Below are 235,081 nucleotides of genomic sequence, written 5' to 3' on the forward strand. Positions count from 1 at the left end.
CGAGCGGGCTTCACTCTGCAGGGAACAAAGTGTTCGTTTTATTTTAGATCACAGCTCCTGTGTGGGCTCAGGGTCAGAGAGTGGCGCACTGTGGAGGGATGTATGAGGCGTGCTTTGAACTGTGGTCATGGGAGTCTTCGTAAAAACAACGGGGCCGTAGGTGGAGGTTTTAGGTTCGCAGTCGATTCAGCCACCGGAGCCCCTGCACAGCTTGACGAAAACAAGGGTTGTGTGTGTTTATTTTTTATATATGTGCATTTTGGCTGAGTTTCCTGGCGCGTGAATGCAGGATGCCACATCGGCTTGAAAGTTTGAGGGTTCCTCCATCTATGCAGTGAAGAAAAAGTATAGGACGGACGGGATGTGTGTGCTGCTGTATGATCGCATGTGTGCTCTCAGCATGGGCATGTGATCAGCAATCAGCACAGGCATCCGGCACACAACACACAACGGGCTTGATGGCACATGATTTTTTAATGTGTTTCCTCTCATTCCCGATCTTTTCCCTGCAACTCATCATCCGTAATCATCGGTCTCCCCCCCGCTTTTGGTGCGAGGTTGCTCTTTGAATCAGCCCATCGTATTTCACAAACTTCAGCAGGTGGGAAATATGAGGTGTCCGACCGGTCCGACCAGGCCGGGGCTAGCTGGTTAGCATGCTAACTTCAGCAGAAGTAGAGGTAGAAACAGAAGCAAAACAAGAGGGTTGCTTTCCACCTCTGGAGACAGATTCTGTTGAGAAAAGACGTGAGGTTCGATGCTGAACTTGAAACTTTTCCTCGAGACTAGTAAGTTAACCGCTGTTTATGCTAACGTTGTCTATGCAGCAATAGCAAAACTAACAAAAAACTTCTTTAAGCCTTATTTAAATTTCTTTTTACGACTCTATCAACAGACAAGAACATCGCTGGACTTTTTTTTTAATGCTAATGCAAAATTCTCCCTTTGTACAAGCAAAAGAATGTAGTCATGGCAAATAAATGATGGTTTGAACTGTTTGCTATGTGATGTTTTTGCAAATTACCTAAATTCTGCAGTTTTTTTTTTTTTGGTTATCAGGGTTTGGTCATCCTTATTTGTTTTTGTTTGTCGTCTTGCAGGAAACTCAAAATGAGTTTGCAGGGTGGACAGAAGCTTAGGGACAAGGTGAGGAGTGTGGAAAGAACTGGTGGATCAGTCCCTTTAGGCCTCACAGTGGAGGTTTTCTAGATATATGCAACTGGAAGGACACCAAGAACAGGGGGGGATTATACCTCCTATTTGTCCTTAGAACTTCTGGGTTATGTTGCTGACTCAGGAACCACAAAATAGATGGACAGATGCAGCTGTAATAGTAAATGCTTTTTGCAACCCTAATCCCTAGGAATTATGTCCATATTGGGCAGTTTTGATTTACGTCCAATGTCCTCCATGCTCTACCCCAGGCTCCCTCAGGTTTTCTCCGGCCAATATTGTTTCCAGCCTTTTCGCACTGCTGGACTCTGCATTTGCATACACAGACAGCTTTGAAGGTAGACTCCCCCGTGATGTTGTTTAATTAAGGCTTTTGTGAATCTGAAAGTCTGTGCATGTCAGTAAGTGAGTCAAGGCAAAGGTTTTGAAGAAGCTGTTTTTTTTTTTCTTTTCCCCCCGCGATGCCTTTGCGATCAAGTGCTTGTGCAGAAGTACTTGTTTATTTCATGTTTATGCAGAGCTCATTTAGCTCCTCTCTTTCTCCCTCAGGCATCCCTCCACATCCCAAACACACACACACACATACTGGAGAGAGAGAGAGAGAGAGGGAGAGATGGGGGCTAATTAAGTCAGAAATAAGACCTAACCTCCATCTTTTCACTGGCTTATGTGAACAAAAACAACAACAACAAATAACATCGGCTGATGGCCGTCCATCCATCTGTCCATCCGTCTGCCCCTCCGGCTAAAGCATGATCACAGTCCTGGCCATGCACTGTGCGTGATCAGAGCTGACTGAAGTCTGCTGAACAGGCTTTCCTCTCATCACCAGATCACATCATTATTTCATCATTTCTTTCCTTCATCTGTTCAGCCCCTCTGTCCGACCCTCTCTCAGTGTGAAAGCCTGCATTATGTCCAGAGTCAGACAAGGAAATTATTTTCATGGTGTTGAAAAAACATACAAAACTGACAGAGGAGGTGCTTGGCTGTCTGAGGTGCAGACACAACAACCATTACATCTCACACAAACAGCAAAACCACTAAAAAAAAAAATAAATACAAAACTGAACAGAACCAACATTTCAAGCTGGTTTCATCAACTTTTCTGGAAACACTAATACATTTTTTTTTTTTTTGAAATTTTACCCCTGCAAACACATATTTGAGAAAGGGCAGCTGTGTAGACAAAATAACCCAGCATGGTTTCAAAAAATGTTCCAACGGGAGCAGAAATACAGATTCAGGTTTTTTCAGGACAAATACAATGTGAACTACAAATTTTACTATTTTTGTGTAACCACGTTGGACAACTACAATATGCACGATAATTATGGTTTGCGAAAGATTGGGAAGGTGATTAATAAAAGGATCATGAATGAAACTCACGCGTCCCTCCACCTCCTTCACCTTGCTACATACAGGCTTCACCACTTCCCGTCACTTAATATAAGTACTGGATGGTAATTATTTAAAATAGGATCATCCGGTCTGGCTAAAATTCCTGCAAGCTAATTATGTAAAAAAAAAAAAAAAACAACATTTGGTTTGGACATAAATAGGCTGCACCAAAAACTGAGTCATAGCATCTCTTTTTTTTTTTTTTTGTTCTGTTAACAATCAGTCACTCATCTCATTTCAAAGTCTGCCTGTCCTACAGTACGTTCCCGCCCTCCGACATCCCCTGAGCTCCACACCCACAGCTTCAGCCCACACACCTTCTCCCAATTCCCTCATCATCTCAGTCCGAGTACACACACAAGCCCTTTAGCCATTGTTCACTGCTGGATTATCTATTGTCCCATCCAGTCATTATAATTCCAGCCCTCTTCTTCTTGTTATTCTGCCTTCTTTCTTGGGTTTCCTGTGGCTGACCACTGCCTTGTTTTCACTTCACCCATTCTGCCTGTTCTACCGACTGAAGTCTTTAATTTAATCAAGTAAAACTAGAGTTGAGTTAATTTGTTTGTGTTCTATGTTTTATTAATAAAACAGCAAAAATATATTTCTTACTTTGTGTAGAAAATGTTTACACAGCCGCCCACAATTCACCCCCAAGTACCATTTCATCTGACTGCACACTTGTTTCTTTCTTTGGTGATTTAGAAGCACATTCACCTCACGTATTTGATGTCTGATGCACAAAGAAACGTTTTAAAGGAACAGGTGCAATGATCGAAACCTTCAAGTTTTCCAGGTAACTGAATAGCAAAAAAGGTCAGACTAATGTGACTCGGCTGAACTCGGACAATCAGCTGACCTGAATAACTTTAATTTACAAGGTAATGAAAACTTCCTCTTCCATTGTGTAACTAGTGTAAAACTATAAATTCTCTCTCTGCAGGGGAAGGAGATCGAAAGCAAGAATAAATGGTAGATTTGATGTCGGTGGCACCTCTGAGCCGAGCGGCGCGGTTATTCAGAGATGGGATGAGCGCACATTATCAGGGATGAGCTGCTCTAACAGCCCACCCAGCCAGCCCCCTGCACTCCTGCATTGTTCCAACACGCTCTGACTCACAAAAAGCAAAAATACACTGAGACCTCAGGGCCACGGTGCCTCCTTGCTCTCTGTGACTCACAAAGCTGGACTGCATTTAGCCAGGAACATCCGCCGCCAACACAGCCTGACAAAAGAGCTGGAGAGCTGCGTTCATCCTCCCGCTGGTGTTAAAGCTGAACTGTTGAGGCAGTGAAGTAGACACTGAGGTATTATGAAAAGATACATGACATTATACAGAGACGCCTCAGGAAATTGACAGATAATGAGACTCATTAAAGGATCACATTTGGTTTGATTACAGTTTAAGAGACCAATTCTTTGTATCCTAGAGAATTATTATCTTTTTTTAATCTCTACATTTTCTTTCCAGTCTTTTAGTGCAAGTCAGAATCAAATCTTGCTTGTTTTTGCGATCCACTCTCATGCCAAATCAAGTCTTTGGAGAGTTCAGGCCATTTGTGTCCGTCTCAGCTTCATCTGAGCAAGTCTGAAGTCAAGTGACTGGGGTGCTTCATGTCTCTAAATGAGACTTAAATGGTTTCATTATCCAGGTGAAAGTGAGTCTTTACGAAGTCAAGTCTCAAGTCTATGAGGCTCAAGTCTTTTGAGACAAGTCAATCTCAAGTCTCAAGTCTATCAGAGTAAGTGAAGTTACTGGGAGCAGGTCCAAGTCTGAAGATGTGTTGAGTGAGTATCTGAAGAAGCTAATTTGTCTCTCTGGTCGACGTCAAGATAGAAATATGATCGGGTGATGTCTGGAGGCAACAAAATTTAAAAAAAATTACTTCATTTTGCTTTAATTCTGTCAGATAAGTGAAAAGTGGGGGTGTTACTTATTCATACATTGGCTAAAATCAATCTGCAGCTATTATTAGAGTTGGTGTTTAAGTATAAACATAATTAACCCCGGGGCCATGATTTTTTTCTGTGATTACAGCAACGTGAGCCAACGAGCTGGAACACATAAAGCCTGGAAATGCACTTTCTCCTCCGTGATGAATAGGTGCCTGACATTTTAGGCCCAATCATAGTGCAATCAAGGCAAAGCACTTGAGCTAAGCTACGACAATTCACTGCCGGCAATTTACCCACAGTTCCACTTGTGCACTTTCAAATGACTAATCCTATGAATTGCCACAGAGAACAGCATGTGCGCAACACATAAATACATGGTTATGGAAATAATGAAATCCATTGTGGTGGAGTGTATAGTCTTGAATTTCCCTCAGTCCTCATGTGTGTTTGTTGCGTTGCTGGTGTTTGAGGTCTCGTTTTTGGTTTTTGAGTCGCGAGGGAATCTGTTTGTTTATGTCTGAAAGGCTTTTGTGTGCATGTGTAAAAGCCTATTTATACATTAACAAGAGAAGTAATGCATTTGGGTGCACGATGCAGGCCTGTGTGTTTGCTTGCGCGTTGTTATGGAGTTAAATGTCATTTTGTGAGTGGAAGCCTGATGTCCCTGGTGATTGGACATTTTGTTCCCCACGCTCAGCTGTTTCCTGTAATGCAGGATAGACCAGATAGTGACTACCAGTGTTGCTAATAACAAATTCATTAAAGTAGTTTACACATTGTTGTAGTTGCTGAACAAACCGACCTAACACAGTGACATAAGGTAACATATATACTGGCTTGGACAAACCAAAGAACATACAAGGGGGTAAACACAGATGGACGTGATGCATCAGCACATGGTTTCCCAGAGGACGAGAAAAGATTTTGATGTCTCAGAAATAAATAAGATCTTATTTGGAGATCACTGAATTCTGACTTGTTTCTCACAAACCCCTCCTTAGGAGAAATAAAGAGCAAAAGAAGAGATCAAAGTCTGAGAAATCCATCCTGTCCAATCTGAGGATAAGAGGAGAAACACAAGAAAAGCAGGAGATCTTATGCTGAGCTTACAAGCCTTCGTCTGATCACAGTCACAATTTCAGGTGTTGTGCAGACTCATTTATAAGCCAGTCAAGTTTTCTTTAAGATCTTACTGTTGTCTTAAGAGCTGATCATTTCAGACAAGTAAAGATCAGAGCAGTGAGAGAGAAAAAAGACTCTTAGATCTTAAGATCTTAGGAATTGAGATAAAGAAATACAAAATAAATTGTCAAAATTTCATATTGATCGTAAATTGAGCTAAATCGCATCAAAGAAAAATAGAAAAGAAAAAGAAGAGATCTTATTTTTGTATTTTCCTTTCTTCTGGGTTGACCTCTGGGTTGGCCCAATGAACCGGCTCCAGGATTTGAGAGTCCTCAGCCTTTTGCTCCACCAGGAAGGTAACCATGGTAACTCAAAGACAAAGAAACAAATCCTTAATGTGACAGAGTGATGTTAAAACACTCCACATAAAACAATGAAAGGTCAAAAGCAAATACACAGATTCGAAATCAAACCAACTGTGTGACATTAATTGTTTGTGGTTGACTGCAAATGAAACGAACATGTGTTAGTAACAAACTAATGAGGTGAAGAGGGTGGATTGGGATCATATCACCATGTGGAGCTGTTGCACAGTTGTGCTTCACTTGCAATTTTTCATTTGCCAAATTAGCATTTACTTAGCTGAAATACAAGACTTTGTAAGACACCTTTTTATCATGTAGCACCAAGTCAGACATACCAGGAATAAAATAAAATATAATAATAAATAATAAAACTGATAAAACAGTGTTGACATAAAAGATATTTGCAAGTCAGCTACTTAGGAGAATATTCACTTCCAAATGGTTTAGATATGTTTTGCTGACACTTTTGTGTTCTGCAATAATATGTAAAATCTGCATGCAGCTCATTCATGACCAGTGTGGTAACTAATTACTATATGCAGCATGGCGTCCTATCATTATTTTGTATCTGTGTTTCCCGAACAGTGAAAATTAGCAGAAGGGAAACCATAGCATTCCCTCCTGCTTCACAGATTTTGGAGCACTGACATTAGCACTTAGAAAAAACAGTCTGTGATATGTCTGTAAACAAGAGTCCACGGACCGTGCCGGTGGCTCTGGGAGGCTGTGCTTAAATGCTAACATTACTGTGCTTACATGCTCAAAATGATAAGGCAAATATGAGTTAGAGGGAAAGTCAGATCACCAAAGTGATTACAATTCATTCTGAGGGAGACAGGAATGTTTTCATGCCAATGCAAATGATGGGTGCTGAGATATTTCAGTCTGGATCAAAGTGGTCCACTCACATACCTAAAAAATCAATAACCAATGAAATAAGCCATTCATTATTATCAATAAATATAGGCATTTATATGCACACTAAAGTGAATTTCACACATCATAGATGCTCAGACAAATATAGACCTGGTGAGTAAAGATGTCGGAGTGAAGAGAAGAGCAGGGATCGAACCTGTTGCACAGCGGACACTGGTGGGTAATATTGAGATCTCGCTGTCTCTACACTGTTGTTCAGTATTTGTCTTGTGAAATATCTCTTTACGGCACCTGACTCGCCGAAGTTTGTTTCAGGAGGAGGTAAAATTAAAAAAAGGTAGTTATGTTATTATAACATTACTGTAACTATGAAGGTGCTACTTATGATTACCCACGATTATATGGGAGATAAGAGCAATAAGAGAAAGGCGACAGAGAGGTGCTGGGGCAGTCGGGCCACCTCACAGCAGACTGAGAGGCGGAGAAGGGCACGGCGTCGTGATTGCTTCAATCACAGTCATATCAAACCCGTTGCTTTGCATTTTGTTTTTGTCCCTGTGAGAAGCAATTTGTTCATTCATTTAGGCAGACGTGCTGGATGGAGGCAATTTCAAACAACTGATTGCAGGCTGAAATGTCTGGTTTGGGTCTTCAGGGAAATAGAAACCATTTAGAATCAGAATCTTAATTGAGCAACTGTCGCTGCGCGTTACATACCGCTCTTGATGAAGAGTGTGCGTGTGCATTTCTCTAATATTCAGAATAATTCAAGTCAGTGCATATTTGAATAAATCTGCACTGAAAAGAGAAATGGCAGTAACAAACACACATTCAGCCCCAGATGAATTGAAATCATTCAAACTTTATTTGTCACGTTCACCACCCATCATTACAAAGCTTTGCGGCCCCTAGCTCTGATTGTCGCTAGCCATTTGTTCTGAGCCCCGTCACACGCCCCAAACTCTTCCACTGAACCACAAGGTCTCGTTCTCCTCGTTTCACAGATAAGCTCATAAACAGAGAAAATAAACGAGCAGATCAAAGAAAATGCAGTCAAAGAATTATCAAGTATTTTTCACCCAGTGACAATGAACTGTTTCTTTTTTACTTCCCTGCAACATAAAGGCTCAGCAGAGGCCCCAAATTGCTCGGACACCACGAGTAAGAAGCCCAGTTTCATTTTCTAGTAAAACAAAAATATAAAACAACAGCTTTACAATGTCACTCGAAAAGAGAAGGGCAACTAATGTTAAGTCGATGAGATTTCAGAGTGCTGTTTTTACAGCCTCTCTGGCATTTTCAGAGAGGAATGGCAGACTCTTAGACATGACAGCATGACCATTACCGAAACTCTCTCACAAGAAGCAGAACAGCCAGGCGAACAACTCGAACAATCAAAAGAGCACTTAAAAAGACTCACAGCAAGGGAGAAATGGATCATAAATGAACAGTTGAGGGGACACGACATTTTGTTCAGCTGGCGCCCAGTAAGACACAGACATGGGAGGAAAAGCATTTGCAAATACTGTACCTATTCTGATCTACTACAGGAATACGTTTGAGCGCCAGTTTATTACTGTATACTCAATATACTGTATGTGTACCTCATAATATCCCAGCATTGTTCAATAAACATCAGGTTATCAGCAATCAGTAATCATTTCAGGTTCCGTACCAGTGCTTATGGAGACCCAACATGTTCAAAATAAAGTTAATAAATCAGACATTATAAAGTAGCCATGAAAAAAATACAGAAAAACCCATGAAATGGTGAAACAACCCAATAAATCTTCAAAACTTTGGGTTGACGCAGGATGAAATGACAGATTTCTGGTCGTTTTTATTTCATTCCAACAGTTTTTATTACAAAATTTGAGTCAGACCCAGGCAACAGCCAACCACCAAGCTGTGGTGGCATTATTAAATGAAACAGAAACTGGGGAAAAATTGTGTTGTCATATAAAAATAAAACTTGGAATGAAACAAAAATGACCTGCAATAAACCCTGTTATGGTGGAAAGAAGCAGTATGAGAAAACATTGCATTATAACAAGGTGATTTAGAGAAGTCAAAATTTTATGACTATATACTCTGTTGTTTGCATTTATTCTCATGGCTATTAATTTAATAATGTCTTATTTATTTATTTTATAATGAACACTTTGGGTTGCCATAAAAGCTTAATGAATGACAAACAACACAAATACAGTGTTTTCTTGTTATTTTACAGCACTTTCAAATGAATTAAAATACAGCTGAGGATCAGCATCAGCAGTAAACTCGTTTAAAGAATAAGTTTGACAATATTCTGTATTTTTCTTGCTGTCAGCAAATCTCATTAAAAGACCAACACAAACAATGAACTGATCATATTAACAAGTATATATAAACAGTTAATTCCTCTGTGCCACAGAGATCCTTTGTTGCTCAAAAACAATTTAAAAAACACAAATGAGCCACACTGTTGCACTGAGTGACATGTGCTTTCATTACAATGCACATGGGTATTGTAGTTTATTTTGAGTTGATCCCACATACACCATCCTGCTGGCTTAAATGCTCACTTGAGCAACAAGCTTGTATCCATCCACAGCCGGAAACAGTCCCAAACAAATGCTTTATTCATTTATTTTTGAGTAACATTTGCTAAAAACTACAGCGCCCAGCTGTTTTAGGAAACTACTGAGATTTTTTAAAATATGAAACTATATATATTTGAGACCTGTTTTAAAAATGCCTTGGTGAGGAATCAATGCGCTTGAGGCTGAGTGCAGCTAACAGGGTGAGGAAATTGGCAGACAGACTTCCGTACTCTTGTTTTTGGTCTTTTCTTGGGATTTGTTGACAGAAGGAAAAACATACAAAAATGGCAGGCTTATCCGTTAAAGTGAACTGAGCCAAGGTGTGTAGCTTTTACAGTGTATGTGCCTTGGAAAAAATATTACACATATCTGAACACAAATGCCTGTAAATAAATAAAAACTACTGTGCATCTCATGCTTTTAAAGCTGAGGTTCCCCCGGTAAGTTCAGATAAGCACACTTTGAATTCAGATATTCACAGCCACTTCATAAAATATTGTATTCTCTGCTCAGGTCTGCCCCCCCCCCTCCCGTTCCACTTTTTATTCCTGTCGGAGCAGCAGCGGTTTGTGTGTTTATCATTATTGAAAGTTACAGTGTGACGGGCTCCAACCGCAAAAGCATTTTGTGGTTGAGCACTTAAGCACTGCAGAATTAAAGATTAATTTTAAAGCGACTACACGTGTTTCTATGTGCGGTTTTCAGAAGTGGTCTTTGTAGTTCTGCATTATGTAAAACTTGTTCCATCGCTGTTGCCTTAAGTGGTGGGCTGAACATAGGATGGTCCACTTCCTAGATGGTAAAGCACAATTTTTATCCAGTGATTCATGAAAAAAAAAAACAGTTAAAAATACAATAACAGGACTCTTTAAGTCCCAATAATAAATAATACATAGTTTTAATAAATCTCACACGCATGATTTCCTTTTGTTGCCATGCCAACTTGGATGGCCATGAAAAAAAAAAAAAAACATCACTCACACTCTCGCACACTCACACATACATACCCAGACATCCTTCCTCCGCCCCCCAGTTACTTACCAGTACCCTGCTGATCACTGGAGGAATAAAAGAACATAAATGACACGTTAAATATGAGCAGAATGCATTAAAAATGGATCACAGCTGAGATAAGTGATGACATTTTAAGATCCCAGTCAACCCAGCTGGACCACGAGCCTTAAGAGGCTTTAAGCATTCGACATGATCACTCTCGCTTTGTCCTCCTGCGCTTCTGGGTTCAAAATGAGCAGCTTCCGTCTGGTCCATCATGTCCTTAATGAAAACGTACAACCGTGTAACCCAAGCACATGGGCCATAGGAGGGCTGTGAGATGAGATGATTAAATATTCAAACACTGCAACCCACAGGCTTTAACTCTGTCCTGTCAAGTTGTTTTATGGTTTTGCTTGTGCCAGTATGATGGGGTTGCTGGTAGGTTATTAAATCCATGTCTTTCATAGAGAGTTCTGGCCTGGAGATCTTAGTGCAATAACACCCAAGATTAAAAGTAAAACCCCACATCCTGAAACCTTGCCTTCAACGTAAGGTTTCTACAATGCATGATGGGATCCCAGCTTGTGGTCCGAGGGAGACTGCAATCAGAGGTGAACCAGGGTGAAGAAAGCAAGATTTAATGGCTTCTCCCTAGACTGAGGGCCCGGCCAGAGGGTAGCAGCGGGGGATGAGAGGATGGAGGATGGAGAGAAGCAAGCAGGGAGGCCAGAGAGGTCAGCTGAAGGCTGAAGAGACACAGACTTTATGTGTGAGTTCTTTCTTTCTGTGGGTCTTGGTCATAATGGATGGCCAAATTGAGTATCCAGCGGTTTTTATGCTTACCCTCTGGTTAAGGTCTCCCACTTTTGCTGTGTATCTTTTAACCCCCCTCTACCTCCATTGCTTTAAGATCTAGAGTTTGTAAGAGACGAAGAAGAGAAGAGTTGTTTATTGTGCTGTTGTAATAATGGTTGGGGGTAATCTCAGTGTCTGTCTGGCCTCTTAGGAGGCTCTTTGGAGACCTGACAGCTGATCCCTTTACGTCATTATGTCTCTCTCAAGGACTTTAAGTGGCATATGTTAGTGAGAGAGAGCAAACGAGAGTTCGAGAAACAGAGAATGAAAGCAAGTAACATGATACTTTACCAGTGTGATACACACAAAGCCCACTCTGTGCCTCACAATAGGCCTGATATCGCCACTTCGCTATTGAATCCTGGTTGCACATAACAGATTTGTTTCAAAGAACCACTTTCACCCTAAAACCCTCTCCCATCCGCCTTTGTCGGGCGTGAAGAGGTGTACAACTGAGCCGAGTTCCAGTGTGGATTTCTCCCACCCTTGTGTCTGCCAATCCTGATACTGTTTCGCAGACCAGAGAGGGGAGAGATTCAAGTTCAAGTCCAGATATGTCTTACCCCCTTTCCCTCCTTTTTCTTAATTTATTTTTATCCCAAACTCTGTCTGGAGGGGACAAGAAAGACATTGATTCAAGAACAACCCAGACTTTTTCCAAGGACGCCAGTGTTTCCAAAACCCCCCACCAGCCAATCATAGTCTTGTGGATCAGGATGGGTAGAACGATGCAGTCTGTTGGGCACTCACATTATATTCAAGTCTCTGCTTTCCATCCAGGCCCATCTATGAGGCCTGGGTCTGTGAGGATTTAGACCTGATCTTTGTGGTCCAACCTTGAGTTCCTGCAGCAGGCTTTGAGGTGGCAGTGGACCCTGTTCCTGAGGCAGGGCCTGGGGCTGCAGGAGGCTGTTGACTGCGGTGCACTTGAGAATGCCGAGGCAGGACTGTACGTATGGGCTGCTGGAGGGGGTGTGACTGCTGTGGAGACCGGAGCTGGTAGCTTCGACGGTAGCGCAGTGATTGGGAACGTAGAAGAACCCGTGTGTACTGGACCTCTGGCATGATGAGCTTGAGGCAGAGCTCCTGGGCCTGACTTGAGAAGCCACGGCTGAGATTCACTGGTAGATCGTAGCCCACAATGTCGACTTTTCCACTAGGCTGCCAGGGGCGGAGATCCTTGTTTTTGATCTGAGCTGCTGAGCGGAGAAGCGGCATCCGTCCACCAAAGCAGCTTCTCATGAGCCTCTCCTGGGCTCGACGAAGAAGTCGTACCTCCCTTGCCACACAGGCCGGACCCAGAGCTGACAGCTGGCGCCACAGCGAGGCGTTGAAGTGGTCATAGAGACGTGCATCTAAGGAATTCCAGGCACGGATCTTTGCAGGAAGGCCTGGTGTCAGGCTCCGCTTTGAGCTTGGGGTCCGCATGTTGAGTTTAACATACAGAATGTCATCCAGATCCCAGGAGAGGAGATGGCGAAGGAGAACCAGCGACTCATCAAAGTACTCAGCAATCATCACCAGGGAGAAAACCCGGTCTACTTCTGCAACAAAGGCCCGCGCATACGCCACATCTGTTGCTGGGCGATCCTTGTCTCCACCCAAGTCGAAGGTCAAGGTGTTGCGTGCATACATGGAGTCCTTTTCATCTGGCCGGTAGTAGCGCCAGGGCTCCTCTAAGAAAGCCTCCAGGGAGCCATTGGGGACCCTCTTGAAGCTCTGACAATACTGGTTGTAGTAACTGAACAAGGATTCAAACATGGAGCCGGGCTCTCTCAGTATTGTGACATATATTGTGTCGTTCGGCATCAGGCGCTGCAGCTCTGCCTTGCTGAAGCGCATGTGGCTGGTGATGATGTTTGGTGGCAGCGTGTGCGGATGGACAAAGTGAGAGGTGAAGGAGCGTGGGTAGCAGAACTGGTGGCTGCAGGCCTGTACAGGCAATGCCACCGTCAGGTTATTCCGCTCCGCAAAGCGGAAGAGCAGATTCTGCATGGTGGTGCTGGCTGTTTTGTGGGTCTTGAGGAAGGCCACATTGGTGTGTTTAGGTTTCAAGCCTGGGGCAGGGTGGGAACGGAGAGCAGGACAACCGAGATGGAAAGCCTCCATAGTCCTGGAGAAAGGAGAAGAAAACGTAATCACTTATTTGAAGCTCCATTAGCTCCGGTAAAAAGGAGCAGCCACTCCAAATAAAATCACGACATTAGAGACATAAGTGCACAGACATCGGACAGATAATGGAAGAGACAGAAGTATGCAACAGGAAAGTAAAAATGAGGGAACATTTGGGGAATTGAAAATGAAGCAGGATAAAGCCACTTGAGAACAGAGTATCAGAACCTGAGAGTGCCAGATAATATAAGGTGTGCTTGATTAGTTTGTGCCGCACACTTTGGCTGGGCGTGTCAATGTCATTTAATTAATTACTGACTGTCCTTGGAATCATACTGTGATGATATATTCTCTTATCCTTTACAAAATTCTGATATCCAAATTAATAACATACCATAGAAAGGGGGCTAAATATAAAATCTGAGAAAAATCCAGTCACATGTAGTATTTGTTTTATCCATAATGAATACTCTGCAGCATTACAGCATGTCGTGGTCACTGCAGACCAAACTAGCATCAGATCCAGAAAAGGTGTGGAAACAATATGTGAAAAGTGGAAAGATGGGTAAGACAGCAAAGGCAGGAACTGGGAAAAGATTTCGTGAGCAAAAAGTTACGTTTAAAATGGTATGAGAACAGAACACAGGGCTGTCGAAGACCTGCCTCCCTCTGCTTTTATAATTGGTCCCTCGACCAACTTGGCAGTGCACTGGCACTCATAGTCTCCAGATCTGAGTATTATAATAAGCCAGTCCCTCTATTAATTTGACTTTAATAGAGAAAAAGAGCTGCCATTGTCAGATTTTTCATTGTAATTAGCACCATATGGGCTCACAGAGATAGAGGGTATAAAATGTAAGTAAGTGTGTGTTTGCATATGTGTGGGTGTGTTTCAATCACTCACCAGCTGAAGTGGCCCCCATGGTGCAACAGAAGACTGACAGTACTGATGGCAACAAAGACCAGGAATATCTTCTTCTGCGACATCTCTCTCAGCTTCACTGGGACTGTGGGAGGCAGAGAAGAAGAGCGAGAGTGAGGTGGGGAGAGAACACGAGCAAAGGTAGGGGAGGAGAAGCACGACAACGAGGGCAGGTGGGGGTGTAATGAGAAAGCAAAAAATGAGGTGGAAGGAGAGCGCCCGGCAAAAATGGACAATGGTGAAACAGGGAACAAAAGGAGAAAAGAAGAGGGAGGTTCAGAGGGAGAAAAGATGAAAGGAAGCAGAAATGAGGATCGAAAGGACAGGAAGAAAAGGGAAGAGAGAAAGCGAGCAAGAGGAAGAGATGGACACAGACAGAAGGATTTATTCAAAAAATAATTGCTGGGATCCATTAGCAGGAGAGTGTAGTGTGGCTTGGCTTTTGTCATTCTTTAATAATACAGTGAACGATACCTTCATTACCATCCACCACTGTAAGAGTCACATTCACTGTTACACCTTTTTATAATCTCTTAGCTCAAACCCTGGACAGATGGCCCTGTACATTAGGTGCCGGCAGTAATGAGGGACATGCATATGCGAGAAACCAAATGGCACTTCACACTGAGAGCGCTCTGTGGCAGAAACTCCCCATGTCACTTGACCCACGCAGCTGAAATGCTACGACAGCAATGGAACCTGGGAAGGAGTCCAAGCCTCCCCCGATTGTATCTCATTTGCATAACAATGGCCGAGGTCTCTCTCCTTGATTACACTGTCCTGTCACCGTCACCGCACACATGCCAGCAGACAAGACCTGAAGCTGCATTTTACATCATATGCACCATTTGGTGGATTCTTTTATCTAAGTGAGGAGAGCATCGATTTTAAGCATGGATGGCCCCAGTGGGAAACTACTGGGTATGGTGGTGCAACTGCCGCCCCCTCATGTAAACACGATCATTAAGGGTTTGCTGCACAGACAGAGATTTTGGTAAAGGAGTAAAGAGCTTTAATTTTGGTCAAACATATTGGTATTTTGATTTAGATTTCTGTATTTATTTGCAGATTTATTTTTTTAAGGTTCCAACTAATCATTTTCATTTTCTCCAATAAATCCTATCAACCTAAATCTATTCAAAATTGCAGTCACAGTTTCCCTGTGGTTAGGCTGACGCCTTTAACTTGCCCAAAAGTAATAAATTCACAATGATATGAAACAGTAAAAAACTGCAAATACTCACATTTTACTCACATTTTTAGCTAAATGATAATTTAAACTATTAATCAGTCACATAAATATTTGTCCAAAAGCTTTCTGTCAATTGATAAACATTTCAAAAGTATGTTTTAAAAATCAATTCAGTTCCCTTAAATTCTTAACTGACTGTCCAAAAATGGAAATCTGGCTAAAGCATAAACAGACACAATACAGTAAACAACAACCAGTCGTCCTCCTATGTATAATGCAGGGCTGATAAATAGGGATGACATCATTTCATATGCTAAGTAAGCAACTGTGGGGGAGGCCCGGGTTCAAGTAAAATCAAGATATGTTTCCCAAATAGTAATTAAGCATTCAGTGAAGAACTGACAGCTGACCTCATGTCGCGCTGTAGAAAATGAAGAGAAAAACGTGATTGCTGATTTGTTTTTTTTTTAAACAGCTGGGTCTGTGCTGCTTCAGTGGCTGTGCTCGGTAGGACTGTGCGAGAACACACACATGCAGACACACTTAGAGGCACAAAAGCACTGAGCCTGCTCTGATACTAAAATAGGCGCTAATGCACTCACACTAATTGATGCCCTGATTGTTGCAGAGGCACAGTTTGATTAGTTTTCGGCAGGTTTATCTTTTATTGTCGATGTAGCGTGTTCTCAGCCCTGCTGTTGACCAAACTGTCTGACCACAGCTGGATCTGGATATTATTTTACTTTCATGCATCTTTTTTTCTGTTATAGAAAAGTCAGTCGAGTCTTTTTGCTCTTTCTAAGCATTCATACGCAGTCGCCACTTTGGAGCTTTCCAGTACAGCCAGAGTCATTAAGTGCCTTGCTTTAGGGCACCTCGACAGATGTTGAGAGGAGGAAGGTCATTACTTATTCATAACGCCAATGTACTCGGCCATTCTGGGACTTGTTCAAACCCAAATCTCTAGTCTACAGCTCGCCCTTTTTTAGGTTCTCTCTCACAGGAGAGTGGGCAGTCTGGTTCTCTAGATAGCCTCCAAGTCTGAGGGATGCAACCACTTGGCAAGGGCAACAGCTGCAACTTTAGAGCTGCAACTTCTTCATTATCGATCCTTTTGCGGATAAATCTTCTGATTGTTTGGTGTCTTAAGATACAGGAAATTATATTTAAAAAATCATATTCCAATTTAAGACATCCCCAAAAGCCTGATTTATCCAACAAACAGAACAAAAGCAATATTTCATTTGCAACGACAGAAGAAGCAACCAATTCTCACACTGAAGAAGCTGACACCGGAGAGAGTTTGATATTTTTGCTTGTTAAAGTGCTTAAAGGACAAATCAGTTATTGTTCTCACATTTCATATATTCATTTAGATATAACTGTAACCAGGGAAATTAAAACACCAGTGACACAAGAAAAATTCAGACTTCTCCACAAGGCAATACAACAAATTGTCCACCATACTTCAAACTTATTAGAGAGTGAAATAGCTCACCCAGTAGACCCTTAAAAGACAGAGTTAGGTTCTTGCTTAATGTCCTACCAATGTTTTATTTTATGTGTAACATATGGCTTTGATAAAAAGTTCAGAATAGATTCAGCTCAATCTGAGCAGAGGAAGATGTCTGAAAGCAACTCGCAGCACTTTCATGGTTGGGAAACACTTCTCTTCATCCTCTTTAATAAATAAAATGTTCTTTTTTGAATAGGTTTCCTCTCTCCTTTACATTGTTCTTATTTTGTCACAGCCTGAGCAGTCAGAGATATTCGTGTTCACGTCTTCCTCCCTTCAGAAGAAGCCAATTGCTGCCATGTACAGCATGAAAAACAGCCTCCACTGACTTGACAATTGCCTGAGCTAGATAATCCGTCACATTAAACATGACACCTTAATGTGGTTCCGCTGCAGTTTCTGCTTTATTTCATTTTCACTTTTCCCGAGTCGAGTGTTTTCATACCTGTTTCATCGTCACATCGGCCTCTCCTTGCTGTCAATCACCTGACGCCCACAGGAGCAGATGGAAGACTCAGCCAGGGCGAACTCTCAAAAACATTTCACCTTACTGTCAGATCTGTTTGTATTTAGCAAGGGATGGGACAGGCTTTTGTTTTTTTGAAAAAACAACAACAACAAAAAAAAAACTTGAGGCGTGTTCAGACCAAGGTGAATATTAGAGGCGACGAGGTTATATGCAATCAAAAGTGAAATTTGCTCTGCATAGTCCAAACCAGCAAAGAAGCTGTAGGAATCCATTAAAAAAAAAAACAGATGATCTGGCTGAAAATAACTCGACTGTCTGTGCATCAGTTTGTATGGTCTGCAATAAGATGCTATCAATATCTCATAAACAAAGCTTTGCGTTCAATCTGAATGCAGCTTGAGGCAAACCGACGTCGTTCTTGCTAAGCAGAGGCCACAAGTTTACAATTAAGGGATAATGGTAAATGCTAAAACATAGCTTAAAGGAGAAGTCCACTGATTTCACACATCGAAGTCTGTTTACGGGTCAAGGGAGCACTACAGCATATGTAAAAAAAAAAAAAAAAAAAGCAAAGTTGTGTCTGAGAGTAGACTTCTGCAGCTCCAGAGAGAGCTCTGCTGCATCGATTTTGATGCATTAAAAAAAACAAAAAACGAAGGACTGCCCGTCATAAGTCCGACAAGGTCAGGCCTATAGGAGTGCAACACTTCGAGTGGAGTACAACAGTGCTAACATTGGCTAACCTTTGCCACTATACTGGTTGTACCAGACTGAGAAAAGCTGAGTAAGCAAAGCGTATTTAATTGAGCAATAGTGTGTTTTATTGGTGATGAATTACACTTATTAACTTGTAAGAAGAATTGTACGTTCTTTGTGAGAGTTCAAAGTAGAAATGTAAAACTATGTGCAGAAAATTAGCTCTAACTTTTCCTTTGCAGTGAAGCAACATTACTAACTCGATCAGACTTGTTATAACCTAAAGATATGACGACCAAAACTATAACTAAAGAAACAAATTGTAATAAACCTGTTTCTTGAAATCTCATAGCCTCTTGCCTAAAAAAAAATAAATAAAAAAAAACAAGCATATGAAGTGGAACAGGATGAACTTTTCATAAATTTCACCTTTTCCAGGCTGGTCAATCACATTTAGTTACACTGGCTTCTTCAGCTCAAGGTTAGGTCCCATTTACATAAGAAAATGTCAACGTAAAACCTAGTTTGAATGATCCATCATAATTAAACAAAGCGCAGAAATACAGACGGATTTACAGTGGTTCAGAGAGTGGTGGGATGCAGCACTGCAGCTGACCAGGGTCATTGACAAACGTCTTAAGCATAATAAAACCACGCAGCAGAGATGCAGGGGCTGCTTCTTGTGGTAAGAGGAGCTGGTTCGTAGCCCTGAGTGTGTGTGTGTGTGTGTGTGTGTGTGTGTGTGTGTGTGTGTGTTTGAGGGGATGGAGGTAGATCATGTGTCACAGCGAGTTAATAAGAAAGGGATTTAAGTGGCTTTCAGGAGACAGACTCAACCTCTTCCCCTTCATCCACCCTCATCTGCTGCCATCTTCTCCCTTCACCTCCTCCTCTCTCCTCCTTCAGCACCGACACTCCGGCCTCTTTAATTAAAAACAGGTCTGATTAGGTTTCCCTAACGATCGCTGCACATATGAAAGAGCAGTGAGCGGTCACTGGATCCCTCTGTTAGTAGACAATGATTTTAAAACGGGGGGGGGGAATAGACAGAGGAGGGGTACCTATCTTATTTGTATATTGATTGAGTGATTAAGTGAAGGGATAATCAACAAGGAGGTGTTTCTTTTAAAGGATTTCAACACAAGACATGAGGATAAAGAACCATGACGTGAGGAGGAGAAGGGCGGCGTCCTTGGAGGAGCGATTTGACTATTCAAATCGACGCAGACCTCAGAGTTGATTATCCATTTTACACCATGGTCACTCGCCAAAGACTTTAATTAAGAGCGTTCACCTGTTCAGTTTGAATGGTTTGGAGTACATGGAGGTAAATGATCAGGAGACAGAAAAGTCCCCATGATTTCAGCACGTTGCCATGGTTACACACGTTGGTTAGCAACATAGTGGTGATTAAAACTGAGCCAAATCACATGAGCATTTAAATCATTTAAAAAAGTAACTATCAATAAAAACAAAATATATAGAACTTAAATGAGTCAAATATACATAAAAATACATCATATAAAATATTATGTGCGATTTCTATTGAGTAGTGCAGCTCTAATGAACTTTTTTTTTTCCAAGCAGAAGCAAACTAAATATTTTTGGTTTGCGTGACGTGTCGGATTGGAGCTTACGTTTGAGCTCTGCATGTGTTTTTCCATGACTTTGTCACAGTTTTTTTTTTTTTTTGCCACTCTGTGTGTGGCTTACAAACACATTCCCATGAGTGAAGGAATTTATCCTCACATTTCTCTCATACCCTCCCTGCAGGTGACCCAAACTTTATTTACCCTGCACTGTTTCCCATCTAGATCTTCTATCTTTCTGTCACTTTGCCTCCATTTCTCCCAGAGGTCTGTTTTTTTTTAACACCACTGCTGCTGCTGCTGCTGCTGCTGCTGCTGCTGCTGCTGTGTGAAAATGTGGTATCTTCAAAATGTCAGCTGTTCATGAATCAATGAAAACAAATGGAAGACATTTTGAAAGAGTTTTGTCTTCTGTTAAGTCTGAAACCCAGGGTGAGTGTCAGAGTGCCAGGCTCTGTGGAAAGTGCAGCAGCGACACAACCAAGGAAAGAAGTATAATTCAAAGACACACAATACACACACTGAGAAATAGAAAATAACACACACACACAGACAGGAAACAGAGACTAACACAACATGCACTTACACTGGCACACACAGATGTTCACCACACACACACTTTCCCTCCAGACACACACACACACACACAGCTGACAACAGCCTAATGAGCACAGCTTCATGCTCTGTCCTCTGGAGCAACAGCAGCTGCTTCTCTCTATGATCTTGTCATCTGAACTGATGACCTCTGACCTCTCCTCAGGGACTTTTATACCTCAAATGGTCTGTAAAGTTTCAGAAAATACACACACACACACACACACAATTTAAGACTTTGACCCCCCCCCCACCCCCCCCACACACACACACATTCCTCCTCATGCTTATACAGTAGTTACTGTTGTGTGTCTTTATGCGTCATACCAAGCCTACATACCAGCCATGAAACATACGCACGCACAGCTGTTGAGGGCGCAGCCGCGGGGGAGATGACCTGTAGCCCAGCCATCAGTAACAGGACGACAAGTGCTGCAGGAAACCAATGCCTTCGCATTAGTGCTGCCCTTCAACAACAATGTGTAAAATTAAATGAGTAATACATGAGTTTTGTGTTGCATTTTTTCTTCTTCTTCTTCCTTTTTTTTTTTTTTTTTTCCTAAAATTGGTGCAAAACAGGTCCAGATGTCATTTAGTCTCTTTTAGTCGAGCTCCAAATGCCCTGGATCCTTCTCTACACGTAATTCAACTTGACAGCATTACTCCTTATGCCACATTCATGTCATATCAGACTAATTCCAGTTTCTGACTCGTAAATAGGGTTAACGTCAACACTCAGCTTGTAATTATGACTCAATGTTTTTACAATGTTATCACAATATTTTTATTTAGATTTCAACATGAAATTCAGCCTCTAATATTCACACAATACACTGTGTACTTAAGCATGTGATAACCGCATTCACTCAGGACATAGACAGGAATATATATATCTATATGTATAGATATATATATATATATATATATATATATAAGTGGTACTCCCTGTAAAATTGACTTTGGCAGAACAAAATTTTTTTTTAAAAATGGACAGACGCAATGAGAACACTTCAGACCTCAATGAAACAAACTGTCTCATGTACCAAAAAGCAACATAAGGTACTGCACTGTCTCTGCCAACACTTGAAACTGTGATAAACATCCACCTGTTGAACAAAGCTGCGGCATATGGCCAAAAGCTTCAGGAATAGCACAGGAAGTAAATCTTCACTTTAATATTTTTATTACGGTATATTTGTCAGAAAATATCAAATAAAAGTTTACCACAGCATCTAAACTAACACAGCATCTAAGCTTGCTCCATATATCACTCAAGGTCAAAGTGGATTTTTAATTCAAATTCCCCCCTTTACAGTGAAAGGGTGAAGAAGGCATAAACATTAAAACCTGGGGAGATAAAACCAAAGCTTTCTGCACTGCTAGATAAAACTAGAGTTTTAAAGTTTTAAAGCCTTGTGGTGGCGATTGAGCAAATCCCACTGAAAAGTCCTTCAGCAAGACGCCGTTAGCCTCCTGCTGACCCTGAGGTCTGACCTCCCACTGCAGCCGGGCAATTTTCCGCCCTGCAGGGATGAATAGGTATCACATCTGATTATTACTTTTTACAAGGTGCTTGACTTTGCTTTCAAGAGGTAGAATTACATACGTCAACCTTGTTGGAGGAAAAAAGAAACAACTGGACGGGCTGCGGGGCTGCGGCTGTGCTGGCAACAGCTGCAGCCGGATATAGAAATTTGTTCTGCCATTAAAAACTGCAGCTGTTCAACGAACAAAGACTTTATTATTTTATTAAATGATTTGAAGATCTACTCCAGAGACAAGTGCTTTTTTAAGCTTAACTGTAAAATGCTGTATAAATCATGAGGGGTGTGTGGGAGGAGGGCGAATAAAAAAAGCATGCTTAGGTTCTAAGAAATCCTTAAAGGCTATTCTGGGCTATCTAAGAAATCTATTCATTTTCCAAGAAGGCTGTTTGCTTACGTCTGAGGCTTTATCTCTAAAATCCTCAAAATCAATCTGAGATATGGGGCTTGAAATTATTTTCCACAGTTGTGCCTTTCTCATCCACCCCTCCACTGCTCCACCTTTCCACTTCATGCCATTTTGTAAAGCCAAAGATCCCGGAGAGTGGAGATATTTTTAAACCCATTTCATACTTGGGTTAGATGTGTACATCAAGGCAATATTGGGAAGTCGTGCCACCTACTGCCAACAAGACAGAGCTTCGTCTTTGCTGTAGCAGCATAAAAGGACTTTAAGAGTTAAAAGCTGTGAAAACATGTTTTCTTGATGCACCTGTTGTTCTACCTGATGGGCGATTTACACCCACACACAAATGGAATATACAGTATGTACACATATTGAATTTCTGTATATGAAATATATGTACAAACACTATGTAAAAGTAATATAAAACCTATTTGAACTTGGAATAATTTAATATATTGACATATATGTCTGGCCTGTACAAATACGTATGGTTATGTTGTGGACATACTACATAAATATATATCCATCCCTAAATAATACACAGTAGGGTTCAAAAGGCTGAGACCACTTTCAAAATTCAAGAGAAATTATTAAGAAAACATACATATATATTTTTAAATTAATATTTTTATGGTAGACCTATGTTGTCTTTACATATATGGTCAAAACTTTTTACACCAAAAAAAAATTAATCTTATAGATATTCTAATAAATGTTCACATACTAATTTTATTATGGGTATTTGATATACGTTTTAAATCATATATCTTCATATATATGTGTATGTACATATGTGGTAATAACATATCCCCTTATAAATAATATATATGACAACATCACTCTTGATATAGGGACATATATGTCTGTTATATATTACATTTCTGGGAAAAAGTGATTTATTTACATTAAAGATGGGTTAAAGTGGATGTGGCTCTGTTGGGAGGAGGCAGTTTTTACATATTTTAACAGCTAAATGAGAATTTAGCAATAACAGTGTCTGAATCAGCCTGGTAATCACTCTGAATGGCCATTTGTTTCGTCACTTCATTCAGTCAGCCAGGTATTGTGTTCATGTTAGTCAATTTCTGCTTGGGAGTCAGGGTTATTTTGTTTTGCTTTGCTCTAAGTAGGCCATGGCGTATCCGTCCCAGCAATGTAAATTTCACTCATCTGTGAGAGCAGTTGCTAGGAGCAGAAAATTAACATTTTCTGCAAGAGTCAAAGAAATATGCAGATTTAAGAGTTGTTATTTCTGTGAGTCAACAGCTACTACAACTGTGTCCTTCTCATATATGCCACTTTTTGCGTTCTTTATTTTTTTCTTGTGCCACTGTTTTTCACACACGTAGCTATTTCATCTGTCTCTGGCACAAGAAGCCAGCTGATTGTTTCTCCAACTGGGAGAAAAAAACCGTCATCTCGCACATCTCTCTGTTTGTGTTGCTGAAAACTGCTCAGATGTGGGCAGCGATCCGGAGTCTGGAACCAGGTTAAATCTGACATTTGTTGTGCGCTTTTCTTCTGTCCAAACAGAGGCTGTCAATCAAATCTGATCAGACAAACTTGAGTGTTGCTTGTTCAGTCATGATAATTCAAAGATGCAGAGAAATACTTGCCGTGCGCTCCAAGAAACAGCAAACAGTAAGAGAACTGTAAGATTTTACTACGACATTGGAGCCATCTTGAATGCAGCATTGTCTGCTGTGAACAAACTCCAAATATAACTCTTATAACTCTTCATCAAACAATTTTTTAAAACTGAATTCATTTACCTTCCTTTTGGTCCTCTCTAGACTCCCTACGTTCACTGTGTATGGTGCTCCCTGTTCTCTCCTGCTGAACTTATTTCAACTAAAACCAAAGCATACAACTGCACCAACTGTGTGGATAATAACAAGCTTAAAGAAAATATAAATGATTAAAAAAAAAAGAGTAAAAGAAGTGAGGTTGTGTTTAGACTGACTACAGCGCAGCTATTGCTCATTTATTTCAAAGAAACAACGGCGTTGGCTCAAGCAGTGGGCTACAGAAAAAAAACAAACACAGAAAAAACCATCAAACAGCCAGCAAACACTGAACTTTTCTTAAGTTATGCTGCAACACGAAAACATACACTGTCACCCGGCAACACAAGAAAATAGATCCTTGCAGATTAATCTGTAACGTGACGATTCAAAACAGGTGATAAAATAATCACCTCTGTCTCTTTATCATAAATCTATAAAAACTCAAAATTAGACCTCCTAGATTGTATTGGATTTCTGAAGCAATATTCTGTGCCTATCTACCTTATTTGCAGTGGCAGCTCTGATTCGACAAAAAATCACCACATTGATTTCATTTACACCCTTGTCTTTGCCTTTTAAATATGAATTTTGAATACGAGTTCCGTTATCGCCAAAAGCAGCTCTTAGCAGTGTTTAGTGTATCTGAACCTGGAGTCTGGACATCACTGAACACGGTGCTGCATCGCTGTGAATCAAACACTTCTCATTTTGCAGGAGCCTTAAGCCAGAGAAGATCGCACCTTGTGACTACACCCGTGCAAAGACTCCTTCTGTTATCGCTCTGTCTCCCTCCAATCCTCATTAGTTTAATTTGAACTGCAACTCACTGCCTCCTCCTCCTCCTTCTCTTCTCCACTGGGCTTTTCCTTCTCTCCATCACTGTACCTTCCAACCCTTTATCTTTACAGTAAAGTCAGTCAGGGCTCTCTGGCCGGTGTCCCTACGGTGCTTTTTAAGCATCTGCCCCACCCTGTTCCTGGACCTGTTAGAGACGCAGAGAAAGACTGAATCAAATCGAGTGCACGCCTGTACACGGACATGTATGTGTGTGTGTGTCTGCGTTCACTTACATGTGTGTGTGTGTGTGTGTGTTTGTGCATGAGTGCGCCCGAGAGTGTGTCTGGATCATTACTTGTCTGCAGGGTAGACTCCCTGCGGACCCACAGATACAGGCTTTACCTCACCCTAAATGACCCCCCAGAGAGAGTGATGAGAGAGTGGTGGGTAGGGGAGGGGGGAGGACAGGATGGGACAAGAGACAAACAGAGAAGAAGATAGCATGGAAGGAGTCAGAGAGTGATTGAGCAGGCAGAATCAACATCAGGCCTTGTACTCGTGCGCTTACTGAAGAAAGCCTTTTAGATTATTTCTTACCGGCAAGCGCCTTAAGCCAAATCCAGTGAGAGAACAAGAGGGAGAGGAAGAAAACATCACCGAGACGATGTTCCCTTTGGCGAAGTCAAATGACAAGCTCATCATCCGCTCGTTCTCTTTGCACATAAACACTCACCTCATCTCCTACAGCTTAACCCCCCCCCCACACTGGGATGTGTTGTGTTTTGTGTTAGTGATAGATTTGTGATCATGTCTGAATAATAACGTTGAAGGAAAGCTCGTCAGCAGACAGAGTTACCCAGAGGAGGTGAACGTGAGAACGCGCACATCTGAATCAGCTGGATCGGACATTAAACGGACTTCACGCTGCCAGCTCCCTGGTGCAGAGTCGGTGTAACGTCCAACTGAGCCCATGTGTGAATACAGCAGGTCGTTGTCTGGGGAAATCACGTCACAGCGACTGTGAAGTGGGCGTGTTGGCGTGAAACTGGAAGAACACGCCTTAGCATGCTAAGACGAAGTACAGCGGAGGCTGAATGTTGTTAGTTTTGCAGGTATTAAACGCGAAATATTGGCCAAATTAAAAAAATTTGACCTGACTATGGAGTTAATGTAAGGTCAGGTGATCAGGATTTATTTATATTTTATTATTTATATTAATGTGTGCATAAAATTTAATGGACATCCATCCCAGCTGTCCAGATGCCGCTAGCATGGCTAAAACGACCCTAACTTTTGTAGCACTTCGCAATTACCTCAACTGAATGTTTTGCTGTGGAAATAATTCTAGAGAAATCTAGAAGTGCCTTAGAAACACAGGCACTTCATTTTTCAACAACAGAAGCGACCACTTCAATTTCCTCCAGGCCTCAGCCAGAAATTAACAATCAAGAGGTTTCTACTTATTGTAGCGGGCCTTTACACTTAGTCACTCATGCGAGCTACTATAGGAACCCTCAGCTGAAAAATAAAAAAGCAATTTGGATCATAAGCACTCAGAACACTCTAAAGGTTGCTGTTCCCTTTCTTTTGTTTAGGCGAGCGGTGAGTGTGTGTGTTCATTGTCTACCGTTCAAACCAGCCGGGGGTGGTCGATTGTACATACAGGGGGAAGCACTCGTTCAAAATATCACTCCTTCCTCTTTAATCGTCCGTATTCATGTTCTGCTCAGGGAACTCAATGTGCTTTTGCAACTCAGCTGTTCATTTACATAAGACGCCGGCTTCCTCCTTGCCAAATTAATTTGATGTTCCGAGGCGAAGCCCTAAAAGCACCTCCACCAGACAAAGTCACAGCTCCCTGCCAGCCTGACCGGCCCGACCTGCAGCGATCACGTCAGCCTAGCTAGCCAGGGTGTCGCACACGCTTAGCTTTTGCTGCTGCTACAGAACTGCAATTGTAGGTTTATCACAAAGCCTCTGTGTTGCTGCTCTGTGCTTAAGCGCAGCATCAATTACTAGCACAGAGCTGAGGGAGCTGAGTGATCCAGCAGGTTTGTTTGGACCACAGCCTATTTTGTGTTCCTGGTTTTATTGGATGACAGTTTATTCTGCTGCAGTGTGCCACTTAGGTTTTTGTTTTTTTTTTCAGAGAAAGCAACACTTCATCAGCATGACAAACGAGAAAGATTTATGAATCTAAACAAGCCAGCATCTCTCAGAGTTACTGTATATTTTCAGGAGTCGCCTCTTTCCAAAACCCTCCACTTCGCCCCGCACTCCCCCCACCGGGGCTATCTCAACCCGGAGAGCTTTGATTCTGCCAGCGCCAGAGCAGAAAACCAAAAGAGCTGCCTGCACGCTGCAATTAGGCAGAGACGCTGTCACGATCGGAGACAGAAGGAACATTAAAGGCTCCTCAGCACCACAGCGGAATATGTAAACGCCGGTTTAAAAAGCTTGTCAGCTTTCATCAGCGAGTTGCAAATGCGACTGAAGTGGACAGACAGACGGGGTGGCCTGTGGTGATTAGTAGAAAAGGAAAAGGACCTACAGCATATGGATACACTGTTGAGAGGCGTGCGGTGTGAGGCTGCGAATGAGTTTGAGGTAATGACACACAGTGATGGAGGATGCATTAATCACTCTATCGCTAATGTCATTAAAATGCAAGGATGCACACTACTAAAACTCTGGGCCCTGTACATATGCAGCCACAGTGCTAACCCTGCAGCTTTATTTAGGCTTGATAACTCACCTGAGGGGGAGGCTGTGTCAACGGTAGACAATTACCAGCTCACAAGAAAAGCCATGAGGTGATAATTGTTACTTTATCAAGGTAATGAAACCCATAAACCTCAAGCAGAAATCAACAGCGCCAGAGTTAGGAGTTCAATTAGTAGTAAAAATGATTGCATCCATGCTACCTTAAGGTGCTTTATGTGGGAAACAATATCGACCACATGGCAAAACTATTTCTAAAAAATACATGACTTTGCATTTCCAGCAAATGGCAAGGGAAACAGCATTCAATAAACACGATCTGATCTTGCAAACAGATGCCATTACCCCTGACGATGAACCCTCACTGTTGCATCCTTTACACCCACACTGCTGCATTTACAAACACTGCATAAGCTAATGAGCTGATAAGCGCCCCCATGCAAGCAGCAATAAGATCAATACATACTAGATCAATATAACATCGCTCTGATAGTCAAAATCCCTGCAAGCAATTAGATAGCGCTTGAGAAGGCGCCGTCCTCATTCATACCAATTATGACTGGGTCAAATGAGCTTAATTGGGTGTCTAGTTTGTTGATTATCAGTAGAGCAAGTGAATCACCCCGTTTATCATACTAATAGAAGAGCGGTCCCTGGTTAATTCTGCTTGCGTCTGCGGTGATAATTGAGAAATTAGAAAGCAAGTACCCCATAATATTGTGTTCGGTGTTTCGGGATAAGTTGTGGAGTAATTAGCGAGAGGAAGAGGCAGAAAGGATGTCCAGTTCTGATTAGACCTGGCAAACAGAAGTGTGTCACTGACGACTGGCAGTGAATGTTAATCGAAGACTGAGAAGAAAGAAGATGCAACAGATTGTCTTGACTTTGTGGTACCTGTTTGTGCTTATGCCAAAACTTTGAAAACAAAAAAAATTGGGGTGGGATAGTTGGCACATATTTAAGAATAAAATCAGGCTTAAAACTTGTGCAGTATTTTAAAGGAAACATAACTTTTCTGAATAGGAATGTGAATCAGGTGTAAAGAGCAGTGGCAGCTGGTGATTATTTACCTGGATGGGGGCCACAGGCTCTAAGGATAAAAATATGATGGTATCTATGATAAAAAAATGTTCTACTTGACAATTAAAGGCCTTATGCAATAGTGTGCATAAAAGTCTGGATTAGCCTTCTATACCATCTTTCTATTGGCTGCTTTTTTCATGGACAGCAATGGCCAATATTGTGCAAGTGGCTATATGGATGTGTGTCCTACAAGGCTACCGTATGGCCGGATGTAAACAGGAAGAAGCTGAATAATGTGGTTTAACTAAGGTTATGACTGCACCTTGTCTATAACCTTCTTCTTCTAGGTTTTGTAAATCTTCATCTGCAAAGTAACTATAACTACAGCTGACAAATAAATGTTGACACTAGAGTAAAGTACAAGTACTTACATTCATTTTTGCAGGTAATTTCATACTCTATAACTTCACTTGAAGTTATATAAAAATGCTTAAAATGGGAAAACTTCATTTATTTGCTGATTTCAAACGTTTAAAAATCATTAATTCAGCTTGGTGTTAGCTTTCTGGCCATTGGGGAACCACATGTGCACTCTCTACTGGCCGGCTGCCACTGATAAAGAGTCCCTTTGCTATGAATATGACAAGTAGGAGAGCCTGTGTTGAACATGTCACTCAGACCAATGTGGCTGTCATAGCTCTGAGGCGCTCAGCTCTGGGGCCCAGCGTGGCAGAGAGGTCAAAGGGTAAATGCCGCACTGACAATAGGAGGGTCTCATTCTGGTGTCAGCTCCGACTGTCGCATCCGGACCGGAGCACAACGGAATCAAAACGACGGATTCAAAATTCCAGATTCTCCACAGAGTGTCAGCCCTGCTTAGTGCCAGGCGACGCCTCCAGATAGCCGACCGCTCTGAACACAGAGAGCCAGAGTCTGAATAATTAACCGCAATGGAACAATAAACACGCTGTTCTCACAAGTTCTCCTCATTCTAAAAATGTCAAAAGCAGATGGCAAGCTGCCTGTGGCCAAACTCTGGTGTAGAGGGAAGAAGGGGGCGAGTTTGAAGCGAGGAGGGAAAAAAAACAGACAAAATAGAAAATAATCTAAATAATTTTTACATTTTTTTTGGCAAGAGAGGGAAGTGGGATGAGCAGCTGACCCAGGTTTAATTGTGAATACTTGGAAAAATGTAAATGAGGTGAGACCAATGTGAGTTACATTGGATCAAGATATAAAAATGCTTTATTTACTGTGATAAATTATGTTGGAGGTGATATTTAAATCTATCACTGCATCACTGGAGTCAGGAAATAAGGCGCAGACAGTGACGGAAGGAAGAGAGCAGGTGGAAGAACAGATATTTGGCAGGCAGGTGGTCACACAGACGGGAGACAAACAGAGAAAATGTGTTGAGCTGAGAGAAAATATGTGGACAGAAGGTCGACGAAATGATAGAGGCAAGTTCCAGAAACAGCAGACACGGGAGGATAAAAAGACAACGCTTCCACGTGGACCTTGTCACCTTTTCAGGAAATGTGAAAGCGTGGAAAGAGTGCGATGCCGTGTGGGCTCTCAGTGAGGTGTTACTAAAGCTGCTCAGACTCTGGCCACGAAAATCAAGTATCGATTTATATTTAAAGTGTTGGGCTTACCTGTCATCTTCTGCTCCATTTGATTCAACTGTAACTTGGCATAGCAGGTCTGTCGAGCCTTAGATTTCTGCACATGCTGAAGAGCAATTCTCTAAGAGTCTGGATCACGGTTTCTTTTTTCACCTTCTCCAAAACCAGGAAAGATGAGAATAGAAGTCTAAGAAATTGGTTCAGACAGTGCGTGATTGCAACTAGGCTGTCACATTTCGAAGGCTTCTTCAAACGCGCTTTGCAATGCAAAGGTAAGAGCAGGCACAGCTGGTGACACAAAGAGAAAATCCTCTGCAGGTCAGACTGTCTGGTTTCGGTTTGGCCTTCACGGTCTACGGCAGCTACGAAGGGCGACGCTTTCGTTGACTGTGTCCACCCTGAAGTGGTACACAACTAAAATATGTTAACAAAAATTTGGTTGTCAGGTAGAAACGCCTGCTTTTCCAAAAGTTACCATGAATTTTGAGGCGAAATCTGACGCATCCAAGCAAAAGGGGGAAAGAACCACAACATTTCATATGAAACCCCGGTCTATGAAAGATTTTCTCCAAGCTCTTAATCTTTGATTCTGAACTATTGACTCCACAAGTTGGTATTTTACCTTCAAACTTAAGCTGTAGTGGAAAAACAATACCCACATCCATATGAAAACTAAATCACAAACTGACCTCAGTCTTGCTCAAGAGCATCTGAGGAAAACACACACGCTGCAGGGATCAAACGTGTGATCTTTCAGCTACAGGAGCGTCTACCCAGCCCGGGCCCACCTATAGCACCATCATATACGGACGTGCTGCAGTTAGAGAGACCCACAGATGGGAAGAGGAATATCGGGCGGAGGGCAGCCAGGCAGGGCAGGCGAGGCAGGCGAGGCGGCGGCAGGAGTGATTGCCCTCACGCCGCTGAGGGAAGCTGTGTAAGTCTGTAATCAGATTTCACACACTGCTCGAGCATCTCATCCAAACACCCACACCGCTCTGCAGTCAGCCGGCCGGACCGATGCTGATGTGTGTTACAGAAGAAGTAGAATAAAAAGGAACAGAGATAAAAGTGTGTGTGTGTGTGTGTGTGTGTGTGTGTCTGTGTGTGTGCATCCATGCCTATGTATGAGTGCATCGCAGTGTGTATCAGTGCACGCAGTGTATGTGCTTGTGTGTACAGCTAGTGTGTGAGTATGCCAGTGTCTGAAGCTGATTGCTTGCACACCTGTATTTACCTGCATTCTGTGCCATGCTTGCTTTTATTTGTGTACATGTGTGTGTGTGTCCTTCTTGGTTCTCCATCTCTGTGGGGACCATGGTGTTGTACACTTTGAGAATGAGAATATTTTTGAGTTGAGTTTCAGGGGTTAAGATTTGACTTTAGGGTTAAGCTTAAATTTCGGTTTATGTTAAGATTTCCATTTAAGGATAGGGTTAAGGAGAACATTTCCGGGCCTTCACGAGAATACATGCATAATTGTGTGTGTGTGTGTGTGTGTGTGTGTGTGTGTGTTTTGGTGTGTGCACCTGTGTTCTGCTCTATGGGGTCGTGCTGTTAGGACGCAGCCAGGCTCTCTCTGTAATGGCCTGATAACAGAGACCCTGCAGCCAGAAAACAGATTAATTAAGGCGCCAGACAAAAACCCCCAAGGGAGGGCGCCCTCTGCAACCACCTCTCCACCCAACACACATGCACACCCGCATACGTTGGTGTGAATAAATAAAGCACATGTGCACACAGGTAAGCATGCCACACACTCTCCGTGCAGGTTTAAAACATTCCTGACTGCCCCTGAGGGACACTGGCAGGGTTTGTACCACTCCAGAGGAAACACCTCCAGCACTTCACAGAGGCTTTTACTCACCTGCCTGGGCACCTCAACACGCTCATTAAATTCCTGCTGTTTATGAGACCAAACATCGTTTCAGGATGAAAAAGGTGCAGGGCAAAACCGAGGATATGAAAGAGCATCAATCAAAAGGAAACCGAGCAAAAGTCGAATTTAAAAGCATGACTCGCTTGTGTTCATGCAGCTTGTAATCACAGTTATCGTCACTCCCAAAGTCTAAAAAATGAAAACAAATAATCCAGGTAACTCAGAAAATATATATATTCAGATTGCATATAAAACTCTTCCTAAGTACCCTGTCATTTCTTTTTGAATCCTGAGAAAGGACGTGTAAAAACTGGTCTCTGTATCTAAGCCAAATTCATCTGAAGATTACGGCGTCCAACAAAAGTATTTGTCAGCACTGTTCAGTCCTTGAAGATGTCCTGTATTAATCCTTGTCTGACTGTTTCAGCTTTCACTTTGTGGGCCATCGAACAATAAGTAACTCAATGCATGGCAATAAAAAAGGAAGCTCAGTTCTGTCGGCACAGGTATATATCTACTTTACAAGCGACACTCTTAAAACCAGACAACGGTGTTAAACAAAAAAGTTCCTTTTGAGGCATCTAGCGTTCGTCAAACCCGACCTTCCTGAGGATGCGCTTCGTTGAACCAGAAGCTGAAAAGTGATATTCACTTTGGAGTATCCGGTGTCTGGATTATTTAGTGCAACTGATTCTATAGATAACGTATCGAATGGCTCGTTGTTATAGACCCTGGAGTTGATAGCCAACACAGTGTGTCCTTACTGGCCGGGCTCATCTGTTCTCCTGGACGATTGTGTTTTGTTTCATGTGGCTTTCTCTCTTTCCTCGGAGGGGGGGTTTGTGTTTCCTGGGGGTTCATGGGAATAGCACCACTCGGAGGGCAACGCCAGGACGTAAATACAACGCATACATTTCCGATCAGAACTGTGATCAATAAACAGGATAGGTCAACATGTCCTGTATCTGAACTTATTTCATGTCAGATCACTTTAATAAAAAGAAACCCAATAAGTGGAAATTTAAAAACAGTAAACATGACATTGCGTATTGGTGAATTCCAATAATTCACTCTAATCCCGTTTAAAGCAATAATCTGATTACCGTTATGTAAAAAGTCTAATCTGATTAATCCGAACAAGAGCTATAATCATAAATTCATTGCCCACAAATAGTGACAGTCATACACAGTGTTTGATTTGCTGAGACAACAGTCTCATCTCAGAGTCCATTTAGTGGCTGTTCTGGAGCTTTCAATCATATCACATGATCTTCATCAGCAGATAGAGTTACCCCAGTTCATATGGTATTTTTTATCTCCATATTTACTGAGCGCTTTCACAAAGTTACATCCATGTTGATCTCTTAATGAAGCTCATATGGTGTGACTGAAAGCTCAACAGCAGCCACTAAACGGACCCTGTCATGAGATTGTTTTCTCAAGTGCTGCTTCCAAAGTCAAGAGTGAATTTTGACCCTCGGGTTTTTCGTTGTTAAACATGCTTGGGTCTTAATGGTCACATGCTACGTCAGAGCATAAAATAACAAACACGAATGGGTCACAATTTATTTTACGATATTAGTGGGGGTGTACAGTTATTTGCACTGGCATCATTTCCACTTTTCAATATCCTGTTTGTGAACTCTTATTTTTACAGTTTCAGTTTGATTTATCATCGAATTCTCTGAACAGTGTCGTCCTAATATTCAACTGTCAAAGTTTATAAAAAAGAGTGTTTTAGCCCCTGATTTTGCCTCTCAGGCTAAATACAGTCTGCCATAGCTTATTTGTGGAGGTTGTAGACTACAGGCACAACTCAAGGGGGGAAGGTTACTTCCACCTCCTCAGCCTGGTTTTCAGGTTAAAGAAATGTTTATTTTATCTGTATTTTGATATACAGTTACAGTAATATTCATATAAAAAAAACAAACATTAACCAAGTAAGGCTGTAAAGGACAATACATTCAAAAGAGATGCATTACCTGTCATATAGTAGCACTGCATGTAAGTATTGTGTATGTATTTCTTCCAACGTTGCAACTTTTCTGAGTGAACTAACCTCACCAAACCAAATCCTGTTACTATTTCACTTATATCAATTTATGTTACTTCTCAGACTCCTGCATGTATTCAAACACACCTCTAGGCTTTGATTAGTCTTAATGAAAAATCAGGGTCCAGATCTCAGTTCTGTCTGACTGCTGACCCTTGGAGGACTCTGCTGTCCGACCCTGACAACAACCACAAAACTGAGACGACCTCAGTATGAATAATAAATATTGCATTTCGTGTTGTGCAGAACAGCAGGGCCATCCAGATATAGGACTTTGCCCCCATAATCTTCCTGCCCAGACCATTTTAATCCGGGGTCTGCTGGAATCTGGCTGCTGGACATCTACAAGTAGATGAAAACGTTCGCACCAAGGGCAGCTCCCTGGAGCTGGGCCCAAACCCCGACAAAACCCTCGTCCATCTGTCCTCATCTGGCACCAGCAGCAGCATCGTGGTGAACATGCCACCACAATAAAAGCCTTTTTAATTTTTGACAAGGCATAAAGAGCGCTTAAAAATACATTTTTCATTTTTGAAAACATTTTCAAAGCCTTTGTTCCCTTGTTAACATTCGGGAACAAATCTAAGCTGCTGTACAGATGTCTCTTACTCAGCTGGGGGCTGCTGGGCTCCAAGGGGGATCAATCTGACTCAATGATAGCAGCAGCAAAGGGGATGAGAGGTCATTTTTAACTTTGCTCATTCCCTGTAACTATGCATCACCTCTAATCTCACCTCATATCTGAAATATGGTTGCATTGCCTGCGCATCAAAATCAATTAGGTCTCAAGCCACAACGAGGAGAAAAAGCGCCTTTGCACTAATGCATCACAGTGGCTGCAAGTTGGCCAGTGTTCAATGTGTGTGTGTGTGTGTGTGTGTGCGCGCTTATGGTTCTGGAGGGCTGCTCATAGTCAGCATTATCCCAATAGGGAATTGAGTGGACAGTGTGTGTGTGTGTGTGTGTGTGTGTGTGTGTGTGTGTGTGTGTGTGTGTGTGTGTGTGTGTTTTGTTACAAGCTAGCCAGGGTCAAACCAAGAGGTTTGTTAACATGGAGCATTAATCTTGCTTGGGCTCTCATCCACACACACACACACACACATTGCATCAGTTCTCTGCGGTGAGCTGAGATGCCCACAAGTAAATTTTTAATCACAAGCGCTCTAATCACTCGGGCTCGCTGTTCATCTTAAACACCAGTCACGACCTCCACTAATACCCATCGAGACGACCTGCTGATCCCGGCGGCCTCCGTCTCAAACATCGCATCCTGCTGTACCCCGACACGTGTGAACCCACGCAGCTTCCTGTCAATACCAGCTGCACAGAGAAGCAAACAGGCAGCACTCTTTACCTGTGCTCCTGTATGATTTGCTTTTAGTTGCTTGTGTTTGTTGTTTTCTTGTGTGCAAGTTCTCGTGTGAGTCTGAGCTTTGTGTTACTTTACTGTCCCCGTCAGTCGAAGCTTCACTGCTGCCACTACTGTGGTTTTTGTTTTTTTTTTGTTGCTCTCTGCAAATTGCTGCCTGTCTTTTCACCATCAGGAGGGATTTTGCTTCCTGTCATCTCTCATCACTGCAAGTAAAAATTTTATCTTCGTTGGCTTGGCAGGTTAGATAAAGGTTAAATTAGGACACGCAGTGAACTAAGTGGCTCTGATTGTGTCAGTATTTGTGCAAATCATCCAGAGATTTCATACAATAAAGGCTAAATGTGGAGTGAAAAAATGTGTGTGTTAGGGCTTTTTAATCTACTGACTTTTATTTATAAATTGATCACTGTCCATATAAAATCTCAAAATAATGTCTTAAAATGACGTATTCAGCCTGACCAACACCCAAGAAAAATATGTAATTTATCATATGAAACTGTTTGATTTGAATTTAATTTATTACGATTTTAACAGCCTTCTATTAATATGCCTGACTGATTAATTGAGTGATTAATGACAGAACATTTAAATTTCTATTCTCTAAGGGTCTATGACAGTTTACAACTTTTCAATCAAACAATCCAGCAGAGAAAGCTCACGTTCACAAACGTCAGGGCCAATCCTCCGGGCCACTTTGGACACTGTCCACACTGGCCTGTGATCCTACAAACCCTTGACTTTAAGGCAGGGTGTGCAAACGGCCTGACTGTGACTTGGACAAATGAAGGAAATTCTGACATATAGCAGCACTTCTGAGTCCTTTTCCTCCCAGAGAAGCAGTAAACGCTGCTGCTCTTTTGGCGCGGGCCCTGAGAACGACCATCTTCAGGGGACACCGTACAGCACGCAGCCACGGAGCTGTATATCATAGTCTAATATTGTGTAAATAAACTCCTTTCCTGCAGCGTCGGTCTTTAAAGGGCACCCTCCGTCTAAAAAGACTCTTGTGATGAGGTTTAACACAGTGATGCAGTGAATCTTAGTCAGCACAGGACACTTTATCATATTGACTTTTTTCAAGAGGCTTTCTGTGTGTGTGTGTGTGTGTGTGTGTGTATGTGTGAGCATCTATTTACAAGTGTGTGTGTGTCACTGTCCCAGCCCCCTCTCCCCCCTCACCTCCATTGTTATTCTCGGCATTGCTATTCTCCAGACAGAGCACACATTCATCACTCAGTCTTGTGCCTTTCTTGTGGACGTGCCAGAAAAAAAAAAAAAAAGAAACCTTTTCAGGTCTGTGCTTGTAAATGACCTGCCGCAAAAAGGGTTTATTAAATCACCTCCCCTCCCTTCTCTTAACCTACTTCCTGAAGACACAGAGGAGGAGAGATGTGGACAAAAAGAGAGGAGACAGACAGACAGATAAAAAGACAGGAGCAGTAATGGACTGATATATGGAGGGAAAACGGTGATGAGCAGGGAAAAGCATAATACATTAGTCCCACTTTGTCCTTAGCCCACGTTAGTCTCAATTAGAGCTTGAACTAACGATTATTTTCATTATTTATATATATTTTTTCCAATAAATAGATGGTGTGGTGGTGCAGTCTTGAAAATAGAGCCCAGTAGTTAAATTCTGTGGTTAATGATCTCGTCATGACCGTGACAGATAACAGAGATAACAGGGACTGAAATACATCATTGTGCAGGTATTTCTGAGTAGTTTACTGTTTTCCTGCAACTGCAAAGAATTCGTGTGTGTGTGTGTGTGTGTGTGTGTGTGTGTGCCTCCTGATTATTTGCTGAATTTTAATAATAAATGCCCCTCACAGTTTCTTGGAGCCCTGTAGATGGTTTTCTTTGGGTGATAAAAGACTTAAATTATGATTTAATTACTATGTGCGCTGGAGGAGGGACCCCTGCTCTGTTGCTCTTCCTGGGGTTTCCTCCATTTTTATTCCTGCTAAACGATCTTTGGAGAGATCCTCCACATGTGAGAGGGGCGTCTAAGGAGGTGATAGGATTTGTGATTTTGTTCTTTATGAATAACACCGATTGGCTTGATTGTTGTCCATAACAAGGTGCCTCACCGGCAGACCAGGCCTGACTCTCCTGGCAGCTCTCATCCTGTTACCGGCTGCAAACACGGACCTGGACGCCCCATTGAGAAAGTATTGAACCGATGACGCAACACTAGGTGGGACAGATGGAGAAACTTCAGCCAACTTACATCCACCGACGAACCAATCAGCTAATGGGAAGAAACATATTGAACACACACACACACGCAACAACTGGAGTTATACTACATCCAATAAAGCTCCAGATATAAATAGTTTGTCGTCAGTTGTGTTGTTGCCCCCCCCCCTCCCCCCTCCTCCGGCTGCACTGACGGGTTCATGCTGTTAGTCTTTGCGTGCAGTTTCATTAATTTGCCGGCATAGGTGTTCACACACTCTTAATCTGACCGAACAGGCGAAATCAATCATCCCGACAAGCCTCAGGCGCTCAAGGAGACGATCACGATAAACCCCCCCCTCCCCCCCTCATCATCCTCTCCCTCATCATCCTCATCCTCCTCCTCCTCCTCCACCACAACACACACACACACACACACACACGACGCTTGTCTCAGGACATAAACAATAAATTAGAAAGAAATCTCCTCAAGAGGTGCCAGATGAGATTAGATGCTGGGGTCGTGCTGAATGAAATCACTCCGCCGCGCGTCTCCAAACGGCACATGTCGGCTCTGAATACATTTTTTTTTTTTTGGTCCCCCCCCTTACAGGAGAAAGTGTTAGTCCATCCATAAATCAGCTTTTTATGAGAACGACGCGGCCATCGGTGCGTAATTGTCCCCAGCACGGAGCAGAGGAAGGGGGGGGGGGGGGGGGGGGAGAGCGGAGCGCCGGCACAACAGAAACAAACATAAACGCCTCTAAATGCCCTCCTGTGTCTCACCGGCCCCGGGTTTTTTTTTTTTTTTTTTTACAGCACACCAGACATGTCTACTACTACTCCACTACGGGGATTAAAGACGCCATGTAGGACAGAGATGCTGATACAACACAATGCGAGCACACCGTCACCCACCTTTGTCATCTCGGAGCTGGGATATGAAGTGACGGTGGCGGCGGTGATTTCTCCCCCAGGACGGGCTCCTTGTCCCGGCCAGCCGGCTGCCTGCCCCCGCTTTCCTCTCCTGCTCTTCTTCCCTTCTCCTTCTTCTTCTTCTTCTTCTTCTTTATTTTCTTTCCTCCTCCTCCTCCTCCTCCTCGCCTCCCTCGTTTGTTTGGTGTTGGTTGGTGTTTGGAGGTTGTTCAGGTGTCGCAGTCGGCGAAGCAGCCGAAATGTTGCCTGTCTGTCAGCGGAGGCTCCTCGGTCCTCTGCTCCTCCTGCAACAAAACGCTAGACTGTAGCCTCTCTCTCTCTCTCTCTCTCTCTCTCTGTCTCTCTCTCTCAATGCGCGCACACGGCGAGCGCATATGGTGCTCACAGACGCGCACACACACGCACATTAACGCGCATGGACGGTCCTAACGGAAACTCACCCATATGTGCCGACACCATCCCGATAATAGTTGAGCAACATTTGGCTGGAGGGGCACAGTGCCCATAATGACTCATAGTGAATAATAGCTGGTCTTTATTATCAGCTACGTATTCTCTTCATACTGCATGGGCTTCAGCTTGAAACCGTTTGCAGTGCCATGAAAGCTGAGGGCAGACTGATATGTAAATGTGAGGTGGACAGGGGCACATTTGGTGATTTGTGGGCCCCCGGGCACCTGCAGCAGTGGGACCTCCCTCCTGCATTATTGGAGCCTACCCTCCTGTAAAAATGACCCCAGTGTTTTATGATGTAGCTATATTCAGGGTCCTGTTAGTTTTAGGCTTAAGGTTGTGGACACATGGTTTGAGTTAAAATGACAACTTTGTTGAGGTTACGACAACAGTCATGGTTAAAACTTTTTTTTTTTTTTTATAAACCAAAAAAACACAGAAATGTGCAGTCGTCTCTCCAGTGTGACCTTCTCCCTCTGCAAACTTTGTGTCTGTCACCTGACTCCCCATAAATTAGAGTCACACAGCCACTCAATGACTTTGTCTCTTGAACATAAGTAAATGTCGTCCTGGGGCATTTGCTGAAATGACTGAAGCTGTTGTTTTTCTTAGCAGGACGGTCTCACGAATATTGCCTTCTGCTAATATAACACTTGATGCAGGGTAATCTGAGTTTAGCCTTGAGATTAGATGGAGTTTGCATCATGTGAGGAGGTGGGCGGAGGGGAGTTTGACCCATACTGGGGAGTTATCTTCAGGGTATTTTGGCCTCTCCTCTATGGAAGGGTGATACTAAATTGTTGGAATGGCCCTTTAAAGGCTTCACGCAAAGGCAGGCTGATTACCTGACCATATCAAGGGTCCCACCATGAACCTTTGTTGAATTTAATCTCTGTATCTCCCCTCATAATTCTACGCTGCACGGCGTCTGATAAAAAGCACAACTGCTCCCTTGCCATATCATTTTTTTGTCATGAACTAGTTTTTTTTCACTCTCGTTTTCATAAAATTTACACCCAGCCTGTTTCTGTAGTTTTATACTGCAACCAAGTCAGATCTACTGTGTTTTGTTCCCCCTACAATGTTCTGTAGTATCACTGACTCATTTACATTTACATGGACTATAACATATGTGGCAGATTAATCAGGTCACTTTTTGTTTGTTATCTCGAAAGATGTTAGCAAGTTAAAAGACTTTATTGTCCTTTATTTTCCATATAATACTTTTCTCACACGGTTCCAGTAGAGACTAATAATGGCTCGCTGGCAGCCTACTTAAAAGACAATTTATAGCTGCTGACCTTCTTGTGCTTTCTGGCTTTTACCTCCTATTAAATCCCACCACTTTCTGATGTTATATTAGTACTGCATTCCTCAGTAGATCCTAAAGGTTTTTCCAGTTGGGGGGGGGGCTTACTGGCTGATGACAGACAGATTGTTTAAGTAATGATCCAGGCTCAGAGGTGTAATGATTTAATGAGGTATTGTGTTTGGTACCCACACTGCAGCATATTTCCTCCTCCTTGTGGGTCATTATTCCAGGGAGGAACAGTAGACTTTGATTAGGCAACGCAGACTCTTTTCCCTATTGATCCTCGCTGTGATGAGCTGAGTTTGTCTGTAGCTTGTTAAACAGCCTGCTGGCAATATTATTCAGGGTTTTATGCTTGTTTGTGCCTGACCAATAATGCATCACACCTCTGTGCTGATTGGACAATATTTGTTGGGGGTGTTGGTGGGGGGTTGATTGATTGATTGATTGGATGCTTTCTTTTGTTTTCTCCTCTTCTGCTTATTATTTGTGGTCTGTGGTTTGGTTGGTAAATGCAGGGAAGATATTTGTTTAAAAAAAAAAGTATAACGTTTTGTTCTGTTCTTTCGATTGATGCGGCTGGATGTTCGTTTTAAAGACAGCTCGTTATTAGTCACTTGTTGCTGCTGAAAACGAGTACAGCAGTATTAAACAATATTATCTTTCCCTATAACTGCTTTTATTGACCTCATCCACACAGGCAAACATTAAATGAGCAAAAGTGTAGTAGTTACTGAACACTCATGGGACACACAACAAACTGTGTTTGTTTTGTTTTTTTCAGTCATGTGTCTTATTCTGAGCTATATTTACTTACTTGAGCTCTGAAGAGTAGGTTCATTATTTTTAGATGTATTTTATGGTAATTTTGCTTAATCAAATGCATCCTTCCAGGATTTTGATTTAAAAGCCTCTAGTGTGCTGAGACTGACAAAAATACCCCCATCACTGTTTCTGCAGTGTTACAGAAGCCAAAGCAAATGTCCATAATTTTCCAGTGAATGGATGTCATGGTTCTGTCTTTCGTATTTTTCCTAAAGATTGAAAAGAAGTGAAACCAGGACAAAGTCACAGACCATGCATTTTTACAAACATGGCCCCTGCTCCCTTCGTGCAAGCAGAGGCGGGGAGTTGGAGGGGAGGGGAGGGGTGGGGGGGCTCCGCTGCCTGACGCCGTCCCCCGGACACGCTTGGCTTCATCTTCCATTTGAGCTGTCAGGGTGCAATCAGCAGACATGGAGAGCACTGTGGCTGGGCTGTGACATTACTCTGACCTCTGCGGGGTCCCTCACACCGCTAACAGGCCCTGCCGCTCCTCCTCTCCGCAGCTGAATAATTCAGCGCCATGAGGTTGTGGGTGGCGTCGCCGGTGAAGCACAGCCAGGGTCAATGGTTTGATTCCCTGTGGGATCAGCCAAGCTATAAAATGTATGCACTTGTGGTGTAAGGGACGAAGTCACGCCATGAATTTATTACTATTTCTGTGACTGAATTTCAGTCTTCTCTCTGCAGTCTGACAGGCTCCAGCAAATTGGAGACAAGCGGTTCTCATATTTCTATTTTATTTCTACTTGTATTTTTAAAGAAGGATCTTATCCCCTTAATCCTACTTAACACACACTTTATTTTTTCTAATAGCTTTTATAATTCCCTTTGAATACATTTAGGTCATTTTCATATTACTAGATGGATCAAACCTTTTAGTGGTTGACAAAGAAACAGGTCATTGCCAATTGAGGACTTATATAACACCGTCTGCACTACTTTTTCAAAACTTTTTAAAAAATTTTTTAATGGCAAAGCTGCTGAGTTCAGATTGATCCCCAAGTTCCAGCCAATCAATCTGCAATACAGAGCAAGAAAGATATATCTGTAGACAAAAAAATAATTATTGTAAGTTTACCGCACCATTTCAATTTTGTCCAACTCAAAAAAAAAGCAAGGTGATTAAGCTCATGCATTTTTATGTCGAACTTGTAAAAGGAACCAAGTTGAATTAAATCCTACAGTTGCAGTTTATCTAACTAGAAGTTTGTAATCGTCAAACTAAAGCTATTGAGGGTTGGTCTTAAAGAGGCACAACAAAGACTCTTCCAGATTAATAATCATCTGCCAATCTCTAATTTCCTATTCCTCAGCGAAATCAGCGAGAAGATTGTCCATAAACTGTTGGTCGACCATTTCCTGTTAACAAGTTACATCATATTTCACAGTAGAAACACAGCCCTTACCCTTGGTATTAACTGATCTAAAATTACCGCGTTACTATTCCTGGATTGGAGTGTGGTGTTCAGTATCTCTGTTCACCATATTAACTCAGAAGCTTTGAGAAGAGAGTGGGCCTGATCTCTCTTATGGATTTAACGTCTGGAAAGGACGCCCCCACTATTCAGTTTTCAGTTCGTTGTTGTTTAGCTTGTTCATGTTGCCACTAGTTTCAGGTACTCGAGTTGGACTAGAGTCCGAGTTGAGTGACTCGACTTGGACTTGAGCACTGACGCAGACCTGGACTCGGACTTGGACTTGAGCACGGACTGCATTCGGACTCAGAAGCTGGACACTCAGACTCTGGTTTTTTTAGTGCATATGCACATGTTTGCAAATGCATTTGTTTGGCTATTGTGTCACTCAGTAACCACATAATTAAATGTCGACTGTAATTTTTATTAGTACGTCAGATCTTGTGCAGCACTGGAGGCCATCTTGGATCTCAGACTCAACCTTGATGACTCGGACTCGGACTCAGACTCTTGTTCGGTGTCTTGGACATCATAGACTCGAGACTGAGGTTTAGTGACTCAGCTACGACACTGTAAGACTGACATACATACAGGGAAAAGAAATGTTGTTCCTCATGCACCTCAGTCCAACACAGAACAGACACACAAGCACCACACAGTTGAGGAGGGGAGAGAGTGAGCAGTCTCACATTAGCAGCAACAACTTGGGTGTAAACGAGGTCCATGATATTTTATCCTCTTGTAGCAAACTTGACATTTTGGTTGAATTGCCCTGCTCCTATTTAACTTTACTTGACTTACTATCTTACTCCACCTTAATTTTAATTGGTCATGTGCTCCACCATTGACATTGCCTATAAGGAGAGGACGTTTCTTTCCTTCTGCACATTCGACTGCCTTTGTCTTGCTGTGTTTTGCATTTGAATGCGTGTATGCATTTCACTGTTCTTTGCTCTTCTGTGAAGAACACTGTGTGTCTCTCTTGCTCTAAAAATAACATTTTGTTTGCTTTGCTCTCCTTGCGCTGGTCACTGAAACATGAGCTGCTTCACCTCCTTGAAGTTTTTAATAAGAAAATATAACAGACTCCAGGTCAGTGCTAATGGGGCGAGGCGAGTGGGGATAGAGCCTCATTTAGTACAGATAAAACCTCTACTGTTCCAAACAGGGCTGTCAAAGCTTCCTGTCAGCTTTGCCCTCTCTGAACACACACACACACACACACACACACACACACACACTCCTCTTTGTCAACTTCTTTCTTTTGCTGTCTTTTCTCATTTTCCTCAACCTTCCTCTCGTCTCTTCTTCCACTTTCCAATTTGCTCCCTCCATCACTCCTCCTCCCGCTTTCTCCTCTTTTCCCTGCTCCTCCTTCTTCTCTGCCCCTTAATGTGCTGGGGACAGTGTTCGTGTCGTGATTAGGTTTCACGCCGCTTTCTAGCCCTCTCTAGTGTGTGTTGTTTCTGTACGCATATGTGGATGTGTGTTCATGAAATCCCCCTCCCTTGGGCTCAGGTGTCACTGCGGCTCTCCCTCTCCCTCCTCTCCTTTTGAACGGAGAGCTCAGTGCTGCGGGATCAACATGAGGGCAGAGGTTTTAGACAGTTTCCCATGTACTGAATAAATTAACCGCTGCCGTGTGGGCAATGTGTGTGAGGCTGAGGGGGAAAGACACACACACACACACACACATAAAAGCCAGTGCTTATGTGTTTTGAGCCTGGTGCATACTGGCTCAGCCTTCTTAAAGCCTGTGGTCATATTACTCAGGTCAAAGGTCAAAGCCAATGAGCCACCAGATACAGAAGGAGCTCTGTTCTAGCTGAGCTGCCACTCGGCTTTCTCCTGTGTAAAACATCGGCCTCTTGGTGTTGCTTTGACGTAATGACAGCCGTGTTTCTGTATCAACACACACCGTAGATGACTGCACATGTGCAGTGGCGGATATATGTGTCACTCGCTGCACATATCAGCCCAAATTTAGTTGGAGGAGGTTTGATTTAGACACTTTTATTTTAGACTTGTGACCCAGATTTTACGCCACATCACGATCATCTCCTATCTCCTGTGGCTTAGATATGCTGTCAAGAAGATGCCACGAGGTACGACAGGGACATATAGACACACACACACACACACACACACACACACACACACACACACTGGTCTCCTCTGAGCCTCTGAAAACCTGGGAATCAGTCATCAGCTTAGTGGTGGTCTCCCAATACAAAAAGCAAAGCTTTAATCTGCGGATCGCCTTTGTAACAATAATCTATACACATTATGAAATTGAATGGGAGGCCACGACATACAGCAGGAAGCAATCATCATTACTGTCGACAACCTCTGTGGTCGTTTAGTTGTATGCATATACTACAATCTTCTGTGTCCAGACAACCCCCGCCTCTCCTCTCTGAGTCTGACCCTGATAAAAATAAATAAATAAATAAATAAGTAAAGGAGATTACTGTATAGATATGCACCTGTGGTTGTGTGGCTTTGCATGATTTGACCCATTTCTAAGTCTACTTTACATTAGTGATGAAGTCATTTCACTATTTATAGTGTATCATATATATCAAGATGAAATTTGTTAACATCAGAGATTTTGTCATTCAGAGGGTGATGTTGGATATCAATGATTATGACATTGTGGACTTGCTTCTTCCTGGACCATGTATTATCATTATTAAGAATTATTGCGCCTACTAAGTGCAGTGTAAAGCAGCTATACATTTTTCTGATGCACTGGACCTGAAGTTATAAACCTTAAGATTTCACAGCAGTGTGATTTGGTGACACCTGTGGTTACTGATGGGACCTGCAGGTGAACCGGTCCCAGAGCTCTGGAGGCAGCAAACACACTGTGAGCAACACAACACAACAGTATAGGAACTGATGTAACTGTTGGAGGTAAGTGTGGGTTGGCAGTTTGAATCCAGGGTGGGAAGGTAATTACAGAATGTAAACACATTGAGCAGTTGTCAAAAATAAATAGGATTTAATATAATGAAGAAAACTGTTTGAACTTTTACTTTATTTTAGAGGCACATACTGCTCTATATTTATTTATTAGCTAAATAAATATAGCTAGATTTATATAAACTGTAAAACATATGATCGTCTTAAAAAATATTAAACTACTCAACCATGAAAAGTAAAATCATCAAGATTAGCTACACACTGACAAACTACAACATTAAAGTGCAACAGTTAATATATTAGTCTACTTTTATATTTGACATTTTAAGTAATTTTTGTAATTACACAGGCTATTTAAATTAATTAAATACATTTTTTGTAGTTTTTGCTACTTTTTGCATTCTGCATCCATGTTTAATTTTTGAGGATTTAGATCAAGTGGAAACTTCTGTATTTAACTACAATTTTGAGGCACTTGTACTTTACTTGAGTTTTTTCTGCTACTTTATACAAATATTGTACTTTTCACTTCACTAGAGTATGTCATAACTTTAGCTACTAGTTAATTTGCAAATTTATATTAATAACACAAATACAATAGACGTTAATAATCTCTAATGATCCTCTGCATAATGAACATTTTAATATTGGTACATGAAGCATATTAAGCATATTGTGATGCTGTACTTAAGTAAAGTTTTGAATAACAGTGTATTTCTACACTGTGGTATTTCTACTTCACCCTCTCATGCATGAATTATGATAAACTCAAGTCTCTGTATTCTTGTCAAGTCTCTGAACTGTTAAGTCTCTGAACTGAGCATATTCTCTCATAGAATCTTATAGCATGTATCATATTTCCTGTCAAATCATGCTTGTTGCTCATTTCTGAGACTATTTTCTATGATAGTTGCAAAAGCATCTGGAGCACAAAGCTACAAGACACTGCAAGCAGATGTACTTGGTTCTTCGTGTGCACGCAGCATCTTGGCATCTGCTGGCGTGTTTTGCTAACCCTAACCCTAACTCCCTCAGCAACATTTCCAGACTCCTCACCTTCACTCTCACTGCTTGATCCTACTTCTCTGCTTGCACCTTCCTCATCACTGCTACCAGAAGCACAGTCTTCCTCACCTGAGTCTGGAAACTCCTCTATTACCCTGTATGCCTGTCTTTTTGAGCTCTACAAAATATAAGGATGTATAAAAGAAAACTCAAATTACATTATAAAAACATGAAGAAGTTGATTTACAGCCAAAACATTATAGGATATGAATTATTTTCAAGAACAGCGTTGGTAGTAATTGTCATTGCATTGAAGTTGAAACATAGCGAGTGATGCATGATGTACAATTGAGTGGACAGATGATTAATCTGTATTTCCTCCAGATATAAAATCAAAACTTGGAAAATCTTTACATAATATGTCACCTTAGATGTTACTTGATGTAATTATATTTTTTTTTTTTACCTGCAATGGTATCTTTTTATAGAAGGTAGAAAGACTGACTACTTTTTCCCATTGCAATGACCAGCCAATGGGATTTTTTTTGTATGGGGTGATGTAATAGCTTCCACTAGAGTGGACTTTATGCAGCAGTGCCCAAAATTGCAGGAATACATAGAGAAAAAAACGCTTTTAAACAGCTGTACACTGCAGTGACCTCTGTGCATGAAAGGGTTCAAGTGAAATATGTGCGTATTTATTCCAACACTGAGAAAACTACATCACTTATTTCTCAGATTCAACCCACTGCAGTGACAGGTAGTCGACACCTGGCGGCGGTAAGGCGCGGTGACGTCACTGTGACCTCACAAACATGGCCGCGGCCGATGGTGGACACGGTTGGTTTGTTTCCGTTTCTAGAAAAGTAGGAAGTTTTCTGTTTAACTCGGTTTTCGTCGCACAGGCAGTGACGAGCGGGCACAAGATGGACACGGAGAGGCCCACCAAGGTTAGACCCTTAAATGTGTCATGTTTTGTCGGTGTGGTGACACAGTTTCACCCGTGATAATACTGCCAACACAAAACCATGCCTCACTCGGATGATGTTATGATATTACTGTTGCAGCTGGCTGACATGATTAGCTCCAGTCCTGTGCTGCGCAGTTAAATAACTCACACACACACACACACACACTGTTTTATCAAAGTATGCAAACATGCACAGGTGTTCAGTGTCTGTTTTCTCCTCCACAGCTGGAGTTTGCAGTGCAGATGACATGTGAGAGCTGTGCAGAGAAAGTCAGAGCTGCTCTGGAGGGTAGACCAGGTGAGGAGGCAGTCACTGCTGGGGATGTGATCTGTTTATTATATCTGACATTTAATATTTTTTTTTATTATTTTTTTTTTTTATGGGTCAGTCTAGTTCCTCTCTGATTCCTAATTAATTAATAAGTTGGTACATTTCCAGTTGCAGACCTTGCACAACCTTGACATTCTTATTCAGAGGATAGCAGGTGAGCTAAGTTAGCAAAATGTGAAATGTGTCTACAAACAAACAGACAGTTCAAGCATAATTGAAGGATGAATAGAGTTCCCAATTATAAATGAATGAGTAATAAATATTAACTAAGGTTTAAATGGAACAATTTCTTCTATGGGAATTCATGTGGAAGTCAATAAACAAACTCAACACAGCTAGCTGAATTAAATAAAATAACAGTCACAGACGTTTATCTTTATTTACTGTGTAATTAAAACCAAACTCCATGGTTCTTTCCAGGAAACCTTGAAGAAATTATTAGGAACTAAGCTGAATCATGATAAAATGAGTGATTTATTGGTACACTTCAAAATGATTAATTTCAATGCTAAACTAGTGTGACATAGAGTCTTTAAGTCTTTACTGCTGGAAACAATTACTTCTCCAGCAATAAAGAAATGATGAATGAATATTTACTTGGGTTTTAATGGAGCAGCTTTTTAAAGGAAATCAACAACTTCTTTTCAACAAAACTAACTGAAATAGTAAAGAACTCTGCTGAAACAATAGAAGCATGGACTTGAACACCAATACCAAGTTTTATAGTTCTTTCCAGGAAACTTTTCAAGATTTATTTGGAGGAAAAACAGACCTGTAGACATAAAATATTTCCAAAACACCCACCCATCAAAAGATAGTCAAGAAGCCACATCCACCCTACAGATATTAGCTGCATAAACACATACATTAACTCAACATAAGCCAGAGGAAACACAAAAGAGTTCAGTTTATTCTGAAAGAGAAAGTCAGCAAATCTTTGCTCTTGTCATCCGACGACAGCGCTCATCAGTTTCACTGTGTTTGCAGGAGTGAAGTCCGTCAGCATTGATGTGAGTAAGGAGGAGGTGCTGGTGGAGTCTGCTCTGACCAGCATGGAGGTGCAGGCTCTGATAGAAAGCACCGGACGCAGGGCGGTGCTCAAAGGCATCGGAGGATCAGAGCAAGGTGAGAAACGACAGGAGTGAGGCTGGGAATCGAACCTCCACACCTTCTCACTCCTGCCTTTTTCAGAGCCTAATATTGAAAACTGTCAGCGCTGGATTTGTGGTACTGTTTACTTATTTTTTTTAATTAGATATTTACTGATTTAAAACTGGAATTTCCATTAAAAGTTGAATGTAACTTTTGGCAAAAGGTTTGTAGAGAAATATTCAAATGATAACTTGCCCAAAAAGAAAATGTGTGTTTATTACATTCATTTATAGTCAAAGGTCTACAGACACACAGGCTACTAAAACTGTTAATGGTGCTGTCACTGAAATGCAGCTTCAGTTGTGTAGACACTGGCCCTGACACTCAAGTCAATAAAATAAACCCTGGGTGAATAAATCAAGAGAAGACGATGTGATTGCACATGTCCAGGGTGCACTGGGGCTTGGAGGTGGTCAAGGACATGCTGTGTGTGATCTGATATGTAGTGTGAATGTAAAAATATCCCTGAGCACAGGAGGAGGAGGAGGAGGAGGAGGTCAACTCTGAAGTAAATCCTTATCACAGTCACACACGTTTGGTCATTGTTGATGTGTCCCTGCCCATCAGACAAGGATCTGGAGTCTGTATAAAAATGGCTACAAATCGGTCTGCCTCTGTCGCTGTATGGGGGCGCACTTTCCCACAGATAAAGTATAATGTGAGCGAGGTGACGCGATCTGATCTCAGGCAGTCAGTCGAGATGCATTTGCGATGCTTCTTTACACCATATGTGAAGTGCAGTGTGTCTCAGTAAGATCCGGATGAATCTAAATGATGTCTGTGTGTGTGTGTTTTTTATGACAGATCTGGGCGCAGCGGTGGCCATGCTGGCTGGTGTAGGACAGATCCAGGGGGTGGTGCGTTTCCTGCAGTTATCAGAGGAGCGTTGCTTGATAGATGGGACCGTTGATGGGTTGGAGCCGGGACTCCATGGCCTCCATGTTCACACCCTGGGGGACCTCACGCAGGACTGCAGCAGGTAGGACCAATGCGTTGTGAGAGCTTCACAGGGCAAAAACAGTATAAGTGAGTAAGTGTAAAAGAGGCAAAAGCAACATTTTTTTAGGAGCTCAGGAACTAAACCTGTGTTTTCTCAGAGGAACCAGGGAGTATTTTTTTTTTATGTATCCCTACTGTACTGATGGTACCTTTTGTAAAGGTTCAGGAACTTTAGGGGCGTCAACTAAAACTTGTGTACTGCCTCATTCATAAAACAAGGCAATACTTTACTCTGGTGTCAATATTAAGATTGAGTTGTTTTAGATTATGTTGTTTATTCATGTTCAGGACAAAGTTTGAAATTCCCGTTGGCTTCACGACTACATTAAAGAAAGAGTGAGAGAAAAAGAGAGAGAGAGAGTAAAAATGATGTTGGGTGTTGTCTATGCAGAAAATGAACAGACTTTTTCTTTTGCTACCTTATAGTAAACCCACTCCCCACTTCACAACCACTATTTTAACAGGACAGCAAGAGCGCACACAGTTAAATTTTCACTGCTGGATGATTATGATTATAATTGTGTCTTATAATTTCTTCTTTTCTGCAGTTGTGGAGAGCACTATAACCCCTTTGGAAGACAACATGGCGGACCGGAGGACTCTGAAAGGGTACTTTCATATCAGCTCCTTAGAGCGCTATTAAAAAACTTAACATTTAATTCTTCATTTTTGTAAGTTTGGAGCCTGCTTGTTCTGTGATGAAGATCAGCTGTGCCAGAACATTCAGATCTAAGAGGATAAAAGAGGAAAACTAAGTAAATAAATATTCTAGTATAATAGATTTTGACAAAATCTCTCCTGAGATATAATAAAACTTCAACACAAGCCAAATGGATGATGGGATATCCCTTCCAGATTGCCAAATTCGTCCCACAGGAGCTGTTTTGAGCTGTTCCCACTCCAGGTGCTAAATTCTCAGTAAAGTGTGTGTGAAAGCTGCAGTTTTTCTTTCTCTTTCATGCTGTGTGCTGCTTGTGTTTCTCTCTCAGTGTTATTTATTCACTGTGTGTCATGTGGTTATGTATCATTCTATTGTTGTGCAGCATGTAGGTGATCTGGGAAATATTCTTGCTGGACCAGATGGCAGAGCCTCATTTAGATTCGAAGACAATCAGCTAAAGGTAACACACACACACACACACACAGTCATATTAGGCACCAGTGGTACACCATGTAACTACAGTATACTGAGCTTAATGAAGATAAAAGAAAGACGTCATATATCAACATCTAATATGGTACCCTCTCTGCAGGTATGGGATGTGATTGGCCGATCGCTGGTGGTGGATGCAGGGGAGGACGACCTGGGTCGAGGCAGTCACCCTCTCTCCCAACAGACTGGAAACTCTGGGGAAAGGTGGGTCAGTGGCAGTGGTTTGAGTTGGTTGATAGAGTGGATACAGCGTATTACAGGCAGCCGGTAGCTGAGCCCGAGCCGCTGAGGCTGTGATACAGCTCTGTGGTCATTTCTCAGGCTGCGGTTGTTTCGGATTTCATTGTGTTGTAAGGTGTTTGTGCTGTTTTGTTTGTTTTTGTTTGTCAGTGTGTAAATTTTGTGATTTCATATTTAAAAACACAAACTGAGGAATGAAGGAAATGTAGCAAATATTATTGGATTGGTTTCCATACTTAACATTACCCTGCATTAATTAACATTAATAGCCATGTTGTAATGAATCCATATTTAAATGATTTTTAATGATCATTATTACTTTATTAAGAATGAACTTTGATATCTTGCATTATTTTAATTATATTATAAATAACAGTGAAGTCAAAAATAATGACATAACCACTCTAAAAGTGGCTCTTCTGTGGCTGTTAACACTCGTTTCTCTGTCTCTTCTCTCCTTTATAGGCTGGCCTGTGGGATCATCGCCCGATCTGCGGGACTTTTCCAAAATCCCAAACAGATATGTGCCTGCGACGGGGTGACGCTGTGGGAGGAGAGAGACAGGCCAATAGCCGGGACAGGTCGAAGCAAGACCAACGCAGAGATGCCGGCAGCACACCTGTGAACCTCAGGCACAAACGCAGACGCCCGTTTGAACAGAGAGAGCATCTCCAAAAGAAATGCACGGGACGTTTGTCGACTGAGGGTCAGAGGAAGACGGAGAGCTGAGGAATATGTTTACAGACAGCTGGAGAGACGACCAAAGAGAAATGGCCTTATTTTCTTGAAATTTTTCTCTGTGAAAAAAATCAAATCCTCCTGCAGTTGCAGTTAGTGTCCTCTGAGGGTTTTAAATGCACTAAAGCAGATTAAAACAGGCTGGGATGTTGTTAAAGTCACCTCTAATTAGCTAGATGTCCATTAATGCTGTTGTTTGTTTGTGTAACCGGTCGCCTCTGACACTACTGTCTCATCACCATCTAAATTGATGCGGATGTAAGAGCTGAGGTATCCATTTTGGCTGTCTGCTGGTGGGGATAAATGTTATGAAAGTGTCTAAGCCTCCTAAAAACAACCTATGACACTGCTTTAATATCAGCTAACTCTCCCACCCAGTGGTACTTGTATACATGTGTATATGTGGAAACATTGTGGGGTAGCTCAGCTTATTTGCCAAAAAAAAAAAAAAATTTAAGTTATGATTTGGTATAAAATATATCCACATATTTCAGTTTAGGAGAAAAATCAACGCACAAATAGGATTAAAAATGGTGTGATGCTGAAATCTGTTACATCACACCCTGGGTCAGTTGTGACACTAAGTGTTGTGATTGAAAATGTGTGCAGACTAGTCAGAAAGTAAAGAGAAAAGTTGAGAGAAATAGCTAAAAGCTACAGATTAATGACTGAAACATCTGTCTCTGTAAAAAGCAAGAATCCAAGCTTGACCAAACTTAGTGGAAAAAAGAAAGAGACTGAGTCTAAACAAGGTTAATTCAGGATCATGGATCCACACGTGAGGCCGTGGACTCACCACAGCACTTATCTTGAACAAATAAAGGGGTAAAATGAAAGAGCACTTGACAAAAAAAAGGTGGGAACCATTTAGCTAAAAGTTGAAGCACATAGGGGGAAATCTCCAGACACACGGGTCGCATTAGTGCGTTCATTTTGAATCCATAAGGTGGTGTCAGTGACTTGGGTAAAGAGAGATTAGACCAAGCTCCAGAGAGAGAGAGTCAAATTCCATCCAGAGTGAAAGGGCAAGAGGGGGTAAAAGTTTCTGGGAGGGAGGGGTGGAGCTGGTAAGGACTGTGTGCTCAGCTGTTTTTTCATCATGGGGTCTGAGTGTACAGTTGCTGCAAAGCCATAAAGTGAAGGAAACCACCATTTTTATTTGAGTTATTCTCTGTTGTCTTCTCTTATCAGATATTGTATGCGATGACTGAAATGTAAAACACTGATTTATGTTAACACACAGCTTATTTTTCTTCTTGATGAAGACATAAATATTGATGATATGAGTGTAGCAAGTTTTTGCATTGATTTTTTTTTTTTTTCAGATTGAGCATCTGTCTCGTCCTGGTAATGCCCGAATAAGCTTATTGAACCATGTTCATTTACCATTTCTTTCTGAGAGCTGTGAATGCAACCTGAGTGTGAGGCTGTAACTAAGGATCGCTTATATTATCGTTTAATTTGTTGCTTTTTGGAAAAAATAATTTAGACTTTGAAATGTCAGAAAATTTCCCAGAGCCCAGTCATTTCTTCAAGTTGCCTTGTTCTTGTCTGCCCACGAGGACAAACCCAAATAAACTGAGTTGATAGTGATATTTGTTGCCTAATATTCTGAATGTTACCAATATTTCCATCTCTCCTTGATATATGAATCTGTGAATCTTTAAGCACTTGAACTCTCCTCTGTGGTTAAACAAATGCATCTTTTTTTTTTTTTTTTTTTTTCCTTCATAGCACATAATGAGTTCTTTAATTGACCTGACCCACTTGTTGCTTCTCTCCGTGGAGCACAACCCTGTGGTGGCACAGGTTGCCTCTATTCTTCTGGAGGCTCTAATAAATCAAACAGGCTTATGCATGCTCTGTGTGTCACTTAATGGGTGTTTTTTGTGAGGATTCAGCATCCTCCGGCTGCAGCAGCAGCAGCGGCGGCAGCAGCCCCAGCCCCAGCCCCAGCCCTCCCCCTCTGCAGCCCTCTCCAGCAGTATGCCCGACATTCAAACGGAAGCAGGCGCTACCATTTTGAAATACAGCACCGCCTAGGTAAGATGGTAGATCCTTTTATTTAATCGCCTTTTCTGCAGCATTATTCTCATCCGAGCCGCATGGGAGGTAATTAAATCCGATTTGTGCGAAAAGCTCGGGTGTTTTCTCCGGGTTTGTTTTAGCGACAGGGACCGTGTGGCCGTGTTGTTGCACGGGAAGCGCTCGGTGTTACACTGTGTTCAGCCCAGTGCGGAAAAATGTGATCGTCTGTTGATACACTGTATCGATCCGCTTCCGAGAGCCCGGCATTGTGATCGGCTTTGCCGCGGTCGTTTCACACGGTTAAATGAGGGTTTTGGTCTCTTTTTCCAGCGGTTGTTTTCGCCTTGTGTTTGCTTCAAGCATCTCGTCTCGCCATTCACAGTTTTCCAGCAAACGTGGACAGTGTGTTCGAACAGGCCGAACCAGCCTCTTGTGTATTCTCGACTTGTTTTGTTGTTTCTTTCGCCTGCAAACGACTCCAGCGGTGAAAATGTGTTGACTCTGCGTCGTGCTGCGTCATCAGAAAACCAGCTTCTCCTCTGGCTCTGCCTGAGATGAACCAACAATTAATGCAGCAGCCATATGCAACACACACACACACACACAGTGCAGACAACAGATTGACTCGCATATTTTCTATGGCCAGCAGGAGGTGGAGGTGGAGGTGGAGGAGGTGTAGTTCAGTCTGCAGCAGCTGACTGGAGTCTTAACCAAAAAATAGAAATGTCATTCTCTGGTGTCATGTTCCCTTCGCTGCCCTTCGATTCACAGCCAGCCATAAAGGTTGTTCAGGAGGAAGACAAGGTGTTGGCCAACCTGTAGCAACGCTCCTCAGTTTGACCTGTGGATTTAGAGGCCGGTGAGGAAGGACACTGGGGGGAAAACATGAGGCAGCTGCTTCAAACACCAGCTATCATCACTGTGCAGTACGTGGCGTGTGAAAGGATGCACAAAAGTATTGGTGTGTGTGTGTGTGTGTGTGCTGCTTATCACTGGCTGTCTCCTGTGTGTGACTCATGGCTGCGCAGGTGACCACAGCCTCCTCAAGAGCCTTTTTAATAATCTCCAGTCTCAAACCCCCTGTGGTCAGTGATGTGTACTGAAAATGCTCAGCAGCTCAAAGCTAGAATGAGTTTCACTGGCTTCCGTCGGGAATCTGAGTTTTACGGCCAGCTCACAGGCAAATGTGTGGTCTGTGTGATACTGGATTTGCGAAATTTGAATGTTGTTCATGTGCTTTATCACAAGTGCTTTTACGACTCAAAATCAGGAGCTATTGCATTTTTTTTTATTTTATTTGAGAGAAAGCTGGATAGTTTGTTACACAGGTTATTTGTGTATCAGCTTAATCTCTGTCTGTTTGATGCTGAAGAAATGGGGGGAAAAAATTTGGGGTTTTTTTTTTATTCAAAGTGAAACTGTAACCTCAAAATGATGAGCTGCTGCATTTTTCAGTTTGAGTTAAAGCAGGATAGAGTCTTACACAAGTCACGTCTGTGCTCCGGCTTGTCAGTATGTGTGTTTCCATTAACCTGCTTACTGAGCAGTTTTAAATTGCTAACTTAAAAACAAGTAATGGAAACATGTAAATTAAAAATAAACAACAACAACAAAAAAAAAAAACTCTCAAATGTTGCATGAAAAATAGACTCAGGCTTGTGGTCATTCAAGTCGTGTCACTCCCCAGGCAGGGAGTTCCAGCCGAGAGGCGGACTGTTGGAAATCTGTCGTCACATTTAATCGAAATGATACCACAAGAGGAGGAAACCCAGCTTTAGTCACACAACATCCTGCGTTTGTCGTCTTTTCTGAAAAATCACTTCTGTATTGCGCAAAACTGCAATAGAAACCTGGCTAATCTATTGTCTGGTTAATCTCTGGAGAACAAACAAAAGTTTCACGTTGGAGAGGCGGAGCAAGACCTGTAAGGTTAAGTCGACCGTCCCCCTCCCTCACACATGTTTTTAAGCTCTGCAAAAGAAAGTAAATATCTGGGTCAGCCATGTCCTTGTGTACTGCAGTCCACCTTTGTGTTCAAACAATCGCACTTCCTACTTGTTAGACTACTGTAGAGCCGAAGGTGTGGCTTTGTGCTGATTTACATCTACGGCGGCAGAGAGCTGGACTGTGTAGTTAATCCTCACTTAATCTCTGACCACAGTCAAGCACATCGCTCCTCTGTGTCTCCGCAGCGCCATGGACAAGAGCCACACAGTGAAGCTCTTCGTGGGCAACCTGGCGTTGGACACAACCCAGGAGGAGCTGTCAGCCATCTTCGAACCTTATGGCCAGGTGGTCAGCTGCAGTGTGCTGCGACAGTTCGCCTTCGTCCACCTGCAGGGCGAGGGTGCCGCCGAGCGCGCCATCCGGGAGCTCAACGGGCGGGAGTTTCGTGGTCGGAATTTGGTGGTGGAGGAGTCGAGGGGACGGCCGTTGCACTCCACCAAGGTGTTTGTGGGTAATCTGAGTGGGATGTGCACCACTGAAGATCTACAGCAGCTGTTCCAGACGTTCGGAAAAGTTCTTGAGTGTGACAAAGTCAAAGGTGAGTGAAAAGCCTGGTAACATTTGAATTGTTTAAAAATGCTCCCAGTCGCATTTCTCCCAAGTTGTGCTTGACCATAATAAAACTGTGGAACTAGTGTAAGAGTGGAGTTAAGCTGTAGTGCGAGTAAGACATTGTATCTCAGTCTTATTCCAGTTGTTGAGTTGCTGAGAGACTGAGTGCAATTATGTTATGTTATGATTCACCAGGTCAAAGTTCTCAGTGTGCAAAACAAGATAAACTCCCACATGCTTGTTGTAAAGATAGACGAGGTGGTTTCCTTTGGTGCAGTTAATAGTAATAAGTAAGTAAGTACTTGTGGCAATGCCACTGTGATCCTAATTGTTGTCCCTGCGCTCAATGACAGCCAGGCATTCCTCTTCCGCAGGCTACGCCTTTGTTCACATGGAAAACAAGGAAGATGCGCTCCAGGCCATCGAGGCCCTGCATGGCACCTCATTTAAGGGCCGTCCTCTGTCTGTTGAGCTGTCCAAGGTCCAGCCCAGCAAGCAGGCACCGACAGGGAAAATACCCTGTGTTAACTGTGGAAAGCAGGGCCACTATGCTGGAGAGTGCCCTGTGGGGAAGCCCTCTCTGGAGCAGTACCAGAGTCAGGCGGCGGTCCTGGCTGCCGCCGCCGCTGCCGCCGCCGGCCTGCCTCTACAGGTCCAACAGAGTGTGCACAATTCAGTCTACAACACCTCCACGTTTGATCCCACATATGCGGCTCTCACTGGGATCACCACAGGCACACGCACTGATGGAAATCCAGTCAACCCAGCTGTTTATGGTGCCCTTGCCAGTCAGGTGTATGGTGCCAATGTTGCCAATCAGCTTTACGGTACGGTGGCCAGTCAGGCAGCTCTTACATCAGGCGCCACCCAAATGTACAGTTCGATGGCCCCCAACATTTACGGCCAGGTGGCTGCATCTCCTGCGGCTGCTGCTGCTGCTGCTGCCGCCGCTGCAGCCTACACAACTCCAGTTTACACCCCAACTATGGCCAACCCCCAAGTCTATCTGGCTGCTGCACCTGGAATAGAAATGCCAACGGCAGCAGCTGCGGTAAACCCCACCTACACTGTAGCTCCAGCAATTTATGGTGCCGCCACACCAGCCTATGCTCATATAAGCGCCATGGGAGCAGCGGACCCTACTACAGCTGTCTTTGAGGCAGCCAGGCAGGCACATTACTTTGCCCAGGGCCAGCAGGTTGTGGCCGAGCAGCAGTCAGCAGCCGCCGCAGCAGCAGCAGCTGTGGCGAAGTCTGGTGAGAGGGACCGTAGTCCCCTACGAAGGTCAGCACCCCTGCTACCAGACCCTGTGATGAAGCCGTTAATGTACCAGAGAGCCAAGCCCCGCCGACCCCTGCTCCCCACGCCAGCTGGGCGAGCGGCAGAAGAGGCCGTCGAGGCTGCAGAGGACCCCATGGCCAGGTAGGAGACGATCTTTGATTGTCTTTATCATCACTTACGCAGCACCACTGAAACATTACTGTTGAGTTTCATTTCACTGTTGACTTTGTGTTGACTTTCAGTCATGCTTTTACTACCTTGTAGGCAAATTTCTCAGGGCTGCTTTTTTTTTCATTTTCCTGTTTGCTTTATCACTCTCTTGTTGCTCTCTTTGTGTTGCAAAGCGCTACCATCAACGCCCTTGCTGTCCCTCTTCCTACGTGTACCCTCCTCTCCCTCCCTTAACCCACTCCTCTCCATTCTCCTCCCTCCTCCCTTCCCTTAGGTACTATGCGGAGTACTACCAGCAGCTGCAGCAGTACCCTCAGTTCCAGTATGCCTACCCGCCACCGAGCACAGTGACAGCCATCCCTGGCATGCCGGGAGTGCAGGCTATGCCAGCGGTCCCTGTTGTACCCGCGATGTCAGCCCAGTCGGTCGCTACGCTGGATGCCCTCAGGCCAGTGGTCCCCACTGCTGCGGCAGTGGCAGCCGCCATGGCTGCGCCCAGGGTGTATGAGCCGCCGTTGCCGCCGCCCACGCGCAAGGAGGCCATCCTCCGCCGCCCCGAACTCTCCCTTCACACGCCTGAGCCCCCCTTCCGATAGTCGCACACAACTCTCAGCCCCCATCCCTCCCTCTTTGCCCTGAACCCCCAACCCCACATCTCCTCTTCCACCCCAAACTTGACCACCTTACAGCAGCTGTATGTGTGTGTTTGTGAGTGTGTGTGCGTCTGGGGGCTCTAAGTGTGTGGGGTAGGGTTTGAACCTGGGGGCTCCTTGGTTTATTAACCTGCTTTACGAGGGAATGGATCAGCGAACCTTGGTCCTGTTTGCACACACACAGTGCAGCCATGAAAGGGAGGCTCTCATCTGTTGTATGGGCATTCTTTGTGCTTCTCAGTTTTACTTTTTTATCGTGCCAGTCTCACACTTGTGCCAGTATTAGACTGACCCAGTCAGTCGTTTCATATGCCTTTATTTCTGCAATCCAGTTATGATTTTCTAAGGCCAAACCTACGATAAAAGAGACATTGGTTTTGAACCTCTCAGCCATCCTCCTTAGGCCTAGATGATCAGTTAGGGCAGCTAATTTGAAACCTTTTTTGCCTTATGTTGAAGACTTTAGATTTGTAATGTAATCAGATGGGGAGTCAGATAAACACACATTGTGTACAGGCTGCATTGCATTGTATCAAACAGAACCAAGGTTGATGTGGTTTTTTTTTTTGGGAGGGGGGGGGCTGTTTGTTTGTTTGAATGTGAAGTGGATGGGGTGTGTTTGAATGAGTGAAAGAGAGAGAGAGAGATGTGCAGTCTCCTGACCTTGCAGCACACAAACGCAGCAGCTAAGACTGCGCCTTGCAGGAAAAAAAAAAACAAAAAAAAAACGTAAAGCACACATAACACGTACTGTAATGTATGTTTGGATCTCTCCTCCCCTTTTTCTGAATCCCTTTCTCACCTTTACGCTAACTACAACGCTGAAAGACACTGCTTCACCTCTCTTTCTCTTTCTAACTACAGCTGCCTACCTCTGACAGTAGATTTCAGTGTAGAGTCTATTCTATTCTATTCTATTCTATTTTATTTTATTCTATTCTCACCCAGTCAGCAGTTTATTTCCTGCTCCTCGTAAAGGTACAGGGTCAGCAGTTTAGGGAGGAGCTGGATTTCAGTGACAATGACTTTTGTACATAGTCCTCCTTCATGTTCTGAGGCCTTTCTTTTTAATATAGTGTACGTGTTTTGTTTGTTTTTAGTGTAGTTTACATGTGATACAAGTCAAACTGGAGTGTAATGAATTGTAAATGGGGGAAAAAAAAAAAAGAAACTTGTGACTACTGAATGAGCTGTTTACAACGGATCTTTACACTGCGTCCTGTTAGGAATCATGATAAGATGTGACAAGCTCAATTATGTGCCTATAAGCTTTGAGTGAAGTGCATTAAGTGGAGGGATCTCCCATTTTTTAAGTGCTTTTTTGACATTACTTTTTAATCATTTCAAGGAGCTTAGTATCCAGAAGGCTAGAAGCTTTCTCATTGGACTTGTACTGTGTATTACTTCTGTTTCATATCATAGGGTTTTGAAAAAGCCACAAATTGAACCTCGCGGGTTCGTGATTAGCCGCTGGTTTTTAAGCAGAAACGATAGCACCAATGAAGTGAGAGATGGGGCAGTGTCTTCCAGTTGCCCCAGCTATCCTCATTTTTTACAAATACCAGACCTGCTTCAGATTGTAATTGCCAAAAAATGTTAGTGTCTGTTTTAATCTGGTTGTTGTATCTGATAGGTGGGCTCTGCCGGATCCGGATCCCAAAAGCTCGACTTGCGAGTACAGGTACTTTTCGCATTCATGAGCTTGTCCCGAGTGGCAAATTCCACCCATCTGGTTCTACAATCACTTGAAACAATCAGCTTAAAAGATTTTTTTTTTTTTTTTTTGTTTTTTTTGTTTGTTTTGTTTTGTTTTGCAACTACCATTTGACAGCGGTCTGATGCACACACAGACACACCCTCTGAAATCACCTTACTGCCTCGCTCCCTCCCGCCCCTTCCTTCCCTCCCTCCCCCCGTGGTTTTTAGTGGTTCGGTGACTTTTGCATTTCACAGTGTAATCTTTCTGTGTCGTATATACAAACACATACCAGTTGCATCCTTTGTAGAAATATGTGGTTTGCAAAATGTCTTGTTTGCCATGTTTGAGACCTTTTTTTTTTTTTTAGAGAAGTATTTTAATTTTGCCTTTTTTTTCTTTTTTTCTTCTTCTTTTTTTTTTTTATTAGGAAAAGACAAAAGTAAAGTAAAAAAAAAAAAAATCGGCATGCTTTTTATTGAGAATATGTATACTATAAACCGTATTATAATAAAGAATGTTTGGCTGACTATTGTGGTAAAAGAAAGCAAAGGGTTTGGACATTTCCCCTTCTTCTTGTTTATGTTGTTCTTCTCCACTATCTGTTTCTCTTGTGTAAAATGACCACCAGACCCATTTGACTGGGGACCCAGGGGGAGACAGGTGTAGATGCTGGCCCAGCTTTGCTCTCTTTGGTCAGGGTAAGTGCGGGTTGGTGCTCCTTTCTCTCTCCAGCCTCTCAAACTGTGTGCAAACCAGCATTTCTGTGGAAGGGTTTGCTCGAGCAAATGCATTTCAGAACTGAATTCTGGCAAGAAAGTCTTGCTATGGTCCTTTTTTAAAAAATTGATTTTGATGCAGAAAGGACTTTACACACACTGTGAAATCATGTTGAGAGCTGGGGAGAGGCATACAGATAGAATGGCCTGGGTGCATTTTGATCTGTGGAGCAGTCCTGTTCCTGGGGTTGATGGGTGTGCGTCTGGTCTGGTCTGGTCTCTCCCTGCTGCACCAAATTCTCCCCCTCCGTGTGTCTTTGTGTCCACTCTACTCTCAGACCTGCATGTGTGATAATCTGTAACTCTGCCGCAAAAAGAAAAGAAAAAAAAAAAAGCCCCGCGACAGTCCAGCTCTGAACTAACTATCTCAACTGAATTAGGTCACCGTGCCACCTGGAACGGCCAGCGTGCAGCCGTGCGTGAGCGTGGCGGCGTGAGCCATGGGGACGACTTTTAGCGCGACGCCAACGCAGCGGGAACTTGTTCTCTCTCTCTTCACCACCAAGGTAAATGAAAAGCAAAACAAAACAGAAACAAAAGCACTGACCTCTCCTCTCCCCACCTGCCGCCCCCTCCTTTGACTGTGCCTTGACCAAAAGCTCCTCCTCCCCCTCCACCCCCCTCCTCTCCTCTGCCATCACCACCTCCCCACCTTCTCCCCGCTCCGTAACTCCTCCTCTGCTGCAATGGCAGTGCCACACCTACAGCCTTGGGCTCTTCCTCGGTGGGGGTGGCGGGCGGGGTAGGGCGGGGTGGGGTGAGGTTAGGACCCCTCTCCCCAACAAGACTGACTGCTGTCTCGCATCAGCATACAAGGCGACTGACTGTGCCCTCTTTGTCCTGCTGGTGTCTGCTAGTGAGCAAAAGGAAGTGTGTGTGTGTGTGTGTGTGTGTGTGTGTGTGTACAGAAAGAGAGCATGGATGTCTGAAGAACTTTTTGGGTGGTGTTTCATTGATTGGTGAGGCTTAGCACATGCGGACACACCCCCACCCTCACCCGCTAGTCAACTCCTCTCCACCGCCGTATTCGCCGCCCTCACCCAACTCCCTCCCTCCCCTCCCCTCCCTCCCTCCCTTCCCTCCCTCTTCCTTCCACCTCCTCCTCATCCCCACCCTACTGTCCCTATGCGCCTCTCCTCTCCGCCGTTCACACACACACAGCGCTTTTTTTTCCGCCGCCACCGCCGTCGCCACCTTGGATCTGGGTTCGTGGCTCTGGCTCGGACTCAACTTCCCAGAACCACCCACCTGACCCAACCTCCCCACCCTCCTTTGTTACCATAGAGGCCTGGGCGTGCCAATGGACAGTGTGTGTATGGTGGCCCGCCGCCGGACTCAGTAACATGACACAGAGAGACTTCAATGGTGGACAGATCGCTTTGCTAAAACTGTTGAATGCTGGGTTTGCTCCACATGGCTGTGGAAGGGATTTAAACCCGTTTCCCAAAAGAACTTAGCTTCAACACATCAAAAAACGATTAACCAACCTCCTACTGACTGTAGAGGTCAACAATGTCCTTACCTTTGGGTCCCTCACAGCCTGTGTGCCAATCAGAAACGTCCTATAAGATAGGCCTATAGGTATGAGGCCAGTCTGACCTGTAGATTTCATCAATCTCAGGGTTCCTATAGGACTTTTCTGGGATGGCAGCTCTATTTCTGTAATACTGTGATCAGCTGGAATGGCAGGATATGTGCTCTGGGTGACTTGTCTGTGTTCTTACCTGTTAAAAGATTGTCCATGTGCTGAGATAGAGAGCGTAGCCCTCACACACAATCCCGCACTCACCGGCTTTCAATGTGTGAGACGGAGTCAAGGCAAAGAGGGTTTTTGTCTTCTGTCTGCCTAACAAACAAAGGGAAGGGTAGAAGAAGGAGGGGAATGAATAGATGAGCTGATCATAAGGTGAGTCGGTAGTGGAAGCTGCTCTTTAACCTCACCTTCCTGATCTTGGAGGACCCTGAAATAATAGCTACATAGGCCAGAATCTTATTCTGGAAAGGCCCTTTCACACTGGACATTTCATGTGTCCTGATAATGCTGCCTCGTCTCGTAGGTCTCAGTTTCTTGGATACACTTCATCTTTGTTTACCGAAATGTAGTCTTAATCTTTTCACTGCATCAAACCACTGTACATGTTGTCAGGAAAATTTTTTTTTTTTTTTTTTTTTAAAACAATTCCTCTCTAAAACAATGCACCCTCCTGGCCTCCATGATCAGGGCGCGCAGTGTTCCAAATGTTTGTTTTTTTCTTGCAGCCACCTCATCCTCCCCACTCTCCCAACTCCTCACTAAAGGCTTCTTCAGGTGCTTGTGAGTCTGGGGCTTCCTGTGCTTGGGTGAATGCAGCCATGCATCTCTTGAACCCCCCACCCCCACCCCCCACCCCTCCCTTCCCTCCACCTGCTCTGAATTCACAGTCACACTGTACTGACAGCCAAAGCTCGCTGCAGCCTCCTCCCCCCTACTTCCACTTCCTCACCCACTCTCCCTCTGCCGTCTGTGGTTTGGACAGCTGAAGAACTGTAATCCAGATGCTCTGTATGCACTTCCCTGTATTGTCTATGTTTTTTTGATGGGATCCCGCAGGTTACATCTGTTCTCCTGCAGCAGCTGAGATGTGCAAGTGTGTGCATCTGGAACACAACCCACCCCTGTTAGGTTTGAGCACAAACCATATAGACCATATTGCCTTTTGAGTTTGCGAAGTCGAGAGTCAGTGGGTTTCATTAATGTGATCACAACTAATCTAGCTCCTCTAGCACAGATGAGAATCACAGATATCAGACTCTACTGCTGCTTATCCTTCAGATAAAGATGCTGGCGGTAGAGTCATACCTCAGCCATTACCTCAGCTGCAGGGGATGGAGACAACTTGAACTCCTGCAGAATGCAATACAATTCAATACAATATCCCTGCACTAATGAATTGGTTTAATTTCTGCAGAGAATTTGTATAAAAATTTGGCAATTCTTGATGTTTCAGGGTGCGTTGGTGGTGCATTGGTTTGCATTGTATTCTGAGGTGTTCCTGTTATTTTGTCCACACCTGCCCCCCTCCCAGACTGTATATGTTAAAAAGCCACCAGAGGCCGAGTCTGTCTTTTTCCGTGGTCCATTTTATTGTCACACTTGCATTATTGTTGCATTATGTTTACAGTGATGAACTTACTAAATTCCCTCAGCTTTAGTAGCAGCACAGTAATGTACCTAATGGTAACCACAAATAGTCACACGGTATCTAAGCGTCCTCAAGTAGGTTAATGGACCAAGCTGAGTGTAGTTACATTTAAATACCTGATTAATTATTATATAAACCATTCTAGTTTCCAAAGACACATCAAGGGTGACCGAATAATGTGTCACCTCCAAGGAATAGCAATCTGGATCTGCTCATTTCAATGGAATTTGTTCCAGCACAAAGTTGAATGGGGGGGGGTGGGGGATTGTAGTTGATGAATGTTAGATGAAATGTTTGCGTCAACATGTTTACTGTGAATGACAAATCCTGATATACACACAAATTATATTGTACGGTTGTGGATTGCATATATATGCCTTTTAACCTGTATTTCCTAAAATGTTGAGGCATTTTTCAATCTGCATGCAAATCATGAATAAATTCATTTTTAGCTCATTTAAGCGCCTGGATCTCTTTTTATTGCAATTTCTTTTACTGAGACACACTATATACACTGTCATGAATATCTCTTGATAGATTGTTGGACACCCTGCAGTCTATTTTATGATAGAAATTAAACAGTATGAACTTTCCGTTTACCTGCAGCCTTATCTTCAGCAGTGTGGAACAAGATGGTTTGGGTTGCTGTCAGTCTTTACAGCATTTAAACAGGTCCTATTTTACCTAGAGTGATAATAATAATGTCTTCAATAATCTCTTAAACTGTATTTTATCACGAAGGCTTAATATTTTTGGAGAGTTTGAGATTCAGTCCCCTTCTTTTGAGAGAGGAAGGCTGAAACTACATAGGCTGCATAGGGTTTTGCCACTGAGGATCACTAACAGCAACAGGTGCATCTCACAGGCCATAAAAACCTCGCTGGTGCCAGGGGGCGTAATTGACATCCCTCCCCACCATTCAGAGGCCTGTTAACCCCACTCGCTGGGAGACCACCCCGCCTTTTACACCTTTTTAGTCCCAGAACCTGATACCCATGCTGTCGGTTCCCATACTTATTGGGGTGCGGTCACGTGTGCCACTTTTGACCAGGAAAGGAGCACCGGCCAGCAGGGTCTTCTGGTAGTGGGAGCACCACCTCCGCACAGGCACCTAGCACCAGTGGAGTCTGGTCTCTGCAGCCCTTAACTGTCTCTCCCCCCTAAAAGCGAGACCCCTCGTCTCAAGGAGGTTCTTGCCCTCACGGCGTCGTCGTCGTTTCCACTGCTGAATATTTTTTTCTTGCCATAAGCTGAGGGGGACGCGAGAAGTCCTGACAGAGGCGGCACGATGACAGCTGTCGAAACCCAAATTACATACAGCAACTCCTATACGATCAGCCATGAAGAAGCCTACATGACCCAAGAGGAGGACTGGGACAGGGACCTGCTGCTGGACCCTGCCTGGGAGAAGCAGCAGAGGAAGGTAGGTTTTGGATTTGGAGGATTAAAACAGCGGGTTATGCTTGTGCCGCCGTGCGTAATTACACACCGAATTACCCATTTACCCATGATTTTTTAAAATACTTTTTAGCATGTTAACATGACAAAGAGGGTTTTTTTTTTTTTTAAATAACCGGCCTCCCTATATTTGTGTAAGTCTACAACAGCCCAACATGAAACTGGGCATCTGTGCTCTAGCTGTCCCCGCACCTGGCACTTCAGTCCTGCTGGAAGCTGCATGGGCAGATATTTTAGGCCGGGGAACTTTCTCAGTGTTGTCTTTCAGTTACCCCCAATTGCCTTGCGAAGACTGTCTAAATATAATACCCCCCCTCCCCAGTCCTCAGCCTTCATTTGAATCATAACTTATAAAATACACATTTTTATTTTATTTTATTTTTTTTTTTTTATCAGGTTTTAACAACATTAATACACAACACTGAGTGCATAGGCAGGGTTAAAAAGAAGAGAGAGAGAAACTTAACTACCATCATTTTAATTTCAGTGAGTTCATTAGCTATTTTAGGCCACATCAGTTGGTCTGTGGTCTGAGGACAACTGGACAAAGTGTGCAACTGCCTGAGGTCTGACAAAATTTGATTTATCACTTTATTTACTTATTTATTCATTCATTTTTTTTATAAACTTGCACCCTGGAGCACGATATCAGCAATATCAGGCCCTCCATCCTCAGACAGCCAGACAGTCCTCAGCTGTTTCAGTTCATGTTGAGCTAATGTGTTGTGTGTTGTTGTGTTTTGTCAAATTGTTTTCATTTTCACAGAAAACTCAAGACAAAGGTAGTAATTCCACCACAGGAGTAGCCTACAACCAACATCATCAATTAATTAATCCATACCCCCGCTACTGACAAGTACTGAATTCAAGAGTTTAAATGCAAAAAGAGGAGAAAATATCCAGGAAGAGACTTTTTTAGCTTGTTATTATTAGCCACATTGAGCTAGCCGGCCGTTGCCTTGGCGACCAGCTGGCCTTGTTGCGTGGCGGAAGAGCTCAACAGGTGCGTTTAGTGAGCTGAACGACAACTGGCGCAGGTAAACCGGGGCGGAAACGACACACACGGAGATTAATTCAGTTTTACCACTTGTCTAAATGTTCACCTGACACATCCCGTTCTGCCGACGCGATGTTTCAGATGAGTGGAAAGATGTTTGTCGTCCTTTCGTCGGCTGGCTTAACGGTTCTTCCACCGGTCGCCATCTTGGTTGACCATATTCAAAGACAGGGACAGACTCGACGACCTTTCACCACAGACTTCCTGGAGCTGTAGCCGAAAATAATGTCAGGTAGATCGTTTGTTATGTTTTAGAGGTATTACTTTTCTCTCACTATCACACTTTATGACATTAACATTAGTTTAGAGGGTCTTAGATAGCTGAGAAACATGACACCCAAATCCCAGAACTAGCACAGACAATGCAGTTATTTTCACATAATATAAATGGCTCTCCTATTTAGCTGCAATAAAAAAAATTCAGTCTGTGGTGAAGTATAGAAACCTAAAGCCAAGTTGTTGAAGATAAAAGCAGTCAGTAGTGTCCCTTGCAGTTAACTGGAGAGTCACAGCTTGGAAAACAGGTGACAAGTGTTTATTGTGAAATATGTTTTGTTCCAGTCTTTCAGAAATGTGTAAATGTCTTCAATACCACTTTAAATGTTGTCAAAAGAGGTGCAAAATATGTTTTTCTTCTCTCAAATGTAATAGGTAGAGGAAAAAGTCCCAAAAGGAAAAGTAATGATTAGCCCAAATTGAAAAGGCAACCAAAAAGACAACTCACATTTTTTTTTTTTTTTTTTTTTTTTTTGCGTATTTCTTCTTTCTACAACAACCGTTGGGATTTTGTGCAATCTTTCAACCAGTAGCCTAAATAAGCAACATTTTAAGATGCTTGGCTTTTTAATCTTTAAAAATTATTTTAATCTTTATTGTCTTGCTAATTTATGTACTTGGTGGCTGTCTCACAACTGTCCAAATGTCAATGATAAAAATAATCAGGCTATTTAAATTTATAATCTGTCCATGCCTGCTGATTCTAATTTATATCCTTTTTCTTAGATGTATCCCATTATTGTGCTTTTGTCCCAAGGCCACAGGGATAATTTTAATTTCATCTAATATAATCTAATATAACACCACCTACTCTGCACCTTTGTGGTATATTACATCATACACCTTCACAAAAGCAGCGTGGCATATTCAGATGAGACTTTGCAGTGAATCTGCAGAATTGTTCTGTCAATGCTAAACGTCCCCCCACCTATAGAGCTGAGACACTGTGACAGGCTGAGAGACCTCAACAGATGGTAAAAGAGAGAGAGAGAGAGAGAGACAGAGAGAGATGGGAAGGCCGTTAGATATACACCCCGGGTTGGATTCACAGACCTACAAATAAACATCTTCCTAAAAATACTTTTCAACTTGCTTGGCTTCAACTTCGCTCCCTCCCTCCCTGCCGTCATCTCTTGCTGTCTTTTTGTTGCTCTGTCTTTTCTCTAGTTAGGTTGAACACTTCCTCTCACCACCCTTCTTGAAATATCCCCTTGTACCTCGTTCTGCGTCCGTGGTATACTTTGTCTTGTTTTTCTGTTTTTTTTTTGTTTTTTTTGTCTATTTGAAGACTTACTCTTTAAATGTAAGATGATATAATGGGCCTTGAAAAACCTTGACAGCCAAGCAAGCCCCTCTCTTTAGTCTTCACCTCTCAGCCTCCCAGGGGAGTTGGTCATGGTACTCCATTGCTCTTCTCGGCATGTAAAATCTAGCTTAAGGAACTGATATCAGCCCATAAATATAGCCAGTGCATCATTTCGCAATGTAATGAATATGAAAGGGAAACCTCGCTCCACCTGTTCTCTTTTCTGTCCTTGAAATTTCAGCGGAAAAAGCTGCTCATCACTTGACGCAGTAGTAAAGTGTTTGTCAACACACAGTGATGCTGAATCTGATACTGGTCATTAGAAATAGTGTGCTTGGTGTGTGTGTGTGGTGCCCATGCGTGTGTTTGAATTGTACATCTTGACATTGGTTTATATTTATCATGAAGCAGCTCTTGCGGATTGCTAGCTAAATGATTCATGGCTTGGTTTGCAGCAGGAATTTAATTTAATAGGAGTTGGCAAATATCGTGTCAGATATTGCATCTAGTGAAGGGTGTCAGATGGAATGAGCTATGAAAGGACAGAGTGATTAGATTTGGCTGCATCTTGTCCTTACGATTTCATTTTATCAAAGTAACTGTAATCCAAGAAATAAGAAGGGCTGGGTTGTCAGGCTGATTCAAGAGATTAGGCAAACAGGCCAGCTGAGGACAGAAGTGGATATGTCCATGAACTCTCAAAGCTTATTGATGTCTGCTTCATTCAGATGTGGGGCTGACAGTCTAGAGAGGTCTTACTTGAGCACTTCTACAAAAACTAGTGGATGTTCTAAGCAAGATCAATACGTGTTTAAAGATTAACTCGCTGCAGAGGACTCCTCTCACTAGACCATCTGTAATGCTGAACACAAGGCTTTTCATTAGAGAAAGGAGTGTTATGTTTGTTGTGGTTGTATGCTGGTTCATACTGTAGCAGCGCCAACACTTAATCAAATAAGTTGCATCCATATGTCATAGTTTCACTACTTTCTGGCTACTTTTTGTTTGTATAATGTATTGAAATCTTAAAACTAAATAGAAAATGTCAAGATGACATGATCATCTTCTGTTTCACATAGTTAAAGAGTTCAGCTGCTAACTGAATAACTGGCTGCTTAGCAAAGCTTATGCTAGATATAACCTATAAATACCCATTACATAGGATTATTAACAGCCTTATTAGTTTAGGTGACCAGTTAGCCACATGGGGAATGCTTAATATATACATACATGCACAAACACAAACGTCCCTCATGTTCAAGTGTGCAGTTTATTTTTGTGAGTGTAAAAATTGTAAGCCAGTATCTTTGTTCATTGTCATATGTTCTTGGTTTTACATTGTAAGGTAAATTAATATTGTGATAATAACTACATATATTTATAAAACTAATTCAAATCATCATCCAAATGTTTTTTTTTATATTCAATGAAAGGCCCCTTAAGGGCCCCTTAAGTGGTCTTGCAGTGGTTTTGCACAAGGCCTAATTGTCAACATTTATTGCCAGGATTAACGGGAGCCCTTACACTTCCTGATTCTGTAAAAACTGTCTTTAAAAGCATTGGTATTTTCTCCATGCTTTTTTTGAAAAAGAGATTTGTACTGAAACGTATATATATTTCCCTTTTCTGTTCTGTTCGATTCTCTTCTATTCCACAGGGTGTAAAATGAATGAAGTGGCCGAAAGAGTGATCACCATCAGATTCAGGTGTTATAAAGTTATATTCAGTAATGTGATATTTATTCACTCAACCTAATGTAATGGCCTTCTGTGTGGGCGAGGAGAGATCTTAGGGTGCTGCGTAATCAAATCTATTCTTGTCTAATCTCATTTTGCACTTTTAACAACTCAGCCAGTAGTGCAGCAGTCAGACGGGGTCATTGATTTCACCTCCTGCCTGATGTTTTGTGAGACAATACTAAAACACTGGCTCTCTATAGGTAATATTGAAGTGATTTGCAATAAATTTAGCCTTGCAAACATTGGTTTCTTCACTTGATAATGACTATGGGTAACAGCAGCTTATAGAAACTCATATTTCAGATCCTTCCAAATGCCCTCAGGTGCAATACATTGATAGCACGGTCTGTGTTTTTTGCAGTTGGGTGGGGTAGGGGGGGGTGCATATCAGCTAAATGGTTTAGTCACGGTCGCGTGGAGGTCTTTACCCTTTCCGTCTTCCTACCATTTAACTAAACTGTGTGGCTTGTTTTTTAAAATGTGCCTGAGTTTCACATCAAACCACTGGACAGTCTGACTTGAAATTCATTGTCACATTACCAGTGATAATGAATTTGTTCCCTTCACTGTCAAGATATGGCGTTGCCTAATAATGGTGCATGTTGCTCTCTCTTATTGGAGCTGGGATGTATTCATCCAAGTCATCAGAGAATGAAATTATATGATTTTAATTTAAGTTGATGAAAGAACAATAAAAAGGAATTTTTCATTGAGTGCAAGGGACAGAGGCACCTTCCCCTCCTCTTGGTCCTAATTGGGACCATTAATGAGGAAATTGCAGAAATGATTTGTAATTCACAGCTTTGGACCTGCTCCACTGAACTGTGCTCACTGCCTGGGTTACAGTACCTTATCCCAAGATGCAACTGGGAGAGGGAGGCATCTTAAATTTCTTCCCATGATTCACTCTGTCAGGGTCATGTGATCCCACTGCAGAAGCAGTTACCCTATTGAGCTGGACTCCAGTCGTCTCAGCATATTTTTCAGTCACTACATCAGTGAAGTGTACAGACAGTTTTCTGAGGGACTAAAATGAGACCACCAAACATAATATTTGCGATTTTCTGATGTCAGTATTCAACATGTTTTTGTAAGGCACCATGTTCTGACAGGGAACACTGAGGTGACAGGACACATGAAAAATAAGTGTCATAAAACAGTTTGTTTTTGTACAGATGTTTGAATGAGTTAAGAAGTGAGAAAAGATGGACAAAAATGTTTTCCATTTAACAAGGCCCCTTTTACACCTGAAACAAAAAGAGCAGAGGTGGAGGAGTTATTCTCCCTCCCTGTGCACACCATTCAGTGACCTCATAAGAAAATATTACTCATCTTAAACTATTCTTTTTATGAATCACTATCTTAAAGTCTCATTACAGCATTATATCACTGTCCAGTGATACAAAAAGTGATTTTAAACTTTATTCCAGGTGAATTGTGTCAAAATAGAGGGATAAATCAGTGCTGTGCGCTGTATCTGTTTTGTGTGATACATGTATAGAGTATGTGTTTGAGGGTTAAACGTAAGCGGAGAGGTGAAAGAGCTTGCAGTAAGATCAAATAGCAGTTGCTATTCCAGAAGCTGTGTCCATGTAGGGAGGCTTCTATAAACTGCTTTATTGCGGTCGCAGGAGCCCTGGGAGGCCGTAGGAAGGGCTCAGGAGTGTGTGTGCGTGTGTGTGTGTGTGTGTGTGTGTGTGTGTGTGTGTGTGTGTGTGTGTGTCCGTGTGCATATGTGTGTGACATATTCTTCATATACACTGTATTTTATTAGAATGAAAGCGTGTCTCTGGTGAGGTTTGCAAGTGAGTTCTTATGAGAATTGGGACACAGTTTGAAGACAGAAAAGTTATTGCAGAGTGTTGTAATTGCGAAAGCGAACACGATACATCAGCGGTGTCAGAATCTACCGAGTGAAAGTAGAAATGATGATTGATGGGCTCAGAGAGCAGCCATCTTGATCTGATCAGAGCAATCCTGTGGTTCTGCAAATAGAATAAAAACTTGGATTAGTTAGAGAAAATTACCTGGTTGACAGTGGTGTTACCTCAATTACTGTTATGTCTGCAGTTTGTGTCTGTGCAAGCAAACTAAACTGAACAAAACTATGTTTGAGGTGATGCAGTATAAAGCTGAAACCATCACAGATTTAGTTATTAATCTCCAGGCTCAGTTGAAAATGGAGACTTGTGTTTCTGAGGAACCAGAAAGCAACAAGCTGCCAAGACTGTGACCTCAGTAGCAAATGACACACACAGGATACATGGCCGAACACCTACAAAATGTGACCTCAGGTCCTAATGGTGTCAGACTCAAATGCTGCATTTATGTCATTCAGCTTCCTGTAGTAATGAGACAAACTGAATGCGGAACCTGTCTTTATAAAAAGTGCTCTGAGCTCATAATGTTGGGGCCAAATTGTTGGCTGCAAGCAATGGATATTTATAGCTTGGTGGTAGCAGAAGTTACAGTTGGCAGTTGGAAGTCTGCTGAGATGATGGGTCTCTTATAATAGGTCTGAGGTCAGGAGGATATCATTATGTACTTTATAATGGCTTAAAAAAGCTGCTGTCTTCTGCCAGAACATTGCTAGCTCCAGTTAAAATATCAAATTGTGAGCAGAATATCATTATCTTTGACTTCATCTAACCCTGAGATGCAATTTTCCTTCATAGTTAATAGGAGTGATTAGACATCCCACTGTCATATTTCAATTTTGAGCAGACAATGTACAACAAAAATCACAGCTATCGTCTGAGCTGTTAAATGCAAAGTGAAAGATGTTAACTAGCTGTTACAGCAGACATGCTACAGGTGTTTGTTCTAGCAGCCCTCAGCAGATGCTAACTGAGGACTTCCTGAATGACGAAGCATTCAGCAGCAGTCACGTGGTCAATCTGGAGTCACTTCAGTTCCACAACCTACAAATAACAAAATGAAATCAGAGTCGTAAGATCATCTGACTAAACGATTAAATGATGTTTTTGTGGTTCGCTAATGGGGGCAGAAGTAGAATCACAAGACAGTGACTTGCTCTTTTGGCTGATTGAATCCTGGGAAATGTAGCTTGGTTGCATGTTACTATAGACAGCCTTAGATCATTTTCACACATGGGCCCTCATGGTCAAGGTTCTTGTTAAGATGGAATTACCTGACCCTAGATCTGCCTGGACAGTTTTGCCTCTTATTTCAGAGAAAGAACTCGCCCACTGAAATCAGACACAACCCCCCTCCTCCTACCCACAACCCCCTCTCAGGTCAGCCACACTGTCATAAATCCTCCACAACCGCTTACACCAATTTATCTCCCTCGTCGTCAGTCTCCAAGTCCAGAACTCATTAAACAACAAAAGACTCAGCATGCTGCTGCTGCTGCCAACCATGAACCGGTACACTCACCTTTATTCTCCACCATCGATCATGTAGTCAGTCAATTCATTTGTTGACAAGAAAGAGGGTGAAAGCTCAGAGTGAACAATGAAAGATATGGATGATTTGTGTGTGATTGTGTGTGTGCAGCACAAGCAGAAAAACAAGGTTATTACATATGTACTCACTGACATTTTAAAGTCACACTGGCAGAAAAAGACCTGAGGTTGTTAGCTTGTTTTCCAAGTCTGTGTTCATAACAGGATACCAAAAAAATGCAAAAATATTGTGTTCGTGTATTATCACATCAAAAACACAATCATGAGGATGGCATGTTAGCAGTGTGGTTCTGGGGATTGGTCCACCACTTCACTGCAGACTGACTCTGACGTCAAAGAAACATCTGACTCTCCACCATTGGAAAAAAAAATCCCCAAATTTAAAAGGTGTCACTTTTTTCTTGCTCTTTGATTTCCAGTCAGCATGTGTGGTTCTTCTGAAAAGTGAACACCTGCACATGCACATGCACACGCACACACACACACACACACACACACACACACACACACACAGACACTGCTGGAGGGCCACATTGTTAAGTTTTGGCTGGTATTTCATACTGGCATCATCATTGTGGTAGCACATCAAAGTGGATCCACGTGGCAGTGGAACATAATGTAAGTCAGCATAATGGAGCAGAGCAGGACACAATGTTTCCCTACACTGAGCCCAAGCTGTGTCAAAACAAGTGATTGACTGAAACGGGTTAGCCATCCGTTCCCTTGAGTTGTTCAGGGAACAGAGCTGTGGACAGAAAATAAATGGAGTACCTGGCTTGTAAATGATGTGGTACAGTACAGTGACACTGCTTAATATGTTTGTCTAACTTCTTGTATGTGCTTCATAGACTTTTTAAAATACTACATGTGGTGATTCAGCAGAGGGATGTCTGCTGTGGATATAAATTTATTTTTATTTGTTTTAATTTATTTATAACTGAGATAATATTATCTTCTGTTTGTGCAAAATGCATCCTTAAATCTTTAAAACATTAGCATTGTTCTCACTGTGTTTGTGGGTGGAGGACTGTCATCTCTCATCACCAGCTCCACCTGTTCTCTCACCATCTGAAATCCCCTGTGCCTACAGTTATCTCACTGGCATCTGGCAAGGGTTGATACACACATACACACATACACACACGCTCTTTGACTAGAAGAGGTGTCCTAGGCCTTTCATCCTCTGAACATAGATATAAATCCATTGGTTTGGACTCAGGCCTTGCACTGGAGGCCAGTGGTGGCCCTGTTGTCAGCAGGGTCTCTGGGATATTAACCCGTTAATCCTTCATAGAGAGGAGGAGGAAAGGAAGGCTGACAAATTGATGTTGGGGAATGATTACCGGGTAACTTACAGTTCAGCCTGCTGAAACTGTAACTTGAAACTACTGTTCCCATAATATGAGAAAGCTTCTCTCTATTATCTGAATTGAAAGAACATTCCTATTTATTTTTCCTTCTACTTAAGCCAAGGTTACATGTGGCTGAAAATGGATGCAGCAGGTCTTTGCCTTTATAATACCTGAACTGACTCACATAGAAACATCAGTGTATCTAAGTTAAGTTTTATGTTATACTATGCTTGTACAGTGCTCTATTTCTTAATCAGTTTGGTAACCTTTGAATGTGCTTCCTCATTGGCCAACAGAAAATTGCTAATAGAAAACAAAACATTTTTTAAATTTCTTGATTAATCATTCTGTCAAAAGGTTTCGAAAGTTAAGTAGCTTGTTTTATTCAACCAGCAGTCCAAAACCTCCAAAATGTTCACTTTACTATCATATATGAAAAGAAGAACATAGAAATCCTCACATTTGAGAAGGTAGAAGCATCAATTTTTTTTTTAAAAATCACTAAAACAATCATTGATTGTGAAAATAGTTGCCAAGTAATTTTTTTTATTGACACATTTTATTGACTAATCAATTAATCCAATAATCATTACAGCTCTATGCAAAATGGGAATGACATTTATAGCCCCTCTTTGTAACCTTCTTAGATAAGAGAGAAGTAAGTTAACTGTTTCCCACAGCAGCTCTTTACCATATGCGTAATAATTGTTTAGGTGGGGGGGCTGGAGGTGAGTCAATGGGGCAGGAGAGTTCAGGTTGGCCTATTAGAGGTGTGTGTCAGGTGGGTGGGTGGGTGGGTGGGGGGGTGGTCAGCTCTCGGCTCTTACGTCACTGTCCCAAATCGTCCCTGTGGCACCCAAGTTCAGGGCTCCAGATCTCTTTGAGGAGGGATATTTAAAGCCCACAAGGGGGAGAAGAGGAGGAGTTTTTTTTTGGGGGGGGGGGCTCCTAAATGTTGGCTACACCTGTTGTATGTTGTAATTCTTCTCACCTCTCTCACTACCTTGTCTTGTCACTTAATCGGCTGTTGAAACTAGGAATTCAGGGCGATTGTTGTTTACAAGAGGGCCCTGACACAAGGGAGTGATGTCACACATAAAGTCAGTTAGAAAACCAAACATGAGGATTTTAGAGTCATTCAAATAATGTGGAACAGCTGTTCTGTCGTGTGTGTACGCTTTGGTCTTAAACCAAAAGAGTTTAAACGACAGCTCAAGTTGTGCTTTTTTGCCATTTATGTATATTTTGATATTGATTGTAACTCTTGTCCTATCTGTGTTTTTGTTCATGTTTATAGATAATAGATAAATTAGATGCATAGAGAAATTAGCAGTGTATTCAGCACTCTTGTCACTCATGACAAGAAGAGGCTGCACTTGTCAAAGAAGTTGCACACACAGCAAACTTTCCTGTTTCATTAAATAAATAAATGGAAGTACAGTGCTATTGACACTTGCTCTGAGATGACAAGTGCTGATGGGAGTGTTGTCTGTCCACTCAGAGCTGATATGGCTCAAGGGTGGCTGCTCACATCTGTCAGAAGTGTAACAGTTGAGGACTTACATAAGTGCTGTCACAGGGTTGGTTTTCCACACAGTTTTCATCTGTGCAAATGTAGAAAAATGTCACCATGTCAGTAGTGTTTTTTTTCCTAATGTGAACATTTGAGTTTTTTCTGTTTTTTTTTCTGTTTTTTTTCTGTTTGAGTTTGATATGTTTGCGTTTTTATCACAGTTCAAGAGTAGAACTCAGCAGTGGAGCAGTTTTACGCCACCAGTCCTGACAAATGAGATGTTCCTTTCCTCCACTCAGTTTTGTGTGGACAGCTTGTTATGTTTGTTACACTGCCAGTCAGCTGTGTTCAGTACAGAGCGTCCTATTAAGACTTTGAGTGGCCAGTGACAATGGGAAAGTTTTATCAGCCAACAATGTAAATTACACTGAGTGAGAGAATTTGCAGCATTATATATGAATTTCAGACATACTTGAAGTTTGTCTGAATTTTTAATTTATTTATTTAAAGTCAGACTGACAGTCTGCCTTGTTGACTTAACTGTGCTTGTTTCAAGCACAAGTTTAAAATTTCTTTGTTTGTTTATAAGAACTGTTTAAGGCTTAATAAGACAAAATGAGTCATGTAAACATCTTTCAAATAGTGTCATGTAGGATGTGGATGTCATTCTGGAGTGAAATTGATTGTTGTTGCTTAATAATCCAATAATAGAGATGAGCAGGTACAGCTGAAGTGTTTTGTGTCTGTTTGTAATAACTATTGACCTGTGGTTTGTTGACACTGGGTTTTTCATTGCGGGGGAAGGACGCACATCTTCCTCTCTGTGCAAAAACTCATTACTGTCAGACAGGTGGACTGAAGTGTTCAGAATGACTGTTTTTACATTTGTGGCTCCAGGTTTTTTTCAGAGCTGTAACTCAGATGATTCAGGTTTGGGAAATTAGTAGTGTGTGTTGAAAGTAGGTTTATATTTTGATATTATTTATACTCTCTGCATATCTAACAGCTTTAACCTTTGAAAAGACTTCTCTGTGTTTATGTATTTGGGATCTCAGTCAGTTGAAAGTGTGTGTCCTCGTGCATCACAAACATAGTGACCTCATAAACAAAAGAGCACTGTGTTTTTATATGCTGGCTATTATTGTACTCACTGTGAGTGCATGCGAGCGGTCTGTGATTTGTTTATGTGGCATGCACGGATGTGTGTGAGAGTCCAGGACATGACTGCTGAACAGGTGTGTGACGAAGGTAGCTGTAGTGGACAGGTGTGAATGGAGTGCGAATTATGTCAGCCTTTCAGGCAGACTATTTTTACACTAGCAGTGAGACATAAATATATTATGTTATTATATTATATTGTATCATTATATTTAAGATATTAAGGTGTAAGATATTACAAATGATAGTAAAATAAGAAGAAGTGGGCATAGAACAGACAGATTTTTTACTGTTTAAGTTCTGTAAATTAAAAAATGATCCTCTGATTTTTATTCTTTCTCAAGCACTCTCTAAGAATTTGGAAATAGCTGTACAAATACAACATGCTATTTTTAAACAACATCATGGGTTCAAACACAAAAAGGAAAAAAACAAACCAAATCAGACAAACAAAAAGAGAATGAAATAGAATACCTGCCTGTGTATCTGAAGTACTACATCAGGACTTTTATTTAAACTAACTGAGGTTATGAGGTTAATGTTCAAAGTTCAAATAAAAGTGCCCTTAGTCTTAGTTGTACATGATTCTTGAAGACTCCTCTGTACAATAACATAGGCTTCATGAAATCAGTTTTAACTGCATTTCTGCCCCATGTCCTCGAGAATTAGCCCTTTTTAAAAATCTCTGACTTCTGATTGTTTCTTGCATCTACATTTTTTACACTCCACAGTCACTTTGTGTCATTGAGTAAAAAATGCACCAAATCTTGAAAGACTGAGCGTAAAGCAATGCAGAGACTGTGGCATTAAGTGCAGGATGTGTTCCTTGTTAGACAGATCAGTATTTTTTTATCCACACAAACACTCCAGCGGCGTATTTCCCTCATTAGATCAGCTGTCTCTGATTGAAGGTGTAAATTAGTAAAATCAGCTACTGTAGACTTTTGTAATTAAATCTGCACACTCCTGTGGACAAAGACTGGGCACCAGTGAGGAAAAATTGCGAAGAGGTTCGGGGTAAATTACAGTCTAATTTTCCATCTTATTAGCAGAAGTGTGAGGTGTGATGTTTTATTTCTGTGTCAGAGGATGGTCTGAAACAGAGATATGGAGCTGTGCAAGTGTAAAGAGCACCTTGACATAGCTGGAGTAACACTCACTCCAGGCTAATCATCAGGTCAGCCACAGCTGAAGTGTGTTTGTGTGTGTCACGTGTTGGACTGGCACAACAGTGAGTGAGAGGCCCATACTTGTGAAGGCCATTTTATGTCTGCTTGTGGTGAGAGTTATGTCACTAATAAACGCATCATAATCCTAGTTTATGGCTCTTATGTCAGGTAGCCTTGACTTTATAATGAAAGATTTATTTTCAGTCGAACCTCAATTCAAGGCTGGCCACTAATTAGATTAACTTTTTTTTTAGAAAGTTATCATCAAAACTAATTTTTATTGTCAACCAAATAATCTGATGATTTTCAGTGCTACCAAACAACAACTCAGGAAACCTTGCCCCACCCAAAAAGAACAAGACACAACCAAAGTTACAGGAACACATATTTGTTCAAATTACAACAATTCAGTCATGTTTTCTGTAGCTTTGCATTAATGTGTTTGATAGATGGATTCAAAGAAACATAATCTTTTTTTTACTGAGACACACAAAAGGTTGTTTTCACATATTTTTTGTTTTATGTTTTATTCAGTGTTTTTTCTCAATATCTCAATACAATGTCCCCGAAAAGACAAAATCCTGATAAGTGCAAGCTACCAGTGAACAGTATCTTTAATTGCTTTCTGTGAAAGATGACCAAAGGATAAGAATTAATATATGGTTTTCTCACAGTCCTGTCAGTCTTTTTGAAGACTATGTTGAGTTGTATTTTACTTGCTCACCTGAGCTAATTGAGTTAAGTGAAACATCTGGATCTTCCATGTATGTTCTTGTCAATATTTAAGGGAAAAGATTCTCTGAAAATCAGCTTATGAAGAAAAACTTGCCCTTAGGAAAAAAATCCTTTGTGCATAACAACACTTTCTCCACCTTAAGATATGAGTCTCTACTCTACAAACATCAGTGCTGTGCAGAGATAAAGTACAGATAGAGAGTACAGAGTTCAGGTATTGACCAGGTCTGTTCAGAAGTGTATGTTGCCCATGGCTTCCTGTCTGAGGCCGACAGCAGTACCTCCAGGCAGTGCTGTGGTTGCATCAGCTCTTTGATGGACAGCCGAGCTAGCTGACATTATTAAGAGCTCTGAGCCAGTTCAAATGGTGTGTGTATGTAGGAACATGTGTGTATGTGCATGTCAGCTGTATTGAGGGTCAGCAGCCCTGATTCCCCTTGGGAGGGCATAGTCATGACAGGCATTCAGCTGGGCTACCGTGACCTCATTTTACAAGAAGGACCTGTAAAGAGGCCCAGGCCGAGCTGAGCCAGGCCAGACCGACAGGTGTGGACAGACAGAGGAGGGAAGGGGGGGTGATGCCATGATGGAGGGTGACTTCATGCCAGTTGACTCTGTAGACCACCACAGGCATTAAAACAAACCCTGGGGTTGAGATAATAGAGCATTACAGATGTAGGGGAATAGGAGTAACTGCTATCACATGTATGGCAGATAATTGTTTTTTTTAATCCTGCTGTGCACCGTTAATCATTTTGCATTTAATGAATTTGGGATTATGTTTGCATCTCCGGCTTTATTAGGTTAAGTGAATACTTGATTCCAATTACCACCAGTTTAGTTTCTAACAGTTCTCCTTTGATGTTAGCGAGGCTTCACTCCTCATATTTCACACACTTTCTCAAGTTCATTATTTTATACCTCGCCATTTTCTTCGATCCATTCCTTCCTCCTCGTCTTCTCCCCCTCCTCTTCTTTCTGTCCGTCTTGGACGCTTACAGTTCACCTCAGGAATCCTGCCTTCTCAGCTGTTCGTTGGTGTCCCATAGCAACCCGATTTAGCCTCCACTGCCTCCTCCTCCTCTTCCTCATGCCCTCCTCCACCCACCCCCCACTTTTCAGTCTTTTCTCCTCCTCCTCTACCTAATTTAGCCCCCACCCCTCCCCTCCTCCTCCCTGCTCCTTCGGCCCTCTACCTCCTCCTTCACACACCTTCTTGTTTCCTCTCTGGCTTGGCCCAGTGGCCTGTGTGTGCTGGATTAGGAGTCTGTCTAAATTTGGTCATGCATGGCAAACGAGACAAGCACCTGCTGGGACCCCGGCTGGTTGGACAGGCGGCCTCTTCTTCTTCGGCCTCTCCAGACCAGTACATCAAATTACACTAGGGCCTGGGCATTCCTGTCACTCCTCTCACTTCTCACTTTGCTGCCTCTCTTTCTACAAGTGTCTTTCTTTGGCCTTTAAAATCAGATTGAATTCATATGCTGCACATGAAACTGCTTCTCTGTCCAAGTGTTTCACAACTTTAAACCAAATGTACAAAAGCCTACAAAAAATATAAGTTTCCATTAGCTACTGCCAGTGGGGAAACATTCGGATCCTTGACTTGAATAGCAGTACTACAGTATGAAATACTCAAATTAAAAATAAAAGTCCTGCATTAAAACAGGTCTTTATACAGAATTACCAGTGTTATATTATTTGAGCTACAAGTACCTCAAATTTGTGTACTTTAAGTACAGTGCTTCCACTTGGAGCTGCTCTTCAAATGTTATTACAAGGAGGTTGAGACAACATTACAAAATCTGAAGAGCATCTGTAGCTCTGTGGTAACAGTACGGTGCAAAGGTTTTAGGGCCTAAACATAAAATGAGGATGCTTTCAAAATGAATGGCAAAAATAGTTTTTATTTATCAGATAACTTTATACAAAGTGCAGCAAACAGAAAAAAAGCAGTTCTCCTTAGTACACAGTGTGCACAGTTTTTCAAGGGAGGTAGGCAGGTAGGTGCCAAGTATCTTGGACAGTTCACCACAGTTCCTCTGTGGTTTTAGGCTGTCCCATGTGATCCCAGACTGACTCATGATGTTGAGATCAAGGCTCCAGGGGCCAAGACCAGGACTCTTCTGGTCTCTTAGGGTAGTTCTTTATGACTCTGGATGTATGTTTGTGGTTGTTGTCATGCTGCACAATGAATTTGGGATCAATCAGATGCCTCCCTCTGCCTCTAAACATCATCATGAATCTAAACATTCATTCGCATGTTCCCATCAAATATGATTATATGTATGATATGATGTACAATCATTTGCCAATTATATGACATACAGCATTTTATTCTTTTCTTTTTTTCACTTAAGTTGTCAGCAAGATAATTAACCATATTATCTGCTAATTATATATTAATTGATTGTCTTGATCTATAAAATGTCAGAGTGGTAAAGAAAGTGATCATCCTGAAATAAAGCTCAGGATCATATCTTAAAGTTTGCTTTTGTCCAACCACCAGACCAAAACTGGAATATTCATTTTATTATTACATAAGACAGAGAAAAACAGAAAATCAGTAGAACACAGAAACTAAGTAATGTTCTGGCTGAATTATGCTTTTAGATTAATTGATCATCAAAGTAGTTGAATAATTTTCTTCCACACAACAAATGGATTAATTGAGTAATTGTTTTATCTCTGGTGACAAGTGCAAATATCTCTCCCTATTTCTCTTTTTTCACTCAGTCACTAATGTGTTTTCTCTCCTTTCCTCTCAGCTTCCTTTTCTTCCCTCTGTCACTGCCTCCTCTCTGTCTGTCTGGTGCTTTGCTCCTCTGTCCGCCCATGTAGATCTACAGTCACACTCGAGAGCAGATGTCAGACGTAGAAGCACACATAACTATTACCATACACCCACATACTGTTCATGGACATGTACATTTTCATTTCTAGATTGTTTAATGTACTCTGTTCTGCTGTAATGTAAAATTTATGTACTCTCACCTACTGGGTACAAACCCTGTTTCATTGCTAATTTATACATCTCTCTCTCTCTCTCTCTCTCTGTCTCTGTTCAGTCTCTCTCCTCACTCCGCCCACACTATCATCTGTAGTTAGTTATTCAGCTCATGTACTTATTCTGCTTCTACACCCACACATGCTTCAAACCCTGGCAAAGTTGTGGCTCTACAGTAGCAGCCCTAACACACACAGAAACACTCTTGAGCTTCAACACACACATCCCATATCCACATTTGAAGCTAAACACCATCAAAGCCTCTCAAAATGCCATTCAGCGATTGATTGAATGGCCTGATGGAACCAATTGAATTGTCCCCGACGTGCATGACTGACGCCATTAGGCAATTTTCCAGACAGACGAAAAGCAAGCACTCAGTGGCTGAGAGCCATTTACATCACTGTCTGCTTTCTGCCCATTATGCACAGCACCATCACCTAATGAGCAGTTTAGTTTCTGAAAATTAGGTCTCTGGCTTTTCAAAGATGCAGCACCTATTCTTACAAAATACTCGACACAACCCTGAGGTGCCAAACATGAGACTTTACAGCAGGCACCTTCCTGGACTCATTACACATATAGACTTAAGACTGATAAGGAGAACGACCAATCCCAGCCAATAAATAATTTTCAAGAGAACAAATTACGTCTGCAACAAATACTTATTTTCATTATTGCTAAGTCTGTTCATATTTTTTTGGATGAACTAGCTGATGAAGTCTTCATAATGTTACAATATAATCCAATTAGAAATTCCCAGATCCCAGGTGAAATCTTCAAATACCCTGTTTTGTCCAACCAACATATATGACCCATCTGCTGTTGCATATTGTACCAAATATCTACAAATAATTTTATTTGTTAAATTAAATTTTTGTTTCTTTGTACAAATTTCTTAAATTTTCTTGATTAAAAGTGTCCAGATGTGCATTCTAATACAGATGTGCATGAGCATCTTTTTATATTACTGGTAAGATGAGTTCCTGTCGTATTTTTATTTATTCATGTATTTATCCTTTAAGTTGGTCTGTTTTACTTTCTTACTAAACCAGCAGTCGGTTTGAGCTTGTTCAGGACTGTTGAATTCACACTGACCATCAGACTGACATAAATGTCATAGTGAGTCTGTGCACTCTCACCGTCAGCAGCCACAGTCATTACAAGGTCACAAATGGAAGTGGACAGTTCAGGCCTTGCTAAGCAGTTTTGACCCTGCTCTCAAAAGGGAAACACTGAGCTGTGTATACGTTTTATATATGTGTGTGTGTGTGTGTGTAACAGGTAAAGCTGTGGTGCTTGCTGTCGGTTTCTGTGAATATATTTGTCACACAGTCAGATGGATGACAGTGTAACCCTCTTCTCTTTCTCAGACCTTCACAGCTTGGTGCAACTCCCACTTGAGGAAGGCTGGGACACAGATTGAGAACATTGAAGAGGATTTCAGAAATGGCCTCAAACTCATGCTGCTGCTGGAGGTCATATCAGGTGGATCTCATCAACACACACACGTTTGTTTGGTTATTTAGCCATCGTTGATGATATACTGTGGTCATCTATGATGTAATGCCGTCTGGAAACTCTAAGATTGCAGAGAAGATGCATTTTGGTGATCGTTTTAGATTTATAACCTCATTGTCACAGTTTCTTAATTGCTTAAGACATAATTCTACAAGAAGTGTCATTTTTCTAATTTTTCTTCCTTATTCATCTTGTATCCATCATCATTTCACCCATAATTTTTCTCAGTTATAACAATTTACTCACTAGCATAATTTCAGAGGTAGAGGGAGAGAGTGACACCACTATCCAACACTTGTAATCACAAGAGATGTCCATTTTTTAAAAAATGTTGGGGAAAAAAATAGTGAAAATGAAGGTGAAAATACAAATTACTACAAACTCACTTTTGAAATGCTTTTTTTTTTGGGAGCCTTATCTTAACCAATATACTCTAAATGTACTGAAAGACAAACCCTGATTAATATGTAAACATTAAGGCTCTAAATAATAATTATTCTTTTTTATCTTCTTTTCAAATGTATTTTTATTGATATTTTCTGGCAAACTTCTGATTATTTTCATTGTCGTTTAATCTGCAGTTTACATTAGTCCAAAAGAGTAAAAGGTGACCCCTTTAGGTGTTTTGTTTTGTCCAATCGACAGTCCAAGAACCAATGAGATTCAGTTTAGAGTGATATAGAAAACTCAGCAAACCGCCACTTTTCAGAAGCTGGAACCTGCAGAATGTTTCACACTTTTGTTTTGAAGATTAACTTAAATAATGAATTGATTATTAAAATCTCTTTGTCTTTTAGGCGAGAGGCTGCCCAAACCCGACAAAGGCAAGATGCGTTTCCACAAGATCGCCAACGTGAATAAAGCCCTTGACTTCATCTGCAGCAAGGGGGTCAAGCTGGTGTCTATTGGTGCTGAGGGTGAGAGTTCTGTCCTTGAAGACATTATTTTCCTCCCTCTGCTACCCATTTTCTTCCCCTTTAATTAATACACTAACGTCACATAGTATTTGCTTTTCTTGGACCTATTTTTGAGCACCAGATGGCTGCTGAAGTTTACAGCGTCAGGAGAATTCAGATGAGCTGGCAGTGACAGGAAAGTAAAGGACAGTTCATCCAACTGGGAACAAAGATGAGGAATTGGCTGCAATACACAAGTGTTTCTAATATATTCTGAAACATTTTAATTTACTCTAAGTGACCTTATTTGTTGGAAGCTATCCTTTATCAGACTTGACTTGAAATTGTATTTTAGTTAGATACTTTATGGAAACTGTGTCCTGGATGGAAGAACAAGCTCTAAACAATATTAGCATTTAAATTTTCATTATTTAATAAAATTAAATGCTTTTACAGGAAAATAGTGGACATGCTAAAGTTACTGTAAAAAAAACCAACAACAACGATCATAAATGCTCTATGCTGTTGTGTAGATCATATTTTCACAGTCAGATTTTGTGTGATAACCCTCTGAATCTTGACTCTGAGGTTAAACTGACTATAAGTTCAGTGGGGTAAAAACAGTTGAGACAGCTCATGAAAACATGCTGAGAGGTTCACAGCATTCACATCGCAGCACTTCAAAAGCAGTTAGTGGATTTTTGTGAGACTTCAATTTTCCTCACTCTAATTGCAGTCAAGATTTCAGGCTTTCAAGGCTTCAGGCTTCATGAAATTCAATTTGTCTCAACAGCAATGCCTTCTAACAGCATACAATTAAACTTCTAACCTTAGAGAGAGTCATGAGTGAAAGGTCTGATTATGGTATTTATATGTTTCGTCTATTGCCATGTTTAATACTATGTTCCTGTGTGTTGTGTATGTTTTTGCAGAAATTGTTGACGGTAATGTGAAGATGACCCTTGGTATGATCTGGACCATCATCCTGCGCTTTGCCATCCAGGACATCTCTGTGGAAGGTGTGTGTTTACAGCAACTAACACTAGCTTTTATAAGTTTACTCATTTCACATTCAAAACAACTTCAACATGTGTAACATGCAATAATTTTTTTTGTGTTAAAGTGTTAAATAGTTCAAGCAATAGTAAAACCATAACTTATCATTCTTTTGTTTTGGTATAGAATTTTAGTGGTGCTGGAAGGTGGATTATGGTTCTGCAGGTCTAGAAAAATCTGCTGGGAGAAGTTGCATATTTATAAACTTAAAGCAGAATTGTTTGGACCGTAGATTGTGCTGTTTTTTTTGTGGAGTTTCAGTCCGCACCATGAAACCTGTAGTACACACTGTCACTGCTGCGAGCTGCAGTAGCTACAGAACTCATCCTCTCAGGATGAGCAAGTGCCGATTTTAGGAAAGAACTTCAACTAGTTAGTCCATCCATGCTTTTTATGACGCCTATTAGAGACCCAGACATATTAATTTAAGTAATTATAAAACTAGGAATTATTGTTGTATCCAGCAGGAAAGTACTGAAACTGTAATAAAATAATAATAATTCTAGGCCACATTGTCCCTTGACTGGTTTTCCGTCATACTCATACTGAAACTGGTATTAAATTTATTTCTATGTGGTATTAAATAAGGTCTTAAAAAGTCTTGGTGATCTATGCTAAGCTACCTGTGCTAGGTGGCAGCTGGTTGTAGCTTCATATTTAACAGACAGATAAGAGTGGTGTCAAATTTAGTCCACATGAAAGAGCATTGATAACACTTGATTATTTCTGGAGGCGATTTTGGATAAACACCACTGAAGCTGACTATCATCCCCATGTCTCTCATGTGAGCACAACACACAGTCCCAGTTTCTCTTTGTTGTGTCAGTCAGAATTTCACACACTAACATAGGAGAGAAATCAGTTTTTCGCTTGATTTTATTTTTTTTTTACACACACAAACAAACAACACTGAATACTTCTTATGTCTTGAAGTAGCGTAAAAGTCAAGAAATTTCATACTTCAGGGACCGACATCACAAACATGGTGATACTGGTGACATGGTGTACTTGGTGCACAAAAACACATTCATATTGTACACACTTAGCTTATTTACACACAGAGTTTCATACGTCAGTCACATGTTTAAACTCTGAGGACATACAGACCTCACTGACCTGAGATACTGCTCAGTGATGTTTATTTACTGCACAATTTTATTCCTTCCCTCCCACAAATTTCCCTGAACTTCCCTGAAGGTCAATTCACAATAAATTTTTGTTTATAAAGACTCAGACCTTGTTCACCCTGTCCTTCCTCACACCTCCGACCCTCACCTTCAAGTCATCTTCTTTCACTCTTTTTATTGCTGTTGCTCTTCATTATCTTCTGTTGTGATATAGCTTGACTGCCTTTGCCACCAACCTCCTAACCTCTCATAATGCACTGTTCCTCTGCCAGTGCAGGAAAGTATCTATAAACCTCCAGCTGCACTAGCTTGACTCTAAAAATGAAGGTCAGCTACAGCCAAACCTTCCCTCATTTAACCATTTTGCATCTCTTTCAAGATTTCTCTACATCATATATCCACTTTACACCATTTAATTTGTCCCTTCTTCCTCTAATGTGTCATCCTTCATTAGTCAAAACTCAGTTTAGTCAAAAATTAGTCACCATCTCTTTCATCCTGCATCTCCCACTCCTCTTCCTCTACTTGCCATGATTCAAAAAGGCAACTTCCCTTCCTTATTGAAGAATAATGTTTTAATAAAATGCGTTTCTAAAATGCTCACTATCCCCCCCCTTTCTCTTTGCAGAGACCTCTGCTAAGGAGGGTCTGCTGCTGTGGTGCCAGAGGAAGACTGCCCCCTACAGGAACGTCAACGTGCAGAACTTCCACATCAGGTGGGTCAACAACACCGAACTGTGGCATTACCAGGGAACTGCAGCCATTTATCTTTTTGTTTTACCCAGTTTTTTTGCCTCTCTTTTTCAAATCTGTTGGCGTCTTTGTGTTAGTTTGGATAATTCACTCCACTCTCCTCCCTCCCCTTGTATCTTTCTTCATTGTTTCATTACCCACAATTTTTGCTTTTCCTTTTTATCTTCATCTTTTGTCTTATGATTCTTCTCTGAAACGTCTACTCTTTTGTTTCCTCCCTGGTGTTTCTCACACTTCCTATTCATGTGTGCTGTCTCTTTCCACCTCCTCCTCCTCTTCCTCCTGTTCTTGTGGCTCAGTTGGAAGGACGGCCTGGCTCTGTGCGCCCTCATCCACAGACACAGACCTGACCTCATTGACTACTCCAAACTGAGAAAGGTGCCCTGTCCTCCCTTCTTCTTTTCCCGTGTTGATCTAATTTCTTTGCTCTGAATCATGGTTTATACTGTGTTTCTGCAGCTGTTTGTTCATTAATCTCATTACTTTGTTTTTGTGCTATTAACTATATCTGTGCAAGATATGCAGTCTAGTATTTTGCAGCACTTAATGTTGCAATATTAAATCTTTTGTAGATGTGAAACATAAGTTTAAATATCGTGCCTGCCCTGCCTTATAGGCCAGTGGTTCAAATCTGGAGTATTACTAATGAAAGTAATATATCGGACTATCGTTGAGCCCTTTTTTTTATTAATTAGATTAGAACAATTGAAAAAATATTACAAAAAGAGCAGCATTTGTTTTGTCCAGACCTGTGTTCCTTTTCTGTGTGGATGAATAGCAAAGAAGACAGCAGCCATCTAAAATTTTTTTGACGTGTTGGATTAAAAACAACAGAACAAACAGCAGCAGCAGAAATGGGATCATCACACTTATTGTTTGGCTGCCAAAAACCTCTTGAGATTGAAATGTTGCTTTGTTACATCTCTCTGGAGCTGTCAGTTCAGTTTGTGAAGCTCAGTTTCCTTCCTCTCGGTGTGGATGGTGACATTAACGCTTGTTATGATTATGTGGTCAGTATCATTAGGTAAACTACACTGTGAATGTCTGACTACTTCTGTGTGTCTGTAGGATGACCCTATTGGTAACCTGAACACTGCCTTCGAGGTGGCTGAGAAGTTCCTGGACATCCCCAAGATGCTTGATGCTGAAGGTGAGGCTGCAAAACTGTGAGAGAACTGGGGTTCGAGTTACGGGGGACCTTAATTCAGAAAAACAGGAATTAATGATCTTGTTAATTCAGAAATACAGAACTCATCTCGTTCATTCAAAAAAACGGAACTTATCTTGTGAATTCAGGAAACAGGAATTAATTATCTCGTTAATTCTGAAAAACAGAACTTGTAAATTCAGAAAAACAGGAATTAATTATCTTGTTATTTCAGAAAAACAAGATTTATCTCGTTAATTCAGAAAAATAGGACTTCTCTTGTTATTTCAGAAAAAGGGGATTTCTCTCTAACTTGGGCCCCCCAAAAGAGGTAAAAACAGTTTATATACTTACCTGTAATTGTAAATATTACAATATATTTCCCATATACATGCCTGAAAGAATCTTGCAATACTATCTCAGACACCCCTAAAGTGGACAATACCACTTCTCTTGAACGTCTTGTCTACCTGCCACACTCCATCAGGGCTGTTGTAGTTGAGCTCCGTCTCCTTCATTATCATAACATCAAATCACACTTGTATTTTGTTAATCTCCCAGAAAACCTAATAGTGTATTGTAGCTTATACAGTCTCTAATGGTGCAAGTAGCACAATTAGACACTCGGTAAAATAATTTTGCTCCGTGGTAAGTTTAAGGTCGCTGACGGCACACAGACAGATGAGACAGAGCAGCAGCGAGTTCTTCAGACCATCACAGCAAAGTGAGAAATATCCACAATTCTGTTAATGTCACTTATTCCTCGCTGCTGTTCCTCCCATGCTGTGCGTATGCAGGAAGGTGTGTGAGCTGGTTACTACGGTTATGCCGACGCTGACCCCCGAGAAAAAGTTGATCCCCCTGATTGTCCTTGTATAATTTGCACTCAAGAGACAACAGTGAGACTGAGAAAACCTCTGCAGGAACTTGTCTGTGGTATTAGCACTGGCACACTCTGATAATGCTGCACAGAATATGGTGGCAGATGGCACAAGGACGGGAGGTCCTTCTTACTTGAAATTTAACCATCTGCATAAAAAATCAATGCATTTTAAATCACTTTAAAAGCATCTTTTGAAGCACTAAGTTCTGACCTCAGAAATATTTTGTTGGCATATCTCCTAAGATGACTCATAAAAACAACAGTAAATCATAATGTTCTTTATTTTATGCTAACAGTGACTTTTGTCATTTTATTCTTGAATTAAAAAAGATCTTAAATCATTGTATTTTTTTTTACTAATACCTTTTTATAAAAGCCAAACAAACAAAGGTACAGTGGGACCCCTTTGCACATAAGGTTTAATTAGGTATAATAATACTTTGACTTTGTTTTTTTCCTCACTAAGGACTTTTCAAAAGCTGTTTATAATGTTTTAATGTTATCCTTGATATTTCTTTGCCCTCAGATATTGTGAACACACCCAAACCTGATGAGAAGGCCATCATGACCTATGTGTCCTGCTTCTACCACGCCTTCGCCGGTGCTGAGCAGGTCAGAGACTATTTTATTTTTTTATTGAATACACTAATATTTTTACTACTGTGTTGTATTTTGACCATGTTGTTTGAGGTGTAATAATTTATGATAGTATGTAAGTCTGAATGAATAAATGTGAGAAATATCTGAATTTTATTTATCGTGAATTTGTTATTAAATGTTGCTACTCTCTCACTCTCAGGCTGAGACAGCTGCCAACCGTATCTGCAAGGTGCTGGCCGTCAACCAGGAGAATGAGAAACTGATGGAGGAGTACGAGAAGCTGGCCAGCGAGGTGAGAAACCGCTGTAACCAAATACTCCCACTCTCAGTCTGTACTGCACATCCTCCTCTGCAGCAGCACTTTAATGTTCCCTCAGGTTAAACTCACTGCTTCTCTCTAAGCTTTCTGATCCTCCTTTACACGACACAGCTCTAAAAACACTGCAGGCAAATCAATAGTGTGCTCATAAGTGAAAGACCAAAGTGTCACAGTAACAGAAGAGCAGCCAAGAGCAATAAACATTTACAATATACAGACATGAAGACAATAGTATTCTGTCTTAAGTCTTACTTACTGTATAGCCAAAGAACTCATAGTGTTCAACTTATAATGGCATGATATTAGAAAAAAAAGTTTTTTAATTTTTGGATTTGTAAATATCTGAAACATTTCACTGATCAGTTTTCAACATCAGTTAATTTTCTTTTCCTTGACTGAAACATTAACGCACCTCTTGAAGGATCAGTGGAGGTACGAGGGATTAGGAGGCCAACAGCCAACCGACATAGAAAATGTTGTAATCCTTGTATAATTTTGAAAATACTTGTGTAGAGAAATGGTAAAGAAATGGAATAGCTGAGCTGAGATCTAAAATCCATAGACAGTCAACCTAAACTAGCTTTGTTGTGGCCAATGAGACATAAATTAACCCAAATCCAGACTTTCTGCACTAAAGATGTACACATGACACAGCTCTGAAATATCCCCCAGGAAGGTAGAGTGATAGTTACAGGACAGTAGGGATATAAAACGTATTATAACTAATACAGAGAAGAACAAACCAAACCCTCTGAATAATCATTTGAATAATCTTCACATCTCCCTGGTCTCTCCAGCTGCTCGAGTGGATCCGCCGCACCATCCCCTGGCTGGAGAACCGCGTGCCGGAGCAGACCATGCGCTCCATGCAGCAGAAGCTGGAGGATTTCCGTGACTACCGCCGCGTCCACAAGCCACCCCGTGTGCAGGAGAAATGCCAGCTGGAGATCAACTTCAACACCCTGCAGACCAAGCTGAGGCTCAGCAACAGGCCTGCCTTCATGCCCTCCGAGGGCAAGATGGTGTCGGTGAGCAGGATTTTTAGCTTAGCGTGTGGTTGTGGCTGCACAGCATCACGGTGGATTTTCAGGCTTGCACAGCAGTTGAGGGGTTACTTCCTCCTTTGCTTTCCATCCCTAAAGCTTGTAAAATCCTCTTAAAACCCCAATGCTTTGTGATCCAACAAAAGCAAGCCTGTTCTCTTAGTTCCTTAAAAGTTGACATCAAAGAGATACAAAGTCTTCACTCAGCAACAGAAATGTAAAGTTGTGAAACAGACAAAAAGCTAGAAAGACTGGAAAAGGGCGCCATCAGAAGGAAAAGGGTTGGATAGTTCACTTTTAATTCAGCTGAAATGCAAGAAGCTTCATTTCATTAGGCTCATGATAAGCTTTTCAAATCTCCCTGTGATTTACATACATATGAAAAAGTTCTCAAGGCATACATTTTTATCAGACACATTCTGAAAAGATACCACCTGAAGTCAGTGAGTCAACCTCCAAACCATTAGTTCCCTCAAACAGTTGCCAGTACCAGGTAAAAAATTCTTCTTCTCAACAAATCAGAGTGATGATAAATCCTGTCTCCTCCAGGATATTGCCAATGCCTGGAAGGGTCTGGAGCAGGTGGAGAAGGGCTACGAGGAATGGCTGCTGACTGAGATCCGGCGTCTGGAGAGACTTGACCACCTGGCTGAGAAGTTCAAGCAGAAGTGCTCCATGCACGAGGCGTGGACTGCAGGTAAGGACAAAGTGAAGGTATGAAAGGAGAAAGACACAACTTTCAGGATGTTGGCTTTCTGTTTGGAGTTTTCCCGCTCATAATGACTCTTGTTGCTCTGTTTACCAAATAAATGCAAATCAGATGCACAGGAGACTTTAATTAAAAGTAGGCATTTGGTGTTATCAGTCAGTTCAAATTTAAATTCTGACCTTTTTTTAGTTTCTTACTCCTTCATCTCACCTCCATTTTTTTCACTCTACACTATCTAATAAAGCAAACATATCACATAATAATCATAAAAACAGATAGAATTGTGATAATTGACATGGTTTAAATGTTATAGAGTTATAAAGTAATTTATGGGGATAATAAAATGCCCGTTGAGTCAGAGAAACAGGGTAACTGTGGTGGAGAAAGGACAAAAAAATCAAGATGTGAGCTGTACAAATTTGCCACTGCAGATCAAACATCTGTGTTTCAGGTAAGGAGGACCTGCTCTCCCAAAAGGACTACGAGTCGGCCTCTCTGATGGAGATCAGAGCCCTTATGAGGAAGCACGAGGCCTTCGAGAGCGACCTCGCCGCTCACCAGGACAGAGTGGAGCAGATCGCTGCCATCGCCCAGGAGCTGAAGTAAGACGCAGGGAAGAGGAGAGAGAGGCTGGGAATTGCGCAAGTGTTTGGAAGTGTTATGTGCCAGGAAAGGCAGAAGAAACTACTTTTGTATTGGAGTTCAGTTTTCTTTGGGATTTTTACTCAGTATTTTATTGGTGGGGAGGAGGTTTCTAATGTTCAGGTCATGTGGAGAAACAGGAAATAACTGTGATAGAGAGCGGGAGAAATGGGAAGGAATGAGAAGAGAGATTATGTTAATTTTAGGCAAGAGGGCTGATTTGGGAACAGTAGGAGGTACAGGAGAGGAGGAGGAGGAGGAAGAGAGTGCCTGAAGTGTGTCAGGAGTCCTAATGGTCAGGATGGGAGAATACAGTGAAGAACAAAAGATGCAACAGATAAGTGTAAATTAATGAGAGGGATAAAAAGATGAAAGGATGGTTCATGAAAGAGCAGAAACCTCTGATCTCACTATTTCCTTATTCCACACCACTCCTCAGGGCTTTTCTCACAGATAGTTTTGAGATGAAGTCTTTGATGCTATATACAGTATAATAAGAGCTGTTCAGCACCATAATACTGAATATGTATGCATGCCACCCATAATTTATCAGCATTTCAAAAACAGACATTATGTCCTGAAAAGCAAAATGTTCTCAGACGACCCCTCAGTTGCAGGAAAAGGTAAAAATCCAGTGAGTATAACAGCATTAAATATTTTAATGTAAAATAAAAATATTCAGACAGCGAAGGGATTTTGTTTGTAAACCACTTTTTTTGTTTTTACTTTACCCTGCAATGCTGATTATTTATTACAGTTACAATAAGGTAGGAAGTAACTAATGAATTGGATTTTAGAGTTACTATAACAGTCATGCTTATGTGTTGAATTGAAATGATACAGTTTCAACAGGAACTAAACTATCATAAATATACATTAGATGGAAATCCGATTGTCAGACTTTCTTCTATTTAATTCTTCATGACTATCGACCACTAATGGTGTTTTTACTCTCGTCTCCTCCAGTGAGCTGGACTACCATGATGCTGCCACAGTCAACGCCCGCTGCCAAGGCATCTGTGACCAGTGGGACAACCTGGGCACCCTCACCCAGAAGAGGAGGGACTCACTGGAGGTAAACCTGAAACACTCACACACACAAAAAAAAAACTTTATGGTAACATGCATCATTTCTGCTTTTAACACTAATGTTGATTCATCTTTGTCGTTGGGGTTATAAAAGACCATTTAATTATCTGCTTCTACGTTAAATTAATCAGAAATGAGCAGTTAGTGAAAATAATTGAAATATTTTAGTGATATGGGAAACAAAATGCCCAGGTGACCACAAACTGCAGACTAAATACACATTTTCTGGCTGTCCACACCTTTGGTTTGGTATTATGAGTGTGCTTGTGTTGCTGTGTCTGTAGCGTGTGGAGAAACTGTGGGAGACTATTGACCAGCTGTATCTGGAGTTTGCCAAGAGGGCAGCACCCTTCAACAACTGGATGGATGGAGCCATGGAGGACCTGCAGGACATGTTCATTGTCCACAGCATTGAGGAGATCCAGGTACACACAGCACCATTCATGAACACACACACACGACATTTATTCTGTGTTGTTTGAATAGTTGTATATTTTATATCTTTTATGTGTAATCAGGACTCTGCCACAGAGTTATTACCTAATGTGTTCTGTGAATCATTTGCCAGAAAACAAATAACACAATAATCACAATACACTTCAAACAAAATGAATCAGTGCTGTCAGTTTGTTCAGGTTTAGATACTCACTTTTCAACCTTTGCATTAAAAAGAGTTGGAGTCACTGCATCAAAAAATCCATAAATCCAATTATTCAAGTCTAAAATCTGCTTTTCTCTAATTGACACAGCACCTTGTAGCTGCTATATTACATCTGAATTGTCCTAAAAAAAAAACTAGTAACCATTTGCACTGACAGGAATCTATTAATGCTGGTAATTGAAAGAAAGTAACAGGTAACAATATATCAGTGATCCTCACTGGCAGATTTATAATTTAATGTGTCAGACCTGCAACAGATGGAGGTCAGAAAATTCAGTCATTTGATATGTGATAGTCGGCTGCAGTACAAGATGAAATTCAGGAGCTAACTTCTCCAGGAAATTATGTTTCAGTTCTGTGCAGATGCACATAAATGACTTTTTCTAGTCCATTTGAAAGAAAGAAATAATATACAATGCAAAATATATATGTTGCATGAGAAAAGAGTACACACATAAATCCTGTATATAAAAATAAATAATGTATCTAAGATATCTTCCTCATCTCCTCTGATCACAGAGTCTGATCACCGCTCACGACCAGTTCAAAGCCACTCTGCCTGAGGCTGACAAGGAGCGCATGGCCACCATCGGCATCCACAATGAGATCCTGAAGATCGCTCAGACCTACGGCATCAAGCTGTCCGGAATCAACCCTTACACCAACCTCAGCATCCAGGACATCAGCAACAAGTGGGACACTGTGAGTCACAGCAGACACACCTGAGAATCATCACATGGGATTCACAGTTAAGGAGTAGCAATGGGAAATAAACTGCTGTAGATGATTTATTGAAACTTAAGCCTTTGGAATCGGCTTTGTGTACGTTGATGTTGTGTGAACAGGAAATGTCAACCTAACTTACTCTGTGCATTGCATTTGGTCATCGGGCTACTAATAAGACCAGTACATACATAGCGACAGATCAGAAATAGTGCAGTACATTTAGGTTAGAGCGACACTCAACACTGCAGGCTGCCATCCCTCAGGGGAAATCAAAATAGCTGCAAAGCACAACCTGTCAGTGCAGCTGCAGTTTGACACACGTCAGACCATCTGTGCTGAAAAAATAGATTTGTTTCTGTGGCAATCATGTCATAACTACTTGGTTCATTTCTCAACAAGCTTAACTAGAATGGAATGACACATCATTTCCAAACATCACTAAATTCCTATGGCTTCTGTGATTGCTACTGAAAGAAAATACTTGATTTGGATAAATATATAAACTGTCAACTTTATGTAAATTGTGGCTAAAAATATATTTTGATGTTATAAATGGTTTGAAAGAGTTGCACCAGGAAAGCAAGAACACATTTTTCTTTTGGTACCTTTTAGTTTACATAACTGTACTGTACATAACTTTATATTTGATTTGTCCACAGGTGAAGCACCTTGTGCCCCTCAGAGACCAAATGCTCCAGGAGGAGGTGGCCAGACAGCAGGCCAACGAGAGACTGAGGCGCCAGTTTGCTGCCCAGGCCAACATCATCGGACCCTGGATTCAAACCAAGATGGAGGTACGGTGTTTCTGTATCACTGGAGAAGGAAACTCCAGTTTTACCTCATGTAGCCTGATAATGTCAGATTCAAACAGAAGTAATGGCTGCAGTTGCCAAAATATAAAATACCCAAAAAAAGGAACTTGAATTTTTAGTTGAGATACTGGTGCATATAGAATATTGACAACTTTGGAGTTTTATAATAAAATGACACTTTATTGATTCTAGTGGTGAAACACTGAGCATGAAAAAACAAAAGGCACAGCAATAAAACATAAAAAGGCAATAAAACAGACAAAATAATACAACAAAGCAATACAGAAAATACATGCTCCTTTGAGTTTGTAATTATCAAACAAGTTAAAGTTAGTTATTAGATTATCATGATTTCATTTTAGTTCCTGATCAGGTGTCAGTCTCGATGGGTCATTCAAAAGCAGATTTGAGTATATACACACACACCTGTTATAGAGGAGCAACAGGGCTGCATGTTGAACACAAAGATAAAATGCTGCTTCACTGCAGATATGACAACATGTATAAAGACTTTGTTTCACTGACATACTCTACTTCTGTTTCCTGCCTCTGCACACCTGCAGGAGATCAGCCACGTGTCAGTGGACATCGCCGGCTCCCTGGAGGAACAGATGAACAGCCTGAAGCAGTACGAGCAGAACATCATCAACTACAAATCCAACATCGACAAGCTGGAGGGAGACCACCAGCTCAGCCAGGAGTCCCTCATCTTCGACAACAAGCACACCAACTACACCATGGAGGTACAGTGAACTTCAACGATCTGACTCCACATTTCCCATCTGTTCTGTTTCTTTTCCATGTCTCACAGGGGTGTTAATCTGTTTTCCCTCCACCACTGCAGCATATCCGCGTGGGCTGGGAGCAGCTGCTCACCACCATCGCCAGAACCATCAACGAGGTGGAGAACCAGATCCTGACCCGCGACGCCAAGGGCATCAGCCAGGAGCAGCTCAACGAGTTCAGAGCTTCCTTCAATCACTTCGACAGGGTGAGGTGTTCGAACAGCCACCATAAATGAATTTCACACTATATATGGCCAAGATATTGATGAAAATATGGTTGACTTAAAGTTTGTACTAGTGTCAGTAGAAAGGTCCACAGAGGACAAAGCAGGAAAGTGTTCATGTCTATTTTTTAAACATCAAAATCAGTTTGACAGATACGCACGCATCCCCCCCCCCCCCCCTTTTCTATAAGTTTCAGGATCACTAGATTTATCATTTAATACTCAGTGTTGTGGCACCACAGATCTTGTTCTATTATATCTATTTGTTCCAACAATTAATCTACTGATGTATTTTTCTTTTGCAGAAGAGAAACGGCATGATGGACCCAGACGACTTCCGTGCCTGCCTCATCTCCATGGGTTACGATCTGGTCAGTGCAAAGTCTGAATTTTCAGGGCAAAATGACTCTAATATCGACTTAAACTTCACTTGTTTAAGGAATTTAAAAAAATAAAAAATCTAGGTTGTCTCGCCCTGTATACATACATACATAATGAGTGGATATAAAATAGTGAGAGGTCAATTATATAGGAAAGATGTTTAATAAGTGATACATCCTTTCCTCTCCGACAGGGTGAGGTTGAGTTTGCTCGTATCATGACCCTGGTGGACCCCAACAACACAGGCGTGGTGACCTTCCAGGCCTTCATCGACTTCATGACCCGCGAGACCGCTGAGACAGACACTGCAGAACAGGTCATGGCCTCCTTCAAGATTCTGGCCTCAGATAAGGTACGTCACCAAATACAGCATCCTGTCAGCTTCACACCAGGGAAGATCTAAGCTAATAATCAGACTTAACATCAGTTCCAGCTGATGAACAGTTATTATATTCTTACAAACGAGATGAGATTTAGTCACTACAGAAATACTAAACTATGTTTGAGGTAAATAGAAACGCTTTCACCATTACAGTATGTCCTCCCAGGATGTGTCTTGTCACAATTAACAAACACAAACAAATTTAAAGGATCTCTATAAAGATGGTTAGTTATGTAAAGAGTATATCAGTATTGGTGATGAGGAATAAGTCCATAAGCATCTTTATCACAAACAGTGAAAATGGGTAGAGGAGAAATCTAACCACTCCCCTGCTGGATGTATGTACACATTTACAATAATCAGTCTGCCACAGTGGATGTAAGCATCCTGATTGTCACTGTTCAGATCTCAGTAATCAGTTAGATGAGTGAAGTGTTATTACCAATAACAACAACAAGTTCCCTTTAAATCCGGAATGATCAGTTTCTCCGTTGCTGTTTTGTCTTAAGAGTGAAACACCGGTAACTTATTGATGAGCAGTTAAAAAGTAAAAAGTACGTTGGTTCAGTGTGTGGAAATGTGAGTTGAGAGAAGGCCCTGCGCTCAGTCAACATTAGTCACTGGTCTTATCTAATCCTCACTGATGCATCAGTGGATTTGTGCTATGGGCCACTACAACTCGACTTGTTGCCTCCGTAAATCTCACCTCTCCTCTCCTCCCTCCAGAGTTACATCACAGTGGATGAGCTGCGCAGGGAGCTGCCACCCGAGCAGGCCGAGTACTGCATCAGCCGCATGACCAGGTACATCGGACCCGAGAGCCCCCCCGGCGCCCTGGACTACATCTCCTTCTCCAGCGCCCTCTATGGAGAGAGCGACTTATAAACACAGCTGCTTCTCTTCACCTCCTCCTCTTATCCCCTCTTCCCAGCTCCCCCTATTTCTCCTGTTTGGAGAGAGCAATTTAAACCCTTCCACTGTCCTTCTATACGCTTTGTTCTGATCATCTTTTCCTCTTTTAAATCTTAACTTCCTCCCCCTTCACTCATCCTTCTCCCAGCTCTTTCCATCCCTCGTAAACACTGCCTAGAGAGGGTGAGAGTAGAAGACTCTGCTCAAATCTTAGAGACTGTTTGGCCTGTCCCTCATTTCTGTTCGAGTGCCTTTAAAAACCAGAAGTGAGCCAGGTATTGCACTGAACTTATGTAAGCAGCATACATATAACATACCTGCCTTTAGGAGCTGTTCAACAGAAGGTGGTGATGAGGGAGAAAGAAGTTTGAAAGATCTTACACTGAGCAAAGCCTCCTGCTCTCCGCCCTCTCTCTGAGATGACATATTTTTTTGTAGAAGGGTAATTAAAGAAGAAAACGTGATAAAAAAGCTGGTTGGTCAGTTGGCTTGGTTGGTTGTGTATTTGTGCAGATGCATGCTATGTTGAAGTTTAGAAATGCTGTCTTTGTGAGTCTCTGACTCCTTCCTTAATCACACACAAACCCAAACCACATCATCAGGAGCCAGAGGAGCGAAGCGAGTCAGGTGCCACGATGTTACAAAGCCAGTCGAACACTGAATAATCTCACTCTGGAAAAAAAAAAACAAAACAAAAAAAAAACAAAAACCTCAGCACTGTGAAACGTGAACGTTAGCAAAGATTAAACCTGGAGATCTTAAAACCTTATGAAGCTCAGAAACAAACTGAGGATGAACGAGAGCATCTAAACTGAAGCACTGAATATTAAATAAAGACTAAACAGAGAGAGCAGCTCAAAGCAAAGCACTGTGGGTAAATGTAGACAAAGAGAGGGCCATGGCTGGATGGGGACTCAAGAAGGACGACAGTGAGAACGATCCCACACACCTCTCTCCTCTCTATCCAAACTCCTCGCGCTAAATTGAAAGTGACGTGGAGGAGGGACGCAGACAGAGAGAGGTGTCGAGCGGAGAGAGAGAGAGAGGGCATCAGGAAAGTTGTGGACTAAAGAAGAATCGATACTGTACGTGGGACCATGGCAGGCCTATGTCAGTGAGGAAGCTTATAGGGTTTTGGTCCCATTTTAAATGACAGGTCGGCCATGATAACCAGTGCGAGTTGACTCGTTATGATTTTTTTTTCTCTCTTCATCTGTGCTCCATTCTCCTCATCCTCAGCTCATTCTGTCCATCACTGACGCCACAAAAACTCACTTTCACACAGTTAAAGTTTAAAAACTACAACAACTTGGAATAAAAAACGAAAATTATATTACTAAACAGCGGTTGTTTGTGTTGTTTTTTCATTATGTTTAGACAAAGACTGAATTTCTTTTATCTTGCATTCAAGTAGAAATAATTATGCTTTGGCTACAGCAGATTCTTTCATTTGTCTTCCTGTTCCCACTATAAACACCTTAAAAACTTGGAATTACAGCTGACGTGTTAAACAACATACATATGGAAAGAAAACAAGAATTGTTTCACTCCTGTCCCACAAATTCAGGATTTTGAGCTTGAAACATCTCATTTACAGTTTTATTTAAGACTAAAAACTGTCCGACCTTTAACCCCCATGCTGAGGTCACGTGCCAGGCTTGCTATTGGGGTCCCAGCGAAGGTGGGAAGGGAAATCCAGGCCTCTGTCGTGGGTGTAGCGTATCCAGTGCTCGTCGTCTGCTTGGTGCGTCAGATACCTGCAGCCCATCCTCTGCTCAAACTCCCGGAGGTCGCACCACAGCTGGAAGTCCTGCAGGAGAGACACGGAGGATCAGCTGAACAGTGTAAAATCACACACAAGGGTCACTCGCCTAGTTTTGCATCTTTCCATCCTATGTACATTTTTTAAATTGTTTCCAATTCAAATCAGTTTGTTCCCAGATTTGGTCTTAATGAGACAACAAATTAGGAAAATTAAATAGTATTTAATTGATAGATGGAAAACATACATGGCTTTACAATAAACAACTATCATCAGTGAATTCAGTAAATCCAACAAGGTCATTTAAAATGAATATGCCCTCAGTGTGGGATGTATCTGACCTGCAGCCAGGGGTGTCCCAGAGCTTTGCCCACACTGAACCTCCTCCTCACTGACACCTGCAGCAGGTTGTTGATGAGACTCACAGCTGAGGAGAGAGAGAGAGAGAGAGAGAGAGAGAGAGAGAGATTAATTCATGTTGTTTTAAAAGTGGTGCACTGGAGTCACCCAGTGGCCGACAGGAGGAGGCTGGTGAAAGATACCAAATATGTCAGGCTGACTTAAATTAAAACATGAAAAATATTTCAACTTGTTTGAAGCTATAACAAACATGAAGGACTGATTTTTTAAAAACGTTTCACTCACTGTAAACAAATCAATGATCAGCTGGAACAGCCTGGCAATGGAAGGGAAATTAAAACAACGAATGGTAAGGGGTTAAGAAAAGTTGTTACCCTCCAGGGAGATGGAGGCCCAGGTTTGTCGCGGGTACATGAAGGCAGCGTTGGTGATCTGCTGTCTGATGTCCTCGTCCTCGTTGAAGGGGAACGTCCCGCTTAGGCTCACATACGTGATGACGCCCACCGACCACATGTCCAGGGAGCGGTTGTAGCCGCTGCTGCTGATCACCTCAGGCGCCAGGTAGGCCGGCGTCCCCACGACAGAGCGGCGGAAGGACTTCTCGCCAATGATGCGGGCGAACCCGAAGTCGCACAGCTTCACCTGCAGCACAGACAGCGAGTTGAGTCACTGAGATGTCGTGACGACTTGCTCTCTGCTGTTTTTGAATGCAATCAGAAAATCCCACCTGAGGGAAGGGGTCTGCAGAGGCCAGGAGCACATTCTCGGGTTTGAGGTCACAGTGAGCGATATGTTTGAAGTGCAGATAACGCAAAGCCTCAAGGATCTGCAGCAGACAAACAGGAGGAAGACTCGTTATAGCGCAGTATTTATCTGCTTCATCTTGCAGGAGGTGACTCAGAAACATTCCTGTGCTCATGGTGCTGGGTCCCTGAGGAACTGTCAGGAATAAAATTACTTGTATTTTTTTATTCAAACTTTCTCAACTTTTAAAGGTGAATTAAGGTAAAATCTATAAAACAGAAAATAAAATAATCTTTTATTGTGAAGCAGTCAGGAAACTACACACTTCCCATCGCTGTAATAACTGGATCAGTGCTGGATCTGATACCTGCATGACCAGGAAGCGAGTGTTGCGTTCAGGGAGTCGTCCTGTCTCACTGGACAGAATCATCTCCAGCATGTCTCCATGGAGCTTCTCCATGACGACAAAGACGTGCTCCACTGTCTCGAACATCCCCTCCAACAAAACCACACCGAGGTGCAACAGATTCTGGACCACACACACACACACACACACATTAAGTATTACAGAAAGAATCAAATAATAAATACAGATCATACAAATATGATGGAAATGTATTCGTACCTGCAATATGGAGACTTCGTTCCTCAGCTGTCTCTCTTGTTTGGTGGGAAAACGCGTCTTGTCGATGACTTTGATGGCGACTGGCCGACCCGACTTCCTGTGAGTACCTGAGGGGTGAGAAACCACCCGTTTATATAACTTTATTCAACCAGAAAAGGCCTCACTGAGATTAAGACGCTCAGTTACATCTGTACAGCCTTAAGCGCAGCTCTCTTGATGCCTGAGTTTCAATATTTGCTTTTTCTAAACCAATGATCTGTATAACTGCATGAATACAGTTATAGTCAGACATTTTCAGTTTATAGATGTTTTGGTGACACTTTAATTCACAGGTTAATAATTCCCCATTTTCTGGGCAGTTTTCTAGAAAGATAACAAAACCTTTTCTCCAATTTTCCTGTCATTTGTACCAATTTATATATTTCTCCAGATGTTGTCATAATCTAAGCTTGTGGTTAAAACCAGCTGACCTCTGTAGACCACTCCAAACTGTCCTGACCCCAGCACCTCCTCAGTGAAGATCTGGTACACGGAGCTGATGTCCTGAAACACAGAGTGACACTGTGCTACACACTGAGGTGCGACAAACATCTGTTCAGGAGATTCAGCAGTAAACACGTTGTGATCCTTACCGTGCTGTCTCTGTGTGAACGCTCATCTGGAGACGGAGAAGGACAGAAACGGTCAAAGAGACGGAAGCAAATCATCGTTCAATAATTAATTATCGTCTAACAAACACTTTTTTTTTGGAAGATAAATATTATTTTTAAAAATATCTGGATTTATTGAGATTATTTTGAGTTGAGGGTCCATCCTCCTCATTAATGTTGTGTATTATGTTATCAATAATAAAAACATAGTTGGTTATAAAATCTAATATCTAATAATTGCTATTATGTCTCACAGTGGTTCTCCTCGCCGTGTCCTCCGGTGCTCTCCACAGGCATCAGACCCTGACGGATGGCGCTCTCCCAGACTGGCCCGTCCTCTCCAGCCACCACGCAGTACACCAGCGTGGCCGTCACCACCTCAAAGGAGTGGGCGCTGTTGCCCGGCAACAAAGGCATGGAGAGTTGGGCGGGGCCACGGACCTGCAGCACCTCAGACAAAGGGATCTCCTGCAGGAGGAAGAGGAGGGAAGAGGGACTTAAATACTGTGTTGGGTGATTCAACTAAATATTCATTCAACATTTAAAACAGGTTTTAGTTTAAAAAAAAGCTTCCCCAGACACCTCTGATGCAAACAAACAGATTCAGCTGGTGTCATTAAAGGTCAAAGTCATTAAAGCACAGAAACATGAGTCTGCTACTGAAGTGCTTGTTGCTGACGAAGAGCTTTTACTTTGTAGTACTTGGTGCTGCTCTCGTTCTGGTACAGAGTGATGCTCTTCCTGTCCAAGATCCAGTAATGACGTTTCCTCTGGGACAAGAAAAGACAAATAATAAATCATTCATCAGCAGGAGGTTAATGACTCCGAACAAGTGAAGCATCAGAACAGACTGTCAAACGTCTTCTCAGTGAAGTCCAGTAAAGACCACTGGACTCACATTAATACTGTGTGTGTGTGTGTGTGTGTGTGTGTGTGTGTTTGTGTTTCTCACCAGTGTGTCAGTGTTGGTGTGGTGCAGCAGCCATCCCTCTCTCAGGACTCCACCGGCTCTCCTCTTAGTGTGATGCACCGACTGGACGAGCCTCATCAGAGGGATGTAGCTGCTGAAACACGGACTGGTGGAGGGGACGGGAGGCAAACGATGAGAAGATGTGAAGAAGTGACAAAAAAAAAAAAAAAAAAAAAACTCATTGTGAGACTGAAACTGAATTAGTCACTTTTCTTTTTTCACTGACAGAGCGGCCGTGTCTTACAGTGCCTCCTGAACGCCTCCAGGTGGCAGCATCTCCCAAAAACTCACTGACCACAGCCAGGTTTGTCCTGCAGATGTGTGCAGTGAGAGATGCGTGTGTGTGTGTGTGTGTGTTTGGCACGCTGCGGCAGCTGCATGTCAGACTGTAACTTCCTGACAGGATCAGGGCATCACCACCACACAGCGCAGTCACCTTTCAGATGAGGCGACATCATCAGAACAAATTAACAGCCCTCTCACCTGATTGGCTCTCGCACTTGCTCGACCTCCTTGATCTCAGCCAGCGAGTCACTGTCGGTGTCGGTGGACATCTCGTCATCAGAGACATCTAGTGTTATACTGGTGAGCTCTGACTCATTGTCGTCTGGGTTGGGTGGGCAGCTGTGACTAGCTGCTGTGGATTCTGGGAACACATTATGACATCATAGGCCTGTGACTGATCATAACCTACGCATAAAGTTTTTGAATTTGTAAAAACACAGTGAATTTCCTTAAAACCCAGAAAATATTCACTTTAAAGTGAGAGAAAAGTAGAAAATTAGCACATTTTAGAAACAGAAGTGAAAACACGTTTTACATTTTTGCTTGATCTATGACTTCAGTTACTCAAATGATCTAAATTACTAATTATTAGCTTCAAAATTATTAATAATGGTTGTCGACATTAATTAATACCCTTAATTAATTTATACCCTGAAGAATTTTTTTTCCATTAGCATAAATATACAAATAGAGTAACAGTGTATATTATAGGAGCTTAAATCATAATCCTGGTTACCTCAACAGGCTTTGATCACGTTTTCATGCCATTATTCATCATCACTGCCCGGACACATGCAATGTTTCTGGGAATTTAAATCAGGCCGAGTCCTGAATCTATCAAATATTCTTAAGGAGGGTGAATCAGCTTTGACTCATCACAGCGTTATGAGAAGATCCGAGCGGGGGCCTTTTCAAAGAGCCATGATCTAACGGAGCGACTGTCAGGCCCAGAATACTGAGCGGAGACAAAGACGTCCAGGGTTTGGCTGCTCACCTTCGCCGTTGACGCCTCTCCTCTCTCCCGGACAGTCTCTGGGGACTAACGGCTCACAGCGCCGGTGGCAGTTAAACCTGCAGTCTGAGAGGATGAAGAGAGGAGGCCGGTTCAAACGCTGACAGAAAAAGACCCTTCATGAGGGCGACTCTTACACATGTGAAAAATAGAAAGTGACAGCGGCAGAATATATATTTAAAATGTGATTTCAAGTTTTCTTTCCTCTGTTAAAATAATTGTTTTTTCCTTTCAGACTGAACCAACTCTCTGAGACACATGAGGCAGGACAGAGCCAGTCCAGTCGGATACACACACTCCCTGCTCACACAACATATGTAGAGTTCAGCCTCTTCGGCATCATCTAAAACTGGCCTCAGTGGAGGAACATGTTTAATATGTATTAATAAACACTCAGGAAATCACTGCTACCACTTAGCTACATGTTTAATCTAAATGTGATAATGCAAAAAATGTTGGAGCAGTCGTGGATTTTTAGGCACCTAGTTTTGAATCTTCCTGCAGAAAATGAAAACTCATTTCCTACAGACAGAGACTCGTCTGCAGTGAGAGGCCTCTTCAGTCTTGGTGTAAGAGGCTCCCTGCTCATCAGCAGAGCCGAGGAAGCCTCTCGCCAAAACGTAGCTCACTGAAGTGCAAAAGAAAAAAAGCCTCTGCAGCCTGGGTGTTTCCTCCTCGGGCTGTCTCACCTGAGCACTGCAGCCCCTGTCTGAAGAGCCCTTTGAGCAGCCGGTGGCAGAACTGGCACACGGTGGGTTTGGTGTAGCTGTGGATGTGGAAGGTGTGAGGGACCTGAGCCCTGCTCTTGTCACCGCACCCGACTCCCAGCCACACCGGAGGCTCTGCCCAGGACGGAGGCCTGGATGAGGGTTTGGACATGCTGATCTGGTGGAGGACAGACAAAAATGTGTAAACTGTGTGATCCCATTAAAAACTGAAAAAAAAGTCTCTTTTACTGGACAGTCGAGTGTAAAAAAGTCACCCTCGGATAGTTCCTTACCTCCTCCAGACTGCCTCCCGCCTGGTTAGAGAGGGAGTGTGCACGGGGTCGTCGGGGAGGAAACAGGGAGAGGCTGGTGCTAACCTGACGCCGTGCACGGCTGCAGTTGTTGGGCAACTGGAAGGCGCAACGTTTATGGAAGTCCAATCCACAACCTGGAGAGAGGCCACACGTGGTTTTATGAAAACAGTCACTAAATAAATAACAACACTGACGGAGGGAGAGAACGAGGTGAAGTGAGCAGCTGTACCGTCACATTTCAGCCCCTGTCGAACGAGCCCCCACAGCATTTCTCCACAGTGGTGACAGAAAGTGGGAGTCCGGTACGACTGGACCGCCAGGGAGTGTGGACGGATCCTCATCTCGGTCACTGAGGCTGATCCTGAGTCAGATCAAAGACAAGGGACAGGATTCATTATACAGACAAGTCTCCGGTCATGTTCTGTTCTGTTCATGACAGTCGCAGGGGTCAAAGTTCAGCAGAGTGGTGGGTGCATGACAATAAAAACACGGGGTCCACATCTGTCACATCTGTTTTTGACATTGTGTCAAAAACATGCACAGTTTCTAACCCACAGTGAACAAATTAGTTCAGATTAATATATGTGAAATACATAATAATATAATATAATGATTCTATGCTGTTCCTCATGTAGTCATCTATGAGAATTACCTGTAAATAAAACTTCTATTTAAAATGAAGCTTTTGTGTGTGTTGTGTCTGTAGGGGACAGTTCTGCAGCACATTTGTATTTCATTAAGAAAATAAGGTGGTCACAAAAAAAAAGCCAAACTAATTCCAGCAACACTTGAAATACTTGAAAACAAATGACCTTCAATTTGTAAAATCATGTCCTCTCAGAGTATTTATGAAAATATCCCTCCAAAATAAGACTTATATCTCTCTTAAATAAGCTGCCGTAACAAAACTGGCTAGTGTGAAAGCTCAAAAAAACACGTGATGTTGAAATGCGTGTTTTAAAATGATGAAATCCTTCACCTATGAGCAAACTGAATCGGTTAGGCACTGACCTGCAACAATGACCTCGATGAGGTCTCCATCCCGCAGCTCGTCACGGTCCGTCAGCCGCTGCAGCAGCTGCTCAGAGGCTGGCAGGTGTCTGAACAGCAGAATCTTCTCCCCGACGCCCACCACGCTGCAGTCTGGAGCCTGAACACACGAACACACGAACACACGAACACACACACACACACACACACACACACTTATACATACATCTAATACATGAAAAGAGAAGAAGGTTCTTGGTTTGTATCCTTAATGCACATTGTGAGGAAATGCACAAGGCTTGCAAATCTCCACCGAACATGTTTCAAAGGATTAATAAAAAAAACTATGTTTTTAATATATGTAAATGTTCAATGTGGGAAAAGAGGGAGTGTAAATATTCAGTCAGTGCTGCCTGGTCAGAAAGGTTAGAGCGACCTGGAGAAAAAGCTCATGTAGAGAGAGAGAAAGAGACTCATGTAAAACTCTAACAATTCTGTAAACAATCTCCGACCATCACAAACATGACCCAGTTACATTTTCCACAAGACAGAAATAAGTGCTCGGAAGATAAAGAGATCAAACGTGATACAATCTGAAACGCTGAACGCAGAGGCATCGTCTGTCACTAAGGATTTAGCGGTTCAGTGTTGTCTGTGTGTCTTTGGTCACAGTTAACACGAAGCAGTGAGGAGGGAGAAAAAGAACCAGAGCTCTGCGCAACCACCAACATCATCAGCTGGGTCTTCACAATGACAGACATCCAGCAGTGAATCTATAATCTCTAACTCCTTAAAGAGAAGTATTACAGCCAGCTGAGTGTTAATTCCATCATCTGTTGTGTTACACTTCCTTCTACCTGCACACAAAAACAGTGACAAGTGAGAGGAATACAGTGGGATCTAGTCTCTGCCCCGTCATCGTACAATGTAATTATAAAATGTTTTCATGTAAAAACAACTCTCTGCTCCTAAATATTAAAATCTATGTTGCACAATTATACAATGTTTAAAATTCGGACTCAGTCATTTCTAAAATGCATTACAGTAATTAAGTTTTCAATTCCTAAGCAAGGTTGTTCTTCTGACACCTTACAAGGTGTAAAAAAAAAAAAAAAAAAAAGGTTAGGCATTAATACTGGAGATACGCCCAGCAGTGACACATATAAACACAGTATGTCACATATCTGCAGTAGTGAGCTCATGCTGTAGGGTTTGTTGTGTACAGTGAAGTGTACACACACACATGCACACACACGCACTTAAAAAGATAAGCTGTCATTTCCGTGCAAGTGTGCATGTGTGTGCAGCCTAGGAAGTAATCATTACACAAAGTCATATTCATCCGGCTGACCTGCTGCCTGGAAACTAAAGAAAAGTTCAGAGCTGAGAGGAAGGCTGGTGCGAGCGAGGCAGACGTGTGTGTTTGTGTGTGTGTGTGTGTGTGTTTGTGTGTGTGTGTTTGTTTGACACAGTAGGGGGAGAGGCTGTGGTTGGAAAGTTTGCTGCGCTCTTGTTAACCACACAGTCCCTATCTAACAAAGGCAGTGTGAAGACCAGACCAGCTTTACACTGACAGAGACACCAACACCTGCAGGTCATGGCCATCCTTATTTAACCTCATGAGCAGCAGCGTGAACACAACTGGTTGACTGATAGTTACCTTTGTAATCCTGCTGCTTATCAGCTCACTCTCTTCACCATGTTATAAAGTTTGGTGAGGGAGTAAATCCTGTCATATTGTTGATATGTAGTAGATTCTTATTAACAATTGACCAAAATCTGAATGGAGTCTGGTTGTGTCACACAAACTTAAAAACATCCAGCTAATCTGGTTTAACATGATATAAAAAGCAGGTTCAATCAGGTGTGTGTGTGTGTGTGTGTGTGTGAGATCAGCCAAAACCACTACAACATCCTTCTAACACTGCATCAGTCAACAGTGCACTTGGAGGTCTCTGAAAAACCGCCCTATACATAGTAACCTACACAGTCCTCCATGCATGCATGAGGTGACCTTTTCAAAGTCCACTTCCTGACAGTTTTGACAAGACTGAGAGACGTGACATGAAATATTTTCCAAGTGGGACTGTGTTAAACGTTAGAACAGGTTTTTTTCACCAATTTTTATTACTGATCATTTGTCTGCAGCACACTAATCGTCAGTTTGGAGCTGCTGCAGATTTTCACTGGAGCAGCTGTGGGTTGAGCGCCGTGCCCAAGAACATCCCGATCATTGTGTCATCACATCTTTCAAAGGCAGAATTTATCTGCGGCTATGGGATATGAGCCAGATTCATTCTTGTTGCTGATCCATCCAAGCAGATCAAAACAGGGAGCGCCGCTGATTTCAAAATAAACCACTCAGCTCTGTTTGTTCAAGAGCTACAACAACAAACTTAGTGTCCAATTTCAATGAAGATGGGAGGCTCAGATTTTTTTTAAACCATAGTAAAAACTGAAGTAACAGATGCATAGATATCCCACCTTTTAGTCTCTAACATGGATTAAGCCTTCAAAAATGCTGGATCCTACAATTCCCATAATGCATCTCAGCATTATATCTTTTTTCCTCTTTGTATTGAAGTTTTTCTGCAGAGTTTTAATCTGAAACCCAACTTTTTCCCTTTTCAAAACGCTCCTCCAGTGCAACAGACAACATCATTGGACAAGTTATATGAAATATGAACTTAACTTGATGTGTAAAATCAGTGGAGTACCCCTTTAAGGCTCCTCCACCGTCACCGCGCTCCAGGTTCAAAGCCATGAGTGCGATGCTCTGATTACCTTGCGCTCTATGACCTCTGCAGCCAGCCTCTTGGCATGGCGGTAGCTCAGGTTGCTTGCAGGGACTTGAACCACCTCCCTGAACAGGCCGAGCTGGAACTGGACTAGGGCCGGCGCCGCGAGACTGGTGGGACTGGAGGGAGCCACTGCGGACATGGAGAAACAGCCTGCGGGGGGGAAAAAAAAGTCTACAGCGACAAAGAGATAGGAGGGAATGTGATGAACAGATACAGATTCTGGTTTGAGAGGTTTTGATTAAAAATAGACAAAAAGCTGCCAAGGGTCAACATGGCATTTCAAAATAAAACACATTTTTGACCACTGAAAAGTTTAAGATCTTCATCTAAGAACCAGATGTGGAGGATGTAAACATCTGTACATTCATACAATATATATACATATATGTTGTCCACCAACTGCATTTCCCTTTTCTTATTGGAAGCATGATTTAGTACCTAACACCATGAAAGTTTTCATTAACAAATAAAAATGAAAGTATTACATATTCAGGATATTAGTAAGCTTTTCCTGTTACCAAAATAAGAACATTGAAATACCAGCACAGTATACTTGATGTGAGTAATCTTACTTTCTAATCCTGGTTCATTCAAGCTCCGATCTTTCACCTCAGTCGCAGAACAGTATCTCACCAAGGCTGCAGCAGATCAGTCGATCAGTGTGTCGTCAATTCTCCGCATCACTTCTGGCGAGTCTGGTTTCCTTTGTGAGGCTCAGCTGTCTATGAGACAGGAAGTTAGAGAGATGCTGTGACAGTGGAGTGTACGGTTAACACCCCCAGCCCTAGCTGTGAAAACTGTCTCTCTCTCTCTCTCTCTCTCGCTCTCTCTCACACACATACACACACACTCACACTTTGAAATGGTCAAACCCATTTCCGTTCATGTTCAAGGTTGACTTTTGATCATTTCCGACATCAGTTACAAGAATGAAAATGTAAGAGACACACAATCGGTTTGAAAAGTGGAATTTGTTTTTATTGAACCTTTGATAAAATACACATCAGGTTGGCCCCTTCACAATAAGATCCATCATATCATCAGCAATATAGCAGCTGAAATTAGGAGTCCCCGCAAATACACATGACCTTCATACTCACAACATTTACCATCCATGGCTCTGAGCACATGTATTGATCTCCATAAATATTTGGACAAGTAGATCAGACAGACAAAGATCTGATTTATCTTTGAAGCTTTGGATCAAAAACCTCCTGCGACACAGTTTCAAGATAAATATTTACAACTGCAGCAGTTTTAGTTTTTCTTCTCATCTATTTTACTGAGCTAACTAGTGCATTAATGTTCATATATTTATGGAGCACTAACACTGTACCAACCCAGGCTAAATAAGTGACTCATTAATACCGTGCTGTATTGATTAGTATTGGTATTATGGTGTGTGTGTTGAGAAGGAGCACAGATGTTTCTAGAGCTTTTTTAAAGACCTTCAACTACAAATTAGTGTTCATCCAACTTTTTTACACAACTATGTGTTGTTGAGCTTGTGTATGTGATTAATGGAATTTCCTATAATTCTTGTGTTTGTGAATGTGACATACAGTAAACATACATATAAAGGTTGTACATGAATAATTCTGTACATTATTTGCTGCGAACAAGACTTGAAGCATTTTTCCTTCTCCCAATGTCTTTCCAATACACTTTCACTTTCACTCTCTTCTGCTTTTTTTCCACCTTTAACACACACACTTACTTCATCCTTCTTTACCTAATTACAATCCATAACCTGCGCCACCTTGCACATTCAGCACATTCAGAAGCTGATAGAAGAATTAGCACTTTTTAAGACTCTGCAATGTGACTTCCTCAGAAGGTGATTTCAAGAAGAGTGACGTCAGTTTATCTGGGCACGTGGCGATGGTGTGAATGCACCAACGTTGACAAAATGCCTTCACGACAAACCTGCATCTTCTCATTTTTGAAATCACACTCAGGTCGTCTGGAGTTGACCTTTTTTTTTTTTAAACTTTCTTGCACTAGAAGATTTAAGAGAAGGGTCAAAAAAAAGTTGCAAGAAAAAAAAAAGGCATTTTTTTGACAACCTGATCAGTTGAGTCTGATATCGACGAGTACATTCTGTGGACAGTTTTCTTTGTATTGGTCTAATTTTGGTGGAGTTCATCTCCAAACGGAACAAAAATCCAGTGTTAACGCCAACACACCCTACAATCGACATTAAACGTAACATTCAAATAATCCGTTTTCAGGACCTCCAGTGTAAAAGCTCAGACTCAAAACAGGAAAACGCTTCAGCACAACAAGATTCACTGAGAACAGATGGTCACCAGTCAGATTTCTGTCGACTGATAAAATCCATCCAGGTCAGCATTAAAATCAACATTGAGGATAGTTTTGTAAAAAAAAGAAAAGAAAAAAAAAATACATATTCAACAACAATCAAGGAAAAAAAACTCACAACAAGAGGAATCCCATTAACGAAAGTAAACATATTGTAGCTGAAGCGCCGCATCAGCTTTGAACAAAGGTAGTTACCCATATTTTTAAATGAGGGTTGATTATGCCTCAAATATCCTGCTGTAATGACTGTAAACAAATTATTTCTTCCACATTTCCCTTCACTGTCATTCAGACTCATGGCTGTTTCACTTTATTTGAAAACGAATCATTAGAGGGACAAGAAAGTAATGATTATAGTGTTTGATTAAACTTCTTGAAATGATTGGTTTATTGGTAAATTTAGTTTCAAATGAACTTTCTGGCCCTTTTTCCATTTTCTTCTCTTATTAGAGCGAACCCTGAATCACCAATAAAGTTCATTTGAAGAAATGCTGTTTTTGGCCCAATGCATGGCTACTAGAGGATCCAGTGAAAATTACCATCCCAGTCTGCTCTGTAGGTACCAACATGGCTGCTGAATATATAGGACTGTCATGGTCAAAGTGCTTTACAACAGTTTAGACTGAAACCTTGATGGTCTAGTAGCTTATTCTGAATGTCAGCAGATTCCAGTGATTGAGGTACGAAATTTATCAGCATTTTTGATGTTTTCATTGACACAATTAATTAAGTGCCCGTTTCAGTATTTCTTTTTTTATCTTTCCTTATTTCCCTCCTTCTTTCCTTCTCTTCTTTTCCTTCTTTTCCAGTCTTCCCCCTTCAGATAAGTAGTATTTTTTCCAACTGAGACTCTTTAACCCAATAAAGTGTAAACAAAAAAAAAAAAAAATCAATGTGCACTATATACAAAGAATGAAATATCAAATAATTTAAAACTGTATATACATAAAAAACAAGAAGGCAAAAGTGAGGTTTAAATGATTAGTGCTGTTGTCTTTTGAAATCCAAAGATTGTATATTGCTTGTATGTTAAAATCTAAATCGGATTGTACCGTTTTTAACCGTCTCTGATATGCATTTGATGGGTGGTGAGCATCAGCAAAGACTTCATGCTACTGGTGAAATATACAGAGTGCAACACCCCTCTGAACTGAAACCTGGGTACATTTAGCCTACCTAAGGTTGAATGTCTGCACATGAGTGTGTACGTCGAGGAAACGGACTCGTCACGATGTGGATACGATGCTTTGCTACAGTGCTATGAGTCAAAAACACGAGGCGTTCAGGTGCAGACGTTCCACGTTCTAGTAAGCAGCATGCTGATAAATGTATCTAAATATTCTGTTTTCTCATGGATGGCAGCGGTTTGTACAGTGAAGCAGCAGCAGCAGCAGCGACTGTGTCTTACAGGATGACGTTTAGTGTGGTGAGGTTTTTTTTTTCAGTGTTCTTTAAAAATATGCTGCAGGTGCAAGTGTTTGATCTCTGCTTTGAGCTTTAAGTGTGTTTGTTTGATCAAACCAAGCTGCAAACAGCCTCTCCTCGCCGGGCTGCTCTGTGCCTCCTGAGTCCCACCTCTGGTCGCTGTCTAGCCAATCAGGGAGCTGCGTCTGGATAGGTCCACGTTGCTGGCGCTCAGTCCCCTGCAGTCTGACAGTCCAGAGTTGGCGTCCTGAAAACATTTCAGTAAATGTTAGTACTAAAACTGGGGAACAGTCCATATATTCTATACAGATTCCTCAGAGTCAGCTTCCTTTTATTATCTCAGGCTGCTTTATGCCATAATCAGCAACACTACAAATCAATGAGCTTCACTGATCTATGACAGCTGTGGATTTACAGGATTTTCCCCTAATGTGATTAAGCACCTGGATTTGTCAGGTGTTTAATTCCCAGACACCAGATAACTGATATCTAAGAGACCATTTGGAAATTTAATATCATGTGAAACACTTTTAGAAAATATGAGTCTGTGTGGTGATGAACAGTCGCACCTGTGTGGTCTCCTCCGTGCTCTTGTTGAGGAAGTTGAGGGAGCTCGCTCTCTTCATTCTGAGCAAAAATAACAAAATCAAACCATGAACTTACCAATGCAGATCAGTGTGTGAGAAATAAAGACAAAAATCATCTTCATGAAGATGGGTTTTAACATTTTTTAGCTATATCCAGTACCAATGAATCAGCCCAATTCTCTTTGAGAATGAAAAAAGTTCATTGAAACCTAACCGTTTACAACATAAGTGCAAAGATAAGACATGTGACTATTGTTAAAATATATGAATCAGCTGATGAAACAAACAATGGAAAACTACATCGAGAACTTTAATAAATAATCTTCTTTATCAAGAAAAGATGGCAAAAATTCACTGGTTTCAACTTCTTAAATGTCAGGATTTGTTGCTTTTTGTTTCCATTCTAATTATCCATGTAAATTCCAGAGCTTTCAGCCACATCTTGTGGCCTTCATCAGCAGACAGAGTAGAGCTACTACTTACTGACTAACAGAATAACGATTTATGACATTAAAAGGAAGTGAAAATCATTAGCTGTAGCTCTACACCTAACTCCTGACTACGAGGTCATGTTTCCAAACAAACAGTGATCTCACCCTGGGTTACGAGGTTCTTGAGGTCCGCTCCCCTGCAGCTTCTTCACCAGCATCTCGCTGCTCCTTCTCAGAGCGTCACGGATCTTCCCGAAAGAGCCGCTGCGCCGCAGAGACCCGTTACCATCCTGAGGAAAGAACAAAACATTTTACTGCCAACATTACAGGAGCTTCATCTCCACACATTTGGCCCTGCTGCAGGACATTTGACTATTAACCTTTTAAATCATCCTTAATGTGAAATAATCACATTAATATAACTTTCACAGCTTTGTGTGGAAGGTTATGTTGTCTTTGTGTCATGTTCTTTACGTGATGACTGAAGATGAACTCATTACTACTTCCATTAGTGTTCAAATTAATTAATATCTGTGAACTGACCCCGTTCCACTCAGCGGAGTCATCTCCTTCGTTCTCTCCCCGCTGCCCCCCGGGTCCGTTGATTCCTTCTCTGCTCTGTCGTCTGTCGCTCCCTCCAGCTCCCCCATCCTTCAACAGCTCCACCACTTTACTCTGGTTAATGGCATCTATACCCTGACAGACCAGACACACAAACACACACGCACGCACGCACGCACGCACGCACGCACACACACACACACAGAGAGAAAAACAAAGATTAAAAGAGTGATTAAGAGGAATGAAAAAATCACAGCCTGCATACAATAGCCCACACAGCACGTCTGTGATGTTAACTTTTCTTTACTACAATGTACACATGAGCTTTAAAATGGGTTTGACATAGTTTACGTGCGAATAACTCACAGCTGTGATGTCTAGAACTAATCAGGCTTCTTCACTGAAAAGAGCCCAGAGCACTAATCTAACAGCAGTAACTCAGCCGGTGTTGGTGTGCTACCTGTTTACGTGACTTGCTGGCGCACTCCTCCAGTGTTTCTGCTGCCTCCAGTTTCCCCTGGCGACGGTACAAAGATCCCAAGCTTTTGAGGGTTGTGTTCACTGTGGGGCTTCAAAAAAAAAATAAAAATCCAGCAAGACATTATTTCTTTTTGTTTTTGTGTGTAATTATGTGTGTAACTAAACGTTTTATTTAATAAACTTTTTTTTTTATTCCTCAGCCAAGTTATTCTTTGCTCATTAGCCTTCAATAAAAAAAAGATGAATTAAGCTATAAGATAGTTTTGGGACTTGCAGCTGTAAAACAGCCCCCTCTGCAGAGCATATTCTGTTATTAAAACTGGATCCTGGCCAGTTTGGATTTTTCAAGACCAAATCAGTTTCATCAGTGTGAACTAAACTAAACAAAGAATCTTTATCTGGGACAAAAGGGAAGGAAATGGTCGATTTGTCGTACGGTGATGCTGTTACAGCAAAGATTTACACACATTTCTACTGAGCCAGCACAAATACTCACTCACATATAACTGAATTGTATGTGTTGCTTGTATTTCTTTGTTGCCCTCTTCTTTCTTTAAATGACTATGTGATAATTTTCTAAAGATTTGTCTACAGAAGATTTTTTTTGTTTTTGTGTTTTTATTTGAAAAAAAAAACCAACAACTTGGTAATCAGACGTTTTATTATTATTTTTTAATTCCTACATGTTTTCACTGAAGTCAATTGTCTGACTCACCTGTCCACCTTGCAGGCCTTATACCAGCTCCCATACTCAACATATGGGCCAGAGTCCTTGCGCTTACCCTGAGAGCGAGAGAGAAAGAGAGAGAGCGAGAGAGAGAAAGAGAGCGAGAGAGCGAGAGCGAGCAGGAGGAGACATATGAAACATTAGCCCTATTAAATTGTCCCTGTCGTCATTTGTACAGTCTGCTGCTCTCCATCACTTATGTCACTGTCCAATCCATTCTCCATAATGGGGCATCTGCCAGCCAATGCAATGAATGGAGAAGGTCAACCTGAGTAACTGACCTTGCTCTCTTCTCTTTCCTCTGCATGCATCCAGATCGGCTTGTTGTCGTCTGTAAAATCAGGACATTTGATTTGAAGAACACAGCAACAGCAAAAACCAACCAAGTGAGGAAAAGCACCAATAAATGAACTGGCCAGAACATTTCAAAGTGACGCTTCTCTGTCCACGTGCCTCTCACTGAACTCCTGCCAAGGCCTTCTCTCGTTCAGGGCATGTGAGCTCATAAGGGTTTGATAGGCTAAATGCCAGTAGGAGGGAAACATCAACATTAAGCTGCTTCGCACGCTTCAATAGAACAAAATAATCCTCTGATCTGCTGAGGAAGCTGGGAGGGATCAGGTTGAGGCCAAATCAAAACCTGAGTCCCAAAACACAGCAAGTGTCAGAGTTTTGAGGTATGAATGTTCGTCTATCAATGATTTAAATTACTTTTGTTCCCCATTAAACCTGGTCCACATCCACCAGTAGCTGCTCCTCTGTGCAGAGCCCAGGAGCTTTAAGTGACTCAGGCTCACAGCAGTTTGACTGTTGGCTCTACTACTTACTGTTGACAGATCCAAACTCTTTCTCATGTGCTCTGGTCAGGATCTCTTTGTACAGAGCCTCAGCATCTTTGAACTTCCCCTGCTTCATGTAGCACGTGGCCTGAGGAGAACATGGACAAGGTTCTATTAATCTGTTAAAAACATATTTAAAAATATTTAAATATAATTATATCATTAGAGGTTAAGACAGAAGAGATGGGGCATCAGATTTAAATGTCATCTTATCTCATGTTAAAGCGTTTGAAGACCTGCAGACAAACAGGAAACAAGTATCCAGCATCTTAACCACGTCCGCACCAGATTGTTTTTGGTCTTGGCCACGTTCGGATCGTCGGCTCCCAGTTTGGACTCATAGATCTCCAGGGCTCGTCTGTAGTAGTACTCCACCTCATCGTACTTGCCCTGGTTCTGACACAGCAGAGCCAAGTTGTTCAGCTGCTTGGCAACGTCAGGGTGGTACTTCCCCAGCACCTAGAACCAGCAGGAGGACAGATTATACAGTATACACCTTCACAGGACAGGTCAGGTGATATTCACATTTACACAGCTCGGGTCTTTTTCTCGACTCAGCATCTGTATTTGTTTGTGCCTTGTTGCATTTATATTTTGACAGTTTCAGTTTTCAGATTCAGATCCTGAAGTCATTTCAGTTGTTTTTCTAATATATGTATATACAAGTCATTCTCTAGATTTTAAGGTGATGGTGATGGTCTTCACCTTCTCTCTGATTTCCAGCGCTCTCTTGCAGAGGGGTTCAGCCTCCTTGTACTTTCCCCTCTTGCCGTACAGCACAGCCAGGTTGTTGAGAGTTGCAGCCACAGCTGGGTGATCCTTCCCCAATGTCTTCTCTCTGATGGCCAGGGCGTCGTTCAGAAGGTGAGCAGCTTCTTTGTACTTGTTCTGGTCTCTGGAGGACAAAACAGATTAACAGCACTTTAATCTGAGTCTTTTCACTTGACAACCACTTTACCTGTGTAGGTCACAACACAATCCCCTCTCCGATCCCCACCTGTACACCAAGGCCAGGATGTTGAGCATGGTGGCCACGTCGGGGTGGTCGTGTCCAGACGTCTTCTCCAGGTCCTCCAGGGCTTGTTTGCACAGGGGCACCGCCACCTCATACCTCCCCTGCGAGGCGTACTGGATCACCAGGTTGTGCAGCGTCCTGAGGCGCGCCGGGATCTCGTAGCCTCCCTGCTGGGCCGCCACCTCTCCGCTGGGCTGGGCTGGAGGACAGATGGGAGGGTACAGGGTCAAAACTGGTATCATGTCCTTTAATAGAGGTTTCACTGCAAAAATATCTCATCATCTCGTCTAATGTGCGGGTTATGAAATTAACAAGTTATGCTAATAAATTAGTACATTTGAACATCATACTTGTTTTCACAAAAGACATGAACCAGATGATAAAGAGTCAATGATGAAAATGAAGAAATTGCTTGAACATCTGTTTGAAAAGGTACCTGCAGACTAAATATAAACCTTCTGTTACGGTTTATTTCATCCACGATGATAAAACAGTCACTTTCTAAAAAAGTTTAAAATATTCAGTTCACAGTTAGATAACAGAGAAAAGCTAAAATAAATTTAAGAAGCTGGTATTAAAATTGTTTGATTCATTTTCTGTCAATCGACTAATTGACTAATATGTAAAGTGAGATAAGAGTTGCCTTGCTGTTTAACTAAGAAAACAAAAGTTATCAAAAGAAATTCAAAGAAATCAAAGAGTGATCACTGTAATTTGTCAAACATACAAACACTTGTGGGTTTGAACCGGGGGTTAGAGGTGAGCAAATACACACTTGCACTTTTCATTAATGCTCAATCTTCTGATGAACGTTTAGATTATACAATTTAAAAGAACTAAATTATGAAAAACGTCAGACTCCTCTGACTGTTTGTCATGTGCAAAGGTCCAAAACCCAAAGATGTTCAGTTTAATATCACACAGGACAAAGACAAGCAGCATTTGAGGAGCTGGAACTTGGAAATGTTTCTGCTTGAAAAAAGACAAAATTATCAAACTTAAGCTGTATGACCGACACAAGCGAGACAAGGGAAGGGATCCATCCTGCAGCACGTTTATCCAGCTGATTTTTTACTGAAATCCAGCTGTTTCTTGTAACCACTGCAGCTCAGTATATTTCCACTTATGCACCTCACTACTCTAATTTTAGAAAGCTTGAGTCTTTTAAAATATCCTTTTTTAAGCACTGTCATACCTCTTTTCTGTTCTCTTCCATTCTGTTTGGTAGTTTTACCCCTCCCCCCGGCTCACAGGTGTCTCTGATTTAACTCCTCACCTTCCTCTACATTCAGGTCTTTAAAGGATCTTCTTCTTTTCTGAACAAAAATGTGACATTATAAAGACAACATGATGTCACAATGAAGATTAAAGCAAAATCATAACAGAATACTTGGTCTTTGTGTCTCTTACATTTGAACATGTTATGGCTGAATGTGCAGTTAACATTAAAAAGTGAACAAGCTATATGAGTATTCAGCCATAAATAATTAAAGAGACCAAGAATCGAGTACAGTACACTTCAACAACTTCAACCTCATCATAACTACGAATTATTGAGGAACATGATGGATGATTGGAGATATAACTACAGGTTTTCCTTTTCATTCGAACTCTGAGCTTCTACAGTTTTTATTGTGTCAGTCGTGAACAGTGACTAAATCCCTGTATAATCAACTATACCTGCTGTGGCTGTGTTATAATACCTACCCAATATCTAAGGTTCACACAGTGAGTGGAAATGTGTCAATTCAAAATAAATCTGTACCTTCTCTCTTTTTTTAATGTGCATTCATATCTTCAGTTCCCACAATGCTGCAACATGAATCCAACTATATGACTCAGCTCCTGGGTGTTCATTGTTACTGGGGAAAAGGTCAGACATGCAAAATGACTGTGACTACACAGTGCATGACCAATCAGCTCTTCTTCCTGTGGTCTACCACTGCTGGTTACTCTCCCAGCATCAGGCACCTGCTCCTGTAAACTGGGATGTGAATTCCTTGTACAGAAGAAGTCATATCTGTGGTTTGGGCATTTTTAGACTAAGTAGTTAGTAGATTAATCAATAATAGCAAATAAAATGTTACTTTACAAATGAGCCTTTAGACTGATTTAACCAAAAAAAAAAACAACAAAAAAAAAATCCATACATTTTCAAGTTGCAGCTTCTCAAATGTGAGTATTTGCTGGTTTTCTTTGTCTTTTATGACAATGAATTGAATATTTGTGGGTCTGTAATTGTTGGTCAGTTCAATGTTTTACTTTGGGAATTGTGGGTGGTATTTTGTACAAATTTTTGGTATTTTCAAATAATCCAAACTGATAATGTAAACAAAAGATAGTTGCAGCCCTGTGTGAGGTGTATGTATATTAATCATGTTGTTGTCGTCATCCCCCCCGAGCACTGCTGCTGATGTCATACCTGGTCCCTGGTCATCGTCATTGGGGAACAAGTCATCCAAACTGTCCTTTGAAGTGTCTCCTCCTCCACCTCCACCGCCACCAGAGCTCTGGCTCTTCTCCTCCGATGGCGACACGTCGTCGTCAAACTTCCTTATTTGGTTCATGAACTCCAGGTGCTTCTTCTCCTCTTCCAGCTGTGCGACGCTCTGCTCGCTGCGCTGCAGCTTGTTCTGCGTTCCCGCCAGCTCATCGCGCAGCCACTGGTTCTCCTGGCAGAGCCGACGCACCTGAGCGCGCAGCTTCTGCTTCTCTGACTCCACGGCACTCAGGTGGCTGGACAGAGCGATGATCACCTATGGGAAAAAAAAAGAACAAATAAAATTTACTTTTACCAGCTGAAATCTTCAAGCATGATCATTTCTTTTAACTAGTGGTTGCTTCTTTGTTAACTTGGACTCCGTCTCTCACCTGTGCTTCTCCTAGGCCGAGCTCAATGGCCTCCAGACTCTTGCGGAGCAGCCCGGACTTCTCCTGGGCGGCGGGTGGCTGGGTGCAGTCCAGCAGCGAGTTAAGGAGCTGGGCATGTTCCCCACGCAGGGTCTCCAGGCCCTGCATGACGGCCTTAGTGTTGAGGACGATCTCATCCTGGCTCAGTCGCTCCAGGGCTTCTTCACGAGGATACACCATGGTGGACATTGCCTGGTTTCATGCACGCTGTGGGGACGAGAAAAGAAAACCAATGAGATGTGAAAGTACCCCCCCTCCCACCTTGCCATTTTTTATTCATCAAGGGGATGGCAGGCGATTTTGCTGACTGTGTCTCATCCTTTCCTGTTCTGTCCGGCTTGACATTTTCACAATTTACGTATGAGCTACTCGGTGTAACCACATCCTTTATCTGTTGGCTGCTGAGGTCAACAGCAGGTAGATGAGACAAAAGAAAAGAGCCGATGAAATATGAGAGAGAGCAAAGAGAGGACGGGGAGGAGGAGACAGGATGTGAGTAGGAGACAATAATAATGATGGAGGGAGTAAAGAGATACTCAGTGAGAAAGTCAAGATGGAAGAAAGTGAGGCAGAGGAAAAGTAGAAAATACAATAAATACAACAAAGATTTATTCTCACAGGTTTATGATGGTAAAAATGAGACACAAACGTATCAAAGCAAAGAAGTCAAAATATAAAATCCTCCAGGGGAGCATTTACATCCAGCATCCCCTCACTTATGGTTTTCAGAAACTCTTTCATTACCTGTCTAGGCACAAATAAGAAATCTGTCGCCCTACACAATGCACAGCATGTGGCAAAGACAGCATGAGGAGAAAATGACAGTTAAAATGTCCTTAATGAAGTTGCTGCTGCAAAAAGTTTTCCATCAGATCTCCCATTTCTCCATCTTTCAGTACAATTTAAAAGAGGTCAACAGCTAAATAATGGTGTCCCATTTCATTACTGCACAATGTGCCCCTTTGGTAGTTGTACTAGATGTAAAGTGATAAGGTGTGTGTGTGTGTGTCTGTTAGTGTGTGTGTGTGTCTGTGTCTGTGTGTGAGTGTGTGTCTGTGTGAGTAGTGTATGTATAGTTAAAACCCATTCAGATTACTGCAAGAGGATTCCTTCGAGCTTGACACTGACGCAGCAGCTGCCAGTGACCAGTAAAGCCAATTAAAATGAGACATTGTCACTCAACAGATCGGCTGCCCCAAGGAGAGACTGATTCAGAGCGAGGTGATGACGACAAAATTAAATATCACAGCAGCGTCTGAACTAAAGCCTGACTGAGACGTCTGCAAGGCCAGTGTTTCCTGCCACAGATTTATAAGCATCAGCTTATATGCTGATCTATAAGTAAACAAGACACTGCAGTACATAAATGCCAAGGAGATGTTTAAGCTCAGTACATATATTGGCCACATTTTAAAGGACCCTAATTAATCAAATCAATGTTTATTTTTTCAGCTTAAGCTAAATAATGCATGTTGACCAATATATCATGATCAAATTATCTTAAAAAGACAAGATTCTTGATATTTGGATGACCAAAAATCCCAAAAGATATCTAGAAAGTTCCACCTCATGAGATCAATATACATCTCTCAGCCATAGACTGGTCTGAGAAGAGAGATATTGCACAGTAACTGGTCACAACTGGTCGAAATATTGAGCAGCTCTAAGTGAAACCGTTGCAGCAGCAGCAGCAGGACACAGGAGCCAATTGTGCAACATCGTGACTTTCTCCCGTTTCCTGCTTTGATGATGGAGGCGCACCTGTTCTCCTTTCCTGCTCCCTCCCTCCCTCCCCTCCTCTCCTATTTCTCTCTCTCTCTCTCTCTCTCACTCACTCACCCGTCCTCCTCTCCCCCCTCCCATCCTCCTCATACACTGACTGCAATGCACCAATATCCACGCTTCCATTAAGTCCACCGTTTCCAAACGCAGAGAGGGGAAGCTGTGAAACATGACAAAAGTGATATCCACAAGTTAATGCTATTGCTTATTCGTGCTTGTTCAGAGGGACTATTTTAAGCCACAAATAAAAAAATTAAAAAAAATGAGCCAGTGCATGGTCGAGGCCTGCGGCCGGGAGGAGGGGAGCCAACGTTTGGCTTGGCAACAGATCAATCAAGGTGACCGACAATGGAGAGGTCTGTTCAGAAAGCACAAAGCTACAGCTGATGATTCAATAAATCATTGGCAATCACTGAAAATGCGCTGAAATGTCAGGTTCCTACATGTAAACTGTTTGTAAACACTGCAGGCCCGACCTCCCGGGTGTTACACAATACACACCGACCCATGTATATCAGTCGATTATATTTACCAAAGGCACAGATAAGAATATAATAGGGAAGATGTTAAAATTGACGTTTCGTAAGCTGCAAGACGAGCATCTGCAGATGACACATTTGCGGACCTAGCGGAGGATGTAACGTTTGATTTGACAGCTTGCTAAAAATAAACCGGCAGATTACTATCACACGCATTAAATCGCCGTCTTTCTAAACTGCATAACTGCGACCTCATGCTCACATGAATATCATTAATCCACATTTTTTTTTACCTTCATCGAAGACAAGTGCGACGCTTTCTATCCCTCAAACAAAGCAGGGGGACAATGTTGTGATGCTCCAGACGGACCAGCGGTAAGTCAACCAGCGGGAAAACAAACCGCTTCCGGGTGTGTTTTTCAAAATAAAAGCGAGAGCAACAGAAAGTAGGACGACGCAGGCTACCGAACACGACAGTTCATGTTGTCAGTGTGTATATATTAAAAAAAAACTAAACAAAACAAAAAAAAAACACACACACACCTCGTTTCTAAAGCGTGATATAGCAAAGCAGTGGATGAAATCATGAGTTGGTAATTAACCGTTAAATTAACGTTAGCCCTACTTTGAAGGAGGCTGAGTGCTAGGAACTGTAGTTAAGCTGTCAGTCTTATCATTTCACGCTTCTCACGTTATTTGGCTAGTATAAGACACACCGAAATAGCTCCCACACCGCTGAGTTTAGTTTAATGCGATTACAAGCCCGACTGAAGTCGTTAATTTAGCTAACATGAGCCTTGGCAAGCTCCGTTTACTGTCACCTTAACTTACCGAGACTATCGCTTGACAATGGAGGACTGCAAGAAAGCTCTTAAATGTGTCCACAGTGTTGGCCGTTACTAACTGGTGCTCCCCGCAAAAACTTTTACTCAGCCAAGAAAAAACAAAAAAACAAAAAACTGTGATGTTTTCGTGGATGCGCTTCAAATATGACAGAAAAATGGCTGTTCTCCCAGATACCGTAACCAAAGATGAAGCGAAATATCAAGATGACTAACGTCTGCCATTTTCGAGAGGGGGCGGGAAATTATCTCACGCATGCGTATAACCGAAGTGCCGCTCCCAGTTAGTCATAGCAATTTCTGTAATTCTCTAATTTTCTTTTTAGAGATTTTTGAGTATTTCATCAGTCCTATTAAAAACTAAAATATTTTCTTGGAGATTTTACCCTATAGTATAAGCTAAACTGACGTGTATCACTTCACTGAACAGTTAGCTTTGAGTATTTTGTGATTTTTAACAAAGATGGGAACGCGCAGCAGAAATCTGGTGACATTGTAAGGTGTCCCACCATCATTTCGTTTTGATTAATATCATTTAAGGCGATTCAAAAGTATGCCAGCTGGTTAATTTGGCATTTACGGAGATGTCAAATCAAATCAAAGCGCTTTTCAGGAACCATGATGTAGGTGGGAGTGAGGTATCTTGCCTCGCTCATGCTCTTTGTGTTAGGATGTCATCAGAGGGCCCCCCCATCCAAAGACTGAGGAGAGCAGAGAGGTCCCGCTGTGTGCCACTGACCTGCTTCACAACCATCATGTGCACCATTTATTTACAGCCACTCACTGCTTAGGTCACCCTCTAAAATGCAGTGTTTATGCATAATGTTTTTTTTTTTTTTGTCCTGCAGGATAAGTCAGAGCTTTGTGCCATTTCCTACCTCTCCTTGCAATCTCATTTGTTTAATGACTCAGATTTGTCCTTCTTTACTTGGAAAACACCAGCTGTTAAATTGGAATCATGTATTGCAAACTTACCACCATTTTTAGTAAATATAAAGAAGCTATTGCAAGCTACAAACACACAAAACACATTCAAAAAAAATAAGAGACAGAGCTAAAAATCAGGAATATTTTTATTTTAAAAAACAAATGAAACAATGAACACTTCCACTTTTCATCCCACATCTGTTTGATTGACAAACGTAATCATGAAAAAGCAGTACTACAAAACATGTGAAATTAAGAAAAACAAAAAAGACAAAAAAAAAAAAGAACTAGAATACAATATAACAAGTACTATCTGATATGTACAAGCATTATAGTTTGTGTAATATATTTATTGTTATAGGCAAAAGGCAAAAAAGCTGAAGACTGCTGCTGAAGAAACAATGGCATGTGCAAAATACTCTCCACAAGTCCACAAGCTTAGGACGCTCTGCAGAACCCCGTCAGGCAGAGGTCTACTGCTTTCATAGGCAAATCCCGTTCCCATGAGGACAGACGGCAAATTTACAAGCTGTGAGGGAAATGGGAACAACATCTTTTCAGAAAGCTAAGCTTGTGGAGGCCTTGTGAAGAAGACTCTCTCATCATCAGAGGGACATATTTCTGAGGACGGTGGAGAGAAAAGACACTGCTGATCACTGACAGAGATTATCGATGGACCGAACAGCTCCTAATCTCTAACCACGACTAATCAAGGACAGAGGAACCATCATTACAGCTTCACAAACACAGGTCGACACAGGTACAGAGGTACAGGAAAAACACACGGGAACAAGTTCAAGACTTACATACAGAACAACCAGCGTTTTCAGAGAGACGTGAACGGTCAGAATGAAGGGGAGAACCGCTCCAAAGGTGACGAAGACAAGAAAAACTGCAGGACATAGCTGTGATGTAAAAGCATTCAGTTCCTCCAAACATTGAAATGACGACTTAAGAACAAGGATCACTTTGTTGTTAACGTGTTTTAAGTTATCAGCACCCCAAAAACACCACAAATCTAATCTGAATATAATCAAATTTCTTTTCACAGTTTGGGTTTGGCAGTGATTTTCGTCTTTAATGCCTCTCTTTCAGATTTCAATTACAGTTCAATCAGTGAGCGAGTGAAAGCAAAAGAGGCATCAATAAACTATTATGTTATACAATTTAGGAAAAGTTTAGATTTGCATCACTGCAATAATTTGACTAACAACACTATAAGGCAAAGAGCATTTTGAGCTAGTAGAGGTCAGTTCTAACAGCAGATTTAAGATCATAGCCCCTCCATGTTTGAGGTTTAAGTTAAAAAAAAAAAAAAAGGTTTTCTTTTTGAAATCCATTTGTTAAATTTAAAAATGTGGTACCCTTTCATAATATAGCATACTTAAAAATGGAATGAGTTGCCACCGTGACTTATTTAAGAATATGAAAGACAGAGTAACATTAGCATAGATTGATGTTTCTGGTCCCTTAGTGAATTTTAGTCTAGCATTCACTCTCTTTTGGTCTGTGCCAGAAATATCTGGCTCTTTAGCTGTTAAATGCTTCACTATGCTCAACAACTAGTCGCTAACTTTATCCGTCTGTTGTCTGGTGCTGAGTAGGTAGTGTAGAGTGGGGTCAACAGAGGTTTTTTTTTGCAGAAAGCAGCTGCCTGCTGTGGCTGGAAATGAGGCTGATGTGAGCCAGTAAAGCCGTGGGCCCAGAAAACCAAAACAACGAGCTGAAAGAGGCTAAAATCGCCATGTGGAGCTGAAGGGAAGTACAGAGTCGGGTGTTAATTCTCTGTGAGTTTGTCACTATGAGTCACCACTTTCACATTAGACACAGTCATTGGACCCATTGCTAAGATCAACATTTTGATTAGTGCAGCTTTAAAAAGAAGATGAAGATATATTATCCACTAACCAAAGGGATACTTTATGGACCTTTGGTCTCAAAATCTGGCAACACAAAGGTCCTTTCCATTCAATAGCAGCTCAAAGTATTTATTAACATTAATTAAGTCATTAGTGGCAGATTATGAAGCGTTTTTGGATTATTTAAGTGGTGCTATAATACCAAAAATCTCAGTTTGGATCAAGTGACCTCTACTTCAAATTACAGTACATCAACACTCACTGATATTAAAGAATAATTCAAACCCAGCTTCTTTTTGGAGGCTAGCAGTCAGTCTGTCTCTTAAGCCCTTTAGTGCCTGTCAGCAACTGGCGTGAAAAAAAAAAGGAGGTTTCAAGAGCTCTGCGTTAAAGAGGCCCACCGGCTGTTTGATTTTTGTTGTTGTTTACATAGAAAAGGTGTTCAGACTCGCTGTCTGTCAACAGTTCATGCAGACTTTCAAATGACGGCACTGGAGCGGCGGAGCAGTTCATGTCTAAAATCTGAAATCAGGCCAATTGACACTAAATGATGACATCATAGTGACGTTTACCTCGACCATTGCCTTAAAATCGGCCGTTCACGAAGATGCAGGACAGCATGTGTAAACGAAACTCAATACATTCAAATATTTGAAAGTACCTAAAATCAATCAACACCAGACTGAGTGTGTGTTCAGCAGCGACCGATGAGCTGTTCACCAAACAGAGCGCGAACAAACAGGTGAGCTCTGACACCCGTCAACGTGAAACCTTGTGTAACAGGTGCTGTCTGACAGAAACAAACAGAAAAAAAAAGGCAGAGTTTGAGACATGCTGCCGACGTCACAGCCGTAACACTGTACTTTCTAATCTATTATCAAACCAACAAAAACAGCATTTAAACCAAGACGTTGGCATTAACACTATTGAAGAAAAATATTTTTGCTAATACTTCACTGGAGATGGAGAGTGTTACGATGCAGGTGACACAAGGCAGAGCCACACAGCTTTGCTTTTAAAGTATTGCTTTTTTCTTTTTTTTTTTTTATTAACAATTATTATAAACCACTAATCCAGATACATTCTTGGATTTGTACCATAGTTGAATTTCAATCAAATCATTTCAATAAAACTGAATTTCACCTTGTTTTTTTTTTTTTTTGTTTTGTTTTTTTAAGTGGTGGAAAAATCTGCATTCGCCTTGTGCCAGGCTACAAAGTAAACAAGACCACCACTGCAGCTTTTGCAGCCCTGATCTGATAATCACCACATCATCAACACACAGTGCCAACACACACACGCAAACACACACGCAGACACTCACAAACCAATTGCATGCCCTCTGTCACATGGTAGAAAAAAAGTATTTCTCCTATTAAGTGATTTTTTTTTTTTTTTAAGGTTTCTGACCACATTACGTTTATTTCACCACATACACACACACACACACACACACACACACACACACTTGTCACCAGTTACTGTACACTCACTAATCACCTCACGACACCCTAGAGAAAGCAGGTGGCACACCTGTGCCAAAATAACTGTAACACTTTTTTTTTTTTTTCCTGATAAAAATGAAGGGTATTTTAAGAGAAAAGGAGAGAGGCTCAAAGGATGTAAATTCTGACCAGGTCTGCTGTTTTCACTGAAGAAAAAGCTGCAAGTCCTTTGCCAATAAAGAGAGGATCTTTTGGGGACAACTGGCGACAACATTGTGCTTTATTGGGGGTGACTAACTCCCATTCTTGTGGTATAAATACTCATGAAAAAGCTGGGCTTATCCTGAAAATAAAACCGTGTTTTCCCCCCGTCATATTCCCATCAACATTGCTGTGTTTTAGACTGTTTCTAAATATGCATTTTGTTTCCTGTTGCATATTCGGTTGGGTCTGCTGTCAAGAGGGTTCGTCTATTTTTTTTACCAGCTGCAAACACCCGGATGGTCCATGTTTACTCATAAGTGCATAGCAAATAAGAAGATAAAGGAAGCTGCACATTACAGTAGCCCCTGCCCTGAAATCCTGGAACTCTTCACAAAAACGCACACTATGCATCACACAACAGCATTAAAGGGAAGGTTTTACTGTTTTTCACCAGAGCACAATTTAAAAAAAGACACTTCCCCTTTATATATTTTCTTTTTTGAAAGGAAATGTTTGGCATTAGACGACTTCCAAACGACTTGTTCTGGTACAGAAAAAAGATTTAAAACCGTTATATGGAAGCCCTTGAAATAAAAAAAAAAGACTGGGCCTGTTTTGAAGGGCGTCTGTACTGTTGATGTAGAACAGCTGGAGGAGAAACTCATCACTTGCCAGCCTTTTACTGACTGCATTTTGTGAGCTGAAGAGACTTTTTCTTTGTGTTTTCATTGGCTCATGCAAACACTGAAGCCCTGTTGCGTTACTTTTTTATTTTGAGTTACTGCTTCTGGCACATGAGTGGTGTATCTGTTAGTTCGGTGCATGCACGTGTGGATCAGGTCATTGAGGTGAGCTTCAAGGGTGTCGCCAAAGGTCAGGGGTCAAGAGCTGAGGGTCAAATTCTTAAGGGCTTGAAATCGGTGAGTTGTTGCATGCTATTGCATTCCATAGAACGGAAACATAAATGGCAGTTAGCTAATAAACTTGTGCTGTAAGCCCCTTGTAAATACACACACACACATACTGTACATTCACGTGTGCATGCACACACTCCACACACACACACACACACACACACACACACACAAAAACACGCACTGAAAGGGGCATTAAAGTGACTAGTAACAGCGCTGCACCCCAACACCCTCCTCCTCCTTCTCCTCCTCCTCCTCTTCCTCCTCCTCTCCCTCTGTAGCGAACATGAAATTACAGGGAAAAAAAAAAAACTGTCCGGCCACTCGACGTCTTCTCTCAGCTCGACAGCTGCTGAGAGGCAGAGTCTGAGTGTGTGTGTGAAGGTGTGACAGGATCGAGGAGAGTCAAAGGTCAAGTCTGGGTCAAAGGAGTTAAGCAGCGCTGACCCCTAGGACGGGGGCTTGCTGTAGCCAAAAAGTCCGACAGGTAGGTATTTGACGTGAGTGGGCCACTGGGCGGCCAGCTGGAAGAACTTAACGTCGTTCCACTCCACGCCATCTATGGACACTGGGAAGAGACACCAAAGGTCAGCTGACTTAAAAGGAAATGAATCTGCAAAAGAGAAACAATCCTCAGTGAGGAGTGAAGGTGCAACAACCAACAGTGTTCGGGTCACCTTTCAGGATGGTCTGCTGCTGCTTGGCAGAGCAGATGAGTCGGCTGATGCCTTCGATGACCTGGCTCTTTGAGTCCACGTCCTTTTCCTTGGGCTTCTTTCCCAGGAAGATGGTGGGGACTGAAGGGAGAAATGTCGAGGGAGAAAGCGACGTTAGCGTGGGTGTGTAATCATGGGTGGAACACAACTAATTGTAGGGTTGGATCTTGGCATTCATCTATTGATTTAAACACAGGACGTCTTGTTCTGATTAAAATCCAACCAGTTCTTGAATACTGAGTTTCACTGAATCAGCCAAACGCCACTGCTGAATAAATATGAAAGTGGCTGTCAGCGTGTAAAAGCTTGAAACTGGGAACTGTGTTCACACAGTCTTTCTGCAAGTTTCCACTTGTGGTACAATTGAACACAAGGAAAATAATTTCAAAATAAAATAAGAAACCAGAAATACAACATATAAATATAGTTTATGAATAATAATAATAATAACAACAATAATAATAATAGTAAATGTAAAAAATATTAAAAAATAAAAGTAATTTAATATACTTACATGTAAATTGTTTACCAATGGTTCAAATTCATTGCCAGTGTCAAATCATCAAAGACACAGTTTGTTTGTCTTTGATGATTTTACTTAAGGAGGCAGCTCCAGTAATAATCTAATGTCCATGTGAGGATTAAAACTCATATTAATAACATAAGTCTCGTTCACATTAAGGGCCCTTTAAATGTGTCATTATGTAGCTTGTAAATGTAATGAACAATAGCTGTAACAGCTCCCATCTGATCATCTCATCGTCATCTCACCTTTCTTGTTCTTCTCCTTGGTGACTACAGTCATGGCCATGGTGCTGACCTGGGCCTGTGGATCACTGCTGCCCCCGCCTGGTAGCCTGCTGACCTGCAGCGAGCGGAAGGCGCTCTTCAGTGTGTTCTTGCAGCCCGTGTCACGTCGCTCGCCCTCCCGCCGCTTGTCAGCGAGCGAGGCCAGCCAGTAGTCCACCTGCAGGCCGATGGCATCCACGCCGTGAGACATGCTGGGACTCCTGTGGACATAAAGGAGTAAATACTGTACAACGAGAAAGCTCAGCTGTTCTTTTGATCAGTGGTTAGAGACATTTTCTGCAGCCGGAGTTAGAACAGACATAAGGAGTCAACAAAGCAGCAGTTGTGTACTTCTGTGCTCTGAGAGAGGACCTGTTTGTTACATTTACTTGATGAATTTTGCACATTATGTTCCCAAATGTATTCTGCAGCTTAGATCAGACACAGCCGCAGAGAGGGACTGCAGCTGGCAGAGCCAAACTGATGAGAACTAGACTACATGATTGGATACGAGATGTATCAAGAGTCTCTCACTCCTCCTGGATCCTGGTCAAGCTAAACTCAATTTAAAAAAAAATTGGGTCAGGAGTAAAATATGCTAAATATGTTTCCTTATCCAACAAACACAGACGGGTGATTTAAAGGCATTAACACCTCTGCCACAGCTCAGCACTGAGAGTAACATCAACATTTCGATACTGTATGTTGACAGTAAACGAAACATGTTGCCACAACAAACAGTAGTGCACTTCCTAGAAGTGTTAACATTAATACCAAGAAGCTGAACATAAAAGTTAAAGATGAGATGATAAGGATATTGTGAAACAGAGGATGTGGACAGTACATGTACAGTTACTTCAGATCGCAGAGTCTGAAGACTGATAAACTCACCCCTATTAAGTATTTCCTGTTTGTGATTTTACAACATAATGCATGAAGCTGCATGTAGTTTAATCTTCCCAGCAGCATTTGAAACACCACCTGGTCCACCACCATCATGAAAGCACTGCTTAAACATTAACAATTTAATAATTTTACATTCAGATATAGATGATAACTTAAAACTTCATTTTTATACTTAAAACATTTCACTGCTAAAACCTCACGGGTAAATTTCTGAGGGCTGTCGTAGTGGTACTTTTAAGATTCGAGGGTAGTCATTTGACTCCTTTTTCCACTACCGCTGCAGCTGGTGAAGAAGGATGATGGGAAATGGGAGAACGAGGGAAATGACAAAGAAAAAATTGGATGCAATGAGATGACTCGAGCCCTGAAGGGGTCTGGGAGAAACTGGGAGAAAAAGAAGAGACAGAAAGGAGGAAAAATCATAATCCAGGTCGGTCTTACCCCTGCACTGTCAGGACGCTGCCCATAGAGGGGGAGGAGGGGGGAGTGGCCGCCTCTTTAATCATCCCTGTGGGGGAGCCGTGGGATGGGGGAGACGTGGACGGGACGGCCAAACTCACAGCCACGCCCTCCTCTGTATCTCCTTAACAATCATCACAACAGGGACAACATTAGCACGTTACCAACAGCTACAAAGCCAAGCTAACTTAATTCAGTTTGCTGCTCGGTGTGTTTCTAAATCATCACCTGTTGGAGAAGGACCAGACTCAATGAGACCAACCTTCACCACCTGGAAAACAGGAACAGATGTGAGCGAAAAAATCTCAATGATCAGCGTCAGTCTCTTAGCGGCCGACAAGCCGTCACAAAGTAAACAGTCTTACCCCGATAAAAGGAATGAATTTCTGGTAAGAGTCTTCATCTCGCCTGGACAGAGAGAGACACAACAGAGGATATTAAAGAAAACATACAGAGCTGATAAATAAATGCTGTGCCTTTTTTTTTTTTTTCCCAGAAAGCTCCTCTGTGAGACAGTTGGCTATTGTTCATTTAAAAAAATGTCATCTATCATCATCATCAAATCCATTTCAAATCAATCAATCAATAAATAAATAAATACTGTGAAATAAATCCTGAAATAAATAAATTTGATTATAAATGTAGAAGTATTTAAATCTATGTAAATATAAATATATAAGTGAATCAATAAATAAACAAACAGCTGTATAAATGAATGAATGAATGAATTCAGTGCTGTTTCATTGGTCTGAATCTGTGAGATAACCACGCCCTTCATTTGAATATAAAAGATGGAAATAAAATTGGCATTAGGAAATAAAAGTCTCCACAAATAAATAAATAAATGTGGAATTACAAAATAAACGTCCCTTTAAATAAATAAAAATGTCATTTTCAAAATAAAAAGCTATTTATTTATTTATTCACTCCCTTATATATTTATATTTACTCATGTATTTCTGCATGTTTTACCTAATTTCAGTATTTGAGGATTTATTTCACAGCTGTATTTATTTATTCATTGATTTAATATTGATTTAGATGGCATTCCATTTTTGTTAGCATCTGTACTCACGTCCGGTGTTTGCAGGTGAGCATGGCCTCAGCGATGGGCAGCTGATGTGTGACGGTGGCGCCGCTGATGTACTGGGCGATTCTTCCCGCGACATCCAGCTGGTCTGGAGATGACAGAGGAAGAGGACGTTCACTCATGGACAGGGATGTATTTGTGTTGAATGACTGAATGATGAGTTTATCTGTATGACAGGTGGTACCTGTTGGCGGCGGCTCGGGGCGGCTGAACACGTCTCTCCACGCCCCGTCCAGGAAAGAGGAGCTGTAGCGGTTGTCAAGGGCACCAAGGTGCTTGGCAACCGGATGGGAGCCTGATGAAGAAGATGAAGATTAGTCAGCAGGCACGCAAGTGAATAAATGGAAAATGGGCAAAGAGTCCCCCAAATTACAACCACAATGCGGCCTAACTCTGCAAGACTTCATCAGTCACCATGGAAACACCAGCAGACCCTCATACCTAGAGGCACCACCAGGAAGCGCATGTGGTTGAGCCAGTCGGACGTTTTGTTGGCAAGCTGAGTGACGAAGAACTGCAGGATGGCTCCGAGGTAACTCTGGCCGCCCACCGCCGCCACCTTCACCGCTCTGGGCATGGACGAGTTACAGTTACAGCTGCAGGGAGAGAGAGAGGCGTTATCAGTGCTGTGCAGAGGTGGGTCCACTGGATCTTCGTCATCCATCAAAGACGAGGAAACGGATCACACAGCCAACTGGCCTGAGGACAGAAATCAAACTGGCAGGACGTCAAAAAATGAAAAATCTGAACCAAAGCCATAAAAAAATAGAGAGTGAGCGACTGTGAACTGCAGATTAAAAGAAGATGTTGTATGAGACCATCAAGAGGAAAACATCTGTGACCACTGACACCTAGACAGACATTTCCTAAACTGTTTAGTCTAAAAATAAGTTAGAAAACAATGAATGTGATGTCTTCAAATGAATGTTTTGTTGAAACCTTTTAGGTTTCGAATGTAAAAAGGTAAAAGTAAAAGTAAAAGGTAAGGTAAAAGTAAAAAGGAGCAAATCCTTACGTTTAAGAAGCTGAAAATAGTGAATCTTTAGCATTTTCCTTGATAAATAACTTTTGTAAAGTTACTATGATCTTGGCAAACGATATTGAGATATTTGGTGATTAATTTTCTGGCTAATTGACTAATCTATTTATTATTAACTAATTGTTAAAGCAGTAACATCAAAGATAATCGTAAGCAAAGTTTCACACAGCTGTTCCAGGTTTGTGATCCTGACCCGTGATGAAAAAAATACACAGAGCTTCTGACATGAAGACTTTTATAGTGGATGTGCACAAGATAAACTGTATAAAGATTCACTTTCATGCTAACAACTCTTTTTTCTTTTACTGTATTAACCAATCATTACTCTCTTTACTAGTGATTTATTGTATATGTTTTGGCAAATATCAGGTCAATAAAACAATTTCTAAAAGAGGACAGAGATGAGGGAAATATAGAAAGTGTTGTTTGAATAAACACAAGCGATAGATATGGAGTCATAGGAGCAAAGAGGAGGAGAAAAGATGCAGAGGATGGTGGAGAAGAGGAAGAAGAGAGACGAGTCAAATGGAGGAAAAGAGAAGAGAAAGACGAGGCTTAGAGCAGGGAAAAAGAAGATGAGTCATTCTGCAAACCAACGGATGCTCAAACTCAGAATATATGTGTGTGTGTGTGTGTGTGTGTGTGTGTGTGTGTGTGTGTGTGTGTGTGTGTGTGTGTGTGTGTGTGTGTGTGTGTGTGCGAATGTTAGCTTCTCAGAAAAACTCACAATTTCTGGATGCGGGTGAGCACAGCAGACAGCACCGCCTGGATTTCAGCCGCCGAACACGTGCAGACCACCGGGTGTCTCTGGACCTGGAGCTGCTCTGCAACATACTGCAACACACAGACACACAAAAAGTACGATGCATGATGGAAAAAAATGACCACAAAATGTTGTTTTTAAACATGGACAGGCTTTACACACACACACACACACATGTAGGCATACCTGCCCCTGCCAGTCCGTTCCATTGACTAGGATCAGGCTCTCTGGGAGCGCAGAGTCGGACAACAAGATCTGATTCAGCTGGTCGTACACCACCTTCCTCAGGACCTGCACACACACATGCACACACACTGAGTACATAAACCCCTCCTGCAGCGATGCATTTACTCTTCAGATGACTCATCAGCACATACATAATTCATCTCTGAGCTGCGGGCGACTCAGACGTTATCAGGATGCGTGTGTTTTCTTTACTTTGGGAAAAGACAAGACGGGAGCAGCACTTCTTTTAAAGTGTAAATCCCTCCGCGGGAATACTGCAAAATGCCGATCTATTTTTGTGTGCTTGGTTAAAATGATGCTGGGGCGTACGATAAGATCCTGGAAGGAGGGAGCATGTCGTCATTAAAATGTCAATCTTGACTCAGAGCTGCCGTCTTTCAGGCTCGTACCGGTGTGCTGTGGCCCAGCTCCGGGGACCTCTCCGAGTCCGAGCTGTTGGTGCGTTCGCTCAGGGGTTTGGACAGCTGTCTCTCCTTCATGGGAGTGCTGCTGCGCTTCTGTCGGGGTGTGTGGCCTCCGTCCAGCCTGAGGAAAGAAACACACATCCTGGTTAAAAACAGGCTCAAATGACATCTCCAACATTTTCATTTTTAAGTTCACCTTCCGCCGCGACTTGGCAGACAACATGTATGACACCGACCAGTCACAGCGTGCTGTGTTTTGTGTTCAGAGATCAAGCTCCAACAACAAATGTTTGGAGTTTTATGAATAAAGCAAACCTTTAACCGTTTACTGTCACTTGGTGGTGAAGGTGGGTTTTGTGTTTGTCCTTCCCTGTCAGTAGAGAAAAGGTGAGCGTGTGTGTGTGTGACACATGGTCTATGTGCAGAGAGTGACATTGCACCCACAGGTGTGATTCACGGGTAAAGTGTGGGTGGTTTCAGCAGAAAGAGATCTTTACTTTTGTTGACTGTCCAGTGGCGACTTCAGGATCCTCTACAGTCAGCTGCCTTTAAGATGCTCTCGCTGGGTGATGTGACTGAGAGTGAGGGAAATGCCACTAAAGCAATAAAGTCAGCAAACTGACTCAGAAATTGCTAACAGTAGCCACTGTAAGCTAACAGTCCAAAGATTGAATCAGTAAAACTCCTCAATGTACTAAACTGAGAAGGGCCTGTTTTATTGTGTATGAAGAGGAAGACTGTGTTAGTTACTTAGTCTCCCTTTCAGTCATAAAACATGAAGTATATTTTTGCACCAAAACACCTCAGTGAGTTATGTCTATCACACAGGAAATTGTGTATATTTTAGACACATGTTCAACAATAATAACACCAGTGTGCAAGCGCTGGAAGAAGAAGTGGGTGGTTAGGTGTGAGCACTGACGGCCGACGTGGCTGAACGGACAAAGAAAAGTGCAGAAACCTACAGAACTTAAACTTCACCAACACAAAATTCAAAGACACCTGAGGAGTGATCTCTGCGGCTGTCTAAAAGCTTAGCCATAAATGTAAAAAAAAAACACAGATAAATAAATGGAATATATATCACAGTTTACTAACTGTGTGTATAAATGTGTTACCTTGGTGATGGCATGGTCTGCGTTTCACTTTTGCAGGTCTTCATGGGTGTACGGGGTTTCTCTGCCACTGACACCATGATGCTGGGGCCCACCTCAGCAAACAGCTCCTGATCTGTTAGCTCCTACACACACACACACACACACACACACACACACACACACACACACACACACACACACACGGAGACCAAAAGACAGACAGTCAGTGTCAAAAACAGGAGACACAGGAAATCCTAAAGCCATCTTCTCTGACACTTCTTCATTTTGTTTCCTCCTCTCCGTCTCTCAATCTGTCTCACTTACAGCACAGATGGCAGCGAATCCCCCTCAGAGTGATATTAACAAAGATCCTGACACACCATTAATTCACTTTCATTCTCACACACACACACACACACACACACACACACACACACACGCATTATATGAGTCGTACCAGTGTGTCGGTCTCAGACAGGGCCTCCTCCAGGTTGCGGCTGCGGGAGGGTTTCATCTTCTCTAAAGGAGGCTGCTCCCCCTGCTGGGAAGACAAGGGAGGACCACTCAGTCTACAGTCTTAACGAGAGCCGGGATTTCAAAAATCAACAAGGAACAGAAGCCATTATGCAGCGCAGGGCTCAGCCCTGAGGAAGAACATTATAACCAGTGTAAAAATTACACAAGATATTAGTTTTTTCTGGATCATATTAAGTATTTCAAGGTAATTCAATGAATTAAAACCATTCACTAAAGCAAACGCAGCCTTTTCTGCTAAAACCATGTTTTTCGAAAGCGTACAGAGAGCAGTCACAACACTAAGTGTTTATTTCAGTATTACTATGAAAAGGGGAACTGCAGCTGTTTGAATGCAGCAGAAGCATCCATTGAGTGCTATTCAGCTCGGTGAGGTTCAACACTTTCTATTGAGCAGATGGCGACTGCCACAGAGCTATTGGATTTCTGCTCCATTAAGGAAACGTTAGTCACAAACTTTCCTGAAATGTTATATTTGCAGTGGGCGCCCCTGCTGCGGTGATTTTCACGAGCTTTATATTCTGGATATTTACTCAATCAATGTGGAGTCACATGTTGTTTTTCAATGGTGTATTATGACAGTATTTTATGTTAATGTGCTATTAATGCCACTGTTTTATTATTTTATTATTCTGCCACATGTCGACTGTGAGTGTGAAACACTTTATAGTGTTAGGATACAGCTGTATGAATAAAGTTCACACATTATGACCGCACTGGTTAGGGGCCAAAGATAAGACGACAACAACATCTCCCATGATGCCTAAAATGCTTTTAATGATATAAAATCTAAAATACAGGAGCAAAAACAACAATTTCCTAGAAACTGAGCGGGAAAAATTGTTTACTTAAAACAATGGAGGGAATTTATTTTTAATATAGCTGAGGAAACAATCTCAAGAGCTTCAGCAAACAACAAATATCTGAAGTGAAAAAGCTGGAGATTTCAGGCTTCACTCTCTACATATGACCGTGGTTCCCAACTTTCTCAGTTTGTGATCTCTTAAAACTAATTCTGTCTATTTGTGAACCCTCATGTCGACTGGTTGTGACCGGCACGACCACAGATAATTCTCTGTGCTTTTTAGAGGCCTAAAGAGGCAGCATTTCCCGTTATTCACTAGGGTAAAAAAAGCTAAATGAAATGTGGTTTGAAAAAATAAACCTGAGCTTGTGTTTTTGTTTTTGCTTTTCAACACTTTTAAGCAATAATCACCACCCCTCAGATTAACCTCGGAGAGGAAAAATGCAGCTCACAGAGTTTTTTGACTGAAGCCAATGACTGCCTTCACAAAAACTCAAATTCAGCAGCAGAAAATCCTTCATGAGATTAAAAGCTCAACACTATCACTGCACAGCAGCTGCACAGTGTTCTGTGGTCATAAGTGTGTATTGCACCTGGAGCACGTGTCTTTTCCACTCAGCTTTTAGTAACGTCTGGTTGTAATGTCAGACACACCTCAGAGGGGAATAGAAATTCACAGCTCTCAGCTCCTGGTGGAAATAAATCACCTCAAACAGATCAGGTTTTCTTGAGCAAAATCACAGTCACTCACCGGGCTGAAAGTGTCTCGACCCAAACTGCCTTTGCTGTTCAGACTGCCGATCTCCGTCTGCGAGCTGGACTGAGACATCCCCTCGAAGAACGGCCTGAACACAGGAAAACATTATTCAAATTATGTAGTTTTTTTTTTTTTATTATCTTCTTGTTCTTCATTTGTATAAACAAAATATACTTAAACATAACACACATACATTAACAAAATAGAAATAAAACCTTGAAAACAGACTAGGAGCCATTTATCAGTAATGCATGAGTCACATTACATTTATTTCTATAGTGCAGCTCCTTCGTCTTTTAAGTGTCTCAAACACCGCCTTCAACACTTATAAAGGCTGTCCTTCAAAAAAGTGCCTTTTACGTGAAAGTGCTTTTGGCGCTACAATAACTGAGAAAAAAAGACAGAAATAGACAGAAATAAACACACGGTAATATAAACAAGGCATTTAAAATGTTTCTTTCTGTCTTGGTCGCAGATGCTTTAAAAGGGTGATTACAGAAACCATCAGCTGTGAGTTTAATCATTATAATTTGATTTTAGGAACTTTCCCTTTTAAAGCGACGCTTTAAAGAAAAATATTAGGATTTCTTTTGTAAAGATATTTGTATATTCTGAATTTTTTTTTTTTTTTTCCCACATTCACATTGTGCTAAATTTAAAGTTAACTAACCCAACTGTGGCTCGTGCCGTGCTTTTCATGTGTTACTGTAATGAGCAGTTTTCACCAGCAGATGGGGCTCTGAATAGTTGATGAGGAAAAGTGAGTCTGATCAGACCAAATGTGTGTGAAGGTGAAGCAGCAAGTGTGTGTTTGCGTGAATGGTGTGTGTGTGTAGTATTATTATGTCTATGCCGGTGCTGTCACCTCAGCTTAGGTTTGGGTGTGCTGAGGATGCTGTCGGTTTCCTCCATCTCCGGCCCGCTGTCGCTGGGGTTGTACATCTCCAGGCTGTCGTAGAGCTCGTCCAGGTCCTCCTCCACTTCCTGGATCTGCTCCCTGGACACGTGCTCCAGACCAAAACCAACCTGGATGAGACACAGAGAAGGCAATAAGACCACGGACACAAGGTGTTTTTCAGCATAAGATGTTTTTCTCCCCATCTGTTCATTTCACACATAAATGTTACAAAAATATGTCAGGGAGAAATGTGCTGATCCCAGCCGTGATGCTAAACTCAGCTGACTGCCAGTTTGTGCTGCTGACACGAAAACGTACCCACAAGGCTCTGCAAGTCTGAGATTTCACAGATGGTGAAAAGTAAAAGTGAAAGAAGAGAGATGTTTACATGCCACAGTAACCTGTTTAATTTCAGAGCCAGTCAGATGTTTAACCTGGATACTGTAGCCCAGTTATGGCACTTCAATGCACCAGCCTCAAACTGGATCAACGTGGTGTTCTTTGTGCATTTAAACACACACAGACAGATACATGTCACAGCAACAATAACACACACTGATTCCAGTAAAACAAAACCTAGGGCACTGGCTGAGACTACGTATCTAATACCAATGATCCTTTTATCCTTGTTCAATATTAAATCTGTTCAACTCACCGTCTGAAAACTGATCAACTACAGGTTCATACACCAACGCTCCCTTTAGGTTTGTGCAAGTCCAATTGATACTGTTCTATGATGTTTATAACTCAGTACAACAACCCAGTATCTCTTACTGGTGCATTCCTAAGTGATCAAAGGTAATTGGTGGAAACGTGGTAACATTAATTATATAAAGTGTAAATGTCCAACTTATATTGGATTATATTGGATTCTGAGGTGAACTTTCACGTGACCTCATTTTTAAAGATATTCAATCAAATCAGTAGTAACAGTACTAATAACCATGTCAATAATATTAAAGGATCATTTCAGCACAACTTTGTCCTTCACATCACTTTAAAGCTAAAGTGATGACACCCAAACTGTCCATAATAATCACTTAATGATATTCTATAATAATTTTTTCGTCTGTATGACCTTCTGCTGGTGACGTCTTCACATCACTACGTCTCAATCAATAATACGGCGAGAACGTTGGGTTAATTAAAAGTGTTATTATAATGGATCACAAAACAACAGGCACAAAGTTAATAGATTAAAGTAATGATGGAAACATTAATAAGGCTTATTATTAATCCAAGCAAAGTTATTTATAAGGAGGTAGTATTAGTAATGCTGATAGAGGAGGCAAAGATAATAATAATAATAATAATATCAGTACAAATAATTTTTTCACTTTCATGTCAGTAACAGCTTAGCCATGAATATACACTATTTTGATTTACATATATCATTTATATTATTTGAATTCCAACTTTAAAGCCAATGTGGACAAAGAGGTGTTTGGAAATAACAGACATTTTAACATTAAAACTCCAGCTGCTTATTAAGGTTGTGTGATAATGACTGAAATCTCCAGCTCAGCTAATAAATGGCTCCTGAGGCGGGGCCATTCTGTCAGCTGCTGAGCCTGTGGTCAAGAGTGACCTTTGACCTTGAAAGATACAGTACTTCTATTTAAAAAAAAAAAAAAAAAAAAAGCATCTTACAAAGTCTAAATAAATACACACAGACACACACAAACACAACGGTTTACATGTAGAAGTGGAGATGCCAGAGAGTTGATGGATTCACTCCAGGAACACATACACACATTAAACACAGACACATTTCTGTTCTATTTTAATCTATGGTGTTTAGTGTTTTTTTTTTTGCTGCCAGCTGAATCTCAGTTGTTCTGCCACATCTCTCCCACACACCTCTGTGTGTTTTCAAAGCTAAACTGAAATACATGTTGACTTCAGCAACACCTCTGAAGCAAATACACACTCTGAGCGATATCGGGGAAGGGGGAGAGGCCGCGAGGGGAGGAGGAGAGGGAGGGAGAAAAGATGCGGCGCCTACCTCATCGGTGACTTTAAACCTTTTCAGCAAGGCGACAAACTTCTGCTTGATGTTGGGTTGCTGTGGAGAAACAAGACGGAAAAAGAAAGAGGACCACGTGAGAGATGGATGTTCACATCCCTGTGTGTGTGTGTGTGTGTGGAAGGGAGGGGATGCACAGCGTAGAAAGAGATGACAGGAGCAAGATACATGGGTAATTTCTGAGCTCTCTTCTCACGCTTGATGACTCAAAACAACAGCGGTTAATGGATACAGCATCTGGACATATTTCTGCATGTCACATAAACCTAAAGTGTTACCCGTGCAGAGATTTGTGTGCGGGCTGGGCTGTGACTGCATCTTGTGCTATTAAACTGTGAATATGTTACTCAGGTTATCAAGTCGACAGCTTCCACTGCAGATGCTCGCCTGAATGAGCACAAAGTTATCTGAAAAGGAAGGTGTAGTATATGTAAAATTTATCAACAGTGACTCAGCAGCTTAAGGTTTTTCTTGAAATATGCTTTTTCTCTTATCTTGGTGTTTCAAAACTCAACTCATGTACAGTACAAGACTGGAAAATATGAGCCAGAGCTGTATTATTGTAAAAAAGACCAACTTCACCTGCATGAATTATTCAATGCAGTTACAAACTTTCTTTAAACCTGCAATAACTGAAGTTTTTGGCCTTTTATGGGCATGAGCTGTGAACATAACACTGATATATCTCCATCTTTCAAACTGATAAGTTAAACAGTTATTTATTTACACATCCAGCGATTATAATGCAACATTATCATTAATTTGGATCCTGTTTCTCACCACCTCTCGATTTTTAGCTCTGTTTTTCGTCTCAACCAACTCTTGAGGGAAATAACTTGACTTTTCAGCTGCTAAATGCTCCACTGTGTTCACCAGCTGGCGTCTAGCTGTGTCTGTCTGCTGTCTGGAGCTTTTTCACTGAAAACAGCTGCCTGCTGCCAAAAACAAAACCCACCAAAAGCTCATCAAACAGATGGCGAAAACGAAATTAGTTTTCCAAAACTGGGGTCCACGCATTTTAAAAAGGTCTCGTATTTTACACATTTTCAGTGTTTTATTTGAAATTTGATGTCCAGAAGATATATTTGTGGTTTATTGAGCGCAACTGCTTTTTTGTGACTTCACAAAGTTACAGAAGCCCTACGCCTCGTTTTAAGGCTCAGCTTCTGAATACAGGCTGTGTGCATTTCTCTGTGGACTGAGTCTTTGAAACTTTCACAGTATTAATATAGAACCTAGACCTGCTTTATAATCAAAAAAGACATGGAAATGTCACTTCATACAATATGGGACCTTTAATGTGACTTACAACGATGTCATATTAATATAATTACAGTGTGGTTTACTGTGGACTCCACCTCTGTTCTCATTACAGCCCTCGCTGCATTATGATTAGATGACTTGTAAATGCAGCTGCTCAAAGTGGCCTTTACTAATTCTTGCCAGAGACAAAGTTCATGCAGATCCTGATTGTTGTTGACACCATGATTCTTTATAATTGGATGTCACCATTTTTCCTGTCAATGCAGGAGAAAGCTTGGGAAGTAAAAGGGCAAATGTGTGTAAACAGTAGATGACAGAGCTTTTATAGGGCTCATTATTTTCCTTTCTTAATTCCACTTGTCTGAATGAGAGACATCAGTTTTTTATCTGATTATCAATAAATGGTGGAAAAGCAAATTTAGCAGAAACGATGATGAAGAAACAAAAGATTCACGGTGTGAACACACATCTATACGGATTTAAAGAGACTCTGGCGTATAATAAGAAGCTCGTCTCTCTTTTTCTCATCACCTTATTGCCTGATGTGTTTCACTCTGATGAACAGCGTCTTTTTATGGGAGGAAACACAACAATATTTGGATGTGTGGGAACATACTTTGTGTAAAAAGTTGAAACGATGATGCTCCTGAGGGTTTTTGTGAAAAGAATATAAGTGGGTGTCTGAGTGGCTGTCGAGAGCTGTAGTGTTTTGGAGAGTTTGTCCTAATTTGCTGTTAGAAAGTGGAAGAAGGTCGACTGTGTGTGCATTTCTGACAACTGCAGCACAGGGCAGAGGGGCTGCTGTAATGGTGTTTGATTGTGTATTTATGATCATGTGTGTGTTCTTCTACTGCTTAAATTATGGTTGTGTGTGTGTGTGTGTGTGTGTTGTCCACAGGCAGTGGTGTTGGGGAGCAGCAGTGACAGTCTCACTGAGACCTCCACAGGAGTGCTCCATTAATAACCTGCTGAGACAAATGCCTGCTGCCACATGCACGCACACACACACCCTCACACACACACACACACACACACACACACACACAATCCAAATACACTGCTTTCCTTCTGTCACATTGCAGGTCCACTGTAATTTTCATGGTTGCAGACAATTTTGTGTGTTAATCTTTGTCCCTGCTGAGTCTTATGTATGTCTGTGAGTGTGTGTGTGTCTGTGTGTGTGTGTGTGTGTCAATGCATCACAGGATGTGGTTAGTGTTATTGCGGGTCCTTGTGGCGAGCTGTCTCAATGTTTTCCCCCCAGAAAATTGGCCTGAGTTACATGTATCAAGAATGAGAGGGAGAAAATGGATTTATAGAGAAACCAACAACACAGGAGGGAGGGAGGGAGGGAGGGAGTGAGAGAGAGAGGAGAGGAGATAAGGAGGGGAGAGAGGAGGAGAGGTTGAATGAGGTGAGGCAAGAGGGAGATGAGGGGGAGGGTTGGGGAGTCCAGTCGAATCAAATTTATTTGAAAGGGCTTTTTCACGAAGCTGGTTTGCTGCAAATTGCTTTACAGAAATAACAGAGAGGTTCAGAGAGAGAGAGAGAGAGAGAGAGAGAGAGAGAGAGAGAGAGAGAGAGAGAGAGAGAGAGAGATGGATGGATGAGGGGAGGTGAAAGAGGTGTTTTTCTTACTCTAGTGATGGCGGCATTGGATGGGAGCTTACGCCTTGGCTTCTTCTTCCTCACCTCGTCTTCTTCATCATATAAATACTGAGAGAGAGAGAGAGAGAGAGAGAGAGAGAGAGAGAGAGAGAGAGCAAACAGAGAGAGGCGTTTCAAAGAGTGTTTTAAAGGTCAGTTCTGGGTTTAAAGGATAAATCTGGAAATAGACTTTTTATTGTAAACAAATCCAGTGAAAACCCACAATGAATAGCTCCGACTGACAAGTCTTGTGTGTGAGCTTCCATTGTCCAAAAACTATTACACATCTCACTGCTGCACATGATGACACGGACATAGTATTTTCCAGTTTACTCTCCTGCTTCTGTAGATACCCACTAATGCTAATGTGTATTAAAGGTCCCATATTGTATAAAGTGAGATGTCTATGTCTTGCACCAGCCTTTTCCTCTCTTAGCTCACTACTTCCGTCCTCACACCTGTACCGCCGCCCTACACCCTCTTTATTCTCCTTCCTGCCGCTCAGCTTCCCTCCATCCCTCCTTTCAGCCTTTTCAATCCGGCTTCCAAAGCCTTGTTGCTCCCTTCTTATCTCCCTCTGCTGTCTGTTTGCTCCTTTCACTCTCGCCTCCAATCTCTCGCACCGATGGGCGCCTATTCCCCTCACATCCCCCGAGCGCTGTCACTTTCTCTCTCATAATCCAATAGAGAGAAGGTAACACACACACACACACACACACACAGACACTTACACACATGCAAAAACACAAGCGCTCTACTGTTGCTCACACCAGTTCGTTTGTGAACTTTGTCGCCTGTTATTTCAAGTTCTGTCGCAGAGGTGAACGAAGAAAATCTGACAAAACCCAACAACCAGCTCATTTTCTGTGGCTGTTTTGCCCTGATAACTTATTTTACATCATGTGTATGAGAACATGAGAACATTTTCCCAGGGACCAACTTAATTTATTATATTATCATTATATTATATAATCTATTATTACATATATCATATTGCAATACTAACCTTGTTCTGCAGTAAAGCCTGTATGCTTTCTTTAGATATGCTAACAAATGAATATTTCAATTAATATGGGAATGAATGGAAATTATGGGTATTAATCAAAATAGATACAACTTGATTTTAGACATTTTGACACCTAACTAGTAGATCATTTATGATCTGTGCTGCTGATGGTTTAACATTGTACATCACACTGTAATGATACTTAAAAATATGTATTTATGACATCATAACAAACGACCATATTTAGCAAAAAACTACTGTTAAGCACTATAGAGATGTCAGCAAATGCTAACACAGAGCTACCGTAAGCCATAGACCAGAGGAGGATAAATCAGATGGCTTTATTTACACTTCTGCCTCTGTTGACAAAGAGACTTATGAAGGCTTGAGTTACCATGAGATTGATCTTGAACTAAAATCAAAGCTTGTTGCAGCCCTGACTCAAACACACCTGCCCGTGGATGGGATCGTCGCTGCCCTCCTGTTCTGACGAGTAGCTCTCCTCCTCTTCCTCAGAGTAGTTGTCAATGTCAGGGGAGCGATCTGCAGAGACAGAAGCATACGACGAATCATATCATGGGGACAGTTTGACAGAAGCACAGACACAGACAGAGAGAGAGAGAGAGATGATGTGGTCAGGTGACGTGCTTACCTGACATCTTGGCTTTGGGTCCTTCGTGGTCGATGGGCTGGCTGGACAGGGAGTAGACTCTGACCTCAGCTACGGGCACCGAGGCGTCCTTCAGCTGGCTGTGGAGCCCCAGGACCTGGGCGCCTTCGCTGGGGTGCTGCATCACCTGGGCGAAGGGAAAACAGACGGGAGTGGGTTAGATCACACTTAAATCGGATTGGGTTGAACTGTTTATCCAGAGAGCCAGGGATTTTACAGAAATTTACAGGTAGCATATCTGGAGGACTTTCAGTCCAGCCAAATATTATCATGTTTTTGTCAAAATCTTTTCAGAAGATTTGGTTTTATTTCATTGAGTCATGAGGAAAAATATATTATGAAAGCCTAGGCAGGAAAAGACAATATCTAAGATACATCATGATCACAAGCATCCTAGATATTAACTAGTCTAATATCACAATAGAATATTATTTTACTATCTGTCTATTGAGAATAAAGTGGCACTTTGTGTCATTTATGGATTTATTGACTTTTGATCAAATTGAATAAAATCCTGACATGCTCCAAAAACAACTGTTTTCTTGGATGAGATGCATCAGAAAATATAAACATGCAAAAGGAAACGAGACAATTATTGAAACAACGAAAGATGCATAAACCTCTGGCACAAATACTAATTTTAATGGTGGTCTTCCTATACACACAGCAGGGGTAAACAGTGGACAACACATGATTAAAATAGCATTACAGGACGAGGAGAAGGAGGAAGAGAGACAGACTAGAGAGACTGAAGGCTCTGCAGACAGAGACAAACAGAGAGACAGGTTAGACAGCAGCAAGAGAAGAAATGAGGACAGACGAGGAGCAGATGCCGAGAAGAGGACGATAATGAAACTAGGAAGCAAAAAAGGAGGCTGAGGAAGATAAACAAAAATAGCAGTCGGGGATTAGCGAAATCAAACACTGTCAATGACAACGGCGGATGAAACGCGAACATGTGAGGCAGCAAAAATCGTTTGGCTCTGCGGCTGCAGCAAACGGCAGCATCACATCTCCTGTGTGTGTGTGTGTGTGTTTGTGTATCTAAATGAGTGACACCCAGCCTCTCTCAGCAGTCTGGTCACACTCACAGAGTTAATGAAGTCTGAGCAGCTTATTATGGAGACAGCCTTAGCCACGCATTTAAAGAGAGACGACGCCGCTATACATCCATTCACTTGGCTGAGGTTCAGCTAACCTGCTGCCGGTAGCTTCCTCCAGCCTCCTGCAGCTGCATGTTTTCGCCATTTTCCAGTCAGAAAGACAATTATGCAAATCTGACAAGGCAAACATCACAAACATGCAATGTGCATATTCATGAGAAACTGTTTTAATTAGCCTTTTTTTTTTCTCTATTGGCAATTTTACCCATGAAGAGACTAAATCCACAGACGGATTTACTTCAGGTTCATGTCCTGAAACCCTGCAACAGCTTTTTAAAACCCATTTCAACAAGGGTTACACTGCTGCTACCGACTTGACTAATGTAATGCATAATGTGAAACAGCATGCAGTGAGTTCTTTCCTAAAATATACTTTTATCACACAGATAATTACAGCTTGTAAGCGGGACTATTTTCTCTTTCCATTACTGCACAGCATTAGGTGCTCCGGGGGGGGGGGGGGGGGGGGAGCAGTAGCAAGAAGCTACGCAAATATAGTTCAAATGAAAAACTTGACATGATAACATGATGTTGCATTATTGAGTCATATTAGGAGGAAAAAACAAATAAAAGGGAGCAGAAGCTTCTCATTACTGAGGACTTATGGGCACTGGTTTCAGACACAATGAAGTGTTATTTCATTAAAGTCTCACTAAAATTAGAAATGACTTCATCTTAGTATCATAAAAGCACAAGCAACAATAAAAGACAAAAATGTTAAACTGTCATTTTTATGTTACCTCACCTACTGTTACTTCTCGTAAAATAATGGATCTTTAGCAGTGATATCATGGTGCATTTAGCAACTAGAAATAACATCAGCTCTTTTAACAACCTCCCTCCACCAGTGACATCATATAAAACCTGCAACTTGAAGCGACATAATCTGTTGTGGAGTTTGCACTATGTACTATATATGTGCAATGCTTTAAAGACACATTATGCAATTTTTGAAGCATTATTTGCTCTGGTATTAGCTTGGTGTGGCTAACGCTGGCTAACTTTAGATTCTGCTTAAATTTGCTGCCAAAACAAACACTGTCTGATGTCTTTAAAGCAATGGACCCGAGAGAATCTTGGGAAATGAGGGCAATTTTTTTCCAACTTTCATTTTGATAGCAGCTCAAATTTACAGTCAAAGGTTCAACAGTTCATCCTCACAGTCCCTCCTGGGTCAGTGGAAACTACCTGTCAAATTAAAGGAGCACAATGCCGTCAAAATGACATTTCTTTGTGACTTCGGATGAAAACATACCAACTGAAAACCTGAGTGTGTCCCCTTTAGCATATTATTTTTCTGACACACACTGAGCTTTAGACAGAATATGCAAGCAGTTTGTTGTGCAGGGACTTTTACTGCGAGTCTGAACCTTTGTGTGCACGAGTCTCCATCTGTGTCCTTTGCCCTCTGTGAAACACTTTGCAGTCAAACTGTCTGCGGAAACAGCCTCATGAATATGATTTGACTTTATTGTACATGCAGAGACAGCCTGAGACAGCCAGCAGGCATCACCACTATTTTAGATAAAGACGCCTTTTCATCAGGACTGCCGTTTTCGCTTAGCATTGTACTAAATCAGCTTATTCTACTACTGCGTTCTGTTTAATCTGCTTCTGACAAGAAACTCAACTAACTGTTGTTCTGGAAACCGAACCAGCCTCTTGATTAACTCAGTATTCATGTCTTTTTCTCTTCGTCAAGCACTTTGTTTTATCCTGTAAATAATTCTGACTTCACTCACAGACAGAGCCGCCATGTGAGAGCCACCGTGTGCACACACTAACACACGCGTCATAAATCACAAACCTTTTAAAACGACTCCTTATTGTGGGAGACAGAGAATGCAAGAAGCTTTTGGCAGAAGAGGGCGAAATTTAATGGGAAGTTTGATTTATGGTGGCATTTATGGTGGCGGGGAAGAGAACGCTAGGCCAGAGCTCAAAATCCGAGTTTTTAAAGTGCACTCACTTGAAATGAGTTTCAATCAAGGTTGGCGCTAAATAAGTTTCGAAAGGCACTGCTGTGAATAAAACTCTCGGGATGATAAAAGAGGAGATGTGGAGGGACAGATCTGCATGAAAAGCAGCATGAGAGAAGATATTGGGTTGTGACGACGCTCAGCGGAATGAAGTTAAACTCAGATTGGATGGAAGCGGGAGGCAGAGGCTGCATGTTTAGGGAAATGAGCCTGTGACCGATATTTTGTTGGGTCAACAGCTCAGATCAGCGGGGACATTTGTCTTGGCTGAAGAGGATGAGACTTCGCTGACTCGACAACTCACAGCTGACGTGCCCTCAGATATGCAGCTTAACCTCCATCTGCTGCTGTGGAGGTGCTCGCTGCTGAAAATACACAAAAATCCCCCAGACAGCCGTAATGAGGAGCTTTGTGTGCATGAACGTAGCCCCCCTCCATCTCCCCTGCAACCATCACTGAGCCCATTCATTTGGGCTGTTCTTGTTACTCTGTGCTGTTTCTTGCTGTTTTTTGTTGTTATAGACTTAAATCAATTTTTTTTTTCCCAGGAGCAGATTATTTTAAACCCATTTTCAAATGGATTTTGTGTCCCTAGGAATCCTAAAGTTTTGTTTGCAGCTGCCACAAAATGCTGTTAATCGTATTTTTACAGCAAATTACATCCTGTTGAAACAAGGACAAGTCTACTATCTCACTTCAGCTTCTCAGTTGTGAGTATTTGCTGATTTTCTTCAGCAAATCATGTGACAACAAACTGAATATTTATGAGTTTAAACTGCTGGAAAGACCAAAACAATATTAAGATGTCTTTTTAGGTTTTTTGGGGGTTTTAGAAAATTGTGATGGGTAATTTTCAGTAACTCTTACAGACTAAACGATCAATAAATCAACAGAAAAAACTGACAACCTAATAAAAATAAAATATTCGTCGCAGCCCCTTGTCGAATTAAAAACAATCAAGGGTTAAAATTTGATTTACTGTATTTACTGTTTACTATTTCCAATAAAAACTAATGCAAATAAATTTCCACTTATTTTGTTTTTGGAAAAAAAAAAAATTGGAAAACAATGAGCTCTAATATCACAACAGATCTAAGAGAGGGAGTAAATTTCATTTTAGAAAAACCATGTCTTTTCTTCACCTTGTAACAATTGCTCCTCTTTTTTTCTAAACGTAATAACTTCTGTTCAGATTCTGGGAAAAGTGGGATACTATCAAACACGACCATAACAGGCCACCATCTTTAAACCTCCATATGCTGCATTTCCATGGTAATGCCGCTTGACGGCTGAATCAAGTTGTGATACCTCGGCCATGTTGATGAGGCCCAGGGCCAGCGTCTTGTATCCCAGGATGGTGCGGTTCTTGTATCGCTTCCGTCGCTGCAGCATGATCTGAAGCTTGTTGGCGTCCCTCTTGAGGAAATGTGGATACTGCAGGCGCAAACACGCACAAATATGTACATTAGAAAACACAGAAAGACGCACAGGTAACCAACAGGTGGGTGGCAGAAATGTGAGATGGGTTCAGACCGATAAAGCGAAGACATTTGTTTCCCAGGTCAAGATAATTGGGTCAATCTAACTGGCTGGTTGCATAAGGCATTCACACCCGCTGACCTGTCTCTGGCGTCCTGAAGTGTCAAACCACTTAGTCCCATCCGAACCATGACATAACCCATTCATTAAGGATCTCACCGGCTGCGCTATAAATGGAACAAAACCTACTCCTGTAACATTGTTCAAAGACATGAAATCACTCTGCTGCTCGGTTTTAATAGGCCTCCTCTCAGCAGTGCTGCTGCTGTCGAAACTTTAATGTATAATATATAGCGTCTGGCTCAGTGCACCGGTAAAATCCAGGGAGAGTGAAACTCCCTGACCTTTTAGAAACATGGAAATTGGGACCAATGATTTAGAGCAGAGAAAACCCTCCTGGGAGGCTGCGTTCATCGTGCTCAGGCTGAATGCATGGAGAGAGTGAATGTTAGACACTGTATGTGAGCAGCGTCGATGTATGCAGGGGTCGGGTGTTTAGTGCACACAGCATCTCTGCTCCTGTGTGACAAAGTTAAAGCATTTTATGCTTTTTGTAAGCAAAGGCAAATCGCACTTCCCTTTTACTTAATCAGAATATAGTCCGTCCATGATCTAAGGGCATTTTTGTGGATCAAAATGAATTAATAGTGGCTTATGACAATTAAACATTATTTGTTATTTTGCAATAAATTGCATTCATGTTATAAAACTGCAAATGAACTGTGAAAAGTTATGACTTTTGAAAAGGAACTCCTCGGCTCTGTGTGCCAGCACAAGGTTGGCATTTGTGTTTTTTGACCCAGAATCAAGTCTTGAAGGTGTGTAATGTTGTGCTGTCAGCTATGTCTAAAAAACAAGCAGCACCTGTTCCTGTTTGTAAAGAAACAAGGCATCATTTTTATTTGACCTTTGCTCATAGAGGCCTTCGTGAACTGAATTATTCTTTAGCAAAAAACAGCATTGGTAAAACTGTCTTTCTTCCAGTCTGACTCGCAGTTTTTCACAGATTTAATTTGGGAAAACAAAAACAACATGTTCTTTCAAATATTACAGATTGACTCAATTTGTGTTCAGAAGATCATAAATTCCAGGACGGACTGGGCAAAGCTTTTTGGGCCCAGCAGGGTTTTATCTGCTCCTTGGCAAACAGAACTTTTCTCTCTAAATTTTTTATCACTCTTTCTGTTCACAGAGAATAATTCCACCTCTGATCAGAGCCCTGCATCACATATGGTGGCGCCTGTGATCTTCTCCGAAAAAAGCAGGTACACAGCACCTGCCCTCATTATTCTAAATATTTCAGCTCAGCATCAAAAGTTGTTATTTTTGTCCATTTCTGTTGGAAGAACAAAAACAGTTTTTGCCTGTTTTGATTGGCAGGCACCTGACCTCTCTGAACCCCTGTGTTTACCTGCAGGGAGAAGGTGAGCTGCAGGTCGGTCTCTGTCAGCCCCGCTGAGGGCAGCAGGATCTCATTGGAGCGCAGGATCCGCTTGGAGCCCTGAAGAGGCGACGGGAGGAGAAAAGAATTTTAAAAAAAAGACAAAAGATGGAGCATCATGAGAGCAGAGGAACTCTCATCATCCACATGCAGTGAGAGGAGTGTGGGAACAAAGGAGCATGAAAAAGACGATGGAACTGACTGATAGGAGGGAGCAGAAAGGGGAGATTGAGCAAGTGTCTGCAGCAGGAAGAAGGGAAACAGCTTATAGTGTATTATATCCCAGAAACAGAGAATTTATTGGTTAACTTAGATTAAAAAAAGATGAGATGGAGACCACAAAAACAAACTACTGAGCAGAGACTTAAATACAATTATATAGTGGTTGTTGGTTTACATCAATTTAAGACAAGCAGACAAATCAGAGTATATCATAAAAGAATAAGAATTAATCATGTCAAAATTCCTGTTCTATATTTATTTACACATATATGAACAACATTACTGTGTTGCATATTCTGGAGAAAGAATATTTAGCTTAAGAAAGCTGGAATCATCTCCGATTCTCTCAAGAATATGGGGAAAGTAATCTACTGTACACACAACTGTGGAGAAGTGGCAGACAGTGAAGAAAGAGGAGGATGTGTGTCCAGATCCAATAACCTGACTCAACAAAACAATGAACGACACAACAGAAGTAGAAAACAGGAAAAAAAAAAAAAAAAAAAAGTGCTAAGTTTGTGGTTTATTCAGCAGCATTTCAACATCCACTGGTCCATCAGTTTGGCACGCTCAGTGAAAGTCAAGTCTGAAAATACGATTTTCATGATTAAAGCTAAAGGAATAATTGATGAATTAAAGCTGATTCTAAATTAAATTATTAACTATGTGACCAGCAGGATTTTTTATTTAATTTCCAGGAGTTTAATCAGAAGCTAGAAACTGTCATTTAACCTACATTCAGCTGGGACTGTGTTCATATGATGACAACAAAAACCAAACTGGTGTTGACTTTGACTTTTTGTTTACTTTTAAATTCAGGATTTTTAATATTTTGACATTGTTGCTGTGACGATGAAACTAATGATGGTTATTATTAAGCTGTTATTACTATTTCTAGCTCCACTGAGGTTTGGATGTGTACATTTAATGCAATTTTCAAGCTACTTTAGCTTTAACTCACATTTCTTTCTGCTTGAAAACACCACAGCATCATTTCACTTGACACTGCATTACATTCCCATGTGCTGCCCAAACACCCATATGGTATTGTAGGTGAAAATCAGTTTTAGCAGCTAGGGTTTGTTTTGTACAGTTTATCGCGTGGCTTTAGAGCAGTCTCATACCTGCAGTTTGACGGCGATCACCACGGAGGTGAGGTCCTTATCCAGCTCCTTCAGCATGATCAGCTTCTTCAGAGTCAGATTGAACAGCCTGCAGAAAACACACAATAACACTGAATTTAGATTTAATGGTGGTGCTCTGCCCTCTCTTCACGCTACAAGCAACATGATCAACTATCCTCTATAGAGCCGAGTTGCGGGGGCTGGCCAATGTATGGGGAGTTAATAAGCCAAGAAACTGACCGTGGCTGAATTTTTTCACATTCGTCAATCAGCACCTCATCAGATTTCTCTGCCTGTTCTCCCTACTTATGTAATTCCCTGCGATGAACATTAGTTCCGGCTGGAAAATGCAAAATGGATGAGAAGCTGTCACCGTGTAGTGAAAGCTTCCCAGTGAAACATTTGCAACTAATCTCCAAAACAAAGCTTGGATTGGTGATAAGCTCTGAGAACATTTTTTACATTTCTCACATTTATTTTTGACTAATGATGCCTAAACAGAGCTTTGCTGGGTAGCTGCTGTAAACTATATGAACAAAACTGCACAAAAACAATGTCAAATCGCTAAAGGCAACTGTGTCAAAACTTAGCAGACCTCTACATCTTTTGCTCCATATGATGAGAACACAATGAGATCAAACTAACCTTTTCAAAAACCATCCTGCAGATAAAACAGCCCAAATTTGACTCCAACAAAACAATGGTCATTAGTACTACACTGAGACTGAGCCACAGTCAAGGTTTTAACATTAGGGGAAAAATGCAAAATAGATGGTAAAATTCTTAAGAATAAGGACACAAGAAATCAAAGATACAAAAAAAAAGATATTCAGGAAACAATATGAGATGACTGTGGGGCTGAAATTCACACTTTTTTTTATCCTGTTCTTACGGAAAGAAACAAAAAAATAAACATGGACCAGTCACATCAGGCTGACACCCGATCCAAAAAGGTCAGAATCGGGACCAATCCTGATCCAGTGGCTCAAACTCTGCAAAAATATATTTAAAATCAAGATGCAATATGAATTAAAGTATAGATAAGCAGGTAAAATATATGGGGGCATCCTGGACCAAATGTACATATGATGCTGTGGGCTCAAAATCAGCTTGTAATCGTGGTAATGTTTCATCCTCCTCTTGCTCCATCTTCACTTTCTCTAAAAAATTTACTGCAGTTTTGTGTTTGATGACAAGCTGTTAAAAAAGAAAAAAGATTCAATTCAGCCCACGACGGGACTGAAAACGGTTTGCTATTTTTGTAAAAGCGTCCCTTTTCCATCTGAAGCCAACACTTACGTCAGTGCGAAAACACACACAAACAGAATTATGTTGGATCCCTTCCATTTGACAGTCATTGAAGAAACAAGAGCTTGTGCAAGCACAACTTGTACCTGAGTGACACACAAGTTTCCAAATGCTTAAACACACAAAAACAGCTCAAAAAAAAAAATGCACACAAACTCACACTAGGCAGCCATAAGGTACACGCACAGACAGAAACACTTAAATTGTTCAAAAACACAGTCATATAAGATCAGAAGCACTTAAAGAACTGAAATGGATTCAGAGAAAAGACACACACCCCACACCCAAAGAGCAGCTGTGCAGCCGGGGGGGGGAGGTCAGTCTGTTCAATAATTCATCTCCAGAGCTTCAGAGACATAAAGTAAACCACCAAAATAGACCTGCCGGGGCTGAGTGGGGTGAGTCAAGAAGAGATAGAGAGAAAACAAAGGGGGGAAAAAAAAGACATTTTGTCAAAGAATGAGATACAGGAAAAAGACTAAGTTGGGCAGGCTGACAAAGGACCAGAGAGACAAAAGAGAAGGAAAGACAGGGAAGGAAGAGGGAAGAAAATGACAAATAAAAAAGATGAAGAGATAGGAATGAATAAGGAAACAGAGAAGGAAACAACAAGCAGTCAGAAATAAGAGGAGGGAAGAGAGGGAGGGAGAAAGAGACATGAAATTGAGGGAGACGTCGACAGAGATCTGGGGATGACAGCGGTCGACACAATGTGTTGACAAACTGTCCGACATTAGAAATATAATAAAGAAAAGGTGGTTGTACCAATATTACCGCAAATAACAATAACCAGTCATTATAAGTAAGAAATACCAAACATTCGCTGGTTCAAGCTTCTCAAATGTGAAGATTTCTATATGCATTCACGTAATAATCCATTTCATATGACTCAAGCGAATAGGAAATATCAATCAACACGATCTCTGATGAAGACGTTCACAAAAGCCCGCACAGATCAACAGCCATGACAGGACAGGGGCTTATATGATGACATCTAGAGAGAAGTGCTGATACACAGACACACTCAAGCCTCTAATGCAACCTTTAATGACAACTGGAAAGATTAAAGGCAGCCAGAGCGGACGGAAAAATTGCAGCCCTGATCCAAACACACCTCTCCACCCTCAACTCCCTCTCATCTCAGCCGGGCCTGCCTCCAAATCCACCCTACTTACTGCCTTTCATCTTTCTTTCAGTGCTCACATCCCGACACTGAAATGGACAAGTGGCCCCGACTGCTGATGCAACCACCGAAAAAACTCAGCGACAAACACCGGGAGCCGTTCTCCTCGAAGCCCGGGGCTTTCCAGCTCCAGATCAAAGCGGCCAGGAGAGGTCAAACCTATTAATATAAACAAATCTTCCTTTTTTTTTTTTTTTTCTCTGATAGAGGGAGAGCAGCTGAGTGCAGCTTCTGCTTACACCTGCCAGGTCTGAGTGGGATGATACAAGATGGAGAGGAGGCTGGGTGCCAGGGGTCGATTTGGGACAGGACTGAAGCACCTGAGGTAAATCATCAGGGGGGGCAGGGGGAGAAAAAGGAGGGAGGGAGAGGGGACAGCCGGACTGAAAGACATCAGCATACAAAGACGGAGACAGAACGACCTTTGCACTGTTGCATCTAACAATCAACATAACATCTCCCACTGTTTTATAAAGAAAGGAACAGGATTAAAGAAACAGACTTTACGAAAGACAACTCCCTAATTGTTGAATTGTTCTGTTAACTCAGATTTTGCTCAAACCTTTTTTGCTGTGCAATCTTTCCTGAGGCTGCAGTCTCTATAAGAAAAATCAGAAGTGCTTCAATTTGTCAGATTAGAAGCGAAATCGTAGCCACTAGCTTATTTGAATTAGTGCTTAAACCAGCTAAAATACTGCAGCTAGACGCTGGTGTTTATGTGTAGCGGGCTACGTGGTTTATACTAAAAGGTCCATCTGAATTATTGGGATCTGATCGGCTGTAACATCTTTCAGTGGCCAGTTTGATGCAGTTTGTATGATGTCAGTCTCGTTATTACATCATTAGGCTGTAGCTGCCCGGTAGCGTTTCTCTCCCAGGCTGTGATCGATCAGAAAGTTGACCAGACATGAACCGTTTATGACACCACTGGGGCCTTCGTCATCGGACATCACGGCTGAGGGTTACGGCTGATGGAGGGTCCTAAAACTCCTCCAACATGGGGTACGATGCATCAAGACTCAAACAAGATGTCATCCTGTCTGAATCAATGCAGAGTGAGGGCTGCAGTGATGCTAGAAATCGAAGCGGAACCATCTCAATTTACGGCAGCAATCCGGTGTACTGCAGCACCAAGCTCCCCTCTTGAACAACTGCTCAGTGGGTCATTACTTGCATGTTGTAACGGCTAAATAAATGCAAAATTTCCCTTGAGATGAACTTACAGTAAATAACCAAACAGTACTTCATTGTTGCTCCGTAAATGGATTCAAGTACCGGTGGGATTTCTGCAAAGTCTACTTTTGCTAATGCTGAAACACAAGCCGTCCATTAAAGCATCATGGAGGAATTACTCTTTTCCACTATCAGGTTAAGGATCAAACATCTCTTTACCGAAGGAAACAGCTGAGAAAAAAGCACCACGAGCAAGGCAAAGAAAAACCTTTTCATGACTAACGTGCAGAAAGATGAAAGAAGGACGGAAACTATAGACTACCATGGTCCATAGGTGCTGTTTATGAATTTTCTGACATTTCTCACGCAGGGAAATTGCCAGGGGGACCTTGCTGGTGACTCTTGTACTCTTTAGTAAACCACTGTAAATCCCTTTGGTGATACAATCAGCACAATGCTTAGAAAACTCAGCTCCAGCCTTGTCTGCCGCACAGTTACACTACTTGTCACCACAGTTGACGAGGGGAATCACACGGTAAAGGTCAAAACAGTCCGCCTGCCACAAACGCTTCCTCTCCGGTCCACTTCTCACTTCTCTGTCCCGTCTCCTTGACAGCTTGTCACTGCACCTCGACAGCCGCGGCACATTATCATCAATCTGAACAAAAGGGACGGAAACGAGCAGAGGAGGATTCAAAGGAAAAGAAACCACAGTACAGTAACTGTGGGGATTTCTTTGTATGGTAAAGAATCGAAAATGGGACCATTGTCTTTCTCGCACAAATACTGACAAACCTGCTTCTACTGAGCAACAGCTGGGATATAATTATAGGCTGCAAAGCATAAAGAAAAGAACAACAAACCAATTTGTCTTTTAGTGAGTTTGGCTAAATCAGGATTTTGATTAAATCCCACTAGGGCCAAACTCTCTTTGGGCTAAAAATGTGATATTAGCATTCCAGTTTCAAGAAATAATACAGACAGAACGGCTTTATTTGTTCATCTAGTGAACGTCAAAAAGTTAGTAATAATTTGAGCAGCAGTATCACAATCAACAGTGGTGGAAAAGAAGCAAATATAGAGAGAAGATCCGTCATATGCGGCACATTTTTCCTTACAACACACCAGTTTCACTTCCTCCGATGTGTATGTCAGGAATTTAACCAACTCTAGTTCCAAAGAAGAGGAGATCAGGGGTGTACGGCACTTGGTTGTGTGTGTTCAGCAACATCTTTTGACCACAATATAATGGATTAATTGATAGCAAACAATTAATCTACAACAAGTTTGATAATCACTAATTGTCATTTATTTATCGAGCAAAAAACCCCTAATATTTACTGTTCAGAAATCGTTGCACTCTGAGAATGATTTTAGCTGTATTTTTTAAAAAGTGTCTGACATCCTGTAAACTAAACTCATCGAGGACTGCACCTAATGATCATTTTCTTCAGAAAACAGTTCACTCCTGCTCATTCAACTGCATCCCATGGTCTCCATCAGCAGGTGAAGGATGCTCAGGCATTGAACTGTGGATGTTAAAGTTAATAAAAACCTTTTTAAGCCTCTATAATTGAAAAACATGACATTTCACCTGCAGATTAAAAACTCCAGAGCGAGTGGAGTGCGTGGACCTTGATTTAAGATTTTTTTAGTCAGTTTATTATCGATTACGATCTGATGAAATGACAATCGGCTTCACATCTTTCTGGTCCCGTGTTGTGAAACCGTGCTATGGTATTGCTACAATATTACATAACCAAACACAAGAATGAGACAAGAGCACATGTTGAGAAAGCCTCCTGACCGCAGGGTGTGTGTTGGTGTGTGAGCGAGAGAAACTGTGTGTATCTGAGTGCGTCCTCAGCGGGTTGCTGAGTGCATCAATTTGGCATAAAAAGTCTCCGCGGTTCTACGGGACAAACTGCAGGAAGACCCCGACGTCTGACTCACTCAATCACTGAATACATGCTGAACGCCCTTTTGGCTGATAACGCCTCGTGTTTTCCCAGCAGCCACCGCTGTTTATTTGTTTGTTTGTTTAGGGAAGAAGGCAGGGGCGGACGAAAGGAGGGAGCTGATGGAGGTAGAGAGCAGTTCGATAATGTCTGTGGGAAAGACTGACCTTTGACATTCTGGAAAGGCCAACCTCTGAAGGAACACAGACAGCGCGTTTGTCAAATGTGGCCGTACACTCACAAACACACAAATACAGGTCATGAAATGTCTAAGTGGTAGAAAGAAAAGCAAGTTGAAGCAAGATGCAAAAGAAAAGTCTTCAGCCTTGATTCAGTTAGGGCTCAATTTATTGATTTACCTGTCAGCTGTGGTATTTTCTTTCCAATAAATTGAATACTCTTTAGTCCATAAAATGTCAAAACATAGTGAAAAATTACACTCATGGTTTCACAAAGCCCAAGGTGATTCCAAAACCCAAAAAACAGAAGTTACACACCACGTAAGAAAGTTAGCACTCTTGAATTTAAGGCTGTGAAGGAGTGTTCAGCCAAGGTAAACTGTACTTCAGAAAAAAACAGGACAGCACACAAAGAAATCTGAAGCACCTCTCTAAATGCAAAAAAGAGTCAATTTATTACCTCCTACAATCTGACAAAGTGTGAAAAATGTAACAGAAAATCCTCACAATTTAGAAACTACAAAGACTTTCCACCAGTAGAAAAAAAAAAAAAACACCACGATGGAAATGAACATGGATGAGAAATTTAAACATAGAGATGAACTTCAAAGTGAGTTTGAGCTGTGAGAGTATGTCCGAACGTGTGAATATATACTGCGAGTGTGTGTGAGTACGGGTAGGGTGGGTGTGAATGCCTGTGGCTTTAAGAGGAAGGTGCCTATGGTTCCCTTGACAACAGTCTGTCACGGGAGGTGTGACCTTGCAGTGTCATAGCAAAACAACACAATACGGTGTTTACGCTGCACTCCGTGCCCTGTCCTCTCATTTATTCCCTTCCCTGAGCTTTTAACCTCCAACACCTCCTCACCTCCTCTTTCCACATCACCTCTCCTCTTTCTCCCCCTTGTCCTCCCAGCATCAGTGCTTCGTCTCCTCCCTTACTTAAGGACGGTTCCTGTCCCTCTCCCTCCCTTATGTAACGGTAAGTCAACTCTTCTCCTTTCCGCCTGCTCCGCCCCCGTCTCCTTTTCTTAAGTAAAGTTCCTCCCCCCTCCTCCCCCTAAAGTAATTGTGATCAACGGCGTTGCCAGATCTGCCATTGAGAGAAAGAGCACGAGTCTTACCCTCCTTCTTTATTAGCTTTCCCCTGCTCTTCTCCTCCAAACTCATTATCATTCCATTACATGGATTAGTCTGAGGCTGACACACAAATGCTGCTCATTTTAGACACAATGCAACACACACAGACACACACACACACACAGTGAGATCCAATATCTTAAAGATGATAGAAACAATACTCTGAATCAATACGAATCACCGTTATGTCAGGTGAACTTCAGGCCGGCGTTTTTTAATGTCATAATAAATCACATCCGGTTGAAGTGAGTCAAACCACATCGATGAAAAAACAGACATCTGATATTAGTGAAATCCAAACTACAGATAGAAGCTGATGGATGCAATGTAACAATGAATGTCTGCAAGACAGGTGCTTTACGTGTGAATTAAAGCAGGTGCAAGGTTTTGTAGCAGGTGGTAAGACTGGGCGACACGGCTCAAACCAGTGTGAGGATATCAATACAAATAATTTCCCAATATCAATATAGGTAACTGCATAATAAATGTATGCAAAATTACACATAAAATCATAAATCAGATATTCAAAGAAGCCTTAAAAAAAAGCTTTTGGATGGTTCTTAATTACAATCAGCCGAGTTATATGGACAGCAGAATTTTGCGAAATGATGACTCAATGTAATCTGATATGATGATACAAGTCCACTGAGCATGAAAACAAATACCATTTCAAAAACTCATACACTGAAAACACATAATATATTGAAAAATTGTTAAGTTAAACTAAAGAACCACTTGAGGTGATGTTGAGTCAGACACTGAGGCATCAGTGAGGAAGAGTTTCCAAGTATGTGCCCGCAAAACCACAAAACAATTACGCAACTACACCAAAACAAAAGAGTACACGCTGTTTATCGTATGATGGATTACCTAAAACATGTCGAGCCAAAAGCAGATCAGACTTTTTGAAACCTTGCCGGCTAAAGATAGGAAACCAGCGGCTCAGCCGGCGCACGGCAGAGCCGCCACTCAGGCTGCGCTTGTCAGTCTGAACCTTCATTGTGTGTTGTTCTGAGGACAATGATGAAAAGGGAACAGAAAAAAAGTCTGCGTGACAGTTCGACAGAGAGATTGACAAAGGGACTGAGAGCTCTCTGACAGATTATTTAAAAGCATTCAATTTAAGTGATGGGCCTGTAGTGGGGCTTGATAACAGTGGATGCAATAATAACATGTTTTTAATACATCAAAGGATGATTTCATAACTCATGTATGCCCATTTCTGATTTCTTTATTATAAAAGAGATCTATAAAAAGGTTACAGCGTAATGTTGGTAACTCGTTACAGTTGATTTGTCATCCAGATCTAACATACTGCACATCATTGTTTGATTATTTTAAATTTTTTGGGTTTTTTTTGTATTACCTTCCAGAAAAAAAAAACTTTTGTATAAACGTATAATTGACAAGTACCTATGATTTTTCAAAAGTGATCCAGGAAAGTTAGAAAGAATGACTAAACGACTGAAACCCAGCCGCAGGCTCACAGGCAGGCTTACACAAACACGCAAACAGAAACACGCATCACATGACGCGTGCCGCGGGCGTAGCTGAGAGTTAATCACGCGCAAACATATAGGGATAACACATACGCCAGGATGTGATCAGTGTGTGTCTGCGTGTGTGTGTCTCGGTGTAAGCACTTGGAGTAAAGTCAGCCAAGCCCTGTTTCCCCCTCATCCATTTATTTGCCACCTCTAGAGAGTCACTTTGATCCTACTAGATTTATAGCAGCGCTCACAGAGCCTTCACACACAGATGCACGCATGAATGTGGTGTGCGCACACACACACACAAACACAAACGCACACACACACACACATTTTTCAAAAAAGAGGAAAAAATGACCCAGAGAGATACAGGAGAAAGTTTTCAAATGTTCAACCCTAAAAACTGGAGATGATCCAATACTGATGAACCAAAAATGATGGACTTTGATGTTTGGGTTTTTCTGTAAGTGAGATTGAAAGGAAGAGTGTGTGTGTGTGTGTGTGTGTGTGTGTGTGTGTGTGTTTTGAAGAGAGGAGGTGGGAGCCGATGTGGCTTAAAACCTCACATGGAGAGTTTTTGATCCCAAGGCCCTCAATAAGCTTATCAGTGGCCTCCAAACACTAACCCCACACACACTTCTGTACACATCCAAGCTCTCTCTCTCAGACACACAGACACACACACACACACACTTATACAGGGATGTAAAAATAAATATGTTCATTCCAATTAACGTGTGCATGAAATCAAGCAGACGCAGGCAAACTCTGTAAAGACAGAACGAGGTAGATAGAGAGCTGAAGAAAGGGAGAGCGAGTCGACGACATCTCGCAGCGTGGACCCTCACAGGCGGCAAAAATAACAAGCGTTCGGTTCCTCACTAACAACAGTCTGAAAATAGCTCTCGGCTGAGTGGAGACAGCCTGTAAAGATGTCAACAGTTTGGCAGAGCAGCGCTGAATCATTTTTTCATCCTCTTCCTTTTATATTAAGACGCAAACAGCATAATTCTTCAGAAAACAGATCCCAGGCTCTCAACGTACATTATTGCAACAGAGGGCGAGCGGCAGCACAGCATGAATCTGGTGAGGTGTAACACTGGAACTGTGCCTCTGTTGGAGAAACAAACACGCTGTGCGGTTAATATTTCATATTTGCAATTCGGTGGCCGTGTAGGAAAAAATGTGTGTCTGTGTGTGTGTGACAGCGACGGAAGGTGAGCTTGTCTAGCTGTGAATGATTCTGCCCGGCAACATATGAAAATGTGTCCAGTAAGAGTGCATCCACAACTATGGGGAACGTGAGCCCAGTTTGTGTTATAAAAGGGAGAACTGGCTCTTGTACTCACGAATTTACCGTGTCATTTCACTGTCATTAAACACCTCAGACTCACTCGGGTCTGCGGCCAAAAGAAAAGGGTCGTAGGAGCAGAAATCATCCTCCATTGTGGTCAAACACACACAGACGCCGTCACCACTGATTTTACTCCAGTGCTGAGAGAAGCAAAACATACTGGGTAGAAAAATATGTGCTGCAAAAACTGCAGCCGTAGCAAATCTCAGCAAGAATTAGCTTTGGTGAAATGATTTTGATGTTTTGTGCAAAAATAATTGCCAAAAAAAAACAAAAAAAAAACAGAATTTGTACAATTTATTAACCTGATTACATCAACCAGAAACAACATGTTTGACAGCAGTGCTAGCAAGTCACTGTTAGTCACTTCCTATGTTAAAGGCTAGGTATCTTTAGAAATGTTCTGTACCAGCACCAGCTAATTAAAGAATAAGTCGGCAAGACTGTGACTCTGACTGCAAACAGTTGATACTAACATTAGCATCAGTACTCGATGCAGCAAATACTTTTTGGTCAGTACTGAAAAAAGTATTTAAGTTCAGTACCCAGTGCCCACATATCATACAGCCCATAAATAACAGATACATCTATGTTCTACCTGTAAATACAAGAACTGAGAAATTTCTCTCTCAGGTGTCAAAAGAAGAAGGAAGCGTCCACAAACTGGCGACAAAACGGCTGCATGTTATCACTGTTGACAGTTCAATTTGTAAATATTATATTCTCTTATTATAAAATCCAATATATTCATGCTAATATAATGAATATAAAATCCAATATGAATGTCTTGGAATAATGTAGTGCTGCTACCAGGTCATAACGTCGGGACATTTTCCTGTTCATCAACAATACATCAGCATTACACTGAGGAGGCTAGAAGGATAGCTTATAGATTTTACAGCCAACAACAATTGACATCACTGTGGAGGTTCTCAGTGGAATTCATTGGCTGAAGAACATTTTCAAGGTCATATTCTTTCCAAGACCCAGACTCTCCCCGAGCTTGTTGAAATGGAGACCTGGCTACGTGAGAGGTTGCCTTCATTCTGTCTGAAAACCCCCTCTATAGGAGCACAACCTGCCTGCGGGATGGAATGAGTCACGAAGCTCTGCAGTCTGCTCTGCTTGTCATCCGCGACCCTCTGACAGCTCTGTGACAGCCAATGAGCTGCTGGGGGAGGTGGGACTTTTGGTGGCCAAGACATCAATCATTAGGGAGAGAAATTGCATTAAGTCTAAAGATGGGGATGGAGCAAACTGTGTGTCTATGTCCATGTGTGTGTGTGTATATGGTATATGCCCCTGGCCTGGTCTTACAGATAATTAGCATGCTGGTCACAGCAGCAGTCAGACTCCAGTGAGGCTGAGGCTTCCTCCTTCCTCGCCCACAGTGGTGCAGAAGACTAATGCTCCAGTAACATAAAAATGAATAGGCAATACAGCAGAAGAGTCTGGCAAACACTATTACTGAGATACTCTGCGTCTATGCTGTCGTTTTTTTATCTACACAGGATGAGCAGATTTCTTCTTAAAGAGGCAGAAAAGGAGCTTTCTTGCCAATTCTTATTTCTTTTAAGGACCTCTTTTTTTTTTTTTTTTTTTAAGCCGGGGCTTAGGTTTAAACTTTAACTTGCAGCCAGCTGAAACAGCTTTTGAACATCACAACAAAATACATGAAACATATGACAGAAACATCCTAAAAACCCCACCATGCAAGATCACTTCAGCTTCAAGGTGCTCCACATCAAGTTTCAGCCCAACATCCTCATCATCCAACCCAATCATCAGCGGTTAAGACATAATCACCATCATCACACGCTAAGATTTCGCATCATCACGAGGATTAAGCAGATGAGGGTTAAAACCTGGTCGGGCTGGGATTCAATTCAAGATGAGCCGCTGAATTTAAAATCAAGGATTTGGTTTACTAAGGCTGAGGCTTATCAGGCATCTTTCACTCCCACAGAGGTTGAGTGCTTGATCCTCGAATGGATTTGAAATGACTCAGTGAAAAAACGAAAGGTTACATCCAGGAAAGCAAACAGAAATCAGATGCATGTGGGAGGAACCGCATTCAACATCGTCTGACTCACGGAGCAGGAGATGATGTGATTTCATTTGATGAACCACTCTGTTCCCGAAAAAAGGATAAATAAACGAATAAATAACATAGCTGCACCTGTGCAGCAGCGCTTTGGATTTCAGAGAAATGCCAATGAACTTCTATCAAACACTCAATTTTAACCAAATCTACAAAATAAAAGCTCCTAAATTTTTATCCCATTTTTTACAGCCTCGATATGGCTTTGCTGAATTTAAGCGTTTGTGAGGAGATTTTTATGTTAGACCTACAGAGTCTAGGGATTTAAGTGTTTATTGTCATGTGGAGTCTTTTTGGTAACCTGTGATTTAAAAAAAAAAAAGCTTTCCAGAGCTTTCAACCACATCTCATGGTTTTCTTCAGTACATAGTTTGCTCAGACAACTGAGCTGCAGGAAATCTGAGCTTGTGTTAAGATTTTTTTTTTTTTAATTTTTTGACTTCCTCTATGTGTGAAATGAAATGAAGCACCAATATTTGGTGGTGTGTTGGAGGACTTACATCAAAGTAGGGCTGCAATTAAAAATCAATCTTATTATATATCAATCTGTTGATTATTTTCTCTATTGATCGATCAGTGCAGAGGTAGTTTTGTCAATAAAATGTCAGAAAATTATATATACCCCCCCCCCCCAAAAAAAGCATCGAAACCTGTCAAACCCATGGGGGCATCTTCAAATGTCGTATTTTGGCCGATTATTTTTCTGTTGATCCCACAGTATCAGGCTGAGCAAGATATAAGCTTGCAGAAGTGTTTGGGAATCAGTGCAACAGTATGAGGGGTGTTGTTTAACATGTTTGTGTGCATGATTGTGCAGTTTCTGAAAATAGTGAAAAGCCCACTGTGGGGATATTAGTATTCAGAAACACCCTCGCTCGGTAGCAACAGTTTTTGATCAGAGTCATGGGGAAACCTCTGGACGATGTGCTGTGAGCTTTGAGTCAACACACTGACGCATCCACGCGCACACACACACACACACACAGCCCACTGGTTTATAATCTCTCCCCAGTTATAGTCGGTATAGACGTGTCCCGATCCACATCTTATCAGTGTTTGTCCAAATGGAGTGCAGCATCGGGCCCCCGCCGACACACATTAGAAACTGATAGCGCTGTCGGCTCGACCAGGGCTGAATACTGGGAGGGAAGCAAGCAAACATGTACACAGAGGAGGCTAATTGTAGTTCGGTTGATCAATATGCATGAATGCTTCACTAGTAACTCTGACGAACAGAGGGAGAGAGGCTGAGAGGAAACTAGAGAGAACGAGGGAGAGGATGGGAAAGGGGAAGAAAAAGCAGCAGGACACTAATCCAGTAGCTTTTAATATAGTGTGGATCGATCGAAGCCAGTTTAGGGAGCCAGAGTCTGTCTGTCTGTCTGCCAGCAGAGTCATGTTGATTTTACAGATACATAACACTGAAATGTCCAACCAATATCTGACAACTAATCATCCTCAGTCATTACAGAATATAATGACACAGATATATTACATTCAGTGCTGTTGCTATTATCTGCTCTTCTGAAACACTGTGGCTTTTTGTACAGATGCAGGCGCCTAAATCATTCGGTAGTACATGTCCTGGGGCTCCCCGGGGGGTCACCTGGTAGAGCACGAACCAATGGAGACGTAGTTCTAACACCAGCGGCCCGGGTTCAAGTCCGACCCCGACTTTCCTGTCTCTCTCTCACTGTTGCTATCGGGATTAAGGCAAAAAATGCCCTAAAAAATAACAAAAAAAAAAAAAAGTAGAGTCCGGAGGCAGATGCTCCATCTTGCTGTTAGTGCCTACACGACTCTGACTCAGTCCATCTTTTCTTTTTTCTATGTTGTTTGGCCCTTAACAAAAAAAAAAGAAGCTAGAGTTTATTATTCCTTCTGCTCTTTCAATGCCCAATCTATTTGAAATTAAAAGCAATGCAGACAGAAAGTTACATTAAAATGCATAAAATGCAAATACACTTTTTAAACTTGTGGTTTACCATAAAATCCTCCCTTTAACAGGAATACAATTATTCTTTCATCTTAGTCCTGTCCCCATTTATAGAAAATGCACATTCCTTTCACACTGAATTTCTCTCATTTAAACTAACTTTTGGATGCTTGGTTTTATTTTCATTCTAAATCCTTTAATGCAAACGATAAGCTGTTACTCTTTCACTTCATATTGCTTCCGTATGAAAAATATGAAAACTGGCTTTGTGTTCGTTCTCTTGCGGATTTCACTTTGCGAGAACCACATAAAGCTCATTCCAGCTCGATTTGAACAAAATCCTCAATATTAAAACAGTTCTTAAAATTCAGACCACATTTTCAATCAACTGTTACGTCAGATGCTCTGATCTTTATTTCAGCTTCTCGTTGCCTTGAAGCCTGAAACAAGCAGCAAAGACAGGATGATGTAGAGAATGTGGCGCTCAGGTGTTCATATTTTCATAACCCAGCTTTCCTATTTGGGTGTTTAATCAGGTTAACTGGGATTAATTAGGGTTAACTATTTACAGGCATTAATGTGTCTTAGATTTTCTATTACTTCTAAATGAGTCCACTGGTGCATCCTGCCTTGAAGAGATACTGAGCTCATTAGTTTGGGTTTTTTAAATTCCAAAGTGAAAACAGCAGGAAAATTATCTTTAAGCAGCTTTAATGCAGAAATATTTACGTTGCATTCGTGTGTACTGCAGGTGCGTTCAGTCAGTTCACTCCCCCGTGAGCACTAAAGTCTGTCAATGGAGATGTGGGATGTGAGCAGCCTGAAAAGTCACGAAAATAATTATCTCCTGCTTAAAATAAACGATTTGTTTTTCTAAAAAATGAGATTTTGTCCTCTTTCTCCGCTCATGATCTCTTTTTTTCTTCAGATCTGCACACTGGAAAAAGGCACGACAACAACAGATCCAGAACTCACCTTGACCTGCAGGGTGAGTTTCAATAAACAATAACGGCAAAGAACGACGGAACATTAAACTACCTTTCATCAGCTAATGGCTTTGGGAGAGGCCAGGCCCCCGTCGTGCTAATCTCTCCGTCCATGTCTGCTTCTGTTGTTTGGGTTTCGGGTACATGGGAGCCTTTATGGAAATGTGCAAGAAGTGCTTTGTGAGTTAGGGGCTATAATTAAATGTAACCGTGAGACGTGAGCGTAGCACGACCACTGGGGAAAGGGACCTTTGGTTTTTACCTGAATATTCTGTTCAGGGAGATTAGACGTGAAATGAAGCCGACCGTCGGCCGCGCCAGTCTCTGTTCCTCTTCTGTGACATTTCCCTTTTCCATGGTGTGTGTATATGTGTTTGTGTGTGTGTGTAGAAGAGAGACAGCCAGCATCTGCAAACTGAGCCTATTAATATTCTGCTGCCTGAGCCTGACACTGTGGGTGTAAGTGTTTTTTTGGTAAACATCTAAATAGATCTATTAGCATTTCTGGAGGTGTGTCGCCTGCATCACGGGGTGGTGGGTTCTTACAACAGGGTCACGGTCACACCGACACAATGCATTAGGACCTCAGTGGGTGTGTGTTTCTCTGTGTGTGTGTGTGTGTGTGTGTGTGTGTGTGCGTTCTGCAGGCTTGTCGTCCGCTCACTCTTCAATTTCACCCATTTCTTATCTCTCCCAGTAACACAAGCTGTCCACCATTGTCCGCCAACAAAAAGCAGGGCTATCTCTCCCTCTGCCTCTCATCTCCTGCCCACTCCCTTCTCTCTCTCTCCATTCAAGGCTTTTTCCATTTCTCCTCTGGCAATTCACAATTCTCCATCCTCTCCATCTGTCTCATCTGATAGCGCCTCTGTTTCCCTCCATCCCATCACCCTGCTCCTCCTTCCGCTCCTCTTTCTCTCGAAGCTGCCCCCAAACCCCAAGTTTATCTAATTGGTGTGTTTACTTTTTCAAAATCTGCAGGGTTTTTTTTTTTTTTTTTGGCAGTTTAATCTCCGCCTAGCTCCATCTTTCTCCAAACATAGGATTTGGATTGATTTTGTTTTATTTCCAGTCCAGTCTGCCCTCTATGTGTTCTCTCTCTCTCAATCCACCTTTACTTCATGCCTCCCTGGTCCCTCTGCTCCCAGTCTGTCCGTGACCTTTTTAAACATGAGGCATAAAAGCACATTTAGATCACAAAGTTAAGACAATAACTGACGTCATATATATTATTATATAAATGTCTTTTTTTGTCACACTTGTCTCAACTCATACAGCAATGATTTTCACCTCAATCTGAATAAATGAAAAAGGTTTTGTTTTTACTGCTGTGGGCCTTTATTTCTGAAAAAAAAAAAAAAAGCCGGCAACAACAAGATTAGCTTATTGATTATATATATATATATATATATATATATATATATATATATATATATATATGGATATTATGTATATGTCGGCCAATAAGTTCTTGTAGTACAGACATTCTCTACTAGGCTTGGCTACTAACATCCACAATAATACCAGCCTCAAAAATCTTGTATAAGCTGGGCTGTAATTTTTTAAGAGATAGATAAAAAATTAAAAAATGAATAAATCATGTTGCAATTATTTTTGCAGAGACTGTGATTGCACTGTGAGTCATAATTTCAGTTGGAGTGGTCAATTTACATTTAATTTTCACTGAAAAAAAAAAACAATGATGGTGATGTATTTGTTCTTGGGTGTTGTACCAAAAAAGCATGTTCCTTTACATGTGCAGATGTGATTTATAGGCCGAGGCATCACCACAACGCTTCATTTATGCCCTTGCTTCATTTATGGTCTTGCTTCATTCAGGCATGAGTCAACTGTTAGTCCATTATTTAGTGACTAAATTGATCATGTGACAAGATGTGTCAAGATCGATCTGATTCAACTCAGGAGATGACACCAATTGAGAGGGTGCCACCCAATTTCAGTAACCAACTTCCTAGGGAATTCCCCCCCCCGCAAGTGAAAAACTTAATGTACAAGATCCAAAAACGAGAGACGGCGGTTTATGATGTTCAAACCTGTAAAAGAATCTTTGAAAGCTCCGCAATTTTTATTTTGAAAGATACAGCTGTTTGTAAAGCATCTTACGCCAGATGTGTGAAGATGCCAACCAAGACTTTTAACCTTTGTGCAGCCAAGCATGCTTTTGTATGGCAATTACACACACACACACACACACACACACACACACAAGCATCAATATGCCAGCACATATGTGTGTGTGTGTGTGTGTGTGTGTGTGTGTTAAGGGACAAAGAGTGTGTAAATGTATGTGTCAGTCTGAGTGTGTGGGAGAAACAGTCATAGAAACAGAGTGGGTGAGTGTACACTGGCATAAGTAGGTTACAGGTAACACATAATTGTTGTGTGTGTGTGTGTGTGTGTGTGTGTGTGTGAGTGTGTGTGTGTACCGTATGTACTATATGCACCACTGAGCGTGCAGTATGTGGTTTTCCCGTACAGCTATAAGGCAGTTGTGCGTTTTCCTGCCCTGTGACTCATATTTAATCTGAAGGCAGAGCAGAAGTGATTCCTCCAATAACAGCAGAAATGCACGCGCCTGTGTGTGTGTGTGTGTGTGTGTGTGTGTGTGTGTGTGTGTGTGTGTGTGCAGACCTATTGCTCACCACAGTGCTCATCAAGACCAAATCCTGGCATGGCTCTTTGCTGTGTGCTTTTGCCCACTGCAGGGGAGCTATTTGAGCGTGTGACTGCGTGTAGGTGGGTGGGCACTTCATTTTTTTGATGTTGTTATACTGAGCTATCTGCTGTGCGTATCGGTACGTGGGTGGCTGCTGCCTCGTTTTGGAAGGCATGAGAGTTGAACTGTGCGGTGTGTGTGTGTGTGTGTGTGAGCGAGTTCTGATGTTAGCCATGAATCTGATCCCTGGAGAAATTCAGAAATTGAGAAATATGTGGCGGCGGGGAGTAAACAATGGTGACCAAAAGTGTTTTGGACAGGCCAGTGGTTCAATATTTCTGTGCTTTAACTTGACGTGACAGAGAGACACAGCGAGAGAGAGAGAGAGAGAGCTGGCAAGAAAGTGAAAGCTCAAACCGCAGGAACTGGACGAGATGAAATGAAAGAGAAAGATGGAAAAGAAATAAAACAGGTCGAGCATGTGAGAGAAACTGGAGGTGAGCGTGTTGAGCCACGGTGCACGGGCACAACGGCTTTGTGTTGGCGAAGAGGTAAGAAAAAGAGCAAGTCGCTCATGTAGCTGAATAAATATATGCATGTGTGTGTGAGTGTGACACCCCCCCCCCCCGAGCTAGCATCGCCATCTGCACACCAACGTGTAGCTCTGCTCTACGTCTGGACTGGGGGAAAAAAAAAAAAAACGTTAATTTAAAAACAAGGCTCGCTGATCACATCCAATCTCCTCTACAAACACAACTGCACAGTAATACGCTTATCAGTCTGTTATGCAACCCTTTGAACAAATGGCTTGCAGAAATACATGAGCAGAAAGTGTTTTTTTTTTTTTTCTCAGCAGCAGTGACAAATCGCAGCCTATGGCCTGAATTCAATCTGTGAAACAGGCAGAGCGTTTTTAAACCGGGAAGACACCGACCTTACGGGGCCTTCCAGAGGTGCTGTGTTGTTTGTGTTCATGACAAAAGCGAATGCAAACAAGTTTCACTTCAGCGTCACGACTGACACAAAACTGTGTCTTTGTCCTCTTCGCTTGGCACGACGGAGACAAAGCAAGAGAGAAAGTGAAAGTGGAAATTGGATGAGATGAAAAGGAAAGACGGAGGTATTTAAAAAAAAAAAGAAAAAAAAAGCAACAATTGGCAAGTCAGGGAAAGTGAAAGTGAACGTGTTGAGTCACGGTGTGTGAATGCAGCAGTGTTGTGTTGGTGATGAAGAGAAAGATCAGGAACTTCCAGACAGCATCTGTCGTTGCCGTATTTACAGCCAAAAGCACCTGAAAACTCAAGCACTTTCAAGGACATTCAGGGACTTTCAGGGGCTTATTGGGACTGAAACTACCATCATACATTTCATTGGTTCCATGTATTTCATGATTTACAATTTAAAGTTCATAGATTAATAGACTAGAACTGTAGGACTGGCAATACTGTTAAACACTCAAATCTTTCATTTCATAACATTTCAAGCCGTCGCTACAAAATCTAAAAGCAAAATAATACATTATAAAATATCCTGGAAATGTTTGGAGCAATGTTAATTAACATATATCCTCTCGATATATTCAATAGTTTGATGATGATCATGAAAGGTGCAACAACGCTATAGATCTGATAGTTAATGGCAGAACAACAGTATCATTATAGAGTTATTTATAATGATGCCATTAACTATCAGATCTATGGTGTTGTTGCACCTTTCATGGTCATCACCAAACTATCAGCAGCAGCATGTGACGAACGTAACTGTCACACAGGAAGAGACGAAAGTGTTGTAATAAAGTGAAACATTGCAGCGTTTGAAAACCATCTTTTTTTTTTCTTTTTTTTTTTTTTGCCGTTTCAGATTTTTTTGTGGTAGTTTTGTAATTGTAATCGCTGTTACCAATCTGTGGTTGTTTTGTTTCTATTTGTGGTCATTCCTCTGCCTCTCTGTGGGTGTTTTGCATCTCTTTGTTGTACGGCTGCTGTATTTAATATAAGCAATATATTTCACTGATCAAATCGCACCAGAGACACTAGAGAGTAACTTATCCTGCTTTACTTTGCATTACATCTGTATTCATATCTTGACACGGCAAAGGACGCGGATCAACCACTGTGCTTAAAGTTAGCAGACATGCGTGGCTTTTGCATTTCCATTTGCATTCAGTAAATTTGCATCTACTGAAAGCTGTAAACAGTCAGATCTACGGCAGCAGGTGAATCCGTAGCCGTGACCGCTCCGGGAACAAAGGTGAACCTGCGCCCGGTGGCAGATCCATCACAGCTGTTGGGGAAGGGGAAGGAATGACCGAGGGGCAGAGCTGTAATGGTGACACTGGGAAGAAGGGGGCCAGCAGGGGACGGTATATCAGACGCACATGACTGGAGACAAAGGAGCTTGGATGTAGCTGCACACTGGTGCAACGGCGAGGCATGACTCTGTGGGGAGAGGGGGATAAAGGAGAGACAGACGGAGAGGTGGAAACACAAGAAAACGGAAAGGTGAGGAGGAGGAAACGAGAGGGGGAAACGAAGTGAAGGTGGGGAGGGAGAGGGAAGCATGTGGCGGAGCTAATTCCTCCATCAGCTCACGTCTCTCTGCCGCATCCCCTCCTCCTGCCCCAGCTGCTCCCTTCCCTTTCACCAACTCACCCTGGCTTTGATGTCGTCCCTTTCTGATAAAGCCTCCCCTTTTTTTTTCTCTCCCATCATCCTCGCCTGCCCCTCTTCTTGTCACCTTCATCCACTCGAGCCCATTTTCTACCTACCATAAGATAAACCCCCCCCCCCAGCCTCTCGCTCCCTCCCCCTTGACTTCTCACAACAGGCCCTCCTCTCCTCGCACTCGCCGACCTCTTCCCATCACCCTCCGTCTGCATTATTCCACGATTCACTGGTGACAGACACAGGTTTTCTCAGCTGAACCCAAGCCTGCCATTCACACTCGGTATACTATATATATATACTATACATAACACTGACTTTTATTATGTCCTCAACAGTCATTATTAACTTGTGAATTCAGATGCTTTTACGCTGTTTTCGGCTCATTAGCTAGTGCACAGACCGGCAGTAAATGTTTGCTGGATAAATAATCAATAATGAATGATCCAAATGCCAAATTAAAAGTCTTGCAGTGTCACTAATGAAGGAAACAAAAAGGCGGTTTCATTATAATGTGTTTTCCTTAATAGGCAACAGGCTAGTCGGCCGAAGTTTGCAAGCTAGCTGGAGCTAAGTTGTATATAGAGCTGAGCAATCAATCGAAATATTACCAAAAGTGCAATATCCAGATCACAGGAGCTGCATTTACCATTACCATCAATTACCAGCACAGTGGTGCTGTAGAGGTGCCCCGGCCGACAAATCAAATTCTCCAGATGTAAGGGAACATGTTTTTTTTTTTTTCCCTGGTACATGACCCAACATTTATATTTTCACAGGGAAAATGAAATGCAGAAATTACTAGAAGTGTTATGTCCCGAAATATGACCACAATATGATTTTTTTTTTTTTTTTTTTTTGCATCGTTCAGCCCTAGTTGTAGAACTTGTTAACGCCGAGCGTTTGACCTTTTCCCACCCTGAGTTGCAAATTTCCTCCTGTTTATATTTTCGTACAAGAAAGAGGTGCTTCACCAAAGAGGTGTTGATAATAACAAGGAGAAACAGATGCAGGATTTTAGCTGCATCTAATGTATCAAGACGTCGTCAATAGTCTGTGTCAGTTTATATAATAAAGCTAATTAGATTAGAGATCATTAACATGTTTATTTTGCATTTAGTTTATATGAAGCTCAATATATCATGAGCTACAACTAAACTGAAGCTGAAACCATGAAAATCAATGGATTGCCTTTTTTTAAAGATTATATTTCATATAATTCTTTGGAGAGTCAACAAGCATTTTGAAAACATCAGATTATGATGAATTTAATTGGACTAACTGATTAAAACAAAACAAAACAAAACAAAAACGACAATGCAAAAGCTCATTAGCTGCAGCCCCATATTAAGCTGCTGATCATAACTTAGTTTTGCAGCGACCTTATCTGTCAGACTGGCAAAAATCAGACAAACCAGTCCGGCAAAGTCCCAAAGCTTCTCATTAGCTCAGTCGTTTCTCGGGCCAAGTAAACCAGACATTTACAAGAGCAGCACCGGACCTTTTCGCAGACACGGACAAAATTAGAGATGAGAGCAACAGTCCAGGGGTCGGGAACAAGGCTAACTTCACCCTTCACTTCATCAGTCCCTCCACCGCGGCGCCCCGAAGACGCCTCGTCACCCCCCCCCCCTTTCTCGTTTCTTTCTTTGCTGTGCCTGTAAAGATGAACAGTCACCCTGCTGACATGAGCTGACACTTAGCCTGAAGCAAGTACACCCTGCCAGGACACACACACACACACACACACACACACACACACACACACACACGTAGCTACTGTAAAGTGTTTGATGCAAGCTGCTAGGTGCACTATGTGATGCATACAGTGATATTACAAGGCAAAAAAATAATGATACAGGAGGAGCACACTGAAACACACACACACACTAACACACACAAGATACACACAAGCACCATTTAAGTGCAAGGTCAGCCGGGACACTGATTCAAGAGCAGCCGAACATAATGAAAATGACACTGCTAAAGGCGGCAATCAGCGTGAAAACACAGCTGGAACCAACAACAGCGCGCGCACAAATCAACACACCTACTCAACCGCCATCCGACGTAATGTGCAGGTGAGACGGGCCACATTTAAGTGCAGCAGAGAATGCAGTGAAGATGATACTTAAAAGCTACAGTAACACACACATACACACACACCATTTACTGCGGAGGCAAGGTGAAGGCAAGAGGCAGCAGCAGCAATGAAAACACAATACACACGTATGGACACACACGGAGGATCTGGCGCTGAGGCCGGATGAGGGTTCAAGCACTTGCTGTGAATTCGGTGTAACGCCGTGAGAGAAGGCTCTTAATGTGACAACAGCGTGAGCACACAACGACGCAGCGCCTTAAATGAAAATTTCAAGGTGAGACGAAAAGCAGATTCAAGAGCAGCGGGAGGTTGATGAAAATGGCTCTCACCACCATCTTGCCGCACGAGCTCTATGTACGAGCTCTTTCTTTTGACAGCGGCTGGCTCAATGTACGGTCCAGGACATGAAGGATCTAAGTAAATGGAAGCTGTGTCAATAGGCAGAGTCTCACGTGTGACTGCTGGGTGGACTGACAGCACCTGCTCAGAGTGTTTTTCCATTTTCTGCCTCGGCTACCAACCTTGAGGAAATGTGAACACGCAGGCAGAGAAAGGGGAAGTTTTATGCGGTAGTGCGAACACACACTGAGAGAAACTTCTGTCTTCGCCAGTCGGATGTTGGTGGGGATGCGTTCGGGCACAGTCAGATGACGAAATACAATTCAGGAAGGCCATTCTGATCAGATCAGTGTCGGTGAGGTAGAAATAAGTGAGGGAAGAGGGAGAGAAGAGGGAAAGAAAGAGAGAAGGACGTTCAAAGCTGTTCGACTGTTGAGATGTGTGGGAGTTAACCACCAAGAAGAAAAATGGAAAGTTAAGCTTCATTTTATATATTTCAGTTTGTAAAATTAATCACTTTATTATAATGTTATGTAGATATTAGTTGTTACAGCTATTACTGTCCTTGAAATGCTAAAAGATATTGATTATTATATTATTATATAGAGAATGCATATCATTATTTCATAATAATCATTATGATATGTGTGTGTGTGTATGTGTGTGTGAGTATATATAGATAGATAGATAAAGGAAGTCTAGTTAAAGTTACAGATTAATACAAGGCTTGTCAGACATCAGAACAGCGCACAACAGTTTGTAATGCTCAGAGGTGTTTGAAGTGTTTTACAGCTCAGGAAAGTCGTCACAGTGGTAATTATTTTATCTTTCATCATGACGATCACGAGGTAAACACCAGAAGTACGTTCACGCTGCAGAATAATCTGCCAGGAAAGTAGGCTTGCATGTGTGTGACGCAGCGTTTTGCTGGATGATCTGTGTTACATTGCTGCAAAGGTGGAACTAAGTTCAGCTCCGATGACCCTGCATTATTTTGCCGGACACACAAACATAAACCAGGAACCACTGCTACACCCTGGGCTGCAGAGACAGGTACAGGGACCACACGTGGATCTAGGCTAGCCCCGACACTCCCCCTGACCCACATCATTATCCAAGCCTTAAATTTAGTTTACCTTGTGGGGACCAGCTTTTTGTCCCCAACTGGGACGCGAGCCCCCGCTTTGTGACTGTGTGAACTCATTTCAGCCCACACGACACACTCATGCACGCACACATGCAGGCTGAAGTGTCTGTGGGTGTTAAAAAAAAAAATGACCTCTTGATCTTTCGCTCACTTTTTTCCTGCAAGCTTTCCCACATCTGTTTCTCTGTCTCTTGTCTTCGTTCATTTACAACCTCTCTCTATCTCTCTCTCTCTCTCTCCATCCCTTTCTGTCTTGCTCTACTTCCCACAGCCACAGGCAAGGAGACAAAGAGGCCTGTTACTTCCTAAGGAGGGCAGAATCAACCCTTACACACACACACACACACACACACACACACACACACACACAATCAAACAAAAAAAAAGTATGTAAGTGACAAACTGAGCTTATTACATGTTGCAATGTTTGGCAACTGCAGCATAAAAAAAAAGAAAGAAAACCACTGAGTACAAGTTGTTGTTGGCAGGTTTGCTAATCATGTTTTTGCTAGTTTGCACTTTGTTATCCAGAGCACAGCGCTGTGGTCTGGTTTGAGAGACTCAACATGTGACCTGCAGAATGTGTGTGTGTGTGTGTCAGACAAGATAAGCCTGTGCTTGTGTTGGAAATAAAGTGGAAAACATCTCTTGCTGTTGCCTGTATCTGCGGTTCATTAACTTAAGTGCGAGTTTACCGTGAAAATAGAAAAGGTCCCCTCAGTTAAATCCTCCCACGGGGGCATACCTCTTTTTGTTGTTGTCACACACACAACACGAGCGCACACCCACAATACAACTGACCCTTCGTTAAAGCGATTACAGATTAATGAGCAGAGCGCCCGCTTAATCCAGTTTAGCTCGAGATGGGGAGACGATGCCATCGGAGCTCACTGTCCGCCGCCGTGCACTACCGCACGCCGCTGGATTGGTTACCGTTGGAAGAGAAAACCTCCATTTGAGTGGCTACTCATATTAGCTTCCTGGTTATCAGCCAATCAGAGGCCAATACAGCCATCATGATGGGCTGAGAGCATCTGAGTGACAGTGCGAGTTGAGTACTGGGGATATGTTTGTTTTCCCATCCTGCAGTGCCTCTGTGTCTGAACTGTTTGAACCTGAACTCCTTCCACAAAACATTAAATTCTAGAAAATTGTGGGAAATATGCTTATTCACTTTCTTTTTTATTTTCTACTTTTTTAACTGTGGATTGTCGATTATAAAAAAAAGCCATAATCTGCTTTTTTTTTAATGTCATTTTTAATGTATTATTTTGGACCTGGTCTCTAAAGGTTTTTCTATGTTATTGAGGTAATACATTAGTTTTACATAATGAATGACCTCTTATATAACACAACTAAAAATATTATCATTTATTGAGAGGAAGGTTTCTGCTACTGTCAGTCTCTCTCAAGTCAACCGGTGAATGAAAACACAAACTGCTAAATAAATAATTAAGTATAGAAGGTTTTTACTCCTGAAAAAAAAACCTATGAAGCATCACAAGAAAAATAACTCGTCTCTATCAGAGACAGAGCACAACAACAAAAAACTCAAACTATCTAAACAAGGCAGAAAAAAGACACACAATTAGATGAAATCTACAAACACATCTCAAACTAATGCAGAAGTAAAGAAATATCAATAAATTTTGGTGAGTAATCCTTAAACACAGGTGCCATGTCAAGGTCAATCTGTGTTAAGTGCATTACAAGCTTGTGTTATCACCCGGGGGGAAACAGTGTGTAACCTGAGCTGCAGAGGATTACAGTTGCGTGCTCGCGTTATTTGCATGGACCTGTGGATGTACGGCCGCAGCACAGCAGCAGGCGGCGTTGACTTGTGTCAGACCAAGGTGAACTTTGTGTGTTTATTAACAGTCCACGCTGTTAGCGCGAGAAGCGTTCCCGACAGCCTCCTCCCAGGGATGCTTCAGGTGTCCGTCCGATGAAAAGCCCCATCCTGACCACTGGGCTTTTCATTTTCCGTTTCTCCATCTCAGCAAATCGTGTTTCAACAGGCTGAAAAAAGGGATTATGCCGAAAAGAGAGTGTGAATGTGTGTGTGTCAGCGTGATTTGTGTTTCCCACACAGCATGTCTGTTTATGTAACTGGATGCTGCTGTATCCTTGTTTATAACACGTTAGATGAAGGCGAAGCATATGTCGGTGACACTGTCCGGGAATAGGTGTCACTACACCTTAGAAACGGAGATCTGTGTGTGTGTGTGTGTGTGTGTGTGTGTGTGTGTGTGTGTGTGTGTGTGTGTGTGTGTGTGTGTGTGTGCGCTAGATGCCAGATGGGAGGCTATGATTCCACAGCAGGGGGATCACTGCCAGGAGACAAAGGCAGTGGAGCTCTGAAACACATGTAAATATTACAACACTGTAACACAGGCCTTCTCAGACCAGGGCAGCACTGCAGCAGCAGCAGGAGGAGGAGAGAGACCCACCGGGAGACTCCTCCCTCTTCCAAAATCCACATCAGACCTAAGATTTCTATTGGAAATTACATTTGAAAAAGTGGTGGTCATATAACATCACCAAGGAACAGAAAATTGTGTAATTAGCTAGCAACTGCCTTCAAGTCTGTTGGTAATGTCTCGGCCCTGTTAGCTGACTTAACATACGGGAGTTTCTGCCGGCTCCTGTAACGTCTTTTGCTGCCCTTGAAGAAGTAAATTCCTGTCAGCAGAAACGCACCAGGCTCCAAATCGTCTGTCAGGCTACCAATAATTACAGTATTAACTGAACGTCACGACAGAGCTAACATGCTAACAGCCAGAGAAAACACATTCAGACCACATGACGGAGAGAGTCAAAGTCCGAGGTTTTCACAAGCTGTGCAAATGTGGGACTGACATTGATGGAAGTATTTCATGTTTCAGGAAAGTTATTTCAGGGAAACTTTCTCCAATGTCTTCTTTAGGAAATCAAAAGTTGAAAAAAGTGGGCGTCTTCTTGAAAAGCAGGGTCATTCAATATGGACGCTGTTTGAGCAGCACCCAAAGGTACCAGATCGGGTGAAATTCAACCATTATGGATTTTAAGGACTAATACCACCACAGATATTTTCCTTCTAAATCGCTGTCAATCCTCCAGACTGAAGCTGTTCCCCTCTGAACAGTCTCAGGGAAGTGTGCAAAAGACCATTTATGCCACTGTTGTCATTACAGCACTGAAAGGCCAGTGTAATATACCAGTGGGATTCTTCTGAGTGGGATAACAGCTTTTTCAAGCTGGGTGAGAGGTTTCACTGCAGGTTTTTAAACCCTGCCAGCCTTCAAGCTTCCAGCAATTATCACTATATTAACACTAGAAAAAAAAAAAAAAAAAATCACATTCCCGAGTCTTTGCATAGCCACTGGATAAACAGATCATTAAAGTCAATAAAGACCACGCGGGTCATCATCTCTCATCTCTCCCTGGGGCTTGAGGTTGGAAGGCTACCATCAGAAATTGGAAATAATCATGGAAAGTCAGGGTGAGGAGGAGGGGCTTCGCGCTTGATCTCCCTTCATCTCCAAAAAGGCGAAGCGAGCCGCGAGGGAAACTTCAGACCTCTCGGCCACTCAGCTGTGCGGAAGAACGAGCAAGCGCCAGAGCAAGTGGCAAAGCCAAAGCATCTTAATGAACACCACTGCCCCGCCTGCGTGCGTGTGTGTGTGTGTGTGTATGTATGCGATGGCCTTCTGGCGCTCGCTTCATTTTTTTCCGGTTAGTGTGTGTTCAGCAGCCGGGGGATTTAGGGGGGGCAGGGAGGATAATGTGACGCTGACACTCGAGGAACGACGAGTGTCGTCCCTCTATTGTCGTGCGGGGCAATTATAGCAAACGAGTCTAACAAATGCACAATGTATAATTCAGAACATCCTGCATTTCTGCGCCGCGCTTTTTCATGCCAACAGTATTCGTTACCAGCCCAGCAGATAAGCATCCATTTTTAATGCAGTGACCCTGCTGTTTTCACTCATTTATATGTTTATTACAGCTCTGAATGTTAAGGCTTTCAGCTGATGCTCGAGAGGAGGATTACAAACATCTTCTTACAAGTAAAGGTGAACATTTTAAAAAGGTTCCCAGCAATATATTCTGCACTTTTTTTTGCATCCTCTAAAAGAGAGACGGGCCTGACTGGTGTTTATATTAAAGGGTCCTGTCCTCACCGGCCCAGGGGATAAAACATATTCCAGAGGTGAAATCTCAGTGAGCTGCCCTGAGTAGGAGCATAAATCTAAATGCAATCTAAACTCTGAAATGAATGGTTCACAATATCAAGGCGGGGAGCATTTAGCTTAGCATAAAGAGTGCAATCAGCTAGCCTGCCCCTGTCAAAGTCAGCCTCTGAGGCTCAGTAATCATCAGGTTGTACTTTGTTTGCGTAATGCATACACACACTTAAAGGTAAACATGACACTTTGTGGTTTTAGACAGTTAAAGAGGCAGAGACGCAGAGAGCCAAGCTAGCTGTTTCCCCTAGCATTTAGTTGCTAAAGCTAAACTAATCACCCCCTGGCTCTAGCTGCAAACATGTTAATTTTCTCATCTCCCTCTCTGCAAGAAGCAAAAAAGAGGATTTCCCCAACTGTCAAATTATTCATTGAAGTAGCCTAAATGTTAAACATACGCTTCTTTTAAAGTAATCTGCAACTGCTCAGTAATTCTGAGTGGTTGCAAGATAATTCAGCAGAATAGGAAGACGGAAAAAACACATTTCTGCTTTTTTATTATTATCTTGACTTTCTGCTTGTAAATTACTGCAATTTCACATCTCCGGGCTCCTAAATAGTACACTAACAGAGCAATCTGCATTATTGGTTGAACTGCGTCAATGTGCAGCTTGTGACATGAACACAGAAGCCCCTCTCCTTTGCTACGCTCCAAGCCAGTCTCCACTCTCCTTCCTCTAGATCTGATCTCTGGGAAAGAGATTCCTCTGCTCACTCAAGGCTTGGAAGCCGCGGTGAAGCGCTGAGCAGAGACCTAGCATCCATCTATGGCATGGGACATTCCCCACCTCGGCTCCGCAAGAATCCTTCTTTAATAATGCAAGGCAAAGGATCTCTGCGTCAGGGCCCATTCCTGGAATATCTGGCAGGGTGGCTGCACGAGGAGGCCTTAACTAAACTCTGCTGGATGCTGGAATCCGAACCATTTGTGGTGCGAACCTTTGGCAGACGCTGTCGACATTCCACCTGGCATTAACGCTAAATACACCTGAGAGCTGCTGATCTTTATTCACTACAGCCTCTAAATATGTATGAGGCGAGGCTTGGAGGCTACCGTACTCATCAGTGGGATTATTTGGCCGCAGAAAATTAGCGTTTCATGCCCCGTGGTGAGGGAGATGAACCAATGAACCGTGCACAGGGCGGATAGCGGCAAGCACCTGCTTATATCGTGCGTGTGTGTACTGATGACACTGCAGAGCCTAGAAGAGACTGAGAAGAGAGGAATGAGAGGAATCACCCTCTGCACCGCACTGACAAAGCTGGTCTAGAGCCAGTGAAATGATTTATCCCTCTCTAATAAAGAATAGAATAGAAGGTCAGGAGGGCCGAGCACAGAAGTGACCTCAGAGGCGCTCACACTGTGTCGACGGATACGAGGAAGGGTGGAGCTGATTTTCAGAGGAGCCCCGTGCCCTTCAAAACAAATATTCGGGGTATCCTGGTTGCTCAGGAAGACAGATAGAGCCCGCTCGCAAGATCTGCCTCCGCTCAGACGGGTGAGATCATCTCTCATGCTTGAATATTTCCTGTCACTTCCCACTGAATGTGACCGAAAAAGCCACAAAACAAACAAAGCGGTTGGTTAAGGTGTTTGAAATCTTGCCAGATTCTCTACCAAAATCGGGAACTGGAGCAAGCAACGGAGCGCATGTGTACGACTGCCAGGGAAAACTCAAGCCACAGCGCTGCACAAACAACATACCGAGTGGTAATGTTGGTAGACAGGAAGAGGTTACAGCGAAAACACCTCAGCTAGAGGGTGGCGGTGGTGGGGAGCTCTCAGTCCTCGTTGCAGGAACAAAGATTAAGCTACAAGAAAGCAGACGAGAAGCAAATAGGCCAAGCTGGGTTGACAGCAAAACATCGACAGGACTGAGTCTGAGCCTATAGGGGACGCAGGTTCTCCTGGCTGTGCCGCAGATTAGTTATCGGCCCCATTTCTGAAGACTTTCCTGCTGCCTGTGTCTGTGTGAAATCCTATTTAAATGGAGATGACAGAGCCACCGCTCCTACTTCCCTCTTCCAGTCTCATCCTCTGTCTCTTTCCACCCCCCACCCCCCACCCCCCACCCCCCCAACCTCCCCCCTCACATTTCTTTCTGGCTCTCTGAGTCTCTGTTGCAGCAACTGCAGTGAAATCGAAGAAACTTGACGGACCGTGACGCCTGCAGAAAAAAAGCTCCCAAAAAAAATAAATAAAAACCCGTCCATGGTCACATTTTTGAAGCACGATGCCAAGGTATGCAAAATCAGCTGTGGCTACATGGAGCACAAACACGAAAAAGGTAATAATTCATATCTTAAAAGAAAGGTCAGGAGGAAAGATATTCAAAATGTGGGCTAACAGTGGATGTTTTATTCATGCACACAGTTCAAAAATATAGATCCAAGACTGTATCATTTATTCACAAGCGCATGGTGCACGCGCACACATTGCCAAAACACTAAGAAGCAAAATACACCCTCGGGGCTTTGCCTCGAACCCAGCAAAGCCCCAAAGCATTTTAGAAAAGCTGCATTAAGATGTCAGCATGTGAGCTTTGTGCGGTGCTTTCACCAGCATGCTTTATTCCCGCTAATTGCTTTCAGTAACCTAAACATCTGGGCTCGGCTCAGAGGACGCACTTCAGTTTGCTGACCAGAAAATGAAACACAGCCGAGAGGCAAACATTACATTTCATGTTTGCAGACAAATTCTGATTTACAAGTTTAAGAGGTGACAACTGCAATAAAATGTGTGATTGTTTTTGTCGTCATAGAAGATAAAAAAAATAAATCAGTTCTACAAAGAAAAAAATCTCATGACTTTCTTTCACAACACTCCCCTTTGGAGTTTGATTTGTTGTAAAAATCCATCATAACCTCTCCAACTGTATGTTCAGCCGGGCTTGTGAATCACATGAGGGGCCCTTCAGTCACCACGGTTAACCTTTGACCTTGGATCCAACTCATGACCACAGTCATTATGACAGCATCATAAATACGGGAGGACAGGCCTCGGCTGGAGCACATACATGTATGAACATCTTATCTGATATGTCTCTTTCCATGCAGATAAAACTATCACAGGTCGCACGCGCAAGTGCATCTGCTCCTGCCAGCGGTGTGACAAGCACGCCAGCCAGCCGGATCCCTCCACAGAGCCTTTCAGTCACACAAAGAAGCCCACTTGAATGCCTTTGTTTGGGGCTGAGCTTATGATGATAAGGTGTCTCGCCTGCTATGACCTTGCTGCACTGCCCACATGAACGCACACAACAACAGGTTTCACTGCATCACAGCCAGCAGTGAACCAACATGTCAAGGCAACGGGCTAAAAAAATGTGATCAAAAATGACTCATTCCTGCCCCACTACCTTCCTGTTCTTCTACTAACCGGTAAGTCACAGCACCTGACGTTAGAGCCAGATCATATAAGGATAGAAAATCCCTTTGTGTAGTTGCAGTGACAGTCTGCAACCCAATGTCCCATCAGGCTTTGTGTCTGCATTGATCAGGTGGGCAACAACTGGGGCTATCTACTGGGGAAAGGCTGCAGCTGCCCCAACACAAACAGTCTTATTAGCATTAAAGATAACCAGGGGACACGTCTGCTTGGGTTACCTATAACATCAAGGCTGGAAAAGCTCATGGGTGATGAATCGGTGGCCAAACTGGGGTCTGAGGACCTGTGGGGGTCGTGGGGGGGCGCCAAAAAGGGTCCAGAACAAGTAAATATCCCAGTAAGATAAAAGAAAATAGTAATTATTAATTTCAGTTTGATTCTGATATATCAATACTATATTAAAAGCTGTGATTATAACATGAGGTGATATATTTACCTCACCCATGGGTGTTTTGCCTATGTCAAACCCTCCAGTGTAAACAAACAGACCGGGTCATTTCCCCTTCACAACCAGCCCGAAAACATGACATTTCCCCCGCGGCCCCTGTCACATACCTCGGCACACAGCTAGGCGAGGAGCGGTCCACCTCCCAGGTAGCGTACAGGTTCATGTGGACCGGCCGGTTGGAGGTGATGCTGACCGGCTTGGAGGGCTGCATGTGCGGCGAAGGGACGCCCCCAGTCCGCTGGAGCCCCCCGCGCTCCGACATCCTGGAGGCTGACAGCGGGCGTTCAGACGGAGCTAATCGGAGGAACACCCGTAGTAGCCCGGCTCCTCCGCGGATGTGTGAGTGAGGGAGCTGTCCTTGTTTTTTTTTTTTTTTTTTTTTTTTTGGTGCTGCCTTCCTTAGCCTTGTTTTTCCAGGCTCCTGGTGGTGCAAATGCGTGAAACGCTCCCGGTAGCGTCAGTCAGTGCAAACGGAAAGTTGCTAATCGGGAAAACATCGCGGTCCGTCGCGGGGTTTTGTACCCGAAGGCAGGCGGCGAATCCCCGCGTCCGTCTCCGTGTGTGTCCGCTCCCTCCCTCTCTCTCCCTGTCTCTGCTCCTGCGCCTCGACTTGGTGCGAGCTGCTGGTTTGTGGTGTTTATCGGTGCAGGAAGCGGAAATTTTCTCTCGCAGAAGTCGCACAATGAGCAGAAAGCAGCGAGCGACGCCTCCTCAGTCAGCGGACGTAGAGTGACTCCTGAGCGGGGTGGAGGAGGAGGGAGGAGGGGGGGGTGGCCAATAGTAAGCTGTAGCCATGCTACTGTCATTTTTTAAATCATGGGTTCAATTTCATTATTATATAGCTTTATTTAAATTATATCATACATATTTACTTCATATGTACTACTACGTGTAGTATATTGTACTATGTGGTTCTATTGTCTATGGTTTTTAAAGGGTGTATTACATCATGTGGGCTAAAACCACTGATCTAAACTGAGAGAGGGAGATTTGTTTGGAATTAGTTAATTAGTTTTTGTTATTATTATTTTTATTTAATTTTTTATGTTCTATTCTATTCTATTCTACTAGTCTATTGTTTTCTTTACACTTTCATTAGTGTACTCATTTTGGCATATGAGGTTGTACCAATACTACATGTAGGCTGGAATGTGGATGCCATACCCCCCCAACCATGTCACCATGTGGGATATATTGAATATATGCTGAAATGTATTTCAGCACATACAAAACTGAAGAATAGTTATCTTCTTGTATAATCTGCCATGAACATTTCTACAATTGTATCTAATACAGTATATAGTCAGAAGTAGAGTATTTTATAAGTCGTAAATTATACCTGTAGATACTACAGCTGCTTTAAAGACATGGTCAGTGAGAAACTTCCATAAAGTCTGGAAGCCAAACATAAAATACTGCATGTTGTATTAATTTCAATTTGACAATAATTTCATGTAGCATATCTGAAGTAAAACGGTTGCAATTCATCATGGACAGGCCTGTTAGACTGAATCAGACAAACGATCCAGATAGATGATTAACACCAATAGCACACAGTGGAACAACACCTTTTCCTCCTTACATTGATTTAAACCATAGATAGACTCTGGAGCCAATATTTACCCTGTCATTCGCTGCTTTTCCCTCACACCACCTGAATATTACACTCTGTATCTTAGGAGAACTCTTTCACCAGTGTATATTATGGTGTTTTACTGAAGATCAGTATATGGGTGACTTTGTGAATCGCTCTTTTAGGCCTTATGGGACAATGACCAGAGTCTCAGGTGTTCCTGAAATTATTCCCATTAGTCATACAGCTTATACACACACCTTCTTTCAGCTGTTATGAGCAGACAAATATACAAAGGTGCAAAACCGGTTACAGTCTGTGAATTCAGACAGAGGCGTGCAGAGGGAAATCCCAGCTTTAAAGGTTAAGGACTTACTTTTCTTCCATTCAGAGGCCCGATAATGAGGTTTTGCACTTGTGTTTACTTTATAATCACCACCTAGAAGCCATACTACACCCTACTCCCCTCTAAAACAGACACCAGGGTGCAGGTCTCCCAGGGTTTGGCTGCCAGACAATGCAGCGTGAAGCAGGTGCATTGTTTGCACCCTCAGGTAACAAAGACAGGGCCGTGATTGCAATCTCTGGATCTGAATATGAATCAGACGGCAACCTAATCACTGCACCAACGTCACCGCACGGCTGGCTGCCATCAGCTTGACGTTTCTCTATGGGCAGTTTTTCACAGCTGCGATGTTCATGGATGGTTTTCATACATGTTTGCTGCTCTAACTGGCTGAGGATACGCTCAGAACTAGAAACGACTTTACCATTCTCATTGAGATTTAGCCAAAGTCTCCCTGGGGATTATTGTGCTACCTTCAGGGGATGTTGGAAATGTCACAATTGAACAAATAAAAACTAAATGACTGGAGGCTGTTGCTTGTTGAGGAGCATGTAAATAACCACTGGTAATAATGCTGTAGCAGAAAGCAAACAGTCGGTGTTTACTGTATGTTAGGGTTGTATGCTTGTACATTGTGTTCCCGCTGTAACTTTCGTCATGCATGTTTGGTTGTATGGAAACCACTGACACATCAGTTATATGGATTTTTCATGACAGCACAATGCTGTTTAATTTTTGTTTTGAAAAAATCAGCTATTTCAAAGAAGAATGTTTCTACTAAAGACTTCATAAACAAGTTTAAGTACAACACATGTATGAAAGGCTATAATCATAGGAGAAACTTGAAACTGGTTTGTATACTTCCTCTTACAGCATGCATGCATTTAATCACAGTAGAGCTCAGCCTTTTGGCATTTGCTGTCAGTTCTGTGTCTTTCATGTTGTGCAGCCTGAGTATTAGAGGTGGTAACACTGCTTCATGCCCTGTAGATTCTTAAACTGAAGGTGTGAAGTCAGCTGCTTCACAGATGAGCTAGAATTACAACCGTGCAGACTCTCCTGCTCAGATGCCCCGTCTCTGTTGTCAGTCCTTTGCTCCGGATAATCAGCTGAATGACTTAAATGCAGTGCAAAACCCCTGCTCTTTTTAACACGCTTCTCTCACCACCAGCCCCTGCCATTGATAAAGAGATTAGAATCAAGCAGATTAAAACATGGTCACGGGATAATCCTGGGTTACTTTTAACACAACGCCCCAAATCTGCCAGGTCATCAAGTGACACTGGACGGGCTCCAAATCCATGTCAAAGTCAATTAAGTTTATACCGTCTGTTATGCAACACAGCGATGCTTCCCACATTGTAGATCTATGCTGCATGCACTACACTGTTTTGCCAGTTCCGAAGTTATAGTGATGTGCAGAGGATTTCTACTCATCTCTGTTTGCAAATAATATAATATAATATGATATAATATAATATAATATATAATATCATCAATGTAAAATTGTAGTTGCAGTCATTTAGGAGTAAAAGCAGGGACTCTTTTAAACTCCGACTGCAGATATAAACAATAACAAAATACTGGATGGATGGTCGCCTCTGTGGGCAGATTCATCCCTGTCTGTCGCCCATGTTCAACCAATGAGGGCGCAGGCAAAAAGATTTCAGGCTCACAGGTGAAGACATGACTGCATGCCAGGAGATGATGTCATTAGGGGCAAGTGTCCCACTCACAAGCACGTGACTGTGAAACTGGACATTTGTCGTCATATATATAAGACGATACAAATACCCAGAGCAATCATAGGTACTAGTGGTGTTGTGATTTAAAGGCCTTTTGTCTGAGCATGCTGCTCCTCGTGAAAATGGACATGTGTGCACTAGTGACCGAGTCAACATGGGGCCGCTGCAGCTATTTAGGTCACTGGGCTTCCCAGATGGTCAGGTGACTGGCATGTGAAGAGTCCTCTACTGCCCTCAAGCTGTGGAAAGTTGGACTGCAGCTTGTTGTGTTGAAAAACAACAGAGATAGGAAGGAGTCTGCATGTTTATGAGAATTAATGAGTCATTTCTTGAAAGTCTGGGACACTGACCCTCAAGTCTCCCATGCATGTGGTGCTCCCCTGTGCACGCTTGGTGACATCAGCGTTACCACAGCAACGGATCTGGTGAGGACCTGAGTCAGATGATCTTTTGTGTGCAACTGTGATGATTTAATAGAAATACAGCTCCCAGCAATGGTCTGATTTGGTGCAAGTCCAAGTTAAAAAATCCTATATGAGCCTTGCCCCTGTGCGTACATTTGACATGGGTGTCCTGTTGCTGCCCTTTTTAACTACCACTAATAGGTTTGTGCTGAGCTGACAGGGCTACCACTGGGGTGACAATCCAAACTATCCATTTATGGGTTTAAAATAACAAATAGCAAATTTTAGCTTTGTGTTGCATATACAGCATGTACAGGAAGACGCCCATATTATCAGAACAATAGTTAACATGACGCACATGCAACTGGTACAACTTTGTAGAGATATTGCAATATTTAAAATAGCTTTAAATATCTAAACTAAACCCTTACATGATTTGATCGTAGAGACATCTATCAACTGTTTTAGTGTTGAGTGTGAAAAGTGTGTCACTATCATTAGCTATAAACAGATCAGCTGAACATCAATTACCCAACTCTAGATACAGAATAACAACCGATGAATGAAAAATGTACAAATGTTGAAGAAAATAATCACTCAGCGTTGCCTACATCCTCAGTACGGCTTACATGTTGATCTGTGCACGAAACCACGAACAAAGTTGGGGTCATCTCAATGTTTAATCTCACTTTTTGCCCAGTTACCACATCCATCGTTTTTAATGTTGATCCCCCGTTGCCTAGCAAACGAAGGACGCATTTTTAAAGGAGCCTTTCAAATGGGACAGCTTTGTCGCGCCGCTATGACGACATTGGTACTCTAATGACGCCATCCAAGGCAGGTCACTTATGACATCCAGTGTCCCCACTAGGTCACTTGTATCGACGTGGGTTTCCCCACACTCAGAATCTCAACAATACAAAAACCTGAATCGTATTTTTGACCTCTTCTTATATTAGAGCTATAAGGCAGATAAGTGGTGATCTCCACACACAAAATATTTAGAGATACAGTGGGATCCAAAAGTATAATATTATACTATTATGTTACATCACATTTTTCAATACAGTATGTGTCTAAGTTATATGAAGTCATTATCTGCAAAAGACACTATAATCAATTGCTATAAAAAAAAAATATAGTGGACTTAAAGTACAATATTTTCCACTCATGATTTTAATGGTTGCTTTTTAAATTTGTGCAAAAATATACTTAGTTACTTTCCACCACTGCATATAGGCACTAATATTAATACACAGGATGTGTGTAAACATAACAGAGTGAACTCATCTTCACTCCACTATCCGAAACTGACTGCAGAGGACATACTTTAATGTCCTCAAGGCCCCATGGTACCAGGAAATAAGCTTCTTTTTCCTCCTCTCAGCCTATAGTCACTTATCTTATGACTAGATCAGCTGACTTGGCATTTTACCACTAGCATAAGATTAAGCACTGTAAGTGAACACTTAAGAGAAACTCCACAAACTGGTATCAAACAAAGTGGAAATCTGGGGCCAGTTGCAAACTCTTGTCATCATTTCATTTATTTACAAAAGACAGAAAGAAAACCCTCCAAAACAAAACAAAACAAGGTTACAGTGAAAAAATAACCAACAGGGGAAACACATGCCACTACTGTCATGTGACACTGATTACGTGAGATGAAAAGTGTTGTCTATTTATAGTTTAAAAAAAAAAAAAAAAAGGAACAAAACACGTATTTACTGTCACTGGTCTAACAGGTGACTGCTGTTGCAGTCTGCAACCTCTGAAGTTAAAATCTGACTGTGGGACTTCCTCTTTCATTTCCTGTTGTGGCTTATTCTCTCGCAGCACTCCGTCTTGGCGTTTCTGCTCTAGAACTTGAACTCTTTGTATTTCTTAGCGCCGCCTCGCGTGTCCTGTGGCTGGGCCTTCCTCTTCTTTTGCTGTACGGTGAGAATGAAGCAGAGAGGAAGCGGGGGGTGGGGGTGGGGGGTTGTTAATATTCAAATGTCACCACATACACCAACTGTGCTTCTCTGCTGGTACTCAAATAGCTCACTTGTACATACTAAATTAATATTTTTTATTATGTGTCTTAATCTGGCAGTTCTTTTTTTGTACTGTCCACTTTTGTTGTAACATTATAAACTCCCTCACTGTGGGACTAATAAAGGATTATCTTATCTTATGAGTAGAAGTGAGTTTACTGTGAGTCACACTGCCCTTTAGTTTATAAATAAAGCACATGTAGAGTCACACATTTGTCCTACACAGGCTGTGATCTGTTAATCATGAGGGCCTTCAATCCGACCAACTGTTCAATCTTTAATGATGCAGCTGGTGATCTGTTACTGGCTTTAAGGGAGTGATGTGTGTTTTCTCTTAAAGCACCACAGTAAAGCTTAATAGTAAGTAAAAATATGTAATTAAAAGCACAAATAAGCTTATATAACTATACAACTTTAAAGATGACACTGATTCAGAGTCTGCGTACCTTCTGCTTGGCGGCGTGCTCGGCCACCATGTCGCTGAAGTCCTCCTTCTCCACCTGGGCCTGCTGCTCCCTGACGTGCTCCTCGTACTTTTGGGTCATGGCCATGGGGTCCAGCTCCAGCTCTTCTGGGGCCAGCGCCACCTCCACTCCCTGTGACTCCTGCCCTCCACCCGCCTTACGACCTGCCATGGCCTGGAGACAGCGGAGGTAAAATTAAGAGGAGGGGAGTTTTTTTTCCTCATTTGGACATAAACACACAAACAGATCTCATCCCAAGCTCATAAACAGTCGTCTTACCCCTGACATTTCGTAGATGTGTGTTGAGGCCATCATTGCTGCTCCTACGGGGCCTGTTCGTCTCTCAGGGAGGACTGTGAAAAGCTGTGGCGTCTCATTTCTGTGAACACAACAGCTTGGTCAACGCAAGAACAGAAAGCTGCAGAGTGTTATAGATTATATTAATCACTGCTCATGTTGTGGGTGGTCGTCCTGTCTAATTTTAACTTGAGTTTTTTTTTAGCATATGAAGTCTCTAGCAACAGTTACAGTCATAATACAGTGATTTTCTATTTGGTGCACAGAACAAATGGCATTTGATTCATTTTGTATATATTAAATTTATAAATAAATAATAATTAATAAAGTTTAGTTTTTCCCTTTCTCTTTTTTTTTAAGCTCTTTCAAAAACCCATTAACTGAAACCACATGTCAGATGCTCCATATATGCTGAGTGCTGGAGCTAAATTAAAACAGCCTCACAGCTGTGGCAGCACGGACACGTGAGTGACACTCACCCGTCCATGGCCTCCTCTATCTTCTTCTTCCTCAGCTCAATCAGCTCTGGGGTCTCCATGCCGGCGGGGACTGATGAGAAGCCTCCGGGTGTGATCAGTCCACTGAAAACCACACACAATTAAAAGCAGTACATGATGAGTTCATCCTTGCGCATCTGTCTCCATGAGCGTATCTTTGTATGAATATTAAGCGCTACATGTTATGGAGCTGTGATTGTGATCTGACACCTATGGACATTAACATTTAACCATGAACCCACAAACAACAAGTGGCTCAGATGGACAAAGACGTGTGTAGAGCAGAGACCCAAGAAATGATCACAGACAATAACACTTCATTAACTGAACCCACTTGCCCAGTTTAAATACTAACTGGAGCTTTAATCCCAAAGTTCACAAACCAGTTGATCTTGTAATTACATGGTAAATTATGGTAACATCATGTGTGTGTCTCTGCATTAATGAGAATGGAAAAAAAAAAACTGCATTTAACCTTGCAGCTCCTTGAGCAGAGTGTAACAGAGAAAGCTCTGTTTAGCAGCATGAAAACAAAACGTTTTCTATTCTGGATAAAATTTGCCCACATATCTGCACAGATGTAAAACAAAAAACACTTCCAGTTGAGGAACCTCTTATTTTGGAATGGGACTCTCCATGATTAATGCATTCATATTTTGTAGCTTCTTCACTGAAGTGTTGACTATAATTTGCTCGTCAAGTACCTGTCTGCTGGTGTGAAGAACCCGGTTTCGTCTGGTTTCTCCTCCTCGCTCTCCTCCTCCTCCTCTTCCTCTGACGACTCCTCGTCTGAAGGCTCCAGCTCTCCCCATGGTGTGTGGTCTACCTCCTCCTCCTCTGCTTTGGCCTGAACGCACGCACGCGCACACACACACACACACACACACACACACACACATTCATCCCTCAGTTAAACACAGAACAATCTGAGCGTGTACAAACCTCTTGAAGTGAAGGGATTTTTAATGCCAATTAAAATAGAAGCTAAGAAATATATGGTAATGAAAGCACGGAGGGAATATTTATAACTGTGTATGTAATGGTTTCATAATATTCCTTTTATTTTGAAAGATTAGGTGATTTCTTTTAGTTGTATTACAGTTCTGGTTTAAAAGCTGGAGACACAGCTGAAGAAAGAAATGTGATGTGTAAATTTCTAAAACTTTTCCAGGAGCAGGAGGAGCTTTATGCAAATGTAGAAACCCTTCAATACTGTGGGTTTTTTTGTGTGTGTGCGTGTATTGTCTCGTTACCTGGAAGTCTGCAGCATTGGTCCCAAACACGTCACCATAAAGAGGTTTGCCCATCTCATCTACTGGCGGCTTCCCCCAGCCTCCGGCGTGGTACCCAAATGTGCAGTTCTGACAGGGAGGGGAGGAGGAGGATGGAGACAAACACAAGTTCAAAAAAACAGAAAACCTACACTGAAATTCATCAACATAAACACACTGATATAATCACCTGTTGAGGTTTAAATAACTGCTTCATAAACCTTTGATATTTAGGGTTTCACAAGAATTTTGATAATCTATTGTGACTTAAACAGGTAGAAAGCTTTACTGCAGCAGGACATGTTGTCTGTGCCTTTACCTCTGGAATGGGGGAGTTGAGTCCGGGGATCTTGAGGTTGGGGTAGGAGGGTGGGGGGCCGTACCTCTGCATGGCTATCAACCAGGGAGGAGGCACCTTGTGGGCGTTCTGGAGAGAAGAGACGCCGTGAGCTCACTAACCAACACTTGTTTTATCAATAAATACTTTACAGCATTAAGAGCTGCTCCCGTAACAGCCATTTCTGCAACAGTGACAAAGTCAAAACAAATCAATTTGTGTAACACAGATTCAAAAGAGCTGCTACTGAAGCTTTTAAAATAGTTTTTCTCAGCTGTTGCGTTCCTCTTTTAAATCTTGTTTAAGTCTTACAGCAACAATAAGGCAAGCAACAACAGCACAGAGCAGTTGATATATTTTTGAAAATAACTGGAATCCTGTTGCATTGAATATATACTGTGCATGGTTGTATTTGTGTTTTTTGAGAGAACTTAGTTTGGCAACCTGGTGGTTGTGGCTTTTTGTGTTTCAGCTCAGTAAATGCACAAGGACTTATAACATAAGTGGAACTCACGGGTCCGACTGGCATGCCCAGAGCGATACGCAGCTCGTCAGACAGGTCCCCTGGCTTCTTCTCCTTCAAACGAGTCTCAAACTCTTTACCCTGCAGAGACACAAAAACACACAAAGCAGGTCATGTGGTGGATGTTTCAATACAAAAAGACTTGTAGCAGCGCTGTCATTCATTGTGACCCTTAGTGATTTCAGTTACATTAATAACCCACTGAATATGAAGTAGATTTTCCTGAACGGTGAGAAACAGTTAAACTCTCAAGGATCTAGTACCTCATAGTAAAGGTCTCCATGGATCGTGAGCTTGGGTTTGATCTGCCATTTGAAGAAGGCGTCATGGAGCTTCTGGTAGTCGATGTCGATCTTTCCCATCTTGGGACGAACCTTCTCTCTCATTTTGGTTTTCATGGTTTTAGCGTCCTCCTGTATGCGGACAAAAAAAGCAGCTATGTTTGTACTGCATCACTGTACAGAGGATAAAAAAGCCAAAGGGCCTCTGTGACTTTGAAAACCCACCTTCTCCTGCAGGGCCTCCCTCATCTCCTGGATCCCTGTTCTCTTGATGAACTCTGGGAGCTCAAACGGAGGCTTCTCTATACCTCTCTTGCCCTGCAGATACTTCCTTTTGAAGCACCAGTGCCGGGGCACCGGCACCGTGTTCCTGGTGGCCTTTAGGTGGACCAACAGCTTGGGCTCCTGGGCCGTCACATCATGCATCTCCACCACATCTGGACGGGCCACCAGCTGGAGCAAAGAGGCAGAGCAGAGATTCAATCAAAAATTGTCTTTAAAAAAACCCATCAGTTTCCTTTTAGACTGAAACAACAGAAAAAAAAGGACAAATTATGCTTATTTAAAAAAAACATAAAAACTATTATTCTACCTGCTTGAGTTCAGCCACAGTGAGCCTGTTCATCCTCCTCAGCTTCTTCTTGGACAGTTTAGGTGCATCTGGTCTGATTTCCTGTACATGAAAAAACATTTAAAACGTCAAACACTTAAAGAAAACTGATATGTGTTCTCTCTGTTCCGTTTTCCCAAAAGATGAAAGGATTCAAACCTCATCACTGTCGTCGCTGTCTTTCTTCTCCTCCTCAAATCCCTTTTTCCGCAGCACAGCTGTGTCCTGCTTTTCTGCCTTCTCTGGCTCCTTCTCCTTCTCTTTCTTAACGTCATCTGTCAGCTGGGAAAAGAAAGGAAACGACTGTGTTACAGCAAAACCAAAGCAAAAGCAAAAACACTCTGTAAGAAACAAAGTGTCCTGCACAAATAAATTCTGGTATTCTTCTGCAGACACATCACGTTTCTCACCTTGAATGCCTCAAAGATCCTCTTGAAGAAGATGAAGTTGGGGTCATAAATCTCTGGCTCCTCTGTGACATACTCGATCTCCACCTCTGGCTCCTTCTCTTTCTCTTTCTCGCCACCTTCCTTCTTCTGCTCCTGCTGCTCTGCCTGCTCCTTCTTCTCCTGAGCTCGCTTCTTCTTGCTCTTCTTCTTGCGGTTCCTGCGCTTGCGGTTTTTCTGAAGAAAAACACAAGTTCACAAGTTTTTAAAAAAATTAAGAGTTCAATTAACCTAAAATTATTCATTTAAAGAATGCATTATGTATATACTTACATCTTTCTTAGACATTTGGCTTTCGTCGTCGTCTGTCTCAGACATGACTGCAGCAGAGGAGTTGGTCATGTCCATCTCTGCTCCCTCATCATCATCGTCCTCCCCTTCTGAAAGGCAGAGAAGATAAAATGAGACGGATCAGACCCCATAAAAGCTGCTGTTCATTTTTTCTACTCTTTGTTTCTATGTTTGTCCGTCAGAGAAAACTCAGTTGAGAGCTGCACTGACCTGCAGGGTCAGTCAGCTGCTCCTGCCTGATCTCCTTCAGCTGGAGGATTTTCTCCAGAGCCTGGGGGATCTTGGGCCCACTGACGCTCACCTCGTCGCTCTGCCAGACCTGGAAAGGAACCAAAAAAACAAATGTGTGTTCAGGTGAATGTAAAGCTCAAAGTAGACTCTGTCAATCAATAAGAGATGCAAGTCTCTGAAAAAAGAGCAATTACGGCACCATGAACACGACTATAAGAAAAGCCTGATTTTGAAGCGGACAATCACTCCCTCAGGCTAAATTGAGACCAATATGTTACACGTTTAGGCAAAACATGCAAGCAAAAAAAAGCAAGAGGAAGTCCTGGGGAGCCTGAAAAAAAACAGTTTGAAGGCTTGATTTTGTGACATAAAAGATTCAATCTAATCTAATCAACAATAGAGGAAGCAAAGTGTTATTTTATCCACAAATGCACAAGTTGTTTCATTTGATGTACACACAGGGCTGTTGCAAAAAAGGCGTGTGAGTGAATGGTAGATGTGGACAAAAATAAAGGGAAAAAAAAAACTCTTCTCAATTGAAATTTTTAGGAGACATTACAAAAAAATTGATGTCAGATACAGAAGTTGATATTATGTTTCTTAACTTAACACAAGTCACACAGAGGAAAAAAGTCTGGTCACCTCTCTGTTGTCCTCTCCTGGAGGAGGTGGCACTCTCTGCTTCTGGGTCGGCATCATACTCACACCAGGTGGCAGCGGCCCACGAGGGTCCAAACCTACAAACACAGTTTGTAGCTGATGTAAACTTGTGGTACTATTTTTCTAAAACGCAGAATTTCTTTTAACTTTTAGCTTCAACAGAATAATGCTGTAACATAAAAAGAAAACTGACTATGTTTAAGGTAATGTACAGCAAATAGAAATCAGAGGTCTAAAGAGAATCGCTGCATCCCCATCATACCTCTCACTGCGCTGACAGGAGGCATAGCCCTCGGCATCTTGGCCATCTCCTGCTGACGCTCTTGTTCCAGCAGCACTGCAGCCTGATGTAGAAAGACAATAAGTGGAATCAAGGCGAGAGAAAATAAAAGAAATAAAAATGACAAGAGCTGTAGAAAATGAAAAGGATGCCATAGGTTGTTTTTTTTTTTTTTTTTAATAAATGGTATTAAAGTCAAAACTGGATTTTAGTGACACAAAAGAAAACTATACACACAACATCCATTTCTGTAGCATTTCATAATCTTACAGTTTGAATTAAAATCTGTTATCTGATAATCAAGTGACTTTATCCGACAGGCTGACCATCTTCATCCTCTCACCCTTTTCTGCTGCTCCAGAAGATCCTGCTCATCCATGACTTGGGAATCGCCCTGTGACACACACAAACATTCACGACTGAGCAGCTCAATTTTCTCAGTTTAGTTCTTGAATCTTTACAAAGAGCACAACATCATTATTGCATCGCTCGTTGGAGACTGAACCTTTTCTTCAGGCAGCTGTCATATATACGGTACTATAAGTGCGGGAGCTGTTGCTGTTATTGTCATTTAGATTCTAAAACCCAAAGCAGATGTTTTTGGGTTCGTATTTTTCATTTCTTTCTTAATCTCACCATTTTACAGTCTGATTGCATCTCTGTGGTATGTTTTATAGGCAAAGCTAAATGCAACAAGTGGATTACATAGTCGGTAAAGGTGGTCCAGCCCCCCTCACCTGCTGCTTGGCCCTCTCCTCCTGCTGTAACACCATGGCTGCTCTCTGCTGAGCCATCTTCAGCTGATCATCCTGTGACAGGCCGGGAGGGGGCAAACCTGGGGGCTCTATTCCCATGTGTATGCCAGGTGGAGGGGGCCCTCCGGGCATCATGGTCATAGCCTGGAGCATGCCCATACCAGGAGGCATGGGTGGCATAGGCATCGGGGGCATAGGAGGGATACCTGGCATCTGTGGAGGAACAAATACAGGAGACGGTGAGAAGAATGGGGGGTGTGAGGGTGTACAATGAACCCATACTAACTAACTAACCAAAGTTAGTCTTGATATTGGAAGTGCACAGCCTTAAACTTTTTTGTCTTAAAAAAAGATGACAATTATATTACTTGCCATGAATGTACAAATAAAAATAAGGCTTTGCCTATAAAATTAAACAATTGTCCCATATCAACATATTCTCCTGTAAAATAATCACTGTGACAGTTTCAATTACGAGTACTAAATCCCTAATCCTCCAGCAACTTTAACATACAACACAAACTCAACTGTCAGCACCACTATAACCAGAAATCCCTGAAAGACCCCTAACTTACACAGTGATCTAATCATTTGTCACATAGCATTTACCTGGGCGCCCATTGGTTTGTCATCATTAGGTTTGCTCAGGAGAATCCCAGTCTGTAGAGAGAAACATATATGGACAATAAACTCACATTCAGACACTCACATTAACATCAATGCTTAGGAATTGCTGTTAAGTGGGTCAAACTAAAGGCATGGAGGCTGAGTTACCTGCATCATGTAGCCCTTCAGTCTGTCAATCAGCTCCTCTCTGGGACCTGAAAAAAAATGAAGACTTATTCAGAAAAATGTCTGCACTATTCATGAGATAACACAGAAATTAGTCTTGGGAAGTCAGATGTGTGCACACGATTTGGCACATTAGCTTCACACTACACAGACCGACAGAGAAGTTGGCTAACGTTAACTCCGACAAGTACTTAGCTAACCCTGAAAGGTAGCCTGAAGCAAAACCAATGCCGGCAGTGTTGTTTTAACACGTCGCACAATGTATATACACAATAATTGTATAAATGTGCACCTCAGAGACTGTAAACATGCCCAGCTTTAGCTCATTGCGACGGAAGTATTACGTTTTGCTAGCTAGCATTAGCAATTGGCTAACAACTGTTAGCTAAACACAGCGTTTCTTCCACCGCTCTCTGCGTCTTTTTCCTACCCATTGTTGGCGCTCCCAGCTCCGCCAGCTTGGCCTGAAGCTCCGGGTTGCTCCATGTGTTCAAAGCCGCGATAGCACTCCCTAAATCGGTCGGAAGGGACTCGGTGCCCGGCGGTCCGTCTGAGGCCATGTTGAGGTTCTCTCAATGAAACAACGGCGGCAGCGGAGGACGCACGAGAGCGAGAACGGGACGAGTGCAAAGCATGACGGGAGACGCGCACTGCCCTCTGGGACGTGAAGTCCGAAAGGCGAAGCGACGCAGTTACTGATTATAGCCTTCAGATGTCAGTGTTGACTCTTTAAATCTTGCTGAAATATTCCTTTAAGATTTTGTATGATAAAAATCTCCATATTTATACCTTTAAAACGAGCGAAAAATAAATGTAACCAAACTGTTTGCAAAACGGTTTTACATAAAAAAAAAAAAAGAAATAACATTTAAGTGATTTTGGTTATGCAACATGAAATGTATAGTAAATGATTATTACTGATGCATCAGTGTGTGTGCAGTCTTTTAATATTGCATGTGTACTAGCGTTGGAAAAAAGTAGACACAGCTAATGACCCTATTATGGAAACACATTAGTCTTATTGTTAAAACCTAGGCTGATCTAATGACCAATCAATTCCCTGCAATTAATCTAACAGAACTACAAAACAGCTACATAAAAAACCCCAGTGGGTACAAAGCCCTCCCTTTCAGGGTAGTGTATTTTATGACTAGCTCGCACTGCGCAGACGCACTGTGAGGTGGGCGCATTAGATCCAATAGACCGGAGCTCAGGCAGTGGGGCGTCTCTAAATCAGCTAAATAGAGCAGGGGAGGGGACGGACCTACACTGAACATGGAAGGGGGAAATGAAGTCCAGTAGCATGTTAAATGTCCAAACAACTGCCTTTTACAGGAAATACCCTGCAAGGTAAATATGAAAACTCCTTCATCAACACTGTTTGTTTTTTTTTTTTACCTCTTATGTGATGTGAGCTGCAGGAAGCTGGAGATCTTAAAATGTGCCAGACAAACTGCTTTGAACTTTTCTTGTGTGCTTGAAGTTTGTGAACCGTGAGAACTGCGACCCACCGTGTAAACCGTGTTTTCGCTGGTGTTGAGCCGGACGCTGGCTTTGATGGAGGGGGGGGGGGGGGGGGGGGGGGGGGGGGGGGGGGGGGGGGGGGGGGGTCGGGTCTCTCCCAGCTGTTGTTCAAACGGAGAAAGTTGCATTTCTGACAGCTGGACATTTGAGCTCCGCTCAGGGACCGCACCTACCGCCAGGACTTATCTGTGCCAGCCACATGTCCACCTAAAAGTTTTAATATGCATGAGCCCTGATGTTCAATCACAAAATCCGCTGAGTGCTTTCAGTCTGTTTTTTTAAATTTTTTTTTTAAGGCTGTTGCATCACCCACTTTGATAAAAAAAAAAAAAAAAAAAAAAAAAATCACCTCCATAGTCAGTTTTTTATTCCCTTCAGTGGACGCTGCGTGTGTCTAGTTTGCCTGCGGGTCTGTTTTCCGCACCGCTTCAAAGCTGAACGACACTTTGGATATTTCATTTCACAGTGTTTGGAATATGAAGCCTGCCAGCAGAAAGACACCAGGGGCGGTCAGGATGCTTACTCAGGGCACAAACACTGGACCCCCCCCCCCCCCCCCCTCAGGCGTTACTTCAGTTATTACACCAGCATGTATTTAAGCAGTGTGGGTCCCTCACTGTGTCCTGAGGAGGGAACCACTGCAACATCAGGCACACATCAGCAGAAAAGCACATTCTCTACTGACGTCTGTGTTGGTTTCAGAGTCTATCTTTGTCTGCTTGTAAACTCATGTGACCCCCCCTGTGTGTCCCCCCTCTCTGTGTTTATACTGTACATTTGTCTCCTTGTATCTGCGTGACCCATATCTTCTTTCCTATTGCATGATAACAGCTAATAATAACACAGTACGTATGTAACCCAATTCCTCCTCAAGCAGAGGCTGAAGCAGATGACTGTGATTGTGCTGGTTGCATATGGCTGCCACTCATTTCACGCCCTCTTATGGAGGAAATACCACGTTGATGCCTTCGGAGTTATTTCGATACACAGCTGGGACATAACGCGTAAACACGCTGAGTTATGGCGTAGCTGAGAGGATACATTATTGTCCACACAGAGTCATCTCGCTGTGTTATAATTCACCTTCTTTGCTGTTAGACTGCAGCTTGCTGGTGAAAGAGCCCAGAGGCCTGTGCTGACAGTGTGTGCCTGGACATGTTGTCTGCTGCTTGTCGTTTCTCATAGATGTCACTACCTGCACTGAGGTGGAGGATATATCTGCGAGTGTGTGAGCGTGTTTCGCATGTGAGGGGCAATGAAATATTCATCCCATCCAGATTGAACTGGCGCTGGGTTTGAGCGCACCCCGATAACACGCAGCACAGATAAAACCGCTGGAACATGTTAGACTTTGATGTTGATTATAGTAATTCCAGCAAACCTACTTCTTCTGATTTTCTGTAAGAGCTGCTATTACAGTCACTTAAAAATGAAAAAAAAAACATCCCATATAAAGTTATTATTTGCAGTCCGCTGGGAGAGCGGTGCTCCAGTATATTATGTGTGTTATACTGTGGGTGTGGGATCTCCAAGAATACAGCAGCAACAATAGAAACAGTAGGCTTAGCAGCAGCTGCAGAAGTCGTGTTGGGAGTATAAGTTGTAGTGCTACTAATCATGCTTTTAGTACTTGTTCATTTTGCATGGATGTCCTTGTTGTAGTGGGGTGAAATCTTTATTTTGCATGACTTTTTATTTTTTTTAAGAGGGTTCAGTATCTAAATTGCTGACATATTATCAGATAAAGAACAACTATCCCGCAGAGCGCTCCCTGAAGTAGAATTTCACTTAAAGTTGCGTTCAAGAGCGCTGCTAGAAACCGATGTAACGGTCTCCATGAGAGGGAAATGCTTTGTTTGTTGTGTGATTAAGGTGAGACTGAAGACAAAGTCCATTTTTTGTAAGAGGAGTTGAGAGCTATAAGTAAAACGCCCCTCACCTCAGCTGTCAGCTGTATACTGCAGCTGGTGTCTCATGTTCTCATGTGGGCTGCAACAGAAATAAAATAAACAGTTGGAGTGACAATAATAGCATTCATAGAAGTGATAATAAGGCAGAAATGTTTCAATACCCGGATGATGCCTGCAGCATATCATATTTTATATCGTATATACTTTTATTTACCTATTTATTTTTATTGCATCCTCCCTACAGTTTGGATTACATCATTCATTTCCACTACACTTCCCTTTTCACCCTCTCCACACACATGGCACCAGGCCGCACACTCACTACCCCACACACCAGTTGACCCAGGATCGCAAAACACAGGTACATAAACACTGAAAAACACACATGCAAGCTCGCACACACAAACATATTATAGACACATGCCGTACACATCATATCCCTTTTACTCTTAGGTCATTTACCTGTCTGTCCATTATATGTCCCCTTTGTGTCACACGTTTTTGTTATGTTAAGTCATTAAAAAAGGGAAAGGAAACAAAGGAAATGCTTCACATAGTGAAAATAAGAGTACCTTAGCTTTGGTATCAGGGCCAAAGCGATACTTCAGTTGATACTTTATTTTGAAAAACATTCAAACAAGCCCTTCACTCTCTAGTCGTGATTAAAGCATTCGCTCGCACGGTTTCACAAAATAAAGCAACTTCTCCCGCTCTGCAAAACAACAGACGTCGACCTCGTGTTCTGTCCTCTGAAGCATTTTGCAGTCAGTGAGCTGGGCCATGTTTAATGGGTGTGGTTCACCGCGAGCAGAAGGAAACTGCAACAGGGCTCCAGCACACCGCGCTCTCTGTGCCAATGACAGACAAAGTCTATTCAGCCTCTGACGCGACTGACAGCGGAGGCTTGAAACAGGAAGAGTGTTCAGCTGGGATAGCGCGGAGCCGAGGTGGTGAAAGAACGAGACGGAGCAGAAAGATAATTCAAAAATAAGAAAGGAGCGATGATAAATATAGAAAACGGCACTTTGTGCACATCTGTATATCTGTGTGTGAGATGAACTGAGATGAACTCTAATGACAGTTCACTCTCCCTCCTCTCTAATTAAAGAGTCGGAGAGAGCTTTTGCTTGTTCTGGCTCTTGTGCTGTTCATTGTGCATGAAGATTCACTGAACGCAGAACCGCACCCTCTGTTCACCCAGCGCGCTGTTCGCACACCTTCCACAAGCACGCACAAGACTGTCCATCCACCGCTCTGTTCAACACACCTGTCTCAGGACACGTCTCCCACTGACACTGTGCACATCCAGCACCGTGCAGTAAAAGTAGCGCTCATATGTCTGTTGTGACAAATCCCCTTGCTATGCATAGCTAACGTGTGTGTGCATGGTTGACTGAAGAAACCAAGTGGGCTTATTTGTCTTCTAAACCCCGAATGTGTGTATAGAGGGTGTATACAGCCGCTGCTTTTGTCAGTATTGTATACAGAGGTATAGAGCTATGTATGGACTCGCCTCTCTGTCTCTGTCTCACTTCTAACTTCTTTTTTTTTTTTTTTTTTAGGGTTTAGTGGCTGGTTAATCGGGACAGGATCTGCCTTTGCTGTGAGGAGGACGTCTCTCTCCCCGCGGCTTCCACAGTTTGAGCCCCTGGAGCATCCAGCTACAGCCGAACCACAAGCACCGCAACCGAGCAGCAGCCTGGTCTCGTCAATACTTTAAAAGCCTCTTAATGGCCACTGATGATTCATTCTGATTTGTGATTGAAGCCATAACCACCTTATATTAGACGTACATCAGTGGCGCCGCAGTGCTTCATATAAAAGCTGCAATAGGTCACAGTTGCCTCATTAATTATTGACGCGTCCCAACATCTCATTGTAGTTCCACACGTGCACGAACCCAGTGCAGATCCTCAGTCGACCCTTCACTTGTTAACTCAGGATGGTGGAGGCTCCCATTTACGCCACAGGCATGGCCGCCAGGCTCAGGAGCCAGTGGGATCGTGATGAAGGTCTGGGGCAGAACCACAAGGCGGTGAAGTTTCTGGGTCAGGATTATGAGTCTCTGAAAGCCCAGTCCCTCCGGAGTGGGAGGCTGTTTGAGGACAGCCTGTTCCCGTGCGCCGCTTCGTCTCTGGGGTTCAATGAGCTCGGACCAAGATCCTCCAAGACCTACGGAGTCCGCTGGATGAGGCCCACGGTGAGAGATGGAGGGGGGTCGGAGAGCTGGGATAGATCGGAGTAATTTTGAGGTGTTCAGCTGGGATGTTATTATTATTATTTGACTTTTGAGAATTACAAAAGTGATGAGCCGCTCACCCTTGCATCAGCAAAATCTTCACTGAAGCTTGTAGGACCACGAGACACACAGTCAGTTAGTTTCATCTCGGTCTTGTACCAAACTGTTGACGTCCACTTAGCAGAGTCTTCTGTGACAACACGAGTGAGCAGACCCATCTCAGTGAAGAACATATAGGAGATAGGAAAATTATTAACCTTAAATATGTACAAAACACTCAAACAAGGTGATTATTATCAAATCACAGGATACAAACTCAACATTAAAGATGTCACACCTCATGTTTTTACATTTTAAATGATATTTTCCAGGCATCTAGCTGCTGGTTTCAACTCATGTTTATATGGTTTTAAACTGACTTTGCAGACACTTCCATCGAAATAATCATTTAGTGCTCTTCATTTTTTGAGGTTACAGTGCAGTTTAAGTTCAGTGGGAAAGCTGAAGCTTCAACAATTGACAGTTGAGAGAGCAGAAACCTTTTAATGTAAGAAGCTGGAAAATTTACATTTTGTAAATTTAGTTTTACGTCTTGGGCGGTTTATCCAACAATATATTTGTACCTTACCATCTAACCAGCCCTTAAACACCTGGAATTACTATAAACAATCTGCTGCCTTTTTCCCTGTTAGTTCCCAGATTACACTGTTAATACAGACTCAGTACTTTCTGCAAGTGTCTCATATTAAAAGCCCTAGTTCCAGTAGACAGAAAGCCTTTATTTCCTAACAGAGAAGACTTTTATTGTGAAACTTTGTTCGACTGTCAGTAACAATAAACTGTATAGTATACTGTATGTGATTTTCAGGACACGGACAAGAACATGCATAAAAAAAGCAGGAATGATCCTTTAACTCAATGAGTTTGGAAGAAAGCTGTTCAGGAAGTGTGGACACTGCTTTCTATCTGTTCTGTGATCCTGTGAAACCCGTCAGTCCGGTGACTACAGGAGAGAGTAGATATCTACTAAACACCCATTCTGTGATAAACTCCTCCTTTTAAAAATATTTCAGCCCCTCCAAGCAACTTGAATTTCATCTGTTGCTTGGTAACTAAACTTTCAGTGAGGGATAATCGGTAGATATCATTTTAATGCTCCAGTGACACCAGTCAGGAGTCATGTATGCTCCGCTTTAGGCAGCTTGGAAGTGTCTCAGGGAGGTAACAAGTGTATCTTTCTCTTCATCCTGATTTGTGCCTTCATGCCTGTCTCTGCGTCTCTTCCTCTCTCAGTCTCTCATCAGCACTCGGCACATTGTAAATACACCAGGGTGCTCCGTGTAGCTGAATGTGACACCAGAGAACGAAGGGGGACTGTCTTCATTAGGCGCTATCACGCCAGCCGTGAACACGGCACACACTCATTACTGTCTGACTTCCCGCGTACCGTGACAGGTCGCTGCTGTCAGCCCTGTGAAAGCTTAAACGCAGCGAGACGAGTCGTGATCTTAAAAGCTCGCGGGGTCGTGATCGCCTACGTGACTGCAGCCCCTTAGCTCCTGTCGCAGCTTCCTTTTGAGTGTGCCTGAGCGATGGTGTGTGAATGTGTGTGTGTGTGTGTGTCCTGTGTGGGAGTGTGAGTGTGAAATGCTTCTCGTCTGGTCTCATCTCTCCAAAAAGTCAGATGTTGCGCAATCCCTGCGCCACGGGACCTGCGATGTCGACGCCGTTCCCAAAAATCTGTGCTCTGCGTGAGCCTGAAAAAGACAACTTCAGTCTGTTTTGTGTGGTGCTCAGAGTTCCTGTCAATTCAACCATGTGTCCTAATGGTTTGTGTGCAGATGTGTGTGCTGGTGTGGCGCAAGGAGAAAGGGAGCACTTCTTTTTATAGCTTCATCGTGCAGGGTTTCTCACGCTCAGCACGTTGAGTTGAACACGGCTTGTGAGGCAGGGAATACTGGAATACTGAACAAGACTGCAACATTATTTCCTCTATTTATCATTATCTCTATTATCTATTGTCTATTATTTCCTGTGAAACTGATGGAAGTATTGAAAAATGCCACATCTCACAATGTTAAGGATATTGATAAGAAAATTCCTGGATCCGGCCCAGATCTGTTCCAAAATTTAATGGGATCTTCCCTGACCCAAGTTTGGTGCAAATAGCTTCTGTACTTTTTTGCGTAATCCTGCAAACAAACCAACCAACCAACAAGATCCTTTCCACTGTAATCAACACAGTCCGCATGTAAAAACAGCAAAAGTATGTAAATGGATTTGCGTCCAAAGTCAGGCAGAAAAATCCTAATTTGTCTTTATGTTGTCGTGTGTGTGTGTGTGTGTGTGTGTGTGTGTGTGTGTGTGCGTGCGCGCTCGACAGGAGTTCTGCAAGCGGCCGGAGTTCATCGTCGATGGAGCGACTCGCACAGACATCTGCCAGGGAGCTCTGGGTAAGTCCCTTTGGAGGAGATCCCAGCTGCTTCACTGTTACTACTGCGAGATTCAGCTATCAGAGGAGAGAGAGAGAAGCGAGATCTAATCTGCTCGAGATGTTAAAGTGAGGAATGTTGGCAGCAAGTGAAACAGGTCACCGACTGGAAGGCGGCCAGTCGGTGAAGTCTTGAGCTTCCTTCTCCCTTTTAGATCTACAAGACAACGTGACCTCGAGGGAGACAGTGAATCCTTAACTGCGTCTGGGATAATAATTGATTTAAGTATATATTTCAGTAAAATAATTAACCTTTACCACGCTGCCACAGGTTTATATTAACAGGATGGAGGGAGGAGAGAAAATGAAACGCGACGACGATGAATTGAAAACACATTTGATATAAGTTCTGCTGCTGCTACATAGCTAACGTTAGCATTAACAGCTGTTTACAGCTGTTTACCTATCAGTCTAGAAGAAATGCTGTGAGTTCAGTTTCAAACCTCATTCCTTAACTTGCCGAGAGCTGTCTCCAGTGGTGGAGAGCAACACCGATGTTAACTCTTATCTCGATCACATCTTTTCTTCTACTAAAGTTCGTCTTTAGTAGTTTTTTTTTTATTTCACTGCTACAAAATTTGGAGACTTACAAGAGAGAGATTTATAATAACTGAACTAAACTGAAGCTGCAGAGGCTGAAACCACGAAACTGCTACATGATCTATGATGTAGAATCTCTTCTTCAGATCTGCACTGTCTGGTAAATGCACATATTTTTCAGACTATTTTTGCAGTCTGAGTTGCGCCACCACTGTAAACTGATCCAAATGTGTGAAATTGGAGGAATACCCTTTAGAAATTGCATATTGTGGTCATTTCGACCAAGATTATTAATGCGCTGGAGTACAGTTTGGCGTATTTTCAGAAATGTAATGAATATGCATCGTCTTTGTCAAATAAAAATTTAAATTGTGTTGGGATTCCTCCATTCACGTGCAACAACCTGTCCAGGCTTCAGCTGTAAATAAGACTGAGCCCTTGGGTCAATACGCCAGGTTACATACATGACTGAATCAGGAGGATATTAGCGGCAGATGGAGAAGGACGGCTGGACGGAGAGACAGTTAGCAGTCCGACCAGCAGTACGAGTAACAGCTGAGATGTTTCCTGCATCTATAATTCATGCTTTGTTTCTCGGCGTCACATCTGTAAGCAAGGCCACCCTCCTTCTGTTTGAGCAGCTCTGGCAGCGCAGGAAGCGACCCCCACCACCTCCAAATGAAATACTTCACTCCCGTCTCCCCTCCTCCCGTCACTCCCACAGGAACAGCTTCATTACGAAACAATAACCCCAAAAAATGTAGAGCGGGAAAACATCATGCATCGCTTTGTTTTTACAGCCAAAATGCGCCATTACCGAGTGGACTTTTATCAGTGCTGAGGGGTTATCTGTTAGACAGCCCACTATCAGGGGCTGTTTATAGCTTATATGACAGATAAGAATATAAATATGTTGAAATAAAAGTGAAACAGCTTGTGCTTGGTCTGGACGAACAATGGCAGTGTGTATCATTAACCAGTATTATTGGATCCAACGCGACTCAGAATGAAACAGGAAGTTTCAAGAATGGTGACGACACTTGGCATTAACATTCAAAATGTGCCGATAGATCAATCAAAATGTAAAACTGCTAAGAGCCTCAACAGAGTGGATTTTGATACACTGTGAAAACAAAGCTGGTAAAAACCTCCTTCCTTCTAATAACATCAGCGGGAGTTTCAGCCCCTCTCCTAAGTCCAGTGGAACAAGTGCCTCTCCCATTTCCCAGAGGGCAAAGCTTGTTCAAACATAGTTCCTGACTCTTGCCTTCACCGAGCTGTTAAAGGGTGGATTCCATGTTTTATGAGTGTCTTCCCACTGGCCTACAAGCGCATTCAAGTTTTATCTCGGTGGCATGAATGAATTACGTAGCCCGCCATGGAAAGAAAAGCGCTCTCCTTCGCGTCGAGATGAAAGGAAAGAGAGTAGCTGTAGATCTCTGCTTACGTGATCAGGAGGAACCTGTTTTATTTGAAATCCAGCAGCTGTTTTACATAAACAACCTGCTGCCGTCCTCGTTAACATACAGCCAATGCATCATGGGAGGGCTGAGTCAAAATCTTTGGCACTCAAGGTTGATTCAGGATAATAAAACAGTGTGTGTGTGTGTGTGTGTGTGTGTGTGTGTTTGTGTTTCCACAGGGGACTGCTGGTTGCTGGCCGCCATCGCCTCGCTGACCTTAAACAACTCCCTCCTCCACAGAGTGGTTCCTCACGGCCAGAGCTTCGCGCAGGGATACGCCGGCATCTTTCACTTCCAGGTGACAAAACCTTTACTTCCTGTGTTAACCTTCAGACTGTCTTTAAAAATGGACGCAGCCTCTGTGGCGTTACCAATACGTTTCTGAAGAGCGGTTTTCAAGCTGATAGATACCTCATAGAACTTATAGGCTAAATCCAAATGTCCAGCCCCCAAGACCCTCACCTATGTATCCTGTCTGCAAGAGTCATTTCTATGAATATGAATTGAAATTCCTCACCATCTAAACCATCTCGAAGCATTTTTCTGACTCTGGCAATTTATGCAGCATGCAGCATGTGCAGGGTGAAGTGTCCGCTGCCGATAGTACAGATAAAGTATAATATCCCTTTAGGTGTATGTGCACTGCTTAACACTGTTAATACTTTTATTCTTATCAAACCAAAGTGACCACCTTCATATCGTAGGTGTGGAACAAAAACCGGACATTTGGGTTCGGCCATAGGAAATGAATGGGAGCCAGCAGTTCGGCTCAGCCCACCTTGTTTGTTGTGTTTCTGACCGATTCATTTCCTGTTCGGAGCACCACAGTTTGAGTTCTAATTTTTGTTTAAATAAAAGCATTTGCAGCTTAACAACTTTCACTCTGGAGGTTGCGGTTTATTGAAAAGTAATCGGCTGATAATTTGATAATGAGAATAACCAGTAGCTGCTGAATCTCCCTGCAAGAGTGAGGGTTTAAAACAGTAATTCTTCTGTCCTAAGTCCCACTGAGTCATCCAGTCAGTCAGATCCACACCCAGTCAGTCAGCCAGTCGATAAACTGTACCTGGGAGGATTTGAGTGACCAACACCCACTTCTTTATCAGACGTGCAATTTGGAAGCCTGGGGAAGATATAATCAGTCAGTCAAGTCTATCAAGACAAAGCTATTTTTTAACAATCAAACACTGGCATCTCTAGAGTGTCACCTCTCTTGTCTGTAGGACCGGTCGCTCTGCCGCGTGACGTAAACACAAAACACTCGTTCTATTTATTCTGCCTCTGCGATGCGAGCCTCCGGCAGAGAGCGCAGCCTTATCTGCTGACCTTCGCTTTGTATACAAAACCAACGCACACACTCAAACCCACAGGTGTATTTGAGATTGTAGCTGCTGCACGTCGACGCTGTGACACAGGTGCCGGCCAGATCATAAAGTCTTTTGTGCTGCCGTGAGCGAGCAGATGAATAGTGCACATTATACTCAGTCCAGTATGAGAGAGAGGGAAATCTTGCGGCAGTGGTTTAATTTCAGTTTGAATATTGCGTATTCTCACCACCAGAATGAAGGAACTAGGCTGAAAAGTTGTGGCTGAAAGGACCTCTGAGGAGAGAGCGCGGGTACTCTTCTGTTGTATCCAGGACCTGTCCCCGCTGAGGTTATTCTTCTTATGTTTTACAGCCAGTCTGTTAGAACACTAAATGATTTGTTCCATGTTTTTTCTAGCGACAGAAGTCAGCTCATCTTTTTGCCACTGAGTGAAGCTCAAAAAAAATTCTGATAAATTGCTATAGCGTCAGGAACAGGACACGATTTCCACTTGTTCATCACTTCAGGTCATGAGTTGAGCGAACGCATGTGCTAAATTCATAGCAATGGTGATAAAGTCAGACAAGCTGAGTCTTGAGTTGCTCTGTGGACTCTTTCTTACATTAGGACAGGCACACACACAGTGAACACTGTCTCATTGAGCTGGAATGACTCCCACACCTTCCAGAAAAATCCAGTTCTGTGGACTCCTTATATTTAGGAAACAAAATGGCCTTTTCTGTGGCACCTTCTTTAGGTCAGACCTTTTTCTTCTGCTCTAGCTGCGAGGATCCAAGAAAAGACAAGATGTCTGAACACTTTTAATTCGTCCAACAATGTCCTCAACAATCAGCCGACAGCTCCACTAGTGAGACTTTTTGCCTCGTCAATATACAACATTCAAGAGCTGACTTGTTGCTTTTTTCCTTAAGCAGCTTAAATGAGCTTAAACTTCCACTTCACGAGCCAACAAGCTTATTATCATAGGCGATGACATGAAAGTTAAAACTAATGAGAAATGAACCATTTGAAACAATTTCAACTTCAGAGAAGAACATGTTAGACTGCAGCGAGTCTTTTCTTACTCTGTTCTATTTGTTAATTACATCAGGTAGGTGTGTCTGTCCTGTGATCTCACATGCCTCATTATCTCTAACTGAGTTATACTTCTGTGTGTGTGTGTGTGTGTGTGTGTGCATGTACACACATCTGGTTGCCACCGTGCGTGAGTGTTTCTGCAACACAGAGGAGCCTGTGAACCAAGAAGTGTTGCTCTCATGTTTCTCTCATGTTCTCTGGTGCAGAGGAATCTGCCAGAGCAGCTGCACAAAATCAGACTTTTATTCTGAAAATGTGTCCCTCTAAATATGATCTCCCCCACTGATGTTGCCAGTTGCTTAATATCTTGCATTGTTTTCAACCGTTAACAAGTAAGAAGCAAATGAAAGGAGAGCGTTTTGGAGACCGTCTTTGTCGCAGAGCTCTGTGAGCTGAGTCAGCTGTCTGTTTGATGCAGTCAGTGCTTTGCCAGCGAGACTGTCAGCCTGCCAAGTGTTGATGAGGGAGAGACGGGAGGAAGACAAACAAGGAGCAGAGGGGAAGCTCCCGCACATCAAAGCCACATGTTACATGCATGGGAACTTGCAATGTAGAGCACACACACACACCCACACACACACACACACACACACACACACACACACGAACAAACACACATCCACAGAGCTCACCCTGGTTCCCTTCTGCTGGCCAGACTGCTCAGTCATGGAAGCCATTACAGCAGAGACGAGCAGACTGACAAATCAAATCAATTTGCATGTGCTGCACACACACGCACACACACACACACAGATGTAGGTTAGGCGATAGAATAGGAGGGAAATCCCTTGATTCAAGAGTCTTTGGTAATCGTCCACTTTGAGCAAGACACTGGAATCCTTTCAGCTCCGGGGTCTCCGTGCTGGAGCTGACTCATGTCATAGCGCAGGATCAATAAATACCATCTCTCTCTCTCTCACACACACACACACACACACACACACACACACACACACACACACACACACACACACACACACACACACACACACACACACACACACACACACACACACACACACAGAGCTCCCATTTACACATCTGTCTGCTGGGGCTGGTGACTCAGTTACAGAGAAGTCAGCCAAAGCCTGTTTTTTCAGTGATTACTTCCAGAGACACTGTTCATTTTTACATTGTTGAATGCAGCCATCCTCCATAAATATATACACACACACACACACACACGCACACACACAATCGCTGTCTGTTAGAATGAGTGGAAATAATAGTTTCATTTGCTCTGAAGGCTTGGAAATGCATGCACATGTTTAATATATATGCATGAGCGCTAAATAGCTCGTAACTACATGTGGCTGTTTCCTTTCAGTGAAGAGTTGCCCCAGTTTCATCGTCCTCTTTTTTTCTGTTGCATGTATGTTGTTTTCCTTCTTAGTATCATCCTCTTTTCATTGAGTTTGTATTGCAGCCAGTACATGTTCTTAAGATTCCTTGTTTCCATTACTTGCAGTTTCTTTTTTTCTCTCTCTCCCTCTCTCTCTCTCTCTCTCTCTGCCTGAGCATGTTTCCACTCTTTGTTCACTTTTGTGTGCCGTTGAGTCTTCCAGGGATTCTCCTCTGTATCAGTTTGGATCCTTTAAGCCTCAGACCTGGATGAGTCATCCCAGAATGTAATTATGAGTGCAGGCGGTGGGAACCTTAATTGGCTTCAGAAGTAGGAAAGAAAAAGAAAAGAAGGACAACAAGCGAGCGAGGGAGGCAGACAGCGGGAAGAGGAATAAATTATAAACTAGGCAATCCGAGCCATCAGAAACAAATGAAATCGTTAACTGGGGAAGGATCTGTGTTTATATTCTGATTATAGCACATGTTTTCACACAGAAAGTGGTTTGACTCATGTTGAGAAAGAATTTCTCAAGCTACAAAGCTGCAAGTCACGACACAGATGTGGTAAGATTTCCTTTCCCTCGGTGAGGCTGGGTGTTGGTCTCATTTTGCTGTGAGAAAAAGGCTGAGCAGTGTCACACTGAAGTTGTGTGTGCCAGCATTATACCAGGGGTACGTGAGTGGGTGTGTGTGTGTGTGTGTGTGTGTGTGTGTGTGTGTGTGTGTGTGTGTGTGTGTGTGTGTGGGAGAGCTCCTCCCAGAGTTGGCCTGAGCGCTGCAGGGTGTGCAGAATTCATCTGACCGTCCTGCTGCACACACAAGACAGAAAGACGCAAGCTGTCATGGTGTAAAGTCACATAAAACACACACACACACAGGCCAATTGTCCCCAGATAGAAGAAGATACAGGCACACACACTCCAGCTGTGGTATTTTATTTGCCAAAATGATAATCCTATAACTTCCTCCCCCCTCTCTCTCTCTCCTCTTCAGATTGAATTACTTTGACAAAGACATATTTCTTATTCTGTGCTGCTCGCTCTCATACAGTCTTATTTTGCACAAGGTTTATTATGTTTCTGCCTTGAGGTCTCTGTATTAGTCCAAGCGCAACTGGTTTTTCAGTTCGCATTTGCACAAGCTCCGTCAACACAATGTGTGCTGACAGAAAACAAAAGGAAAAAAACAGGACATACGACTCACACACTGACTGGAGTAGGTCCTCATCCAAAGTAGATGTAATGCAGGTTTTGTCTCTTTTCAATGTGGTGACTTCTGTGTAATGGTTTTATTGTTGTCTCATGCAGGGGTTTTCGCATTTGAAGCATTCAGATTATAGTTGTGTCTCAAGCATCAACAACTTTAACACTTTGACACTTTGACACTTTGACTTTAGCCTGTCTTGACTCTTCTTAAACAGTCCTGCTTGTAAACAGGCTCTGAGTCTAACTCGTGTTGCCGCCCCACACCCGCCCACACCTCCCTTTTCACATGTTGCGTTGGTCTCTTCTGCTCCCTGCTGGCCAGCAGCCTCATAGCCACATGTGAGACACCCCCGATGTGGGGAAAAGTACAGCAACAATTCAGGGAACTTCATCTTTTAACCTCCTCTGAAAACATTTCAGCGAAATTCACCCTGCCCTTATTCGCCTCAGTTCACCTGCCGCACTGTGAAGCTTTGTTTGACCTCCTGATTAATCATCTTGACACAGAGATTTAAGAGGTTTTTCAAATTCAAAGAAATGAGTCACACCTACTTTGGCTTGAAAACCAAGTATCAGTGAGGGTGAACAGAGACTTGGAGTTCATTCATTTATTTTAGGGTTGAAACACAAAAGCTGTGTCGCTTGTTTGTCTGTTTTGTGTGGCCAAAGGTGATGAGCTGCAGACTGTTTTTCCTCTTTGTCCCATTTCCTGCTCTCTAGATTTCAAACTAATGGAAATTTGAGCTGAACATCTGTCTGTCAGTCGGGCCAGCTGCATGATAAATTAGACCGCAGCAGAAATAAGATAAGGCTGATCGATCTGCAATCAGAAGTACTGCACTCAAGTACAATTTTGAGGTTGTTGTACTTTACTTGGTTTTTTTCCATTTTCTGCTACTTTACACTTGTACTCCACCAAAGTTCAGAGGGAAATATTGCATTTTTCACTCCATTACATTAACATAACAACAATAGCTGTGAGAATTCAGATCAAGATTTCATATAAAAAAAAACACATAATCGATTCATCCAAGATCCACCTCAACATAGAAACAATATTAAGCACAACTTACATATTGATGTCAGTAATAATGATCCAATAATGTCATGATCGTCATCATTATTATCATCATCAGGTGTCATTCTGCATAACAAGTATTTATACTACTGACACATATTTCAATCTTTTTTAATACTTCCTCCATTGACGTCAGTTTATTGTGTATTTTGTATTTCATCCTCAAATCTGAAAAGGCAGTATATGCACCATAAAGCCAAATAAAACTCAAGGAAAACTAAACGTCTCTTGTCTTTCCATATTAGTGGGGGATTACAGACTACCTGCTGATAATATCTTGTGACCTTTAATCTTTTTCATATATTGTGTATCTTGTTTGTATTGTGTGTGTCGTAAAGACCTTGTCAACCTTGTCAGTACAGAGAGCGAGAATTTGCATTAGCACAGCCACTAACACTGTGTCAGCCACTGCCAGTTACAAGCTAACAAAGAGCATAAACAAATAAATACGACTGCTAGTCGCCAATTTTGGGCACAATAAACTCCTCATTTGAGTCTGACTGAGGCTCAAACACGTATCTGAGTCTGTTTGATGTTTCCTCTGCTAACTACCTTGATACACACCTAGCGCAAGTAGCGGTGCTGCATTGGGCATAATCCTGAATTTCTCAATGAGGAAGTAAGTGTAGATGTTCCTCCAGCTGCAGTTCCAGCTTTTTAACTGGGAAAACCATGTTCAACAAAATATTAATCGTAGTATTTTCAAAACATGTCTCCAGAGGAACTTTAATAGCCTTATTTGTTGTATGAGTTGTAATACTGATGTTTTCTTCGGACTGTCTTGCAGTTCTGGCAGTTTGGCGAGTGGGTGGAGGTGGTGATCGATGACCGGCTGCCAGTGAAGGACGGGAAGCTGCTGTTTGTCCACTCAGCTGAGGGAACCGAGTTCTGGAGCGCGCTGCTGGAGAAGGCCTACGCCAAGTAAGACTGACTAACCGGCAGGACAGCATTCGAGGTCGTAACCGTCACTGAGGTTGAGGCTAGTGATGCATTCAGGTCACGCTGTGAAAGGCAAGAGAACATGCTGTTGTTCCTGTAACTTGTAAGGAACTTTTAAATCATCTTATTTATCACTTTAAAATAATCAGCAGATGATTCACATCTTGGTGCCTACATTTAGCTTGATTTTTGTGATAATTATGGATTTCAGTTTGCAGAATTTTTGTGCACATGAATTAGCAAAGTATTAATAAACAGCGTGTAGCTAATGCAGAATTTAGTAAAATAGTCTGAATTGCAATTCCTGAAGGTCCAGGCCCAAAAGGTTTCTGGTTCAGATCTCCAAAGTAGATGTAGAGAATGTGTGTCGGGAACAATTGCGAAATACATGTTGCAACTCCAGACTCCAGCTGCTCCAGTGGACAGCTGTGGTCTCAGAATGTGTGATGGAGAGCAGAGTGGAAACAGACGGGTGACGAAGCAGTGGGTGTTGCGTCAAAGAGAGATTAATGCATTGTTACTCTATTTTTTAAATTGTTATTCCTGAGGCCTGCTCATAAACCTAATAATTCTCTATGTACAATTTTCTTTTCTTTTGTTTCTAGACTGAACGGCTGTTATGAGGCTCTGTCAGGCGGCAGCACGTCAGAGGGCTTTGAGGACTTCACAGGCGGCGTGACGGAGATGTACGAGCTGGGGAAAGCCCCCTCTGACCTCTTCAGCATCATCAGGAGGGCCATAGAGCGAGGATCACTGCTGGGCTGCTCCATTGACGTCAGTACTGCAACGTGCGCGCATCATTTAACCCAAGCATTGGCTTGAAACACACTTTTAACAAAGCATCGGCTTTTTAACAAAGCCGTAGTTATCTACAATGACAATGTAAATAAATGAGAACAGTGTGACAGTGTGAAAGGGGCCGTTTGCAGTGGTGAACCTACAGAGAATTATCAATATGAGGCTGGCACCAGTGGACAGTTAGCCTTAGCGCAAAGAATACATGGAAACAAGGGGAAACAGCTAACTCTGCTAACTAACTTCTGTCCTAAATTAGAAAAAAACACCTCTAAAGCTCACAATGTCTTTAAAAAAAACTAAAGTAAAAATATGATGCATATATGTGAGTTTATATGAGAGATATTTCTTGGCCAGCAGCTGTAACTTTGCATCTTGTCATCATGAAGTTAATTTAACACCCCCCCCCCCCCCCCCCCCCCCGTGGTAGAAAAAAACATCAGCGCTAAAAAAGAGACTTTAAATTGTCTGGTGTAAAATAATGAAAACAATCCATCATCTCAGTTTTCATTACTTCCTCCTGGGTTTTCTTTAAAAATAGACAGCCCCTCACCCTGTGCAGATGAAGTCAGCCTTTTCCAGTCTCACTGCCCCTCACAGCAATTAGCTACTTTATACACTCGCTCAAATTTTATCCCTATAGTAATACATACCTTGCAGAAGTGATTACTTGATTTGTCAACTGATAACTTTAAAGTTGTAAAACTGTTGAAAAGTCACTTCCCCAGCCTCTCGATGGTCATCATTTAGAAAGGCTCGTCTTACAGCTGGGCCTCGACAAGGGTGCTGCACTGGCAAGAAAATGTCAGGAAATTTGATCTGGGCAGACACCAGGAGAGGGCAGTGAAGCATGAGAAACTTGAAGTGTAGCTGTCAAGGACACTTGTGCAGAGCGGATGATTGCAGACAGGATTGATCGAACTCTGTTTGTCTTGTTGAAAGATTTCTGTGATCAGTTTGCCTCCCTGTCACTCTGGCTCAATGTAATGTTGCAGAGATACAGCAAAAATGCAGAAATAGTAAAATATTGAGATAAACAGCAAAAATTAAAGGGTTTATTTCCTTTTTATTGAAGTTTAATGATATCACAGGAGCATCACTACAAAAAACTATTGTTCTCCCAGTTTGCATTTAAATATGAAATATGAGCTGTAATGATCAAAAGAAGTCCAGTTGCCTTCAACTTCAGCACTTAACGACCACGATGACCTGGGCGACTGAGAACCTTCACGGACACAATGCGTAGATGTGTCTGTCATTGTGTTTGAAACTGACATCATGTTGCGTTTCACCTCAGTCTGATGACACACATACACGGCGTGACTGTCTGTGTTTGAATTAGTTAAAACAGCCAGTGACAGTCATCTCGCTAATGGATCCCTCGCCCTGTGAAGTTTGTTGACGTTAACGAATGAGCCGTGTCACAGGGGGTGACTGTGAACGCTGCCTGTGGACGGCACCAACCATATGTCACATGTTTGACAGTTGCGCGCCCTCCTGATCTCGTGTTGTGGACCTCGGTGACCTCAAATCTTTTCTCTGGTCCTCAGATCACGAACACGCGAGACATGGAGGCGGTCACGTTCAAGAAGCTGGTGAAGGGACACGCCTACTCTGTGACTGCTGTGGACGAGGTGAGGACTGGTGACTAATGAGCAGATACATGATGAACGAGCATGAAGTCTTTACAGGCCCAGTGTGGCAAAATAAGGACATGACAAAGTTAGGTACTGTATGGTTTTCATTCATTCATTTAATGTATCTATTTGATACCAGGAAGGTCTCTTGAGATTGAAAACACAGAGTGTGTGAATCCTCTAGTTATGCCTTAAAACACACATTTACATATTGAAAGGAAACTTTAAAGATACTTTTGGGAAATATGAGCTGTAGTGATTAAAAACTAAAACCATACAGAAAAACGTCCTTAAAATGCCATAACTTTGAGTTGCCTTGCATCACATGTTACATAACTGTCTGTAATTTATGTAACATGTCTGGCTAAGATGAGCCTATGCACATAAAACCAGACTAAAGTGCACACTTTAGTCTGGTTTTATGTGCCCTAAACTGTAAAAAGGAGGAAAACATGCTGTAGAGCTGCTGTTGCTGAGACTGCAGTATGTGCCTAAGTCAGTTTTATTTCATACAACATAGAAAGAAACCAAAAGGTTTGAATGTAGAAATTTGGAAAAGCAAAAAAAAAAAAAAAAAAAAAAAAAAAAATCTGTAGAAGTTCACTTTATTCTCTTTAGTGAAGTTTTTAAGTAGCTGCTGGGTCCAAACTCCTAGAAAATGAATGTAACATTTTCATTCAGAAATGTATAGGTTGAAATCCTAGACTTTGCAGAGTGTGTCATGCTACCGAAATCAGTGTTTTGCAGTGTTTTCTACAGTAACAGCGTGATCCTAATTTCATTTTCACATGATAAAGAACCAGATGACGAACGAATTGTTGTAATCAATATTTTATAATGGACGGTCATCTGATTTAAATGCTGGGTTGGCTGGTTTCTCCCTTTATTATGGCGTGTCTCGCTGTAACAATTCATTTCAGACTAATGCGTGTGTGTGCACGCACATGACTGTGTGTCTACTGTACAACACCACGCGGCAGATGCGGGTTAAGCAGGGACGAGATGTGAATGTCAGGTGGTGTCTCTCCCCTCGTAGGTGGTGTACAGAGGGAACATGACCAAGCTGGTTCGCATCAGGAACCCCTGGGGGGAAGTGGAATGGACCGGAGCCTGGAGCGACAAGTACGGTTTTACTCGACACCTATGATGTATCATTCCACAGAGACTAACTGATTAAACCTTAATATGGTCATTTGGTCATTTTCATATCTTTATACAAATGTTGTCAAAAACGAGAAATTAGCTTCCTCTCAGTCTGATCCCAAAGAGTTAGAGAAAAGGAGGAAAAGCTGATGGGGGGAGGAGGCGTAGTCGGGGTGCACAGCTGTCCTCATCTCAGACTGGGTGGGATCATGTATATCATGTTACTATGGTTATGAAAGAGACACGCACCAGATATTTTCCCTCTGGCACTCTTATGTCACAGCCCCATTGAGCATTTTCAACACTTAACACACCGACCATGATTCGCGAAGTGTTCGCAGCTGAGCTGAAAAAAAAAAAAGTTTTTCTGGAGATTTCTGCAGTTCACTGTTGCGTAACACTGAAGGTTTCGATTAAACGGAAATATCTTTTACATTCCAAAGTTCTCTTCTCTGCCCGCATCTCTGTTCTGAGGTTTTACTGTCTACAGTGGACCACCACTGTAATGCAGACTGAAATATCACAAGAGCACTGCCATGAAATTTGATACAGATGTCCATGGTGGCCTAAATAACAGAGAGAAGAAAAGAAAGGCTAGATTGTGTGATCAGAGGGGGTGATTGGAGAAGCTGCACGAAGAAAGAATGTCTGATATAAATAAAATTTTGCTAAATTTGCCCCCGACTTTTGTGTCAACACTTTATATTTGTGCGATTTTCTCTTGACTTTGTGCCACCCTCAGCTCCAGAGAGTGGGACAATGTGGACCGCTCCGTCAGAAGTCGGCTACAGAACCGCAGCGAGGACGGTGAATTCTGGTGAGTATACGTGAGCGTTTTGACTCGTAGTGTCAGTGACAACGCAGGTAGTTTAGCTCTGAGGAGCTGGAAGAAATTTTGTGTCACCTTTTTTTCCTGATGATTATTTAGAGCTGTGCATGTGCAATAAATAACTTATTCCAGAGCCAAAAGAGCTGTAAATATGTTTCCTTTTATATACCTCTGTATCCCTGAAACAAAGTTCAGGCACAATCGGCCACACGGTCCTGACAGTGTACCTGTTTCCACCTCTCAGGATGTCGTTCAGTGACTTCCTGCGCGAGTTCAGTCGTCTGGAGATCTGTAACCTGACAGCCGACGCCCTGCAGAACAGCCAGCTGAAGAAGTGGAGCTCCTCGCTCTACCAGGGAGAATGGAGGAGAGGCAGCACCGCTGGAGGCTGCAGGAACTACCCAGGTATGAAGTGATGGAGGCAGCAAACAGGGGAGAAGTGTGAGGCTGCGGATGGGTGGGTGGAAGAAAACAGGTGGGAAAGTGGAGGTACAGGAGATGAATTGTTCTTTTAAAGGTTTGAGCACCTCAGAGTTTCCTCTGACACTCACCAGACCAGTTTTAGGATTCTGTTCAATCCTGGAACTCAAGGATGTGCAGAGGGAGGGAGGAAGGATTTGGATGAATTTAGTGGAGGAATGTGAACCAGTGACTCCCATTTAAACACTGAATCTTGAAACAATGGCCTGCTTTAAAATAAATTTTGGAATTGACGCAGCATGAACGTGGACATGCATGGAAGTGAAGTGTGTTTTCTTAACCTACTGCCACTGAAACAACAAAAACTGTCCCGTTATTTACTGAACTACCAGTAAAAAACGTTTTAAGTGAGGGATCTATGGAAATTATTGATAATCCATCCAAGTATGATGAGTCTCATCGACAGTTATATTGGTGTTGGTGTCTTTCAGTGTTTATCAGGAGACACAGTTGCCAGTGTGTGAAGTAATTACTGAATACCACATTGAAAGGAACAATCTGAACTTTTTCACCTCCTGCCTCCAGCAACCTTTTGGCTCAACCCTCAGTTCAAGATCGCACTCCAGCACACAGACGCTCCCGGCCAATCAGACTGCAGCTTCCTGGTTGCCCTCATGCAGAAGGACCGCAGGAAGAAGCGGCGAGAAGGACAAGACATGGAGACCATCGGGTTTGCTGTCTACGAGGTCAGAAAACGTAAAAGTTTGCCCACGTTATTGTGGTTGTAGCTTTATTTCTTACAGCTGACAGCTTCTCCTTTCTGTCTTTTCATGTTCCTCATCAAATCACTGATGCTGATTATCTCTGTTCTTTACAGGTTCCAAATGAGGTAAGAGCTTTTCTGCTTTCCACTTTCATAAATAACCATTTTTAAATGGAAGAAATAAGAGGGAGGGCCGCTCTCGACAACAGGCTGTCAAACCTTGACTAACTCCCTTCTCAGTTTGTGGGCAGGTCGGGGGTCCACCTGAAGCGGGAGTTTTTCCTCACCCACGCCTCCAGCGCTCGTTCCGAGCTCTTCATCAACCTGAGGGAGGTCAGCTCGCGGCTGCGGCTGCCGGCGGGGGAATACGTCATCGTCCCCTCCACTTTCGAGCCGCACAAAGAGGCTGACTTTTGCCTCAGGGTTTTCTCTGAGAAGCCTGCCGACTCCGAGTGAGTGGCCACGCTCACACTGTGACACATTCAAGATATTGTGAATGATTGTTTTGTCGTCTTATTTTTTTTTAAAACCTATTTCACATAAGGGTTTTTGAACAGCCCATATAAGCTGTTACACCTATGAGCATACACACAATGAATGGGGTCAATATGAAAATGAGGACAAAACAAAAAGAAATTCCACAATTAAATAATGGTTTTTAATGTAACAGTAACTTCTAAATCATTCTCTTAAAAATGACTTAAATATAACTTAATACGGTCAAAAAAAAAATTAGGAATGCATTGAATTAACATTTTGAAAATGTTTCTACTCCAGGGAGCTTGATGACGACGTTGTAGCGGAGCTTCCAACAGAGGTGAGAGGACGAGCGTAACACGTGACACGCCTAACGAAGCGCGGGAAGAAACGAGACGTGCACTGAAAACGTTTTCTGTGTTTCAGACGCAGCTCGATGAGAGCCAGATCGACGCAGCCTTCAAGAACCTCTTCAGACAGCTGGCGGGGCCGGTAAGCGCGCTCTCACATGAAATGGTTCATGGTATATTCACGTAATCCTATTTATTTATTAATTGGCCTTCTTTGTCTGTGCCGACAGGACATGGAGATCAGTGTCACAGAGCTGCAGACCATACTGAACAGGATCATCAGCAAACGTCAGTCGCGGCTCAGCTGTGCAGTGGGGTCCCAAGCTGGTGTTTTGCTCATGAAATTATGGAATTGGTTTTTAAAATGGTTCAAATCATCTCCTCGTTTTGTGTCAAACTCTCTTGCAAACAGATAAAGACCTGAAGACCGATGGCTTCACGAAGGAGGCCTGCCGCAGCATGATAAACCTCATGGACGTATCCTGGAAACAGTGTTAAAACATCAGTTCAGCTTTTATTTTGTTAAATACATGATTATTACCTGGAAACAGGCTCGCTGGTTTGATTTTAGCCGTCTGGGTCTTACTTTGAAAGCTTCACTCTGTTGTCGTACTTGTTGTCCAAGAAAGTGGCTGTTGTTTTTTTAACTTGTGGGATCAGACGGACGGCAGCGGAAAGCTGGGCCTGACTGAGTTCCATGTCCTCTGGGAAAAGATTAAACGATACCTGGTGAGTTTAATCAGCAGTCCCCAAGGCTTGATCTCGAACAGTATTGATTGCTTCATGGTACTTGCGTCAGTCTCTTGCTTATTTTGATAACCGGCCACTGGACTGTTTTTTTCATGTCTTGTTTGCTGTCTAACTGGTTGCTGGTTTCTGTCCACTTTCTGTGTCCATGCCAGACCATATTCAGGCAGTTTGACTTGGACAAATCAGGCACCATGAGCTCCTATGAGATGAGGATGGCTCTCGAATCTGCAGGTACTGTTGCTTTTCATTTCAATATGAGAAAAGGGAAAGGAAAACGCAAAAGCCCTCACACATTCAGACAGTCTTTCCAAAGGATTATGGGTTAAATATCTTTGATTACTGTTTGGTAAAACTTGTTTTGTTCTCTTGTGGATTCAGGTTTCAAGCTGACCAACCACCTGTTCCAGCTGATCATCCTGCGCTACACCGAGGAAGACATGGCGGTCGACTTCGACAACTTCGTCACCTGTCTGGTCAGACTGGAGACCATGTTCAGTGAGTCCCCCCACTAAACGACTGTTCACATACAGTACCATTTGTGATTGAAAATAGATAACATCCCCTACATTTCTGCCGTGTATTAGCCTTCAGTCAACATATTAAACCAGAATAGAAGTTAAAATACTAAATAAGTGCTTCTCTTTGTTTCTGCCTCTGAAGAAACCTTTAAGACCTTGGACACAGACGCAGACGGTCACATATCCCTCACCTTCTTCCAGGTATGGCCACACATTCACCAACCCTTGTTTTCTCATAATTTGTTGCATGTTTGCTTATCCACCTGTGACTTATTCATAGTTTGCATTTCCTAATTCACGTGCACTGTGTGTTCTACAGTGGATTACGCTGACCATGTTTGCCTAAAGATGAGTGGACCCCTTTGTAACTCCTGCGCCGCATCCTGCTGCAGCTCCAGGCCCAGCATCTGTTGTTTCAGAAGTGCCTTTTCTCCACCAGCTCTTCCTCTCCTCCACGCCGCTCGCTGCTGACGCCCTGTGAGGCCAAAGACTGTAAATTCATCTTTACTGTGCCTGCACTGGAAACATGTGCCGATCCTTTATTTGTCACCTGTTTGGCCAGTAAAAGGGAGCTCTCTTCTTCTATCCTGGCAGTCAACTCTGCAGCACAGTGAGCTGCAAGCTGGACAACCTTCAGTCACACAAACATTTCTCGAAAGCAGACTTAGTTCGGGTACAGAAATAATCTTATTGGTTTAATTTCAGTGGGTGGAGGCAAAAAAAAAAAAAAAAAGCCTTAGTTTTTTATGGTTAAGTGGTAAATGTACCCATATCAATGTAACTTTTTTACTTTTATTATGTAGTCAAATAAATTGAAAAATGATTAATGAACACTACATTTATGAATATATAAAATTCACAAAGAAATGAAGGGAAACATGGATTTATCTGTCCGTTTTATTTTTTGTATGTCAGCAGAAACATTCATTTTTCATCAGCTGACTGACCTGATTTATTTCACCTTCAATATGATAATTATTCATTCAGAAAAAGTAAGGGTTGGTTCTCCAAGCAGCTATTTTACAGCATTTTACTCTACATAAAAAAAACAAAACCTGAGTCTGCAAGGTTTGCCCCAGCCAACTAAGAAATTGTATGTTAGTTAGTGTAATTGTGCTTTTATTGAGAATATCACTCTTAATCTTAAAAAGTATACATAATAAGCACCAGGTTGCATTGCTACTTTCATCTGCTGATTGAGTGTAATACTTTTATTGTTTGATTAAATCAGCGATATAGACATGTCGCTCGTCCATTGAGACTTTATGTACTTGAGGACAAACTACAATCTGCAGAATCCTTCTCTCAGAGCTTTTCTTTCTTTCTCAATGGGAGCCATTGGAAGTTGAGCCTGCTGCCAGTTATCACAATCTCAGCGCCAGTTGTGGTCGACGTGGAGAGCCACAGAGTTTGCCAGCTTGCTCTTCAGCCTTTTCTATTTAACACCCAACATTTAGTGCAAATGGATGTGCCTAATATGTATCTCTACTCGGCCTTTGTAGCGACGCTGCTGGCCTGGCGCTTTCTGTTTACATCTTGTGCCGAACTTTGCTTTTCTCCGGGCATCGAGGATCCACTCATGAAGCTTTACGGGGCCTTGCGGTGCGGAGACAACGGTGGCGTGTTGTATTATAGAGAATGTCTTGAGTTATATGTCTTTAAAACTAATGCTGTTTAGCTTTAATACATACCTGCTTATCGTTATGCATGGCACTTTTTACAGCCTGTTTAGCAGAATTGAAAAAGAATCTTTTAACTTTTATATCATGGCAGGAACTGTGGTTTATAAAGGGATGTGTCAGCCTTGTTTAAATTTGCCTTTCAAAGGGAACAAGAACACATCGGTACTTTAGGTGAAGGTAAACAATTATGCAAGATGGATCGACACGTTGTATGCATGCAGTGTGAAATGTGATGTGTCTGCCTGCCTGATCTCTGTTCAACTATGGGAACAAATGTTTATTTGAAGGCTTGTATTACAAAATAATAAGTCACTTCAAGTGTGGAGGATGTACATGTAAAGTGTCATAATTTTATCAAGTGTTTCAAATAACCAAATAGTTTGTTCTGCCAATTATTTTACCGATTTTTAACTTTTTGTATATTGAAACAATGTTTTTCATGTCATCAAAAAAAAAAAAAAAAAAAAAAAAAAGTTACTGCCAAACCCCTTAAATTTGTATGGTTTTCTGACAGTGCCAGCAATCTTGTCCTTCAGTTTTTGCCACGTAATGCTTATGCAACATTATCAAATGTTTACAGTGGTAACATTCTCATTCCCTTTGGACCCGTTCATCATGCAATACCTTGGTTTACTGCATAGCTTTCTCTGTTAAACTTCAATACACACTTTGAAAATAAACATAAGGAGATTTTCATGTGTCTCAATTTCCATATTTGTGTTGAATCTAGAAATAAAGGCTGGGTATCGTGTTTACTTTGATGGTTGCCCTCAACCCCCCCCAAGAACAACACAAACAACTTTTTATAGTAATAAATATTAATATAATAATAATAACATTTATATTAAAAAAAACAAGCACAGTAAAATACCTTACTAATGTACACATTTCAACAACATAATATTAGGATCTTTACAGCTAATTTTGGCTCATTGTTAAGTTAAATTGCAGACATTTATACAAGATGATCATATATTAAGTTAGAACAAATATGCCTCGTTTTAAAATGATAAAAAAAAAAAAAAACTTGAGTGACTTTTTAATCTGGAGCCGCTTGGTCGAGGAATGTACGATGACAGATCAGGCAGAGTGACATGAAGACAAAGGTTGTGTGCGTTCTTTAAATTTCTGTGAGTGAGATTTTTCCGATGACTCTGATGTTATCATCTTTTGACCTAAGATTAAAAGCAGCCCAACTCCTCAACTGAATGATAAACTAAGTGGGATTTTCTTTGGTAGAACAGCGTTGTATGTGAACCACAACCACTTTAAGTATCCTTTAGTGATACTAAAAGGCTAAAGCCTAGCCTCTGACTAGCATGAAGCATGGCCCTAATGAAGCATGGCCCTAACGAAGCACGGCATCTCTTAGGCGTAGTTGTTGTTGTGCTCGATCCTGGTCACCATGGTGGAAACCAGTCGCTCCAGCTGCTCGGCCCGCTGCTTTCCTGTCTGAAGGACCTCCTCGTGGTTGGCCTTCTCCTCACTGTCGTAGTCCATGACCGCCTGGTTGGTGATCAGCGAGAGGGCGAAGACACGCATGCCGCAGTGACGTGCAACAATCACCTCGTGGACTGTGCTCATGCCTAAAAAAGGGAAGGGATGAAACCATTAAACTGTGAAACTTGATGACTGGCTGGGTGGTCTCTGACGTTTATAGCAACAGAAGAAATGCAGAACTAATGTTGACAAATCCAGCTTTGCTGGCTTCAGTTCAGAGGTTTGTATTAAACTATACAGCTTTGTTTTGTCTCTCTGTGGGTGAATAAGTCTAAGCTGACATGCATTTTTACATAAAAGCCTCATTTACAGCAGCTTTAAAAAGGTAAAATTTCCACAGTGCTGTTCATGTAGTGTAACTATAAAATAATGTGTATATGTGGCTAATTATCACTAGTCTATGAAATCGACTCACCAACAGCATCAGCGCCCAGTTTGTGCAGCATGCGGCACTCAGCGATGGTCTCGAACGAGGGGCCGCCCAGCACGCAGTAGACGCCCTCCTTCAGGAAGTCTCCATAGCCGAGCTCCTGGCCCACATCCACGGCCAGCTGCTGCAGCTCTCTGTCGTACGCGTCGGACATGCAGGGGAAACGCACGCCGAACCTGCAACATGAAGACGTGGACAGACAGATGGAGGGTTGAGTGAGGGCAGAGGAGGGAGCAGGCCTGAGGCCGACGTTGCTCCAAACGAGTTTAAAAGGTGTAGTGATGCAGGTGAGAGGATTTCCTACCTCTCATCGTTGGGTCCAGCCAGAGGGTTGTTGCCAGCGAAGCCGGGCATGTTGAGGTGGTCTTTGATGATCATGATGTCTCCCACTTTGAAGTCCTGATTGAGGCCTCCAGCTGCGTTGGTCAGCATCACCGTCTCCACACCGAGCAGCTTGAAGATTCGGATGGGCAGTGTAATCTGGAACACACACAGTATGTAAACATAGACGTTATCTAACTATTCAGGTTTGTCCTGCAGCAGCATGTCCGGATATGGAGAATTTTTTTGAAGGCCAGGACGTCAAACCCAGTTAGTTCAAGTGTTTAAAAAAGCATGCGTGAATCACACACACCTTCTGGATTGGGTAACCCTCATACAGGTGGAAGCGCCCCTGCATGCAAACACATGGCCTCCCCTTCAGTGTGCCAAACACTAGCCGTCCTGCATGTCCATGCACTGCAGGAATAAAAAAAAACACAATCCGTCAGTAAATATCAAAAGTATACGACGGAGAGTCAGCGACAGAGAGCTGTCTTGTACTTTAACCCACCAGTGCTCTGTGGAAAGCTGGGGATGTCCTTGTAGTTGAAGGCTACCTGGTCCTTTAACATGTCAGCCAGCCCTCCAAGCCCTGATCCACACACGATGCCCACTGAGGGTCGGACGTCCGTCTGGGCCAGCAGCCAATCGGCAATGGCCTTGCACTCATCATAGTTGTATCTGGATGACATTAAAAAATAAAAAATAAAAAAAAAAAGGTTAGGATGACCACTAGCAGCAAAGTGAGCAAAACTCAGTTATCTCATGTCAGCGCAATACCTTTATCTCTGAATGTTGTGAAAGCATATTTTGTATCGTAAAAACGACCACAGAAAGATCAGCAGAACTGTATCTAACAGTGCCCTTCACATTTTTGTTGTATCTTTTGTGCTTTCTCTGCAAGAGACCTGCCTCCTTTCACAGTCAGAAAGTCCTTACTCACCTCCTATGGAACCTGATGCCTCATTATTAACAGATTGCAGGATAAGAGCCATGTTTCCCCGTACATGGATTTAGTTGTGGTGGCCATATCAACGCCGCCACATATTGATTTTTAACTATTTCAAATGGCTAAAATCTTATTTCATCGCAGAGCTGAGTGCAGCTCATTGATTCACTCAGCCCCTGCATGCCCTGCTCTACGCACCCATCATAGCTGAACTGTGCACTGGGTGCACTGGGGGAAACCCCGTCATATAGGTGGGGTATCCAAAAAAAAAAAAAAAAAAACTCCATAGCCCTCTCTATGTGTCTTTCATTGGGGTGCCCAAAGCGTGCTGCCTGCCTGTGCCAGGACTGTCCAACCACAATATGTGATCGACCCTCTCTGACCCGTCCCAGCAGGCCTAATCTGAGAACTGCTACTAATAAGGATATGACACAGTCTCCCTCCAACACATGCCCACATTCCTGCAGAGTCACAGTGGTATCACACTTCTCGTGCACCTCAGTGGTAACACACACACACACACACACACACACACACACACACACACACACACACGTCTGCTGAGATGAAACATCCCTTGTCCCCTTTAATTTGTCTAATTCAGTTTATGTAATTTGAGCAGTTATGTTATTTAACTGCTTTGGCCCACACCCAGGAGCTGATCAACAGACATCCTTTTAGGAGCAGGCTATAAATACCTGATGCTTTAAATGAATGAAGTCCTTAGGCACTTTTTTTAAATTCATATTTACAGCTAAAATCAAATGAAGGAGGCATCTGCTGCCTCAAGGGATACTGGTCTAAGCATAAAAAAAAATAAGTCAGAAGTAAAAAATTGATCATTCAAAAGAGGAGGGGGTCTTCCACGTCGCACCCCCCCCTCGGCAATGAATGAATGGTTTTCTATTCGGTCCCTGCTGCCTTCAGCGCATGCGCGAATTTCCTTTGGCTCCGCTCCTGCATTCCCGATATATTTTTTGCCCACTGCCTTGACGTGCCCATGAAGGCACCATGTGCTCGGCAGCGTGGAGAGGAGAGAGTCTGAGAGAGGACAGTCTGTTCAAAAGTCTACTCACCCTTTGTTTGCCTCTGGAAACATTGCGGAAGATTAAATAAAAGTCTGGTCAGGTGAGAAAAAAAGTTAAAGTGTGGCACCGCACTTTTTAAGCGCCAAAAAAAAAAAAAGTTCCAGGTGGCAAAACGTCAAATTAAATCCCAGCTGTTAGAAAATATTGAATATTATAAACAGGCTGGGGAGAATATTTAAAAAGGCTTCTGTTTTTTTTTTTCTTCTGGTTTTGGTTGCAAAAGCCTCAGAGCGCCTGGTCGAGTCTGGGGGGAAAAGCGCAGCCGCCGGGTTTATTATAGGGCCGGAGCCCCGCCCCTTCTCCGCTTGAAATGACGTATAAGGATGCTGCAGCCTCATTGGTAGTGCGGTCACACCTTCAAATTAGTATCAGATATAGTATCTTGGTAATATGCAACGCAGACAAGGAAATGAGAAATGTGCCTGTTCTGGTCAGCAGCCCCCACCCCATTCAGTCCCCTCCCTCTTCCCAGCAGCAATAACAGTGGAGCTCAGTGTCCATTAAACCCTAAATCCCTCCACAGGTTGATGTCCACATCATTGTTAACAGGGAAAACAGTCAGTTGTCGCAACAGTCATTCAGCAATAATCAGTCAGCTTCTGTTTGATCAACACTGCAGTTATTAACCCCCCCCCAGATGCAAAACAAGATAAGATGTGTATTTTCAGCATGGCACAGACTGGGGGACGCTGTGTTTTGAACATCACGTGTCTATTTGTTGCTCCCTTTCTCGCCATCAGGGTGTAAAAGTTAATGTTTTTCATGTATTCACTGGATTGTCATGAAAAGTCAGCACATTTCTCTAAATATTCCTTAATGCCTCCCCTAATACACTTGAGCACCTTTACTTATATTTATATATTTACCTTTACTTGTAGCCTACGGCCATTTATATTCTACTACCTTTCAAAGGAAAATCTTGTCCTTTATACTCCACTATTCAAGATCTTACACACAACTCAAGCTCACATATGGCCATTTAAATTACACTGACCTTTCAAATTCAAATTACATGATAGTGTGTCAATGATAATGAAAATAATATCAAACTTTGGAATAGTCCATTTTGTATGATGAGTACTTTTATTTTTGATAATGTAAGAAATGTGAGTTTTTTTTTTGTAATTTTATACTGTATATACATCTGCCAAGTATAACATAAAACTGTTCCTACAGGAACGGTCCACTCAGAGTCATTTGAGAGGTAGAGTTTACAGCTGATGTGCTTCTGATTTCAACCTTATGGGAGAGGGCTGTAACTACCAAGTATCTTCACACTTGTTCAAAATCCTAAATAATGTCAGCTGTCAAAGACGTGTGGATTTCAGTACTTTGATATGTTAGTTTTTATCCAATATTTTGAAGGAACAAGGTAAAAAAAATTGATGTTTGCCAAACCAACCATAATAATATATGATAATAAACATAGCCCACAATTAGAAGCACACTAAACAGGTATGTATATCTATATATATATCTATGCCTGTTGTATGCAGTATACAGTATACAACCCACCATGACCTATGGAGCATTGCATCAATTGGTGCATTAGATAAAGTCCTATTTCATGGCGTGTTTATGGTATTTTGTCCGCTCCAGCTGCAACATTGCTTCATCATACATTGTACCATGTGTTTTTGCTGTTGTAGCAAGTTAAGACTTAGTTCATTGACGCATGTGCATGACACACCCTGTTTGAACAGTGTGTGTTGTAAATGAAGCAGATCACAACCCAGTAAATTATAAACAATGAGTCTTTTTGATCGGCTCATTTATAGCTCCACATTGTACTCATGGGATATGTCTTTGCTGCGCAAACACACAGTCATGAGGAATGTCACCTGGACTGAACGTCCTGTAATTGATGGGCCATAATAAATGTGAAACGAAACGATGTGATGAGCAGCGATGGACACACATTTCAAAAGGAAGAGGGCCCAGAGTAAAACGGCAAAAAAAACACGTGTTAATAAATTCCTTTTCACATTTAAGTACAGAGATGTCAAAGTGATCAGAGAGGAGACAGCTGATCTAGTTTCTATAGTTGATGATCTACCAGTGGTGGAGGAAGCATTCAGGTCCTCTACTCAAGTAAAAGTATCAATGCCACAGCGTGAAAATATTCCCTTATAAGTCGAAGTCCTGCATTTCAAGTTTCCGCAACAGCTACCTGACCTTCTGAGAGAACTTGCAAAAAGACACACTGCTCTAAAAAAAAGAGTAAGAAGATCCACAAGAAGATACAAAACAAAACAAGACAAAGCAAGAGCAAAGAGGTTCTTCTTGTCCATTACGACAATTAAGCACTATGTGCCCAAACTGTTGCACATACCAAAATTTACAGCTTAATTTTTTCCTATATTTTAATTTTCATTAAATAAAAAGGTTTTAAAACATGTTTGGCGTTTACCGGACACTGCAGTTGCAGGGACACAAAGACTGAGAGGACAGACAAATCGTGGTCACTAACAAGGGTTACATAACCCCCCCCCCCCTTTTTTGGGGGTTTATTGCTAGATTCATATTTCTGTAAAACGGCACACTCCCGAACAAAGGACAGCAAAACACATCCGGTGGAAGTCAACCTGTAATCATTATGCAAGTTAACGTAAGCCACTGTTGACCTTTGCTATGGTTCAGTTGTGTAGGATTACACCAACAGCTTGTCAAAGTCGAACACCAGCCAAAACATGGGGAGCCTAGACCACAACATACATCCTGACGTTGTTGGACCTTGTGTTGCTGTTTGGCATTGACACCTAAAAGGACAGTCGTCAGCCTCTGTGTGTATTATGACTTCCTTCTGAGCAAACCACCCTTTTGTTTGGGTTCTGGCTTCTGCATATCTCTTGTTCTTTTTAAAGGACAGTTCGTCTGATAACACGGTGGGAATCATTGACCCATTGACCTCTTTGCCCCTCCCCTTGGTTGCAGCTAACACGCCTTAGGCTCAGCCAATGAGAGGCAGCCATCTGACGGCAGCACGGCGAACCCCAGTGACCTGTTTACCCGTTCTTCAGCTTTTGCCACCAATTCAAAATGTCAATAAAAATGTTCTTGGGATAGAGACGCTGATAGTGGCAGGAAAGGAGCGGTCACATGGCTGCAGTCATTTGGTTGTCAGATGTCAAGTGCTGGTACACTTTATTTGTAGCACTGACAAACAGTCATGTAGTATAAAACACACAAGACGCTGACTGGACTCTAATTCAGAAGCAGAAAGGAGCTTGATAACGTTAAGATGAATTCCAACAGAAATCTATTACCTGCTGAATTTAGACACTGATTTTCATGGGATGCAACATCAGCAGACCCTGAAAAGATACACAGGTTCATCATTTACACATCTAGATATGCATTCCATAACCTATCATCTGCCGTGTTTGATGTGATTTGCGAAGCTGCCACAGCTAATGCAGGCAGGGATTTCTCACACGTAAGGTCACCTGAGGTCCTGACCTGGAATCACTGGATTCGGATGGATATGCTATCATCTCACATGTCTGCTGAAAGGTCCTTCCATTGATCCTTCAGTCTTTAGAAAGTGGCCACTTAGATACTTTTCTTCATCCCATTAGGAACATTCCTAAGATTTTTTTGACTGTAGCTTTAGACTCTGGATCAAAGCCTTTAAAGGTTTGACCTGGTGCTAAATTATTTAAGCAAATTTCAGTTGTTCTGAATAAAATAAAGTGAAACTTTGCTC

At 42.2% G+C, this 235,081-nt stretch overlaps 10 protein-coding genes and 2 long non-coding RNA genes across 26 annotated transcripts; 5 read left to right on the forward strand and 7 right to left on the reverse strand.

Annotated features, from left to right (window-relative positions):
- Positions 1–7,679: 7,679 nt before the first annotated feature.
- On the reverse strand, positions 7,680–38,957 carry gal3st3 (galactose-3-O-sulfotransferase 3). Its single transcript, XM_071459782.1, has 3 exons — positions 38,644–38,957; positions 14,287–14,389; positions 7,680–13,383 (listed from the first exon to the last, which is right to left on the reverse strand). Exons 2-3 carry the CDS (start codon positions 14,367–14,369, stop codon positions 12,057–12,059), a joined length of 1,410 nt encoding a protein of 469 aa, XP_071315883.1. The 5' UTR covers positions 14,370–14,389; positions 38,644–38,957; the 3' UTR covers positions 7,680–12,056.
- An 8,431-nt stretch (positions 38,958–47,388) lies between these two features.
- ccs (copper chaperone for superoxide dismutase) lies at positions 47,389–53,772 on the forward strand. The gene is made up of 8 exons (XM_071459204.1): positions 47,389–47,546; positions 47,792–47,864; positions 48,885–49,022; positions 49,854–50,028; positions 50,597–50,657; positions 51,092–51,169; positions 51,302–51,405; positions 51,907–53,772. The coding sequence occupies exons 1-8, from the start codon at positions 47,412–47,414 to the stop codon at positions 52,064–52,066; spliced, it is 924 nt and encodes a 307-aa protein (XP_071315305.1). The 5' UTR covers positions 47,389–47,411; the 3' UTR covers positions 52,067–53,772.
- LOC139606832 (uncharacterized) lies at positions 49,914–67,230 on the reverse strand. Of its 2 annotated transcripts, none has more exons than XR_011684697.1 (3): positions 67,090–67,230; positions 63,071–63,188; positions 49,914–50,051 (listed from the first exon to the last, which is right to left on the reverse strand). It is a non-coding gene; the product is annotated as an uncharacterized lncRNA (long non-coding RNA). The 2 variants fall into 2 exon arrangements; XR_011684698.1 differs by having other exon boundaries at positions 63,071–63,192; positions 67,090–67,212.
- On the forward strand, positions 54,083–59,599 carry rbm14b (RNA binding motif protein 14b). Of its 5 annotated transcripts, none has more exons than XM_071459200.1 (4): positions 54,083–54,222; positions 56,400–56,752; positions 57,120–58,188; positions 58,493–59,599. In XM_071459200.1, exons 2-4 carry the CDS (start codon positions 56,404–56,406, stop codon positions 58,812–58,814), a joined length of 1,740 nt encoding a protein of 579 aa, XP_071315301.1. In that variant the 5' UTR covers positions 54,083–54,222; positions 56,400–56,403; the 3' UTR covers positions 58,815–59,599. The 5 variants fall into 5 exon arrangements, with proteins under 5 accessions (XP_071315301.1, XP_071315303.1, XP_071315302.1 ...); XM_071459202.1 differs by having other exon boundaries at positions 57,141–58,188; XM_071459201.1 differs by lacking the exon at positions 54,083–54,222 and adding an exon at positions 54,250–54,291.
- On the forward strand, positions 60,971–64,984 carry LOC139606831 (uncharacterized). The gene is made up of 3 exons (XR_011684696.1): positions 60,971–61,268; positions 61,727–61,852; positions 62,631–64,984. It is a non-coding gene; the product is annotated as an uncharacterized lncRNA (long non-coding RNA).
- Positions 65,574–100,103, forward strand: actn3b (actinin alpha 3b). Of its 2 annotated transcripts, none has more exons than XM_071459187.1 (21): positions 65,574–65,951; positions 84,100–84,214; positions 85,045–85,164; positions 86,076–86,162; positions 87,955–88,042; positions 88,379–88,457; positions 89,148–89,229; positions 90,636–90,721; positions 90,909–91,001; positions 91,826–92,056; positions 92,621–92,768; positions 93,232–93,382; positions 94,389–94,497; positions 94,796–94,936; positions 95,692–95,874; positions 96,558–96,692; positions 97,274–97,453; positions 97,555–97,701; positions 98,025–98,090; positions 98,294–98,452; positions 99,209–100,103. In XM_071459187.1, exons 1-21 carry the CDS (start codon positions 65,817–65,819, stop codon positions 99,365–99,367), a joined length of 2,694 nt encoding a protein of 897 aa, XP_071315288.1. In that variant the 5' UTR covers positions 65,574–65,816; the 3' UTR covers positions 99,368–100,103. The 2 variants fall into 2 exon arrangements, with proteins under 2 accessions (XP_071315288.1, XP_071315290.1); XM_071459189.1 differs by lacking the exon at positions 65,574–65,951 and adding an exon at positions 67,257–67,275.
- Positions 100,104–100,508: 405 nt separating this feature from the next.
- prkd4 (protein kinase D4) lies at positions 100,509–111,324 on the reverse strand. 4 transcript variants are annotated; one of them, XM_071459190.1, is made up of 19 exons: positions 111,187–111,324; positions 110,598–110,785; positions 107,835–107,973; positions 107,053–107,184; positions 106,803–106,957; positions 106,492–106,687; positions 105,785–105,868; positions 104,989–105,151; positions 104,488–104,611; positions 104,228–104,305; positions 103,790–104,003; positions 103,518–103,543; positions 103,356–103,428; positions 102,886–102,992; positions 102,628–102,789; positions 102,244–102,342; positions 101,891–102,158; positions 101,498–101,583; positions 100,509–101,204 (listed from the first exon to the last, which is right to left on the reverse strand). In XM_071459190.1, the coding sequence occupies exons 2-19, from the start codon at positions 110,751–110,753 to the stop codon at positions 101,040–101,042; spliced, it is 2,427 nt and encodes an 808-aa protein (XP_071315291.1). In that variant the 5' UTR covers positions 110,754–110,785; positions 111,187–111,324; the 3' UTR covers positions 100,509–101,039. The 4 variants fall into 4 exon arrangements, with proteins under 4 accessions (XP_071315291.1, XP_071315293.1, XP_071315294.1 ...); XM_071459192.1 differs by having other exon boundaries at positions 110,598–110,764; positions 111,187–111,314; XM_071459193.1 differs by having other exon boundaries at positions 110,598–110,764; positions 111,248–111,301.
- klc2 (kinesin light chain 2) lies at positions 111,231–125,152 on the reverse strand. 4 transcript variants are annotated; one of them, XM_071459197.1, is made up of 15 exons: positions 125,004–125,152; positions 121,873–122,118; positions 121,424–121,757; positions 118,984–119,200; positions 118,692–118,881; positions 118,272–118,445; positions 117,975–118,074; positions 117,429–117,478; positions 117,136–117,203; positions 116,401–116,509; positions 115,923–116,075; positions 115,545–115,669; positions 114,931–114,988; positions 114,512–114,608; positions 111,231–111,336 (listed from the first exon to the last, which is right to left on the reverse strand). In XM_071459197.1, exons 2-14 carry the CDS (start codon positions 122,098–122,100, stop codon positions 114,525–114,527), a joined length of 1,890 nt encoding a protein of 629 aa, XP_071315298.1. In that variant the 5' UTR covers positions 122,101–122,118; positions 125,004–125,152; the 3' UTR covers positions 111,231–111,336; positions 114,512–114,524. The 4 variants fall into 4 exon arrangements, with proteins under 4 accessions (XP_071315298.1, XP_071315295.1, XP_071315296.1 ...); XM_071459194.1 differs by lacking the exon at positions 111,231–111,336 and having other exon boundaries at positions 111,571–114,608; XM_071459195.1 differs by lacking the exons at positions 111,231–111,336; positions 125,004–125,152 and adding an exon at positions 124,466–124,605 and having other exon boundaries at positions 111,571–114,608.
- Positions 125,153–126,069: 917 nt separating this feature from the next.
- On the reverse strand, positions 126,070–187,489 carry LOC139606787 (phosphofurin acidic cluster sorting protein 1). 2 transcript variants are annotated; one of them, XM_071459137.1, is made up of 24 exons: positions 186,854–187,489; positions 154,947–155,034; positions 153,571–153,660; positions 151,929–152,054; positions 147,461–147,605; positions 147,260–147,351; positions 145,794–145,871; positions 142,872–142,931; positions 140,834–140,994; positions 139,963–140,056; positions 138,330–138,410; positions 137,894–138,015; positions 136,761–136,896; positions 136,312–136,416; positions 136,090–136,196; positions 134,765–134,919; positions 134,508–134,618; positions 134,309–134,411; positions 133,599–133,641; positions 133,462–133,504; positions 133,216–133,357; positions 131,851–132,089; positions 131,041–131,160; positions 126,070–130,931 (listed from the first exon to the last, which is right to left on the reverse strand). In XM_071459137.1, the coding sequence occupies exons 1-24, from the start codon at positions 187,006–187,008 to the stop codon at positions 130,813–130,815; spliced, it is 2,715 nt and encodes a 904-aa protein (XP_071315238.1). In that variant the 5' UTR covers positions 187,009–187,489; the 3' UTR covers positions 126,070–130,812. The 2 variants fall into 2 exon arrangements, with proteins under 2 accessions (XP_071315238.1, XP_071315237.1); XM_071459136.1 differs by having other exon boundaries at positions 138,330–138,413.
- A 4,854-nt stretch (positions 187,490–192,343) lies between these two features.
- On the reverse strand, positions 192,344–201,192 carry sf3b2 (splicing factor 3b, subunit 2). Its single transcript, XM_071459686.1, has 22 exons — positions 201,016–201,192; positions 200,568–200,614; positions 200,403–200,453; positions 199,776–200,006; positions 199,382–199,432; positions 199,021–199,102; positions 198,741–198,835; positions 198,078–198,186; positions 197,850–197,956; positions 197,541–197,753; positions 197,290–197,412; positions 197,113–197,193; positions 196,746–196,973; positions 196,503–196,652; positions 196,231–196,320; positions 195,699–195,806; positions 195,362–195,469; positions 194,813–194,955; positions 194,091–194,192; positions 193,594–193,693; positions 193,297–193,488; positions 192,344–192,745 (listed from the first exon to the last, which is right to left on the reverse strand). The coding sequence occupies exons 1-22, from the start codon at positions 201,143–201,145 to the stop codon at positions 192,674–192,676; spliced, it is 2,613 nt and encodes an 870-aa protein (XP_071315787.1). The 5' UTR covers positions 201,146–201,192; the 3' UTR covers positions 192,344–192,673.
- A 602-nt stretch (positions 201,193–201,794) lies between these two features.
- Positions 201,795–227,787, forward strand: capn1 (calpain 1). 2 transcript variants are annotated; one of them, XM_071458982.1, is made up of 22 exons: positions 201,795–201,935; positions 205,582–206,219; positions 208,642–208,711; positions 210,932–211,050; positions 217,572–217,705; positions 218,329–218,497; positions 220,069–220,152; positions 221,192–221,277; positions 222,041–222,115; positions 222,372–222,532; positions 223,133–223,293; positions 223,425–223,436; positions 223,551–223,762; positions 224,088–224,127; positions 224,214–224,279; positions 224,368–224,425; positions 224,550–224,614; positions 224,798–224,866; positions 225,040–225,118; positions 225,266–225,382; positions 225,548–225,606; positions 225,725–227,787. In XM_071458982.1, the coding sequence occupies exons 2-22, from the start codon at positions 205,962–205,964 to the stop codon at positions 225,749–225,751; spliced, it is 2,121 nt and encodes a 706-aa protein (XP_071315083.1). In that variant the 5' UTR covers positions 201,795–201,935; positions 205,582–205,961; the 3' UTR covers positions 225,752–227,787. The 2 variants fall into 2 exon arrangements, with proteins under 2 accessions (XP_071315083.1, XP_071315084.1); XM_071458983.1 differs by lacking the exons at positions 201,795–201,935; positions 205,582–206,219 and adding an exon at positions 207,829–207,853.
- A 100-nt stretch (positions 227,788–227,887) lies between these two features.
- pnp5a (purine nucleoside phosphorylase 5a) lies at positions 227,888–231,876 on the reverse strand. Its single transcript, XM_071458984.1, has 6 exons — positions 231,364–231,876; positions 229,850–230,019; positions 229,652–229,755; positions 229,322–229,497; positions 229,003–229,193; positions 227,888–228,673 (listed from the first exon to the last, which is right to left on the reverse strand). Exons 1-6 carry the CDS (start codon positions 231,384–231,386, stop codon positions 228,456–228,458), a joined length of 882 nt encoding a protein of 293 aa, XP_071315085.1. The 5' UTR covers positions 231,387–231,876; the 3' UTR covers positions 227,888–228,455.
- Between the last annotated feature and the right edge of the window lie 3,205 nt (positions 231,877–235,081).

The sequence above is a fragment of the Trachinotus anak genome, unplaced genomic scaffold (assembly GCF_046630095.1).
Source record: "Trachinotus anak isolate AG129_WGS33_773 ecotype Australia unplaced genomic scaffold, CSIRO_AGI_Tana_v1 ptg000023l, whole genome shotgun sequence".
Lineage (NCBI taxonomy): Eukaryota > Metazoa > Chordata > Actinopteri > Carangiformes > Carangidae > Trachinotus > Trachinotus anak.

Excerpts from the sequence above, each read along its gene's own strand:
- gal3st3 (XM_071459782.1), bottom strand. The coding sequence starts at position 14,369 with ATGTCGCAGAAGAAGATATTCCTGGTCTTTGTTGCCATCAGTACTGTC. Across the intron at positions 13,384-14,286 it reads CATGGGGGCCACTTCAGCTG|GACTATGGAGGCTTTCCATC; the intron begins GTGAGTGATTGA and ends TCCTTTCTCCAG.
- capn1 (XM_071458982.1), top strand. The coding sequence starts at position 205,962 with ATGGTGGAGGCTCCCATTTACGCCACAGGCATGGCCGCCAGGCTCAGG. Across the intron at positions 218,498-220,068 it reads TGCTGGGCTGCTCCATTGAC|ATCACGAACACGCGAGACAT; the intron begins GTCAGTACTGCA and ends TCTGGTCCTCAG. Across the intron at positions 223,763-224,087 it reads GAGAAGCCTGCCGACTCCGA|GGAGCTTGATGACGACGTTG; the intron begins GTGAGTGGCCAC and ends TTTCTACTCCAG.
- pnp5a (XM_071458984.1), bottom strand. The coding sequence starts at position 231,386 with ATGTTTCCAGAGGCAAACAAAGG. Across the intron at positions 229,498-229,651 it reads AGGGTTACCCAATCCAGAAG|ATTACACTGCCCATCCGAAT; the intron begins GTGTGTGTGATT and ends TGTGTGTTCCAG. Across the intron at positions 229,194-229,321 it reads GCTGGACCCAACGATGAGAG|GTTCGGCGTGCGTTTCCCCT; the intron begins GTAGGAAATCCT and ends TTCATGTTGCAG.
- rbm14b (XM_071459198.1), top strand. The coding sequence starts at position 55,093 with ATGAGGCAGCTGCTTCAAACACCAGCTATCATCACTGTGCA. Across the intron at positions 55,134-56,399 it reads CCAGCTATCATCACTGTGCA|CGCCATGGACAAGAGCCACA; the intron begins GTACGTGGCGTG and ends GTGTCTCCGCAG. Across the intron at positions 58,189-58,492 it reads GCAGAGGACCCCATGGCCAG|GTACTATGCGGAGTACTACC; the intron begins GTAGGAGACGAT and ends CCCTTCCCTTAG.
- prkd4 (XM_071459190.1), bottom strand. The coding sequence starts at position 110,753 with ATGTCCGCAGTGGCTCCCTCCAGTCCCACCAGTCTCGCGGCGCCGGCC. Across the intron at positions 102,343-102,627 it reads CTCGCTTCCTGGTCATGCAG|ATCCTTGAGGCTTTGCGTTA; the intron begins GTATCAGATCCA and ends TGTCTGCTGCAG. Across the intron at positions 102,159-102,243 it reads CTGCAGACCCCTTCCCTCAG|GTGAAGCTGTGCGACTTCGG; the intron begins GTGGGATTTTCT and ends TCTGTGCTGCAG.
- ccs (XM_071459204.1), top strand. The coding sequence starts at position 47,412 with ATGGCCGCGGCCGATGGTGGACACGGTTGGTTTGTTTCCGTTTCTAGA. Across the intron at positions 50,029-50,596 it reads CTCACGCAGGACTGCAGCAG|TTGTGGAGAGCACTATAACC; the intron begins GTAGGACCAATG and ends TCTTTTCTGCAG. Across the intron at positions 51,406-51,906 it reads ACTGGAAACTCTGGGGAAAG|GCTGGCCTGTGGGATCATCG; the intron begins GTGGGTCAGTGG and ends TCTCCTTTATAG.
- klc2 (XM_071459197.1), bottom strand. The coding sequence starts at position 122,100 with ATGTCCACCATGGTGTATCCTCGTGAAGAAGCCCTGGAGCGACTGAGC. Across the intron at positions 121,758-121,872 it reads TCGGCCTAGGAGAAGCACAG|GTGATCATCGCTCTGTCCAG; the intron begins GTGAGAGACGGA and ends TTTTTCCCATAG. Across the intron at positions 116,510-117,135 it reads AAGGCCTGCAAGGTGGACAG|CCCCACAGTGAACACAACCC; the intron begins GTGAGTCAGACA and ends TTTTTTTTGAAG.
- actn3b (XM_071459187.1), top strand. The coding sequence starts at position 65,817 with ATGACAGCTGTCGAAACCCAAATTACATACAGCAACTCCTATACGATC. Across the intron at positions 92,057-92,620 it reads CCGAGGGCAAGATGGTGTCG|GATATTGCCAATGCCTGGAA; the intron begins GTGAGCAGGATT and ends TGTCTCCTCCAG. Across the intron at positions 94,498-94,795 it reads AGAGGAGGGACTCACTGGAG|CGTGTGGAGAAACTGTGGGA; the intron begins GTAAACCTGAAA and ends CTGTGTCTGTAG.
- LOC139606787 (XM_071459136.1), bottom strand. The coding sequence starts at position 187,008 with ATGTCGGAGCGCGGGGGGCTCCAGCGGACTGGGGGCGTCCCTTCGCCG. Across the intron at positions 136,197-136,311 it reads GAACGGACTGGCAGGGGCAG|TATGTTGCAGAGCAGCTCCA; the intron begins GTATGCCTACAT and ends TGTGTGTTGCAG. Across the intron at positions 133,505-133,598 it reads AATTCATTCCTTTTATCGGG|GTGGTGAAGGTTGGTCTCAT; the intron begins GTAAGACTGTTT and ends CCTGTTTTCCAG.
- sf3b2 (XM_071459686.1), bottom strand. The coding sequence starts at position 201,145 with ATGGCCTCAGACGGACCGCCGGGCACCGAGTCCCTTCCGACCGATTTA. Across the intron at positions 198,187-198,740 it reads CAGGAGAGGACAACAGAGAG|GTCTGGCAGAGCGACGAGGT; the intron begins GTGACCAGACTT and ends GTTCCTTTCCAG. Across the intron at positions 193,694-194,090 it reads ATAGAGGAGGCCATGGACGG|AAATGAGACGCCACAGCTTT; the intron begins GTGAGTGTCACT and ends TTGTGTTCACAG.